Consider the following 208,943-nt stretch of genomic DNA (forward strand, 5'->3'; position numbering starts at 1 on the left):
AGACCAAGAAATTCATCATCTTGCTGTCTGGAGTAATGAAGACTAATACATAGATAAAATAGTATTATCCTTTTATTTAATATTATATATTCTGCCAGTCAATACCAAAATTATTAGGCACTAGTATTACTCCAATACCCAAAACCTAGTGCCACATGCCATTTGGTGATACCTAGACAGCGCTGCTGAGCTGCTGCTCTCTTGGCTTTGGGGAGGGTTTCCTTTGTGGCTCTTCTACTCCAAAAGCTGCAAGGGGAGACTGGAGATGGGCTCTGACTCACCACCAGGCAGAAGGCAAAGCACAGGCCATGAGAGCTGCCATGCATTGAACCTGAACGAGGAGTCATTAGTCCCAGAAACGGCTGCGCTTGGATGCATGGTCTATATTCCAATGTGAGCCAGATCAAGCCCTTTCTGTCTCCTTCCCCCCTTCTGTGTAACAGAAGGCTGGCTGAAATAAGGAATTAGTGAGAGGAAAAAGACTCCTGCTCCCGCTGCAGGCTGCCTAAATCTCACTGATGCCTTTTCCAAAAGCTAAAATAATATCGTACTGATTATTGATACTTTTGGGTAGCAGTATTTTCAGAGGAGCAAGTGGCATTGTTCATTACTATTCTGCTGACCCCTGTCTCCTCCTGTTATTGATCATAGCTTCCCCCTCCGGCAGAAAGCTAGCAAATTATCACTTTGAATAGAGAGTTGAGGCCAAAGGTAAGGAAATGAAATGAAGAGCTGTATAAGAACGGGAGATTAATGGCAACAGTAGGCACACCAGGAGAACAGCAGTTGGGCCAGTGTATTTTGATGTCTAGAGAGGGAAAGGTCAGAGAAACAGAGTATATGGACTTCAGTTATGATGTGAATAAGCTGTAAATAATATGGTCAAGTTTGTATTCATAAACCAATATTCATTTTAATGCATAAATAAGCTTGTAATTGTATAGCGACAAAGGGGTTATAATGTCTGAAAGATTATATAGACTGTTCTGACAAGGAAGTTGCAAATCTCTGCAAGGGGAGCTGTCCTCCTTATCTGCAAAGCAAGCTGCCCTACCAAGGAGATAATGGGACAGCTGGATGTCCCTGAGTAAAACTACAAGGGGTATTGTAAAAACCCTGGGAAAGGTTTCTACAAGTCTGCCAACTCATCACTTTTGAAACACAGCAAAGCATATGCTTCAAAGTGATGTAGTGTGAATGAACTTTAGAATAGAATTAAAGAATAAACATTATGTTTGTTAGCCACTGTAACAATTGTAGATATCATGTACCGCCACATGTTACTCATCTACCTGTGGTGTCTGTTCTGTTATCCTTTGTTAGATATCCGCCTATCTGCTGACCTTCTGTGTTAAAACTTTAGCGAAACACTTCAGCAGGAGAGGACAGATAAGGGTAAAAGAAATAATTAAGCAAGAAAAGCAGAGGGCCAGCAAGGGCATAAATTACCTCAGACTGATAAGGTGCAAGACCATCACATAATGGGCAAAAGGTGAAAAGTACACCATGAGGAAGACCTACAGCCTTCCTCCCATAGACCACTGCCCACATTCTAAAGACCCCGGCCCACAATTTTTGGAAGAAACTGCGCAAGCGTGAAAGACTGATAAGCTAATTAGCATACGAAGCGAGGGTAGGCGGGTTCAGGTAATGAATATGTATAGGCGTTAATGGAATATTCATTGTTTCATTATATAAATATAAGATAGTCTGCCCCTCTGAGTGTGTACGATTGGTGGAAGGATCCCCCGTACGCCCGGCGCCGACAATAAAGAATACTTAATCACTAAGAAATTCTGAAGACGTTCTTTGAAACAGTTAGCAGTGTGGGTAGAATCAAAATAAGGCTTTGCATATAGCACCCCTAGAAATTGTCTCCTCCCCATCCCTCAGCATTTGAAAAAAGGCAAGCTTATGATTATAATCTAAATACGATGAAAGTATACCAAAGAACAATCATGCTTGTATTACGGGTTATTTTCAGAACATGCACGGCATGGGACATGCAAATCACATGCAGTCAAGGAGAATAGAGACGATGAAGTGGTCTCCTCTCTAGGAAAAAGATTTTCTGTGTTCGTACAGATAGCAATTACACAACGAGGAATTATTTGCTCGGTGTCACCTTTTCAGTCTATCTGGTCTTTGCTCTCTAGGAACTACATAGCACAGTAAAAACTTCAGCACCTCCTGCCCATATTGCGCATTAGGCAACCTCATATTGATGTGCGGAATTAGACTCTATAACTCGAAAGTTATAAAGTAGGTATGTTTATTGCACGCAGATGCACGGGGGATCGCTCCTCCACAAGCGTGCATGCCCGAAGGGACGAACCATCTCACATTTATACAATAAAACAAATGAATATTCAATTAACGCCTATACATATTCGTTACCTAAACCCGCTTACTCTCGCTTCATATGTTAATTAGCTTATCAGTCCGTTTCCTGGAATGTGGTGGTCTTGCAGGTTTGTAGGTGATTCATGTTCTTGTGACCATCCGATCTTCTCCAGCAAGGAGACTTAGCACTCCCTCCCTCTAGACAGCACTGGAATATCTCTCATCCTTTTCTCATTCTTTTTTAAATAGCCCCTTTGTTAGAGGAAGAAGGGCAGGCGTCTCCCTGTCTCCCCTTTGTTAGAGGAAGAAGGGCAGGCGTCTCCTCAAAACTGTAGTTGTCTCCTCAGAGCTGTGTGCCTATATGACCAGACACCGCACCCATGACCAGTCACCATACCCACATTCCTTGAGCAGACATATACAATCACAATCGATGTCCATTGTCCCCATTTCACACTATTTCTCCATATCAATATGTGCACTGGATTTTCCAACAGTTCAAACCATAGTGATGCTTCAGTTTACTCACTTCAGTCAGATTGCAAGAACTTTGTTAACACAGGAGTAGAAATGAATGGCAACGCTAGTTCAGCTGAACCAGCGGCTATTTTTCTCAATACAGACAAGGCCACAGTGGAGGCATAAAACCCTCCCTGCTGGGTTAATAAAAGCTCTCTGCTAAACCTGACTCTTTATCTAAACATACGGGTGGAGGAAAGTGCATTTCAAGAATTACCTACACCGGGAAGACTGCAAGATTTGATCTATGGTTCCTGAAACAGAATGGGTCAGGGAATTGAAGTGGTCCCCAAGTACAACTCAGTTGTGTTTAACACTGGTTAAGGTGCAGCTCATTATCTGTAAGGGTAATATCTTTCAAAAAACAGACAAGGTATGCATTCAGTTGGTTCTGGGCATCAATATATACCATTCTTTCTCCGGACACAAGAAATTCTGGAACAGCTCTAATGCAAGGGGCTGATTCATCCCCAGAAGCATCCCCTTTTCATGCTTACTGGTTATGCTTTGGCTGTACTATGAAAAAAAAAAAAATACACCCAAAAACATAGCATCAGGGTTTGCAGTTTTAACAGGAAATAAATGAAAATGAAAAAACAAACCCACACCACAGACAAGCTGAGGATTAAAAAAAAATAACTACACACTGCCCTCTGGCTCATGTATTGCTACCGCAGAGAGCTTTCCTGTAATCATCACGGCAGACTGCTGGGACTGAGAGTAGGTCACTTATCAAAAGTTCTCCTAAGCCTATTTTATACAGTTAGTACTTGCAGGCAAAATGAATTCCTACATCACCTCATGGAGGAGCTGGCCAACGTTAGTGATGGGAGAATCCAGACAGACTGCAGAGTCTAGCCCCTGATCCAGCAGGGAGTGACAGCTGTAGTGCCAGAACTAACTCTACAAGTATTAAAATCATTTTTGGAGACGCTCACACAAAGATAATGGGTGTTAAATAAGCAACAATTTTCTCTGGTGAGAAAACTGCAGCCTCCAGCAATGCACGCCATTCATGCATTCGACTAATACACTCAATAGAGAAAGTCTGCTGTTTACAGTGTGTAAGCCCACAGTTTTTCTTGACAAAATGTTGCAAACTGACAGTCCTACATTGCTTCATTGCATTTCAATGTACTGTAGTGCCTTACAGTGAAGCCTCGATTTGCTGTAATTGGGTTCAACTGTGCTAATCCCCTTGGAATGCAGCAATTAATACTTATTTAGTGGTAATTGCTGCATTCCAAGAGGATTAGTCCCTGCCCTGCACTTTTGCCAGCATTGCAAATGGAGAGCTGGAAAGAAGACAGTGTCTAACTACAGGTCTTGCTTTGCAGCTCCCAACAGGGAGACAAGAGAAGCTGGTCTTGCTATAACTGCTCCCCTCTGTGTATGAAAATACTACATTTCCAAGAAAAAAGCACTTGACTGTCACTACTCCTTGCAGCTGCATTGTGCAAATAGAAATCCTGCCACATCCAACAAGAAAAACCAACAAATCCCAGGCACCTATACAATACTATAAAGACAAACACTGCCCTGTATGTTTCCTATGGGAGATGATAAACAAGCCCCGATGCAGTGTAAGAAGGAATTCCTATTCATTATTTTGGGGGTTTTGTGACTAGCAGTTCCCCGTTCCCACTACAGTCTTAAAATTTTCAGTGCAACATGGGTTTTGGAAACCTATAAAGGAGATATTAGTAGAAAGTTAAAATGCACCCTCTCTGAATACTCAGTTTTGAGACTATCAAATCTGTAATGTTGAATTCTTTCCTACCCAGTGAAGCCTTTACGATCTGCTCTGGATTTTTATTTCTTTTTTTATGCCCTGGAGAGACAACCACTTACATCATATGTTAAGAAGGAAGCACAAAGCTTCTTTTCCTTTAGGCTAGTCAGGTTACTCTCTCTCACATTATTAATATTTTCACCTGTTAATTGCAGGTGAGCCTCCCTGATTACATACAGTATGTGTAGAAAAATCTGGGACTTAACCTCTAAGCACACATTCTGGAAATGCTATTTTTAACTATAGAGTACCTTCAGAATCTTCCTGCATGGCTGTACAGACTATAATGGATCAGTAAGGTTATGTCTTTCATGAATATAAAAGTATTGTGAAGCCAAATTGTAAGACCTGTGACAAGTATCTTCATTTCCTTTTATTTTCTTCCCCTCTTCACCCTTAAAACATACCTCTTCTGCATTTTTCAAATGCTTATCTGGGGGAAAGTTAACCAAATTCATTTAAGCACTTAAATAAAAAAAATCTAATTCATGCTTAATTAGACAACTGTTTTCGGCTAAATGACGACAGGAAAGAACTCCTTATAATTGTATACTGCAGGTTTTGTGCCATTATTTCTGTATTTCTTATCTCTAAGCAGTTGCTTCATTTCAGTCTAGAAAGAGTTACTTTTAATAGGTTATATTAGCATAAAGCAGCATAGAAATACAAAGTATCTTCAATGTTTTCACATAAATATACACATTTACATATGCAATTACATACATACTACCTAATACTTCTTGGAAGTCTCTCTTTTGCATATAATTTCTGTAGTTTAAACAGAAGTAAGCCAAACAGCTGCAGAAATCGGAAGCAAAGAGTAGCGGGGAACCGTTAAGGCTTTTTTATCTAGGATATGAAGAGCTAGAGAGAAAGACAATTCAGAACAATCACTGCAGCTATCAAGTTCTTTGATTAAAAGGAAAACATGCACTAAATAATACAAAATTTCATCACTTCGGATACTGACTGCATACTTGGTCTCAGTCAGCCAGAAGACTCCAGGCAGCTTTGCAACCAGCACAATTAATGAAGCTCAAATTCTCAAAAACCACTACTTCTGTACTTTTAATATACGTGAACTGGGTTTTGTTTCCTCTCCTGACCTTTCAATTGTCATGACATATATAGGCATTTGCGGCTTCAAGGTCAGACTACCTGTTTCAAATCAAAATTCAACACAGTAAAAAAAAAAAATCTGACAGAAGTGTCCAGACAACACATTACCTAAGCCTTGTTTCCATAGAAGACCATGCTGCAAAGAACATTAACCACTACACTCAGAACAAATGAGTCTTACACTCTAATCTTCTTACACTATAATATTCAACACAGAAACTCTGAGGAAGCCTCTAGATAGAAAAGTTCTGAAGTCAAAAAGCCGAGGAAGCAACTCCAAGAGCTTTGCACGAGAAGCTCATGGCCTGAGCCTCCCAGCAGAGAGAATACAATTGTTGGGGAGCCCCAAGGGCCCAGTGCTCCACAGGGCAGTGGCCTCGCCACCAAGACACACAGTCTCACAGTACCTGGATGAGAAAAGCAGGGTGGGTGGCAGCAACCAGGGTCAACTACCGAGGCAGGTTTGAGGTCAGGTGAGTGGGACTAGGCAAGCAGCAAGGGCTTGAGCTCTAGCAGGGCCCCCAGGCAAACAGAAGCTTGGAAGAAGGCTTTTCCCAGCTCTGCCTCACCACCCAAACACCTGCACAGCCAGGGCAAGCAGCCCAAGCCATTAGAGAAGAGTTAGGGGCACTTAAATAATCCAAGTCCAACAAGATTAATTAGCTGTTGGAAATTACAAATGAGAATCAGGTGGTTTAGTTCAGCTAACAAGTGTAAGCCAAAGCATTGTCACACTAATGAACACCCTCACTTAGGAATCTTGTAGTCAGTAAGTACTGAGAGAAATAAACACTGTCAAGTCTGGAGGTGTCTGCTCCCAGTCGATGTTCCAAGGCATTCTACACCTGCCTCCATTTCCTTTACTAGAGTTTCTTAATTTAAAAACCTTTAAATCATTTTCATGGATATTACTTCTGAGCACTCCATAGCACAAAATGATTACAAAACACAAAAAAATGATGAATGCTTCTTTTTTAACAGCTAGCAGGCTGCCACATTTATGGAGGAAAGCATTCATAATGTAAAGCACTGGAGAAAAAGAATTTCTTCATATCATGCCCCCTGTCGTATGCTTTTCCAGCGTCTTTGAGTTATGATGAATTCAATAACCAATTTGAAGTATTAAACTTTTAACAATCAAGCCGAATGTAAGCCTATGGCACCCTCTTGTGTTCGGTAACAAGATAACGGTTTATTTTATTTTTACTGGATTCAGTGCGTTGCTATTCAGGAAAAACCTGTTGAAAACAAATTCATCCACTAAGTTATGATTAATATGTTTTGTATTAATCTAATACTCTGACTGAGCTACCTCTGTTTTATTGTGAAGATCATATATGCAATATTAAATGGCTAAGAAATTAATTCCAGGCAGAACTAAATAAAGAATTAAACTTATACCTGATATACATAAACTCCATTCTGTAATGATGTAGCATGTTGCAAGAATCTACTGAGCACAAGTCTTACATTAAAACACAAGAAAGAAATTGAAAATCAAGAAGTAGAAACACGAAGGTGGCAATGAGCAAGTTTAGTAGATGAAGGAAAAACATAACTATATCATTAGAGACAGGCTGTGATTATCCCAATTAGATTCCCAACTAACAAACATCCTGTGATTTAGCGAGGTGCCTAAGGTTATCCTGTGTCTCAGATTCTTACCTACGAATGGAGATATTTGACTTCCTAGGTATGGAGGTTGACTTTCTTACTATTTAGAATATGCTCAGATACGTCAAGCACCTCGTGGTAGAAGATACACATCGTCAGAAGTCAAAACGCTGATTCATTGTTTACGGCTGTATTAATTTCTTATGCTCGGCCTCTTCTATTCTAAGCTACAGTATTGCTTCTGGATATTAGGAGAAAAGGAAACACACTCACAAGCAAATCCCTGAATGAGACTAATATAACAAAGATGAACACAGGGAGAAGAAAAAAAGGTTAGGAAAAATAGTACAAGAACTGATGAGCTTCCTGAATTAGTGATATTAACATTACACACCTATTACTAAGGGAGAAAAACAGGGAGATGTTTAGTATGATTGATACCCTACTGTGCTTTGCATTCCACTTCTATATACAAAAATAGATTTATCCAAGTGTTCAATGAGGTGCATAGATACAACAACTCCAGATGGCTCTTCTCTGATTAACACCCAAATCCAGCTCTGTATATGTAGCTTAACCATTCTGTTTTCACCACTATCCAAAAGAAACACCTGGCTGTGGTCCTCTCAAATTTCACATGTAAAGAGATTTGGATATCTAAAATTGCTCCAATAAAATGCAGTAGTAGTATAAAACTGTTTAAGATTATTACCAAAAAAAGCCCTTCCACTCACAATCAGAAAAGACTTGGGAATCTGTACTAATGGGAACATCAAATCCAGTATGACAACCAAAAAAACCCCTAAAACAAAACAAGCTTTACTCTGTACCAAACCCTCAAAGGAAAGTGATTCTTTTAAAGGTGGTGTACTGGTTTTGGCTGGGATGGAGTTTGGTTTTTTTTTTTTATAGGCGCTTGTTTGGCACTATATTTTGAATTTGTGATGAAAAGTGTTGATAACCAATAACCAAAACATTGGTATGTTATGCAATGTCAAGACCAGGGAGCAGGCTGGGGGTGCACAAGGAATTGGGAGGGGACACAGCTGGGACAGCTAACCCCAACCAAGCAAGGGGTTACCCCCAACCACTGGACATTACGCGCAGCAATAAAAGCTAGTGAAAAGAAGGAAGGGAGGGAATGTTCAGAGCGATGGCGTTTGTCTTCCCAAGCAACTGTTAAGATGTGATGAAGCCATGCTTTCCCAGAGATGGCTGAACACCCGTTTGCCAATGATATAGTCATTTAGAAACACAGAAGCCCCAGCCAGAAGAAATAATCAAATAATGCTGCCTTGTATTCATTGTCACTCTAGTGAAATGTGAAATTTTCACGCTAGTGAACTCCAGTTACTATTTTTTGTTCCATTTCACTGTATTAGATACAGAAAGTGAAACATGAAGATGCCGATTTCATCCAAGGAGGAAGAGAGAGGTGTAACAGAGGTGCTTCACCATGGATTCTAGCAAGCGCAAAAGACAGCAGAGCGACAATAAAACAAGAACTCTGAACAATGGGTGCTTGTGCAAAAGACAGCATGAGGAAGAGATTATTATGCTATAAACAACACTCAACACCACTTGTCAAAAAATATTTTAATTTGAACAAAAGCTCAGCAACATCAGTCTCACACATCAGAAGTTATCAAGTAACACGTAATGCATTCAGGTGTCCCCATGGTAAAGATCAAGTCCATGCCAGAGGATCATGTGGAGGTCACAACTGAAATGCCTCATATAAAAGTATTTTCCCATTTCATACTTTATGTCAGTGTTATCTAGTCAACATAAATTATTTCAATATTATACTTTCTTGATCCTAAATCTTCAAAGAGTAGAACAGCATGGATCTGATACGGTAACAACTACCTTTTTCCCCCCCTTGCAGAAAAAGAAAACTTAGTAAGTTACATCAAAAATACTTTAAAAAAATCATTCTAGTATCTCAGAAAAATAGTGATATAATACAACGTTAAGATGTAGAGATCATTTGATATGATGAATTCCACTGTACCGTATATGGATCTGCCTCTAAGGAATCTAAATTCTCACATTCTTTACTCTGCCAACTAGGTAATATTTGCTCATTGTAAAATCAACTTAATTGTTCATAATCGCTTTTGAATATTTGTGAACTTAACACATGGGAGATGAGAGGATATTAAAAATGTTAATTTATTTTTTTATGGTTATGTGTGGCTTATTTTAACACAATTAATAATGCACACCTTTCATCACTTTTCATTCTCTACAAGTCATGAGTCATCTGTGTCATACTGTATTGCTTCTTTCTCACTTCTGCATTACTAACCCAAAATTGCTGTGTAAGGCTTCCAAAACCAAGTATCTGCTCGGTTCTACTGTTGAGGGTAATAAAAGCTGATACATTGCAACTTCATCAGACTAACAAAGCTGAAGACTTCAAAATCCTGATCAGAACACACATACCCTTTGTAACATTATCACTGAATTTACAAACCACTACTCCTATGAAGTCAGATACTTCTTTAAGTATTGCCACCTTGCTTCTATTAAAGAGTCAAGGCACATAGCTGCTGCCAGCTGAAGAGTTACCAAGGACTTACGTATAGTTTGCATAAACACAATTATATTCCATAGCACATTCAATGTAGGTAGCAAAATAGAAAAATGGCTCCAAGGAGTGAGTGTACTAGCATGAAAAAAAAAATTTTCTTAACAGAATCTGGGAACTTTTATACATATCATTTGCCATTGTAATACAAGCAATGTTTTCCATTCCATCGTCAGCTGAGCCATCCTGTAGCATTTTGCCATAAAGATCTAAACTAAACCGGTATTAAAAATAAAATTGGAGAGTGCTTACAGACAGGTATTACTTAACTAAGGCATTGTAAGGTTTAGAACTGGACTAATCCTTCAGTTTCCAGTAAACAGTGTTTCTGAGAGCAGATTGCCAACAGAGAGAGATCTTTCCCAAATCATGTTTAATGAATAAAATTCAGTTATGGCTTATGCACAAAGATTTTTGAGTATGACATGTTTAAAACTGTGTTAGTGAGAATTTACATTTGCTTCAGTAGAACTATACAAGCTCATTAACAATGCAAAGTTTTTGATTTTTTGCATTATTAATTCAGCTCTACAATACATATAAAAAAATAAATCTTCCGTGAAACAGCCAAAGTAATTTATTTGTATATCAGCATCACCAAGGATCTTCTTCCACCTACGAGGAGTAAGAATAAGAAATTGAATATATAAGCATTGACCGCACTAAAATGTATTTCAAAGGTTTGAAGACTTAGTTTCGTGTAGACAATAGAACACAATTTCTCTATACCTCAGTGTCGTAATGATAGATTAAAAAGCAATTGTTACAAAAATGTTAAGCAATATTGCTGCAATCCCATTAATACAGCTTCATAAATGCTGAAGTCTCACTATTTTTAACTATTTAACTACTGTGTTTAAGCTGAGGTACAAGTGTAGCTACTCAGAGATAGTTCCATAGATACTATACTTGATATTAAGTAGGCAGATCCCCTATTCAAACACATGATTTCATACACTGTATCCAGTAGACTACTTAGGGAAAAATACATAAATGTTTATTAAAAAGAAGACAGGTAATATATACTGTTGACAATAAGGAGAAGTTTTACAGGTTCCAAATACAATGAGAGTTAAGTACTTACTAAGGCTTGACACTGTAATATTCTTCTGGCGTCACAATTTTCAATCCACCAAAGTAGTCCAGGACCCAAATATTGGTGATGTTGAATTTGGCAAAGAACCAATTATGATCCTTGGGCCAAGTTTCCATTTCAGGATGGCGACTGAATAATGCTTTTTTCGCTAAGCCTGCTTCTGAATCATTCACCTAAACGATAACCAGCAATACATTACAGGAAGATACAGACACGTGGAGACTAATTTTAGCTAGAAAGCCACTACTGACTGCAGTGTGCTCTTTTGAGTTTAGCCATGTCTTGTCCCAAAGGACTAATAACTGTGACACAAGTCTGTGGTGTACAACTGCACATGAGACACAAAAACTCCAAGGCAGCTGCTTTTAATATTAAATCAAAAGGATGCTTTTAAAGTAAGCACGAGCAAGAAAATAGTTTATCAACATAAGAATGAATCTTTCAACAAATTACAAAACAGAGAACTATTGATTCTTGCTGAATTACTACAACAGAACATTTTAAGTGTAATTTTACCTCCTCTGCACCTGCTCACCCAGACACAAACAGATCAAACTGTGTTCAGACATGTGCAAACACATGCACACACACACAAATAGGATGACATAACAGAAGCTACAGAGAAGGGAAGCTGAAATGTGTGCCAGCACTTAATATATAATGTGTAAATGTTTAAAGGGCAAAATCAACAAGTTAGAGCTCTGGCTATGGTACAACAGGAACTAATTACAAAACAATTCCATTATTGATGAGAAACTCCTGAAAGCAATTAAAGGATGGTTGGAGCATAACTTTCAAATACCTGAGAGAGTATTGATGATTAGTCCTCATCCTCAATCATTATCCTCAATAATGGGATTAAGATCTTCAATGATTAACACATGCAGCTCTAAACGCCTTCTACAGGACACCAAAGTACTGGTGCATGGAAGAATACTGCCCTGGCAGCAATGCCACCAAACAATACAGTGCACTTTTTCTGTCTCTAATACCTGTAACTTTATAGCTTAGGAAGCATGTCACACTGCACAGACCAAAGAATTGAACTGAGCAAAAGAGATGAAAATACCTTCACACTTCATTCACAAGAGAACTGTCTTAAGTTCCTCTAGACCTGTTTTGAAACTAAGAAGTCTTCATTACAGTATTGTTCTCCCAAGCTCCTTGCTAAAGACATGCCAACAGAACTGCAAATATCAAGTGGTAATCGCATTTTCTGCACACAAACTATGAGATAGCCTTCTGGTATCATAGCACATAACATCCCTTCATGTACTTTTGCACAGAAATTCTAAGCTTTCTCTTCTCCATCCACTAAACAACACTGTTTGATGCATGCAATCTTGTCCAGTGTCAACTTTCAGTTGCTTACCTTTACAATACTCCCACAGAAGATTATGTGAGCACAGAGTGGGTTTTGGGGATCATATCTGTGCTTCTTGCAGTAAGGAGTCTGTGCCAAAGACACAGTTAAGGAGGCATTTGAATTGATCTGAAATGCAAGTAGTAAGACAAGAAGCTTATGTAAGTTTTACATAAGTTGCAAGAAAAATGTCATAGCCACCATATTTTCAGCTCTCAGTATTTCATTCAGCTCAGTATTACTGGTAAAAAACACAGCTGTCATCTTTTCCTAACTACATCTGGAAGCCTACTTAGATGAGCTCTAAATCTGAAAGAAAGCCCAGTTCAGAAGCGTGCTGAAGTTTGTTAGAATAAAATGCAAACTTCACAAAACAGCACTCCCTTGGAACTCAATGTTCAATATACAGTCTAGCTATTTCACATTTAAATGATGATATCTTCCAATTTACGTGCATACAGGGCAGTGCAGAAAACAAGGACAGACTATGAATTCTGGTGGAAGGACAAAGGGTTACTGAAAAGGTAACCAACAGTTTCACAACTGTTGGTAAAATTAGTTAAAACAAAAACAAACCCACCTTCACTCCCCCATCAAAACAAGCCTCCTAGCTGCCCCCAAACCGGTCAGCTCTTTGGAAGTTTAAAATTAATTTTAAAAATTAGGTTTTAAAAAAATCCTGAGTATTTAAGTAAGATGCCTAACTTGAAGAATCAAAGATTCTGTATCTGATTGTATTGGTGCAAACCAGAATTGCCTACTGCAGAACGTCACATACTAAAGTTCATCATCTCCCTGCAAAGGAAATTCACATGCTTAGGGAAATTTCATTAAAAAGAGTTAATCTCAAAAAGAAACCCCCGAAAGTCACTTAAACACTATGCTGAATACCACCGAACTGATGAAACAGGAGCAACCACCTGACAGATAGGAAGTTGCTTAACTACAAAACAGCTGACTCATGATTACTCAGCACTATGTCCTCCCACCAGTCTCCCTTATGCGTGACTATCACAGTCAAATGTTTCTGCTCTGTAACAGCAGAGTAAGCATGTGCCGAGGAGCCTTCTGAAGGAAAACGTTCATTAGCAGTTTATATTATGATTGTCATGTTACTTTGAAGACACACCTGTAGCTGGGGTGGAAAAGGAGATACTATACAAGATCAATAGGTTAATTATGTATCTAATCTATGTGCTGTAGAAAACCTATTTTAATGTAACGGACTAAAACCTGATAAGGAACAAACAAAAAAGGTTTACAGTGAAACAAAGCCTGAATAGTTTCTGTTGTTCATACTTTGTGTTTATTTACTAACACTGTAATATTACTAGAACAAACATTTTCTAACAAAGGAGGCATATGACTGCTATTTCCCTAGCTTTTTAGTCAACTCTCTCTTGACCACAGCCAAGCCAGAGACACAAGACAAGGCCAATTACACACACTCAGCCTCAGCATGCCACTCTGCTGCCTGTCGTTGTGCTCTTGCCTTTATCAAGATTTAATTACTATTCCTTCAGTAGCCTGTGTAGGAGCCTTTGCTCAAGTCCCACACTACCAACTTCCACTCTTTTAGATATTTTTTGTGACGTTCTCCCTGTTTAAATATTCCATGGCCCCTCACTGCCCCGCTCGGTGCTGCTGGAAGCTTCAGCTGCTTGCTCTGCCAGAGAGCAGCTTCACAATTTTTCAAACCAAAAGCTCAGCAGGAACTTGTTAGGCCTGCCAAGCGTCACCACAGACGGCACTGCTTATGTTTAAGACGTTTAAGGGTTAATTATTGTCCCCGGGCTTCTCGAGTGAGGTGCCAGCCATGGCACAGGCAGCCAGCGCTGGTTACACTGCCTTCAGAAAACGCTGATGAGGGCCTACAAAAGAAATTCCAAGCACCACTTGCTACTGGGATGAAAAAGCATAGGCAACCAGGAAAAATATGACGTTGCATTAGCCGCCTGTGTGCTTCTAAGCTTTAAGTTTCCCTCACTGGGCTCACGGTTTATACCTGCGGCCTGAGGTGATTTTGCAGGGACACCCCCCTGTTCCCCTCTGTGGGCCGGCTGAGGGGGCAAACCCCTGCCTCGCCGTTGCCCGCGGCCCAGCCGCTCCCCCTCACCTCCAAGTCCTGCACGGAGATCTCCATGTCGGTCAGGTAAAGGTAGGGGACGCCGCTGCCGCTGAACGGCCCCGGGGGCCCGTCGCTGAGGGAAAAGATGTTGGCGAAGGGGCGGCCGCGCAGCCCGTCCTGCGCCGAGAGAGTGGCCAACGCGCCCCAGTCGCAGTTGTGCAGGACGAAACGCGCCATGCGCGCAGCCTCCTCCGGCGGCGGGATGGCCCCGCCGGCCGCCAGCAGCAGCAGCACCGCCGCACACAGGAGCGCCGACCCCGCCATCCCGCACCGGCCACCAACGGGCACCGACTGCGCTCGCCGCGACAGCCGGCCCCGCGCCCCCAGCCCCGCGCAGGGAGGGGCGGGCCCCTCTGCTCTCCGCCAATCGGAACAACCCTGACCGCTCACCTTCACCAACGAGAGCGCGCCGCGGGCAGCCTTTACGAGTGGGAAATCAGCCTTCCCGCTGCCAGCCAATAGACTCACGATGTCCACTGTATTCACCCAATGAGAGCTGCCAGGAGGCGGGGACAATCCCCACAGCTGTTCGGTTGTAAACAGCGCTGCCTCGCCGCCGGGAGGGGCGGGAAAGGGGCGGATCCACTAGCAGCCCAGAAGCCAATGAAAGGTCCCTTCAGAACTCTCTGCCAATCACGTTTAGCGGGGGCCCGTCACGTCTACGGCGGGGCGGGCCGGGGTGCCGCGGGGCTCTGACAGGAATCTGGCCCGGGCTGGCGGCTGCGGGACCTGTGGGGCGACACCGCGGGCAGCTGGAGGGAGCCAGGCCGGCAGAATGGCTGCGCCCACGCTCTGGCACCCTTCGTCCTGTTCGGCAAGGTCTGGGTGGCCCAGCCCGTGGTGTCAGCAAGGTGCCCAGTGGCGGCCGGCCCCTGGCGCTGCCCCGGGTGTGGCTGGCTGGGGAGGGCCGTCGAGCCCAAAGGGGGGCTGTGGCACCCCCGCTGTCCCCGGTTGCTGCTAAATCCAGCTCAGAAGGCTGCTTCTGTGTCCCCACAAGAGTCTGTGGCTCAGCCTTCCTCATGAACCAGCCCCAGGCTGTTTTGAGTCACCACGGGTGTTTGTGGCCCTGCCTTCTCTGAGGGAAACCTTGTCCTTTAATTACAGCAGGCAGGGTCTACCTGGAACTCTTTTGGACTGTAAAGCTTGCTTGCCACTAGGCACAGCTCAAGTCTTATCCCTTGCAAACTGCAGGATATACGTCAAAGACATCTCTTCTACAGGACTTGGTTTTGCTAGTTGAACAACCTCCTGGCCTTCAATGCATCGCTTACAGAAATACCGAGGTATACCTTATTTTATCCATCACCTTGTGCTCAGTTGCCTTGTAAAGATTTGTATACTGCGGTAATAGTGAGACTCGATTCAGCTTTTCCTGAAAGATGGTGGATTTCCATTTGTCCACTTCAGTCTTATGTTTGCACTACATACCCTGCAACAGAGCACTGAGAAACCCCAACTAACTTGTGCCCCGCAGCACCCATAGCTTGCAGCAGGCCAGATGAAAGATGAAGGAAAACACACCACACATCCATTCCCCACTGTTAATGTACTTGTATACAGGCAGAACAAAATAATTTCTTCCTCCAATATTCCCCTTGTCTGCAGAGCGCAGGCAGAAACCCCTGGGCATGGACACACAGAGCCTTCCTCTGTTGCCCTCTCCTACCTCAGGAGAAAATGGGGGGGGGGGGGGGGGGGGGCGGGGCGGGAATGCTGCTCTGAAGCCCTGATTTGCAGCCATTTAGCTCGGGTAGGTAGCTGAACTTGTGAGTAGCAAGCAACGGCTCCAGCAACTAAGGCAAGACAACCAGCCTTGTTTGTGGTACAGGACAAGTGGTATTCCAGAGCAGAGCATTAAGGTGAAAAACAGAGCAGGAGTGAGTTACAAAAGAAGAGAAACTGCAAAAGGCTGGCTTTATGTATGTAGGTTTATACAACATGTTTAGATGAAGGGCAGGAGTGGAGTGTGTTGAAGGGAAAAAGACAGGAGCTGTTCTGCAAGAGTGAAAAGATTATGGATGAAAGGGACAAAAATGGTCTAAAGGATCCCAATGGCTTAGGAAAGAGAAGGGGATGAGGAAGAAAAAGTGCAGCAAACTTTTTGTTAGAGATTTTTCCAGCTGAAACAGGCAGAGACATTATAGCTTCCTCTTTTCTCTCCCCACCAACATGTATGTGCATGAATACACAGAATTTCTCTCCATTTTCAAGCAGTCCATCCCTTTGAGAGCCTGGGGGCTGGGAGCTGTCAGTATTTACTTGATGCAGTCAAAGGGACAAGTGGTAGCAGGGGGTTGAGGGTGCATGATTTCAGCGGGGAGCAGGAGAGGGTGACAAGGAGCAGACAGATGGTGGCTGGTGGGGACAGAACAGGAAGGAAGGGATGCCGTGGAGAGTATGTGGAAGTAACATCATGTGCCACAGGGCAAAAGAAAAGGATAGAAAGGAAAGAAGATAAAGGGGATGTGGGAAGCAGAGCTGGCAATGCTTTTTATTTTGTTTTGTTTCAGAAAAAGAAAATGCAGAAAGGGGGAAAGCCTTTATGTTCTGCAGTTTAGATGTATGCATTCGTTGAATGCGCCCATCCCTCCTTCACTAGGAAGGGTGTGCATTACGGGAGCCCCCGCAGCAGGAGAGTCCAAGTGAATCTCGCAGAGGGACCATACAGTGGCATCTCAGGGGCTAAGAGAAAACAAAGTCTGCCAAGTTTTCCTAACCTTCCCCTGCCCCTTCGTCCTTGCTGCAAGTCCACAGCCGTCCCTGCCAGCAGCCACCGAGGGGTGCTGCTGCCCAACCCCAGCAGCCTGCGGGATTTGGGCTGATGGGTCTGGTGGGAATTAAGCGCTCAACAGGATTGATGGAAGCAAATAGCACTGTCGCTCTGCTACGGACAACAGGATTTACCAGGCTGAGTAATCTCTGCAGTGGGCAGTGCACAGCAGCATATAGATTGTCTTGCACATTGCACTGAAGGAAGGGGGCTTCGTTTTGTCCTCTCTTTCTTGGATGGGTAGCATGGTGTGAACCTGTAGGGTGAAGAATAAGGTCTTTAACTCCTTCAGCTTGCTCTGAAAGTGTGCATTATCTGAAGTAAATATCCAGGCTTTCTCACTTCCTTAGTTAGATCTCAGAGAAAGGAGAAGAATTCTCTCTGTTGTGGTGCAATACATCCAGGAGCTCTCAGCATCCTTGCATAATAAGGTCAAGAAAGTATTGTTACCACTAGTTCTCCTTTTCAACTCATGGCTTATTTACATTAAAAAAACTGGTGAACAGACAGTAATATCCTACCATAGATTGGGCCAGTTTACTTCCCCGAGGGGTTGGCCAGTTCATGGAACAATCTTAATTTCGGTGTTATTTACAGGTGATGATCCTCAGGCTGAATCTGGGGGCTGTGTCTCCGAAGAAGTTGTATTTTAGCCAGAAAGTGGGCAAGGTCTCCATCATGGTTAGTGTATCATCATGCTCTGCCTGCCCTCTTCATAGCTGGTTTTGCCCTGAGCCAACTCTCTTTAGACAGCATGGTTGTTGGGTGGACAGGGCAAGATTTCTATTCACATGCACAGTCTAGCTACATGCTGTGCCAGGTTTCCTGTCTAGATCAAGCAGCAGTCTGTCCATGAGCAGAAACCTTTCTTTGTCCAGATAACACTTGCAGGCCATGCAGTATCGCTTTGTGTAGCACTTGATTTCTGAGCCAGGCCAGCTTTCTGTATCCAAATGACAGCCAGAGTGATCAAAGTCACTTGCCACTGTGTTTGACAGAAGTGACTGACCTGTGTGAGTCAGCTCTGGCAAAAGCTGAAGTACTCAGTGCTTTGAAGTGCCAACGCTCTGTGCCACATGAGACCCACCATGCAAATTGTTTCTAAAAATGTTGGTTAGATATCCTCCTGAGGAGGTGTCAGCCCTGCCAAACGTTGCAGTGTACTGCTAATAGGAAATGGCACACAACACAGACCTTTGCTGAACACAAAAAGGTGTTGCATGCTTAGGCAGGCAGTGTTTATTTGTTCTTATCCTCAAAGTTCCCAGATTAGCTTGGTTGGGAACTTAGCTTCTGACCCTTTCATCAGGGTATTTTTTAAAAGATAGGTGAAACGAAGGCAGCGCTGGCCTGGTGTTCATCTAAAAGTCCTTTTACCGTTTTAACAGCTACCACACAGGCAGTGGCAAGGCAAATTTCCTCTCTGTGTAACCTGTTAGGTACCAGAAATGTTCTTCCATTTTCAGTCAGAAAATCTTGCTGTTCAGTCAGAGCTTGGGCTGCATGCTGTTTTGGAGGAACCTGTTGTGAGGGCCAGCTGTGACATCACTTTATAGGACACTGAAAGATGGGCAGTAGGACTGGCCCGAGAAAAATGTAATCAAAAATATGATCATAATCAAAATCAAAACCCTATCCACCCATGATCTGACTGTAACTTTTTATTTGTTTATTAAGCCTTTTTGTGCATTAAAACTAGTAACTGGTGGAGGAACTCTTCAATCTAGAGGCAAGCTGTCAGCAGCTGACCCTGATATTTGTCCCATCACTATATTAATATACTGGGATGTAGCCATGCCTCTTAATGACCCACCTCAGTTTGTTCTCTTAGGTCAGGTGGATCAGCAGTGAAAGAAGAGCTCTCCAAAGAAATTCAAATGCTGCAAAAGATGACACTACGTATACACTGCCCACCAGCCCCAGGTGTCCTGGTATGAATGAGGGTGGTTACCTCAGTGTGATCTCATTACTCTGAGCAGAGCCACTCAGGCAAGCATTGCAGGTGGAATGCTCCCTGTAGAGTATAGCACAGCATTTTCCTAACTTTACTCTGCTTAGGGACAGGCTTTTGCCCAGATCCTGGGAGTTAAGAAGCCTGGTTAATCTGAACCATGATGTTAGCACTCAGGCACAGGCTGACAGTCAGAAACATGTGAAATGATTCAGTCTTTTGGTTAATCTCTGTCACTTATTTTTTATGTGGGCACCGCACAATACACACAGTGTCACGCTCCCTGTCCACTGCAGCTTGGCAAGAATCACTTATAACCATGTCCTTTTACTTAATTCAAGCATCTTTGGTAATGGGGTGTTCCTATTCACATCAATTCCCAGAGGTGCACTGTGCCTGGCACACGGTCCATGTGTATGCACGGATGCTGGCACGTGTGTGTGTATGTGTGTGCGCGTGTGTGCTCTCAGACGTTCTTCACTGCAGCTGCAGAGTTAGAGCATAAAATGTTGATGGTACAAAGTGTTCCAGCTGACTTCATTTCCTGCTGATAACTCCCTGAAGAGGAGGGTGAGGCTTAGCATCCACAGGGTTAGTTTAACGCTGGGGGGCAAAGGCAGGGTTGGTGGGAGCAGATACTTCAGAACACAGCAGAACGGTGGGTTCAAAACAGAGTTCCCATAGAAAACACTGTTCATGTTTGCTTCCTGTCAGATGAGCTAACCCAACCAAAACAGGATGTTGGCTTTTAGAGTTGATTGATCTTTGAAATGCAAATGCTTTTTTTCTGTGGTTAACTTACCCCCCCCCCCCCTTTTTTTTTTCAGTTGAGGATTGAGTTGCTTGAGTGGGAACAGGAAGGGTTGAGACCCCATTTGCACGGAGTCAAAAGCCCAGCATGGTAACAGCTGCTGGTTAATAGCATGAATTCAGGAAAACAATGTGGATACTAGCAACCAAAGCCAGACACAGAGATGGACAGAACAACCTCAGCTACTGGCACTGACAGGTGAGCTCTACTAAACCCTCAACAGATGCCTTAACAAAGTACAGAATTTCAATCTGTCTTGCAGGGACCCACAGCTCCCTCCACCCTTTGCTCGCCCACCACCCTGACAAACATACCTCCCCAGATCTGGCGCTTAGACAGACACACCCGAGTGAGATAGCTGCATGGACACAAATACCAGACTCCAAGTTTCAGATACCCTCGGGAGTTTTCTTTCCTGACTGGCCCCTGAACAAAGAATTGCCATGTCCCTGCATCTTTTTTCTGTTGATGTAGCACCCTATGGAGGCCCCATGGTCCATACTTCATAGCCAAGATACAAGAGGCCAGCAAATATTACGCATGGTGTTTCTAAGCATGACCAAACTACTTATGCTACCTCTTTGCTGGCATGACAGGATGAAGGATATCTTTGCAGCTCTCACCTATATACTGCCTGTAGCAGGAGTGCCAGCCATTTGGCCTGAAGCGAACTTGCTGGTTTGGCCTCTCATGTCTTGAAAAGAATCAGCTGGGAAGCTGCAAAATCCAGGGTTCCACAACTGCAACTTTTTCTCCCTCAAATGAAATTCCCCCTAGAGTCTGTTTCAATGGCATTTGTGATGATGGCGTTTTTCCCCTTCTGAGCAGAACAGATGTAGAAACATTTTTTTGCTTATATGAACTAGTGTCATAGACACTGCTATATCCCAGAAGGTCTGTAAACAGATACACATGGTGATGCAGAGCCACACTCTAAAATACCTCACATCCATCCTTGTACATGCACATCATGCAAAACACCTAGTTCCTCAGTATAACCTCCCTTAATAATGTTTGTTACAAGTCCTTGCAGTTAAAGCATGTGGGTTGTTTGTTTTAGATTTTCTAGTGTTTGTCAGTCCAGAAACGAGAAAGTCTAGAGCAAATCCCCACCGCAAGGCTTCCTGTCTGGAGAAAAACATACACTGTATTTCTGTGCGTTCTCTCCTTTCTCCTTCAGGAAGAAAGGTTTAGCATTAAGCTTAGTACTGTGTACCATGCTCAGAGCAATGGCATTTGAGAATCCTGCTGGCAGAAAAGATTTGCCTTGTGGTGAGGTACTTGGGAGCAGAAATAGAGTGAAAAATTGTGGTGGGGCAGCTGCAACTACCTTTGCTTTATTGGTACGGGTAAAGTGATACTGTCTCTGCCTAGCAGTTTCCTTTTCTGTAGACCTAACAAAACAGTTTCATCCACAGGGTACAACCCCTGAAAGCAGCAAGAAAATACTGAAATAGACCCAGAGCAGCATGAAGCAACCACTGGAGGTATGTGATTTTGATGGTCTGTTACATGGCAGACATCTTGAAAATTACACTTGTGACCAATGCCCACAGTGAGATCCCTGAGCATGAAATCCTCCTTCTGTCCCGACAGCAGGCAGGGCAGGAGCAGCCAAAGCACCCTGCCCTCCCTGCCTCACCCTCCTTCACAGTTCAGTTCCTATCGCCTCTCCTAGCTTATCGTTGTCAGGGCTTCAAGAAATCAATAGGATTTCCAATCAAGAAGTAATATATTTCTTTTAGATTTTTGATCTATTTTCTTATATCTGTAGTTGCAGCATCTTCTGGCTGCTTGCAGCAGAGGCGTTTCAACTAATCCAGTGTTTCAGCAACAGTAACTAGTCCTCTTACCCAATCTCCAGATCGCAGCAACTCAGCCTACCATTCTTTTGGCTCAGGACCAAGTAATCATTGTATATTGAATTTGGGAGATAATGAGATCATGACTTAAATCTGCTAATTCCACTGAAGTCCTTCAACATGCAGTACAGCAAGAGTTTACTATACTGTAAGAACAACTATGTTGAGACAATTTATTGGTAACAATAACCGGGGATATCATGATGGTTACATTTAAATCCATCCTGGAGTGTTCTCTGCAGTAGCCAGCATGGACTTGTGAAACGCTGCAAAGGAAAAGTATGCATGCCTTTCTAGAAAAGATGCTTTAACCCTCTTCTGCCCCAGAGGTATCGTCCCAAAATGACGACATGACATTGTGTCATTTTGCAGCTGCATGCAAGGCAAGGAAGCCAGCAGAAGACAAAGGGAGTGTTTCCAAATTCCTTTGCACCACCCTGCTCTCAAGAGGTGGGGATTGAAATTCTTGAGAAGGAGCATGTGCAAACAGTTGCTAGAAGAGATGTCTAGTTTACCATGCTGTGATCTGAATGGAAAGAGAAACTGTAGCAAAACATTCCTGAGGCTTATTTTTTCCCCATCTGAATTTTTCTACCATCATCAAAGCTGCTCACTTCCAGGGCACAAATCCGCCCTTCCCTGTGAAGGTAGAGAACATTCTGCACCTCTGACCGGGTAGTGTGAGACATGAATTCAGCGTGGAAAGAGTTAGTCCTGTTTTACAGCTAGCCAGTGACACCTTGCATGGAGACCCTCTGCTTGTGCCCACCTTTGTGCAGTGCTCTTTGCAGCGGAGCCCTGATGTCTCAGGGAATCACCCAGCAGCACAGTAGTATCAATACTATTGCCATCCTTGGGAGTCCCAGCCATGCACCAGGACGTTGATTCCTTAAATTCTGTTCAAACACAATAATTACCCTTGCTCTGCTCCTCTTCTGCCTCTCAAACCGCTCTAAAGACGGTCCACAGCTGACTGAAATTACCTAAAAGTGAGAAGGAAGAGAGAAGTGAGGCTGCAGTTAGAGGAAAAAAGATCCTCCTCACGAATAAACAAGGAAGAGACCCTGCAGACTTGGAGAGGGAAGCGTGGACAGGGGAGAGAGACACCGGCAGAGCAATGGCAAGCAATGGAGAAAAATAGAGGCAAAAAGAGGGGGGGGGGGGGGGGGGGGGGGGAGGGCGGGAAGATAAGGGGATAGAAAATACAAGGGGGAGTAAGAAAGGAAGGGGGAAAATGCATGTGTGGTGTCCCCAAGTTTGGGCACAGCAGCAGAGTTTGCTGCTTGCTGCCTCATGAGCCCAGCACTCCGGGAAAGACAGTATCTCTTTAGATTTGTGTCTAAATTTAAACCCTGATTGCCTGGCCTCCCCCTCCTCTCCCCTCCCTCCCTTCCTCTCACCCACCCGCCCTTCTTCCTTGTTCGTAGTGCAGGGCCACTCACTGGGCTCTGTCAGTTTTCAAGCTGAGCCGGAGCTTGGATATTACCTACCCTCCACAGCGGCACGACTTTGCTCTGACTTGGCTGAAGTTTTCCCACAGATAAGAGGGAAAGGGGTGGGGAAGAAAGATTTCCCTGAAGACACCTCTCTCTTGCAGGACATGGAGGTAAAGAAAACTTTTATTTCCACTAACTTGTGACTGGCTCCTCAATCTGCATTAGCTCCACCTTGCAAAGCATTTCTCACTAAAGGCAGCTCAAAATATCTCTTTGCTGAGGTTCAGATAAATGTCTTTTTTCCTCCACCCCAGACTCTGCTATGTACCTCAGAATATTCTGCAGGTTTTAGTCCAGATTTGGAAAGTAGGGGGATGGTGTGGAGAGAAATTACATCTGTGAAAGGGGAACGAGGAAGGACTGCTATTTACTTTTTTAGTCTCTGAGGTGGGAGAGTTAAATTTTAACAGGTATCAGTTTGAAAGGAGATTTTAAGAATTCAGTAAAAATGGGAACATAAGGAGAAGTAAACAAACCATGCAGGATTAGCGGGCTCCTTGGGGTTGATACCTACCCAACCCATGCAGCAGCAGCTGTAATTTGGACCCCAAGAGGTGTATGTCCCTGTTCCACATGGACTCAGCAGTCTCACTTTTGTTATTGATAGAGTGTTTTGGTTTGGGAAAGAGGACCTGAGATCCTTTGCTTTGGCAAGGTAAATGAGTAGCACACCCCTGGAGTATTCCCTTTTCCTCCACGCTGCATGTCCCGCTCTTCAGAAGAGTCGGAGCTCATGTCTACGGGTGGGCACACAGCCGGTGCACAGGAGTCGAGCTTCTCTGGCATTTAAATCCAAGCCTTCTCCTGTGTAGCACCCTCTTGGGCAAAGCACTTCACTGCCCCTTGCCTTTTTTCCCATTCATACGAAATGGAAGTGATGGTGGTTGCTTCCCTCATGTCAGACTGGATTCACTAGCTTTTCTAACAGTTTTTCAAGTGGCAAAGGAAAAAAAATATTTATTTTTAGGAGGGGCACGGGAGATAGAAAGGTGATTGCAACATTGGCAAAACCTCAGATGATGAAAGACGACTTTCAGTATTTCTGTCAGCTAAACACAGATCTTACTAAACACTTCATATTATTTTCCCAGAGAGGCCTTTTTCTGTATCAGTGAAGCCCCAGCAGCAGGAGACACGCAGCAAAGCCAGGGAACAGTGTGCTTGAGGCCCCACTACGATTTTTCTTTGATTTCCAGTGCATAGCTCAGCTGGGCTGTTCTGATAACACCCAGGTGCTAACATTGCAGTCCTTGTTTATCTGCTCTGGCCTGCCCCACAGGCAAGGGTTAAAGATCAAGCGTGTTCATTACAAGAAATGTCCTCAGCAAACTACCTGAACAGATTTTGGTGTGGCGAAGGACTGAACAGTGATCAAACCAACTCAGCAGAGACTAGATCTATAACTTTATAAGGGTTTTTAGGTTTGACAGAGCCTGGATCAGTAGCTGTTAATGCTTGGTTTATTCTTTTTTGCTATATTGTATCCTGTGATGTCTCAGTGGAGAAGGGGAGCCGAGCTTTTCATCTGTTAGAGCTGCTGTGTACAGTAAGCCACATAGGGAACAAAGACTAGCTTAGGGCTGAAGCAAGTATTTTGCCATGTTGAGGACACTCTCCCCAACCCCCTCCCCTCTCCACACAGAGGACTGCACCCCTCGAGTATTTTCTGTTGTCCGCCACAGCGATGTTTCAGAGTAGAAAGGGACAGACTTGCCATTTCCTTTTGGGAGACACGTGTGACACATACAGAAGGTCTGACGGTCAGGAAGTTTCTCTGAAGTATTTAAACTAAGAGTTTCCTGCTCTTGATTCTGTCCCCTTACCCCTGTTTGCTGCTCTTTCCCCATGTTACCTTGTTTTCTGATTGTCTGTAGACTGCTGCTTCCCTTCTTATTTTTAAAACTTCTCGGCTCCCAAGGCATTGTTTAAGTAGTGTGCTTGGTCTTCCCTTCCTGCCCCAACCCTCTGAAAAGGTAGTTAATATCCCAAAGGTAAGAAGATATTAGACCAAAATAGAGCCAAGAGCAAGAACTTGAGTTCCCACCTGCCAATTCTCTTCTCTCTTTCTTCCTAAGAGTGTTTCACAGGCAGCATGAGCAGGACCCAGAGACTCGCTACAGTCTTTTGCTTTAAAAACACATTTAATGGTCCTATGCAACAGGAACGAGAAGTTCTGTCATTTCCCCATTTGCTTCATCAGTGGCAGGCCGAGCTGCTCTGCGCTTTCCTGCTGGCATAGCTGGCAAACTCTGCTCTAGTGGGACACATGCGGATTACCAGCATTAGGGTAAAAAGGGCAGAGGGCTGACCTAGCCAGCTGATTTCCATCATGTCTCTGGCAGAAAGACCCTTTATTTTTTTTTAAACCCACAGAAGAAAATAGTTAGGATCACTTTCTTAGGGTAGTCAGTGCGATTTTGCTGCTCCTTAGGGGTTGGCACCTACAGTCTTAACCATTCTGCCGTCAGGAACGTGCCACATTGAAAACAGTCACTGTAACAATTTAAAATCTCAAAGAGGGAGAAAAAGGCAGCAAACCCCCTGTTCTCGCAGTTTGTGTGGTTTTGTAAGTCTGCTGATCTTCAGGGCTTTTTTGTGAAGACCCAGCTTCTTGATGCAAGATAGATTTGACAATCAGTTTTCTTTCCAGTCTTATGACTGATGTGAAAGGAAATTGAAATCATGAAGCTTGTATCACAGATGGTTAAGATGAGGAGTTCCTATCAAAAATGCATAAAGTTGGCACTGATGAAAACCAAGCCACTTGTTTAGCCACTAAACATTCTTTGCACTGATGGTACAAAAAGATTGGAAATTATTGTGTTGGTTTGTTAGTTTACATCTTCAGATTTGGTCCGAGCTGTCTAATTCCCATAGCTGTACCAAACCTTGCTGCAGATGTTTGAGTGAAGGCATCCACTGAAAGTGCTTGTGGCTTTCTGCAGCCCATTTTCAACGGCAGTCATGGCATTCCTCTTCCCAGCCTCTCTGTAGGAGCCTGGGAGCATGGAGACATTTCAACTTTACTGGCACAGCAAAAGGAAGCAATCCAAGGCTGAGTTTCACTTTGGTGGCTCCCTATGGTGCAACGGGTTCCCTAAGCTGCAAGGGTGCAGTAACCAGGCTTATTTTGGGAAGGCTGCCCTCTTTGTTGTGCCTACCAACAGATTTCATTTCTTTCTGTGACATCTCCATTTCCATGTCTCTTTTCTGAAACTAGCTCCTGCTGGATGTTCAATTTGCCTATTGCTACACTGGCTTAGGAGAGGGAAAGCTTTTCCAGGGCTGAGAGCAGTTCTCTGCTCACTCCACCACTTCACTTCTGGGCAACCTACTGGACATGGCTCCAGCCCCAGGCCCTGTGCTCTCCCCACACCACAGTGTCCTCATCTGGGACATCTAGGGAGTGATGGGACCACCGCTCTTTTCAGTAAACCCCCCTCCTGTGTCAGGTGAGGATACCACAGAGGCCCTGGGTCCTGCCCTGCTCCTCTAAGTGAGCAACATGGAGAACATTCCTCAGAGTCCTCTGTTCCTCGTCTCAGCAGGAGGCTGCAGAAACCTCCTGGGCTTCAAAGATGTCCTCTCTCTCAAGAGGTGAGGTCAGAAGCCATTTCTTCCTTTGTGCTGTGGTCAGCCAGACGTCACAACTGAGCACATTTCCAGGTCCAGTATCCCAATTGCTGCATCCTCCCAGGAGCCACAGGGAATGATGCCTTGGCCCAAACTACAGGGCAGCTTACTTTCAGCATAGGCGCATACTCTGTCCCTAGGAAAACTGCACTAAGGATACGTGACCTGTCAGCCGAGACAACTGCAGTGGAGGGGATGGAGGAAAGGGTACTTGGTACTGTGCAGACAAGGGGACTGAAATCTGTAACCATTATGGTCCTTGGAGCAGCAGGACAGTAAGCCATGCAGAGGTGAGCTGGGCTGAGCGAGGTCTCTGCCCACCCTTGCAGCTGCAGGGCCAAGATTAAGTACAGGCATTACGCCATGGTTTGCTCTGCCAGGAAACAATTTCCCTTTCTCAGGAAGCTCTGCTGTTTGGCTTTCATTTCAAAAGTTAAAACATTCCTTTTCCACTCCTCTTTTTGCTTAGCAGGACATTGTAAACTCAAATACACTTGTTTTCAGGGTTTCCTCCAAAACTCATAAAAATGACGGACTCACACAGAGTGTCTGTGTAGATAAAGGGAAGAGTATTTAAATATAACTAGGAGAGGTACCATATGACCCCATTTTACTCCTCATGTCTGGGCAGATTTAGGACCTGCCTGACAGTTAATAACATGTCTGCAGCAGAGGATCGCGGAAAGGATCAGGTTTGAAAGACTTCCACATCCCAGTGACTGGATGAGGCCTGCCTCCTGAAGAACAGAAAGGAACAGAACCAAACCCCGTGGGCTGGGCTGTGACCCTTTCTTGTACCTAGCAGAGACTCCAGAGTAAATGGTTTGCAGAATTAAAGCTTTTCCTGTGTCTCTGGAGAGGGATGATTCCTCTGAACCCCTCCTCTGCCTCACTCCCCGTTTTAAACTTTGGTAGTATGATTATCCTGCATCATGGTGATAGCATTTTGGAAAAGCCTTTCTTTCCAGTCTAACTGGCAGGACGTGTGACTGCTGAGCAGCATATTATGCATACCTTCTCATACATTCCCAGGATCTGCTTATCTGAAGAACAAGGGGAAACATCAGCATTGCTTTATCGATAGGTGCTGCTAGGAAACTGCTGGTTTTCATCACGGAAATGACCAAGCCCATATGAACTAGGGGTGTTTTTTTCTGTTTCCATGTGCTAGGTTAACAATTGTAGAAAGATGGATGCTCCTTTTCCTAAAACACCAACTCTACAGCCTGAGTATGGGATCTGAAATGGCAGCTGTACCCAGCAGCAAGAGAACCTTTATGGAGGACCTATTTTACTGGTGAAGCCTTCTTGCTACCTATAGATGCTATAATACTGCAGAGGCACAGCTTGTCTTTCTGACTTACAGATTATTAGATGCCTTTAGCAGTTTGCAACACAGCATGCATAAGGATGAATTCAGCCTAGAGACAGGAGATCTGTTGTGTAAGGAGAAGTTACTGTTACACACTTACGGCACAGTTGCTTCCCACCTAGTTATTACCAGAGGCATGGGACACTTTATTCTTATGGGGGCTTGCATAGGCATGGATTTAAGTCTCATTGTGTCCGAGCCACAATGTATCCAGCTATAAGTCTTATGCCAGAAATGCTTTTACATCAATACCAAGTCTGAGGCATACCTTTAGGATGTCTTCTCGCCAGTATATGGGTTCTGGTAATGTACTGACAACAATAAGGCTTACCTGCTCCATTAGTGCGAAATGAAGTTTTCGCTTGTTAGAAAGAAAAAAAGACATCAGACCAAATTCTTTTCAGATAGGAGCACATCACTTGCTAAAGGTGTTTCTGGAAGACTTCTCCAGGAAAAGACCTAGACCTCGCTTGCCAGATGGACAGCTAGTATAGCTGCATGCCCTTTTTCTTTTGTTCTTTACCATCAATTTTTTTTAAAAGAGCTCAAAACCCACACAACAGGCAGCAAGCCAGTAATCTGGTTTTTGCATACAAGTGTCCCTATGCAAACCAACCTGTTTACCCTTTGCATCAAGATGCACGCAGTGTTTTGGTCAGTGTGGATGGCTAGTGGCCAATCTGCAAAAGATGTTGATTCACCACTGCCAGCTTCAACAAAGCCACTGTTCATCCCAGGCTTCCAAATGCCTCTCGGCATGATCAGGCCACAGCTCAGATGGTGCTTTTGTACAAGTTAATAATTATGGCATGCAGTGGTGCTTTTCTGAGCATCTTGAAGTACTTCACAAAATATAATACCTTTCCCTCATGCTCTATCACTGAGCAAAGCTACATGTTGCTGCTTAAGGCAAGAAATTTATTGCTTGCATAGGTCACAGCTTTTCAGGTGCAGAGAATTAACAAGTGCAGCTCGGAAAGCCTTGGTATCTAAAGGATGCAGACCAATAACTTGTTCACAGAAAGACAGAAAAATGCAAAAAGGAGAGGGAAAGCTGGCTCAGGAGAATGGAGTTAAACAAGTCAGTGTGGCTTTGCAGTGAGACAAAAGACAGTAGCCTAGAGCTTTAAACACAGAGAAAACAGAATTAGTGCCATTGGAAAAGCAGTACACCTGGGAATAATGGGATCCAGTTAAAGGGAAGATGTATATCTCATCGAATGGCAGGAAGGATTTCTACCAGTGAGGTCTGGCAGGGCTTGGAATAGCATGGTGGAAACCAAATGTAGTGGAAAACTCTTTCCCATGAGAGTCAAAAATAGACTGGACAGAGCATTAGAAAGATAATGACAGGAGTGATTTTGTATTCTGTTCAAGCAATAGTATTTCCAGGGCCACCAGAAGGGCAGGACTGCACTGTTTCTGCAGTTCTTCCATGTGTGGGGCTGCTAGCAGAAGTTAGTAGCTATTCAGCTCCGAGTCCCAAAAGTGTTTATGATTTCTTCCTGCTACAATAAGTTGTTTGAGCCCTGCAAACTTCTGCCTATGGGAAGCTTAGGTCAAAATAAAGTGGCATCCAATCTGAAAGAGTCTGGGAAATGTTCTTTTATTGCCTGTGTAAAACACAAACCCAAATTTACTTGTACTCTTTCTTCCTGTTTTAAGAATGGGTTTCATTATCCTTTAAAACTGTACTGCAACAGCAATCATGGGTTATTCAAGTCAATCATCCTGAAATACCTTTCTGCAGAGTGCCATGGTCCCCTGATGTAAGTTGAGATGAAACCAGTCCTGTTTTCGTATATACACACTTGAGCTTGTGGGCCAGCTTTCCTAGGAATTTCACCCCTTGGGCCCTGCAGCAAGCGTGTGTTTAACTTGTGAAATGTGCATAGTGTAATTTGGTTTCTCACTTAGTCTTTACAAAGTGCACAGTGTTGTCAACACTGCCCCTCCATGAAAACCCAGTGTTTTCATTCCCAGTTTCTAGGTGTTCATTCCCCGTTAAAGGCAGAGGGGCTGTCCATGCAAACCAGAGGCATGGTCCTCTAGACGGCAGGTGTCTGTAAAGAGGACAGAGTGGAAGAAAAGGGATGGGCTGTTGAATGTGCTGGAGCATGAGGTGACATAAAAGTAACAAATCAGACAGGTTACCCATACAAAAATGGTCTTTCAACACCTTCTTTTTCATCTCCCAACTCAACGGAAAGTTGTCTTTTCCACTCGTATCAGGACTTCCAGTCTCATGTAATACCAAGTCCTGCTCTGTACAGCTCAAGAAGCCTTTGTCTACAGCCACCCAGAGATTTCTTCTGGGCCCCTCTCACCCTGCCCCTTTGTATGCACCGAGCATGGGACTCACCATCCTTGGCTTTGCCCTCCCACCCCGGTCTCCTGCCCTTGGCGCTGGCACCTCATACAACTCCAGTTCTGACCCCAGGTGCCTGCTGTGGGTGAGCCACCAGCGCCGCTTTGTGTGCCAGGTCCTGCAGGGCTTTGCTCAGGAGTGTGATGCTCAAGGTCAAGTCTCACAGGGTTCATCCCCTGCAGCAGCTTCACACTCTGCCCCAGCAAAGTGAAGCCTGCATCATCTACAGCAGCTCTTCGAGCCTTTGTAGCGCGTGCCAGTCTGTAGATTCTCAAAGGCAAAAGCTGGAAGCCTTTTCTTTTTGCAGCCAGTGGGAAAGAAAAGCTGTCACGTAATGAAACTCATACTTTATTTCTTCTGCCTCTGCTCTGCAACTCAAAAATTGCTGGATCGTCCTCAACACCTTTCATTTCAAGGTCTATGAATTCAGTGACATGCTGGTCGCAGCTTCCTAGTGCTGATTTACACGCTGAGCAAGTGGCGTGCAGGCACCGAGCCCGCGCTTCCTGGGCACCTGGTTCCGCTGGTCCAGCTTTAACCTGGAGAAGCTGTGCTTTAGGTTGAAGGAACTTACTTCCCCTTCTTGCCACAGAAGGAACATGTAACCGAGCTTCAGTCAGCCATCAGGAAAAAGAAATAGAGCTCTGAAGTAGGTAGGGTGTTTCAAAGCTCTTACAAACATTGGGTTGCTCCTTTGCAGGGTTATTGGGAGAATTCTATTAGCAGGCTAACTCAGAAACAGAGATAATAATCTTTCTCAGATCACAGAAAAAATCCATGTCAAAGACCAAGCTGTAGCTCAGGAGTCGCTTGTGATATTTTCCTTAGGGCATATAATAGAGTAATTTACCTGTGGAAATCACTAAATTTCTAAGGCATCATTAGAGCTGATCCAGACTGGGCTGAAAATTCAGATGGGCATTTTCAAACGTAACAGCAGATTACGGCTGCCTGCATCTATTAGCCCAGGGCAACGCCTGGTGTTCAGGGGTCTCGCAAACTGAAGTCTCTGGATGGAGCCAAAGGGATTGCAGCTGCTGAGAAGGCAGCTTCACAGACCAGCATCTTCAGTGCCACTGGGGCTGCTGAGCTCTCCTGGGACCAGCTAAAAAAACATCTCTGTGGATATAGCTTAGCATTCACACCTCAAGCTGGCTGCTAGCTGAGTGCTTACTATCGCTTTCCTCTGCTCCATATCTGCGTACCTTTTTAGACTAAATTCCTGGCTCAGATAAATATGAGCATCCTCCTCTGACCTGCCTGTATCCAGTGTAGACCTAATTTAATAGCAACGTGTTACAAAGATAGCACAGTCCTAACTGATGAGTCCTGGAAGCTGCAGCAGTTGGGAGCTCTGTGTATGTTCATTTACCCTTCTGATTTTCTGTTCCCAGAGTGATAAATTAAGAGGAATTGAATCCCTGTGCTGCTACAACTAGACTGTCTCTAGCATTGAGTTTAAATGAGGAGGTATCACAGTCTACTTACAGGATTTATCAGAACAATTTAGAATTGCCCCTGCTTCTCCCATTCTCTGTATCCCTTCTTTGATATTCCAGTGACTTCAGTTTCTAATTTGACCTTCTGAATAGCTTCACATTAGATAATTAATGCATACTGCATATTCATCTGCTTAAAGTTCATCCTCTTTAACCACTCTGTCAGTACAAGAGCGGTCCCTTCCTCGTCCTACTTGAAGCATCTTGTGTTTGAGCCTCCTGCTGTTCATCTTATTTCAGACCTCTGCTAAAAGCGGGGCTTTTTTTCCTCACCCCATGTGAGGCAAGCAAGGGAGAAGCTAAACTGAATAGCAGTTGAAAGGCGATTCATCAGGCTGAGACCTTTCCTGTTACAGGGGCTGTTCCATCGGCTCAGCCCAGTTCCTTCAGAGCAGCTGCCCAAGTGTCTCCAGGTCTGCAGTCAGAGCAGGGTGCAGCCTCTCATCGTGTCTACAGCTGCAGGGTTGCCCAAGTCACTTAAAGCAACACTGTGATTTGGATGGTTTAAAACAATGATTTTATGCAAGGCACATTTTAACCAACAGAAAGCTGTTCATCTCAGAGGTCTGTATCAGCTGATAACTATGGCTCATGCGTTTTATTCCCCACTGAAAGAGCACACATGCACACCCAGCCTTCCTGGCCATCTCTCTCCCCTGTGCCTTGATTGAGGAGACTGCTTGCATGAGATGGGATGCGCTTGCCCCATGGACTGCGCTATTTCCCCTCTCCCTGCAGGCAGCCTGGGAGGTTTCACCAGTTGCTCCTCTGTTAGCTCACCCTTAGATCACCCAGAAGGATGGTCCTTCTAGAGCAGCAAGAGCTCCTCAGAACAAGGCCTGGAAGTACGCACAGAGAGGCACCAATCAATCTGGGAAAACTTGACAGGCTGTGTACAGTTCCCAGACTGTTAAGAAAAACAGATGTCTGAGAGGGAAACATTAGGAAGCTGGGAAGGATCCTGGGGAAAACCCTGGCCAGGAACAGAGCTCCGTTCAAGCAGTTGGTGTGAACACCACGCTAGGGAGGCAGCTACATCATATGACGACCATCACTGCTCTTCTTCAGAACTACCATCTCACCCCTCCACCCATGGAGCCATGTGCTGGTAGTGTGAGATCTCAAAGACAAATGCCAGATACTGGTTGTACAAGCTGCTGGAGACACATGGGAAGCAATACGCTTAGCCCAGCCAGGCTAGGTCTTGGTAACAGCTGTTGTCAGCTGTAGATTAGGACATCAGCATCACTCCACCAGGGTGCAGATCAGCCCTTGGCTTTGAAGGAGCTATTCCACATCTGAAGTGTCTGTGGATTCCTAAAACAACATAACCTCATCAACTTACCTATTCAATGGATAATTTCTGAGAAACAACCCCTTTCTTTCCCCTGCATGCCTTTCACATATATTATCTGTAATTTAGATATCTGCAGTAGCTCATCTGGTTGTATCAACCAAGTTTGCAGACAGCATGTGTTGCTAGAGGGCTCCCATCAGATGGAGAGGAGTTAATTACAGGGCTATATATCCTGTCTGACATGCCAGAAAAGCCAGGGGTCTTCCTGAACTAAGCTGAAAGCTGTGTAGGTGTTCATCTAATTTAATTTTGCTGAAATGAAAAGTGGTGCTGCTTGAAAGAGAGTGAGAATCTTCAATTATTTAGGAAAGTGGTGTGTCAGCTCCCAGATTACATGGAAATCTGTCTGCCAAGTTAATGGCCACTGGCCTCCTTCATTGTGACCTTTGAGAAAGGAGCGAAAAGCTGTATTTGACAGGGCATTTCAAAGTAAGGGACCTTGTTTTCAGCATCCCAATCCAAATTTTCATAATCTCAAATAATAGGAATGCTCTGTGTATCTGCTGCAGGATTCTGGCTCACTCACAGCACTCATGTTTGAGAGGCCCAAAGTATTTCCCCCAAAATACTTAAGAGTTATTGTAAACTTGATGGATAAAGACTGCAGATGTGTCACTGGTATTCACTTGGAGCAAGGGAAGAGCTCTGCAACTTCAGCATTGTTCTTTTAAGGCCAAATGCTCATTATAACAAGGGAAAAAAAACCAGTAATTTTTTTGAAACTTTGTACCAGATAAATACAGCCTGTATTTTAAAACAGATTTATTAATTAGAAGGAAACAGCAGGACACTGGGTTCCCAGGACTTCATAAAGGGAGGATACACCTTAATTTGGTCTTCCAGTGTAGTCAGACTTAGTAATTGCAGAGATCTTTGTTAAACTAGTCACATCTTTGTATCTCAGTGCTTAAGGTTACTGATGGCTCAGCTACAGTTTGCCGTGTACCGGTAACCACTGGGTAGTAGTTAGGTGGTTTGAAATACATTACCACCTACAGTAGCCACACAGTAAACTCTCACTGTATTTCTTTTTTTTTCTTGAAGCTGTAGCATCTGAAATAGCTCAGCCTCCTCTAAAAAGGCACGTCTTGCCCTCATCACGGCAAAGTCCTGAATAGAGACACTAGTGCACCCCAGAGACTCGGAAGGGAGAACCCCGTGTGGTCTGGCCTTAAAACCCAGGACAGATGTGTTTTAGAAGTTGCACTGCTTCAGGTGACAGGAAAACCCCTCTTGCACAGAGCTGCTCCATTGTTTCTCCACTTGCATGGGTGGGTATGACCGTATCCAGCCAGATATCAACTTTATCCACAATCCTTTTCCTGCTGCCTGAAATTATTTCCATGTTGGCTGCTTGGCCTATCTGCAAGCAGCTGTGTGGGCTCGTAATGAGGCAATTATATACGCATGGCCCTTTTACAGGAAAGGTTGAGGCCATTTCTCCTTGAACTGATTGGACTCCTTAATGAGTCTTATCTGTTTCCCCCGCTTTCTCAGCCACTCTGGTCACCTTGTCAGTAGGCAAGTGGCCTGGCTGGCACTGTAGATATTTGCCTCTCTACCTGTAAGGACCCTTTCTGAGAAAAGGCTTTGTTCATTGTCTGGGCGCCAGGTTGCAGAGTGGTTATGTCTTAAAATGTAGCGCTCTGAACTCACCTGCAAATCAGTTCTGTGCACAGCTGTCTGTAATGAGGGGCATGCCAAAGCCTCCCGATGAGGGCTGTGCCCAATGCCTCCCACATCTTAAGTATCAGGGGAGAAGAGATCTCCTCAGATGAGCATGGAATGAGTAAACAGCTTGGTGGAGTGTGAACTGGCTGCAAAGGTGCTTTCTGCTCATAGGCATATTCCAGGGCAGAATTTGGGTGGATAAGTGACTGTACACAACTGGCACTTATATGCAATGGGGGATCTCACCTGGGGTCTGTGCCTTCATATGCCATAAATGGTGCCTGAACAAGGACTTGAGGAAAAAGAAAAAAACCATGGTAGCACAGCCCAGCTGAACCAGGGAAGACAGGTATGTGAAGATGGATATCCAAGCGCTGCCATCACCACTGCAGGATGGTAGGTGAGTGGCTGGGAACCATGGGACATGGATCTACGGGAACAGAAAAATCAGGAACAGAAAAATTATATGGATGTTTTGAACTGAAATAGCCAGCATCACCCATCATTGTAGACAGGTGTGCACATAACTGATACACAGGTGAATTCAGAGCGCTACATTTTAAGACATAATCACTCTGCAACCTGGCGCCCAGACAAGGAACAAAGCCTTTTCTCAGAAAGGGCCCTTGCATATACCTAGTCCTCCTACTCTTTCTTCTTCACTATCCGCAAGCAAATGTTGTCATGTATGTTAAAAACCTAGTCACCTTGATGATAATTTTTTTTTCACTGCATGTCCCACAGCTTCTCCCCCGTGGAGCCTCAGGTTTCTCTGGTGCTTTTATTTCATCTTCCTACCTCTCATCCCAGCCTATCTTCTCACTGCAACAGGAGGCATCTTGTCCTTCAAGTATCTTTGGGGCCTTTCCTCTTGAATATGCCATCTTCTGGCACTGCATCTCATTTCAGTTGTTCTATTGTTACTGCTTTCAACATCTTTGAGCTTCTCCTTCCTCTTATATTGTTGACTTAGTGGTCTAGGGGAAGCATGGTCTGACTCTGCTTGCTGAGCCTACGCAGGCTACTGTGCGCACAGGCAATTGTTAGGGTACAGCGCCGGCAGGAAGGGTAAGATGAACAAACAGGCGATGCATGTGACTGAGATTTTGTCTCACTAGCAAAGCATCTTTAAGACACCCTTGTAGTCATGCTGGGTATCATCAACATTTTCAAATCTTTAGAAACCTGACTGAAGTCCCATTAAAAAGATAGTTCACTGAGGGAATCAGTCCTTTGTGGGTGCTGGACTTTGTTAGGACTTGCTTAGGAAGAGTTTTGTGGCAACAGGTCATCTAAGTTAACATGTGCCCAAAGCACCCTGTACAACACAAAATTCAGACGGCTACTTCTCATGGATACAGAGGTGAGTATGTGTTCATGCAGAGCTGTGACTGGACTAACGAGCCCTTTGGTGTGAGCACAGCACCAAACGAATGCATCCAGTTTGATGCCACTATGAGAAGTCATGCTACACCCTGTGACTGTGGGGCTCAGATCCCTTACTACAGGTTTCCCTGGGCTGCTCTGCATTGCAGTGTAGCTTGTCCTTAGACATGTGTGTTGTGGAGAACCACTGTGCCACGGGTGACCAAGTGTCAAGTTGGAGCTTGTGAAGTCCTGGACTAAAATTCTGCCCTGGATTTTGAGTAGCTGAGAGCAAGTTATTGTGTCCTAGATCAGCTACAGGACTAATGCAGAATTGAAACCCCACAATTCACATCTTCAGCCTGGAAAGCCCCTTGCAACCGTTGCCTGACTCGCTGATTCCTTCGCTTCACTAGGCACCTGCCTGCTCAACATTAAAATTCAGCCAGTGCCCAGGATGCTGCACAAGCCGGGGATTGAACCACCTGACCTGTCCACGGGTGATCTGCTGCCCAGACCAAGCTGGCATCAGGAATTAGGCGCTTCCCTGTCACATTCCCCCTGCCCCACATCCTCATCTCTCCTCTCCACTCCTCTCCATGGGGGAATGTTCTGAGCATGGTGAACACAAGCAAACAGGATCAGGCGTCTCCCAAAAAGCGCTTCTCACAGAAAAGGAAACGGTGACACCCATGTGTTGCTGGAGGTTTCTGCAATCACCTCAGTCAAGGACTCCCAAAACACTATAGGCACACACACAAAATAATTGGTTTATATTTTAAATGGTCTGCCACCTCCTTCCCTGAGCCTGAGTCGTGGCTGAACAGCCAGATGCCTTACCCAGCACAGCGCACAGCAGGGGCAGGAGCTGCTGGCGTCTTCGTAGGGTAGGGGCTGAGGTTACATACGTGCTGCCCCTGCACAGGCACGCTGCCCGGCAGAGACCAGGTGCTGCATTCGCTGCCTCTTTTGGTAATGATGGCCCTTGATCAAACCATTCTTGGCAGCCTTTGACAGAGGCAATGAGACACTTGCTCAGGAAGCGAGCAGCCTGGGCTCTGCTCTGTTCTCAGGGGGTGTGGGCTTCCAACTCTTTGGTCTGTCTAGCAGGAGATGCTTTTTAATCTGGTGCTTACGGCAAGGCTAGGGCAAGCACTTGCCAGCCTGCCTGTTAAAGCTGTGCCAACACGTAGCAAAGAATTCCAGGTTCCCAGGGGCAGAGGGGAGCTCACACACCTGCCTGGTGATCTGAGTGCTCTCCTGACAGGAAACCCCCCGGCTTCCCTTGGGACCAGTTCTGTGGGGTATGCAGCAGTGGCTACATATGCATTAAAATGCACAAGCCCATACATTGCCCTCTTGACAGAGGCTCCTAATCATGAAGGTTTGAGGTAATGCTGCTGTAGTGAATGAGCCCGTGCAGTGCTGGGAACATGTAGGTACTAGGCAACTGCCAGATATTGACATTACTAAAAGGAAGACTCAGGATCTCACTTGCACCTTTCACAGTGGTATTCGCTGGTTTTGCTGATCGCATCAGACAGTGCTTAGCAAGACAAGCCAGGCACTCCTGAGAGCTATATACCATGGCGCGAATTAAAGAACAATTTGACATAAATTCAGCCTCAAAAATTTTCAACACCAGCCAAATACTAGTGCGGGGTGGCTGGCATACCCTTCCTACATAAGGGCCTTTCCAGCCCGGTCTGTTGATGTTAGGGCATGTTACTGATGAATTCCATGGAGGCAAACAGGAGGCTGCTTTCTCCACTTTGGATCCAGGAGGCTGTGAGGACAGCAGCAGCAGTCCCACCTCATCAAGTTAAAGATGAGAATAAGACCTGATGCAGTTACTCTGCTGAGGAGAACCTTTTGGAAGATGTGGAGAAAGCTGGCATTGGTACCGACTGTGTGTCATGAAAAACAATGCTAGTAACACTAGCGTCACACCCACTTTGCTAACAGAAATGCATCAACGGCAAAGGGAAGGACTTCTCAGAGAGATGGCAAAAATTACAATTATCTCATTTTATTTTCATTATACTCGCTCTCTGAAACAGAAAGTAGATAGTGTATTCACCACTTACAATTTCCTGATGCCTGTGGATGTTTCCTATAATTCTGTCGTGAAGGGCACCGCTCCCCACCTGCATGTCTGGCTCTGGCTGCTCTCTGCTGCCTGTCCCCTCCTGCCGAGCACTGGCCAGCTCTCCTGGCAGAGGCAGCCGCAGCATCACTGGGGGCAATGGAGATGCACCTGCACTTGCGCTGCTCTTGAACCCCACTACGTAACTCCAGCCACCACCCAGCGGTCCCTGCTGCCCAGCACAATTAGGGTTTTTTTTACTCAAGAGAACCATTTGCCTTGATGTTCAGGAGCTCTAGGCAGCCCCAAGGTTACTTGGAGAGAAGTATCAGAGAAGGACCCTGAGCAAACTTCTGATCCAAAGAGGCAGCAACGCTTTCTTGAGAAAAGCCTCACTCCAACCATGGGGCTTACTGTGCAAGCCCTCACATGTACACACGGGTAGCTCGAACCACCGAAAGGAGAAAAACCAGCAGGAGTTTCACCTCTACTTCTAGCAGGCAAGGGAGAGAGTGCATAAACTGTTTTATTACAGTACAGCAGACAAGTTCAACACGGTGCCCCTTCCTTTGAAAAGCATTTGTCCCTTTACTAGTTTCTGGCTACATGGTATTTCCCACCTCCACCCAATTCCAGAATTTTGCTTTTGTGAGACTAAATTTGGCAGATCTGAGTCTCTGCAATTTTGAAATACTGCACTGTACTTGGGAGCTGCTCGCTGTCTTCTGGATAAAAGCTGCTCATCGCTGCTGAGCTGGAATATCCTCATGTTACCCTTTAGGCAGTGCTTGACCCGGAGTGCCAGGATGGCAGCAGTTCACAAGGGAACTCTCAGGAGAAAACAAAGACCAGACCACTGCAAGTCTTGAGAAAAATGTTGCCCTAAAGTGAACTCTTTCCAAACACAGGGAAATGTTACATATTTTTACTTATTTCATGCAAAGTAGGATCCTCCTGCCCTTTCTCCTAAAACCAGACATGCCATCTTCCTCTGCCGCCTGCTTTCCTCGTACTATTCAGCCCTGTGTTATAGTCAGAGCTCCCTCTTCTTGATCACCCTCATTATAGCTATGCAATAGCCATGCAGTTGAGTTCAGACACACACTCATCCTGTTCATTCATCTGTGGTGGGATAAGCGTTGACCTGGGTACCACTGTGAGGAAGGGATGTTGTACTTAGAGTTGTTCTTGTGGCTAACTTATTCACAGACTTCAAGAGACAGGCCAGCAGTGATTTATACTCAGGCAAGAGGCTTGCTCTCCGCTGAAAATGGTGCAAAAGGAAGAACTTCAGAGGATACTTGACATCTGTGTTCCTGTAACGTGCATTTCAGTAGTTGTAGTCAAATCTATGTTAGGGCTGCTGTGAGAGCCCTTGTTTTCAGTAAGGCTAGAACTGAAGGAAGTTGCTGGAAGTCACTGGGCTCTAACAACACTGACTGCCTTGAAGGTAGCATGTGTGATCAGGAGTCTTTACCTCCTCCTCCCTGTCTCCAAATCCTCTGTGTCTATTATTTTTTGACCTTTTTTTTTTGACATTTTTTAATTAGTGAGCACCCCCTCGACTGAAGGAAGGGAGTCTACAGCTGTGTAGAGATACGTACAGAAGAGATGTGCCCCTGAGCCAGAAGAGTCTTAAGCCTGTCTTTGGGTCCCAGGAGCTCAGACTGGTCCAAACCTAATCTGAGGTCCTGTTGTTTTCACAGAGTGTTCAGAAACCTGGAGCCCAGACTCCAGCATTCTCAACATATTCTCACAGGTTGCAGATTTCTTTCCCTGTAGGTGCGAGACTGTAGACTGAATCTGTTGCATGTGTCATCAACCAGACGTGGAGGCCACTCTGCACTGGCTGAGGCTTGACCTTAATGTAAAAAAAGGCTTTTTCTTGGAAATGCAATGGTTCTGCACAGTTGTGCACGCCCTCATGTGAGACAGACAGGGGCTTACCACTAATCCTTTTATTGCGAGTCAAGCTAGAAACCTGTTTGCATGACCTTGAAAATGCCAGTCACGGCAAACAAGAGCCTAGGATTTTGCAGAGAATGCTGGGATCATCATTACACTCCTCAACATACCTTGATACTCTTTCACAGGCAGATTGTACTTCCTGATATCAGCTCCAGAATTATCTTTGAATCTTTCAAATGGAAACACTACTTTCATTGCCTAGCTTTCTGTTGTGTTTTGCTCCTGCATCACGGCAGTGTGGGACTCATGACAGTTTGAGGCCGGTTATTCCTCTTTGCCCAGCTATCTGATGGCAGCTTGGAGGGAAAGTGTGGTGACTGTGCACACTGCCATTCCTAAAGCTCTCCAAATTCTCATCTGGGGTGTGTTTAGCTTCTGGTAAAGGTTGATCAAAGAAAACACAACAGAAAGAGAGAAGGAGAAAAATATGATTTATTTTCTAGCATTTAGGTTGCACTTGAAAGATCTGCAAGGTATTCTTGGTCTTATCCTCTCGTGGAAAGTTAACTTCAGCAAAGGTCTGACACACAAAGTTCACAGAGCTAGCCTAGCCCCACCAGAAGAAGGTGCAGGAGTGGCTCAGGTGGTAGCTTTTGCTCTGGTGGAGCACAGCACGGTAATTACTGGTCCTGTTGTATACCAAATGGTAGGAAATGCAACTAGGAGCCTTGGCCTTGCATCCCAAGGTGCTACGGGATACGCTGACATGATGATGGACAGGCCTGGCTATAAGGTATCACAGAGCCACAGCTGCCGCCACTTGTAGCTGGGGCTTCTGCCAATAATTAAAGTTTACCACAGCCAGACAAGGAGCAGCTTCATTGCCAGATAAAACACCAAGTAAATAAATAAATCACATAAATCCCTCCTGAAATAGAGAGCTGGGAGATCTCCAGTGAGAATGATTTGTGAAGAAGGGTAAAGAGAGAGATGGGAAGAAGGATGCTTCACTGGGATGGAGAGGGGTCAGTGTAGCAGGAAGAGGTTTGTTTATTTAGGGCTTACGTCTTGGGATGTGTTCCTTCTTGAGACAGGGGCCCAGCACACTGCTGAGCTCCAGTCGGAACAGGCGTGATGAGATTTCCTTCTAGGGATGTAAAAAATGGGCCAAGGCTAGTGTGAGCCCACCCACTTCCTGGGCGATCTGTGCTCAGCCTGCATGGATGCTTTCACGGATCACGAGGAGAATGAGCAGGCTCAGACTGTGGGGAGCAGCCTCTCCTGATTTTTGCTGCCCAGTTCCTCACGCTGTGATTCAGGTATTATCCCACCCTCCTGCCTTTCACTTTGCTCCTTTGGGGGAGTTTGTGTTTTAAACCTACCCTGATAACTTACCTCTCCCTTCCCAGTCTGAACAATGTTCCCCTTTCAATATGATGCCGCTGCTGTACTCATATGGACACAGATAAACAATCGGTTCAGGTTATGTTGGCAGGAGGGTGCAAATCGGGATTCATCTAAGGGGCAGATGCAGAGAGATGGCTTTGAATGAAACTACAAACTACATATTAGAGAGATTTTGCATCACTAAATTGGGTCCAATCCTAATGAAAAACTATTATTGAGCTTTTTTTTAGTTCATTTAAAAAGGAGTTCCTTATGAGCTGCCCATCTGATCTTATCTGCACTTATAAAATGTGAGAGCCAAAATAACTGATGCCTGTAAGAAGTGGTTGAAAATGAAAATTCGGTTACCTATTTCCTGCCATTGAACAAGACAAAAAGAGTGGTAGATATGCCCAGGTGAACCTAAACTTGTCCATTCTGTACTATTCTCTGCTTCAAGGCTAAGACCCACACCCAGGGACCCGTTCCAAGTTTCTTTAAGATTATCTTCCTTGAATAATACATGAACCTAGGGATAGAAAAGCATAGTTAGGTGGATTGGCCTCTTTGGACACCTGCCTTTAGAACAGGTATCAAAAATACTCCTAACTGAAGGAAAGACTTTATTACTTCAATTCACACAGACACATTACTATCATGTTTTCCATCATTATTGAGTAGTATTGTGGCCTTTAGAAAGGTAGGGCTAGTCTGACACACTGGTGTGTTTGGCTGGTAATGAGATGCACTCATGATGCATTCACCAGAGCATAAGTTCATGTCCTCTCCAGACAGACAGGAACTGCACCTTAGATCATGCACTGTGTGAACATTCAGTGGCCTTTTGCCTCCAGCTGGCCTCAGTGGTCGAATAAAAGATAGGGCAGGGAGAAGGGATTAGCTCTTGCCTATGGAAATGGCCACCCCAAATCGGTGGGGCAGTATGGGAGGAACTAGTACTGCCATCACTTCTCCCTTGCTTGGTCTGCGAGCGAGTAGGACATCTCCAATTCATCAAACTCCATCTCTGCAGGAGAGAGGCTGCAGCACCTCACTGCAGGGGTAGGAGACATTCACCCCTCCTCCCGCCCACAGGGAGTCCTGGAAGGAGGCACGTTCCTCACTGCAGCTTAGCGCCTCATTCCCAAAATGCTGCTTTCTGGGTCAGAAACAGGTATTTGAGAAGTTTGAGAATGGCTCTTTTCCGCCAAGCTGGTTGCGAATGAGTTCAGTTAGCTGAAAACAGGCACCTCGATCAGATGAAGGCAGTGCCACTTCCCGTGCAAGCTGAGAGACTTACCCCAGCGTGTGTAAGTGGTGTAAGCTTTCCATGCAGACAAGGCCTGTGGCCGCCTGGCTCCTCAAGTCCTGCAGCTATCTTACTGAAAACCGAGACGGGTCGGTGTCATGTCTGGGAAGGCTTCATGCAGGAGGCATGTCCTTCGCCTACAGAGGGCTGAGCCAGGCAGGGAAGAAGGGGTCTGCAAGGGGCTCCGTGCCCTCCTGAAATCCAGTGCCTTGGTGGGGGTTAATGCTTTAATTTGAAAGGAAACCACGACACTGCTTCCCAGCGTTTCTTGCTGGCCTCCAGACAGAGTGTGATGATGGTTTATTTTGACTTCAGTAGCTTCCTCCCCATGAGTCCCCCATCTCTTCCCTAGCTGCGCAGGTCCCGCAGGTGTAGAGCTTTGCCTCTGCTGTGCAGCAAGGAAAACCCGCTCCCCACGCTCCTGTTTGAAGTGGAGCTTCTGGAGATCTCTGACACAATATTTGTGGGGCTTTTGTAGATGCTTAACGGAAACTTTTTCCGATTCACACAGCTGCCGGTAACGTGCTCCCTGTGGTGGCTGACAGGCGCTCCCCGGGTTCACAGCCAGCGCTCAGCTGCGTTTCAGGCAGGAGGCAACAGATTGCAGGGTGAAATACCGGTGCCACAGACCAAAACAGCCTTTACCAGCAGGCATGCAAAAATGGGATTTTTCTGTCACATCAGCCCTCTGAACAGGAGGACACATAATGATGCAATTTCCTCAAGCTGTGGCCAGAGCAGTTACAGGGACTGTGCTGCAGGCTGCCCTGGCTACCCCTCCAGCCCCTCCTGCCACAGCCGTGCAAGTGTTTGTCGGGCTGTGCTGTGAACTCCATTGCTGAAATGATCTGGGTTAAAAATAACCTTGTAAAGAGTTAAGGGATGTATTTTTAGCCCAGATCATTTCAGTGATCCAGTTTACAGCACAGCCCCACAAACTCACACTGGAGGGGGGAAGGGGGAAAGAAAAGGTCAAGGGAGAATGAGCAGTTGGAAATATAAGCTGTCTTTCTGCCAAAACCAGGACCTTATGAAACTGCACCTCAAAAGCCCTGAGCCTCTCTTGTTTTCATCTAGCATACTGACAACTGCCTTCTTGTGGCACAGTGTTGAGAACTGGGTGCTGAGGATCACTATGTCTGGATCCTATTTCTGTAATCAAGACACCAGCCCTGAGCCTTGGATACCTTATTATGTCTGCCTCTGACACTATTTTTGTTATTATTTTTGCTGTATTTAATTTTGCTGAGGTAGATTGTATGTGCAGCAATGAAAAACCCCCATGAGAGTCACAGGGGAGTTTTGCAGAGCTTGTGTGAGCGCAGGGAATTTGAAGGTAGCCAGCACGACGGACTGGTGTGAGAAGAGGCAGCAGGGAATCATTCCTGCAAAACTTTTTAGAAGCAAGGGAGGGATGAGGTCAGGGACTGACCTCAAAACCACATCTAGATGCAGCTGCATGAGGTTGGGGATGGAAAGTGCATAGGACCAGTACCAAAAATCATGTAACCATCACTGATACCATAGCTGCTGAATATTCCAGCCTTGCAAAGCGCTGTGTAGGGCTTGCATCTCAGATAAAAGGTGCTCTGTCTGGCCAAAATATCCTACCTGCAAAAGCAGACAAGTCAGAGGATTCATAGCAGGGGGGTGGGGTGGAGTAGGGCGGTACAAATGTCTGCTATTATTCAGCTGATATTTAAGTGCTGCTTAAGCCAAAACGCTCCACTGTATGGCAGTTAATAGACCTTTGCTCTTTTCATCAATTAAACCAGATGCACAAATCCTTCGGTATCTGCTTCTGGCCCCCACCAGTATCCTTTTAGGCTAGCATGTCCAGTAGCATGTTATGGACAGTGACAAAACTGGTGGGATACCAGTCCTGTGAGGTGTACTCATGGTAACTTTCCATTGCAAGGGTCATGATCAAAACTTCCAGTTGAAGGCTGATGGAGCCAGTTTTGCACCAGTCCCAGCAGGACATTCACATTCATCCCCAAAGCCACCTCTGTCTTTCTAGTTTCCCACAGGAGTGGAAATTCTCTGCAATTTTGATTTCATAAGAAGCTACTGGTCTGCAGTGACACTTCCCACCCATAGTTCAAATTCATGGTCTTTAAGAAGAGCTCTTTGTGAGTACTTTTCAGTCTCTTGACCAGTTCTTTCTGTGGGCCTCTAACATGAACCTTCTCTCACCTTAATGCCCACAATGGTTCCATGGGCTCTAGCAGGAGAATTGGCAAATGTCACTGAGCCAGGTAGTGACATTGCTGTACTGAGGGGTCCCCTCTGTCAGACATCATTAATCCCACATCAGGCAGCCTTACTCGTCCTCACATCTTGTGGCACATTAACACCAGCTGGGACTGTGCTAGCCAGAGCCGACTGTGCCACAGTATCGAGGCATCTCTGCTCAGAGAACTTCCCAGTTGCCTTGGAAAGATACAGCAGGGATGGCGTGGGACATTTCTGTGGGGACCTAGCAGCAGTTCCATCAGGCAGCCTGTGAGAGAAGCAGGGATCTGTGCTAAAAACAGTAGCCTCCCTTTCACGCAATCTGCAGAATCAGGGATTGATGGTCAGTTTTGCTCTCACAACAGAGGCAAGGACTCCAAAGCATAAGGAAGGAGAGGTTTTGTTGGGAAGCTTGAATTGCCATGATTATAACTAACCCACAAACAAAGGCAGAACTTCTTCAGTGCTGCCAAAGGGACCAGATTCCATTTTAAAAGCAGATGAAGAAACGGGCTTGCAAACTGTTTTGAAATTTACTCAATTTTATGAACTTATTTAGAAGAGGAAAGTGAAACTCCTTACAGAGAACTTGCTAGCTGCGCTTCCTCTTTCGCAGACAGTGCCATGCTTACATTGATGGTATAATTCAATTCCTGTTTTACAGCTCTGTCTGACTTTTTTCCAGAATTCGCAATGTTTAGACACCTATTTTTATGGAACAGTTAAGGAACTCAGAGTAGCAAGCACCAAATTACTCATGGAGTCAATATTTTACCTTAGCTCACTGGTTTTAGCCCACACGGGCTGACCACGCTTCTCTTCTGAAAAGGAAAAGAATCAGCAGTTGCCTGCAAAGAGGACAAAATTCACATCTGAGTAATTTCACCTTTTTTGCCAAAAAAAGAGCAGAGCTGCTCCTCCTCCTCATTCAGAAAAGTGGTGAGCTATGTCACCAAGATGGGAAGAATGACCAGGAATGGGGGAAGCTGCATTAATATTGTGGGGCAGGAGAGAGCCAGCACTGAGCTCTGGAGTGAAGGAGAAGCCATGTCTTAGTTGTGGAAAAGGCTGAGGGCTGGTACGTGCTCTGGGGTGAGAGTGAGAAAGTAAGGCTTCCCACCTGCCTCCCGCTGGGAGGGAGACTGCCAGTCCAGCCCCTGGAAGTCAGGGGGACCATGTTCTGGCAGTGCAAGGAAGGGAACTTTTTGCACGAGTGCCCCAGTATGGCACCTTCCCTCGACTAGAAATCACAGAGCCTCCACACCAGCTGGGAAGAAAAAAAAAGAAGCTGTAGAAAAAAACTGGATAAAGGATGGCAGCGTAACTGCCAGAAAGGATCTGAGAAAGGACTTTTCCTGTTGCAAAACACGTAGCGTAATCGGAGAGTCTGCAGCTGGCAGTTTCGGGAGGACACAGCCCATGGGCTAGTTGTGCTAATCTTAGAATGGCATGTTCGCTGCTTCCTGCACCCTGGCCGGCGAGCTTCGCGCCAGCGAGAGCTGCGTTGCAATCAACGCCTGCTACCAGCAAAACAAGAAACGCGTGGAATCATTGCAGCCTCGTGGCTTTGATCAAAGGAAGGGAGCTATGTTTTCAGACTGTAACTAAAAATATTAAAAAAAAAAAAGAAAAAAAAGAAAAAAATGCAACCACCCCAAAACAAGAGGTCAAAGAGGCCAAGAGGAAGTGTGGTGTCTTTTCTGGGTAAAGGTGAAAGGCTGTGAAAGAAGCTCTTGGAGAAAAAGGGACTATGAGGAAGGCAACCCTTCCACCACAGACAATGAGCACCTGCAGCTCCTCAGCCTCAGCTGAATCCTCAGCTCAGGTGTCCCTTCTGCCGTGCCCAGGTATCCTGGGAGCCGGTATGCTGAGCCAAGCCTCCCAATCCATCCTGCCTTCCCCAGGTTCATTCAGAGTTCCCTCCTTCTCCCAGCCTGCCCTCACTGCACAGCAGGGAGCCGGCCTGCAGCTCGGAACAATCCCAGCTGGAGCTCTCCCTCCCCACCTAGCCCAGCCGTCTTTTTTCATGTGCAGCAAGTTGCCCCACTGATCTGTTTACCTCACTGTTTCTTCCGTTCCCCTTATCTGCCGCTTCACCCGCCTGTAATTACTCTAACGAAGGCTGGAAACATGGGGGGAAGGTGCTAGAAGTTCACCGAGAGGAGACAGCTTGATATGGCTTTTGTGGCTGGATGCAGGAAGGCTGGTCTGAAGCGTACAAGAAGTTTAATGGGGAAGATGTTGTCAGGATCATGGAAACAGGGAATGGCAGACATCTACTGAGGGTCGTGGGCCTTGAAGAAAGATGACAGCATTTATTGGGAGCATTTATTTACAGCTCTCTGAGAAAGAGAAAGGCCCTTTTCAACAATGCAAATGGGCCTCAGCCGTGCTGCTCTCTGCCAGGTATTTCAGGCTAGCGAGTGCTCCAAGCAGCAGATGAGATGATTTTAACGTAAGCTCCTCAATTTGCTTTTAATCTAGAAACTAGGAGTCTAAATAAATTCCTACTTTAATATGATTTCAAGTTTCCATGGCTATTTCTCCAGCCCCTGTAGTGCAGTGACCCAAAGGAAATGGTCCATACATGGGCCTTTCACCCCCAGCAATGCTGAAGAGGTGGTTGTGTTAATGAGACAGCAGGTCCCTCCCAGGCAGAGCAGCATAAAGAGAGAAGGAAGGATTCTGCGGGAGCCTTTGGAGAAACAGGGATGTATTCCTCTAGCAATGGCCTTTGGGGAAACTTTCTGACTGAGAAGCAGAAGAGTATTGAGGCAGAGAGGTGAGAAGTGTGGTCATGTGTTCATGGTAGTGGTGCAGGGAGAGGAGGTGTGAGGTTCCTTGATGGTTTGTAGCCTGGTTTGTTGTTTTGAGGTCTCCACCTCTAACAAAACAAGGATTGTTGGTTAGTTGTTCTCAATTCCTCTGGTTCGGTTTTCCCTGGCATCAGATACTAGAGATGAAGAACAAAGGTTTCCTTTCATCAGCTTTGATTTCGAGGCTTTCTACTCTTATTGCTTGATACACACATAGCAAAGAAAACAAGGGAAATGTGGGATGGCACTAGGGCTGTGTGCTGTGGGACGAGCCGCACCATCCAGTCTCCAGCGAGCCTCCTGCTTCTCAGCCTGCTGTTGACCCAGGGGAGGGGAAGCTTCTCTCAGCCCTGGTATTTCCTCCCTCCCCCACAACTGCCTGAGTATTTCAATGCCAAAAAAGCCGAACAGCACAGGGACATCCCCAAGCAGATGCTGGCTTGCTGCAAGGACAGGGAACGGCTTCTCACAGCAGAATCGCTGGAAAAGGAAGGGTGCGTGTGATCAGGGCAGTAAAAAAGGGATGGGAGGGCTGAGAAGGTGCATGGGAACATCCTTAACTGCCCTGTTCCATCTGCTCACTGCGAGGAAAAGATAGGGAACAGACACTTGGCTTGAAATACTTAGTTTTCTTCCAGAGAAAAACAGCGAGTGTAGGCCCTTCAGCTGGAGCTGAAAGGCCCTGCATGAATTACTGGTTTTCTGGGATATTTGCAAATGCTGCTAGGTCCTGTCTTCCCAAACCTCTTGCTCTTAAGACTGGATGATTGATGCCAGATGTGAGAAACTCTGCTTTAAGTCCCTGCTTACTCTTGAACTTTATAACACATATGCAGGCTTCTCTCTAGCCTGCCTGCTTTTTGCAGCCTTTGCTCATAACTTGTTGCTCCCAATTTGTCAGAACAGGCCAGCAGAGACCAATTCAGAGGTGGACAAGTCGGCATCACCCTCAGTGGCTCAGCTAGCAGGGAAATTCAAAGAGCAAGCAGCCAATATCACTGGAAAAGAGGTAAGGAACTCCGCAGCCGCCAGCAGGTAGTCAAGTGTGAAATGCGGTACTTGCCTCCGCCCGTAGAAGTTAGAGCATCTAAGCATGAATCCACCTTGATTTTGAAACTTTGCAAAGGATTGTCTCCTAGGGCAATGCAAGCTGTGATGGCATGTTCCATGCATTACTGGCTTGTGGTCGAGTGTTTTGGTAGAGCCATACCTCAGGACAACTAGGCACTGTAACTGAGACACTGTAAAGCTTGGTAGGGGACATGTATATACCTAACAGTAGCAGACAGAGATGCATGTATTAACTGGGCTGGATTTTGTGGGCAAAGCGTAATAATGAGTAATAAAATAGCTGATATTGAGCCATAGAAAAAAGAAAGCAAACAACAGATTACACAGTGTAGAAGCCAGTGGCAGGTCACCAGCACCTTGTTCACAAAAGAAGGTTTCCTCCAGGTAATTCCTTCTGTACTGGTCTGAGAGAAAGTTGTCTTTTTACTTGCTCTCATTACCTCTTCCCAATGGCATTTCAGACTCTGTGCCTATCTCTATCATGCTGAAACTTTATTTTATTGAAAGCCCACTATGCCAAGCATTACCTCACAAGCTGTCTTTCACCAGATAAGCGAAACAGTAGAATACCTCTCTTAGGAAGAAAGTCAGAATGTTTATGTATAGAGGGTGGCGTTTTAGGAGAGCCCCCTGTATCATTATGCACTTTTTTAGAAGAGGTAATGTCTACTGGTGGCCCTCTACAGTCAGTGGGTGCTCCTTTAAAACAACTGCTGCCTTCTGCTGCTCAGCTGATTTCTGCATGTCCCAGGCTGGGCCTAAAGGAATCCTCTCTGTCACCCCTCCTGTCTTCAGCTGAATGCAGTGGTGACCTTTGTCCTGTACAGCTGGCAGGCCACTGTCTATCAGAGGTTAGCATTCCCACAGCTGAGTCCTGGGATGGGAATAACCAATCTCTTCCCAAACACTTCCCCGCCCCCCCCCCCTCTAGTCACCAGCGCACCACTCCATCAATCCCATTACAGTCATTTTCTCGTTTGAAGGTATGGGATTTAATTGCACTGAGCTCCTCACCCTACAGAAGGCAGCAAGTTCCCAGACCTCTCTGGTGTTATCTGCAGTCCTCTGCTGCTCCCCAGCCAAGGCAGTGTGGAGAGGCCTTACAGTGGGGGGAAACTCATTTTCTCCAGAGACAGAGGACAAAGTTTCCTGTCTTTTCTCTCCAAGCCATCTGTCACTTCCCCGTTGGCTTTCTCAAGCTGGCCTCAGATTAATGGCTGAGTGGATGGTCTTTAACCCTTGCTTGACCCACACCAGCAAAGGGGAACCTATCAGCCAGGGAACCCCTGACATATTCACTGTGGCACAGTGCAGCATTTCATGGTTGCAAAAGGGTGGTGTTTCAGTAAGACATGACATTATTGCTTCCTAGCATGACATAAGGGTAAGGGTGGGGCTGCCCTCGGCTGCTTAGAGATGCAGCATTGCCATGGCTGGGTGCAGCACCACCAGAAGTTAAGTGACATCAAGTCCACAGGTCCTCCAAGACAGCCAACTCTACAGAAGGCAAAGACACCATAATCCAACTTTTCACATGCCTGCCTGTTAGAAGGTAACAAAATTATCCAAATATTATATTGTGGATATTATCCAAGATCCACAATATTATCCAAATATTTTGTCTGTTAACACATAAAAAGTGTGTTAACAGCTTGGCAGGAGACTACAACCCTGGCATAAAAATAGAGACAGCTTCAAGAGACAGCTTGGCTTCAAGACCAGAGCAATGGTTATGAAGCAGCAACTCCATAGGTGCTGTGCTATGCATCTTTTCCTTCCTAGTGAGCACTCTCATACTAGGAGAGCCTGACAACATTCAGAAGGAACTGGTGTCTTTGCCATTAAGTTGCCTTGTTTCTTCTCCCCTGGAGAATCTGTTTCTCATCACATTAAAGGTTACAGCTGAGGACTTGTCTCTGCAAGCCTCTCTTCTTCATTAGAGAGAAATGAATGGGGCTGTAGGGCATGTTGAAAAAGTCTTAATTCCCCTTTTTGCCCCTAAAATATGTCAGAAACAAAATAGGAAAATCCCAAACCAGGTAGGCAGCTAAGGCTTATTGAAAGGAAATCCTGGTAATACAGGAAAGAGAACAATAACAAGCTATTCCAGTGTGAGGGGGTTTCCAGCAGGATGCTTTCAAGATGAAGCTTCTGGGAAGGCTTCTCCACCGTCCGCAGCTTAGAAGAGAGTCCTTTTCACAAAGCCTGAAGTGTCACAGTCCACACTGTGGAAAGAGATACAGACTGCTTTTACAACATGAGGATCAGGTTCAAGATGCTACAAGCACACCTAGCATGCTGGTTGTTGTGCTGCCTTTGGATGACTCCTTTAGGCGAGCTGAGCTCTGCCATCCAAGCAGGTCACTTACAGATCATACCCTTTTGTGCTTGAATTTCACTTCCTTTTTCAAAAAAAATTCCTGCTGCTGAGGTGGTTGTTTCCTTCTCTTAGGTGCCACCACATAAGCCAACTCGGAGGAAACCACCATGCTCCCTTCCATTGTATTCCCACAAAAGTGAGACAAGCAACAATGATGAGCAAGTGAGTATCAATTTAATAAGGGGACAAGGTCTCTCCTCTCTGCAACCTGTTCTCTTTTGAGACATGAGCTTGGAGGTATCAGAGAGGTCAGGCTGTGCAGCAAAAGACATCTACCACGCAGCATCAAACCTTCCCCTGCTCATGTGCATGTACTGCCTCGGAGGCAGCTCTGTGCTGTTACCTACTCCTGTAGCATGGATACACTTCCCATTTCTGCTGCTTTTGGTTTTACCCTTAGAGCACTGGAAGATCCACCCAGATGCTATCTTTTCAAGCATTTTAAAGCAGTAATTGCTGGCATTTACAAGATTTTAACAGCACTTAGCACAGGAGGCATCCATGCTGTTGCCTTCAGATGAGCTCTGGAGGTTTGAGTATAATGACATAATGGCTCTGCTCTTGAGATTTTTCCTTCTTCAGAAAAAGTGAATAATTAATCCAGAGTGAAGAGCGATTTTGTCAGCAGTACCCACAGAATATTGTCTTGAGGTGTCCTCCATACAGCACCCTTGAGTGAGCTGATCCAAGTAAGCTGGCTGCTACTCACTAAAGTTTACGCTCAGGACGTTTCTAGTCACTTCTGTGTTTCAGGGTACGAGGTCTACCCACCAAATTTCACATTGTCACCTGCCCTTAGCAAGGAGGTTGTTCTTTGTCCTTTTCTGACGGCTACAAGCTCTTGCCGCCTCCATGACAAAGGAGCATGAGCTTTAAAACCTTAGATACTTTACTTTTCCTTTGGACCTGAAAAAAAGCAACGTGCCCCTTCTCTAAGCAATGCTGTCACTCTCTCAAACTGTTGTCAGCCTTTCATAGCTCTACCTTTCTGGCCACTTAGGCCTTTCTGGCCCATACTAATTGGATACCCTTTAACTCTGTTAGTCAAATGGTGGCAGAAAATCTTTCCCATCACAAAAAGTTCACAATGTTTACTGATGTTAAGGCTTGTACCCTTTAAAAGGCAGAATTTTAATCTGCCTGGTCCTGAAATAGTAACAGTCTGTGTCATAGGTTAGATACCTTAATGAAGGCCATGTAGCAGCTGAGCCATTACACCTCACCTAACTCAGATACGTGAGCCAGAAAGCAGATAATCACCTTTTCTCCCAGAGGAAAGATACATGTATGTAGAGCCCTAGGATGGCTAGATAACAAAAGGGGAACAGGGTCAGGAAAGAAGAAAGCAAACTTTTGTGTGAAGGCACTATATGAGGCTTTATTTGCTCCCCTACTAGCACTTTGTTCTTACTTCTTCCAAGTTTTCTGCCTTCACTCTATTTCCTCTTTTTCACCTACTTCATTGTGACTTTTTCATGTTTCATTTTGTTTCACAGAAGCGGTCTCCAAACGCATGCCCCATTCCCAAGGTCAAGGTGAAAAGCTCTCCTATGATTGAAAAGCTGCAGGTAGGTCCTGGAAGAGCCCACACGGCTGCCCCAGTAAATTAAAACAGATTGGCATTTGTCCTAGCTGCTTCTCTTGTGGAGCAGCCACAGGGGAAGGGGATCCAGGAGCCAAGGGTGACAGCTAGGTAAGCAGGGCAGTGGCCTCACCAGTGAGGGCCCAGTCCCACAATAAACAAACAAGGAGGCTGAGCAGGTCTGGTAATGGTAACCAGTGTCAGAAACAGTCCAGCGATCCTCAGGCACATCCATAGGCAGGTCACTGTATCGGTCGGGATCATCTGGATCTGCGGAGGAACATGGCTGGACAGGGGCACGGCTGCAGCCACAGCTCAAGTAGGCAGCAGCGGCAGGAGCCTCAGTTTAAATGCAGTTTGCAAGAGAAAGTGAGAGAAACCTTGGCTGAGATGTGTTCCAGCTCTTTCTTCACGGCAGTCTAAATCAAACTGTCACCTGCACCCTGCCAGGGAGCTGGCCTTGAGCACAGCTATGGTCCTGGCAGCGGGCAGTGTGCTCCGGGCTCCGGCACTCTCCTGCGTGTGCCTAGAAGCTCTGCGCATCCCTCGCCCCGATTCCCCCAGTTACACGCAAACATGCCCAGTGCCTCTTGCCCTTTCTGTATCTCTTTGTGAGCCTGATTTACGCTACGGAGGCAGCTCAGCACTCAATAGCCTGTAGACATAGTGCTCTGCCGCTGCCAGCTGCCTCCCCTGGCAGCACGTGCGACCCCAGAGCTGAATGCCTCCTGGCTGCCCGGACACAACATAAGCCTATTCATAGCACCATCCCTCTTAACATACCCAAGGGCATTTGCTTCTTAGTGACAGACCAGCAGGAAGTGTTTTGCCACAGTTAATCACACGCTTGCTTCTTTCCATCATCATTTCACTCCTCCCGACTGCGCAGATCATTCAGAAGACCCACAGATCAGGGTGGAAAATGCGAGGTCCGCTTGGGCACACACAGGGATGGTTTAAATCTCAAGGTGATTGCTGGCTGGTTGTTCAGACTTTCTCGTGGCTCGGCCACTGTAGACTGTGCTGGCTTGGCTGGGTCACTGGAAAATCCCAAAAGGCCTCATGATGACAAAGGGACATGTCTTGAGATCCAGCTACTGGGGAAGGGCAAACGTCCAGTCATAACTTCTCTGCCCGGACTTGTTTGTTGACAGTGTCACCAGGAGAGACCCATAACCAGAAGGTATGTGGGTTGTGACAGCTGAGATGTGGCCGCTCCCGTGGCAAGAGCAAGTGTTCCTCCATGTGGTTACTGCCTGTAGTACACGCTGGTGTCACACACGCCTGTGACAGGGATTTTTCTTTGCAGGCCAATCTGGCTTTTGCTCCAGCTGCTCTGCTGCCGGGAGCATCTCCCAAAAGCCCTGGTCTGAAACCCCTGGTTTCTCCGTTCAGCACCCCTCCCTCAACACCCAGCAGCCCGGGGATTCAGTCCCAGCCTGCTGAAGCCAACGAGACGCCAGTCAGTTTCGATCAACCCCCAGAAGGCACTCAGCTGCAATGCTACAACAAGGTAGGGTACGTGCTGGGATCTCTCCATTACAGCATGAAAAGGTTTGCTTCTCGGGTGGAGATGAAGAGGAAGAGGAGGCTGTAGCCCTCAGCCCTGCCATAATAGTGTGCACTTGTGGCCAAGGGAGATCTACGCGTTGGGTTTGAAACAGCCTTTCAGTGTAGCTCTGTGGAGTCTCCTCTCTGCCCACCTGCATGCGGAGCTTCGTGCTCCAGCAGCTCCAGCAGCCTTCCTGCCCCAGTGGGTAAAGGGAAGGCGTGAAGTAGCAGGACCCAGTCACTTCAGCTCAGCAGTAACAGGGTGGCTGGTACCTGGGCAAGGAGCGCTGTGTGGAGGTGGTGCCCTGTGCCAGCAAACGTCAAAGGTGGCTGAGGTGCAGTTTAGGGAGCCCTGCAGAGCACGAAAGTTTGGCAGATGTCCCCACGGAGTGCTCAGCGCTTCAGTGGGGAGCTGTAACCTGCATTCACCATCATCAGCTGGAGTGCAGACTCCTTCCTCAACCTCCAAATGGCCAAGAGTAGGAAAGGCTGAGACATCCAGTCAGGAGCATTTGTGAAATGAATGCAGCATCCTTGGGTTTAGGGTCTAACCTGGCCAAGGAGCAACAGTTTAAATTGGGATGATAATCTCTGGTACCATCTTTACAGAAGGAAAGAAGGCACACACATACAGAGTTGCTTGTCCTATAAAGTAGTCTCTCAGTGGCAGGGAGCACTCTTCTCCTTACCTTTCAGTGGCAGAGCAGGATAAGTGAGGCCACCTGGGTAGCAATCAAGTTTCCCATGGTATTTTCCTCTGTTGTGCTTTCCTGCTTTCCAGTACTGCTTTCTTGACTGCTTCAATGTCTGCTTTTCCTGCCTCCAAGGTGCGGACGCGGGGCTCGATAAAGCGCAGGCCTCCATCCAGGAAGTTCCGAAGATCTCTGTCGGAGTACGGAGATGGGGAAGATTTAGGGGTCAACATCTCCTCTCCAGAAAATGGTGCCAAGGAAGATGGGGATGAGGTGTTTGGGCCCAAGGGCAAGACAGAGGCAGGAACAGGGAGTAAAGAGCAAAAAAACCAGACAGGGTCTGATGAGAAGCCCCCATCAAGGAGAGGATCCAGCAGATCAGAAGATGAAGAAAAAGGAGAAAAACAGGCAGATGAAATGACTCCTTGCAAGAGTAACGCAGCAGAGACAAAGGAGGAGGAAGGATGTTGTGGTGCCCCAGGGGAGGAGAACTCTCTCCAGCCTCCCTCTGGAAACAAGGAGAAGGTGTGTGAGGGTCCCCAGGGAGAAGAGCAGCCAGGCAGTGCTTGTGAACAGGAAAAGGGGGACAAGGAGAAGGAAGAAGCTGATGCAGAAGCAAAGGAGACCACTGAGAGCACAGATGCCGAGGGAATGTCAAACACTGAAGAAACACCACTGGCCCCTGAACCGCTGCAGGACGCAGTAGGCTTAGAGACTGTCAATGAGCCTTCATTGTCAGGCAGGCCGGAGAAGGGCACAGTGTAACTGTGACGCACAGGTAAGCTGGGTCGGCATGATAATGGCTCCTAAAATACCAGAAGGTTTTGTTTATTAATGAAAATGGCAACTGTGACAGAGCACACCAACATTTTTTGCTGCTTCCCACACCGCGGAAGTAACAAATGTGAGGCCTGCAGAGGCTGCAAGGCAGGGTATGTAAAACAACCAGCCCTCCTGGGTGGTGGTACAGAGAGAGAGGATGGAGAAGCAGCAAAGCTGATTCTGGGTTCAGTAAAACAGAGAAGCTTTGCTGACCAGGCACCCTGCTTGATTGCTGTTTTGAAAGCCATTTGAAAGGACTTTTCCCCAGCAGTAACCATGTATATACTATCCCAGGATGCTTCCTTACATGTGTATGTGTGCACACTTTGTATATATACATGCATAAATATATATTCTTTCTATATATGTGTGTTTATAGCTTGTTAGCTTTGCCAGCAAAAATAGTGTTTGCACATATACCAGTTTCATGATCAGCTCTGGAAGCAGGCAAACACAGGCCTCTGCCGCTTGGAATAAAAGAGAATTTCTACTGGCTAAAGCAGGGGTTTGTTCCATGTAGCTTCTTATGTGTTCTCTAACCACCGATAACGTAGCCACAGATGCCTGAGGAAATATCTCATTCCACCTCAACCACCTGTCCTCTCTTCAAATGCCTCCTTGGTTTGGCAAGGAGCGACTGAAGGTGGCGGGCTGGGGCTCAGGCTGCACCTGGCGTTTGCCTCCTGGTATGGAAACTACCGCAGTACTCCCAGGTCACGGAGCCCCCAGTACTGTATTTACTTAAAGCCATGATTATTTTTCATAATTTCCTTACTTTTCCCCTCTCAAAAGGATACACCCAATCAGGGCACAGGAGACTTAACATGTGAATAGGAGCTATCTAACTCAATCAAGGTGGAAGCTACTGGAAAACCTTCAGTGGCTGGAGAGGAGCAGAATACGGATGTCCCCCGAGGTCCAGATGCATACCGGAGCTGAGTGGCTGCTTGCTGGCTCTCTGCTTTGCACCATCATACTCTGGGACAGTTGGAACAAGAGACTGGCTTGCAGTCGCTTCAGAGTTCAAAACTGCGGTGTTGGCTGATGTTCCTTGGTGATATTCGCGGCCTGAGAGACCTGATACACGCTGTCCTGGGGTCGACAGCCACCATCACTCCCGGTCCCTCTGCTCCTTCATCCTGCTCCAAAATGTCTTTTTCTTCTCCCCTGCATTGGTCTTAGATTAAGTTAATCACTTACATACATACATGTATGGTGCCTTTTTGATAGCTTCTTTTGAAAAATGTTGGAGTTTCAAATTTCAGTAAATAATGTTTTAACAGTAGGAAAACATATGTTTTCTCCATATATGCCATGTGGCAGACAATGTGAACCTTGAACATGGAGAAAACTCTTAGGATATTGTTCATAAAGCATAAAATCCCTTTGAATTATTCTTCAAATACTTCAAAGTTATCTGTGAAACAGCCAGCCATGGTAAGAAATTCTTCTGTGTGCTTCAGCTTTGGGGTGTTTTTAGTGCTGGTGGAAAGTAACAACCAACAGATTTGATGCACAGAAAAGGTGTGTTGCGTAGGCCAGCCGGGCAAGTTTTCTTATCGAGGTGTGAGCTCTGGTCCAGATTTAGAAGGCCCACATGTCCATCAGTCTGTCTCATTTCCAGACCCTATCCAATCTTTTGATTCTTTTTTGAAACTTTCAGTGAGTGGCCACTGAGTGCTACTCATGATAGAAGGCATCCTAGCTTACTGGAAACAGTAGATTAATTTTATGTAGGTCAAATTAATTTTATGTAGGTCAAAGAAGAGGTCTTAGATGGCTGAGTTCCCAGTCGTAGGGCCTGACTGAATATGAATTGGTGAAGGTCAAATAGCCAGTCCCCCCTAAGTACTCAGGCGTTGTACTAGATTTGCATTCACTCATGGGGTACCAGTTAAGTCATGGGTCTAGCTAAGCCAAAAAAAAGTTTTTACACCTGGAAAGTATTTGTTGCTCCCAACAAGTTATCTGGGGAAAGATAACAGACCCTCTTCTGACCAGTTTCCTGACAGTAGTGCTTGAAGCTGTATCTGCAACTCTGGAAAAGCTGCTCTGGCTCAAGCCCATGGGGCTCATGTCCACAGTGTGTCATGGAGCTGTGGACAAGTCTGGGCTCGCTGGAGACAGTGAGCCAGTCTTGCCAAAAGCAGAGCCAAGGCGTCAGCTAGCTGTTAGGTGCTGTGAACGGTCAGGGGCCAGTGCCTGAACCTGCTGCCAGCCACCTAGCACCCAGCAACACAGACGCAGCTACAGAGACCAGTGGCGGAACCAGCCAGCTCCTCTTCATCCATCACAGAGCTCCTCCTGGCACATGTTCGGCTGAGAAGAGTCGGAGGCTCAGGTTGTCCCTGTCTGTCTGGTGAGGCACAAGCATTTTACACAACACAGCCCACACCTGTCCTTGAGTGGACTTCGCAACACAGCAGTGTTACAGACCTGATGGTTTTAAGGGATATCCCCTTTCTGTTCACCAGCTCTAAAATGGCGAGGAAAGAAGTGGCTCTGTGCCCTGCCTTTCTTTCTCCCGGGTGAGAGCACCGAGGTGTCATTTGCTGAGAGCCAGCGGTGCTGACCTTCCTGCGTAGCATGGGCTTGTTGGCAAACACAACCCCCACATCCTTTTGAGCCATGTTGTGGAGCATTGTTGCCTTTGAATCCATTTTAATCTGTTTGTTAGAGCTTGTATTCCAGGGCAGGCTGCAATCATTCACTGTACCCTGTTTCTTCTTCATTGTCCCATCTGGATGTGAGTGATTGTGCCTTACTGTATATATAGATATATGTGTGCCTGTTTAGAGAATGAGTATGTGTGTCCCAAGCAAGGGAATGGAAATCCAAGGGAGAAGCAGAAGAAATAAATGGCAGATTAAAACCAAACCAAATTAAAATCTGTGTGTTTCCTCCTGGGGAGATGAAGGAGCCTGAGGAAGGATGGAGAAAGCTGGTAGCAGCAGGCAAAATCAAGGTGGGATTTCTGCTGCCATTGGAACAGTTTAACATTCAATTTTAATTTGTGATATTTTTTATTGTTTGGGAACAGCAGTAACTGATGTGCTTAATCAACAAAGAAACGTGTTCTTGGGGGCAAGCAGTGGCACTGGAGACAGCTACACTCTGCCGCAGCCCTGCAGGTATCAGGTATCTAGGAACAGAAGAAAGCAAAGCCATCTAGCCTAGTGCCATTTCTCCAACAGCATCCTTTCTCAGGGGAAGCATAAAAATCCAAGGCAACACAGAGTGATCCTTCCTGTGAGATTTCCCAGCTTCCGGCAATCAACAGTTTAGAGATTTTCTGTGCCAGAAGTTGCATCACCATCTTTGCCCTTGGTGGCTTTACAAGTTGCAGGAAAAAAAGCTGAGGGCGTGCACACATCCCTCTCAGGGTGATGCTTGCTCAGGGGCACACAAGCCTTGCCCCGTTAGCAGGCCAAGTGAGAGGGGATTTTAGAAAAGTCTTTGGCCAGCATTAGCATCATGACACTGCAAAAGCAGAGAATACATGTGGGGGTGTATCCTGACCCCATCCATACTATCACAAAACATTGGCTTGGGCAGCGTGGTCTTGTATCCATGAGGCATACAGAGTCAAAAAGTTTTGACTGAAACGTAAATCACAGCTTGGCTGGGTGTATAGGGCGGGGGCACTTATTCACACCATTTACATCTGTCACATTGGTTAGTTTGGGGTGTGTAAGGTCAGGTGTAAAAGCAATAATGGTCGAACAGGGAAATGCCCTCAGCAAGAAAAATCTGATGTAATTTATGCAGTTCCTTTGGTGTGGCTGGTGCGTGAAAAATTAAAAAAAAAAAAAAAAGTAAAAGCACAAACTTCAAGGCTAGAAGACCTTTAAATTGGGGGGGCAGGCGAGGAGACTGCTGCTGTTGTGTTTGGTTGGGATGTTGTTTTTATGGTTATTTTTTGATTGGACTATGTTTACACTGTATGAGCCACAGGAGTGTTAGATGGGTAAGGACTGAGAGCAATTACTGGTAGAACAGGGGTTTTTAAGATCTGGGATGCCAGGGAAGCCGGTACAGAGGTGTGGAAACACGAGGGGGACCCTTGGGGGTGAAAGTGGGCATTAGCAGGATATCGCACGGCAGGGACAAAGCAGGAGGCAGAGCAGCAGCTTCAGAGAAGGAAAGGCAATGCCACTGGCGCCTCTGGGCCCCAGCTCGAGAAACACTCCCCAGACCGAGGCACTTCTCCCAGAGCCCGAGGCCCTTTGCTGTGTTAGGCCCTCTCCCCTGCAGCCGTTGGCGGCCCCCGACGGCCACTCGCGGGGCCACTGGCTGGAAGGGGACCACGGCCTGCCTGCCACAGGCCCGGCCGCCCCAACAGGACCTCACCTCACCCGCTCGGGGGCTGCCAGGAGAGGACCCCGAGGCACTGGCACACGTCCATAGGTGTGTAGCCCCCCTCCCCGACCCCGCAGGGCCCCGCACACCGCTCCGCCCGCCCGCACACCTCAGCGGGGCGGCAGCGCCTCATGGCTCCGCACAGCGCGGCCGGGAGAAACCAAAGCTGTTGGGGGGGTGGGGGGTGCGGGGTGGTGGTGTATGTGTGTGCGTGTGTCTGTGTGTCCCCCATTCCCCCCTGCCCATCCGCTGAGAATGAGCGCGCCCGGCTTCGAGCCCCGCTGGCCGTGCCTGCCCGGCACGCGCGGCCCGCACGAGCCCGGGACGGGAGGGGGGGGCGTTCCTCCGCCCCTCGGAAGAGCGCGGGAGCGGTATCTGCGCGGGGGGCGCCACGAGGCCCGCCACCCGCACCCCCCACCCCGGCACTCGGAATCGTCTCTACCAAGCGGAGCCGTAGGGGTCGGGGGAAGGGCGATGCCACGGGCTGCCCTGGCGCGGGCGGGGGGGGGGCGGAGAGGCAGGAGAAACGGCATCAGCCTGCGCAGTAAGGGAGAAGAATGGTGTCTTCCGAAGCGGTGGGCGGAACCATTGGGAGTCTGGTGGGGGGGAGGACAGACCTACGAAGGCGCCAGCAGGGGGTGGGTAGTGCTGGGCGGGAGGAGGCGGGAAGTGAATGAAATAGTATGCTGGGGAGGAGGCAAGGGAGAGCGGCTCGTTGGTCTAGGGGTATGATTCTCGCTTCGGGTGCGAGAGGTCCCGGGTTCAAATCCCGGACGAGCCCGCTGAGAGAAGGGGGCGCAGCAGCGCCTCCCTTTTTGCCGCCGCGGTGCCCGCCTGCGCTTTTGTGCCTGGGCGCCTCGGGCCCGCCCGCAGCGGGAGTGTGGGCTGGGGGGAAGGGGCCGGGGGGCAGCGCCGTGCTGGGCGGCACGACAGTGGGGTTGCGGGGGCCGGGGAGAGGCCGGGGCAGCGGCGCGGCGAGCGGGGTGAAGTGGGGGCGCACGGCAGGAGGGTGAGCCCTGCCGTGTGGGTTACCAGCGCTTCTTCCGCGCGTTAAAAAGGACCGTGTCTCATGATACGTCCTGCCCGTGTCCCTTCGCTGCTTGCGGGAGCCTCCGCTGCGTGCCCGGGGAGCGCGGCGCTGGCCGAGCGGGGCGGGGAAGGATTAAGGCTGTTGCGAGGGGCAAAAAAAAAAAAAAAAAAAAACGGTAAAAAAAAGTTGGGCTCGTCCGGGATTTGAACCCGGGACCTCTCGCACCCTAAGCGAGAATCATACCCCTAGACCAACGAGCCGCCATGCGAGGGTGTTTCTCTCCCTTGCAGAGGAACGCTCCGATGGCGCCGCTCGGCCCGGCCCAGCCACATTTGACGCCGGTTCTCACCGGCCCAGCCCCGGGGGCTGCCCGCAGGGGGAGGCGGTGCGGGCCGCCGGCTGGCACGGGGACAGGCCTGTGCGGTGTGTCTTCTACTACAGCCCATGCCTAGGAGCTCGTAACAGAGACGGGCGAGAAGCCCCGTCGGCGAAGGCGAGGGGCACGCGGGCTTGGTGGCAGCCGAGCGCCGGCGGGCGGGCGCCGCGCCGTGACCTGGCTCCTCGCGGGCAGCGGAGGCCGCAGCTCCCGCCGCTTTACCTCAGCGCGGGCCGGCACGGCTGCCCGTGAGGGGTGGGCTCGGCCGCCTCAGCGCCCGCCCCGTGTGGCCGGCAAGCGGGCCGCTGTGGCCAGCAGCCCACCGAGGGGGGGTGGGGCAGGGCTGACGGCGACCCTCCGCCGCGGCCGTGTCGGGACAGCTCGCAGCCGTCTGCGGGGTGCTGCGTTCCGCGGTGCTGATGGGGCCCGCGCACCGCTGCTGCGCCGGGCCTGGCTCCCCGGGTGCCTTCCGAGGGCTGGGGGAACCCCGCCGCCCCTGCGTGCCGCTGGGCGTAGGCCGCGCCATCAGGCGCAGCGGGCCGACCACGGCCCCCCTCCCAAAGGAGGTAAATTCACGGCTGAATTCTGTCATTCGGCGCTGCCGTGGCGTTCGGTTCCTGCCTGACAGGGGAAGGTTTTATGCCACCTCTGTACATCCCACTCAACAGTGCTGGTCAGGCGAGAGGTCAGTGCTGCCTTGCCTCTTGTGCCCGTAGAATAACATTGCTAAACTTACTTTGCCCATATTGCAAGAAACTGGGAGGAAGGGTACAAGGGAGAGGCAGGAAAAATAATAGCTTCCATTGTATGGGCTTTTTAGTATATCACGGATATCAAGAATACTTGTGGCTCCAGTCGTTCCTTAGCATCAGTTCAGCACTGGAATAGCTCATTCTTAGCACCTTTTTCCGTTACAAGGTTTCCCGAGGAACGTGTACGCTTGCACAGTGAGCGATCCAAGACATTCTTCTTAATCGAGTTATGGAAAAATAATTACCAAACTTTTCAAGCACCATATGCAACTACTGTGCTGCTGCCCGCTCTGAGTTTTGAAAGCAGCACTGCATTTGTGTCTAACCAGAGTGAAGATGAATGCAGCACTGTTTGCCAGTCACAATTTCTCCCAGCTTGTAGAGGAAAAAGTAATGCAATGGACACCCAGTAGTTCAGCCTGGTTTTCCTTTGTCCCTCATGTTCTTCTCTTACTGTTTCTAAACGAGCGAGTTGGGTGGGGTGTTTTCTGCAGGAATGTGTATCTCTGCACATTAAACAGTGTCTACTGTACATTTCTCCTAGGAGGTTCAGACAGGCAGGCTAAATAGAAAATAATCAAAACCATTAAAAATGTGAAATCCGTCTGAACGTATTGGTTTCTCCTCCTAGAAGATGTTACGCTTACTTTGTTTGACATCATAATCCTGCTTGCTCTGTCTGGCGAGCTACTAGAGAGCTCTCCAGAACAGCAGGCTAACAAAGGTCTGAATTTCTAACAAAACCAGCAACCACGAAGAAATGTATTTAATCTCCTCCCCAGTGACACACACTTTTTTAGGGCTTCCTTTTGTAATCAGTGAAAACAAAGAAGAGACAAAAGCATTTTTCCTTCTCTTGTGGGACCGAATGCTGACTTTGCAGCGTGTAGGACAGCTCAGAAACCAGTTAGGCAGCATGACAGCAGCCTAGCAGGAGGCTGCTGTGGTCTCTCTTGCCCCAGTGCTCTGTCACTGCTGCTTGTCTGACCTTACAGGGAATGGATTCAGCATGAAGTAACTCCCCACCTGTCCATACGCAGGCAGAAAAAACGAGTCCGTTGCCAGCTAAGTGAGCTGAATCTCTAAGAAATGTGATAAATCCCAGTATTATCGCTAGACAGAGGGTAGAGATGCATAGCTAGAGGGAAAAAGGATGGCAGCCATTACACCTTTATTTGGTTAGGTTATCGGGGAGTTGCGCACTGAGATGAGTTAAGGAATTGTGTAGTACAGCCTGTAGGCTCTGCGTTTAGCAGCTTGCTCCGAGAGGTCTTCCCAGCTCTTTTTGTCATAACCTTAATAGTAACACCTCATAGCATACACATGCAGTATGTGTTCCCAGGGCAGATTAAGTTGTTCAGCACCCTGCTTCCTCTCTGGAAACAGTGGGAGACAATAATTTGATCATTACTATCTGGATGGAAAATAGCCTACAATAAGTAGACCAGATACTCTCGCAGACGTTCTCTGCGTTGGAGAGCAGTACTGCCACCCAGCAGATGGAGCAGTCGTAGGGCTGTACCTGTGGCAATGTCACCTCAGCTCTGTCAGGGAAGGGAGAGATTGCAGGAATCCTCTGGCAAGGGGCGCCCAGGCTTGTTAGTACACAAAAAGAGAAAGTGAGAGCTCTGTGAAGGACAGTAAATTTGGGAATCAGAAAAAGGATGTTTGGGGTTTTGGTTGGGGTTTTTTTTGTTTGTTTGTTTTTTAAAAAAACACTTTAGGTTGGCCATCTTGAAAAAGTGCCTAGAAAGGTGAAGCTTGGACTGTTCAGGGGATAGAACATTTTTAAACTGTGCGGTACTGAAGGACCTGAAGGTAAATAATGAACTCTGGGTATCAACGTGCTTCCGTGGTGGTGCACTTCCAGTCACTGAGGAGAGCTGCAAGGGCTGGTGGAGTTTCCATGGAAAGGAAGAGCTCTGAGGGAGTATTGAGGCAAAAGTCCTTGGGATGAGAGTCTTACCACTGCCTGTGAGTTCCTGCTCCGTTTGGGAAGTGAGGATATCGATCAATTGGCTAAAGACTCACCTGTGCAAGGGAAGTCAGAGGGTGACTTCCAATGAGGAGGCAACCAAACAAGGTGATAACCTTGTGATACAAAGAGTTGGCCTTAATCTTTATTCCCAATTGCTGCCCTTGATTTCTGGCAGCCTGCGTTTCTAGAAAATATGCACAATGGTTAGCTGAGGAACACACTCCAGAGCTTTCCCCCAGGGTGTAAATAATGATATGCCATTACGTTTTAAATCCAGTGCAAACTGTGACCTGGTGTCTTGCATCACAGCTGGAAAAAAAAACCCCAACCAAACAACTTGTCTTGTTTAAACAACTTGTCTTGTTTTTTTTCCACAGGGGTTTGCTTCATCACAGCCCTTCCCAACATGGCACATAGTAGCGGGGCTTTCCTGTGACCTCTTTTGTCTGTAGATGTGATCAGGTGGCCAGAGAGCGGCAGAGAAACCAGTGCCACGTGCCCCTGGGTGAGGACCAGCATCCGCGGAGCACTGGGCAGGAGCCAGCCCAGGGTACCGCGTGCTGCCGGAGCCTGGGTGCAGCGAGCAGCAGCCTCCCGGTACGGCCGTGCTTGTGCGACTGCTTCGAAATACACAGCTTCGCAAAAGGGCTTGTTGTGTGCAAAGGGGATCCCCAAAGAGAGGGAGTGAAGCATGGGGATAAAGACGGAAGGGTGGAAGCGTGGTCTCGGGGGCTGTAACAGCAGGCAGCCCCATCGGGGGGGGGGGGGGGGGGGGGAACGGGACATGCCACGTCGGTATTTTCAGGCGGAAGGCAAAGGTGGTCGGTGTCACGGGATTGCTGCTGGGGGAGCCCGGACGGGCATCGCACGCCAGAGCAGGCTCTCTGCCTTCACGGGGAGGAACAAGAGGGGTCTCGGCGGGGCACCCCTGCGAGGACGGTCGTGGGCTGGCTGCGGCCGTACCTGGCGGGGTCCTGTCCTGCTGCCTGCGGAGGCTGAAGAGTTTGTCAGCAGCGAGACCTGGTGCTCCCAGGCCCCCCGGCCCTGCCAGCATGGCTAGGCGTCGTGGGGATCGTCGTGGTGATGCTGGGGATGCTGGGCACAATGGACATGATGGCCATGGTGGGGATGGTGGAGATGATGTGGATGATGGGGATGCCGCCGCGCTCCTGCGCCCGGGCACGGTGGGCCCGCGTCCGCGCTCCCGCAGCATCACCCGCCGGGGGTGGGGGGTGGGTGGGCGTAGTACGTGCCCGGCTCGGGGGGCGGGCCAGTACGATCCCTGCCCTGATAGGACGCCTGGATTTAACGGATGGCTCCGCCGACCAATCCTTAGGGGAGGAGCGGGGCAGGGCCGGGGCGGGGGCGAGGGGGATGCGGGAGGTGTGTGCGAGTGACAGCGGCGGAGCCCTATCCCGGCGAGGGAAGGGGGCTGCGGGGCGCGGGGGGGGCGGGCCCGCGGCCGGGGGCGGACAATGGGGGCGCGGGGAGGTGGCGGCTGGAAGATGGCAGCGGCTGGAGACATCGCGGGGCGCCCGGCGGCCGCCGCTCCCGCGCGGCTCCCCTGCTCGGCCTGGCTGCTGGCCGCCGCCGCCGCGCTGACCGCCGGTGAGGGATGGAGGGAGCGCGGGCCGGCCGCCGTTTGCCCGCGGGGCTGCGCTCGTAGCCAGGGCGGAGCTGGATGCGGCGGGGGGAGCAGCCCGACGCGACCCTACCCGAGGCGCGGCGGGCGGCGGGCTGGGCTCGGCGGCCTGGCTGGGGCCCGGCGGGGCTCGCCCGCCCCGATCCGCGCTGGGGAGGGGGGGGGGCGGCCCGGCCCGGCGTGTGGGGGGCGCCGCGGGGCCCGGCGAGGTGGGGCGGCTCTTCCCGGCCGGCGCGGGGGGCGCCCGCCCGTTCCTCCCTCTGCGTGCCGTTCCCCGTCGCCGCCGGGTTACCGGAGCGGGGTGTGTGCGTGTGTGTGTGTGGGGGGGCACGGCCTCGGTGCCCCCCTGCCCGCCCGCCTCTGAACCGCGCCGCGGGTGCGTGTTCCCGCCCGGCTGTGGCAGCCTGCTCGCCCCCCGGCCGGCCGGGCCCCGGCGGGACACCCGGCACGGCCGCGTCCGGGCTCCCCGGGGGACGAGGAGCGCTGTCCCGGCGGGGAGGGCGGCTGTGACCCCGCGGGCCCTGCCGCGGCCGGCCCCCGTTCCGGGAGTCCCACGGGCGGGCTGCGTGGGCCCCGCGGGGCTGCGCTCGCCAGCTTTGCCTCGGCGGGTTGGGCGGTCGGGCCGGAGCCCTGTGCGCTGCGGGAAGGCGCAGCGCGGCCGGCGCGCCCGGCAGGCGGGGACGCTGCAGTTGTGGTAAATGACTTAGAAAACACCTTTGATTCGGGCAGTGGCGATGTATTTGGGTCGAGGAGGCGTTACATCAGCCAAAATGAAGTGCTTCTGGCTCGCACAGACGGAGAAAGCGTGCAAGGCGATGGAGCGGTAGAAACGGCGAGGGCGATGCTGGGCTCGGCTGTGGCTTACGCTCTGACAGGGCGCAGGGTTCTTCTACCTTGCAGCTGTTCTGAAACGAAAAGAGGGCACAGGATTCCCCAGGGAGCTCAGTGTGTCGGTGCTAGGCATGGGCAGTGACGGGACGGCACCTGGAGATTTTTTTTTCGTTGGCATTAATTGCTTAGTGGGTAAAACTTTGCAATGTATGTCAGTAAGAATCATTAAAGAAGCCTTCTCAGTTCATATGGAGCGCTGTGAAACAGGCCGTCTGGAAAGAGGTTTGATAAGGAGCTGTGCTGAGTGGTAAGAAACTTTAAACTACTTATTTCTAAATAGCATTGTTTGGATTTATTTAAGTTCAGTGCATTTTGCAGTGAACGTAAGTAGAGATTGCTGAGGCTTGTTAGTGTTTAGAATTAAGTAGCTAGACTTGATACATGCATAGCTTACAGTAAAACCAAGTTCTTTGAAAATAAATGTGGAGACAAGAGAAGAAAGGAGCATATTTCCCCTGACCACAACAAAAGGTACAACTACAGTAATGCTATGGGTAGCTGGGAGCAGTAGATCATTCTACAAAGTCTAAGGTATGTAACCAAATATAGTATCTTAAAACCAAGGAAGTCTACAAGATATTCTTTTGGAAGAGACCCTCCCTAGGGTGGAGACTATCTGAACAGTGAGACTGCAATTTAAAGGAATAAATGGGTGTTAAAATCACTGTCTTAATCTGTGTTGAACTGTCTTTAACTGTGTTTCTGTTCCCATCCCTACAACTGTTGCTGTTTTTTTTTCTAACTCCAAATCAGAAGTTATTCCTATGTTGGCTTTTTCTGTTTGTGTTTAAGCTGCGTATCCTTAATCCTCCTGTATGCTTTGAAAAAGCGCTTTTATTTTTTCTGTCCACATGTGGAGTTGGCACAAGGTTAACATCTTTGCATGGGAATAAGAGACCAGAGTGCTGGTTTTTCATCTCTTTTGCATATGCAAAGTACCTTGGTGACTGGTAGGGAAAAGGTGACCTTCTCTAGAGTTTGGGGTTATAGAGCCCAGGGTTATAAATACTCTGCCTTTCAGCATGTTGTTCAGGTTCCTGCAGTTTTTTAAGAACCCACCTCCCAGTCCCTTTGCTCATGCTGGATTTTCATCTAGCGAGAGGTTCAGAAATCAAAAACTGCCAAGCAAAGGGGCAAAGGCAGAAGTGGCATTTTCAGAGCCACTCGGTTGCTTAGAAGTGATGTGTGGCTGGGTGACGCGTTGTACATAGCTTCACTGCTGTGGCTTGTGGCTCCTCTTCTGCCTCTTCATGTGCTTGACGGCAGACCTGTTTCTGTGGCAAATAACCTGCAGTGAGACAGAAACGTCATTTAGGGGACTGTGTTGTACAGGCCCAGTTTCACATCACAGTCTGCTTTGCCAAGTCAAGTGGGTCACTGTTGCTTCACAGATAAGTGCAGATAACGGGTTTTAAAGCTTATTTTCTTGTGTGTACCTCCATGTGTGCATTCATCTTGCTTGTTTAGGCTCAGTCACCTGAAAATCTGATTGCTTCGTTTACTTGTAAGAATGAAGGATCATTGTCAAAGGTACTGTTTGGGATCTGTGGGCATTTGTAGCAGTAGTAGTTAATCTAGGTATAATCTCTCGCATGGGTGGGTGAGCCTTGAACAACTAGTCAAGAGTATCAAGAAAATACATTATCTTGCAATCCTGAATTTGTAAGCCAGGTATCACTTAAAGCAATACTTGTATCTGCCTCTAACGTGAGGGTGGTGCCTGTTTGCTTCTAAAAGTCTCAAAGAATGCCTAGTCATTACTGATATTTCTACTATTTTTTTTGATGCCAACAAAAGCCATATTTTTTTCTTCTTTTTTTTCGTTCTCCTACTACCCCTTTTATATACACTCATGTACATGTGCACATATGCACAGGTCTGTAATAAGCAGAGGGGTATTGAGATGTTAGATAGCTCAAGTGCCTATTACTTACTGCTTTGAGCTCACCTGCACGTTTCAGTTGCTGCTTGAAATGTTTCCTGAAAATAACAGTGTAAGTCGGTGTTCCAATGCTCACTTCATGTTCGTGCCAGGTTTAGTCAGCATTGCTGTATTCGCCCTGTCAGAAGCTGTTAGTTCTTTTAGGCAGAGCCCACTGATGCTGCAGGTGGGAAGACTTCCTTGCCTGCAGTGCTAAGCAGGTTCTTCGGCAAAGGGAGAAAGTGATAAGGTAGATAAACTCTTCTCCTTGCTGGTTGGGTTGAGGGTGGAGCTGCTGCTCAGGTCACTTCACTTGCAGCAGCAAGAAGTTCTTGGAGTATGCCGAAAAGATTAGCTTAATGTTTTGGTGATAATAAAATGTGGTTTAGTGCCGACTTGTAAAATGGCTGGTTTTTGGCCCCTCTGTGTAAGTAGCAACGTGTGTGTCTCTTGTTATCTGAGTTGCAACAGATTGTGTTAAGCAGCAATTCCACTGTCTGTCTGGACTTACTTTATCCTGACTGATAATAGTAGATAGAAAATGTTCTTCATTGTGGGAGTTCTCAGAATGTGATATGATATGGTTTACATGGCTCTTTCTACCACCTACATGTAATTAACAGTAAACAGTCTGCAAGAAAAAAAATACAATTTTTTTTTTCAACTATTGAATGCTAACTCAGGATATCCTAGGAATACATCAGAAAGCTGGAAGGTCTGGGTATGAAAACATTTGCATCCTATGGTTTTTGTCTGTCTTTTTTGTGTGTGTTTGTGGATCTGGGTTGGTGTGACCCCACAGGTAGTGGTGAGCACAATGGAGAGGATGCTAACGTCTTGTTTAAGAGGAAGCTGTGGCAGGAGAGGACAAGAAGTTCTGAACCAGCTTTGCTGCTGGCGAAGAGGCTTGGAGAACTCTTAATTTCACTGATTTACTGTCATCTCAAAAGAGCAGTTACTTAGAAGAGCAAGTGTTCACTCAGACTAGGGTTTAGCGGTAAGCTGTACCCAGCGTGCTATGGGTATGGATCTGGAGGCAGGGTCAGTATCAGTATTGTTTGCTGTCAGAGGTGGTTGAAAGATGACCCTTCAGGTGATTTCACCTATTCTACAGATTTTTTTATTCCTACACACCCACACCCCCCTACCCAATCTTTTATCTTTAAAGTGGCAGGACCATTCTGTTACTTGTCCTGAAAAAGCCACTTTTTTAAAAGTTGAAGTTGTTTATATCAAGTAAATGTATTGGTACTCTTTGTGGCTGGGATAGAATTAATTTTCTTCATAGTGGCTTGTATGGTGCTATGTTTTGGATTTGTGATGAAAACAGCCTTGATAACACACCAAGGTTTTACATTGGTTACTTGTTTTACGTTGACTTACACAGCGCCAGGGCCTTTTCTGCTTGTCACCCTGCCCCAGCAGCCAGCGGGCTGGGGGACACGAGGAGCTGGGAGGGGACACAGCTGGGACGGCTGCCCCCAGCTGACCAGAGGGATATCCCAGACCACAGGACATCATGCTCAACAATAAAAGCTGGTGGGGAAGAAAGAGGAAGAGGGGCTGTTTGGAGTTAGGGCATCTGTCTTCCCAAGTCACGTTAGGCCCGATGGAGCCCTGCTTCCCTGGAGACGGCTGAATACCTGCCAGCCGATGGGCAGCAGAGAGTGAAAGCTTTTGCTTCACCTGTTAAACTGTCTTTGTCTGTACCTGTGAGTTTTTTCACTTTTAATCTTTTGATTCTCTCCCCCATCCCACTGGGGGGTGGGGGTGGGTTGGGGAGAGCGAGCGGGCGGCAGGGAGGACTGAGCTGCCCACTGGGGTTAGCCCACAACCCTCGTTTATTGTCCCCTTGTGCTGCTGTGCCTTTCAGCTCCTGCATTTTTATTTAGCTGTTGAGTTGGCACTTTCCAGTTGGTGCTGTTGCTTTGGCTTAAAGTGTGCAAGTAAACCAGGAAGGCTGGTTGTTCTCTTGAACTCCTTACCTCCAGCCCTGCAGAAGATGCTTTGTGATACGTTTGCTGGTGCTTTACACGCATGATGTTAAGGGAGTTTGCCCTGGCACATTGGTTACACCCTACCTTCAGTGTTTGAAATCAGATTGAGGTTCTGATCCTTAAGGGAGGATTAAACTCTGGGCAGTGCACCAGTTTTGTGGGTGGTGGCTGGTGGCGCTTTCCTAAGCACTTTCATTTCACAAGGTGGAGGTAAATCAGGGCAGGTGAACTCCAGGTAGGTGAAACAGCCAGTGCCAGAGGTGTTTATCTTCAGTTGGCTGCTGCCCAGCTGTTACGCTTTTCAGTAACTTGGTTTTGTAATGTGTGCAAGTGAAAGATGGTGAACGAGGCTCCCTCTTGGTAATAGAACTCTATAAAGCTGTAGGTGCTGCAGAATTTTTAAAATCTGACTGGTAACTATGTCTTGAAGTTTTCTGGTAGAGGTTTTACAGGATTGCTTGACTCTTTCAGGGTGGAAGGTGTTGGAGATGATGGCTGCATGGAGATCCTGCACACCCTGCTGCTTGGCAAAGTCAGCACAGGCACAGACTAAGGTGCTGCCCTAATCAAAGGGATGGCTCTAGAAATGACCTCGTATGTGTAAACTGGGGAAGTGATGTAGAGTATGCTACAAGGGAGGCTGTAAATACTTCACAAAAGAGAAGCATTCCGGGGAAGAGCCAGCTGAAGCAGGTCCTGCTTAGTTACTTAGTACTACTTGGTGCTTCGTAACGTTGCTTAATTGTTGTTGTTCAAATATGGTTTACATCAGACAGGGTTAGGGTGTTGGTCTGGTTTAAATGAAAACAATGGAAAAAGGGCTGTTCTGAACATGGGTTAGTTCCTGGTCAGATTTATCGTGTTATGTTACGAACATGCATAGGGGGCTATTTAAATTGGCACCACCACTGACAAATTTTTGCGAAACAATGCTTTGAAATACATAGCATGGGCTTTTTCTTTTGGTTTTGTGGTTGCGCTGCTGCAGGTTATAGCTAGTTGTCAGTTTGCTCAGCAAGTAAATTGGCGAGTTTGGTTAGCAAGTAAGCGTAAGACTGCTGTGAAGAAGGTGCCAGAGCTGGCTGCAGGCGTCCAGCAGTCAATGGAGCAGTAAGGGATCTCATCCTCAGAGAGCTTTGGATTTGCTGGAACTGCTGAAAGTCACTTGCTAGTCACACCAGAATAGGTGAGCCATGTGACTGAATACCCTGTTAGCTGATGAGGGTAATCGCTTGGAGGGCTTCATTTCAGCTGTCTCTAACTCCTTGCTCTGTTAAGTGGTGGGATTTTATTTAACAGGTTTTAACCAGGTCCCTCTGTATGCAGGAAAAAGCTCTGTGCTCACCTTTCAGGCTGGTGGAAATACCAATACTTGGCAAGAGGTGGACGTGATGCTGGGTCAGGAATGATGGCAGGTGGGAGTGACTGGTACTGAAATGGTTCTAATACCTTGGATGGTTCAAAGTGCATCTTCTGCAAATGTTTCTTGGTGTATAGAGATTTGTTGTCCCTGAGTTGGTTGCAGTTCTGTGGATTGATTATTGTAAAAGGGGGGGGAGGGGGTGTGCAAAGGGCAGCTGCTTAGGTCTGTTTGGTATGTAGCCTTTTTACACTGTATCTCCTTGTGAAATTTGTGTATCCTAAATTGTACTGCCCAGTTTGTTTTGGAAATCGGTAGCTTCCATGCTGCTAATGCTAGATTTTGTCAAAAAGTTGCTGCACACCATCAGCAGTTGGCAACATGACTGGTACTTTTAACACAGTTTCAATTGAAATAGTACTAATAACCAGTGCTGACCTAGAGGGAAGCTTTTGTTCCAGCCACTGATGTGTCCCACTCTACTGTTCTGCACCTTGGGGTTTTTTTTTGTTTTGTTTTATTGTTGTTTGGTTGGGTTTTGGGGTTTCCTTTTTTCTGCAACTTCTGATCCTCAGTACTCTCATTTCTTTAGTAGACATTGTGACAGTTTCAGTAGATTGCTGTAGTAATTCTAGGAAATGTTTGTGATGGTGGGATGTTTTCTTTACTCTCTCTGCCACGTGTTGAGCATGTGTAGCCAGCTTCTCTCAGGTCTTTAATTAAGCAAGCTTAATGGTATCTTTTTTTTTTTTTTTTTCCTGGGAAAAACTTGGCGTGTTTCAAGGAGACTCTTCTAAGATGTCTTCTCGATCATCTTGTTCCATGTAGCCTTTCTTTAATCTTAATTCCCATTTTCTGGAGTCTTTCCTTGCGCCCAAGGAGTAATCTGGTGTGTGTGTTAGTGACTTTGTTAGTATTGCAAGATTGGAGGTAGGAAGCTGCCATCAGCTGTCCCGGTTACCCTTTGCACTTCGAATGGCTTTGCTTACGTTGCCCCTTTGGGTTTTTCACTGTTCTGGTTTGACTTTGTCAACAAGAACTGTTTACTTGAAGACTTGTAAACTTACTGGGTCATGGAAGGAAAACCACTTAAGGGCTGTTGAATGGAAAAATATGATGTCTGGTTTGGAAAGTACCTGAGCTGCTGATTGGTGTCCCAGTCTGCAGCACTGCCAGGGAAGTATTGCTTTGTGATCCCCAAGGAAGAGTTACTAGAACAGGGCTAGATGTTATTGGCTTCAAGACTAAATGAGCATCTGCCCAAACCTGACATATGACTGACTCTGTAATTGGAGCATGAAGCAGTGCAACTATGCTTACTTGTTCTGGGATCTCGGCACCTTTACAAGCATCTCAATTTTATGCTTTCCAGGTTGAGAGAGTGTTACACCAGTGAAATTATTTCCTTGGGATTGAACAAGGAATCTGTGGCCTGGCCAGCAAGGGAGCTTAGACATTCTCTGCTGTTTCTCATGCTTGTTCCTCATTTCTGATGAAAAGCATGGGCTTTGGAAGTAAATCTCAGCATAGGTTCTTCTGCTGCCCCTTGGTAGGGCAGTGAGCAGCTCTGCATCATGTGGAGGAGACCACTTTGAAAACTGGCTCTGCTGCGTGGGAGCAGAAGGTGGTACCAAAGCTTAGTGACTCTGCAGACTTATCTTTTAAGTTCTGTCAAAGTAGGCACACAGGGGCATGCGGGGCTGAGATTCGTGGATGTTATTGACTGCTTTGGCAGCTTTGTCACAGCCTGCTTAAGGCTTCTCAATGAAACCGATTTCCTTTCACATGGGGTGAACAAGATGCTATTTTTTTCCCCCTCATCGTTGAGTCAGGCAGAGCTTGGCTGAATGTGCAAAGCGGCCAAGGGAAAGCAAGCGTTGTGTTAGCAGATGCTCTTCTGAGCTCGTCTCTGCTCGGGGGATGAATGTTCCCAGCAGCAAGGCAGCAGGAGGTGGTAGGTGTTCACGGGCTAGGTGTCAGCAGATTTTCTTTCTGTTTTGTAGTGCTGGTAGGGTGCTGCAGGACTGGCAGCGTTACTGAAGACAGGAAGCCTTTTCCTTCAGCAGCCTGAATTACTTGACGAGATTGGCAGCCTGCGGAGCTGCTGTGGCAGCAGCAAAAAGCTGTTCTGGTGGTTGGCATTTGACAGAGAAACTAAACTGTTCTGTCCTCCTTTGAGGCCGTGGAATTTCGTTTTAGTTGCTTGGAAACTTACACGTCAAGATTGGTTGGTGTGACTTTGTCTTGTCATTGTTTCTGTAGCTGATGTTGCTTTGCGTTATAGTTGAATGTATAGGGTGTAGGTGTTAAGGTTTTGGTGGCAGGGGTGGAGGGACAGCCTCTGTGAGGAGAGGCTGGGGCTGCGTTGTGCCTGATGCAGCCAGTTCCAGCCCGCTCCACTGGATCCACCGCAGGGCATGGCTGAGCCTCTCCGCTGAGCTGGTGGCACCTCTGTGATAATGTTTAAGAAGGACAAAGCAGCACACAGGGAGTGAGGAGTGATCAAAGCCACCATTGCTGGTGGAGCTGTCATCCCCCACATCCACAAGTCTCTGATTGGAAAGAAGGACAACAAAAAATGGCATAGAGAGGAAAAAGTGTGAAGAACAACACTGCAAACCCCAAAGGAAGAGGGGAGAAGGTGCTCCAGGTACTGGGGAAGAGATTCCACAGCAGCCCCTGGAAGTTTTGGGAGAAACTACTGTGGAGCAGGTATTCATCTGCAGCACATCAAGAGGACCACGCTGGAGCAGGTATCAGTGCCATGGCCTGTGGAGACCCCAAGTGGGAGTAGGTTCTCCAGAAGGACTGCAAGCTCTTGGGAAGAGCTCATGCAGGAGCAGGAAAAGGTCTGAGGAGCAAGGAGCTATTATGGACTCACCACAACTCTCCATCTCCCCCTGGCTACCTGGGAGTGGGGAGGAGTTAGAGTAGTTGGGAATGAAGGAATGAAGTTGAGCTGGGGGGAAAAAAGGGATGATGGAAAGATATTTTAATTTTTGTCTTTGTTTTGTACCGTCCAACTCTATTTTAATTGGTAATAAATTCATTTTCCCCAAGTCAAGTCCGTTTTGCCTGGGACAGTAATTTGTAAGTGATCTTCCTGTGCTTACCTCCACCCGTGACCATTTTCATCTTATTTTCTGCACCTGTCCTGTTTGGGAAGGGATAGTGAGAGAGTGGCTGCCTGGGCATCTGGCAGCTAGCTAGCCAAGGTCAACCCACCACAATGACATGCAAGGACATAGATTTAGAAATATATGTATATATATGCATTTTTATATCTATACACCTAGTAAGACTTCAGACCAGATAGTGCTATGATGGATTTCTAGCGTGGAGATGGTCAGACAGTGTTTTTTGTTACGCTGACATACGTGGCTCCTTAATACTTGTGTGTTTTCCTTATGAAATACAGCATGGTTTGCTCCTGGGCGGAATGGCTGGCATGGATTTCACTTCCATGTTAAGGCTAAATGATGTCAATGAATTCTTAGTACGTGTCCCCATCTTCCTTCTTCCCCCAGTTTATATAGCCAGCATGACATCCCATGGTAAGGAATACCGCTTTGGCCAGTTTGGGTCAGCTGTCCTGGCTGTGTCCCCTCCCAGTGTCCCGTGCCCCCCCAGCCCTCTGGCTGGCAGGGCCCAAGACACTGAAAAGTCCTTGATTTAGTGTGAACATCACCTGGCAACAACTAAAACCATCAGTGTCTATCAACATTGTTCTCACACCACATCCAAACCACAGCCCTGCACCAGCTACTGAGAAGAAAACTAAGTCTCTCCCAGCTGAAACCAGGACACTATCCACCCCTTATTCCACACCAGTTACATCATGCCACACTTTCCAATACAACCTCATTAACCACCACTACCCTTCCCATCATTTGATATAATACACAAATATCATTCCCTTAGATATTTTCACAGGGGTAGTCCATAGTCTATGAAATGTCCACAACTGTCCATTGAGTTCACTTAGTCTGTGAACGTGCTCTCTTATGGTGGTCACTCGGGAGAGGAGAGGTTGTGTGTTGTGTGGGGTTATCGGGCATCACAGCCAGCTCAGGTTGGGTCACTGCTGCAGTTGCACTGCTTTTTGTAAGGCTTGTCCTCCAGTGGTTCAGGTGGTTCCTGCTGTCGTCATTCCTATAACATGAAACTCACATCATGGACTACAACAATTTAAAGGTATATCCATTAAAATCTCCACCCCTGGTCCATTCAGACCAGCCCTAGGGTGTAACATTGCACTGAACTCCTGCTTTGGCTTGGATTTATCCACAGACTGCAGTCCCTTGGGGTAGGCCCTGCTCCAAGCGGAGCCTCGGCTATGAACCAGTCTCTCCAGGGGTATCCCTGCTGCGGCATAGGCTCGGCCACAGTCACTTTGAGGTGCACCTGTTCCAACATGGCCTTATCCATGGGCCATCACCACCAAACTGCTCCAGCATGGCCTTACCCACAGCCACAGTCCCTCCAGGGTTGTACCTGCTCTGTCGTGGGCTCATCCACGGCCACACGCTTTGAGGTGCTCCAGCCTGACCTCACACACAGCCACGGATGCTTCAGGGTGTACCTGCTGCAGCACGGGCTTGTCCACAGCCACTTCGAGGTGTGCCTTCTTCAGCATGGACCTGTCCTTGGGCCACAATCGCTTCAGAGGCATACCTGCTGCAGCACCGATATACCCACGGCCACAGATGCTCCGAGATATACCTGCTCTGGCATGGACTTATTCACGGCCACAGGGGCTTTGGGGTGTCCTGCTCCCACGTGGACTCATCCACGGGTCACAGTCCCTTTGACTCGAGCTCACACTGGAGTTCCAGTCTGTCCAGTACAGCAGCACAGGAACAGCAGCGATGCTCTGGCCACCTGCCAGCCCCGGCGCATCGCCGTTGCCGTTATCAAAGTGTTCCCGGGCACAGCGCAGGGAGCAGCACCGCACAGGATCAGCAGTGCAGCGAGCAGCGAAAGCGAGAAGTAGCTGCTAACGAGCTCTAGGCTAATATACAGTGAGGCAAGGCAGCCCCACGGGAAGCACAGAAACCTGTCCCGTAATAGCTAAACAGCAATCACAGCTATAAATTTGATCTAGCACATTCCAATCAGATCTGCTGTTATCTTGAACTCTTCGTGCCCCGTTTTGGGCGCCAAAAAGGACTGTCGTGGTTTAACCCTGACCGGCAACCCAGCCCCACGCAGCCACTCGCTCGCTGCCCCTCGCCCAGAGGGATGGGGAGGAGGATCGGGAAGGAACGTAAAACTCAAGGGCTGAGATAAGAACAATGTAACAGGCAAAGCAAAAGCCGCACACGCAAGCAAAGCAAAGCAAACCCAGGGATTCGTTCCCCACCCCCCACGGGCAGGCAGGGCTCGGCCATCCCCGGGACAGCGGGGCTCCGGCACACAGAGCAGTGACTCGGGAAGACAAATGCCATAATGCCAGATGTCCCCAACTTCCTTCTTCCCCCAGTTTATATAGCCAGCATGACGTCCCATGGTAAGGAATACCGCTTTGGCCAGTTTGGGTCAGCTGTCCTGGCTGTGTCCCCTCCCAGTGTCCCGTGCCCCCCCAGCCCTCTGGCTGGCAGGGCCCAAGACACTGAAAAGTCCTTGATTTAGTGTGAACATCACCCGGCAACAACTAAAACCATCAGTGTGTTATCAGCGCTGTTCTCACACCACATCCAAACCACAGCCCTGCACCAGCTACTGAGAAGAAAATTCCATCTATCCCAGCTGAAACCAGGACAGCATGGAAATTCGGTCCAGCATCTGGATGCTTTAACAGATCTTGTGGAGTTTCAGAGGAATGATTTGGGCATGTCTACTCCTGTCTATTAAGACATGAAGGCTAGGATTTCTCCACCAGGTGTTTTATCTACAGTGAAGAAATGATGGACTATGGGGACCTAAGTACCTATAATTGCAGGAGGGCACTATAACTATGTGCTGGTTTTCTAAAATGTTTTGTAGGGGTCTTGCTGCTGTTGTTTCAAGCTGATTTTACAGGGAATTTGCGCTTTGTGGGTGAAAGAACTAAATGTCGTGCAACTATAGTTGAGACTGCTGTCAATAGTAGACTTCGATATTTCACAACACGCTTGACATTGAGAGTATTTCTTAACAAAAGCGCTGTTTCACAAGTGTGTGTTGGTTTTTTGGCTTGTGACCCCTAGTCATCAGAAAGTCCCACGTCCTTCTCTCTGATCAAACTTCTGGGCTGCTGGGAAAACCCTGGTGAACATAACAATACACTGACTTTTCTGTTGTTTTATTGAGACCCTTAAATGTGAACTGCTCAGGTGCTGCTGTACTAATGCACTTCTTTCCATTTTCCTGATCTGTGACTCCGTCATCAACTTGTAACCTGTAACAGCCTGTCTGAATCTTTCCATCTTTCTTTCATCAGACTTTTTGATTATTTCCTCGTAAGAGACTTTATTTATAAATCGTATGAATGTCTCTATTACTAGGTATCTATAAGATAAATGAAGCAAGTTGCTTGTATTAATTAATAAACTGATGACTAGCCATTTCAAGAGGAAGGGAGTGTTAACGCTTTTCCCAGTGTAGGGTGGGAACTGTAAGCATCTAGTATTTAGTGATCTGATAAAAGTTTCCGCTTAGGCTGTGTTTGCGCTTGTGGAAATAAGATGCCTGTGATTACAGTATTAATTGTTTGCATTCTTGGTTTGTTAAGACTCCTAGTGATCAAGCTGAATTGGATCCAAGGGAATTGAGTTTATTTTGATGTGTTCATAGGCTTAGTTAGCAGAACTTTTTCATTGAATCCAAGATCTCAGTGGAGACTCTGTTCTACAAAGAAATTTTAATTAGCTCAGTGTTAATTAGTGTAAACCTTCAGTGCAAGGAAGGATTTCCTTGTCCTGTGCTACCAAACCAAGTTTTCAACCTTTGCCTAGTAGAGTGGGGGCCGTATTTCTGTATACAAAAATGTAGAACAAAAGTAGTTCTTGCCCGAAAGATTTTTATTTTTTTTTAACCACTAGGAAACAAGTGTAAGCAACCAGGGGATAGAAGTAAAGGCAGGAAAAAACACCTTCAGCTTTAGCATCCATTGATCTCCGAGCAGTGGCAGCTTAGGCGCTGTTGGATTTATACAGATGCTGTTACCAGATATTTTGGAGGCACTTAAGAGGTCTTGAGGGAAGTTAAATAAGTTTTCAGTTTTTGAGCAGATCCTCCCAGGCATGAGGGACAGTGCCTAGAAGGTACTGCGACGTGGATTTGAAAAGTCTGATGAGATCAATGCTGTAACGTGGCTGGGGCAAGAGTCCCTTCATCCTGAAACAGGGAGGGGTGACTGGACGCTTGGTGTCATTTAAATGACCGTGGCATGCATAGGTCGATCTCTATAACCCTGTGTAAAGTTGTCGTGTCAGTTCATGACCTTGTAACTTGTTTCTGGGGAGGGGACCATGATTTGCATATTATTGTGTTTAATGGAGGATATAGCCTTGAATGTAAGCAGTTTGTGGTAGTGGACAAAGGGAAGTATCCAGACTTTGACCTGTAGGATAGCCAGCAAGTAACTTAAACCAGTATTAAGTCAATATAATAACGCTGGTTAATTGGAGATGTTGTATAAGGGGTAGTGCTTGCTCTGGGCGTGTGTTGTTGAGTACTACATCTTCTGTAGTCAATTAATGGAGGAAAGCGGTGATCTTGCCTATGCAGTGTCTTCCTCTTCTCAATGTCACCCTTGGAGCAGTTTGGTTACCGGGAACTGTGATACTTACTGGTCTGTTACTGACCATCTGTCCAGAGCAGAAAGGACATCACGGTAACGAAGGCCAAGATACAGACCGGAGTTTTTAGACCAGTGTCAGCTGAGCAGGTGGCTAGAAACTCTGAAAGACTCTTTCTTGACCTCAGAAGAGTTCAAAGTCAAAGATGCTGTGCAGGTTATGAATTGGAGAGACATGTGGCAGGTCCGTGGTGATAAATGCAGTTGTGGAGGGCTCTGAGGGAAGAAATGAACTCTGTTTTCATCCCATTTAGTGTGAGCTGACAACTTAGCATTGACAAAGATGTCAGACTGAGACTGTTCTTTGAACATAAGGAGACAGATCCTGAGCAGAGACACAGATCTGAGTAGTCAGTGCAGTGATGGGAGCTGAACTTGTTTTGCAGGTGAGATCCCTGAGACAAGATACTGAGGAAAAAAAAGAGACCTGAGAATAGAGAGAGCGTTGATGAAGAGTGACGATCCATGATGGGAACAATAAGAAAAGATTAGTAAGTAAGTAAGAGTAGTAAGATTTTTAAGAGTGTCATGTCCTGTTTCAAGAGTAGGAGGATTGTCTGAGAAGGAAGGTGAGGCTGGAGTCTTCATTGAAGTGTGGGGGCTGAAAACGGAGCTGGTGAGAGCTGGTATAGTTGGAGCAGTTTTAGCTCCAACAACACTAGAGGTGAAAAAGAAATGGCTGAAAAGGCATAGGTGGTGTTTTTTTCCTGACAGTTTTGATGGTAGGTGAGAAAAATAGAAGCATCCTTCTGCTGAAAAAAAGAATTAAAGCGGTTGAAGGCTGGAAGAGATGTTCAGAGGGAAATATTTGGGCTACAGGCAGTTGGACAGGGTGATGGGATCAAGGAGGATCTTTGGGAGAAGAGCATATGTTTATCTTTGCCCTACCTATCTTGCAGACCTTCTCTTCCTAAAGCTCTCTTCTGTCTCAGACAGTCTCCTGTGATAATTTTTTTTCTTGAGAGGAACTAGGCTGAGTAAGCTTGAGGAATGGAGAAGTAAGTGTGACTGCAATATGACTCAGAATTCAGCTTTTCCCAGCTGAAGTATTAAAAAAGCTGGAGGAGCTGGAAGAAGGATGTAATCCTGGCAAATGTGGAAAGAGAAGGAAAAGAGCTGGAGCTGGAGATGATCCATGTGGATTTTATTAGGGCAGAAGAGGCCAAAAAGTTCAAGGTAGTGGGAACTGCCACCATCAGTGAAAGGACAAGAGCAGAGGGCTAAGGGTGAACAAATGTCAAATGTTACGGCCTCTCTATCACTTCTAAACAATCACGTTAAGATTTGAGGAACTGGTGTCTCATGCTGTAAGACCACAGAGGCAGGAAAAAAATGTTGAGGCAGTGCACATTGAAAGAACAAATAAAATGAGGGGCTTTTTTTAGGCTGGGGGAAGAGAATGAGCAAAGAAAACATGGAGCTGGGACAACAACAGAACATATGAAAGTTAAAATTGCTGGAAATATCTGTACAAGATTACACAGTTCCTGCCTCCCCAGACTGTAGAGAGAAGTTGGCTTTTAATTTTTTTTTCTTTTGCTTTGCTACAGTTCTCTCACAGGTTGCTGGTGAGTTAGAACAGTGACTTCTTTAGATGAAGCAGATCTGTGCTACCCACTGCCTGTGTGGGGCAAGGAGTTCTCCGTACCACGTACAAGCAGACAATGTCTGTGCAGACTCTTTTCCTCCTACACAAATGCTGAGGGCATCTTGCTTGTTTTATGCTTGAAAGGGAGGCTTGTCCTGTGGCTTGGATGCAAAACAATGGGTTTTATTTATTTTTTCTTTTCTACTCCATTAGCTGGAAAAAATACATAAAGCACAGCAGCTCTGAGTTCATTTCATTGAACTGCTAGAAGCCTTTGTATATTCCAAATAAATATTTGGTAATTGTTTTACAAAGGAATATTTTTTGGCCCATAGTCCAAGTACGTACAAGAGAAAGGAAGCTCTGATACAACCTCTTGGGGAAAATAATCCCCCTCCCTTAGGGTGCTGTTCCCCTTTCACTGGTCAGAAATGAGAGAAGCGGTGGCCGGGGAGTCCGAGGGATCAGGGGTAACCTGACGGGACTGAGGAGTTTGTGAGTTTGAGGAGTGAACAGCGTGGACTCTGACTGGCAAAATGAGTGAATGATGGTTTCTTCTGGTTCTGGTTATTGTAATTAAACTGATATGCTTAATTTTCCCACCCCTGCGGTGTTTGTGTGCTCGTTCCGTGTCCCCTGGGTATGTGCTCTGCGTTCCCCTGGCTTGCCATGTGCCTGGGTGAGAGACAGCGGTTCCCAAAAGCCAGCCGCGTCGCCGTCCTTGGGTGTATCCACATGGCTGGGGTGTTTTGCATTTCTTTCGTCTTTCAGCCATTTCATGGACGGAACTACAGCTTCCAGAGCTCGCAGGCGGGCTGTGTGGCGTGGCCAGCTGCCTGCTGTGTTGGTGGCCCTGTGCTGCGGCCGCTCAGCTGGGGATGCCCAAGAGATTCTCGGGGCGGAGGGAGGAAGATGGGAAGTGGCACAGCTCACGTGAGCTTTGTTTTCTTGGGGAACGAGGCTTAAATTTGCCTGTGTAAAAGATGGTTTCTAAAATTCCCTACGGAGCGTGGGCTTTGCTTAATTTTAAGCTCCGATAAAATAATCTGATTTAAGGCAAACCTACATGTTAGGATGGTCATGTCACTCGAAGGAAGCTTGCTGTCTGACTTTGAAGGCTGCTGAGCTGGTAGCTCTCACTGACTAAAAGCATGAACCCCATGATTTAAGGACTAATGTAGGTTTGTTTGGTTGGTTGGGTTTTTTGCCCTGTCTTTGGCTGGACTCGTTCTTTTCAGTTTGCCTACTTCAAGAGCTGGTTTGTTTGAGAAATAAATCAGCTAAGATACTGAAGAAGCAGGAAGACTTGCTTTCCTCTTCAAATAAGGGAGGAACCCCCCTGTATTTAAGATATTGTAGCTCAGAAATACAGAATCACGTGATCAGAAGCAGATTACTAGTACCGTCTCTGTGCTGAAACCTATGGTTTAATAAAACCCAAAACGTCACATTTGAGTTACCGAGGGCACATGGCGTATGTGCATCCAGCCGCAGTGATTTTACAAGATTTTTGTTTTCACACGGACGTGACACAAACGCTGAAAGACATTGTTTTGTGATGTCACAAGATCATGCCTTGCTTCTTAACATAAACTTGAATGAATATGCAGATGTATCTTTGCTTAAATGTGGATAGGGATAGTGTCTTTGTGGTTTAAAGGGTGCCAGATAAGCAATATGTTCAGCAGGTTTTCCAAATCACACTGAATCTCACTCAGTCTGTAGGAAAACCACCAGTACCAGCACAGTATTCGCCTTGATTACTTTAATTCTGGGGCGTGGTTGTGGTCTGCTGTTTTGCCCATGCCTAAGCCTCATGGCAGAAGAAAACTTAAACTGCTGTCATGTTTCTGAACTATAGCTGAGTGATTGTTTATGAGGGCTTGCACATGAGGACCTCGGAGGCTGCCAGAGAGCGGATCAGATGGCGTAGCTGGGAGCCAGAGAGCTTTACTCCTCAGCTTTCTGGAGGTGAACTTTTGTTCTACCTACAGCTGAGAAAAACTGGAGATGGGAAACAAGATGTGAGCCAGAGAGGAAACTGAGTAATAGCCGAGTTCAAGATGTTAGTTCCTCCGATGTGGCTTGTTTATTACAATGTCTGCTGGCAGTAGTAGGAAAGAGTTTTAAACTCATCCTTTGCACTATAGAATTGACTTCCACAGACTGTTGTAGAGGAAACCTCTGTGGATGGAAAACATCCTGTAACAGATAATGCAAGGAAAGAGAAGTGAACTGGCCTGCTCTACACTGGTTTATATTGCAGGTACAATGCAATGTCTGTGCGCACTCTTGGTGTAGGAGTGGGTGATGTCTTTTCCTCTTACAAGCAACGTGATATGAACTTCTTGATTCTCGAAATCTCGAAATCAGCACTGATGCCGCTTGTTCTCCTTCTTTCTTCTCTTTACCTTTCCCATACAGTCAAAGTATCAGCAGTAGAGGTCAACACACCGGAGGAGATATTTGTGGAGAATGGGACAGACGCAAAGCTTCCATGCACATTTACGTCTGTGGAAGTGATCAGCAGCGCAGCATCTGTTTCTTGGAGTTTTCAACCAGAGGGAGCTGCAACTCGTATCTCAGTAAGGAATGGCTGCAGGGGAACAAATCTGGGAGGGGAGGCTGTGATAAGGATTCAGAGGTCTTCTAGTTGGCTCAGGATCAAGCAGATACGAATTGGAGCCTCCTTTCATGTGTCGTGTCTTCATCACTGTGATTTTAGGGGGGCTTTTAAAAAGTTGTTTAAAAGTATTGCCATATGCTAGATCTCTGCAAAGACAGGAGTGTGCAGCAGCTGTAAAATATACCAGTACTTTGTTAAACAGTCAGAGGAGAGGGGTTTTGGTGTGGTAGCAGTATGTATGAAGCAAATGAGCATCTAGGAATCTTCTCCTAAGTTCTGTATCCTCTTGCACTTGAAATGAGCTGCAGAGCGGTGCACTGAATGATAGCCGTCACAGAATCTGGGTTACTGCTATTACAGTGTTACATTGTGTGTTGCACATGTTGATTATTTTCTGCTTGTGTACTGTATAGCCTCTGTTTGAAAGGGTTTAAAGCAAGACCAGTCCCCCTGGTTTCAGAAGAGAATTGAATTGCTCAAATCAGTAAGCAGTTGCTTCCTCACGTCTTAGTTTTTTGACAAGTGAAAAATCAGACTAGCAAGCAACTTAGGCTAATAAAAATTGCCACCGCTCGTTTCCTCTGCGTTGAGCACAGGTGGGCTGAGATCCTTTGGTTGTGAAACTTGAAAGAAGTAGCTTTGGTAGGTTGTTAGCTGTCTTCTTCCTCTGTCGCGTAAGCTGTGCGCACCTGAGTCAGCTCTGACACTTCTGCTTCTCTCTTATTCCTTGCCCTGAGTGAGAATTTAGAGGAAGCAGAACAAAGGACTGCGGGGCAGCAGGAAAGATGCTCAGCCTGTTAGTGTTTGTCTCCTTCCCTCTACTGCTGCCGTGAGGTCATTTAAACTCTAGGAGCCCTTCAATGCTTAGAACAGAGATGATACAAAACAGTGTATGAGCATCTTACTCAATATAGAGAGCTCTGAAGAATCAAATCTGAACTCTCAGTGAATAAGTATTTAGTTTGGAAAAGAGAACTCTTCTCTTCGGCAAGCCAAAGCAGTAGCTGGGCAAAAGCTTAAGGAAGTAGGACATGTTTCCTGCCAATGTGGAACAGGATGGCTGAAAAGAAGCCATCTGTTTTGCTCTCCCCATAGACATATCCATCACATATCCTGTTTTGCCCTTCCCTTTGTGCATCATAGTCCAAACCCTTTATTGCAGAAATACAACTTCAGGACATAGTATTTTTTTGGAAGTGAAGTCGATTTAGACCTTCTACCTGGATGTAGTTATCAGCACAACTGAGAGAAAAGCAAATTATTTTTGAGCAGAAGTGACCCAGCATGGTCTGATGTTAATTCCCCGTTTCTTTTGAGGAGGTGGGGGAGGTATAGAGGGAAGATTATTTTGTTTTATGAACCCAAGTCTTGTTCATTACATGGCTTGATGGGCATTGATTTGAAAGATCAGTCTCATGATCAGCTTATATCTGAGCTAAGTCCATACTGCACCTGGAAAGGATGGTCCTGTGCCTCTCCAGAATCAGCACTGCAATCTTGCGGCAGCGTGGTGAGGCTGAAAGCTTCCCCTGCTTGTCCCCTTCTCCCGTCACATGCCCAGTTATAGAGACAGCTCTGCAGGAAGGAAATGTCTGATGACAGCAGAGTTTCACAATTGGCTTAAACCAGTCTAAACCCGTCAGCTTTAGGTTTCGGTAGAAGTTTTGTGTTAAATCACTTAATCATAAGCATGGAGTGGCTTGAGTCACTTAGCTCGTGTTTCAGGACAGACTTTACTTTGTGATTTCTCCTTCCCCAGGTGAGGACACCTAGAGAGCTGAGGAATCTGTGTCTTGCCTTCTAGACTTCCAGTCGGATGACTCCCCTGTGCCCAGGGGTGTGGTAACGCAGTGCCCCAGTGCTAAAGGTTATAATGCAGCTGGAAACGCTGCAGACTGATGCAGATTTCCTCCAAAATGTTGACAGATGACTGTGTGCTAGCAGACTTCCTACCAGATGAGTTGGTTGGATTTGTGCTAGCCTGTAAACAACAGATAAGTGTCAGATTGACTGCAGCCCAACAGATGGTCATGTGCACATACTTGACCTGGATAAGAACTGTGCTGCCAGGTGATGAGGCCTGATATCCCGATTGTGGGTCTGACGGAGAGGATGTTGGAAAGGCGAGCCTCAGATCAAGGATAGGAACAGGAAAAGAGATGGGAGATGACTTGAATGGGAAGAGAACTGGCTTGTAGCCAGTCTGGTGGCAGAGAGACTGCTTTGTAAAGAACGCTGTAGAAAGAGGAGGCTGGAATATTGTCTTAAAGTTTTTCAGCCATGCTCTGGAGACTGAACTGAAGAGGGTCCAGGTTGATTCTTGGTTGAGTTAAGTTTGTTTTGCTCTCTTTTAGAAGGTGAAATTAAGAATGAATGTGGTCCTGCAGTATAGCCTTGATCCCTCTATTAAGGTTATGGCCATTGTTCAAACATCCCATATGTTTGAAAGCAGAGTTGTCCTGTAGAAGTCTGTACAATTCTGCTGTAAATTCCAATTTGAGTCAGTATACCAAGGAAAAATGCGGTTTCTCTTCAGACTGTACCAAACAGGTTCATTCTTCCAAGGACTTTTGGTCATGTCTAGGGAGTGCAGGGCCAGTGTGCAACTTCATTGCCTAAAAACTGGGAAACAGTTATGTTTAGTTAATGTGAAGGTTTCTGGAAAGCAGCTAGGTACACCCTTAGTTACTTACGGGATTATTTTGGGGGTGGAGGGAAAGAGGGTATTGCCTGTTAATTTAGCTGTGCTGCAGTTGCAAGTAACACATTGCAAAACACGAGATAGGAAACTTGGTATCCTTTTCCTACGAGGATGCAGAAGTCTTCCTGTACCTGAAAGACTGATGGCTGTGATGCAGAACTGTTCTGTTCTTTAATTATTCCCAGGTTAACTGCCTTTTTCTCTTTCTTCCACCTCCTTGTCTGAGAAACGCCATGTCCCCAAAACCAGGAAAAAAACCCCTAAAAAATCCAACCACAAAACAAAACCAGCAGAGAGTGAAACTTGCAGTCTGTTGCGGTGGTATAATTGAGGTATAAGCCATAGTGTGGTTATGCAAGCCAGGCTGAAGTGGTGAGGCAGGAGGAAAAAAAGATCTCAAAATACTGGCTGTATATAATACAGTGGATTCTGGGAGAATGCTGTAATAGTGAGAGAAGCAATGTAGCTCTGTGATCTCTAATTGCATTGTTCTTATATCCTCTTTTCCTTGACTGCAGTTTTTCTATTACTTTAATGGAAAGCCATACCCTGGAAAGGACATACCATTTAAGGACAGGATCACTTGGGCTGGAGATCTTAACAAGAAAGATGCTTCAATCAGTATATCAAACATGCAGTTCCGGGACAACGGCACTTACATTTGTGATGTCAAGAACCCACCTGACATTGTTGTCAAACCAGGAGAAATACGAGTTAGAGTTGTGGAGAAAGGTATTCACACTATATATTTTTTTTTCCTTCCTTTTTTTCCTGCCTCCCCCTTCTGTGTCTGTCACTTTTCTTGGGGGTGGGGGAGTAGCCTGGAGGGAACAGCTGTCTTTTTAACCATCTTCTTACAGGTCCTAATAATTGAACCGATATTCTGTCAGCTGTTTAAAAACCGGAATGTCGTATACCCTTTTCCTCTATACCTACTAATCCCTATGCTTTTAACACGTATTAGCAAAAACTGATGGAAGCCTTGATGAAACCCCATCTTCTTGTTTCAAAGTCCTATGATTTTTTTTTTTTTCCTGTATTTTGCTACATCAGGGGTTAGGATGACTTTTGAAATCTGGGGAGCAAGGAGAGAAAGTGGCAGACTTTTCTTTTTGGAACCCATCCTGTATATATACTGGAAAATAATCATCTGGGCCAAGCATCTACGGACAGACAGTGAAACGCTACTGTCTGACGTGTGAAGGTGTTTGTGTTGGATGTGCATTCAGTCTGCTTTACTCAGATGTTCTTACAGTATCCTTGGTGACTCCTATAAACTGGTAGGGCTGGCTACTTGCAGTCATTTAAGGCTTCTGCTTAGCATTTGGTAACAATGATCACAGCTCAAGAGCACTTCTATTCTCTGTGTCAATTTGGCTCTTTATTTCCCTCGGCCACCCAAAATATTTGATTGTTCTAGCTAAGCTGGAGGTCAGCCAAAGTGTGACTGTTCCTACAATGAAATGGTTCTTACAGTGATAAGATTTCCAGATTTATATTGAATAAGGACAAGAATAAATGTTGAATTCATAAGTGGCAGTGCTGGTACAGCTATTCCATTAGATGTTAATATGTTAGGGAAGATGCGTATGTGTATGCCGTAATTAGAATGATACTGCTGCTGTCACAGGTGTGTACCCTGGCTCGTGAGGTCATTCCATGTATTTAGGTAGGCAAGGTCTGTATCTAACTCTTCTCTTCACAGAGCAGTTTGAGTTTCGTGGGACCTCCAGAGGTCCCACCATCGCTTAGAACTTTCTGTTTCTGCAAAGTTTGAAGTCTGTATAAAACAGGATCAGTTTATTTTCTTACAATGCATTGATAGTCTCCCCGAAGAAGCAGTAAAGCAGCTGCTGGTTTGGCAAAGTCAGGCTGTCTTGGCGAAAAAAAAAATCTTCAGATTTTAACTCAGGTTAAGCAAATGAAGACTGGCTTCACTACACTAATTTAGCTGATATTTTTCAACAGACTTGCATGCCAGTTTCCCCATAGGTGGAGCATCTGGACAAGAGAATCTGTTTCTGAAGGGAACCCTGTATTTACCAATACTTCCTGACATCAGAAAAATGGGCAACGCTTGTCTTCAGATTCTCAGGAAGACTTTGAAAACAGGTTTTCAAGCTGTAGCTGTAACACTGTCTCGCATTCAGACTTTACCTGAAAGTACTGCTCTTGTAATAGGTTGTAACTCATCCTGAACTGAGCTGGAGGAAATTTTTCAATGGAAATGAGTGTATATCAACGTGGGGGTTTTTTGGGGGGTTTTGTTTTATTTCTTTCCCCAGTACGTATACATTTAATTGTTCTGAATCATGTCTGGTGTTGTGAACTGTTCAAAGCCACATACTTACTTTACACATTTAAGTGTTCTCATAGACGCTTGGTTAGCCTTGGATTTTTTGGTTTAAACATTTAATAAGATCTGGGTTGCCTTAACTGTTTAAGATTGCCAAGCCAACTCAGCTGATTTTCACTGCAGTATCTCCGTAGCGTTTGCACAAACAGCTCCATCAACTCTGTTGGAAGAATCCTACTGGCAGGAATGAGAAGCAAGATTATTCTTTCATTAGGGCATCTGAATCTGGAAAGGGCTACTGTTCAAAGCCTAAGTGACAGAAATGTGTAGGGAATTCCAAGTCCTTACGTTAGGCTGCCCCTGCTTGTAATAGGAAGCTGCTTAACATGGTGTTCAAGACAGCTTGTGTCATCTGGAGGTGGGCATCTTTGGTCTGAACTCTCCTGGGGGGAGAAATTGGAATTGCCCTATGAAAATCTTTATACTGAGCAGCAATGGAAAACTTTGGGGTTTTGCCTCTTTCATAAAACTGATACTAACACACTGAAGAAAAATGGAAATTGCTTTGAATTACGGTGGTATTTAATGAAAAGTTTTCTTTGAAAGGCTGGATTTTTGGCTTGTGTTAAGCTATTAACCTAGATGTTAGCTTTCAAAGCTGGTGTTTGGTTATGTAGCTGGGACTGTTAGTGAAGCCATTGGCTGCTCTGCAAGTACTTAGGAGGAATTCATGTAAGTGTGGAATGCTGAAGAATATAAGAAAAACATGGTGGGGAGGCAGTCTTCTGTTGAACTATGTGGTTGTAAAATGGTGCGAGCTTTTCTGTGGTCTGTTGGACCATGTTCTGGGAGGCACTAAAGCCAGACTCTAGATTCACGTGCAAGCAGTTTCCTATTTTTTTTTTTTTTTAATATGGTCTTAAAAACCTCTGTCAACAGAACATAACTGCTGTCCTTTACTCAGATTCAGCCAACCAAAAGACCCCACCTGAGTCAAAGAAATGGCAAAACTATCAGATTTTTGGTATCGGTCTCTCAGCAGACACTCTGCGCTATCGTTGTGGATTGCTGCTTACTTTCTTGCTCTAAGAAAGCGTCTGTGGGTTTTTTCTTGTGTAGAAGGCAACAGCTGCTCTGCTAACAGAAATGCATGTCTGTTTTGATCCTTTTGCAGACAGTTATTCCTGCACTTGGAAAGGTGAACAAGCACAGCAACTAGGGAACTACTGCTTCTTAATGCCCCCAAATAAATTTATCTTTGCATGGGCTCAAACGCGATCTCGCTCTTCATAACTGAAAAGTGTTATCATTTGTAGGACTCTCTTCCTTAATAAGAGACGGATCTCTGCGATGCTGAAAGGTTCTGGAAAGAAAGGGTGCCTTCCTTTAAATTGTGGCACTCGTGCCTTCATCTTAATTTCTTACTAAGACTCTGAATTACCATTTTGTTATGAACTGGCATCTTAACACCGGAGAGCTAGGAAAGCTGCTGACGCGATATTCGGCCAAATGATGGTACTTGATGAGTGAAACAGCTAGAGTTCAGGTAGCCCTTCTCCTGAAAGTCACTGGACTCAAAGTGAACGCTATTAAATGTAAGCCCTCTTTTCTTAGTGTGATGCTTCAGGGTACTGTGACGTGCTGCTCCCTTCTAGGTAAGTATGTCAAAATGGGCTTGGTCTGTAGCCTGGCAAGTGTGCTGGGAATGCTCTGTATAACCGTGGCCTGTGGTTCTTGCTGGAACCAGTCCAGCAAAGGGTCATTAAGATGATTTAAGGGACTGGACTACCTTTCCTATGAGGACAATCTGAAGGAGCTGGGGTTGTCTAGCCTGCAAAAGAGAAGAATGGGGTTTGGGTTGCCTGCAAAAGAGAAGAAAGGCTCAGGGGGATTCCCCCACGAGGTACTGGGGTACATTGGTAGGTTTTAAAGGCTGCGCCAGGCTCTTCACTGGCACCTAGTGACAGGACAGGAGGCACTGGGCGTAAATTGAAACACGGGAAATTCTGCCTGAATATAAGAAAACCCATTTTTACTGTGGTTGAACACTGGAGTAGGTTTCCCAAAGAGGTTATGGGGTCCCCTGTTCTGGGAGGCAGTCAAAACCAAACCAGACAGAGTATTGTGCAAACTGTGCTAGCTCACCCTGTTTGAGCATCGTGGTTGGGCTAGACAATCTTGAGACGTCACTTCCAACCTCAACAATTCTGTGAGGATCTGATGCAGGTATCAGAGGAAGGTTTTTCTAGATAAGGTGTTTTACAAGTGAATCAGCAGAAGATCCAACAGGTATTCAGTGCAAGTAGCTAGCGTAGCATGGAGTCTTGTAGGAAACCCTCTGGCCTGAGATTTTCCAAGTGTTAACCACAATTCTAGCGGAGAGGAGGGACTTTGTTTCTTGGGAACAAACTCCGTTGGGGAAAATCTGTAACGGTAGTCTGTGTATTCTTTATCTTGCAAGTCTTTTGTACTCGTTCTCTGATTGGCCTTTATTTCTGGCTGCTCTTTCTTGGCCTCCTCTGCCCCCAAATTACATCGGGGAAAACGTGAGTAAAGCAATACTGTGTTCCTGTAAGCACATTACTAGTATCATATAATGATCCTGGCTTAAGAAGGGAAAGAATAACTCCGTAAAAACGTATAGAGATGTATTCTGAGACATCAGAATTATGTATAAACACGCTTAAGGGTGATCATGAGTGGTGGCCAGGCTGCTGCTGCAGGCTACCCAGAGAACACCCAGCCTTCGGGGCCCTTCGTCGGTTAGCTGTGCGTTACATTTAAATCGACTCTCCAGCCTGCCTGCCTTTTCCTGTTGCCCTCGCTGGGAATTGCCAGATGAATGTAACATCCCTCTCCACCCCCCCCTCCCTTCAGATACAAAATAAGACAGGGTTGTCCTCATTGTCACTTGTGTTCCCTGACATGTGAAAATTCCTGGTTCAATATAAACTGTCTTCTGAAGGACGGTGACGTTCGGAACGCTCTTGGTGTGTGCTCTGTTCATGCCTTACGCTGCTGGCTGCCTGCTATCGCTACCACTTGGGCTGCATGTTGTAATTCCTGGATGTTACATTAGTGCCTTCTGCTCTAAATGAATCCAAGGTCAAGAGCGTTTGTGGTTTGCACTTCTGTTGATCAGGGAATGCAGAAGAGTTGAATGTTTTCTCCCTTCTCTCCCCAGACAGCCTGCCTGCGTTCCCCATTGCCATGGTGGCAGGGATAGTCATCGGTACGGTTACAGGTCTCTCACCGCTCATCTCTATTGTCGTGTGTCTTGTCATCAGAAAGAACAACTCTAAAAAACGATACTCTGGGTAAGAGATCTCCCTCCTCACCTGTGGATGGTGTGAGGAACATCAGCAGGATCAGAGGGAGGGCTTAGAGGGGGGTAGGAGTTGTTTCAGCCAAGCCTTGGCAATCACGGCTGGAGATAGGGTATGGCAGCGTGGAACACTGGTCATCTGCCCATAATGATTATCTTTGTACTGTGCTTGAAAAGATCTACTGACCATGAGTTGCACCTGAAAATCACTAAACGTTGGGGCTGATCCCCAGCCACAAGCATATATGCCCTAAGAATAATTAATCCAAGATCCCCTGGCTCTGGTCCGTTCCCCTTCCCTCCCCTCCAGCCCTGCTTCCCTCTACCGCTCCCAACCCCCGAAGGAAAAGTGCCACACATGCACTTTTAAGGAATGCTCTGTGTCGAGATTAAGACTGGATTTTTCAGTTACCAGTGTCTGGCTCCTGAGCCTGGAGTATACTTGCCAAAACCCCATTCATCACCACACTTCAAAGTAAGGAAGGAGTAGCCACTCTGCATCCATTCTCATTCACTGTCTGTTTTTTGTTAACTGTTACCATCCCTGCAAGGTTTTAACGTTCGGGTAACTCCAGAGTGAAGCACAGATCTTTTGAGTGGGCATATGAAAAAGCAACAAGAACTAACAAAGGCAGGCTTGAGTCCTGTGGTGCTGGAACTTGGTGCTGGTGGGAGAGGCGCTTCCTTTTTTTCTCCTCTCTAATTAGCTGGTCATTTGCTTCTATAAGAAAGAATGAAAATTATGTATGTAGTCTTAGAAACAAACCCCAAACTTAAAACTCTCTTCTGTTCTTTCCACAACAAATATTCCTGCTTCCTGCAGGTTCTTTGTGTTGCCTGTGGGATAAAAGAAAATAACTCCAAGAATAAGCTTGTGGGGATTTCTAAATTAAACTTTGCCCTTCCCTTTTCCCAGTTGGAGAGCTTAGAGAAAGTGAGTTGGCTATTGACCAACGGTAAGGTTAAATACAGCAAAGGTGGCTCTGTGTGTGCTCAAAATTGTGTGGAAAGCCTGATTTTCCCCTTCTGCATGTGTCCTTCCCCTAAGAACTGAAAAGAAGCCTGCAATGTCATGCACCAGCAGTGTGCGTGAGGTGGTCCGCTTGCCTTGCTTCCTAGTGACCTGCTCTCCAGTGTCTCCCCGCTGAAGGACACGTGCTGGTGCTGAGCCTGGAGCAGTAGTTTATGCACTCTAATTTCTTGTAGTAGCTTTAACTACTCTCTTGGGAAGGTAATCTCTGAGGTTTAAATACTGCTTTCACTGACCATGCCAGCTCTGCATGACACGTAAAGAGAAACCAAGTGTGCTGTGACCCCCTCCAAACTTATGGACTGTCTTCTACATGATGCTAACCCAGTGTGTGGTGGTGGCGGTGGTGGTGAGATGCACTTACTCTTAGATAACTATTCTGCCTTGAACCGAGGTGGGCCGGGGCATTGCGCGGCGTCTGGAACCCCTGCATGGCCACAGTCTCCATTCATGCTCTGACTTTGGTGTTTTTTGTGTTTTTTTTTTCTTTCTGCCTTGGTGTGCTGGGATCGGATCCTGCTTACCTTCCTCTCCTTACAGAGATCCTGATATAGACGCCAGATTGGGAATGTAACAGGGCTGGGTCTTCTCTTCCAGTCCCACTAGACACCATGGTAACTAATCAAGTTGGTGGTTGCTGTTAATACCTGTGTGTGTGTGCACATTTCCTCTTCCTTTGCTGACTAACCAGCTAGCTCTCTACTAACATAACTTCACTGTAATTTGTGCTGGAATCTGTTGGCAAAGGGATGACGCATTTCACTGGGCGCTTGGGTTTCATTGTCTCGTGTCTGACTGGGGTGGAATTGCTGCTCATTGCAGATGGTGTCCCTCCATTTCTCCCAACAGTGAACTTGCCAGTGCATTGACTAAAGCACAGGAAATTCAGAGCCCTCTCTGTGTCAAAATAAAAAGTAAATTCCCCGTAAGTGTTCCTCTGGCTCAGACAGCTCGGGTGTTTGAGAACTTGCAGTGATCTAAGTGCATTAGTTGCTTAAACCTGAATTACAACTTTTAGTGTAGCTTGGAGGAGTTTTGTGAATAAAGCAAACAATTCATGATCACGTCATTTGGTAACAGAAGGGCTGCTTTGTCTCTGAGACAGTAGAAGCTCCTTGCCGTGATGGCTGGAGCAGTATTTTTATTTTTTTTCTTACTGCTGCATGTATGAGGAGCTAAGGAGCTATGGTTAGACTTACCACAGGATAAAAAAAGATTGCAGGTGATCTGCTTAATGTCACTGTCCTCATTTGTTTGTTTCTATACTTGCTTTGTACACTATCTGTCTACAAAGGTTGGGGGAAAAGGATGCCCAGTGGTCGGAGGGTTGTGGTAGCAAAGGGAACGCCTGTGTCTGCTGTCAGGGAGGTGGCTAGTTTACTTTCTTGAGTGCTTGGGTACCAGGGGGTGGTGAGGGTGTGGGTGTGGGTGGGGGTGTGGGTGGGTGGGTGGGAGTGTGTGTGTTGACCTAGCATTCACAGATCCATCACTGCAGTGCCCAGAAGCTGCTAACTATGTTTAAGGGCATTTGCTCATATACTTGGTTCTGTGGTGTTCATTTCCGTGTCTGTCACAGGCTTGTTTTCTTTTCAGTCCTGCTTTAAGCAGATGGAAAGAAGCAAACAGAGAGTAAAAATTGGCAACCTTCTTTTAGGGGTGTCGGTTCTCACCACAAGACAGTTTTCTTGTTTGAAAACCAAGATTTGCCTGATTAGATATTCAAGTAGCTATATCAGGGCACGTAGCTGGAACGTCATGTGTGACTCAAAGTAATTGCTCCAGAGACTCGTGTCTCTTGTGGGTGGGCAGAATTATTTTGGGATCGTAGCCTAAACAAAAGCAAGGGAACTAATGTGGAGTTTGGTAGGAAGTGCCTTCCTGGTATGGAGAGCTGGTGGCTCTTCCAAGTGTCTGCTTTAACTGTTGCCTCCACGGCTGGGACTGTGTACCTTGTAGCTAGAAGATAATTGCTGCTGTTCACCCCTGCTAACCGAGTCTGAAGCTTCAGTGAAGGAACCACACGTGGCTTTAGACAGGTTGGGTTGAATGGGAATATCTAGGGACAGGGATTTTGGAGGAGCTGCTGTCCTATGTTAATAGTTGTTCCTTCATGTTGCTTACCAGTGAGACTCTGGGTATGTGTTTTATTTCAGAATCCATTGTGTTCATTTTTACTTTGGCATAATCTGCCACATTCATCTTGCCATCACTCGTTTTTTTTTTTTGTTTTTGTTCTTTTTTTTTTTTTCCTTTGTGCCTCTTGAACATTGTCGTGCAAACTCTGCTCTGCCACCTCGTCAGCTGCAGTACATCTGAGAGCTTGATGTCACCGGTTAAGCAGGCTCCGCAGAAGTCGCCCTCCGACACAGAGGGTCTGGTAAACAGCGTGCCCGCCAGATCACACCAGGTAAACTGCTTCCTGCTGCTTCCCGAAGCAGGATCCTCCCAGAGTGTTGGGGATATGGTATGGAAAAGATAAAGGCAGGGTGGGACACGTGAATTAGGTTCTGTCTGTTGAGGTGATGAGGGCGGGGGGGGTAAAAGTGTGCTCTTCCAACAAGGGGTGGCCAGTAAGCTGGGGCTGGTGAGCTCTTCCGCAGAAGACTTAGTGCAATTGAAAGAATAGCATCTTGGTGGTGGTGAGATGCGAGTTCTTATGCCCTTGTTGTACTAATGTATAAAAAAAGATGGTTGTGATCTTGTGCGTTAACACACACAAGTGGTAGCGAAGCGCGAGCCTGGCAAGGATGAGCAGTGGACAGTGGGTAGCTGTTTAATGTAGAGACATTATCTACTAGATGCGTATTCCCCCCCATAAAGCTGCCTAATGTGTTCTAGGATTGTAACGGGAAGGAATTCTACTTAGTCTCTCATCACTGCGAAGGGCCATCCTCTGTGTGGTGTGCTTCCACCACGCGGAAAGGCGCCAGTGCGATGCAAACGCTGACGGTGATGATCAGCTTCGAGATGGCTCGTGCTGCTGAGAGCTCTCCTCTGCTGAGCCACCCAGCTTCTGGCTGCGGGCTTCAAATTGCCCCACTTTGTCTTGTGCTTGCTGCTGTTGGCAAAGTTCTGCTGACTTTGAAGGAGAAGGGTGGCTCTTGTCCAGACTTAACATCCCATGGGAAATGAGTCAGAGGGGAGAGAGCATGAGTCAGGCAGTTCTACCCAATACATGGTTACCTGTTAACAGTGCACAGGATTTCCTTATTTTTGCAAGCTGTTTCTTACCTCTTGATTTGTTTATTCCCGGCAATTTTCCTTGGAGTTAAGGATCCTGAGTGAGTTTAAGTCCGAAGTGGACTCTTTCTTAATTAGCCACCTTTTAGCGAGTGGCTGCGGAGTAGTGTGTGAACTGATGGGTTTCTAAAATAGAGTTAATACCTGGTTTCTTAATTTTTCCTGACAAATAATGGAGATGTGTGTTAATGTGTTAACGCTACAGGAAAAAAAATACAGTGCTAACAGCGAGCTGGATAAAGTCCAAGTCCCTACTCTGATGGGCTTCCAGACTGGTTTGGAAATGCATCTTGTTCTTGGCAGGTGCAATATTTCCAGAATTTTAGCACATAGGCCCACAAAGCTACCTACTGACTTCAGAGAACGGTTGTTCTCTGAACATAAAGGCCATATACTCCTGCTGTAAGATTTAAAAATAGTTCAGGTTTTGACTGGAGTGGATCTAGTAGCAGAAGGCTGCCTTTAAGGCTTAGATAAAGCTTGTCTTTTCTAATTCGTGCGAGGGGCTTCTAGAATGGGTGAACGAGACAGGTGATTCCTGCCTCTCCCCACCCCCACCCCCCCCCAAAATAAATGCGGGGGGGAATAAAAGAAAAAAAGGAAAAAACTTAAGTGTGGGATGTAGGTTGCAGTAGCTGTTGGAGTCAACAAGCTGCATAGAGGGAGGGTTTTGCTGTTCTGCACCTACATCTTGAAAGCAAAAATACTTTTTATCTTCTCTGTAACGTTTTGGTGTGAAAATTTGCTGTGTCTTCACCCCTCTGTGTCGCCAGTGTTCTGGGTCTCAGTGTACTAGAAGGAACATGTTAGAGTAGATCTAAACTTTGTAAAGATAACTCAGAATCAGCGTGCTTTTGCCCTTCTGTAGTCACTCCAGTCTGCTTACTCCTTGTCGGAGTCGTCCAGGGTCTTCCTGCAGCTATGTTCCTAAAGGAAAACCCAAAGTGTGAATACTCCTGACCACAAAGGGAAAACATGGCAAGTGGCTTGAGTTTTGTTCAAGTTTTAGTTTTGTTTTTTCGGTTTTCAATCTCTTTTGTTAGGCAAAGAGAGCTTTCTCCGGATTTTCCTTTCTTGGCAAACGTTTGCAGTAGCAAGCGGTTCCCCTACCTTCTGTTGAGCATTTGCCCTGTCTTTACAGACCAGCAAGTAAACATACTTTCTTTCCTTTAAAAAGATCTACAGTAAAATCAGGGTAGATCAGATTGTGAACAGGTTGTTTAAATTGGCGAGGAAACTAAATTTCAATAGATCACATTTCTGTTTTTAACTTCTAGACGTTGTTTGTTTTTTTTTTTTTAAAAAAAGGGTGAGATCAACATGCAAATTAACATATTTGAAATGAGGCATCGCATGCAAGCAAAAGCTGGTCGGTGTTTCCTGGTAATCAAGAAATCAGTTGCAGTATTCAAGCTTTTGAGCTGTTGTGTAGGTGATACTCCGATTCCTAGCAGGTGCCAGAAGCCGTTGCTGGCTGCTGGCAGGTTCAGGCACGCTGGTCTGGCTTTGCCGGGCAGTTTTAGACCGGTGGTTCACAGTCAGTGCTGCGGTCAGACCGTGAAGCCTGTGGAGTTCCTTGTAGCCTCTTACTTGGTAGGATACGTAGGAAGCGACTAAACGCTTTGTGCTTCACTGGTGGAGAAGAACTGTGAATACAAACACACAGCCCCTGCCTCTGTCAGTTAAAAACAGAGACAGAGGCATTTACTCGCAATGAGTGGCATTTAAATTAAATGTATTAAATTAAGTTTATTCATTTTGTTACTTATGCATCAGTTTGAGGATCAGCGGGCAGGTGTTTGGGCAACCACTTCCCAGCTGAAAGTGCACCTGAGCCTGCCTGCTCTTCCTTTGTGGTTTGGGTGAGAGTTTATCAAGCGTGGACCTGGCTTTCTGGAGTGCCTCGGAGTGCTGGAAGTGTGCATCTCTGATTCTCTGAATGTTCAGCTGTTTGATTCAACTCCACTTGTTCTCGCTGTGTCTTCCCTCTCAGCAGGTATGTTCTGTCCTGTCAAATGTCAGTGTGGTGTTTCTTCTCCACGCCATCGTTCTGTCGGGACCCTTATTCTACCATGACTTATTTGGATGAGTGAGAAAAACATTTCCAGTGAAGGCCAGAATTGTGTGTGTTTCCCACATGGATGTCCTTGTTTAGCTAGTAAGCTGGTTGCAGCAGGCAAACCGGAGGGCAGGTGTGTGTTGTCCCCAGATTCGCTAACTCCAAGGTGGCTGTCGTTTGTCTGTGTGCTGAGTATTCATTTCTGGGCAGGCTGAAGGACCACTGATCTTACAGTGTGACTTCTGTAGCAGTGCATTTCTGATGTACAGAGCAGCATGGTACAGAGATTCTAAGCAGGTAGCTGTGTCGGCGTAGAAGCGGGGAGCACTAAAGTCGAATTAACTTAAGTGCAGACCTCTGGCTTTGCTCATTGTGGTTTACGACGTACCAGAACAGGCTATGTTCAAGCTCTGTTCCAGGCTTTGAACTGGACCCCTAAGGAAGAGCAGTTCACGGTGCCAGGAATCTTGATTTAAATTTCAGATAAATTTCCTGGACCTGGACTCTGTGATAGTTGCAACATCTTTCAGAATCTAAAAAATCTGAAAATACTGTAGAACACTGTTAGACCATGATGGTCTAACTTTGTAATTCCTTTTTCTTTGCTGTAACTTGCAGTTTGTGACTCTGCTGATAAACCCTTAGCAAGGTGTTGGTACACGTGCTACTCTTTTTCCCTTCAGTTCTGAATGGAAAGCTCACAAGGCTTAGGTGATGCTGGGTTTTATACGGCAGTGCTGGTCTGTCTCCTGGTTCTGAAGAGTCAGGATGAGCTTATGTGGGATTAGGGGAAAGCTCGGAATTGGTTTGGCTTTTTTGAAGCTTTTATTTGTCAAAGAAGGGTCTTTACAAAGATTCAGGTCACTGGAGATACCAAGTGCAGGGAAAAAAATGGCCCTGATGCTGATTAGAATCAGCTAGAAATTCAGCTGGCAGCAAATGAAATAGATGGCGCATTGTAATAAATCCTTGGTCCTCCTTTTGTCTGTGTTAGCTAATCTGCCAGTTATTTAGGTGATGGTGGACACACTGGGACAATGATAGCTTGGTTCGGATCAGGTGATCACACCAGTCAGTCTCTCCACCACCACCAAACATGCTGGTTGCAGCAGAATGACTGTATTTAACTTGGCAAAAGATTAGAATAGTGATAACTGATCCTGAGTGAACTCCTGTGGTAGGAAATTTCACTTCAACAAAACTTGAAATGTCATAGTAAGTACTTCATGCAGCTGTAGATTAATTTTTTTTATTATTAGTTTAAACTGATAGGAAGTGCTCTCGAACTGAATTTATCATTCCCTTGACCTATGGCCTCAGGTAGGTGAGACTTCCAAAATTGCTTATAAATAAACCTTAGGGTCACTTTGCCTTGAAGTTTATATAGACACTCACTCTAATTGTAATTAGTAATGTAATCCTGATACAGTATTGGAGACCAGAACAACATGAGTGGCAACAGTGGAAAAAGAAGGAGAAGGAAAAAAAAAAAAGTGGCTCTAATGAGACTTGAAATCCAGAATTTTCTAAGACATCAGTGTCTCTTTTGAGCATTTTCTCAGTCTGTTATTTGTATTTATATAATACAATTGTATTTATGTATTTATATATTTATATTTAGCGTTTTATATCTGCTTGCAAGTTTTCATCTTTCTGTCCATTTCCCTCTGCTTTTTATCACTTGGCAAATACTTGACCCGGAAGGGGAAAAAAAAGTGGATTTAAACTACTTCTGGAAGAGAACAAGGTATTTATCAGGTGCAGGCTTTGCCATTGTGTTGGGGGGAAAACAACTGTGCAGAACTGTACCTATGGTCCTTCAAGGACTTAATTTTCCGTACGGAATGTCTCTTTTCATCTCTGGCCCCTAATTGCTTTGGAAGGTAGATGGAAGGATTTCTGGGTCAGTTCCATAGAGATGTTTTCTAATTTGGCAGGATACCAAAAAGGTACTGGGGAGAAGGGGGTAGGAGAAATGCCTATGAAGGCTACTTCTCCCTGGGACATGAGAGTGGCAGAGGCAGAGTTAAATGGATGAAATGGTTTTGAAGCAAAGATCGCTAAATAAAGCTGCAACCAAAGGAAAAGATCTCTGCTTGTAATTTCCCCCCTCCACCCGCAGACAGGACAGTTCCTTTCCCTCCTGCCTGGGGGATGTATATGGGATATAAATGGGGGGGCGTCCTCTCTGCTGAGGTCACCTGGTGGGTGGTCGCAGCCTTCTGCTCTGCACTTATGTCGGTTGGGGCATGCAGAATGGGAGCTGCAGCTCAGACCTTTCCATAAAGGTCCCACCTGTCTTGTTGGGTACCTGCTCCTTATAGGCTACGGTCCTGTCCTCAGCCCAGCTCGAATGGCTGCAGTTTGCTTTCCTGGGGGCTGCGTGTTGGAGGACGTGGTGTTTTGGGAAGGTGCTGGCATGTTTGCGTGCTCTGCTGAAAGATGGTGCTGTAACGTCCTCCACACTGCACCCCAGCACACAGGACGAAAGCGTGTGGCCGTGCTTGCCCAGTGTGTCTGTGGAGGTGCTGGCTGCCTGGGGTGGCTTCCAAGTCAGGTAAGAATTCTGCATTACCGCACCATTTCAGTGTTGTCTGGCTCGCTGCTGTGTCAGTATCGATCCCGTCGCTTGCTGGGGCGGTGACTGGTGTCGTGAGGTGGCGGCAGGTTTGTTCTCTCCCTCGTTATCCGTGCGGTGCAGCTGTGGTGGGGTCTACAGGGCCTGAGTGGCAGTATGGGAAGTTTACTTCCCATATTAATAAGATAAATCTGTAGCACAGTTCTTGAAAAATATTCAGTCTGGCATGCACCTGCCTAAGCCGTGTATCTTCGCTGCAGAGCGTGTAAGAATTGCTGCCGTTCAGAACAGAGGAGCCCAGATTTTGCTTTTTGTGAGCAGCGATCAGCCGTACCAGTGTTGAAGGGAGGCAGTGGTGCTGCTTGGCATGGTCCTGACAGGAGAAAGGTGGCAGAGTAGAGCTCATGTGTGGGTGAGGGGTTCATTCCACCTGCTTCCAAGTGCCCTTAGCAGTCATAAAAGCTCTGTGGTCTTGCTTTAGCTTTGGTCTTGCTGCAGCCCCGGCGGAAGCAAGGGGCGAGATGACCTCTTCTGAAAAATACTGATTGTGCTTTTTTTTTATTCTGTTCCCAGGGCCCAGTCATTTACGCGCAGTTAGATCACTCCGGAGGACAGCACAGCGACAAGATTAACAAGTCAGAGTCTGTGGTCTATGCTGATATTCGGAAGAACTGAGATGAGATCCTAAGCTATCCAAAGGAAAACACACGTTCAGACTGGAATTGCTTGAACAAGATTTGACCCAGAGAACTCACATGTGGCCTTTGATGCCTAGGCTAGGACCAATGCATGTGCATACAGAGGGAAAGATATATATGTATTGTGTGTAAATAGTCTATTTAATCGTACAGAAGTGAGACCAATGTTGCATGTTGAAATGCGGTAAGAATTTTGCTTATAAATTGCCAATATTCTTTTTTGTATCTTGTGTGACGAGAGAGAAAGTGAAAACTCGCATCACAATTTTAAAATATTTTTATCTTGATTATTAATGGAGAAACTGGAAGATGCCTGAAGATTCTAGATTGACCTGGAGATTCTTTTTTTTTTTTTTTCCTCTCATAGGGCCTGATTTCTTTTGTTGAGGTGAACATAAAGAAGGCACCTTCTTTATATTCACAGGGTTCTTTATGTTATACAGGGTATTCATCTTTCCTCGGTTGGACTCTCAGTACAAGCTGCTTTCTCATATAAACTAGACACGCTCACTTGGTCTTGTAAGCCAGATTGTGACTCCTAGCTGTCCGAAATGTATGTCTTAGCAGTGTAAGTGAAGGAAATGTTTAGGCCTACCTGACCCGTGTAACACACGTCACAGAACAGTTTACTTCTATATTGAGCCTGTTTGTTCAAGCTCAGCCCTTTAAAGGTGCAGGGATAGTTTGGGGCTAATGAATTTTGTGAAATGGTAGTTTACCTGTGAAAAACTTAAGAGCTAGTGAGTTAAAGGGATAGGAAGCTATAGCTGTAGGTGTTTGCCTCAGACTCTCTTGAACCTTTCAGTGAAATGTTTCTTCATTGAAGCTCTGTCATTTCATATAAGCATGAAAAAGGGCTCTCAGAGATCTGGAAGCTGTGGTATTCCCTCACCTCTCTCCCCTGGCTCCATTATACCACTGTCACTTCCTTTAGAGATGCTTTATCTGTTCTTAAAAGCCTGTAGTGGAGGCTGAATGACCTCTGGAGGAAATCTGCGGCTACACTCTTTGTTGGGTTTTTTTGATGTGTGGATTTTTTGTGTAACCTATATTTGCACAGAGGATGTGGAGGGCAGTTTATTTCCTTCCTCTCTGCAAGTCTCCTACTTGAATATAATTTCCCAGCTTATTGTTTCTAGATTAAACTCTTCATAGATAGTTAAGGATCTCCGATCGTTGTCTTCTGCCAAGAGGATCTTTCTTTAGCTGACCCATTTGTATCCTGGAATCTGATGCTCAAACCTAGAAGTGGCATTCCAGCCGAGGTCTTCTCAGAGTAGCATATAGTAGAAGGATTTCTTTTTTGTACATCCTAATGGGGTGTTGTTTTTTTGTAGCAGCAAGTGATTTTCAGCTTGTTCTACCATAACCCCTTCTTCCTGGTTCTTACCCATTTCCTAGTTCAGTCTGTTTCACAGAATCAGTCACAGAATGGTTGAGGTTGGATGGGACCTCTGGAGATCATCTAGTCCAAACCCCCCTCCTCAAGCGGGGTCAGCCAGAGCAGGCTGCCCAGCAGCTGTGCCCAGCTGGGTTTTGAGTACCTCCACGGACGGAAACTCTACAACATCTCTGGGCAACCTGTTCCCCTGTTTGATCACTTAGAGCGATCAAACAGTAAAAAAAGGTGCTTCCTTGTGTTCAGATGGAATTTAGTTTTTTTAAATTTCTGTTCTCCATTGCCTCCTGCCCCACCAGTGAGCACTACTGACAAGGGTAGTGCTCTTTGTTCCCTCCCGTTGAGTATTGATACCCATTGATATGGTCCCTCCCAAGCCTGCTTTTCTTCAGGCCGAACAGTCCCAGCTCTCTCAGCCTTTGCTCACACAAAAGATGTTGCAGTTCATCATCTTCGTGACCCTGCACTGGGCTTGCTCCAGTAGCTCCATAGCTTTCCTGTACTGGAGAGCCCAGACTGGACACAGTACTGCAGGTGTGGCCTCACCAGTGCTGAACAAAGGGGAAGGATCGCCTCCCTTGGCTTGCTGTCAGTACTTCGCCTAATGCAGCCCAGGATGCCATTTGCCTTCTTTGCTGCTGGCTCACGTTCAACCTGGTGTCCACCAGGATGCCCACAGCGCCTTTTCCACAAAGCTGCTTTCCTGCTGGGTGGCCTCCAGCACGTACCGGTGCATGGGGTTGTTCCTCCCCAGGCGTGAGACTTTACACTTCTTGAATTTCACAAAATTCCTCTTAGCCCAATTCTCCGGCCTGTACAGGTCCTTTGGAGCGGCAGCACAACCATCTGGTGTGCCAGCATCTCCTGCCGGTTTCGTTTTGTCTGCACATTTGCCTCTGCTGAAATTCTGTTAGGGCTTTTTAAGACCTCAGTTTCAATTTGTCAGTTGAAGACTTGGTTGGAATTCTCTGCCTGTCCCTCAGTGAGCTTGGAACACGCTTAGCTTGATAGTTGTAAACTTAAGTTGACATTCAACTGTAACATCAAGTAAATGAAAAGTAGTTTTAGGCCCATGGCAGACCCTTTCAGAACCACATAGGATAATCCTTTAATTAAGACAGTGCAACTTTAATAACTATTTTGGGTGCAGTGGGTTCCCCCCCGGCCCCCCCACGAAAGCTGGGTGTGCCAACACTATGTTCTTCCATCAGGGTCAGACCTCACTGGTTTCCTGACACCACCTGCCTTTGTTGGAAGCCTCGCTGAGGTCAGGATGAATGGTGCTGCTGCTGCTTCCCTTATCTGCCAGGCTGCTACTGCCCAACATTTGTTTTACACTTAGTAAGAAACAAACGCTTTTGAGGTGGTTGATGGAGAAACTCAGTTTTGATCTGCCCGTGTTCATCCCTGTGCATCACTGTCTTTCTCCCCAGATGTTTTAGAGAAAGAAGGAGAAATGTGATGAACAGAGCGATCAAAAACTTGCTGCTATGGGAAGATAGGGCTGTCCTAGGCTCTGAAGTCTGCTACTAATGTTTGTTTCTTTTCCTACTGGAATATACTGGAGAATCTGAGCACAATCCTGATCTGGTGCTAAGAAACTAAGAAACCTGCTGATTCGGTGCTAACTTCAAGGAACCCGCTGACTTTAGGAAACATGCTGATCTGCTGATCTGGTGCTAACTTCAAGGAACCCACTGGCTTTAGGAAACGTGCTGATCTAGTGAACTGGTGCTAACTTCAGGAGACATCCTGGTCTGGCTGGTGCTAACTAACCTGAGGAAACATCTTCCTTTGCTTTTGTTTAGCTGCAGGTATGTTCGGATTGCCTGTACCGAGGAGGCTCCTTGCAGGGCTGCTTGGATCCTCTTTGTGAAGGCAGAATGAACTTGGAAGTGTTTTTTTAAAATGCTGAATATCTTTTTAGAAAGAAACAAACATCCCCGCAGGAATAACAGAAATCAGTCTGAATCCCTCCCCAGTGCAAAAGCTATTGAATTTTTTTTTTTTTCATGGACATGTGAACAATGTAGCTGTTGAATAACTTTACTCTGGTTGAAGTCAAAAGAACTTGAGGCAATGTGAGGCAACATTTGTGAACTTTCTGTCCCTCAGGTTATCTTGGCTGGTTTCACCAGGCGATAACACGTGCTGATGAAAGGGACTGATGCGACATTGGCTTACTTAGTAAAGTCTCAGGAGACAGGACTTCTGCTTCCTCGATGGGTGGCAGGCGGAGATTAAAGCCAGACAAGGTCATCATATCCTGACGTTATGGTGACCAGGTTAACTGCTCTACGGCTGTTCTCTTCATTCTCCGACGCTGTTCTTTGCAGGTGGAAAGGAGCAGCTTGGCCTTTGAGGAGCACTAAGTGTGTTGTCCTGTCGTAGTACTTTTTGAGGGCCACCTATTTTGAGAAGAAGTGCTGCGTGGCAGGCTTACTGCAGCAGAGCTGAGGAGCAGGCAGCCTCTCCAGGCAGTAGCAAATGACCAAAACTGTCAATCGCTCTCGGATGGCAGAGCTGGGGAAGGTGTGTGTGATGTTAAAAGGCTTGAAGTGGATTCTCTTTTATTCACCATGCAAACAAAACTGGGATCAGTCCGAAAGCCATTTCTGAGCTGAGGGGGATGGGAAAAAGGTTTTTTATGAGTAAAAGCCATGTTTTGTGGGAATGCCGGATGGCCAGCCTGGGCTGTGGCAGCTAAGCCAGCTGGCACCCCTAGGGCCAGGGCATCGGTCACCTTCCCTGTTAACAGAACTGCCAAGTCGAGAAGTTTTGGCTTTTAACTAATAGTGCATATATTCTTCCTTCGTTTTGATTAACAGAAATGAATTTTGAGAAGAGGATTACAAATAATTATAAAGTATCGATCTGAGTAAATTGGTAGCTGTACCCAGTACATCAAATCTCAGTTGCCCCTTTTGACTTCAGCAGTTGTTCAGAGAGGGAGGTGGTTGGCATGTTCGTGAAATGGCAGTAAGAGCTATTACAGGGTGGCACATATGTCCCTGTAACTAATTGAATGATTTCTCATTTATAACCAGAGACCTGTAGGGTTTTGTTTTCTCTCAAAGCTTTAGTGATATTTTGTGACTAGAAGAGCTGGAATTAGGTTTTTAATTTTTTTAACCTGTGAGAACTGTTTAGGTAACCATCTGTCTTGTAACTGCAGTAAATGTCTATATGTGACTTGGAAGCTGCATTGCCTTAGAGTGAATTCATTGAGGTCAAGCGTGGGCTGTTTGATTTATAACCAAACCACCTTCACTCTGTATTGAAATCTTGTCTTGGAAATTTACATTATTAATGTGTCTACCTAGGACCTCAAATACAAAATGTTCTTATTGTATAATAGGTGATGGGAATATTTTCTCTTTAAAACCATCGAAGCTGAGAAGGTGGGTAAGGCTTCTGGGCTGTGGCCGCACCCCTGCAGCACTAGTATTTAGGTAGTTTTTATACGGGAGACTACAAAATCATATTAACTATGCTCAGCAATTATATTCCTCTTAAGGCTTCTCTTTCCCTTCTCTTCACTGCCCTACAGCTAATAAGCCCTTTCAGTTAACGGTATTTTTGCACTCTTAAAATGTAAGTTCAATGCCTTCGGAGATCGACGTGTGGTGTGCAATCTTTTCTGCCTCCCTGCGACGCCAGCTGGTTTTATGTGGTAAATGTAGTCGGAAACATGGACTGGGTAGGGCTCTTTTGTAAACCTCAGTCTCGGAGGTACGCAAGAGAGCAAACACTTGTAAGACAGGTGTATAATCTGTGTGAGGGAGCTAGATATGCATTGCATGGCCTGACTACGTGAAGAGCCAGTGTACCAACTGTTACTGCTTTTGCTTTTACAGACTCATCTGGAAACAGTTATCTTGGATATTTTTTCTTGAATGGACTTTCATGTTTTCTATTGTAATCTTGTGAATATTTTAATACACTCCCCCACCCCCTCACATTGGTTTGCTGGATGAGTCTTATCTGAGGAGGGACTGGGAAGGGAGGGGGACTGAAATGCACCACTGCTCTTTCTCTGGCAGTATTCTTCAGTCACTGCAGTCTGTCAGCTCGGTGAACGCCACAGATGGAGAGTTCCCTGTTTGAATTGATGCCCTGTAGTACCACTTTGGCTCAGAGAACTAAGAAATAAGAGCGAAACTGTAGCAGAATACATATAGGAGAGAAACAGCTTCATGGCAGGAGAGCCTCTGAACAGAGGGAGCTGACAATCAGGTGTGTGTCTTAAATGGAAAATGCGTTCCTTAAAGTATTCTGCACAAGTCCTTTGCACTAGGTATATATCTAGGGTGAGAAGATCACTTCCACAAGAAGGTGCTGTAGCCCTTGTAACTATAGAACGGTTTCCTTTCCTCTCCACGCTTGCTCTGCTGGAGTGGTAACCCAAATGGGACCGGGGGAAAGTGGGGTGGAGAGAAACCTTAGTAACGGGACTTTGAAAAAACTCCATCATTTCAAGGGCTTCCATTTTCCTGAAAGCTGAATCCTGAAGAAGCTACTGTGTCTCAGTTATCTTTTTCTCCTAAACATAAATTCTACAGCTCTAGTACCAACTAACTCCAGGCTTTGGTGTGTCTCAGAGAGCCTGCCAGGGAAGCTCAATGATGCCTTGCTCTGAGCACAATTGCCTCATACTTCTCCGTAACAGATGAGCTTTTGCACTGCAATATAAAGCCTTTGCTCAGATGTTCTTTCACAGTGGCACATTTTTCCTCTTTACAGGAAAGTGAGTAGGGAGGGATGCTGACTTTCAGGGAAAGCTCCAGTGTTTATTCACAAACGTGCCCCAGAGAGGAGCAGACCACTGCCTCCAAAGCTTTGCAGGACTGACTGACACGTACATGTTTCCTGGGTGCCCACGTGCACAGGAAATCTGTATGTCCCTACAGAAGGGGTGGAAAGTGAGTAACAGACATTTTGGCTATTTATTTTTCACGCTCCCAAGAAGCGGGTCCTTAAATGTTCCCATCTTCTGCCTTTAGTCGTAAAGGATGACAGAGGCTAGAACACCAGAGGCACATGCTAGTTTGCCCTCCTCTTGTTAAAGACTGGGGTGGCCAGGAAACAAATGAAGACCTACAAAGCCGAAGCTGAAAAGAATATCCTTACACTGGCAGGGAAGAGCATCAGGGAATGAAATGCAAATGCTACCATTGTTGGTTACTGGAAGTGTGGTAAAACCCCACCCAGGCCTGATGGGATGACAGGAAAGGAGATGACTTCAGTCTGAGGCGCTCCCAGCACTGTCACCGGAGTCAGGTAAGGTGGGGCCCAGCAACTCCTCCTAGGCACAACCCACAATCAGTTTCTTTTAAAGAGATGATGTAAGACACACCATTTTACTTCGATTTAAAAGGTTGCTTTTACATTTAGATGTATGGTGATACTTTGTTATTTGCACTTAGAAAACACTTGTTCTCTAGACATTTAGATTTCCTCTTTCATTTTCTCAGAGAAAAAAAATTAAAATTAGTGAAGCAAGGTCCCACGGGGAAGGGTTTGTGCGTTGTTGGATTTGACCTGTTGGGTTAAGCATCTCTTTGCTGCAGCTGCTCTTGTTGTTTTGCTTTTAGCTCCTGGTTATACCTATAGGGGGAAGAAAAAAAAAGCACAGACTAAGAATAGAACACCAGTTGCAATAACAGTGCAACTAATGAACGATCTGTTCAGCAGAGGTTAAAAATTACAACGGATTTCAGGGTGGAAACTCAGGACAGGATAGTTTAGTCCCTATAAATAGTTTCAAATTAGTTGTGAAGTTTGCCTCATTCCTGGCCAGTAATGAAGCCAGAGAACTCCCAAGTTTTCCCTCAAGAAATAATAATTAAAAAAAAGAAGGAAAAATGCTGCTCTGCTTAAGAACCCTCTGATCCAGCTGGAACTGACACGATTCAATGCTAAAAGCTGACAGAAGTGCAAAGCTTATGAGGAGGAGAAAGGCTAGGCTGTCTGTCGGTCAGACCTACAGCCTTTGAAGAATGCCTTTTACCTTTTTACCTTACACCTTTCAAGTAAAGCACTCCTTAAAACGTGCTCTGGGTATACTGAAAATACTTAAAGCTTCACTCCCACTCAACTGGAAAACTAACAATGTAGCAAAAAGTTCTGAAATGTTTAATTAATTATTCAGTTTTTCTTGCCTGTTGCACTGACATTTGAGGCTGGTAGAATTTATCAATTCAAAATAATATTAAAAAAAACCCAAGGTGGTGTGAATGCTAAGCCATAGTATGTAGAGTAGCCCTTCTTAATACATACCTCCATATTCGGAAGAGTTGAGAGCCACCAGCACAGCCAACAAAAAAGTTCACAGCAAACAGACTCCAGTTTTTAGGAATAATAACTAGAGAGTACCTTGACCAAATAAGGCCTGTTGAATTGAATGAAAGGGAAAGTTTAAAGATGTTAAATCTTTAAAGTGAAATATTCAGACATTCCCCTAAGTTTGGAGACAGAATCATGGGCCAGCTTAAGTAAACAAGTTTTACAACTTCACGTTAGACAACTGCTTTTCTTATAAGTAGCTATTTCTCAGTTAAAAGCACATCAAGTGCCAGTGGACAGCTGTGGATACATATTGCATTTTTCCAAGACAGTTATCTTCATTCAAAGTCTTAATATCAAAGATCCTCTGTACCCTACAGCAGTCTAGACCTTAATTCTCCAGCACAGTTGTAGGGTAGTGGCGTTTTGCTGTAGTATTTCCAGCTTGCTGCGCCAGCTTAGAGATTACAGAATCCACCAGCAAGAAAGGTTTACGGCCCATGCAAAATGCACAGCACTGTGGCAGATACAAAATAAAGTCTGAAGAAGGTGCCAGTTGTAATTTTGATTTTCAGCTTTAGCTGCCACAGGTCCTGCCCCTGAAAAGATCTGGCAGAACACCTTGAATACGGAATATTGTTTCTGCCAGTGTGAAAATTCATGGCAAGCAGCAGCGCAGCAGTCAGCGTACCACCGCTTCCAAGTTCTTGTAACACATGGAAATTCTTTCCAGTTATGTTAGCGTAATTACCCTACCATTGTTTAATCCCTTCAAGTCTGTTCTAAAACAGTTGCTATATCCTGGACTGATTTCAGAATTACTTGACCTGAAGCAAAAGAGGTCACTTGGTGGAATGAGTGGCATCGTTGTAACTTAAGGGATGAAAACTCATATCCTAACTCAGAACAACTTGCTCTGGACAATTCCGAATTAAGATACGTGTAGAAAACTGTTACATAATCACAGTGCTCTTACAGATTCAATAGCAAGTATAGGTCTATCCTAGAATTATCATCCAACAGCGACAGTGAGAATAGAAACGGCTCGGTACTGATGGAGGATTCGGAAAGTAGTGTATACAGTTTTAGAGAGAGTGTTGTGTAAAAGCATGGAGTAACTTTGGCTTTACCTGTGGCCATTAGTACTGCAGACTGTGCTGTGCTGAGCTTTTCTGCCGGTCTGGTCATATCAGCCATTCCAGCACATACCAAACCCTGTAAAGAGAAATTCAGTGAGTACCAGAACAACCTGTAACAGATCAAACGCTTTAAAAGGCTCAGTGCTTATTCTATATGCATTATGCAGAAGATGGGACGTATTATATGAGCAGAGTAATTAAGACTCTCAGAGACATCATCCACTTCTAGTCCCTTCTGGTAGGAATAAGAAGATGTTTGGGGGGGGTTCAACTGGCATAGTTAATAGTATGTAGAGTGGCCCTTTAGAGCAGCTGTCATGCTTTACCCTGCCTTCAACCTATGAGGCTTAGGAACTGGCTTCCTTAAAATACTCTTCAAACTCCTCAATCCCAGGCAGTGGCGATTTTATATTCATTTAAGACCAAGGTTAATTTAACCTTAAGGTTAAGAAAGCAGCTGAACCCACATGCCTGCCCTCCCCCCCCCCAGCCCTTGGTTTTCAGGCAACAAATAGAAGCTTATCTAAATGTAGGCCCTTCTTCCTAAAGCTCAGGCTAAGGTACTGCTAGTAAAGATGTAGGTGTGAACCATGTATACTCTTCATTCAGCTTCATCTGAGGCGGCAGAAGTGCTTCCTTTTCTGTATAATTTCAGGAAATGCAGAGAACTTCCAGGTGAAGTGAGGAACAGCTTGGCTGATCTACTTGACAACATTACTAGCAAACATGCTGCTTGATTTGTTTTGTTGTGTTATTGACCTCTACTGGAAATACAATTTCATGTTTGTTTTACAAGAGTTCACCAACCCCCCCCCCCCCCCGGCCCAAATGAGTCCTAATGCTTTTACTTCACTGACTGCCACTAAGGACTCCTTTGGCTCAAATCAAGAAACTGATTTTCTAGGGTAGATGCTTCTACGTGCTGCCTCACTTACAGGATTGATATGGTTGTGGTGGTAGAGACTTTCAGCACGCTTGGGGTAACTGCATTAAATGCGTCTTTGCCATGTAGGGGGAAAGTCTGTTTAAATTCTCAGTGAAGAACATCACTGTGAGCTTAGAGAAGCCTTCCTGCATGTTCACAAAAGAAAAACCACCCATATATAAGCTCTTTTGATATAGCAGCATCTGACAGCATCCTGCTCAGAAGAGTTGCCTGCATGCCCAGACTCAAGAACACGTTGCCTGGGAGCACCTCTGAGAAGGGGCGGTTAACCATGGTTACTGCAGCTCCAGTTTGGGCTGACAAAGAAACCAAGCTACAGCTTGGAGCACAACGTGCTGCCTGTGGCCTGTAAAACGCTGGGGTTCACAATGGCAAACTTACGAACCAGCTGGCAATAGGAAGAACAAGTTATATCCTTGCATGTTATCAAACACGCTTTCTGATTTTAGAGGTCATTTATTTTACTTGCACCAATACAACACCTAGGAGGAGTACAGTGAAGTAGGAGGGGGCATATAACTTTACCTGTGCGCAAGAACCAAGAAGCATAACCACGTGGGAAGCAGAACTGCACAGGAAGCAGAGTTACTGACAGCCAAAATGGCAGTTGCCTTTTTTCTTTCGTTTTCTCAGGATTACCTTGTACTCTGATACACTGCCTTCAAACTATAAAGGCTAAACCAAATTCCTCAGTCACAGAAGAAATACATGCTTTATGAGTTTTGAATTATGCCAGCTCATGCCTACCTTGAGCAACAGTTAGCATTTCACAAGAGAAAGCTTTGTGAAACTTTCAGCGAAGAGTACAGTTTTTCCACAAAGCATTTCTCCCCACACTGTATCCCCTGCATGTTGTGTTATATGTCATTGAGGCTAATTTTGTTCCTCCCCATGTATTAAAAATTACGGCCTCAGTATTAAGTCTTTCTTTAGGCTCAGATATCTGTTAGGAAACTATTGCTTGCTTAATGGCTGCTGCAGATTGCCCTCTGAGTGACATCCAGACACCAGCTGGCATCTTGTACTTACCCATTTCATAACAGGTGCCCAGAAAAACACTGTTTTGGGACCTGAGGGAGGAGGGGGAAAAAAGAAAATAAATTAAAATATTCAGAGAAGTGTCTGTTTTAATACCCACAGTAAGTTTTGGTTGTTTGGGGTTTTGTTTGTTTGTTTGTTTGTTTTTAATAATGAATTGTGTATGTTAGCACAGTTTCTACCACTGTACAAGCTCTATCACCTAATAGTCATAGCTCATCAACCCAGTGCATCAATCTTCAGTTGTGTAATGAGTCCACACAGTTCTGCAACAGATGAGTAGGATTTTGTATTTCTATTTTTAAGCAAATGAGGACACTACAGCAGACAAAAATGCATTTATAATGAAAAGAGTTAGGATAAGGAATAGTTAAGACAGTTTTTATGTAATCATTACATGCCACTCCACAGCTGAACTAACAGCATTTGAAATCTTTGTGAACTGAATCTTGCAAACTAAAACCCCAAAATATTTTATTACTGGTACTGTAACACGTCAGTCCCTCCTTCCCTTCCCAAATCACAGCCCACCTCTTTGTGTGACAGAAGTCGTGCTGCACAGCAGCTTTAGATTGTTAAAATGAAAGTACAAATCACAAACACAGTAGCAGTAAATGTCACAGGGAGAGTGTCCTCATTCACCTCCAACTTGCACCCCTGAATATCCATGTCTTTCTAGCAGAAACAATGCTTCCCACCCAATCAACCCGACACCCCAATAATCTACCAACTGGCAAGAAAGGATTGCAGGGGAAGAGGACAAAATATCTACAGAAGGAAGGGAGAAAAGTCATCGGAATGGGAGCCGGGAAACATCTCTCTTACAAATACAACACATCTTACAGCAACTGGTTGGTTAAACCAAAGTGTTGTAATGCCACATCTACAGCATGCAGATTGCCAGCCATGCCAGAAATCATTAATCTAGGACTACGGCTTGAAGCCTTACAAGAGAGACCACGATCCAAAGTATCAAACCCACCGCACTGGGTGACAGTCAGGACACTGGTTCAGATTTCTTCAAAACACATCAAGTTTTAGGTCTTGCTAGGCCACTGTTCAGCATTCTGATAACATGCAAGATGAAGCCAAGTTTTCACTGTAGTATGTTACATATTATAAGTAAAGTTGTAAAATACAAATGATAAACACTAGGGCTTCGGTTACTTGCTTTTTACTGACTTGGCCTTAAAAGGGCCTTGCAATAACTATTTATACTCCCTGTTTTAAGCCCCCTCAAGTTGAAAACTATGACTTGGGAAAAATTAACCATCAGATGTCCACAGCAAACACCTCTGAAGCAACTCATAATTTGGGGGATGAGACTTAACTGTTAACAAATATCAGTTGCTCCATCACATTAAAGCCAACTAAGCCCTATAAAAGGGGCAGGGCAACTGCAGCACAGAAAGCAATGAAAACTGGCTTGGCAGCTTTGCATAAAGCCCTCTTTAGACACACACGGCTTGTGACAGCGATCAAGTTTCAAACCGCAGTTAACTACCAGCACGTGCCTTTTTGCTTGGATAATTGAACATTTCTACCTACCACAGGACTGAGTTTTTTTAGGATGCCTGAGGTTGTGCAGCCACTAAAACTGTCCAATATTGTTGAATAAATACAACTCAATATTCATCCTTTAAAGATATAAACCTCAGTTGCTGTTCTCTTAAGCAGCTACTTAGTATGTCAGTATCAGGCTGCAAATACAGCTCTTTATAAATCAGAGGTCCCATGGAAGTAGCTTTAATATAGCTTTAACTATCTGTTTTCTTCTAAAACACAAAATCAGATTTGGAGCACTACAGAATGTAGGACAAGTATACATTATTAAACTGACATTCCCTAAACAGCTAGTAAAATTTTCAAGAAGACTGACATTAATTTCTATTAATAATAGATAAATCGATAATTTAAAACTGCTGACTCCAAGAAGTAATTGTAGACAAGTAAGGTACCAAGCCAAGCTTGTTTCAAGGGAAGACTGTCAAATGCCTTAAGCAGAACATCTCTCCTGAAGGCACTCCAGTAAGCACCCAGCCAGGGAGAGCTCTTCCCATATCCCGACACCTGGAATTTTTCAAGGGTGAATTTGACAGCGGCACATCAGAGCAGGGGCATACCAGAGACTAATTTGGGTATCATGTGTGTGACCAGTTTATAGAATTTATGACTTCTATTAAACATAAGAAGCCTTTGTCCTGGAGAGTTCAGCTTAATCAGGCAAAGTGAACCAAGGAGGCCATAGGACACAAGAGAGCACAAGCTCAGCCTACGCTTCCCTGTGGCTGCCAAAAGCGATGTTCCCGGCTCTGTGGTAGCCTGGGGAGTTGGTGTGCTGTGCCCCAGGCCCTTCGATGTCCCCCAGCTGCCTCACTCTTTGCAATGCCAGCCAAAGAAACAGCTTTTCAGACCAAGCATCAATTATTTTACTGGAAGCTTTCTTTGTGCCAGAAAAGAAGTAAGCATTGTTCTTAATTTCTCACAAGTGATTTACAATTTCATGACAGCGACAACTTACATTCCTAAATTAGACTAGCAACTTAGATATCACCAGAGATAAAACGTGAGCCTTTCATTTTTAACCTACTTGTTTTGCAGTCAGTTACAGCTATTGTGTAACTTTCTCACAGATCCACCTTCAAGATATGCAAGGCTTAAACAGAAGCGGCAGAGGTTCAGTTTTGATACCTGCTTGCTCTATGGCTTTTCTTACTTACACCATCAGTATGGATTACGGCAGATGTATGCATACATGCACACGCACACATTGCATCCAACAGGCAGTTCCATGAAGCGAAAAGTACTGCAAGCAAGCCTCCAAAGCTTTTTCCAATTAGTACTACAGTTCTGATGAAGAATGAACATAGATGTTCCCAGTGCTCGCCATGCCTTGTACTCGTTAAAAGCAATTGGAAGCTGCCACATTTCACACAGGATGAATGTGGCACTCAGAGGCTTGGCACCTTTACAAAGTAAGTGCTGGATATGTTGACTTTTTATACAAAAAAAAATACATTAATGTTATATATACATATATTGGCCTAGTGAATTCAGTACAAGTCGGACATTTTGGTAACTGCAGCTTTTACTCTTTAACTGTGATTTCTTTCAAGCAACAATTTTCATTTCAAGGAAGGGCTGTTATAGGAGGATGGAGCAACTGACCGAAAACTAAAGTCCATTTTCACAGTGCATATGCCAGGTAGGTGAAGAGTCAAGGATGCACATCATGCTGAAGCAAAACAGTGGGGAAAGCAGCCAATGGAACTTTAGGATTTTATCGGGCACTCTTTTTAACAAGCCTATGCAATTTGTTTACATGACAAACATCACCTAAATGGCACTGAAACAGATCACTTTACAAGAAGTTTCCCCCTAATAACACGAAAAAACATGTTTGCTGAAGTAAAGGTAAGCTTTAGGTCAGGTAAAGGTAGCTCAGTAGCTCATTTCAGGGAAAATCCAGCCCGCCCTTCCCCTCAGGAGCCCTTCCATTAGGAAAGTGGATTCTTCAAGGGCACAGGGTGCCTTCCAGCAGGAGCGCCATATTCGGCAGAAAGAAAATAAACAGCAGCTTGCCTTCCACCAGAGTACACTTGGAGATCAGAGATCCTTGCAGCGCTCCCCGTTAATATTCCAGCACCTGCACTTAGAAGCAGCGACTGCTGGGAGCCTTCAGGCCCCTTGGCAAAGCACCGCACCCCTGCGGCGGGGCCAGGGGGCCCGGCCGGGCCCCGGCAAACGGCGGAGCCCGGCGCTGGGGGCACCCCGGCCCACCCCTGCCCTGCGGGGGGCACGGGTAGGGCCGCGTCTGCCTTTTTGGTTTCCTTCTGCTTCACAAACAAAAGGGGCTCTCCTTCAACGAGCAGCAGCTCACCCTCCGGCAGCTCTCCCCGTGTCGGGATGACAGCGACCCTGCGCCTCCCCTGCCGCCGGCGGGCCCGGCCGAGGGGCAAGGTGACCCCTCAGCCCCGAGGCGGCGCAGCCCGGCAGCCGTCGGGCCGGCCGGCTGAGAACGCCCCGTTACCTGCCGGGTGGTTGTAAAAGGGCCGGAACCGCGGCGGCAGCTTGAGCTCGATGCGGTCGAGCAGGCGGTGGTAGGAGGCGCGGAGCCCCGCGACGGCGGCCGCCATGTCGGGGCGGCGAGGGGGGCGCGGGGGCCAGGCGGCAGCGGGCGAGCGGTGTGCCGGCGGCTCCGTCCCTCAGCGACCCGCCGTCCTTCCCCCGCCCCCCGCGCGCCCCGCCTGCCTGTCAGCCCCGCGCCGGGGGGAGGAGCCCGCTGCCTGCGCGCTGATTGGCGGCTTCTGCGAGGGGAGGGGCGGGGCGGAGAGGTTCGCGCAGCGCGATTGGCTAGGGCGGCCTGCCCACGCCTCGTGGGGAGAGCTGGCGCCAGCGCGCCCGGAGGAGGCATCCCGGCCGCCTACGGGAAGGGCGCGAGCGCCAGGCTCAAAAATGGCCGCCGGAGCCGCTTCACTTTCCCGTTTCAAGATGGCTGACGCAGGGAAACCCCACGTGCCCAAACACAAGATGGCCGCTTAGTGCCTTCATCGCTCGCCCCGACAGCCGGTTTGGGCGGGGGCAAAGCCAAACGCGCCAACGTCATTCCCCCGGGGCGGGGCCGCCCGAGGCGGTGTTACCTGCTCTCGCGAGACTGCCGAGGCCGCGGAGAGCGGCACCCCCTCCCGCGCGGCGGGGGCGGAGCGCAGCGGGGGCGGGGCGCCATGCCTGGGGGCGGGGCCGGCGGCCGCTCCGCGCCCCGCCCCCTCCGCCGCCGCTCGCTCCCCGTCGGTGCCGCGGCGTGAGGCGGGCGTGATCGCCGCGCGGGCGGACCGGCCCGGGTTTCCATGGTGATCGCGCGGGGCGGCCGGTGCCGGCGGAGCCCCCGACACCCTTCCCTCTCTCCCCCGCCGCCCCTCCGCGCAGGGCCATGTCCCGCGGCCATTGCCCCCACCTGCTGTGGGACGTGCGGAAGCGGAGCCTGGGGCTGGAGGAGCCCGGCCTGCTGCGGAGGCACTACCTGGGTAAGGGCGGGGGCCGCGGCGGGGGCGGGCACCGTGGAGCCACCGTTAGCTCACCTCACACGGTGAGGAGGGGGCCGGCCGCCCCTTCCGCCGGCCGCCTCGCCCGCGCGAGCCCCTCTCCCCACGCGCGGGTGTCAGCCGACCCCCTCCCCCCCCAGCCCTCCGCGCCCGCGGGGGGTCCCGGGCACGGCGGGGCTCCGCTCCCGCCGCCCCGCTTCCTTCCCGGAGGAACTGTTGCACGGGAGCCCCAGCCGGGAAGTTGGGCGGCGGGCGGTGGCGGCTCCCAATAGCCCGGCAGCCGTGGCTGATGCCCGCGGGCGCTGAACGGGCTCGGGATTTCCCGGCCCTGAGCCGGCGAAGATCGCTAACAAAACCCCTAAATGCCGGGATAATGGCCTGATTGTTCCCCGGGCTTTGAGGTGTTTCCTGGGGTTTGGGAGCTGAATGCCGGGCAGAGCCGCTTGAACGCGGTCGGTGCCGGCTTATTTAGCGGGTCTTTGTGCTCGCAACCGCCCTGCAGCGGGCGGGGGGGCTGGGGGTGCGCCTGGCCCTCGGCGCTGCCCCCTCCCCCCCCCCCGGCGCCCGGCCGCTTATTTTCACTTTTTAAGTGCCACGAGTTAAAAATAGTCTTAGTTTCAGTTTACGAGGCGTCGGGGGAGATTTCTGGCGTGTAACAGAACCGTTGGTAGTCGGTGTAATGGCGCAGGTCGCATGCGTTCTCCCTCTTCCACTCCTTCCCCAAAATTCTTCTTTTAAAAATATATATATTTATTCACGTGTTTTTGGAGGTGTGTGAGGTGTTGCATTGATCACGGGGTGTGCGTGGGGGTGGCGGCTCTCCGGGAAAGGTGGTTTGTTGGGCTCCAACACACTCTTTTGTACTTGCCTGGCTTAAATCCTGCTTTTGAGTGGCGACGCCGAGTACTCCAGGTGGAACTTATTTCCAGCACCGCTAAAAGTGTGGCTTTTTATACCCCCTGGGTGCTTCAGACCGTGGTTGGTATTGGTTTTCCTTTGCTTTCCTGGTGGAATGTCGCGTTTCCAACTTGAACTCGGTAGTTTTGGGGCTGTGGTCCCTGAGCACCCAGTAATCCCCAGCAGTTAACTGGGAAAAGCAAGGTCACTGCTGGCAGGTTTCCACCTACAGTAGAGAAGGTGTCTGTGTGTATAGCACCTACGTGCACGTAAGTCCTTTGGAAGGATTTTTGGAGGTCCTAAAATTAAAATGGTTGAAAACGTACGGTCTGATTCCTTTTGACTTTTGTGATGTCTTGACAGTGTGCTTGGCCAAGCCTTAACTGAGGACTGTCCTAACTTCTAGTGATCAAACACAGATATCCTTCTGACCAGCTACTTAAGGATTTTTTTCATTTATTTATTTTTATTTTTTGTGCCTGCTCCAGTTAGAGCAGAAAAAACCCCGATGTTAAAACTAGGACTGTAGTGTGTAGGTTTTGAAGAAGCACCGTAAGACTTTTTTTTTTTTTTTTAAGTTTACATGCTTGTGTCTTGACAGTTGAATTATTTAGATTTGATCAGTACAAATCATCCTCTCAGGTTTATTAAGGTGTCTTTTCTGGGCACCGCTTCAATAAAATGTGCGTGACGTTAGTTAGAAACAAAACCTCTCTGGTGACTAGGTTAAGGTCTCATATTTACTGTTTTTTCATTTAAACTAAACGTGTTCAGTAGCTTTATAGCTTTGGGAAAATAGGACCTGGGAGAGGTTGCCCGCTGAATTGATGTTAAGATCTGCGTCGGCGCTGGCAAGAGTGGCTCAGCCCTTGCTGACTTCTGCTTTTGATGAAAGGGGTTAGTGCATGGCGTGCTTGTCTCGTAGAGCCATCGTGCTTGGATTTCAAATGGCATTTATGGCCTTAATAGACCCACTAATTTGGCTGGTAATCAGGTGTGATTGCTCATGTGCAGATTTACCAGGCGACAGGCACCTTTTTGTGTGCAGTTTAGTGTGTCTATGGTTCTCCTCTCGTTCAGACTTAAACAGTTCTATGTAGGAGCTTTGTTTGGACACAGATCGAGACAGCAGTGGCCAGACATGTGACATTGATTGTTGGTCATTGCCTATCTAGTCTGGATGGGAAGTAAGGTTTCTTCATATTTATACTGTTTTTCCCACTGTTCCAGCTGTCTGGCAGAACAAATGCAAGTCAGGCATTTTATTTTGACTTGGTAATTGGTATTGGATGACTCAAGGCATTTTCTGTGTTTGTCTGGGAGTTTTTGGTAAATTTGTCAAAACAATTACAGATACCAGTGAAAAATAAAGTACGTTGTATGTCTCTTCCTTATCTGCTGCTCTTCTTTGTCCAGAACCCTCATAGCATGTCCTTGGCTAACGATGTGGTTCACAATGTGTGAAGGAAGATGTGTGTATACAAGTAGTACTTGCAGAGTGAACCGTTCATTTGGGTGGTGTTATGCTGCAGTGTAAAATACGGAGAATATTGAAAGCAATTATGTATTGAAAGAAGACATCTGAGAACTGACCACTGTTTCCTATTTACTCAGTGTTTTAGTTTCATGTGAACTGGCAATCGAGGGGGACTCTATTTATAGCTTCTTTTAGCTTTCAAAAACAGCTGCTCCAGGAAGGATCTGTGCATCCTACTGTACCTTTCCGTGCAGATAATTCGCTCCTGGAATTTATGTCCTTGCAAAACTCAGTCTGATTTTGCAAGATCTCTAAATAATTGTTCTGAAACCTAGTCAGTTCTGGATAGAATTCCAGAGGAAAGCCTCGTGGAGATGGGGCAATATATCCGTACCTGGGACGTGTCCTTCAGATGCTATCATTGGGTAAGGATTCCTGCTGTGGTGATAGCGGGGAAAATGTGGGTCTTATCAATGTATGTTAGCTACATTTTCTTCAGGATTTGTAGGCTAATTAGTCTCAATTTCAGACAGTGCCTGTATCTGAAGTCTCCAGAGTCAGCCAGGCCTCGGGGAGGCTGTCAGTAATGCTTTTTTCTTTGATTCGGTTTGGGCATGGTCTTCGCCTAATGCTGGTGGGAGGAGTCCTGCTGCTGGATCTCAGATGGAAACAGAGCATCAAACTACTTCCAGTGGTTAAAAACATCACCCTGCTTTTCCACAGGAAAACATCGGTGGTAAACTGTAGCCTCCCATTTAAATTCTGCTTTGAAACCAGCCAATGTAATTAGTCAGTCATGACACTTTCCCGAGAATCCCCAGATCTTTGTTGCAATTTTGTATTATTGTGGCGGTATTTTGGTGACCGATGAAGATACCCGTTCTCGTAGCAGGTGAAGTGTTCGGTGCCATCACCATGAAGGCCTCTATTGGTGAAGTGTAGCATATAGTGATTTGACTAGAGAAATAGCAGCATGGGTTTCTTGCAAGAAAGAAGTGAGTGTGTAATTCCTCGGAAGAGATTTAATGTGATGGGTTTATTTGCTTTTCTGTGGAGGGTCATGCTGCTAAGGATGGCTCTGTTTAGTCAGGAGAGGAAGACTGAAGACTTCTTCTCTTTTTCTTTTTTTTTTCTTTTTTTTTTTCCTTTTTTTTTTAATTAACTGGCATAGCAAGTTATCCAGAGAAAATCTGTTAGTCTAAAATAGTTTGCAGAGAGGAGCTGATTCCGTTGTTTAGCTCAGTGATTGTCAGAGGTTATGGTGCTTGGTACAATGGAAGCAAGCATCAAAATCAGTCAGTTCTCCCTAATCTCTGATATCCTTGTTCACAGACTATTTGCTAATATCATCTGTCTTTGTGATATGAAATTCTTAAGCTTACCAGGTTTCTTGTGGTGCTGTCTCCTGACTGTCCACTCCCCCCTCTCTTTAAAGACTGTTTCTTATCTTACCAAGTTTTTCTCATCCTGTTTTATAAGATTTAGGAAGGGTTTGAAATCTATAAATCAACTGTAAAACCGACTAGTAGTTAGGTTTGGTTGTGGTCAAATTTTGTAAAGTTTCAACAGCTGTTGCTAAAAGGAGAACTGTTACTATTTCATTACGTAGGGAGGGAGAATTTACTAATCAGGCATCAGTAGTTCCCCTTCTTTACCAAGACGATCCATAGTAAAACCGAAACTAATTACAGTTTTGAAGTAAGTTAATTGCCCTGTTCATAAGTAGCTTTGAGAAACAGGATAGGCAAGAATAGCTGTTACATGTGTGGACAACCGATTAGTTTTGATATTGACTGTGTTATATTCGTTACCTTATTAGTTTATAAAACTAGTTGTGGCTCATTGAATATAGTTAGAATTGGGTATTGCTGTTGAATGTATAGTTCTTCCTCAAATACATTGCCCAGGGTGCGAGACTGAATTGAATTCCTTAAAATACTGAGAACTTTCCTTCTCTCTGTTGCTTTTCCTTGGAGAAACAAAAACCAGCAGAGATGGAAACTTGAATGTGAGGGAGAACAACTAGAAAGAGGTGTATTATTTTCCCCAGTTTTTGTTCCAGCTGTATTTCAACATATGCTATCTTAGGCTTTGAAAATAATACAGAGTAAGAAGGGTCAGGCAGCTTTAAAGTGATCAGCTTTGTAGTTGGTGCTCTTGCAAACTTGGAGATAGTCACAAAGTATTTAATCAGCCTTTCTTCTTTAATTCTTTGCATAATACTTTTGATGTTTAGTTATTTTCAGGTGCACTGTTACATTTCATGTCCTAAACCTCTGGCACTAATTTTCTTTTCCAGCATGGATTAAAAATGCTCATCTGTCACAGCTAAACCCCAGAACTGGTGAAGGTGTTTTATGTTTTTCCTTCTACAAGTCTAGCAAATTAACTGCTGCTTGAAAAAGGGCCATTATTAATTTGCCTGGTCGTCTGATTATCAGGACAGAAATGAATGACTGCTGTTTTAATGTAAACAGTGTAGCTTTCTGACTCACGCATCTTCCACTGCACTTTGTGTGCTCAGGAAGCCAGTTCTGGAGTGATACATCCTGGCACACACCAAACACTTTGTGAAACTAGACTAACCAAAGATTTTTAGAAAGATACAGTTGAACTCCCCATTTTTTTTCATTGGTGATGTCTTCTGAATAATAGAAGTAGGCAGAGTCAGAATTGAAGTCCACAGTGTAATGAATGAATTAGAGGAAAACACATCTTTGAAACAAAATCGAACAGCTTTAACGTGCTCAATCTAATATGTGTCAGGCAGGAAATTTGGGATAGTCACTGGGTTTTCAATGGTCGTATAGAAAGGCTTAAGATGTATAAGAGCATTGCAGAAAAAGAACGTTACTTTTAAACTGTAAAACCCACGAGTGTACAGTGATCAGATATTGCCTTAAACTGTATATGTTTGGGTTGTTTTCCCCTGTTAATAAAAGCAAGACTTAGCGACTACAGTCCTTAAAAAAATGTAGATGAGCAATTGAAAGAGCAGTGTGTCATCGAGACCTGTTGATAACCAATTGAATTTGAAGGAGTTTAATGAAGAGACTACTATGTGTAAAATTAATTCCCCGATACCATCTCATTTAGATTGGTACCAATGAACAGAAAGGCAGATGTATAAAGCAGCATCTTGAGAAAACGTTGGGGGTGATCCTGGCACATAAAGATTAATGATTTTTTTTTTTCTTTTCTACTTCCAAGTAAATCAACTGAGAGAATAAAGACACCCACTTTAAATGTTTTAATAGAATAATTTGTAAAAAGTAGCACACTATCAGTAAAGGAAAATAAAACATAGTATAGCAGGATCATCTGGAGAAGGCAACATATGAAGAAAATACTAGAAAACCAGAAAGAGATGCGAGCTGGGAGACAGGATTAAGGTTGGATGAGTATTTCTGGTGCCTGAGTGCCAAATACTTGGTTTTAATTTCAGTCTAATCAGCCTTCTGTTATCTTTGGGATTATTTCACTTGCAGACTAATCGAGCTATGGAAGTGGAGACACAGGAGCCGCTTGGACCTGCAAGTGGTACAGCCATGTAGCACTACACTACATAAATTTGATATCTTATTTTGCTACTATCTCAGGAATCTTTGTAGTTAACAATATCATCGGCCTTTTCTCAGTCGCATTTTGCCTGTGTGTTTTGTGGTTTAATTGTTGTGGTTTGTGTATCTGCTTCTGTCTGCTCGGTGTTGTTCCACCTTGTTCCTAGTTGCTGATAAAGTGTTGACAATCACTGTAGTATATACTTTTTTTTTTTTTTTTTTAAAAAGAATGTCTGGGATTACTCAGTGCCTTCTGTCATTCTGTCCTGAAATAAGAGAATAATTTCCAATGTTAGTTTTGGGGATGCTGGGGTATAAGGTCTGTTGTTTATGTACTACTAACATCAATTTGTGAAAAACTGTAGACCCTTACAGATCATGTTGTTATGTTCTTAAGTGGGATTGCTTTGCTGAAACTTTTTTTCTTTTTTCCATAGTACTGTCTAGATCAGATATTGTTACCAATGAACCTATTTACTGAGTTTTGATGTTTTAATTTTGTACATCATCAACTTTTTTGCTGCTGTTGTATCTTGGCATACAGCATAAAACCATAAATGGGAGGGTGATTTCTGGCATTGCATACAAATACATCCAGTCTAAGTGGAGCTAGAAGGAAATGATCAAAAATTGGTACAACTGTTTCAGATTGTTGATTTTTCTGTCCTTCAGAAATCCAACAGGCTTTTTAAATTGTCTGCAGCTTCATCAGATTTGTTTGACATGGGCTGAATTATGCAGATGTATTTGTACTTTTTGTTTTTAAGGGATTAATAACCTTGTGTGTAATGCCTGTGCACTGAACGTTAGTTATGTGTTAATGGTTGCCAAGAATATGAGTGTTTATGTAAGTGTGTTGTAGGCCCAAGGCTTTGCATGTACGATTGTATTATTTGAATTACACTGTCTTACGATGCACATGTATTTGCTTTATGTCCTTTGGAGTCACAGCCTTCTCATGCAAACAGCTGGAGAGTGTAAAGATTTGGTGTCCTTCAGATAGCTTTTCATTTTTGATTGCAATATTTAATTAAATTTACACCGTATGCTTTTAAAGACAGTCTTTGTACGAAGGTTGTCATTTGCTTTGTAAATAACTGCCTGTGTCTTGATACTGAGCATTTCAGACAGCTTTGTAGTTAAGTTGCACCTTGATCTGGTAATAATGAGCTTTGGATACATGAAAGCTGTCTCTTGCTGCAAAAACAAGTCGTGTACTGGATTTGTATTTCAGATTGAGCCAGTGATGTGGGAGATCACTTTAGATCTCTCTTATTCATTTATTTATTTATTTTTTATTTCCCCCCCCCGTAGCCTTCTTCCAGCTGGATTGCTTCCATTAACTGCATTAGGGAGACCATTAAGCATATCTGTGTTTAGTCACTTCTAAGTTGTTGCTGTGCAATACTGTGAGTTCTTGTCACTTTGCTCGTGATCCCTGATCTTCTATCCTTGAATGTCCCGAAAATAGTCTAGTGGGATATAACTGATCATGTATCAAGAACTTGTTGACGCTTGAAACTTGTCCTGTCCTAGCAGTAAGGAAAAACGTTGGTTTGGATTTGAAGTATGCCAGCCTTCAAACAAAGCTGGATTTTTCACTGGTTAAGTGCAAGTCTCAGCGTTTTTGTGTCTTTGGGGCTTAGTGAGTTGCTGATTCAGGTATGTCCCAAATGCTTTAGCATGTGTTGAATCATTAAATATTGAACATGAGTATCGTGAGATGGAATCTGAGTCACATCAGTGAATTTTAATATCCCTTTATTTTCCTCATTTTGTTCTTCAAGGATTTGCAGGCTTTCCTCAGGAAAATTGAACGCATCCTTAATGCTGCTGCTTTCTACTTGGCAAATGTCATGAGCCAGATGAGGATCCATCGTTCCCTTCCCTGTGAACTGAATAGTTCTGAACCATTAGTGATGTTTGTTTAACCTTTATGGAACCACTTAAACTTCACCAATATAGAAAACTATTACACAAAACAAACCCCACCTCTTTGTGAATTTGTTATTATTATTGTAGTGTGTTCCCATTATTTACCTTTCGTAGGAAATGAGAAAAGATGTGGTGCTTTTAAAATTTGTTTTTATTTCAGAAATACTTTTACGTCCTGAAAACACTCTTCGGTAAAAAATAAGTCTCTTGAGTTAAAGAACAGGGATTTTTGGTCATCTAGGATGAATACGTACAGTTTAATGCAGCCAGCAATGTAACTTTAAAAAAAGTAAGCTTTTAAAATTTGTTTTTAAATGCCCAATGATAATTCAATTTATTTCACAGTGTTAAATTAATAGTCACCTACTACCAAGACTCAGATTTCTACTTTAGCTCAACTTTTGATGTCATCTATCTTTAAACTCTAATCCTGAGCCATTTCCAAGTGTTCACACTTGTAATCTCACAGGGTTATGTACCTATATCTTGTTATGGTGTGTATATCTATTTTACATTTTTCCGCAAACTCAGCAGTGTATAATTGCCCTACAACCCAGGATTAAATGGTATGTTTAATTAGGTAGGTGTGCAGAATAGTAAACGCTTTAATTCAGTTCCACCCTGTCCAAATTTTCAGTTTCACTGAGACAGCCCCGTGGGAAAGGCAGGCTCTGCTTTTTTTGCTAGAAGGCATGTCTCTTTAGATACGCTGGTAGCCCTCTGTATAATCTCTTGTTAATCCGTTTTAAAACGTGTATTGAGTTAGCTTACGCAATTTTAAATAGTAGGCTTTTATTTACCCCAGAATCGTTGTCCAAAATGCGCTGGGGGATGTTCATGTGACTGGTCCTGCTGGCTGATTTGAAGATGCAGTAACCTCTGACAGACACCTAAAGGTGATGGAAGGGCTGGCAGCAGTACTGGGCATGCACATCTTCGGCAGTGAGAGGACATGCCTGCTAGGAATGTGCTTCTCTTCAGAGCAGATTGAAGTAACTCCTTCTTTCCTCCTGCTAGTGGTTTTCCATGCTCCTCTGTTTGTTTTGTCTGAGTGCTTGGGGCTGGTAGATAACGGCTCTGCTGCTAACAGTCTTAACTTCTGCACTGGGGTAGACTCGTACCCCTGTTTTGGCTTCTTAGACAACGTCTGTTCTTGCTGAAAAGCACAACTCCTCACTGACCTGGGGTGTTAACACAGATAAATAGTGCTGGAGAAAATAAAGTGAGAGTACCTGATGTGATGCGTATTTCCCAAAGTGTTGTACGGATTGTCTGGGTTACTATGTTAATACCATTTTAACAAGAAAATATTCAACAGACATTACTGTTCCATATACTATTTCAGATGAAGACTTTTCAAAGTCAGAGAAAAGCATTTCCAAAGACTTGTTGAAACCTACAGTAATGCTATGCACTCCAGCTTGCAACACTGTGTAATATTTCTTTTTGCCTTCAGTTAATGGAAGGCTCCTTCTAATCCATTGATTAGAAGAAAACAGGGCTCAAGTGTATTTTTCTTTATCTGATGACTATTCAGTTTTGTATTGGTATCTGGTTTAGAATTTCAAGTTGTTTACTTGGGAGTCGTATTTTAGTGCTGATGGAGAAAACAAAATGCTTTTGCATTTGGTTAATCATACATCCAGTTAATCACACTTAAGTCATTTCAGGTAGTTTTGTGTTGAGAAGAATAAAGTGGTACATGGTATCTTTTTTGCTTTTGGTTATCTTTTACGTAGATACAGCTTCTCTTTGTTTCATCATGTGAATATTTGTCCTCTGCTCTGTATTAATTAGAAATATTCATGATGCAATATAAAAATTTCAAGTGCCTTTTATTTATCTCAGTGAGTAATTTGTATATGATCATTGGACTGCTTTAAAGGATTGAATGAATATCAAAATTGCTGAAAACTGGCGTTTTTCTCCTGTCACAAAACCACGCTTGTTTTATCTTCTCAGCTGCAATCTGTGGCAAGAACAATACAGAAGGCGCTGCTGTGGAGAGTGTATGTGGGGACAAGAGAGCTGTCAGAATACGGTGTACTTGTGAATTAAATCCACTTAGTGCTAGTCAGTATAGCACGCTCACTCCGAAGCTAGGATTTGGAATATACAGATAAAAAGCCTTCTCTAAGACAGGTAGTTTTACTTGATACCACATTTTTGCTACTGAAAACACCTTAAACTGTTAGTGATACAATTTAATTTTATGTATTAAGTATCTTTCGAGCATAAAATATGCTCAATATCAAAGAAATTAAATACATTGCTTTAAAGCTGAAATGCTTGCAGCCTGGCCAGTGCTGGAGCCCAGTGGAAGCTTGTGCTTGGGAGTGGATACTTTTAGTATCTGAGCTGTTTGAAAGTTTATTGCAGACGTTGCTACTAATGCAAACAAATCTTAGCTGTGCTGTTACCTACAGTAACTAAGTCTAAGTAACTTAGGTTTAGTAGAAGCAAAACTGAACAGAAGTCTTTTCCAGGACGCTTATTAATTACCCCAAGATATACAGTGTTGCTGAACTTTTTTTTTTTTTTTTTACTTTAGCAGATCTCTTTTGTGTTTCTTTTGAGGTCAAATTTTGTACCAACGTAATCACCGGGAGATATCACAGGCTTGCTGGATTGTGATTCAGGGCTTAGCGTCCTATCTGCTGTATTTCTGTCTGAGTGTTTATATGTGAAAGTTTTGTGTTTCTTAATACATGAAGGTTACTCTGAAGCATATCTTAGGATTTGAGTGCAAGCTTGGTTAACACCCAAGTTGTTTGATGGTGGGTGTTTAGTAGCAAAGCTGTTGGGTATTAAAATAGCAAGTAAGTTTCTCCACAGAAATGAAAATACTTTTGTTTTTTCTGTATAGCATTCAGGCCTTTGGGGATGTATCATTAAGAGCAGAGAAGAATTCGGGTTATCTGTTTTAAACTTAAACCATCACAAAGTAGTTGTTACAGTAACTTGAAAGGTAATCTTTTAAACATTGGCAGAACCAAGAGTTACCGTTTTTGGCATTTGCAGGGCCTTGATCAAAGGACTGGAGGTGACACCGATGGATTTGGCTTCTGGCAGTGCTGCTGATTCATTTTTCCCTTTGATAAATTGCTTCAGTTTCCTGTCTCACAGTTTCACTGTCTATAAAATGGGACCATTGTCTATGTAGCTAACAAGTGTTTTTCAAGATTTTAATTAAGCTCCGAGAATTTTAACATACCTCAACGAAAGTTAATTCAGTATATATTGTGTATAGTCCTGTTTATGGAATATGGAGAGTTCACGTTGGTGGAAAAGCAGCTTGTTGAGTTGTGGATTGGAGAGTTTGATGTCAACAGAGCAAAAAAAATAACCTATATACAAATGAACCGGACTTGCCGTCTTTTCATGGAGTGGCCCCAGAAAGATATAAACGCTCCCCTGGAAAATCAAGAGTAGTTTTTAAAATGCGCTTAGAGTGCAAGATAACATGTGCTTTGCGTTGGGAACAGATGCTGGCTCCTTTTCAGTTTTAAACTAGGGCATTCCAAATGTCACAGCAAGCTAGTGCTGAGGGACTTGGCCTTGGAAAGAGCCAGCTTGACATAAATGAGTGTTCATTTGACAAACAGGATCTGTTACTCGTTTTCTGAATAAGGGTTGTCTTTTAATGTCTCATACCATGGTGGTGCTGCTTTGGATCAAAGATGAGTTATCGTTCTGTGGAGCAGAAATGTACTTTAAAGGTAGACCTTCATCATTAAATGATCTGTACTTTTTCAATGGGAAATTCTTGAATACAGTTTGAAATCTAGGAAGGTTTTACATGCTTGAAGCATTAAACTTCGCTGCTGTCATCAGTTCTGAAGTAGCATTGACTAAGTCACTTACAAAAGAAAGGCACGTGTACCTCTGCCAACAGCCGTGTAGAAAGCACCTGACCAGCAATTCCTGACTTGAGGATTGTGACCTAAATTCTGGTGTAACTGCTGTGAGTGTGGAATACGAGGGACATCGTGGTATTTTGGTATTGCTCCCTCAAGTGAGATCAGAGCTGTCTATATGTGCCTGAACACCGAAGTTGGGTAATTCTCTAGAGGGGAGTGGTAAAGCATCGTTTGGTTTGATGTTGTGCATAGTGGAACGTTTTTAAGAAATAAATTGCAAAGAAGCAGCTGCAGTTTCTCATTTCCCCGCTTTTCCATATTTAAATTCATATTATGAATGAATCAAAGTGGTGCTTCTTCCATACATAGAATGTGGCCTTGAAAATGATCCTCTAGTCTCTAGCTTAATGTAAAATAAAATAAAAACATTGATTAGTGTACTGAGGGTGACACTGCACCTTGAGGCTTCAGTTGGTGCCCAAGGTCTAGTGAGAAGGGGTGGAGGGAGCATCAGCTCGATGGCTTTCCAAATGCCGGCTATGTAAACACTTCAGAGGGAGCTCGTCGTTGCCGTTTGAAATTTTAACAATGCTTTTTTGCTTTGTTTTATTCTTGTTGATAGTTTCACCTTAGCAGTTTCAAAGCAAACCTCATATGGATGTTCCCCTGTCCAGTGAGATGATCTTGGCGATGAGAGCTTGATCGCTTGATCCCTCTCTGAAGCAGGTCTTATTTGAATATAAGAAATGATCTATTGAAGCATCCTCACAGAACTAAATTATTCCATTTCTGGTGGCACATCGCTAAGGGGAAAAAGAAAGTTTCTGGCTCTTATGGAGCCTGTATGCAGTATTGGGGGTGGGGGGAACCCAAAACTTGACAGAGGTCTTGATGCTGATTTAATAAGAAATAGTACTCCATGGGGTTTTGTCAGAGGCCTGGGTCTCCTCCATCCCCTTAGCTGAAGGGGGGAGCCGGGAGGACCAAAGGTAGGAGGAACAGGGAACCATTAGATTGAGTGAATGAGAGTGAAGGATAGTGAAGATTTTTGTCACCTTGGAGAGCAGAGTCCTCGATGTGGGGAATTTGACCTTACAAAGTCTAGTAATTAGAGTTGTGGTGCTTTTTTATCAAACCAATGAACTGTGGAAGTCATTGCTGAAGTACAAGCAATGCAGATTCACTGACTTTACTCAGCTTTTAATAACAGCAGATGTGGAGACTGTGCTGTCTTCAGATCCGTTTGCTCAAGTAGTTCTGGTTTTTATTTTAGAAAAAAAACCGCATTCAGGATCTGGTGGTTCTAGTTTTGAATGACAAAATAAACTAGAAACAATCCATTCAGTTTTCCTCTTGCGTTTAGTACTTTGTCAAACAGGAAGGTTTTTGGAGGCAAAACATTTTAACTTTTCTCCCTTGCTCCCTTTTCCCTTTAGGGAATAAGGAAATGACAAAGTGTTGTAGTTTTGCTTGTATTGATTCCTCCCTCAAATCAATATTTAGATAAATAGTCATCACGTGATAAAAAATGAATCACATCTATAAAAAGTGCATATGCTAGCATGTGCAATCCTCACATTTTTATTTTTAAATGTTTTAAATGGGGGGAGTATAAATATACAAGGTGCCATATATCTCTGTCTCAAGTGAAATATTTACTGAAACTTATATAGCTACTGTGTTTTTATTAAGGCCAAAAAATCCTAATCTAACAACAAGAAGTCGGATCATACCTAATTTTGTCAACGGACTTTAAGGAAATAAAAATGGCAATTGAAGATGGGATTAGAACACATTTACTGTTTCTTGCTTGCCGATTTAAGTGATTTGGATTAAAACCACACCATAAGGGAAGGAGGAAAATCTGTTGCTCTGCTTGTTTTTAAAAATGACTTACAGTAATCTCCTTCAGCGTTTCTGCACAGAGAGTTCTCGACAAGCGCCTGCATGTTGGTCTGCAGACATCACCTCGCTTCCAGATGTGTTATATGCACGTAGTGCCATGCCTGAGAGTCATCCACTGCTATCAGACTTCTCTGTTCTGCAAGTGGAAATGTGATAGGACTGGCAAACACAAGATTTTTGTGTTGGCCTGCACAGTACACGTCTCTTAGCGAAGTTATCCTCTTGGGGGTTGCATATTATTATGCTGTATTTTGCATTACAGTAGCGCCCTAGACACAAACTGTTAGGTTTCTATTATGCAAAGTGAGATATAAATATACAGTAGGTGGTATTTCCCACCACAGTATTCACACTTACTTATGAGCAAGGGCTGTAGAAATCAAATTAACCTAAAAATAGGCATCTTCATTGAAAAGACACGTATTGTTCAGTGAATTGAAAAAAATAATAGAACAACAGAAAAATACAATAAACCAACCATTAAGGACCCAAGTTTAAAGTCTGTTCCTCTAGGGCAATAAAAGGATGAGGGATGAAGAAAGAATAGGGAGATGTATTCCCAATTCAAGAGCATGTAAGTTGTTGTTAGTCGTGCATGGTGCATAAAGTTATTTGAATCACTTTCTAATGATGGCTATTCCTGGTTAACGGGGTTTGTAGCACTTCTGAGACGTCACAATTTCAATGTCTATAAAACGGGGCATAACAGACTATGCTTTTTATATTTTTAAAGCTAACTTAGGTGTGCTTTAAAAGCAGTCACTTTATAACTGTTGCACCCTACAGTGCCTACTCTTAGGAAAAAAAAAAAAAATTGCCAAAGTACGATCTTCATCCGATGTGACACTTGAACTGTGTTACGAACTATTTTGAATTCTGGAGGTTCCATCAAAAACTATGTACCAAAACACACCTTTTCCTGGAGGAAAAAGGAGAAAGTTGTGTGACCTTTGAGGCAGAGGTGTACTGGTGGGAGCTGGTGCTGCTGGAAGGGTTTCCTGGTCTTTGAGGGAGCGTGGCAGGGACGTTCAGTGGCCTCGTGTCAGCCAGATGGTCTGTGACTGTGAGGGACCAGGTGTGGATACCGGAGGTTCTTTTTTTAGTGCTACAAGACGATATGGGACAAATAAAAGGCATTAAGAGGAAAGGAGTGGAAGAGAGGAGACGTTGCTTTTTGAAATTTGTGCTGCAGTGCCAGAGGCAACACTGAAATGGGTCTGCTTCCAGCTGAAACAAAACAAGTTCAGAAATGTAGGTTTTTCAGATGTGGAGAGGGTTCTGTTGCGGTTTTTCTTTCCCTGACTTTGTACTTTCCTCAAAGGAAGGCAGGAAGGTTAATTTTGAGTGAATTCGATAGGTTTCATGTTTGAAAACAGGGCAGCCTAACATAGACCTACAGTCTGGTGCTCTTACCTGGAGTTTTGTGCTGAGAGTTTGTACACAGGACAAAAAAGAAAATGGTCCTCGAGTTTCAGTTCTTCTAGGATTTAAGTAAGAAGATGAGGTTTATCATTATTTGTATTTTCTGACAGTGCTTTCTGGGAATTATTAGCTTCATTATAACCTGTTTTCATAAAATGGGGGCACTCTAAATTAAATGAAAGTTGGAGCTATTTGCTTAAACTTCTAGTTCAGGAAGAGACCACACTGTTTTCAATGTATTTTTATTTTTCCCTCATCATAGCACAGTAGTGTTTCCAAGTGCAGTGGTAAATCAGCTTTTATATGGGTAATAAGGACATAAAGTTTCCAGGCCCTTGCCTTACTCAGTGTGTGTTTTCATGTCGTCTTTCCAGAAATTTCCTTCGTGTTTTATCCCTTAAGTCTATATCAGATGGAACGGTAATGGACTACAATGTTCCTCTTCAAAATGCAACTTTAATAATAAAATTGAAATTGGGATTTTCCTAGTTTAAGAGGAGATGTAGGGTTGTAGGTGATGCTTGGAAGATCAACTTCCAGTTCTTTGCTGAAATTATAAGACCATGTTTTACTTGCTTCTTGAGACCAAACACATTCTTCTTTATATTTCTATACAAAAGCTGTATGAAAAATCATGAACTATGTTATACTTGCTGTCTTTCAGCTAAGTTAACCAAATAACCACAGGGTTATTTTCTGTCTTATAGTTACTAGTTTTAGAGGAAGCGTCGGCCTGTGAACCTGTGAAATGTTCATTTTGCTGTTTCTGCATCCTTATTAAAGGTGGTGGAAGAGGTAGCAAATGTGATGCTTGTCTTACCTTTTGTAAAATAGAAACCATATGAATTGTTTCAAGATTTACATTTATATTCTGGTTTTTTATTGTTTAGGGTTTTACCGGTTAGTGCTTGTTAGCAGGGTCTTAACTACTTCTTCAGTGTTATTCCTTCGAAAGAGTATGTAATTAGTATTTTTCTTCACAGGGAGAAGAGAATTTATCCAAAGATTAAAACTTGAAGCAACCTTGAATGTGCATGATGGATGTGTAAGTCACTTGTTGCTTTTTTATTTGTTAAAAACCCCGTTAAATTTCAATTTTGTTGCCACGGTAATAGTTCCTTAACTTAGAAATGCAAATACCATGTATTAAAGCTGAGCTGGAAAACTCCGCTTGTTGAGGCCTACATCTGAATTCTCTAGTTATTTGTTTCTTCTTAAACATCTGACACTTTACCTTGGAAGCAAACCAAAATCCCACTCCTATACCTAAATACTGTGTCCCACTGCTGAATTAATTAGTCTCCTGTGCCAGGAAAACACAAACTTATTATCAGTTAGAACTCTTCTTAAACCTTTAAATGAAATCTTTAGTAGTTTTGTGCTATGTTGATATATTTTGTTGACTTCAAGCTTTATTAGTGTTTTGAATGATTTATTCTCCAAGTCTAAAACGCAAATGATCGAGTGCTAATGCTTATTTAAAGAGACAATAAAACCAAAAATAAGCCTCCCCTGAAAGGTAATACCATAACTTGAAATATTGCTTATTTAAATACTTAATTTTTTAAAGTTGTGCAAGTATTCTAAGTCATATTCTTTTACATAAAAAATTTTACTTAAACTGGGTACAGGGCAAAGAGATTGCCATATTACCCTTGATGAATAGAACTGAAATTCATGATTGTTAAAGAACTATCCTTGTTGTACAACGTAACTGAAAAGTGGAAGGACACTAGTAGTGCTATAAAAAGTGAAAATGCAAGTGTAAAGTTGATACTTTAATGTGTTTATTTCAAAAGCTGTTCAAATGGGAAGTTTTTGGATATTTTTTCCTTAAGTTGCTTGCACTTGCAGCTTTATATTAAGGAGTGTTATAGTTATTAACTAACACAGCAGTAGTTTTAAAGAATAAGTGTTAACAAAACCTAGATTTTTGGCTTGAGATCAGAAAAATGATTTTGACTTGCATATATTTTTGAGAGACTAGAAAGGCTGGGAAAGGCAAGGATTAGAATTGCTTTATATAAGAAGTCAGCTACTTTTTTGTACTGACTACCATTGTGAGTTTCATGTTCTGGTACAGATGGTATTGGCTTAAAAAAATGCATTAATTTCTCAGTTTTTTTCAAGAAACGTTTTCAGAATGACAATGTACCAAACCATTCTGTGATTTGGTGTGTAGAAAGTTACCAATTTTTATATTCAGGATTGTAGCAGTGAATTTTACTTTATAATTTCATTTCTAGTAGTTTTTCATTTCCTCAAATACGCTTAAGATGAAACTTTCAAGTTTCTTTCCATGAAGTCGGTTGGGTTCTTAAATAATTTTTTTCTCTGTTTTCTTGTAAAAATAGTAAATTTTGCCTAGAAAACAAAGGACAGGAAAATAGTCCTTCTTTGCTACTTGTTAAAAATGGAGTGACTGATCTCCCTTTTAGTTAACTATGCAGCATGTAACAAAAATTGCAAATTTGGTATTGGCTCGTTTTGTGGCTTGGGTCTATCTGGTGGATACGTATTTAAAAAATCATTTTGAATTTATTGTTTTAGGCCACATGTTAAAGCATACTTTAAAAGCTAACCTGATTGTTTTAGTGTGTGGAAAATGTTTTAATCGCGAACTTACAGCATTATATGCAGGTGTTTAAAATATTGCTACAATTTGAAAAAGGTCTTTAGAAATTAAATTTGCTCAGTATTATCCATCTTTAAAGAATGGGGTATTAGGAGTTCTTACCTCATTTACTGTGTGGGTTTTTGCAGGGATTAATCTTTTATAGCTAACGACCATTTGGTATAATTTCTTACTACTTGCTTTCAAAAAAATCTGTGAAATAAAAGTAAATGATATTCCAGTGCCCTTACTGATTAATATCCTTATACCATCAGTCGGAAATGATCATATTAGTCTTTAATTTTCCCCATAATTGCTGAACCAGCATGCATTTGAAATGTGAGGAATGAATGCCATAGTTGTCTTATTAAGGGTGTTTCTGGATTTGGTTTTTTTGGGGGTGATTGGGGTTTGTTGGAGGGTGGGGGTTGGTTTGGGTTTTTTTTGTTTTGTTTTGTTTTTTTATTAAGAACGTTTGCATTCTTCTGTGGAATAAGTTGTGACTTGTATTTTCTATATAAAGCATGCTGTGTAATTGGACACGGTGGACAACTTACTTAAGGCAAGATTTTTTTTTTTTTTCTAATTGAGGATAAAAGTTAAGTCCAACTTCCTGCTTACCATTTGATCTATGTTACACACAAGAGAGATCCTTTGGGAAATATGACTGTATGTATAATCATGCTCAGGGACAACATCTTTGAAGGGAATAGTTCTATGAATTACTTCAAGTACACATAGTTTTGTAGCAGTCGTATTACCACAGTGCCTTTTTGTTTGAGGTACGAGTATTTATCATCTCAGAGTTTAGATGCCATTGTCTTTGAGATAGTGCACTTTTCCACTTCGTTTGAAGACGCAGTTTCTAGCAGTAGTGTGTGAAGTGATTGAATTAGTGAATCACGGGTGTCTGCTTGTAGCCTTATCGTCCTTCCAGGGTGTCGTCTGCCTCTTCCAACGAGATTCACATTGTCCAGTTCAGTGAGGTCATACGTATGCCAGAAGTTGCCATTTTCCATGTTAACTCGAGGGACCTTGAGACGATGAGATGTGTAGTGTTAGGTGAGATGCTTTCTGTGTGAAGGAGGAGAAATGCCGAAAGAGAATCGGACTGGACCAGCAGCGATGCAGTGCGAGGAAAGTAGAGGAGAAAGGAACTCTAAACCATATTGAATTGGAGTCTTCCAGTTCTGGTCCTGTGAAAGCTGTGGAAGGTAGAACTGCAGGATGCACAGGACGATGGAGCCTTTGACATGGGCAAATACTACGTTTTAAAATAAAGAGGATTACCTGGAGGAATAATTTCTCATTTCTGTGTATAGGCATTCAGTTCAGTAACACACAAGTGTCCTGGGTGGCGTACATCTCCTTCAGGGTGGCACTATAAAGAACAAGTAATTTTTAGATGTAGGCCTCAAAAGCTGTGCTTAAATTAGTATAGGAAATTTGCATATTGTTAGGGTGTGCAGTTTTTACCTTTTCCTCCACGGATGAAAAGTAGTGCCTTTTCACCCCATTCCTTGCTTGGGAGATCTTACTGATGGTTTTGATATCTACAGTACTTTTTATTTCCTTTCTTCTATTTCTTGTATTCTGTTAATCTATCCTAGTTCAGAAAAGAGTTAATTCTACCGTTACATTACATAGAAGGAAGGAGTTTTCTTTTTCAGGTTTTTAAGGGTTGGCTGAGCTCCTTCCTGCATTGCCTTTGAGGAAAACACAGAGATAATAAATTTATTTTTTACTATTTGACTAATGAATCAAAAGTGCCTGCTGCTTCCTTTCAAGGCTAGTTGAGTGGCAAATAAAATTAGATACAGTTGTTAATGTGAAATACTCCATAGAAAAAAGAGAATTATGCACCTTTTGGCTCTTCTCATCTCATTAGTAACTGGCATTTGTGTTTGTTATACCCTTTCTTTTGGCTCTAACACCTTTTTCCAAGAATTTTAAGCCCTTAATGTAGTAACCATTACGTTATGCTTTTAGTTGGGTGTTGAACAGCCGTGAAGGTAACAGGTACATAGTTTCTCTACATGGTTTTGAAATACGACCAATTTTCTAGGCACTCCTCATTTTACAGTGCATTTTAATAGTAGGGTTGCTACCGTGGAATGAGACATGCTTGATTACAGCAGATTAAAAAAAGTTCTCATCGGTTTTTAGTGATCCGTATGCATATTTATTGGGGTTATTTGCTGTTGGTCAATAGGTTGTACTGAACACTGAGAAATGTATTGACTGATCCCTTACTGGAAAGTTGATGTTCTCTGGGAGAAAAAAAAAAATAATCAAGCTTACTCCACTGAAAGACTTTGTCATTTTTTGGAGTTATTTTTTGCCAGTGATGTTGGGATGGTGAGCTGGTACAGAATAAAGAGCCTGTTTAGTTATAGACCCCTAGCACACATTTGGTTATGTCATCGCACTTCAGGAATTTTTCTGAACCAACTTCTGCCTGGATAGGGTGTATTGAAGTCGCTCAACCCTGAGACAAATCAGTGCAATGAAATTGGAATTTAGAAGGAGAATGATTGATGTCTTGTGTAGGTTTGTGACGCTGCCATTTAGGTAATCATGTCTCCCCTTTGCATCTTCAGTGCTTTCTCTGCTTTCCTGTTCTTCAGATTTTGCTTTTAGACACATACTCCTACCCCCCTCAATTTGTTTCATTTTTGTGCTAGCGCGTCCTTCTCACGGCATGTTTTTTAATTTTTTGGCAGCTTCCCTGGTTTTTCAGCATTTTGTTCTTGGTTCTATTCTTGTATCCTTGTATTAGCGTTTCGGTTTCTTTAGGGCAATGCTAGTATTTTTCTGCCTGAAAGTAACTGTAGATGAAGGTGACTATTCTGGGGTTGTGTGTTTGCCCTAGCTGTAGCACTGTGCTATGTTTGACAATATTTTGGGAGTACAGTTGTTGTCAGGGCAGGTTAGATCAATGATAGATGGATCTGGGGGCTAGCTGGGGGCTAGCTGAATTCGTGGTTCTTGGTGATTGACAGTCAGGGTTATAAAATCATCAGAGTAGCCATGCAAGGTCATACCGATGCTCAGTCAAGCCTGATAACTTGGCCCGAAGAGCGGCCAGTAACGATTTTTGAGGAAAGCTGAGGCAGGGCAGGCAGGCAGTACTTGAAGGGTGTGCTGGAGGACGCATCGCATTTTGATGGGCAGGTGGGGGTGAAAGTTGCATCTTTGTTTCTGATCGTTTTTCATTCTTCTTTTATGAATATTTATATTCTTCCACTTCTGGTGTTTAGGACATTCTGTGACAATGAATTCCAGTTTTACTAAAATGCCGTGTGTGTCATGTGATGTTTTCATTGGAGGCCTTCCATTTCCAGTACTGTAAAGAGCCACAGAAAATTATTTTTTTTCCTTGTCATTCATGATTTCGTAAGCTTCTGTCATATCCCCTCCCGAGAGTAGTACAAATTAATTGCTTCTAGCGAGAAAGTGTTAGATACCTGTGAACATCCTAGTAATTCTTTTTGGTAACTTCTCTTTTCAAATGGGCAGTAATGGAAATGGAAAATACGGGGGTGGGATATGAACCCAAACTGCGTAGTGTGGAAGACACGGATTTGCCATGCATGGATGTATACACTGACAGAATGACGTTTGCTTTTGCGAGCACTTTCTAACGATTCCTGATATTATTTGACTGCTGCTGAGCACTGAACTAACTCTGCCATAGGCATGTCTGTTGTAACATGAAGATCTCTCTCTTTTGAGCGGCAAGAGTGCATTTAAAGCTCTGTAATGGGTATGTCAAGTTGTTGCCTATATGATCCATCTGAAACAGCTAATTCCGATTTTGCAACGTTGCCTAATTAAGGACCCCAACTGAGCTTGTGACTGAAATAGTAACTAAAATGGGCATATTTATTTTAAACAAAAAGATGTCTGTCTTTTGGGCTCAGAATGAAATATTTGAATAAAATTTTAAAAAAATACAATTGAGAACCAAGTGGGTTTTTTACGAATTATATTGTCCACTCCGATACACCACACTAAGGCAGTTATTCTGCCAACAGAATATAGCCAACAGAAGATGTTGATGGCTGCAGTTTGACACGTAAAGCTATTTTAGAGGCTACTTGGAATAGCAGTGGTCACGCATGCAGACTTCGGTGCTTGTGCATGAGCTGCTGCTTGAAGACAGGTTACTGTAAGGATCCTTTCTGAGCTTCCTGGATTTTGAGTGCTTTTACAGCTTTATTTCATTGACACATTATGAAACACAGTCTTGTGAAAAGGAGAATTGATAAGGAAATATATTGTAAAGTTCTCCCGCTATGATTCTGTACCTCACTGTAGGATGATTCTTTCCCAGCATGCTCACACCTCTCAAAAGGGATCTGGGATGGATTCTGCGGTGCTTTTCATGTGATCCCTGAGAAGGTGTGGTCACTGAAAAGTATACAGAGAGTAGATGCTCAGAATTTGGATATGGTGAAGATACAATAACGAGAGCATTGTGATACCCTCTCGTTCAAATTTGGAGAACTCTGTGGAGTAGATTTGGTACATTAAAACACCTGAATATGTAAAATTGCGGCTACTGAGGCCTTTGTGGGAAAGCTTAATTTACCTGATGGACTCTTCAGGAGCAGAGGGAGTAATTGAGATGCCATAGATGAAGCAGGTGATTCCCTTATCAATTTGTTTTAAAACCACAATTTTTCTTTTTGTGCTAGCTGCTTAGAAATTACACAATTTCAATTGAATTTGTTAACTCCTATTTCTGTAGTGTTGGATGAGTATCGATGTTTTAATATTCTGAAAATTGAATTAATCTAAGTCTAGACTAACTAATTTTTGTTAATTTATGCAGGTGAATACCATTTGCTGGAATGATACAGGAGAATATATTTTATCTGGTTCGGATGACACCAATCTGGTAATTAGTAATCCCTACAGCAGAAAGGTGGGTTTTTTTCTGGATACTCAATAATATTCAAATAGGATTTAAGTTATTATTTTTCATATGTTATTATCTGACAAAGATAATATCAGGTACTTTATAGTGTGTATAAATGGGAATAAACTTCACAGTGCTTTAAAACCTTTAGCATTCTAATCCCTTGCGACGTAGGTATTATCCCATTTTACGGTAGGTGGTCTGGCACAAAAGGAACATGGTCTCACAACAGATTAGTGTCAGAATTAGCAATAGCGTTCAGTAATTCTTGTGAAATCTTAATAGTCAGATAAATTGTTTTCGGCTTCGTTTTAGTTTTAAAATACTGTATTAACTTCTGCTGTATGTAACAGACTGAGTTGTCTTTCCGTGTCATATTGTTGAAGTGTCAATCTTGATTAGAATACTTTATTACCATTTGAAATTACATTGCCTTGTGTTGCATGTGTGTGGACGGAGAAGGATTTGTACTGAAGTAGGGGAAGCAGGCTTGTGAAGGGGGAAGTGCTGTTGAAGGTCTCTGCTTCTTCCACTTCTGCCCTCACATGGGTTACGAGGCAGTCGAATGGCTTCCAGTAATGTCAGCTAGCATCCATCACGCAGCAGCAGTGTTCCACGCTTTGCTCGTTAAGGAGCTGCTGATAGTTTGATAGATCTGGGGATCCTGTGCAGCAGTGTTCAAGCGAAGTCCTCGCTCCTTTGCTTTCTCAGAGGTTGAGTACTTGAGGTGCTGAAAAGTGAAATGTGCTGGGGAAACAAAAATGTGTGGGTGGTATTGGTGGAGGAGAGTTTGAATAGAAGGTTGTGGAGGCAGCAATATTTTGCCTTCCTGAAGAGCTGCGGTGGGAAAATAATAGTGATCTGGAGTGTTGCCCGTGATTTATCGGTATTATACCTTCCCTTGCTTCCCCAAATGAGCCATAGCTTGCAAACTTCATCTCTTCTGTTCAGCTGTTGGTGTGTCAGTCTGACAGAAGTTCAGAGCAGTGTCACTAGACCAGGGTTTCTTCTGGACTGGGAGCTCAGCTGAAGAGGAGGAGGGTATCTAGGACAGCTATGAAATGGCTGAAGGCTGTATTCCCAAGTGAGTGTTGTTGGAGGGACTTGCAAAGTAAAAATTTTTTGTGCGAGTAAAGGGTGTTTAATATTATTTACTGTGCAGAGTTTATTTTAATATATCACTATAGCATAGTTGCTATATCATTATCTTTAATATATAATTATATTAAAATATTGGAACATTTTAATAAACGCAGCAATTTAAACTTTATGCTTTTATGGGATGGTTTGGCGTTGTTTCCCCATTGTGTACTACTGCTGTACTTAAGCCAAATGAGAAATATAGGAGATGTTTTGTTTTCTTATTTTTAAGTCAGCTGAGTTATTATTTTACAGCAGATCAGATAGATTTATCCCCACCCCCCACCCCCTGCCCATTCAAATGTAATTATAAACCAGCAGGTACTAGCAAGAAGACTTATTAATCAGTGTTGTTCCTGAAGCGTACTAGAGAGGTGATTTTTTTAATGCCTCTGACAGTTGTGTTAGCTTATTTTCTCTGGCTTGAGTAACAGAATCAATACAGGAAAAGGGAGCAAATTGGTATTAGTACCAGAACTCTACTGTAATTCTGTCATCTTGGCAGATATCCTTATCACCATATTTTCTGTTATGAGCTGGCTACAGTAACAAAAATAGACTTCAGTCATCAATGTAGTCTTCTGTGTTAGTAAAGTATCTGATTTAGTAAGGAAGCATTTAATCTTGTTTAATTCTTATTTACATGAGTTTTATGTAAGTCACTCCAGTTTGTGTTATCTATGGCCAGATGCAAATACTAATTGTTACTGTGAAATGTGTCTCAGAAGGAGACATTTTTCTAAACGTTTCTCAAGTTTAAATAGGTTATATGCTTAGAGTGTTTGTGCATCTGGGGAGAAATGTGTTACTTTATTTGTATAGTAATTGCAAGTCTACATCAAAAGGATGAGCACTTTATTATAGTTTTGGAGTGGCTGAGAAGAATTCGTCTTGTGGAGCTTTTCTTCCGCATTTTACTTGTTTTAGGCATCACGAGTACGAGGGGTGGGGAGGGGGGAAGAGTTTGGCTGGAGCTCAAGCTCTACCTGCTGCAAGTATGGATTAAAAAGACAGGAATTCCTGTATTCCCATCAGGTTGAGCACTCAGTTTTCAAAACTTTTAAATGGAGCCCAAGACTTCTCTTAGCTAATACCTGTGTGAAGACAGGATTCTTAGGAGTTAATTACACTTGAGGTTTTTGAATCTTCAGCCTGGTTTGCCTTCTGGGAGAGAAAGGGTTCAGCTTGCAGGAGAAGGGTGCTGGGGAGGATTTGGGGGGTGCTTAGTGGGGCTGAAGATACACAGCTTTTCTAGATTCATGTTTGCTACTTTTCACTGCAGGGTGGAGTTCCATTAGGTTTGCTTTCCTTTTACTTCTAAAGGGGGTTTGACCTCTTCAAAGGAAGTACTGTTGAAAAGGCTGGATTGTAAATGATTCTGTGGCACCTTGAGTGGGAACCCTAAATTAAATACATCTTGAAAAACTTAGTAACCCACTGATATTTGATTTGCATTTGTTTCAGCAGGCTTCTTTTCAAAAAGTAAGCCAGAGTGGAAATAAAACCACTTTTTAAAAAGTGGTTTTAGTTTTTAACGTGACTTAAAAAATGCTGTTTTTTTCATTATGGTAACTTTTTATTGTAAACAGAACTTAAACATTTCAGATTTAAAGAAGACAACAGAGTAGCTGCTAGAAATTCTGCTTCCTTGGAGGAAAATACTTATTGTTAGGGATGGAGCTTGTATGCAAGCTTCTGGGATCACTACATAAATTAGTAATCCCATCCCAAAGATTTAATCTGTGCTTTTACGAGATACATTTTGATTTCTTGAATTTGTTGCCTCTTCAATTGATTTTCTGTGTAACATATTACTTAAGAAATTACAAAAGTTATGAGGATGTCAGAATTACTACAGCTAGTCAACTACTTTAAAGAACATCTGAAATCCTTTGCTTCGCCCTCCCCCTTTTCCTCAGTGATTAAGTATTTGTAGCCTCTTATACGTCGGTAGTAAAATACTCCAATGGAGTGAGGTGGTAGTATTGTTTCACTCTGCGTAGCGACAATAGGCTTTTGAGGATTGGTTGTGTGTGTTGTATTTTCTCATCTTTTTCGCTGCCTAGGTACCAGCAACTTTGTATGCCTCTTTCTCCTCCCTCCAAGGCAGCCTAACAACCAGAGTAGAAAACGATGTACAAGTCAAGGCTGTACAAGGATGTGCAAGTCAAGAAGGGCATGGAAAGACTTCTGCATATAATAAATGCTGTGATACTTTAATACTTCTTATTGCAACATTGTGCAACATAGGAAATTGAGGGGCATGTGAGAGGAGGTTAGATCCACATGTGAGAAAACTCTACTGAAAATGCGTAACTGTCTTTTTTTTTTTTTTTGAATGCTGTTTCAGTTTACAGTGGAGAAGAGAAGAAGGGAAGGAAAGAAAAATCTAAAAAGAAGGGGTTTTTCCAAGTTTGAGCACCATCATCTCCATGTATAAACTGAGATCAGCAGATGGGAAAAACTGCAGCAGAAAATTAGAATAAATTAGCTATTGTCTGCATGAAAAGCAAGGGCATTAGATTGGGCTTGTGCGAAAAAGGGGGGAAAGTAAGAAGTATCTACAATTCGGTGAGAGAAGGACATTGTACACCAGAGCAAAGAAAAAAACCCCTCTGCTTGCTTATATTCAGCGGTAGAGGAAGTGGTGGAGAGCTGGCAAGATGGTAGAGAAGCCCCTAGTAGTTTAAATTTGTTTAGTTTGGTTTTAATGACTAAGATAAAAAAGGATTTCTTGTCAGGACAAAAATATTTCTTTCACAGTAGCAGTAATGTAAAATCAGAAGTGGTACGGGCAGGTGATGTCTTTAACTGACATCTGAACTAGGGTACCTTATGGACTTCTTGGTCTGAGTTGCTTTTTTGATAGAGTTCCTAATTTCTTTTGAATGTCTGGATTTGGAATGCTTTCAGTAAATTGCAGAGATCTGAACCAATCTAAATGAAGAAGTGTATTTATTGAAATAAAATTAATGGGTTACATCTCCTGATTTTGATTATTTTTCTTAATACTAAGCCTTGCGTATCTTTCAGAATATGCAGATACACTTAATCTTTTTTTGTGTGAATTGTTTAAAAGGTGTGAAATAGCACTTGTGAAATATTAGGCATGAGCTGTTGCTCGGAGAGAAACTTCATTTGCATAGTATTTTCTTTGATTAAGTTGATTGAGTGGAAATTTGGAAGTAATTTTAATACTGTAAACAGCTTGGTGAGTATCTTTTTCCTATTAGTGGTGAAAATGGAGTTTGGTTTAAGTGCTGCAGATGGGAGAAAGAAGGTAAGAATAGAACGTTCACTAGTGCACAGGGAAGTGTATGGAGGGGTTTTTTTTTGGTTTTGGTAGACTAATAAGTATGTTAGAAAATATAAAGAGTTGTCACAAAGTGTTTAAAACCAAGTGATGGTAAAGTAAATTATATGCTTCTCTGCTGTACTGTAGATGAATGACATTCTTTGAGACTTAAGATCGCAATGCCTTATTCTTCTTGACCCGCAATACCCCAGATCTTCCAAATCCCTCCTCGCTGACATGCTGGCTGGCTGCGCTATCACCCTGGGCTAATGTTTTACTTGGAGAAGCTTGATGTTTTATATCACTAGCATTTTAAAAACAAAAGGTGGCAGTTGCATTTCAGTCCTTTCATTTTGTAGAGTACTTTGTGCAAGTGCGTAAGTGAATGTCTCTTGTGGAACTGCTTCATTCTTAAAAGAAATTCGGTGTAAAGACAGCGTCTCTGTTCTGGTGTATTAAACTGTAGGTTACTGGCAGCCTGTAATAACTGATGTTTTATAGTGCCAGAGTCTGTTACTTCCTATTCTTCATTGCCTTTGAAATTATTAAACTGATACAGCCTTCCTTTTTCTCTCTTCCTTAGGTTTTAACAACCATTCGCTCAGGACACAGGGCCAATATTTTTAGTGCAAAATTCTTACCCTGCACCAACGACAAACAGATTGTATCTTGTTCTGGAGATGGAGTCATTTTTTACACTAATGTTGAACAAGATGCAGAGACCAACAGACAATGCCAGTATACATGCCACTATGGAACTACCTATGAGGTATCTCACAAAAGTCTGATAATTTTTAAGATGGATAGAATACGTATTTTCTTGTATTGTTGCCCAAGATTTTAACCAGACTGCCGAAAGCTTTATTTCAGTGAGAGCTGCAGAACCTTCCTTCTATTTTTGGTTTTGTTTTTTTTGTTGTTTTGTTTTTTCTCTTATTTGGTTTGCTTTGGTGTGTGGTCGTTTTTTTTTTGTTGTTCGGTTTTTTTTTTTTTTTACATTCTTTGAGTAGGCTTTAAATGAAAAATAAGTTGTCTAAATTAAATGGAAGACTTTCCAAAAGGTACTGTTATTAAGACCACTTTCTTTGCAAATGTAGATGCTAAATAGAGCTTCACTGAAAGAATCCTCTGCAGAGCAAAACTGATTTAAATTGTGCTGTGAATTTCTTTCTAAAGTAGTTTGGGGAGTGGGGGACAGTGGCTATGATTTGGATTTTAATTTCTCTTCTCCCCTTCCCCAACTTTTCAGCAGTTTAATGCCTTTTTCACAGTTTAAATCCTTCTAAGAAATGTTTATTTCAGCATGTGTGAATAAACCTATTGATAGTTTTAGGTAATTTCTCTATTTGATTTTATAGTTAATTCTTCATGTGTAGATTCAGCACCAGTGTTTTCAATCCTTGCTTGGAAGTTTTGTTCCTATAAATAGGCAAGTGAAGAAAAAAAATGTTACTTAAGTTAGGAAGATAATCAGATTTATTGACCTATTTATTTAATTGACAGCAAAATCTGCTTTTAAAACTTACTGTGCTTAAAATAGAAAAAATACTGCTATTTCCTTCATAGGTTATAAATGTTCCAGTGTTGTGTTTTTTGATTATTTTTTCTTTGTTTGGTTTTTTTAACTACCACAGTACACAGAGAGGGGGAAAAAAATCCCAAACTGATCACTGCTTGAACTATTTCACTCAGATTTCATGGCAAACTTTTAAATATCTTTCTTTGTAGGTTAAGTGAACAGAATATTTAAAAATACCTGTTAAGAAATCAGGTGTTTGTGTATGTGAAAAGGTGTGTGAAAAAAGAAAATGGATGCAGTACTGCCAGAATTAATTTTTGATCATGTATAGATGTGTCCTTACATTTGTAATTACATGTTTTCCATTAAAGGTTTTGTCAAAAATGCTTCTTGTCTGCAGGGTGACTGTGTAGGTCAGTTGAGAGAACCTTGTGGTGTTCACTCCATTTCTGGGATTTGTGGTTTTGGTTTTCTTCTGTTTTTGTTTGGTTTGATATGGTTTTGCCTGGGGTTTAATATAAGACTGTCTTTTCAGTTTTGCAAAATGCGCTTCTGGATCCCAGGCTTGCATCATCTGCTTTTATTTTGGAGGTTTGTTTTGCCCGAGAAACTGCTCTTGCCTTTGAATAGCATCAGTCCTTATGGCCCAGGGTCAGAAGCTTAAACTGCCTCAGTTCCCGCTGAAGTTTACTATAGATAGTAGTCTGTGTGCTAGTCTGTGGATTCTGCGTGTTGGTTGGATGTTCTCTGTATCTCAGATAAAACCTGGCTTTTCACCAGAACCTCTTAGAGACCGAGATGCTATTTCTTAAAAGCGAAATGCCCTGCTTGAGGATGCGGGAGGTCAGGTCCTTGCACTGTGACTTCGTGGGGAAAGAAGAGCCCCCCCTTGGTGGTGGGCTGCAGGCTTAGGGGCTCAACGGGTACCTCTGTCGCCTGGGTAGCTAGCTGTGAGTACTGTATAAAGCAGCTTTGAGCTTGAGACTAGGAGAATGGTTATGGATACGGTGCCGAGGAGCGGTGAAGGCAGGAGTAGAAGTGTCATTGGAGCAGTGGGTTTGAGTGTGTGAGGTTTGGGTTTATGGGCGAGGCTGCTCAGAGTGCTGCTCATGAAAGAGTTGATGGCCGCGTGGAAGTCGCTGCGGTGGTCTGAAGTGTTGATGTGCCTGAGCTTGTGTTGACCAACGCTTTGGTTGATCCCATAAAGTGACTGACACCAGGTGGTGCTGCAAACCAGTGGTCAGGCTGGGAAAATGCAGTGAAAGCAGTTGCCAGTTGTGCTTGTTGGGTCAGGAGTAGTAACGGAGGCTAGAACATAACACTTCCAACCTGTAGTATGAGATGTGGGTTGTCTGGTTGTCTCTTCGCAAGGTGTTGTTTGTCATCAGTAATGATGGTATGCGCGTTGCAAGTTACTAAACCGGATGATAAATATAAACTTCATAGGTACAACAAATTGAACTTGTCAGACTGTAAGAGTTTGAAAAATATTTTAGAAGAAATACGGAGAGCCTAACAGTTTGGCAAATCATGGTGCAAGTTTTATTGTTGTCCATACAGAACGACTAAACTGAGCAGTAAGTAGTTGTAGAATATAGTAGAATTCTTCAAAATCATTCGTTGAAGAAAGTACGGATGGTTGCTGTATTGCACAGTCAAACCGGTGGCGTTTGGTATGGTGTTTATTCCGCAAATAATGTGAACAAGAGGACATTATTGTTTTGAGTGACAGCAGTGTGATACTGTTTTGGTCCTTTGTACTGCTTTTCAACACAGGTAACGGAAGGAATCTCAACCCCCTTGTATAACTGACTATTTTAACAACCGTGTCTCTTTTTGAGGTTACTTTTCTTCACCTGTTTTGCACTGAGGTTTAACATATCTCAATTTGACCTCTCCTCAAAAGGATAGGTTTATTATACTTTTGGGAGGTACTTTTATAAAGGCTATAAATTCTGTTACTGTGTCTTAAACCTGATACTTGAACATGAAACGTATGCATTACCTTGTGGCATAGCAGATCTTTTTTTGAGCCTTGGCATATGAAAGTATAATAAATAGCAGGGTTTTTTAAGTAAATGGCTGAGATACAGCTTTACCTTATGACATAACAAACTTGGTCACTGAGAGGTTTCTGGAGTGGGAAAATAATTTCAAAATAGCATGACGTTACTGCCCAGCTGTATGTAACCACATCATTGTATTAAATATAGAACTTTGACTCATTGGATTCTCTAAATAACAAAAGCTTGTATCATCTGCCCCTGAGGTACCAATTCTAAATTTGAATGTGGTTTGAATTTGTACTGCACTTTAAACTTGGAGTTTGTGGCAGTCCAAGACATTAGAAAAACATCAATTGAAAGAGAGTAATGTGGAAATTTGTGTAGATTGTTATGAACTCTGAGATAACTGGACAACTGTTTTTGATTCTGGGGGAGAATAGAGTAAGTAGAGAGAGGGAGACATGTTCTTGAAATGTTTCTGGACAATTTATTTTTTATACATTTATTTTTACTCAGCCAAATGCTTTTCTTTATTGCCCTTTATGTTAATTGCATTTCAGAAGAAGAATGTAATTTTATGGAGAACTCTTACCTTCATATTTTCAATACAGTAACATGACCATATAGCTATATATTTTTAAAGTTAAATAGAAAATGAATTTTTTTTGTTAGTAAAAAAAGGATTAAAATTATATATATAATGTGTAGTTGTTGAACTTAAATTTAGTAATAATGACATAATTATTTGAGTAAGCACTTCTGAGTTTCTATTTTGGTGCTTATAAAGTACTTAGTATGTTTTTAAACACCGCACGAAAATTGTGTGTGCAAGTGGAGGTATGTACTGCAATATTACATGCATATTGTCAAACAGTATTAGTGTGAATAAAAATAAAATACAACTACTAGAAATAAGGGCTCGCTGTGTTATACCATGTTCAGCAACATTCTTGGTACGAAGTAAATGTTCTCAATAAAAGCTCTGCATCGAAATACAGCAAAAATGCTGGAAGGATTTCGTGGATTGAAGAACAATTGCTGGCTTTTATAACTACACCAATGAGATTAATTTGAGTGAATTTGTAGTCAAAAACACTCTTTTCACTATGTTATGCTAACGTATTGAGGAATAATGGTCAAAACTCAGAAGTTTATTGTTCCATTGTTGTTAAAACCTTGGGTTTGTTATGCCTGCTAAACTTTTTGTTTGTCAGCAGTAAGATTTGGCATGGCAGACCTTGTCTTAGTTAATTTTTATATATATATATAAATATATTTCATATATATACACATATAAAAAATGTATTTTATTTATTTTTATATATATATATATAAACATTACAAGACAAAATGCTGAATCCTGCAGCGATTACCAGTGTAATCCCACTTCAGAGAGATTTGCTGATATCCGTATTTATTAAGAGTTGAAGGGGAGAATAAATTATCGCATTAAAAATGTGAAGAATCACTCATTTACTCTGTGTTGAATTAGTGTATTGCACAATTACTGATTTTTGCAGCTTTCTAAATTTCTATGAAGTTACTGATAGTAGCAGTAGTGTAAGAGAAAAAAATGCTGCTAGTTTCCACAACATGCTCTGTTTTGTATTTAAAGGATAGCATGTAAAAACATGACTTTTCATGTACATTCATTGACCTGTGGAATTCAGCTTTAATATTATTGTTCCTTGCCTTTTTATTTTGTTTTAAGGAGGCCTTCTTGAGTGAAGCTATACATGTGAGACTCCATCTGAGTCTTCTCTAGTTTGAGTAGGGCTGAGGTCAGGAAAACGGTGCAATACAGTGTCTCTTAAAAAGTTAAATAAATAAATAAATATATAAAATGCAGTGGGGGGGGAGGTTAGTAACACCTTTTAATGTATAGCTGCTTCAGCGGACAATTATGAATGTAAAGGAATGGCCCCATGGGACTGAAAGCCGTCTAGTATTTTCACGTCATTCAGACTTCTGAAGGTTTTTTGTTTGTTACTGTCTTTGATTAGTTGATGGAGAACAAACTGAGCTTCTGCTGAATTATTGCAGCGAATTGATTGCTCATCTGAAAACTGATTGCAGTAGATGTACGTTGCTTATTAAAAGATAATAGAAATAACTAAGTTTTGACTTACAAATATTTGATCTTATGTGACATTCCACAGTTGCTTCAAATTCAGTAGTTCAGACCTTTTCTTGAAAACAAAGACACATCAGCAGTTTTTCAGTTTTCCTCTTTATTTCAACAGAAAGCTTGACTTGCTGTAATTGCTTCAGTCTTTACTGCTGCTCAAAATATTGATGCTTTTATTTTCATATTAATGGTATGGTATTTCTGGAAGTATTAATATTTTTTTCTTTTTTTTTTTTTTTTTTGGAGCAGATTATGACAGTACCAAATGATCCCTATACTTTCCTCTCTTGTGGTGAAGATGGCACTGTAAGATGGTTTGATACTCGAATCAAAACAAGTTGCACAAAGGAAGATTGTAAAGATGTAAGAGTGAAATCTTTTAATAAAGATGACCTAAATGTAGAGCTGTACATCATACAAACATAGGATATGAATTCTGGTAAGGCTTTTAGAAATAATAGATTTCAGGGTCCTTGGTGGAGATGACAACATATTTCCCAAGAAACAAAAAAAGTTTGGGGAGTCTCTTTTAAATTTTATTTATTTATTTATTTATAGTATCTCCTGTAGCATTTTTTTTTAGAGTGTGAGGCTTCAGATATAGTAGAAAAGTTTCTATGTTGAAATTGAATCTCTTGGTCTGATGTACGTTAGCTACTATAGAGTACAGAGTTCGAAGTAAAAAATGAGTCTTGAAAATCATCTGCAGCCTTGAGTTCTTGAGCATCCTTTGTCCTTCTGTAAGAAAAGATTTGATAATGAATTATACTAGATCAAATTAGTCACTGGTGTTACTCCCTAGAAGGTAAGGTATTGGTGGTATCTACTGTGTTTACATTTCAGAAACAGTTTTAATATTGGAGAAAAACTGACAGCAACGTATGTATTACTACTTTAGATTAATTTTATTCTGCTATGCACTTCCTTACCCCTTCTAGGGGTTTCTTTTCCCTTTTTCCCTTTTTCCCTTTTTCCCTTTTTCCCTTTTTCCCTTTTTCCCTTTTTCCCTTTTTCCCTTTTTCCCTTTTTCCCTTTTTCCCTTTTTCCCTTTTTCCCTTTTTCCCTTTTTCCCTTTTTCCCTTTTTCCCTTTTTCCCTTTTTCCCTTTTTCCCTTTTTCCCTTTTTCCCTTTTTCCCTTTTTCCCTTTTTCCCTTTTTCCCTATCCAATTATCTGCCAATGGATGAAATCTATTCTGATCCTTTAAATCAATTTAAACTGTTTCTGTGTATGTGGTACTCTTATGGAAACATAGATTACTGTTGAATTTTAAGAAAATCCAAGGTGCAAGCTAGTTTATAGATCTGTAGTTGTTATGTTTATCTATCCTTAAATGTTTGTTTCTGTTGTTTGTTTCTGTGGTTTGTTTTGGTTTGTTTGTTTTCTTTTTTAGTTGATCTCCTGCTGTATTTCTTCCTCTGATAGTTTTCCTTCTCTGCAGTGGCTTTTCTCTTTCACATATTTACAACCTACCTTCACAGGGGCAAACCTAGTTTTCTCAAAACCTCCCCGACTAATGGGCCTGTGTCCTGAAGTAAAAAATAGAATTATGTTTCAAACTTTCAGAGCTATTATTTAAATGCTGTAATTTTGTTTGTTCCAGGATATTTTAATAAACTGTCGGCGTGCTGCCACTTCTGTCGCTATCTGTCCACCAATCCCCTACTATCTTGCAGTGGGTTGTTCTGATAGCTCAGTGAGAATATATGATCGGCGAATGCTCGGTACAAGAGCAACAGGTAGGAACCATACCTTACAGTAAGCTTTTCTAACCATTTGCAGATCCTGTTTCAGATTCTTTTTTTCCAAAATGGGTGGTGAATGACTGAAGTGTAGTATCGAATGTAGCGTAGCTTTCTTCACTGAGGACTATGCTTTGTAAATAACAGAATCGTTTCACTTTAATACTTGCTAATACAGAAATCTTCAGGTAAGTAAACTTAATCTCTTCATCCATCTTAGGATATGTGATACACTGAATGCAGAAAAAGACATTTTGTCATGTCTCTCCTTTTGTCTTGAAATATGTGATTCCGAGATTCCAGAAAGCTAATGATAGCAGCCTGCAGTGGTCCACCTGAATTTTACTGTAGTTCTTTTCTTCTTGTACTCTGCCAAGCTGGAATGCATTGCTTCTTACGGGAAGAGATCTTATGAACTCTACAATATCATGCAATATGCTTACCTTTGCAGTAGTTGTTGTTATAGCTACCGTATTTTTACTGAGAAGCTACAAATCCTTCAGGTGAAAGCTAACATGCTTCCAATGCTTACCTAAGGATTTTATAACAAAAAATTCAGGTGACATGCAAAAGTGTTATGTAGTTTTAACATAGCTCTTTCTTACAATGTATGATCACTGTTTGTTTGGACACGTATGAATTAATATACATAGCTGTGCATACACATTCATACAAGTAATCAGTGTCACAGAATCTGTCATTTCTTGCAGCATTTTCCTGTTGATGATTGTGATGGAGGAGCAAGGAAACAGTAAAGATCACTCAATAAACATAAAAATAGCCCTCTCATCGTGCTAACATTCTTATAAGATTTCTTCCTTTCATCACAGTGGTCAGCAAAAATCTGTGGCAGCTGCCTGAGAAACAGATTCGGGGGGGGGGGGGGTTGATGTAAAGGTACTACGTACCTCTTGTACTATAACAATACAGGACTAAGATGAACTCGGGTATGCTGGCCTAGGGAGTAAAGGAAGGAAAAGACAAAGACAAAATGTTGAAGACTCGTTAATTTTTCTGGATGCAGTGGTATAGGGTTCTGTTGTTTGTTTTGGGGCTGCGTGTTTGGGTTTTGGTTGGGTTTTTTTTTTAGAGGTGAAGTATTCTATGACTCGTGAGCAAACTATTGATTTTCACTTAAAACATTCTGTTTCAGTCCTGCTATAGTGTGAGATGATAAATTCTGAATTGTTCTGTGGTCAGGGGCAGACTGTGGCACATGCTAAGCCACAACAGGTATGCCATGTGGGAAACAGTTACATGGCAAATTATGAGGTTTTGGAACAGTCTGTTTTTCTGAATGTTGGATCTTCTTAGAGGTAACTTTTATTTGCTCACAAACTATAATTCTAGAATTTAAGATAGTTTTAGTATGTGGAATGGAGGTGAGTTGTCAGGGAAGCGTGGTATGTCCAATGTATTGTATATTTCTGTAGTTTCAAAGTGACAGCACTATTATGTCTCAAAGAAAAACTACTATTTTTAAAAACATTTTGGGTAGAAAAGAGGAGGTGTGTGTCCTAAACTTTTAAGGTTTCATATAATTAATTCCTTTCTAATTTGTGTGTAGATACAGATTTGCATTATTATTGTGTAAAAGTTCTTGGGTTCCAAAATTTCCATTTGTACTACATTTGACAGATAGCAACCATACTGTCATGTGATGTGTATGTGATATATAAATATATTTCTCTGTGTGTGTTCATCTCTTTTTTTTTTTTTTAATGATGTATGTAGTGTTCGTAAACAAAACTACAGAATACCAGTAAGATCTGATATGTCATTACTCAGATCCAATTTAATGTAGAAGCTACAGGATACTTAGCTTTTTTTCTAATCATCTTTTGTTGGATGTTAAATAAGTATATTGAAGATGTTGAAAAATTGCCATAGTAAACATATGGTTTCTTTCTTCCCCCTGCACTCCTTGTTTTTTTTTTAATATAGGGAATTATGCTGGTAGGGGCACTGTTGGAATGGTGGCACGTTTTGTTCCTCCTCATCTCAATAACAAATCCTGCAGAGTAACATCTCTCTGTTATAGTGAAGATGGTCAAGAGATCCTTGTTAGCTACTCATCGGATTACATATACTTGTTTGATCCCAAGGATGACACGGCACGAGAACTTAAAGTTCCTTCTGCTGAAGAGAGACGGGAAGAGGCAAGTGATTAAGATGACCTGTTTTCATGTGTGTGTTTTTTTTTCTTGTGACACACTTACATCAGTTGTATTTCCCTTTAAATTAATCTTGAATTAATGTTGATGTTCGTAGATTGAGATGTGACAAGTAGGTTGCAAATGTACACCATATTTATTTATTTACAATATTTTGTTGCTCTGGTTTTCTTTCTTGTCTGGTTTTCCTCTCCTAAAGATGAGAAGGCATCTACATGAACCTCAGGTTCTAAGACCAGGAAGGGTGGTATGTCACTCTCGTAACAGGTGTAACAGAGGTGTATTCTCTGTTATTTTCCATGCCACCAAAAGCATATTCTTTGAAATCGAGTATAAATACTTTGTTTAAAGTTATCATTTAATGACAGAGACAAGGAGGTACAAAATGCTTAGATCGAGGAGGTAAGCCACCGGTACTGAGTAGTATTAAAAGTTTCAGCTGTGCAACCAAAACACAAGCAGTTGTTTCTTATCAGCTCAGCTGCAATGATGCTGACCCTTCCAGTCTAAATTTTCTGATCAGTGTAGAACAAATCTCTTTAGCCACAGTGAAATTATACATCTCTTCCCCCTCCCGCACTGCTCCAACCATCCACTACTTTTTTCTCTGGCATTATGCTCTCACCCTTTCAGAAGCTCCTCTGCTTGGTGAATTCATTACCTTTAGGCTGAGACAGGGGCTTCAAGGGAGTTTACAATGAGTTGTCAACATCCTGCTGTCTCCACCTGGAGGATGAGTGTGATGATAGTGATGGTGATTTCTTCCTCCTCTTTGCTGGGAGAAGCATGATGCTGATGTTTTCTTCCTGTTTTTTTCTTAGAATCTACTTGGAGGCTGTTTTATGTTTTTCAACACATTTTACATTATCTGTTTTCTTTATTAGTCGGCCAGTGTGGCACGGTTTTGCTTTTAACTGCTTGTTCTTTGTCCTTGTTATCCCTAAACCAATTGTTGCTTGGGTCCAACCTTTACAGTAAACAGCCACGGGTGGGTTGCTGAGAAGGTGTCTCCCTGGTACCCTCCTGTGCCCACACCTGCAGGGTATCTGCTGTCAGCCCCTGCCTGTACTACTTGGTGCTGCATCGGGTGTCCTGTGGTCATCAGTAGTTCTTTTTTCTAAAGCTGAGCTAGCTAACGTTCCTGTATGTACCGAAACTGTTAACAGGTGATTGTGCGCTACACATCTATGCAAGTCTCAGTAAAACTAAAACAAATTCGGTGATAAGCATCCTTTTTTTTTTCTTTCTGAACAATCACTGGACAATTGCTGTTGCAGCTGAATGAGCTAACAGAATGCTCCAAGTGGAGTCCAGGCAAAGCCCGACAAGTGTGAGGCTTGCGTTGTTAGCTTCATATTAAACCTGTGGCACGTTACTAGCAATGACCATGCTCTATTTATTGGGCCACAGGCTGCTATTACTGGTACAAATATTGTTGATCAGGAGGGGGTGTAAATTCGTAGGACTGAGGAGGAATGTCCAGGTGAGTTACACTGTTACCTCACTGAGGCAGGAGCGAGCAAAGAGGAACCCAGAAGAAGTGGGATGCCCTGATGGTCCTGCACTTCTCCCTTTCTTCTGTGTAACATTAACCTGATGTGAAGTAATTTGGTGGTGAACTGACTGCCCAGTCACTGTAGAGACACATGATTGTGGCCACCTATTAATAACAGATCTTACATATTCTTTTCCTTTGTAGGCATGGAATGTGTCCTGTAATCTTTGCTTGCTGCTTGATTTTCCTGAAATGCTATTTTTATTCCAGCCTGTCTTTAAGTTGTATAGAGTAGAAGAAATGTAAAGCTGGCTTTCTGAATCTGCTGGCTCCTGAAAGTTAATACTTTAACATGCTTTCACCACAGGGCTTTTGAGTTTAATTTAAAATTGTCAGCACAATTATTCACCTTTTTTAAAAAAAAACACCCCAGAAATACTCAGCCAATACACTTAATTTCAAGCTCCAAACTTCCTTTGTGAATGTTCAAAGCTCTGGCTGTATCCCTTCAAGTTGCTGGAAGTAACACTACCTATATAGTACCTGTACTATACTTCCTGCTGCAAAACCCCCTGTTATAATTTTTTTTTTTAAAAAAGGATGGGTTAAAAAATAAACTAAAAAGTATTTTCTTAAAATTTCTTTGTTTTAGTAATGCCTGATTGGGGTTTTTTCCTTTTGCTTAGATGCAAATGCACATTTCATTAAACCGAAGCTGCCATATAGGTTTTAACATGAAGGGGTGAATACTTTTGCATCCAGGCTGAATTCTGGAAAACCTTAATTACTGTTCAGTATGGAAAGCCTCAATTAACATAGTAGAGTTAGTATTGCATAAAATAAAAGCTGCACTTACTCTGAGAGATTAATTTAGACTGTTGAAGTTCGGTGTAGCTAAAACTCTTGCATTCTATTGTTACAGTTTTGTGTTTATTCATAGTTGATCTGAACATATGACTGACATTCCATTTTTTTGTGACACATACAAATTTATGAAAATTAAGAAAATGGAGATACTACATTTAAATTTAGACTTAGAATTCTGTACTGTCTGAAATAAATAGCTTTGTAATGCCCTTCTCCACCTCACCCCATCCTTTTTTTTTTTTTTCCCCCTAGTTACGGCAACCTCCTGTTAAACGTTTGAGGTTAAGAGGGGACTGGTCGGATACTGGACCAAGAGCAAGGCCTGAGAGTGAACGAGAAAGAGATGGTAAAGTGTTTCCTTTTGGAGGGAGGTTGTTGTCTTTGCTTGTGTCATTTTTTTTTCGTTTGTTTGTTGTTGATTTGGGTTTTATTTTCCAATTTTTCTTCAGTATTCCTGAAATATGCAGTGCTTCAAATGAAACTGTTCGTGTTTTAAGAATCAGCCGGGTCTTAAGATGGTTTTCTTAGAATTTAACACCAAACTGCTATTCTACAGTGATTGTTAAAAATGTCTAAATTTAAAAATATTTTTATCAGAAAAATTGTTGCTTCAGGTAGTCTGATGTAAATCAAGGGGAGCTTGTTTCATTGTCATTAGTCATACAGTGACACAAATACCTATTTCCCTTTTTGTAGGCAAGCCTCAAATGCAATCAGAGTTACAAATTAAATGCTCTGTAACAGTTACATTAGGGGACTGGAATTCAGAGCAGTAGGATACTAATACTGTGTCTTTCACTTTTTTATAAAACACGTAGTGACTAAATTGTTATGCTTATATTTTCATGTTTGTAATGTATAACTCAATTACTTGAGGTTTCAGCGGATAGAGCATTTTGAAAGCTATGCTTTAGTAACAGAAAATGGGACACCAAAGCAGGACGGGGGATGCTTTGTCACTCATCTTACTCTCCATTTAATGAAGTGTTTTTGTTTAAATCTGACAGGTCGTGGGGGTATAAGTATTTGTTCTAGATCCCTTAAATCTGTCTCGCTTCTCTGCCTACCGTTTACCTTTCTGGGTTTTCTGTTGTTTTTTTCATCCTCCTGATTCCTCAAACTAGAATAAAATTGTCTAGCTGTGTCAGACTAATGGTCCATGTAGAGTAGGATTCCGTATCCTACACGGGCAATAGGAGATGCTGTTTAGGGAGGGAACTCTTACCTTAGTCTGTTGCCTTTGTTGCTCCCACAGTGTTTGGAATTAGTGGATTAGAAACGTTAGAGGGTACGCTCCCATCTGTTGCGTTAGAATCTGCATATGGTTCTCTTGCCTTGAGTTTCTGTAATCCTTTTTTTGAACCTGCTGATAATATTTCCTGTGGCAAAAGACTTGAGAAGTTCAGTGCCTGCTGTGTAAAGGAATACTTTCTTTCCTTTTAAACTGCTCTGTTTCATCCTATAATTCTAATATCACAGAATTTGATCATTAACAGTTTTATGTTCTGTTTACTTAGTGCCTTAGTTCCACAGATCTTATTTGTATAGCCCCTCGTGTTAGGGGCACTTTTGCTATCGCTTTTGTTGCAGGTTTTTCCCATCAAAATTAATTGCTGCTTTACCTTTGCACAAAGTTACTTTCTATCTAGATTCTTTCTCGGTTAAATATTTCCAGTGTCCTTCTAGCTGTCATTTCCCCATAATGTCAAGTAAACCTGCTGGTGAGGAAATGAAGCCTGAGAAAAGGACTCCTCCAGTATAGACCTTGGCTAGATTTTTATTTTCTCAAAACAAAGCTTCAATATCTTTACTGTGCATTGTTTGAGACAACTGTATAGTGACAGAGAGAGAATGGGTATATTGCATTAGTTAGGCATGTGGTGACCTGTGCCTTATTTTCCTGTTAACCATTCATTGTTCTCTCTTCTCATCATTAAATACCTTTTGTCTGTTTTCTTCAGCTGTTGCATTCCATTTTTTGTGTTTTAAGCTCCTGAGGTCAGAGCTCCTCTGTCTGGTGTACAGGGAAGGGAGTGAGGGATCCCAGGGGAGGCTCAGAGACCTGCAGTCTGGAAATGAGGATAGACAAGGGCGTTGAGGTCAGACTGAGGGGCATTGTTTTTGTGGGAGTGGGTTGGTGTGGTCCCCTTCCCTTCTCCATTCCCAACGATGTCTTTCAAACTCAAGCAAATCATCCCAAAGCAAGGTCTAGTGCTGATATATTCAAGCTGTATCGTACCAGTGAAGATTGTCTGCAGTCCTGAAAGATCACCAGTTGCGCCAGATATTTGATTAGTCTTTCAGCTTTTATAACATCTGTGCAGGTTGCAGCACTGATCTTGTTCTTCTGTATCACTGTATACGTTCTTCCCAAGCGTGCTGCAGAATCTTGCAGTGTTAGCTTTTTGTATGCAGGATATTAAAATATTTTTCACATACGTATTTTCATAAGTAATAGTACTTCACAGGGATTCTATTTCTTAAGGTCTTTCAATTACAAAACTTTTCCAAAGGTTGCTCAAACGTCAGATACCTCCAAAGTGGCTAAGGGGCCATCAGAAGCTCTTAACTTCAATGTGAGTGAAATGGTCCAGTCCAGTGGAATGGTTTTCTATTGGAAGATGCCATTCTGTTTAAAAACATCAACAAAACAAACAAACAAAAAAACCCACCAAAAAAACCCCACCCAAAACCCAAACAACCCCCTCCAAACCACCACATTTCACAGACTATAAAAAACCCTTAAAAATTCAAATATTCTATTTCAGCCTTTCATGAATGGAATTTTTCCTATCTTCTTTCTTGAAATGAATTTTCTTTCATATGTACTAAACCCAGAAATAAAACGAGAAGAAAATGTTTTGAGTTATGTTGAAAGAAAGTATGTCAGAGATTGTGCTGCTTGGGAGTCTTTGCAGTCCCGAATCTTGATCCAAAAGTGTGAAAATGAAAAACCCTAGAAGAACTCTGCAGTTGTATTACATTACAACCTTCTGGAAATATTAAAAACGTCATGTTCTAATTTTACGCTAGTCTTTTTTTCTCTTTCATTGTTTAATGACAAAATGTATTATTTTACAATTAGCTGGAAAAACATAAAATCTAGGCTTTCTTAACTTATTCAAGCAGCATTTAAAACTGAATGACGCAAATTTCACAACATCGTGTGTACAAAAGCTCCCAGGTAATTGTAAAGCAGAAAAGGAGTTGTTGTTTTTTATGTGGTGCTGGGTTCAGCTGGCAAGTCTTGCTGGACTGTTGTTGCTGAAAAAAGAGATGGTTCAGGGGGTTACTGGTTCCGTAGCTTACAGCACAGGGTTGTTTTTTCTATGAAGGAAGAAATGGGGGGGAGGGGGGGAAACGAACGCTTTGTGAACTTGTAGATAAAACTTTGTTTGTTTTACAGGGGAGCAAAGTCCTAATGTCTCTCTGATGCAGAGGATGTCAGACATGCTGTCAAGGTGGTTTGAAGAAGCTAGTGAAGTTGCACAAAGCAATCGAGGACGAGGAAGATCACGGTCCAGAGGTGATTTCCTTCTTTTCAGGAATAATAATTACAACAGACAGTATGTTTGTACTGAATGTACAGGGAGTGAATATCAGCCTTTCTGAGGCATAAACTGAAGAATTTTTAGTGCACTCTGAAGGACTGAGCACACCTGTTTGCCATATGAATGGTAATACAAAGGGATCTTTAGAGACAGAGTAAGTTTACCTTTGGGCTCTTGTTTTTCTTGCTTTTTTTTTTATTGTTTTTTATTTTTAATCAAAGGTGGGACTAATCGGGCAGATGCTCCTGCTACTAATAATGTGCCAGCTAGTACAGAATCAGAAACTGCAATGGAAGTAGATGGTTCTGAACAACTTCCATCATCTTCCTCTTCTACAATGTCAGCCCAAGCTCCTTCAACATCATCTTCAACAGGAAGTCCCCCTTCAACTTCATTATTGTCCTCTCCTGATAATGAACAAAGGCCTTCTTTAGGGGCCTCAGCTCAACCTGTGCTCCATCAGTCTGGTGAGAAGAAATCCATCTTGTCATTGTTTATGAAAAATGCTTTCATAAGAAACAGTCTTGATTTAGGATGTTTTGACTAACTGATCTCAATCTTTTTTTTTTTTTTCTTGCACATCCTTAATGAGACTAGATATTTTATAGTTACCAAGTGTCTGCAACTGTGGTTTAAAGAAGTAAAACCATCAACTGTAGATTTTTGTCTGAAGAAGAAATCTCAAAGAGGATAACCAGTATAATCTTTTAAAGTAGAAATAAATTATTGCTTGTTTTTTCCCTAAACTTTTATTGTTCTCTTCTTGGAGTATAAGTAACATCATGCCTTCTTCAACTGTGTTTTGGCTGTAGTAGCATCAGTGCAATGAGTAGTAGAACCCTATGCTTGCTATAATGGGAGGAAGTAGAGAATGTCTCCTTCAGTAGGAATCTACATTCTCAGTGTTTCAGCCAGCAGTGTGATTTTTTTGCTTCTCAAAAGTATTTGGATAGACAGGGCTCACCTACCACGATACTCCATTATTCATTAATAAATTATACTACATACTGATTTTTAAGTTTGTATATCTTGAAGAAACTAATCTGTATTGAATACAGCCTTACATTCTTATTGTGGGGGGGAAAGGAAAAAGTATATTGCACTGTCAGTGGCAGAAACTTATTCAGGTAGTAAAAGAGCAGGTTGTGCTTTGACTTGACCTTTTCCATCTCTATGCAGGAAAAGATGCCACAGTCTTTAATTATTTGTATGAGAGTTTATTTTTACCTGTTTTAAGTGAGTTTTAGGCCTCACATTCAGGGTGGAAAAGGCTGACGTGATCTGAAACGCCTACGGGTTCAGACATCATGATTTTAAAATCCCGTGGCTGTTGTATCAGTTCACCTTTTGTCTTGTACATATTCTGTGGTAAAAAAATAAAGGTCTTTGTCATTGGAGAAGATGACTGACAGCATCTTCAAGCCTTAAACTGGATGTTCTGAAGTAAAGGAGAGACGGGGGTTTCCCAGGGAGAAGTGTGCCTTTCAGTGTACTGTGGCTGCTGCAGCCAAAATCTTTGGGAGAAGTGAGAATTTAGTATCTAGTATCTGAAAGACATAGAAGCTAAAGATGTAAGTTGAAATTCATTAAATATATCATTCTTGCCCTTTCAAAACTTACAACTAGTCCGGTGTTTAGAGGAAACAAGCAGTGAGCAGAAGTGTGACAATACACACAGTCCAGATACTATTTCTAGAATAAGTGAATGCTAGAAAATTTACTGGCAGAGGCTTTTAGTCACCTATATTTTATATTAGTGTTGGTGTCCGCCTACTGCAATCTCAAGTTTTTCACAATATGCATGCAAAAAATTACGGGGTCTACTCCAATTCAGTGTAATCCACTTTAGCTGCCATGATCTTTGGTACAGTGGAATAGTCACCAGAGAACACACATACCATTACCAAGGGTTCATTTTGATCTTTTTTTTTTGGTTTTTTTTTTTTTTTTTTCCTTTTTTTTTTTTTTTAACTATATGGTGTATTCTGGAGCTTACACTGGCCAGGAGAGTATGTCTTATAATAAAAATAATTGCTTCAAGCTGTCATTGAAACTTTGTGGGTTGCATAATGATAATGCACTAGAGAGCATTTCTGGAATTACGATGCATTTTCTGTCCTGCATTTTAAAGAATGCGTGCTGACCAGAAATAAATGTTTTCCTCTTTTTCTTTGAATTTGCTTGAATTTCTAAGTAAAAGTTTATTCTGCTAGCATGAAGCTGAAGTTGTTATTTCTTAGTCCAGCACTTAAAAACATTTCCTCTTTCCCAGTGTTACTTCAGACTTAAGACTCTCCATATATTCAGTTTTGAAAGGGGTGGAGGTGGTTGATTTGTTGACAGGCTGGATACTTTCTAATGGTTGATGAGCTGCTGAGTCTTTTTTTAAATAAGTCACACACCCCCTAGCCCAACTTCCAAACCCACAGAAACAAACAAAACTTTATCTAGTATTCTTTACTGCTCTATGCAGGTTTTAGTGTGGGACTGGGTGTCATCTTTAAATTGTCTACAGGAGTCCTGTGGGAGTAAACTTAACAGTACTATGTGTTTACACACTTAGTAAGCATCTTGTCTAGTTTGCGCTGCTTTTGGAACGCTTAAGTGACTGTAAAACAAGTCTTTGTGTAACATGCACAGGTCCAGGGAGAGGGGAAGCTCCTGTGCAGAGAGAGCGGGTCGGGGCAGTAGCAGTGGGTTTATGAATGGGTAGACTTGAACGTGAATTTCCATTTTACAATGTTTGTACATTTACGTAACTCATAACAAGTGCTCGGTTATGAGACTTTATTTACTCAGTCTCTAGTCTATAAATATGAAAACGTGGCACTCTGCTTCAAGGACAGGGTTCCCTGAGTTTGTTTTAGCTGCTTTTAGAGGTGAAAATAAAACCTGCTGTTTTCCTGGGTGACAGGATAGGGAAAGTGATTAATAGAAATAGTAGTTTTAATACAGTGGGGTTTAGTAGGAAGACCAGATAGAGGTGTGTTGTAAAAGATGGGTGACTAGAGAAGCATTTTGGAAAATGGAAGAAGGAAAGCAAGAGGCTTTCAGCCGTCATTTTGCATGAAGTGGTGGTAGATGAAAGTTGATTATGGTAGCAAAGAGCCAGCAAATGAAGAACATGGTTCTGGCTAGTGACTTCCGAATTGGAGCATGAATTCATACTACAGAATGGAACAAGTGTGTAAACAGCTTTCCATAAATAATTTCATTTCTGCATATTTCTGTACAGAGCACAGGCACTGGTGGTATTCCTGTCTTTGAAATAGCAATACCTTTGCATATGTATTATAATTCAAATATATTGTTAGTATGTTCCAGAAAATATGCCATGTGGTAGGCATTTGAGCTTCTACATATGAATGAATTACTTTGTATCTTCATGTTTTAAAAAGCACACGTTCAAAATGGACTCAGTACAAAAATGGTTCAGTACTGGCAGCTTGTTGGGATAAGTCTCTTTATCGGAATGTATATTCTAGTAGAATGCAATTGGAACATTTGAGTAATTTGCAAGTAATTAAGCGCAAAATCTCAGGAGCCTGTTCTTTTCAGTATGTTTGAATTTATTTTATTTTATTTTTTTATAAAGAGATGGAACAATTGCCGGAGATTTTCACGTTTGTCACTAAGGAAAAAAATAGCAAATTTCTATTCTTGCCCTGCTTGGCCCATTCAGTGGAAACTGGAACCATTGATTAATTTTTTACATTAGTTTTAGGATGCTGTAGTTTTAAGCTAGGAATAAACAGCAGATACAACAAACTGTAAAACATAATGGTGGTTTTCCCTCATAAATAATATTCCAGATACCACTGATCCCATTGGGAGGGAGAGTAGGTGGGCAATTGCCTGATTAGGACAGCTTAATCTTAATAGGTGTTTTGATATAAGGTAACTTTGCTTTTAAGTTTTGAATGGGAAAGTGGCAATAGCTGGGGTTTTTTTCTTTCCATTTCTGATTCCTCACTCCGTTTGCTGGCAAAATAAACATTTGCTTAGAGGTTCTGAAATGTGTTAAAAGGTGTTGTCATTTAACATAGTCAGGATAGTAGTTACCGGTTTGTTTTGAATTGTAGTTCTTACTACATCTTAAATTGTAACTGTCTCTGGATTGAGTGGAACTGAATCAGCAGCAAGTACTGAAAACTGCAATTTTAGGCATCACTGAAATTTCCTAAAAGCAGTTTCTAGACTGTTTGGAATTCTAATTTCCATAAATGTTCATGGCGCATGAAAACTATTCATAGCAAATCTCTCTGATGTGATATTCCTTTTAGGAATTACATCTTCTTCTTTCTTGTTATACCTCGTCAACCATAAACTGGCAGGATATTATTTCCCAGAAGTGGTATTAGATTGCGGACATGGCTATTTGATATGAACTGGTCCCTGCCCCTCATTTTGAATGGTTGGATTCTGTCTTTGGCTTTGTTTCTTTTTATGAAATAAAATGTTAAATTTGGTTGCTTCACTGAGTGAATAAAGGTTACAGAATACTTGAAAGCTTTTGCTTGACTGAAAGGTTATATGCCAATATAATGCTCTCTAGTAATTTAACATTTTATAGTATTGATTTTTTTTTTTCTTTGCAGATTTCCTCCTATCTACAAAATACTCCACAGTGCATTTGATATAAATACTTTCAGGAAAGGTCTAGGCTAACAGTTCATAGCACAACTAGCTAGAGCATTTGGTGTGAACGTTTGAGTCTGAATTAGCTTCTCTGCTCTACTGTATTATAGGTGACAGCAGTTCAGGTCAATGTTGTGCTTCAGCTACTGTTAATAAAGACCTATCTGTGTCGTATAAAGAGAAGTGCTTGCTATACAGCACTTGTGTAAGCAGTGGAAATCTGCAAAGAGCATGGGAAGAATAAAAAATTACTTGGTCACTTAGTTTTATAGTAGTTTGCAAACAATGCTGTTAATCAGGCAGTGCACTGGTACATGCCAAAACACTGTAACTAACAAATGAATAAAGGCAAAATGGTGAAAACAGTGAAGTCTTTAAAGGTGGAACTGAGAGAATAGTCTGTTAAGAGAATAATAGTAAGAATTGTTTATGATTAAATAAATCACTTTCTCTGTAGGACCACTTAACTATTTTCAGACTTTGAGTCCTCACCTGCTGGGAATGTCTGAGATAAAAAATGAGTTCGTATTAAAGGGTATTTTTTGGTTGAATGCTGTTCTGCCACATATTTCCATAGTCCCAGATTCCTTTTTTTTATAGGTTTGTTTTGATCAAAATTGTACTAAATTTATTTTTTTCACATCAGGAAGCTACACGTTCATTTTGAGAGCTTGTCTGTAGACCACAGTTGCATAATTTCACACCACGAATATTCTGATGTGTTTTGTATGTTAGGAACATGGAAATAAATATTTCTGTTTGCTTTGTTTTGAATCAGTCAGGATCTATCTATTTTCATTAAATAGTTCTTTGATAAATGGTTGGATGGGGAGGGGATGTATGTGTGCTTTTAGGAAGAGGAAAACAATTTAAGCGTTTTCTTTTATAACTTCTGGATGTCAGTAAATGATTTACATATATTTATTTTTTTACTGTAATTACACTTAGTACCTGTTGCTTCTGTCTTTGGTCAGTCCCCCTACCCCCTGTTCTTTATATTGTATGTTCAATGCTTCTTTCTTTTACATGTTGTTTTTTTTTTTTTTTTCCCCCTTCTCCCTGTTTGTCAGAGTTAATGGGACCCGAGTTAGCTATTATCCGTAGGGGTCTACAGCGACTGAGGCTTAAGAAGGCAGAACAACAGAGACAGCGAGAGCTAGCTGAGGGTTCAGCGCCACAGTCGACCTCCTCTGATCAGTCCTCCTCTAAGGGCTCCTCACAGGACCCTCAGACATCAGGTTGTCATTTGTCAAGGTTTTTTAAGCAGCTAACGTAGCTATAGTTTGTGCTGCTGTTGTTTGCTGAGTTGCTTCTCTTCCAGAATAAGACAGTGAATGCATTTGCTGCTCGTCTTACCTTGCACGTGGTGGTGTTTATCATCACATGGGTTAGGGAAACAGTAATGTTGACAGTTTTCATTTATCTAACACGTTTGGATTATATAGCTAAATGATACTGTATGGAGAAGGCTTCCTAGGTGCATGGTATCAGGTATGTGCAGTGTTTGTTAGAGCAGTTGAGCAAGAAATTGCCGTGTCCTGAATAGAGTAAGGTACTTACACACTTGAAACTGCATTTTGGCGTTAATTGTATCCAATAGTAACATTTAAGACTTGGCTTTGGTGTAGCATATGTTCTAAATCAGGGTAACAATTTGGTAAAATAGAATTTTGGCACTCTTAAATGCTATGATTTTACAGTAAGTATAGTGAAACTACTTGTAACAAGCCAAAGTCCCTAGATATGCTCCCTTTTTTTTTTAATAGTGACTTTCATTTCACCATCCTCTTTCTCTTGTCTTATTGAGGTTAAAAATTATTACAAGAAAGTCTTGGGGATGATTATAATAAAAAGAGACGTATTTGAGAAAGCTAGGGTAGGAGCATGCATATAAATACAGAGGTAAACCCTAAAGCGTGAACTTGAAGCTAACTTTGTCATGGCACCATGTCAAAGTCAGCGAGCTGCATGCTTGTGTGAAAAATCAGCATATTTTGTGTTGAGAAGTAATGTCTAGCGATGTTTCTTGTATGGATAAATTCTGTGACAATTGAGGTGTGGCTAAATTACGTAGAAGGATTAGGTCATACATTCACAGCTTGACTTGCTATGGCTCAATCTATTTGTTTATCTGGAGCCTTAAGGAACGATTAGATGTGGCAGTGGCTAGTGCTCTAGTTACAGTATGTAGCTGCTGAATTTTGAATAACGTCCGACACTAGAAAATTCTACAGAGAGTTTTCAGAATGTTTGGAACGAGTAAATCCTGGAGGGCTGTGTGCTTATCCTAGGGATGGTGGCCATAGGTGCCTGTTACCCGTAGGAAGAGAACAAGAAAAACAATGGTAGCAGTGTTCTTGTAGGTGGTGAAATTTCCTGCCAGAAAAAAAACAACCAACACCTACCAAAAAGCTACTGATTTTTTCAGCAAATTGAATGTAGGAATTTATTATCTCAAAGATATGTATTGATAGAGGCAAAACCATATCTAGTGTTTACAGTCAGTAGTTCCTGATCTTCCATTTTCTTTTCTGAATGATTTAAAAGTTTTTTTTACTAAATTGTTTCCGATTGAATTGAAGTTGGGGAAAAAAGTTTGGTTGCAAACATACCTGTAGAATTTTCACCTGGAGGTATATCTGTGGGTATTTTACTACTCCTCAAGTATGTGTTGGTCTGAGTTTCCCTTGATGGTGCCTTGCCCATCTCTTTTAGTGCTGCTTCAAGGATGCAGTGTAATTATTTCCTCTCATTTGCTTTTGGGGCAGCATACTGTAGGATCCATACTGACACAAATTTGAAGCTTTAAGCTGAGTAATTGGTTTGAACTGGGAGTCAGAGCTGTATTGTAGTTGGTCTGGATCCCCCGTCACTGCCTCTTCGAGTTTTGAGTTCCCATGTGCTTTGAATTTTAAGGGAACTAATGCAAAGATCTGACTTTTGTTTGGGATCACTAGTGAACCACTGAATGCATACATAACCTTGGAGGAAATTAATCAAATATTTACCTCGTTCTTCATATGATGACAAAGAATTTGCAAGTTTAACCATTTTGCTTATTAAGTAATTGCTTTGAAGGAAACACTTATTTCTTGTTTGAAACTCTTTTCTGTTGGGGAAGCCAGATCACCTTTGCATTATCTATTTACTTTTTAAGATTTCTGCACTCTGGACATAGAAATATTCTTGTTTCTTTTTGTGCAAGTTACTTTGTTTTGTTCCCTTTTTCTGACCACCCAAACTTTATTTTTGGAAGGTATGTATCTGTAATCTATTCCTTTGGAAAACTGGAGCTGCAGATTTTTGGTTTGTAGCTTCTCCATAGAGACAACTGTTCTCCAAGGTGCTGTCATCAGCTGATATTTTGTAAGTGTGGTAGGAGAAAAAGAAGTTTTTAGGTGTAGGATTTTGTTGGTTTTTTTTTTAATAATAAATTCCCATACAGGACAATAACTTTTTTTTTTTCTTCTGCAGGGTTGTCTTTGATACTCTGTCTTGAGGCAGATGTTCATTTTTCAAGGACACACTAGCCGTAAATTTTCAAACACATTTTGGGGTGTAATTTTTGTCTGCCACTGTGTGAAATGGCGTCATAACCTCTGGCCCAGGAGTGCAAATTCTCAGTCCCTACTCTGGAAAAACTTGTGTAATTTACACTTGCAATTTTTGGGGGAATTCTGTGTGAGACTAAGTCCACTTCTTCTGGCCTCTATTTCATTCTCAGTCCTTATCTTTACAATCACAGAAGCTCGATTGTAGCTGTAGAGACAAGCTAGAGAAAAAAATACTCCAGCCATGTAAGAAATTACCAGTAGAATATGTCAAAACCTGAGAGCTTTTACAGGTTTAATAGAAAATTAGACTGTATGGTAGTTATTCTGTCTCCTAGTCTAAGGACTTGTAATAGTTACGGGAGGATTTGTAAGCTGTATGTGTAATGGTTAACCATTACTATTTAGAAAAATATGGTGGTTGTTGCATGTGCAAGTGAGTTGACAGAGTAATGATTCACAGTGGGCTGATTTGACATTGAGGAAACAGATACTTCATGCTCAGATGGCAAAGAGACTGTTTCAGTGGATACCTCTCATAAGTATTGTGTAACTTTGGCTTTTAGACTTTTAGACTTTTTAGACTTTTAGAAGCAGTCTATGCTGCGTGTATCAGGTCTATTTTGCCTTCAAGTCTTCACTGAAGTATTGAACATTCAGATTTTTTTGGTAGCCACTTTCATTAGGGAACTATACTAAGTTGGTGGGGTTTTTGTTTTTTATTTTTCATTATATACTTTCTCCAACAAAGCCTAGTTTTGCCTTAGGTTTTTGTGCCACTTTATAACATTTAGATCCTGTGCAGTATTTAAACAACAGCATATATGTGCTATATGCAAACTACAAAGAAAGTAAACCCTTTTAACCTATTGCTATTGCTGGGCATCCCAGTGCTGATATGCCATGTATGCTTTGCCATTACCTATGTCATGCCTCTTTTTGAGAACCTTTAAGTGATTTGAATGCAGTTTTAGAAGTTGCAGAAACATGCATGAACAAGCTGATCTTGAAGCAAGCAAGAAAGAATAAATCAATATTATAGATCAGTGTAGCAGTCAGTGTGCATAATCTTACCCTCAAAAATATAAAGTAATGTGAACCTTTCTTTTTTGAGGAAAAATTAATGCGATTTAGACTGAATTTACTGTGGAATAAAGATCTATCATGTAATGCTGACAAATTGCAGAACCTGTGATGCACACAGACTTGATTTTATTTTTTTTTAAACACTAGTTTCAAAGGTCTATACAGTCATTGTCTTTAAAGTAGAACAAATCGGACCTTCATTTCTGTGTTAAAGGTTTCTGTAAAGAAACCAGTGTTTAAAAACCTGCAGTTTTTATGACTGGATTCTTTGCATTCTTTGTAAACATCCAAATGTAGAAATGTGTTGATTTGAAGTCCAAAATTCGTAGCTGAGAGCTTATGCACTGAGCAAAGCAATTATTCCTAGTTATGAAAACAAGTATTTCATTTCTCAAATTAAGGTCCGCTATGTGTCCCATGTTTGGGACTTTTAAAAATAGGTGTCACTGCTTCAGGCCTGGCTGTCACATTGGAGCTGGTGTTAGTGATAGAAGGAGGAAATTTTTTTTAACCAAAACAGTAGAGGTGGCATGCTGATATTCTGATGAAGTCAGGTGCTGATTGCCCAAACTAGAGGAAGATCCTTCAGCATGTAACTGACTTTAAAATTATCTTCTATTTTCTGTTTGAGGTTCCCCAAATTTATGAATCTCCAGTTCCCTCTTTAAGTGGTGTTCCAGTTTAAAAAGTACTGGTGACATTACAACCAGTGGTGAACTGCATTGGGATGTAGACCCAGCCTGTGAAGGCTCAGGTAAGAGTTTGGATTTTTGTTTGTTTTTTTAACTATATGGCTGGCACAGTTTTGGTAATACTTTTTTCAAAAGCTTTATCAGAAACGATGAAAGTACTTTTTATGAATTTTTACAAAACAAAGCCATATATTAAAAAAAGAGGCATTTACCTGAACTTCTCTAGGCTGGTTTCATGTCATGTTTATTTCCCTGCCTGTGGTGTGGGGTTCCAGACTGCAGTGCTACTTCAAGGGGTGCTGGTGATCCGTGCCTTCAGGGGACTTGAAAAAGGAGGAAAAAAAAAAAAAAGTGAGTTTAAAATTGCTGCAAATTGAGCTCTTTTCTTAAGCATGTTAATTGGAACATTTAGGATGCTTCCTGTATGTTGTTTAAAAATTCTCATCTTACAAGCGGAATGCATTCACAAAGTTGTAAGACACCAAAATAATAGTGAAATGTGGGAGGTTTAAGCCTGCATCGGGGTGGAGCATCACCTAGAAAATTTTTCATTTTTACTTACTGTGACTGAATGATGCACATGGTAAAACGTACCTACGTTTTACTTACTGGTGTATAATGTGAGGTCTTAATAAAATTTAGAAGTGCTGCTAAGGGTAGTAAATGTAATTTCTTACATTTATAATTAAAATATGTTAGCTCAGTCATATTTCTTCTGTTCATCTTGGTCTGAATTAAAGAGCTGATGAGGTTAGCTTTTCCAGCTAAGTAAAATGTTTCGCAGCATGATAAGCCTTTTAAAAAAGGACATATAAGCTTATAGAAAGAATTGCAGTGTAAGAACAGAGTGCAACCAAGAATCACCGTCTTCTGTCATTAGGCTTCTCAGCTTGCTGTCCAACACCTCCCCTCCTTTTAGCACTTCTGATACAAGTTGATCCCAATCATGGGCTGCATAACTGCCAGACAGTGATCAAAGCCAGCCTGCCCTTGAGGGAGGCGTGCCAATTCCTGTGCGGAGTCAGCTGGAATACAAGTAGATCACCTTATGACATGGTGCACTTTACACCAGCTCTTTGCTCTGATTTACATTCTAAAAAGTGGATTACTACTCCACTGAAAAAACTCCACTGTAAATACTTCTAAATTGGAAAGGATACGTAAAGCATGTTTCAGTTTTGGAAAGTGAAATACATTAACGTTTTAAGTCTCATGCTATAGAGCTACATCCCATCTAAATCTAGATGATAAATTTTCTGGTCTGGTTTAGGTACGTTTGGTGCAAGGCATGGGCATGGCTGGACAAAGATAGAGACCTAAAACAGGACGAATTTTGTGTTTTCCAGTTGAAGAAATAAACTGTATAAGCCCAGTTACCAAAACAAACCAGAGCTTGCTGAAACAAGACCTCTCCTGGTCTTTGTTCTTCACTCCTCCTCCCCTCCCCTGCGCTAGATATCAGTATAACGAAGGAACAGACTGTGATTCTTGCACCAACAGCTGGGATTGAAGTATCATTTGAGGATATATATTTAAATCAGCTTTGTCAATTTAGCAGGTTTTATGGCTGTGCTATAAAATAGGTCATGTTGGTGATTCTGGCCCAAACCTGGAAGTGAGCTTCCTGTAGGAGAAAGGTATATTATTTCCTTGCTTTCCTTGTACAGCATTTAAGTTCATGTTGAAATTTCTTTAGCATGCTGTGATGTTGGCAGACTAAGACTCAGTTTATAATCCAGGGTATTAAATCCTTTCATTTTAGCATGAATTTGTTTATACCAGAAGATTAACAAATGCAACCAAGATACGGTGGTCTAGGCAATATCTTTGAAATACTGCACGAATTTATGTACATCAGCTCATCTTAAGGTAATACCGAAGTAAGATCTGGTCTTCAGAGGTGACAAGGAAAATAGACTCAGAGAAGATACTGAATGTTGCATATGTCATTTGTCTGCACAATGGATGCAGTGCTGATAATAGTTATTAACTGGTAGTGGCCAGTGGGGAAAAAAAAGCACTTAACTGCTGGTTTTTTTTTATTTTTATTGTGATTAGATAAGGATTTTTGTAAGACTGATTGGTGTGGTACTGTGATAAACTCACGAAGACATGTTCTCAGTCATCACATGCTACGGAGGTAGAACATCTAGGAATGCAAAACTATTGAACTGTCATATGAGTGAGGTGTATTTTGGTGCTTTAATGTTTTAAAACCAGTCTATATGCTGTTATACCTGTAAACAGTCTCATCTTGTACATTTTATTTAAATATTGAAGATGCTGGTATGCCACTGAGTATTTTATGTTGAAGTATAAATATTCTGAAATTTACATTTAGCACATGGTTTGAAATACTAGTGTCATTTGGTAGTTGGAGCAAAGGCTTTAGGAGTTGTGACTCTTCAGTGTTTTTTTCCCCAGCATGTTAGAAATTTGAAGAACGTAGTAAAATCTCTAGTAATGGACAGGCATTTTTAATATTGACATGTCAGCAAGTTTCAGGCTGTTCAGTGACAACCTAAAGAAATACAGAATGATTTGAAACAGGTGGCTTTGCTTCTGTCATGCCTAGAAAATGCAATACGGCTGGCTGCTCGTAAAACAAACCCAAAGCTTCCTTATGTTGCTGCTTTTTATTTTTTATTTGAAACTAACATATGATCGTGACATTTCTGTGCAGTTCTCTGCTGCTTATGTTTTAAGTTGAAATCTCATTTTTGTTTCAGATTCTCCTTCTTCTGTGGTTAACAAACAGCTTGGATCCATGTCACTTGATGAGCAACAGGGTGCGTGTGACAGGGAATGCGCCTATACTCAGCCATAGCTGATTGCAATGCTTCCTTTTAAAATTGCCTTTCATGATGATAAACAGTCTAAAAATGCTGTTCATCTACATAAAGTAGAATTCTGTAAGCAGATCTGCTGGAAACTCATTAATTATTTATTTCCTAATATGAGTAACAGAGTAAGGTTAATTGTTTTCAAAAGCCATCCTATGCTCAATTCAATAATGCATTCAGTGTAGGTACAGTAATTGTCTTGTGTACTCTACAGACATTTAGAATATTTTTTTAAATGCAAATTAAAATTAATACTTTAAACAGTCTTTTTCTGAATGGTTCTTGTTGGATCAAAGTACAAATACCAAGTTTGAGATAACTCTTAATCATATAATACCAGATTAATTTATCTTATACAAGAGAGATGTGCAGCTTTGTTCATACTTGCACAGTTTGAGTAACTTGAGTACCTGTTGCACTTAGGTGCATCTTACCCTCTATAAGCTCTTGTCCTACACCCTTTCTGCTAAACAACTGCTAGTGTTTCTCTGTAGATGCCCTGTGGGCTGGTGGTAGAAAGAAAACTTGTGAGCTTTCTCTATGCCCTTTATTCATCAGTCTCCCAATTGTGAGCAGTGCAGTGGGCCATAGGTGACCCTATTCCAGCTGAACCAATGTCATCTGTAGTGATTATTTATGCCTGAATAATTAATGAGTGATAGATGGTAATGTAAAAATAGATTTCCATACCCGCTACATTATGCTTACTTCCATATCAAAGCCTCTGCAGAGATTTAATAGCTCAAATCCCACAAAAGAGCTGGCTATTTCATCTTGTTTCACATTCTAAACTAGAATGCTGTTTCGAAATCCCATTTCTGAACAATAGTCTGTTTGGCAACTATTGAGGTTATGGTTTATTTTAGGATGCCAGAACACTGGGGGGGGAAAAACAAAACCCTAAAAGCTGTGTTTTATATTGACAAAATAAATCCATTTTGTGGAATTACATTTGGTGGTGAAATAGCCTTAAAACCTCAGTGCGTACCTTTGCTAATTATTCATGGTTCAGTAGTCTACATCACTCCGATAGTCAGGTTTAGCTGGAAAACTTGCTTATAATTAGCGGCCAAGTCATGCTCTCTGTTATGAACTCAGAATAAAGCATTATTTGATGAGAGTAGAATAAACTAGAATTAACATAGGAAGTCTAATTGTTTACTGAAATGCTTACAACTGCAGAAATTTGAGAAAACTGATAAATTGTTCCATGAAGTTGTAAATTAAGCCCATCTGACAACAAAGATAAACCCAGAAGTTTTGGTCCCAGAAATCAGTTCCCAAATCTGCATCAGATTCCTTTCAGGCAGGATCGGTTGCATTAAAGACTACTTCGTGTATTACTGTTGTTAATTGCATAGTTGTAATACACCCATAGTTGTAATAGACTCTTGGGAGTCTTTTCTAATTATTTTTCCCTGCGTTAAGAAATTACTTGAACTAATGTGAAGAGGTTTCATCTCATAAAAGCACTTCGTGTTTTTTAATATGCAAACCCCCTGAAAATACATGTTTATCCAGACTTAATTGGTAGACCAGTTCTCTGATTGTTTTCAGGCAATGTTGTTCTGTTGTGATAGGAGGGATCACCTGAAGAGGTGCAGAATGTTACTTCTAGTTTGGAAAACTAGGAATTTGGAGAAGGAGGAGATGTATTAGGAAATCTGTCGTCCAAACAATAACCTGAAAGAATAATTTGCTGAGATCTAGTTGGATTTTTTTGAAGTTAAACTGCATTAGTTTCACTTCGTATTTGAACAGGAATCTCAGAAAAGTATGAGCAGCTAATGAAGGAAGCCGTATCAGTTCTTTGTATGTAGAAATGCTTTTTCTTTCTTATTCCTGTCTTTTCCTGATTTGGTAGTGAATCAGCTGTCTTCTGTTGGACCAGTCTCTTTTGTTGGCATTCATGTTTTAAGACTGTTTCTGGGTTTAAAGGTCTTTTGATACTTATTACAAACATATACATTTATAATACCATTATTCTGACAGTCCAGCAGAAGCCATGAGTCATTCCCATCTGTACTTACAGCGATATACGCTGGATTTTTTTATCTTTTTGACTGTGATTGTGATAATGGAGAGTGGCTGTTAGATTTGTGTCAGTGTAAAGGCAGTGTTACGGCTGTAAGGTACTGCCTGGGTTGGTATGATTAAAGGGGGAACCTGAAGTCAGAGAATTAGCTCTGGCTTTGAAGTGTAAATGTGTGTATGCATCCCATACCATGTTAGTGCTGCTTCCTGCATACACAGAAGCAACACTGATTATTTGTATTTCTCGGTATTTGCAAGTTAGTACGAGAATTTAGTAATCCCTTAGGGCGATGTCCGTACCAGATTGTTCAGTGCCACGTTATAGACACTTGAGCTGGCTCAGAACAAACTGGTACGTCGGCTCTGGCAGAGTTAGTTCCTCCTAAACGCTACTGTAAGTCCTTGAAACTATTTGCATGTGTTGTGTCCCAGCTAATTAGCTTTGCCTCCCAGACAGAGGAACTGGTTGAGTGTTGGTATGTGTGTAGAGCTTTCCAGATCCATAGTGAGCTCTGCAGGTACAAGCTCAAGAATTTCAGACCTGTGCTTTACTGTAAGGTGCGAAGTGGTCTGTACTGCCTCCTTCTATAAAGTGCAGTGCTATATTGAATGAGTATAGGAATCATCTGGACAAAGAAATTGTATGCCTTGGGCTATAGGTTAGGCTGGTCCAAAGAATTACTTCATTTTTGGTCTTCCCTTAGATGCCATTGATACCAGCCAGTATAAGGCACAGCATAATGTTGTTCAGCCAGTCAGTATTCCTCACTAGATAAAGGAATCTTCACTCTTCCTTCCGAGTTCAGCTGTTTTTTTTTAATAATTTAAGCCTTCCCATGAAATTCCTGTTTTCCAAAATACGCCACTTATTTTCTCCTCTTTGGATCAATTTTTCTCCCTTCGGAAGTAACGCTTTGGCTTTCACCCAGAATATAACCCCGTCTTCAGGATGTACAAAGCTGATTTTCTTGTGAGGAGATCGTGATTAGTGCTGGATAGGAATAATTTTGGAAGTTTTTCATGAAAGGTCATCTGTCCTCTTCTCGAGGGGGTTACCAATAGACTAGCAAATAGGGCAGCATTGGAGATGTGGAATCCAGCCTGAAGTTCCTTACGATGTTAAGTTTAACGAGGCAATGCAACCTGCCTTTATGCGCTTACCACTTCATAGCTAAGAGCCCCGATCTTTGAAGTTACACTTGCACAGGCTCATTTTCTAAGGGAAAAAGTGTGTATGAGGGGTATTGCTCTCATTTGTGGGTTTTTTTTTTTGTTTTTTAAATAAGAGTAGGAATGAAATTTTGTCTCCAGTTTTAAGGGTGGTAGTTTAAAAGTACCTTCTTCCTGCAGGCACCTGCAGAATGGACCATTTCCTGGGAGTGTTTGCTCTAGGACAGGGTTGCTTATGAAATATAAGACTGTAAGTTGTGGATAGTATCTTGAAAGTATAATATGTTTGGCTGTAGAATCCAATAAAGGGGCAACCAGAGATGGGAAACACTTATTTACAAAAGGATTTCCTCTCCTCTGTTACGCTTTTCTCTTACTTCCCAGATTCTAAACCAAGGGATTAGTGGTTTGGGTGTTATTTTTTAATTTTGAGGAATTTCTAATAGAGTTTAGTAAGGTGTTGACAAACTACAACTTTCTCGTGGAGCAATTACTACCCTACTAGAGCTTGCAATCAGATTAATGGTGTTGCAATAGCTCTCCCCTAAATCACAGAAGCTATACTACTTTTCTGCTTCTTCCTTTTTTTTTTTTTAAATCAATGTGAAGTAGATCTGGCCTGATGGGATGAACCCAGTTTTAGTGGAAGAGAACAGTGCCTCATTCTGATCTTGTTTGGTCTTTGCCAATCACATTGTTCTTCTTGAAAGGAGTTCATGACTTTTGGATTTTATGTGGCTTCTCTAAAAGAATGTTCAGTTATGTACCAGGGCAAAACTTACTAGCTTTCTTCACAGAGGCTTTCATTAGTGTAAGTTTAATATAAAACAGTGAACTACACAACTAATTCTGTGCAGTTCATTATCAGATTCTTGTTTCCTCTGTCTTTTTAAAAAGTTTCTTGTTCTTATTAGTGTCGATTTCATGCCCTAAAGCTAGTTTAAAGAAACTGCCCCAATCCAAATTACAGCTCATGGTATTGTAGATTTAAGAAAGAGCTATTCTACAACATGGTTTAACAGATACCTGTCTCCAGAAATTTGTAAAACTAATTTCTCAGTTAGTTAGTTCCCTCTTTGGATAAGCCTACAGCAATTCTTCCAGCTTCCTGAGCGTGAATAAATACGAACGTCGCTTCCGAAGTAGGCATAGTCCGAGAGAACAGTCTCTGTGCATCTTAGTTAAATTCTTTGTTGTTGAGATTTTCAGACAGGAAAGCACTGTTATGCTAATATGATCTGAGCTTTATAACACAAGCCTAATATTCAGTTAGGTTTGTTACAGGATAGCAATGTTTGGTTACTTTGGTCAGTAACATTAACTAGTTTTGTGCTGAAGCAAATGTTGCATAGCAGCATCAAGTTAGATGTACAGTCGTCGTCTAGTGGCTCTCTTGGACTACTCAAGGCAGTAAGTTGTTTTTCTTTACCAATCTGAGTTCCCAGTTCAAAGATACGTCTTGTCTGTAGATTTAAGAAAGAGCTATTATACAACATGGTTTAACAGATATCCGTCTCCAGAAATTTGTCAAACTTAATTCCTTTGCAAGGAAGGTAAAGAATTCTCCAGCTACATCATTTTTTTACTTTTTCAGTGTCCAGCTCCTGATGACTTGTGCAGCATGTTGGAATGATCAGTATTTGTGCTTGCTCAGGAAGGGTTCTGCAGAGTTTGAACAGACTTTTATACTAAGAGATGCTTGCCAATAGATTGCTAATAATCGAGAAGTACCTGTTAGTTAACAAAGAACATGCAATTTTTCAAAATATCTAGGTATACCACTATGAGATATTTTCTTACATTTGTCTCTTCTCTTACTCAGTTTATTTCAGGAACTAGAAACCTCGCTTTTAATGAGTTTTATGCTTGCTCCACTCTAACAAGAGTGTAACTGGAACCTTTATTTTAGAGAGGCTGTGAGGTTTTTTTTTGCATAGAATAAAGCCCATGCCTTATGTAGGATTAGGATCATGGGTGTAATTGGTTAATTCTTTCATGTAAAAATATTTTAATTTTTCATACAGAGTTTTTGGGGTTTTGTTGTGTGGTTGGTTTTTTGGGGGGTTTGTTGTGTTTTGGTTTTTAATTTCTCTTCAGAATATGTAGAAATACATATTGAAAGTTCTTCGATGCAGCTGATCACTGCTCTGATCCTGTGAGCAGGCTTCTGCCAATCAGCAGTTTAAAAATATGAGCATTGATTGTTAGGTTAAATTCTTACGTGCTGTTTCATAGTTCCTGTAGCTTAATTGTATCTTGTGGCAGTATTGTAGCCATTAGGGTTTTAATAATAACCTTTTTAGTGGGGGAGTTTTTAGGCATGTGCTTGAATCCAACATTAGGTTTTAATTGATGTTTCTGCAAAGACGATCTGAAGCTTTGATTTTATTGTGTCAGGCTGCTGCCAATACTACAAGTATACTTACAGTCAAATTTCTGTACTCTGTAAACCAAAGAAAATAGGGCATGATTTTGTCCAAATAGTCCTGAGATAAAAAGCTCATAATTCACAAAAAGAAAGACTACGTAGGCTACTTGGCCGGCATTTGAGTGGTGCCTAATACTAACGGCACCTCTGTTGTAGGGCTTAATCTGATGGTACTTTCCATTAACTTTTTAGTATTGCCCAAAGCCAACTTCATCATTAATGGTAATTGTGCCACGCATATGGAGAATTGTGACGGTTAATTTTACTCAAGGGTGGTGGCTGGATGGATGTCATTGAGCAGCTCTGTTTCGAAGGAGCCCACTGTACATCCTTAAAACTATATATGCAGCAGATGTTTGGCAGACTTGGCAGTGGTTTTCAATTCGATTCACTTCTGTTGCTTTTGGACATTATCAATAGTTTGCTTTGAAAGTACTCCCCTTTTGCTTACAGTTACTATAATGTGAGAGTTTTTTTAAAGCCAAAGGTCTCAGAACATGAATTTACAGTGTTTTATGACAGCTGGCTGACAATTTAAAGCAGGTCTAAGGATATTGGTAGTTGACTGGCTTCTAAGTAGAAAAAAAAAAGGTAAAGGAGATGGTGAATTTTCTAGACCAGTGTGTCTAGATCTCATCATCTTTTTCATGTGTATTTACTGAGGCTAAAAAGACCGAACACCACTTCCAAAAAAAATTTATATTCTTATTATTAATATACTTGATAGAAAAGGGATCTGCTTATAAAGGGTATTATTGTGTGTACACATACCTATCTGCAATTTTATTTACCAGCATGTTGAAGGCCAGCATCATGTTTGTTTGCTCTTATAAATACAAATAATTTTAGGCCATTTTTAAAGCATTGCAAATTTGGTGTGTTTACTTTGAAGCTTTTTAATTTTTTGCTTGGGCTTTAAGAGCTCTTAAATAGACATTGTACGTGTTACTACCACATTTGGCCTTTGTTAGGATAATGAAATGAATCTTCAAAATTATAACAGCTTTATGTATATTACTGATGCCTATCCAAACTTTATCAACCCCGTATTTACAGAGAGTGATAAGCCGCGGACAGGAACAGGTGAACCAGTTTTAAGTTTGCACTACAGTACAGAAGGAACAACTACAAGCACAATAAAACTGGACTTCACTGATGAGTGGTAAGAAGTTAATTTTGTTTTTGACTGATTATTGATCAACACATATCACTAACGCTCATCTAGTCATAGATGCAGGTGAGTTATTTTCCTGTATGGTACACATGTATTTTTAGGTGTAACAGACAATTTGCAGTGGCTGTAGTCCTCAATGCATTCAGAACGTAAAGGACAGTCACACTTGTAACATCAAATTTATGCAAGAGGTTTCTTTGTTATATTTACCATGAATCTTTTGGAAACATGCTATCTTCATCAAATGCTAGCATAAGATTAGTGTCAACTAGCTTACTAAATCAGGGTAGTACAGTGATGGGAAGGGTGGTCCAGGGGCTAGTGCTTAAGTTTTAATTCTCTGCTCTACCAGACTTTTCATACGGTATTCTGCAAATTAGTCTAAATTAGTCTTTCTGTGGCACAGTTCTTGAGTTGTGAAACAGTAAAATTAGTATTTCTGTGTTTCTGAGGAGTCTAGATGAGTGCATATGGTTAAGAACTTTGTGGACTGCTGAGACACCGCAGTGAGGGCATCCCTTTCAGATAATAAACGCATACTGTCTAACTGGCCTGACTTACTTGGTTTTGTATCAAAGTCTATCACTAGAGCATCTCAGGATCTCCCAAAACAACCACAATCCTTATTTTATCTTTTCTTACTTCTAATTCTTTGCTTATGTTTTCAAAATTATTATAGAAAACAGTAAGTAGAAATGGTTGCTGGCATTTGTTACGGGGCGGGGGGGGAAACCCCAAACACCGCATCTAGCTACACTGAAGTGCTGTGGCTTGAGACATAAAACATACACCTTAGCCATAGCATTTGGAAACTTTAAACAGTGATCTGTGTGTTTTCACAAGAATGAAGTCTTTGCCCATGTGAATCTGAAATACTGTGGCAGTTATGTTCAGCCAATCTGTCAGGCTGTATTTCTATTTAGACTTGAAATCCAGCAAGCTTTGAAAGAATTAGTTTTGCTGTAATGCTTTTAAATAATACTGTGTTTAGTTTTGTAGTCATCTTTGTTTAATGCTTTAGGATAGGCAAATTTCACAAGAGGATCAGAGATTAGCAAATGTTTTGTCCATTTATTCTGGTAGCTTTTTAATATATAACAATAAAACATTACTAACACTCTTATCACAGAAAGCAAATTTTATTAAACATTAACACTTTGTTTCTGTGTTTATTTTAAAACAAAATTTGAAAAATGCATTTCACACTCCAAACAGTTAATGATACAAGTGATTCTGAAGGTGGAAAATTTGAGTGAACTACCTCAAAAACAATATTAAAAAGTGTTGAGTATACAGGGATATTACTAATTACAGAAATTCCAATTGGGGAAGTAAAGAGTAAATGAAAACTACTAAAACTTAGCTTCACTTGTATCTCTATTCTAACAGGAAGTATTTTAATGAATCTCTTGAGCCAACGGTTAGCAGCATGTGAATGACAAACATCAAATATAATACCAATAGAGAAGGAAGGACTGAACATCATGATCTCTTGAGACTAATGGCAGCAATATTCAGGGTGTTAGGACAGTTGTGATAGAAAAGCATATTAAGACAAACAGTACATGGGAAATAAAACACAGCTATGGGAACTAAAATGTGCATGATTAGTACCTTTTATTTGATGGAGTAATGGGTTCTAGAAACGTACATGGTGTAATAGAAAGAAACTGAATTTCCAGGAAGTATTTGATACTTTCTCACATGTTGACCTTCTGTCCTAAGGTGGAACAGGTAGATAATAAAGAAACGGAACACAGTGTTAAACTAACTTAATGGAGCTTCGTAGTGGGTAGCGCAGGATGGGCAGTGAGAGGAAGAAGCATTTCCTAGCGGGACAGTTGCAAGGCATTGTCTGTTCAGAGGCTAACTAAAACATTGTGCCCAAGAATGGATTAATAAAGTAAGATGCAATTCCATGTAACCAAATGATGCAGTTGAGGACAAATAACAGAAACCTAATCTGAAAGTTGGGAGTGTTGTGAAAAAGAAGATGTGGACCTACCAGTCACTTCATTCTCAATATTACACAGCTACTAGATGGGCAAGTGTGATCCTAGATGTCACCATCTGGGAGACTTCAGCCAAGGATGAGAATTCCTGGTGCTGTTGCCTAACTCTACCTTGTGACATAATGCTGTGTGAAATCTCCATCGTGCTTTTGAGAAAACTGATTCGAGTTGGCAGAGGTTCAACAAAGGGTTATGAGGTGAACTGGGTAAATAGAAAACCTGCTATGGAAGCAGATAGTAGGGCTTAATGTAGCGAAAGCACAGGGTGTTATTTTATTCTCTTAGAAACATCTTCATGTAGCTGCTGGTGTGAAAAATAACACTGAAGTAAAAATGAAAGCAGTGTATATACATGAATTTGTTTGAGTGTTTAGCTAGAAAGTCAATCCCTAAAAGTAAAAAAAAAAATATTCTAGTGTTTAGACTGTGATTAAGTTCATAAAAGTGACTTTCAATTGAGATTAGATCAGTTGAGGTGTGAAATAGCAAAAATCCTTGAGTTGGTGTCTAGCAGTACCCTTCTTGTCTGTCCTTTCAGAAACAATGCTGAAAATTCCTGATTTAGAAGAAATACTGTAAGGGCTAGCAAGAATTGTCTATGTATCCAAATACAGTACAGTAATGAAACAGACTATTGCTCATCAAGATGAGTAAAAGCTGTCATTCTTAGGATAAAAATAAAAGTACTCAAGTCTAGACTAGATTCTCAAGTATCTAGACTAAGCACGATTTGTGCTGCTTCTAGCAATGTAGCATATAAAATAGTTTCGTAATAATATACATATGTAAGAAGATACTTATTGCAGTCTAAATTCTTGAGAATCACGCTTATAATTCTCATAACTGATCTTTTTTTCCAACTTTGTCCAGCTATTTGCTGAAGTTTGAGGCCACAAGACAGGTGTGGGCCAGGAGGGATTGGGAGAGCTCAGGAACAAGGCTTTGCATTTCCTAAAATAAGGTCTTTTTCTAGACAGCCTAGAAACTTTAGTTTTGGTAACATTCAGAACAGCAGTGCTACATATTTCCTGAGGAATAATTTTCCTTACTGTAAACAGAAATTGGTGTTCCACAATAATCTAAACACGGATGCGGAGTAAATCTCAAGTACCAGCTTACAGTAATAAGTAAGTCTTGAGAAATAACAAAACTGGGAGGACTGAAAGCCAACATCAGAAGTCTGCCTCAAAAGGTACAGGAATGATAGTTAATGGTGAAGAACCTGGAAAACTTTATTTGAACCTATTTTTAATTGGATGGGATAAGATTATGTATTAATGCTCAGCTGACAGCTTGCCTTTAAGAGATCTTTGATCATTTATATACGTAAAAAAAATGTATAAATAGTGAAAGAGAGCAAATCCTTTTGAGTTCTCACATTATTTTGAAATGCAATGAAGAAATCCTGTATAAGTTTAAAAAAAACAAAGGCAGGAAGGAGAAAGCAGAGTTCTGTGATGCAGGTGAATAGTGTAGGGTGAGTAGCGATGGACATAATAAAACAACTTTGAAATTGCTGTGAAGCTTGTTAGTTGTAGCTGCTGCCAGGACCAATTGAATTGTGAGATCGCAGCGAGAAAGATGATGATGGTCAAGCTGTGCAATTACAATTCTATTATCTGTTTACATTATTTCTAATAATATTTTTTTTTAATGTGTTACATTGCCAGGAGCAGCACAAATTCAAGCTCTAGAGGGAGTGGAAGTCATTGCAAAACTGAAGGCCAAGAAGACTCTGTAAAAACAAAAACCTCAGAAGGGTCAGGGCCTGAAGATGAAGAAACAAGTAAGATACAGCATTATTTCTGTAATGCTAAGGTAAAAATTCTGCTCTCGTGTGTTCATGACTCCCATTGAACATGATGGGAGTCTCATACACATGCACGTGAAGACAGAATACAGCCATAATAAAATACAACTTTCTGAGAAAAGAAAAAGATACCAACCTGAGATAGTTGCAAATAAATATAAACAAAATTAACTTACTCTGTCTTCAGTTCTAAAACCCTTATTCTTTTTTCTTAACAACATATCTGCCCCAATTTGTATAAAAAAATAGAACAACTGCACTTTGCAGTCATTAATGAGTGCTGGGTATTTTGTTACATTTCTTTCAAGCTTTCACTGTATTTTGTTACATGTGGTTGTCTTGCTCAATTCATTGCCAAAAGGGCAGTCATGTCAAATGACTGGTTCCAGAGAAATGTTTGTTGGTTTTTTTAAAAATCCCTTTTAATAGAGCAGTAACTTAATTTCCATCTTCAGAAAAATAGCTTTCAGTAAGTGATCATCTGTTTCAAGAGTATTAATGCTATTTTTGCAGCTAAAGTTGTCATAGCATAGGATATTAAGTATATTAAGGAACAAGAAATACTTTTTTCTTTGTTAGGGTATTGACCTGGGCAACTAGATAGCTTTATATATACTGACTTTTATGTGATTAGTATCTTGAGATTTCAGTAAAATGACATGCGGGCTTCAGAGGGGTTTGCTTTGGTTTGATCTAGGAGTGCTAGTATCATTTAGATTTGCTTACATTTATAGATGTGCATCTAAATGAAATCATGTGATTTACTATTAAGTTGTTTAATTCAGGAGTTTCTGGCGAATCTCCCAAGGAAGACACAAGTGCTGAGGAACTAAAAACTGCAGATGAAACTGTAGAGACGACAGAAGCAAGTATGTATCTGTACTCTTTATTTGCAGAGGTAGAGAATGAAAACCTAAATTTCTAATGTAAACTCGGCATGCGTAATTTAACTTCTGTGACCATTTATAATGTCTTGTAAAATAGGCTACAATCATTAATGCTGTGACTTATTTTCCCCAATACTTCTGTTAGCTATATCAGATAAACCTGGTCCTGAGCATTCTGGAATCCAGCCAGAAGAAAACGGGCCCAATGTTGACGCTGGCTCTGGAAATGCAGAGGAAGAAGCCTCGTGTGAAAGGAGTGCGAATCAAGAAACGACAAGTCAGAGTACTGAATCCACTGCCACCTCGCTTGCTGCGAATGATGAACCTCAGCCACACCCCGAATCCTCAGGGCTTGCAACTCCAGATGAGTCCTCCACCAGGACCTCAGCTCTCCAAGAAACTGATGACAGTGATGATGATCCTGTTCTGATCCCAGGGGCAAGGTACCGAGGAGGACCAGGACACAGGTTAGGGGAATACTTCTCTTTGCTATTGTTTGGCAAAATGCATTTCTTGGAATGGAAGATGTAGAAACCCATACTTTGTATCCTTAATCAAAGTAAGCTGTTCTTTGAAAACTACCCAAGAGCTTAATGGCTGAGTCTAATTTGCCAATATGTAAGATACGTATAGCTGTATTCTCCCTCCTAGCCAGGCAGGCTCCTACGGATCTAATACCTGCTTATGTCTTGCCTGCTGACTACTCCAGTGCTGAATATTTGCAGTTCATTTTTATTGTTCTCCCTGTAGTTGTTAAGTATAGAAAGCTCATAAATTTGTGTACAGGGACCTACGTTTTCTTTCCACTGTACTTTAGGTGTTCTTACTTGGGCAAAGCAAGAGCTTTTAACTGTTGTTGAGCAATGCTGCGTTTGTCTGTAGTACATACATTAAAACTGATGTGTTCAATTTTTCATTCTTCTTTTTCTCTGAAGGAGAAAAACTGTTATCCTTTTCCTTTTGTTGGTTATTGAATATCAGTATGTACAGCAGCAAAAAAAAGGATATTTTTTTTCTACTAGATTACTGGTTGTCATCAGTAATAAAAGATGCACTTAGTAAGCTTTGTAAGTTTTTTTTCTTATAAAATACCAACAGCTGTACATACTACTTTGATCATTCAGTAAATTTAGCCCCCAATTTGGTATTGCTGGTTTTTAATACCTTTGATCATCAATTTAAATTCTTGGACTTTTAAAAAGGCTGTAATAATTTTTTAAGCAACATCTCTATTGTTAGACTTAAATTTTTTAAATCTTTTTTTTCCCCTGCTTGCTTTAGATGTTGTATAACCTAGTGTCAGGTGCCTTTGCTTTACTCCTATCCTGTTCAAAGGCAGCATTATCTTGCTATTAATTTATTAGGCTAGCAAGGAAATACTTTACAGGAAACATTTACAATTTATATTCATTAGGAAATCAGAATGAATTTGATAGTTGTGTATAGAAAAGGTTTTGAATAATTTTCAGTTAAAAAACCCCAAAAGGCATAAGCCACCGCATTGTCAGTAGTGACTCAGGGAACAGTCAGTGGTTTTTTATTACATAGCACAAGTAATTCTGCTCGCTAAATGACAGTGTTTATGAAAAAGCCAATATATACAGATTTTGTCTTAATCCATTAACTTTCCATGCAGTACTAAGTGATTGCAGATAAATATCTAATGGCAGAAATAGTTTCCGCTGCAAGCCAATGTTCATTATGATCTAGTGATTGAAGAGCAAGCTGGGAAAAGCCCTGCAATTTTAATCCCATTTCTGTTTTCAAGCAGGATTCTTAGCTTCTCTTCATGTATCTTATGCTGCCTGTATAATATAATTGTTTTTGTAGTAATGTAGTAAGAATGACACATCCAGGTGTCATATAGCTGTTACAATTTCCCACTACTGGGGTCATCTTAAATGAAGTTACACTTCATCTGGCATGCATTTTTTTCCTCCTTTGTGTGCAGCGAGGTTTCTTCCTTGTAGCAGTTAAAATTTAATCATCTAAAAAAGATCATTCAACTAAATTAATGATATAATTAGAATTCTTTAGGCAGACCCCTGTTCCCTTTCTCTTCCTCCCCAAATAAAATTGGAGAAAAGTTGCTGTATAGCCAATGCTGGTTTAGGATTGCCTCCAGACTTCCATTACTCAGGTTTAATGCCTGACCAATTAATTTTCTTTGCTTTTGTGTGTGTGCAAGCAAGCAGTAGTTTTCTAGTTTCATTTTTGAGCTGTCAGATACACATTTGTATTATGTTCCTTCCTATTCTTCTGGTTCCAGGATAAGTACCCTCTGAGATACTGAAGAAAAGTAAGACATCCTTGTGTGCTCAAAGGAATTTGGATTTCCAGAGAGAAAGCAGGCACTGGCAGCCTTAAAGCCTAGCTATAAGCCCTCTTAATATTTATATCTCCTATGAAATAGAATGAAAGGAACTGGAAGTCCTTTCTACTACTACTGTGACTAGTTGCTATAGCATATAATCCCTTTCATAAACTGATCAAATCTATATAAAATCCCCCTGGCCCCTTAACTAGTGGGAAGCTACCTCAAAACATTGCTGCTACAATGGGTACAAATTGACTTAAATTAGTCATTTTGTTCTGCGCTAACATACTGTTTTGACTGAAACAATTTTTTCATACCCGGTGCTTACAATTTTGAATGATGTTCATCCTGACCATTTTCAGCTTTTGTCTCACTGGACTGAGTGTCAAGTTTTTCCTCACGCTTAGCAGTAAAAATATGTGGGTTTCCTGCCATCGTGCTGGTTCTTGGCTCTTCTCCTCTACGTTCCACTTCTTTCCTGACTATGGTAGACCAGAATGACGCACGCTGCGCTGTTTGAATTTTGCTAGGGTTAATGGTACGAGCGTTACTCTTGGTCTACGAAGATTCTCTGAGACACAAGTGAGCTGTAGCTATATCCTCCTCCTCCTCTCTTGCTTATGGCTGTCTCATAGTGGTGGCTTGTGGTCAGACACAAGATCAGTTAGTATACTGAAGTCTTTCCTACTTTGTAATTTCTAATTAATATGTTCTTATCTTTCACCAGAAGGAAGCTCAGAAGTGTATGACTGTCAATTTTAAACTACTGAATTTCTACTCACCAATTTTTCTCAAGGTCCTACAGTCCCCTCTATATTCATAAAGTTACCCAACCTCATGTCCTCAATGCACTGCATGAATACATTCCTACATTTTGCTCAAAGACTATTAGCAATACATTAAACAAAACTGCCTGCAAGACTGGTGCTTAGCTCCACCAGTATGCTTCCTATAGACTGACTTTTCCTCTTTTCTCACTTAGAAAATGGTGTTACCTAACAATTCCTTTACTAAATCTCATTTTCTCTAGTTTAGCTAATAATTTAGTTTCCAGTGTGCCATCCTATAAGATAATTAATGGCATTAATATAAAAGCAATAGATTTTTCTCTCCCTAGAATATCTAGGGGGTGGTTGCTTTGGGGCTTGTTTTCTTTTGTGGAGAAATTTATAAAGCTAGCCTGAAATATACAGTGGCAAAAAAACCAACAACAAACAGTAGTTCTAATTTTTCTTTAGGACAAAAAAATAAAAAAAGAGACTGTAGCCTTCTGAAACAGAATACTAAAAGCTGTTTGACTAATAAGCCTTTTCCAGTATATAGCATTACCAGTTTTATCTACAACCAGTTGTGGTTTTTATATAGCTAATAACGAGCTATTGTTTATATTGAGGAGAAACTCCACAGCTGGGGAAATGAAGATCAAGGAAACTATCTTGGAGTTATTTTCCCACTGTAAAGTACAACTTTCTCCACTAAGAAAGCAAGGATAGACTTCTGATTCTGTACTCTGAAATCATAAAGTTCCTCTGAAGGAAAAGAGGTGGCAGATATACCCTTTTGATAGCCCTGTCGAGAGTTGCAGTGAAATAGAGAACCTGCTGCTGCATCAGCTCCGCTAGTCTCACCTCAGTTTTAGTAAGGTGGATGCAGATTCCAGATTTATGACTAGAATGTTGTCCATTTTGCAAATGTAATGTTTACAGAGCTTCCACTATTTGAATTTTGTTTGGGTACAAACCCAACTTCCAGTTTTCAAACCAAGGATTGGGTCTTTTTCTCTGTTTTACATCATCTGAGAATAGATACAGGGGACAAAAACTCCTTTTGTGGGTGCTTAGAAAACTCAAAAACCTGGGTTTCTCACAACTAACCTGAAATCGAACTGTCAGCAAAGACTATGCAACAGAGACACGGAAACACGAAGTTTGCATCTGCTTTAATATATTGAAAAGGACTTAGAATAGTAGCAGTGAGATGTGTAGAAATGCAACGGTCCTTTGGTTGGTAAATTGGGCAAATCAGCTGAATGTTGGCTAGGAATCAGCTAGGAACAGTTTTGACACAGAAGGACACTTCTTTGAAAGAAATAATTGAGAAGATGACACCTGACTTTTCTGTAGCCACTGAGCATCACTCCAGGAATGGTAAAGATCTAAAAGAAGCTATTTATTTTTTAAAGTGTCATTGGGCTAGTCAATACATGCTCTTTTCAACAAAATATATAAGGAACTTCACAGAGTATTTCTAAATCTAAAAAAATGAACCCTGTTTTGTACAGCAGAACAGTTTAGCTAGATACGCAACAGAGAAAACTTGCTGTGGATTCCTTAAAATGCCCAGAAGGTTGAGATTTCTCCTCTTACAAATGTGAGGAGATACTTGTATGCAGGTTTTTAAGTCTTGATGTAGGCACGTAGCGCATCATCTTTAAAAATTACTAAGTCCAGCAAATTTAGTTGGAACAGAGCTAGATAACATGGCTTGCCTTAGCGTTGTACTTTATGGGGGTGGGCAGGGGGGAATCTATGCAAAGTATATGTTCTTCATGCACAGAGGGTGCAGTTTTTAATGGATTGATCTTATTTTTCACAAATTAGTCAAAACAACTCTCCGAGGACTGCTTTCGTACTTAAATAATGGAATTAATTTTGTTTGGACTTTGACAGAAGCCGATCTATGAGCAGAGGCTAAGCCTGGAAAACGTTGAAGTACTAGGTTAAAATTTTAAAAAAAATATGAATGTAAAATGGAATTGATTATGCAGCTACTTCCACTTCTCTTACGATCTGTGAAGACTTACTGCTTTTTATAAGATCAACTTTGTGTACTGTTATGTAAACTGAATACTATTTTTGTTGAAATCAGTCTCATATACTAACACACTGAGGAGGAGGAGTCTTCTCAGTTGCAATACATAAAGCACATTTTGTAATAGATGCTAACGTTTTAAAAACATGATACCCAGCATTTTTGAATGACTTCAGTTGTTGTTCCCTTTACTAGATATAATATCAGAGGAACAGCGATAGGTGATAGAATAATGAGGTAATTAATTATTTTCTTCCTCCCCTCCTCCTTTTTATTGCCATATAATGGATTTATCAGGTTCTTGTTTTTCTTATCTAACTGGCATTTTAATATACTTTAAATGCTATGAATTACAGAGTATATTGCTTGAGTTATATTTAGCTGCATGTATTGCATGGGAGTTGAAAAGAAGTGGCAGCGTATATGTTTAACAAGCTATTAACCTTTTTATTGCGTGCCATAGAAATTAATAGAATTTGAAAAGTGTGTAGTTTGTGTAAAGCAAGTAACGTGTTTTTTTTTTTAACTCAGCTGCTGAGGAACGTGTTATAGTTGCATGTGCCACTGCTGACTTGCTTTGTCTGGTAGTAGAGAACACCCAGTTCTGGACAAAAATATAAGAATACACGTATCAAAGACTATATTTTTTGTCTGAACAAGATTATGGATCTGAGCATAATTACTAAAGCTTTGTTTTATAATATTATATCTTTTATATATCTATATATATAAAATATCTTATCCAATATTTCTTTCAATGATGTTAACTAAAGGAGTTACTTGATCTCGTTCATATTCCTCCTTGAAATACTCGAGTGAATTGTAAGGCAGTTTGGGCAATTGTGTTTGGCCACATGCCATGAGAGGGAGAAACGATCTGCTGTGATTTAATGCCAAAGGCTGTATAGAGGGGAAGTGGCACAAAATGATTCTAATGGTGAAAATTAACATCTTGGCTTTGTGTGGCTGGGAAGGAAAAGACTCAGGATGTGGTTTCACAGAAGTTTTAGCCTGAGTCCTATCTTTTAAATGCCTACAGGAAAATAGTGCAGATGTGTATTTCTTTGTCTTATTTTCCAATCTTAGCTGCAATTGGAATATTAATTTAACTCTGCAACTTTCTTAAAGGTTCAAGAATCTGTGTATTTTTTGTACTTTACGTTTCACAATAGGCGTTCTTTCTTTATTAAACATGCTTACCATGGAGTTCTTTAGCTCTTCAGCACAGCCCATGGGAATATTTGTTTCATGTTGCTATAAATTAAATAGAAAAATGAATGATGCATTCAGCATAGACTTTTTTATCGGTATATTTTTCTCTGATTTTCATTGTATTCTACAGCATATCAGGTGAAAATTTAAAAATGTAGCGGAGAATAGTTGAAACACTGTGTTGGAAATTACTTGGGAGTACATTAGAGTAAACATTTCTTTTTATATGATCAGCAGTGAAATAACTTGGGCTTTAGGGTAGAGTCAGTGTGTTGCTAACGTGATGGTTTTGCCCTTGTTTTACAACTCTCTTAATGCTTGAAATTTGACAGCAGTAGTAAATCTCTTCTGCGGGTTCAGAGGCTTCTAAAAGGAACATGGTTGTTTGGTAATTAAAATCAGATATGTAATTAAATCCTCATATTTAGGAAAGAGATCTATTTTAATATGGTGGTTGTGGGTTAACCCCAGCAGGCAGCTCAGCCCCACAGAGCTACTCACTCACTGTCCCCTGGTGGGATGGGGGAGAAGATCAGAAGAGTAAAAATAGTGAGAGAACTCACGGGTTGAGGTGAAGACCAGTTCAATGTCTTATTAATTGTTCCTGAGCTGGATTTGACTTCGGTGGTGATAGCCAGCTTGTTAAGACGCATGGTTGGAATTCTTGGGCCAGGAGCATGGTAGCTGGGAGGTGGATTCCTCTACACGGTCGGTGAAGAACTGACCATAAGGCATCAGAGGAACAGGTTCTAAATTAATGGTTGTAAGCCTTAGGTTCCCTGCAGATGTTTTGGATAGGGAAAATAGTTCAAATAAGAAGATGGCTATGAGAAGCAGGGGGGGGGGGAAGTAGTAACTTGAAATTGCAGAAGAGAAGGAAGCAGGTTGCTGGTACTTAGCAAAAAGAGACAACACCTATCTGTGTGTAAGTAAATTGGGGAACTTAAGAGGTGACAAAACTCCTTAATGCGGGAGGAATCAATACTGAGCTTGAGACTCAGTGCAGAGCTGAGACAAGAGGGATGGGAAAATGAAGACAAGCACCCGTGAGCTTTCCAGCCCCTGCTGCAGCCCAGCTCAGGAGGTGGCCGGTGGGTGGTGACGGTGTTTGATCTAGGGTAACCGATTAATTTTATGGCAGCCACTACATCTGGACCTCTAGTGGAACAAGGTTTGTAGCGGAATTCCTGTATATTGTTTACAGTTGATTCGGGTAATTGTTCAGTTTTCCCTCTTTTGAAAAACATACAATTAATTTTGACTGTCTCTCTTCTAACTAATAGATGAGCATAGTTGTTTTAAAACATGCAGGGCTAGTTAGCCAGAAATTGTTGAGTAACACAGATTGTGAACTGATGTCTGCAGCTTTCTCTCTCACACACACACAAAAAAAGAATATTTTAAAGAGCAATATGTGACAGACTGTGCTTTAAGAAACAAACTAGTTAATCATGAAAATTGCACAGACTTTAATGTTAAAAAATCCTTATTATACTTCAGAATTTCTAAACATACAGAAAATGCCCTATTCGACATGTAAAAAAAAAATATCTTTTTTAAGGCTTAACTTACATTTTGACATCTTTTTGATTTCTCTCGATGTATCGTATGTAGTTGTGAATCAGTTTGCATCACAGGGTTTTTGTGGGTTTGGGTTTTTTTTCCTTTGAACTTATGTTGAATTGAAGGAATATAACGGCTTCACTTCTAAATCCCTGTTCCACTCATCTAGGGCTTAATTTAAATGGGCTTTTGATAATTAATTTTACAACAATAAACTTTGAAGGCTTCAAATGTGGCTGATCATACAGGGAAGAGTTGTGCTCTGATTCATATCTATATTCTTACTTTTGGAAGTAATATTTAAAAACTGTCTTTCCACAAGGCACACTCCACTGAAGTAATGGATGTACTGTACGTCATCTTGGACTCAAATCTTACTAAGACTACACACACCACCTTTATTACTACTTTTTGCGCTAAAGTACCACAAAACTTGGTGAAACACACCTAAAAAGGCTTTATACCTGCAGACCAGACAGTAGTACTGAATTATTCTGAAGTCAAGAACACTACCGACTGTATAGGGGCATAACTAAAGAGTTTCGTAGGCTTTGCAAGACTTAATGTTTTCTGTATCGTAAAGCTAATAACATTAATTTATACCCAGCATTTCTCAGGCATCTTGATTTGAGGCCTGGATGTGAATGCATAATACAACCGGCTCAGTCGGTGGAGTTGCCCGAGAGGTGCAGTGTGTGTAACTGTCTGACCGTAAATGCTCGGAAGACCCCGTGGTTTGGAAGGGACGCAGCAGCTCGCGGTGGGGTTTAGGCTGAACCTTAGCAGCGTACAGATTGCCCAGCGCGCTTCTCTACCTGCCGATGCTCCAAGCCATGAGGCTGCTGTCTTAAGTTTGTGTCGGCACAGATAGGAATTGCTTATCACAAATACGAATGGAAATTTAAAAGCCATGAAAACAAATAGGTTGAATTATTTAGTGGGGGGGGGGGTGTGTGTGATTTAAAAAATGTATAGGAAATCTGTAGATATGGAAAAGTAATACCTCTCCAAGAGAATCCTTTTGCTGTAATGTTCTTTGTTCTGAGATGTCATTAGATCGGGCTCATATTTATCTCTTCTGGAGAAGGCCTGTCTCTGCCAGGTTCCTGCTCTTAGCGGTGTGTTACTGGAGAGCCCGGTAACAGTATCCCAGCTATAGCCCCGTGTGCTTGGCTGCTTTCTCCCCGTTGAAGGTAATCATCAACTTTACCAGATCCCTAAATACAAATCCATTCGTGCCTTATAAAATAAGACCCCCAAATCTTGATTTAAATTCAGAGCTGAATTTAGTTGAAAGACAGTTTTTAACCACAAGTTCTGCTTTCTGCTTTTATTGAAAAATGTGTGATTCTGACTGCTGAATAGTCTTGAGGTGTTTTGTAATGTCTGCATTCAAGCCTAGAATTTAGAAGAGGAGATGAATTTTTCTAGAGACACTTAGATGAAAAACTATGCAAGAAACTACTCTGGGTTATCAATTAGTTATTTTAATACCATCTTTTAAATCCCCAGACTTGCTACTGCTATCTAGCAAGTAACTCTCCTGAAAGAGCTAGACAAGTCTGCTGCTTTGTCATTCCTAACAATGCTTAACTTCTCAGATATTTCACTGCACATCTTTTATTAATTAATTATGGTGGATAAATACGCTGCAAATACAAATAGTAGTGATAGTAAGGGAAAAGCTTAAGGCTGGCAGGCGTGCATCTGAAACCAAAAGGGTCTTAAGGTGGCTGAAGAGTTGTGTGTGCTGGGCAGTCACTGGTGGGGTTGGTAGCAGAGTAGTTATTGTTACGTGATTCTTGGTCTTACACAATTATTTTTTTTTAAAAATGTACAGAACCAAATATGTACAAATAATCGTTTAAAGTTTCTGTAGGCATTTTGTGTAGCCTCTCATATTCATGCCACCCTTCCTTTCCCTTCATACAGAAGTAAACTGGTGAGGAGAATAATCTCATGGTTGTTAAAGCGCAGTAGATAAAGAACATGGGGTTTTTTTTTCCTCTGTTGTATGAAGACTGAAGAACCCTCTTCTTAAATCTGTTGAAGATTAAAGTTGAGGCTTCGTATATTATAAGGACTAACAAACAAATACAGCATATTTATTTAGTGTTGCATAAGAAGGAGGAACTAGAAAACTGCCTAGATATGAGGGGATAGAAAATTCTCACAAAGGAAGTAGTAGTAGTCTGTTCTTTCTGGGATTGTTTGCTAGACAAACTTCTAAAAAAAGTATTGTAATAAATAGTCCGCTGTTAAGTGGATCTGTTGGCTAACGCTTACAAATATCTTCTAGTTTCTATAAAAAGTAAGGATTAAAATATCTTTTAAAAGCTGAGCTGTATTAGATGATCTGTCAGAGTATGACAGTTTGTGGCTGATTGCTTGGTTTCTTATTTTTTTGTTTTAAAAAAAATCTGTATTAACGACTCGCATTCATTTTCCTTCTTTGCCTAGCTGAGGGATAACACTTTAATTTTTTTTGGTCCACCTTTTCCCTATGACAAAAATGAAATACATCTAAGCAGACCACTGGCTGAGAGGATTAGTGATGAGATAGAACTGGTGGATTTTTTTCTGGATACGAGGACTTGTTGGAAGCTTCTCCAGGATCAGTGGCTAAACCAGCATACCACATTATTTGTGGACAAATTCAGGTTACTAGCTTTCTGGTAGCAGTGTAATGAGGTTGCAAATAGATTCAGTTCTGGCTCAGTTTACATTTCAGAATCATATACCTTCCTGTAATAGTTGGACTCCTTGCATTCTGCTAAAATCTGTACCTGCTCCTTCTAGAGAGGGGCATTCCCCTCGGACCGTGTTCAAGACCCCAAAGCTCTAATAGCAACCTTGACATGGAATAAAGTAAGAAAAAGTTAGGTGCAGGTGCTGGGATGTGACAGTTTGGCTGTAGCTGGAATTAGGGGATCTGCAAACTTAAGAGCTAAACAGGAAAAATTTGGTACCAGGGTCTTTTCACAGAAAGTAGATTCCTGGAATTAAACGTTCACAAAACAAAATACCTAATTTAGTTAATTTTTCTCTGTTGTTCTAGGAGATCTTCAACCGTATCCCTCACTGCTAACCTATGGAATAGTTGCTACAATAACTTATCTCAAATCGTCTCTTGCCTTGGTAGTAAATTTTAAAGCTGTCTAAATTGTGACTGTTGTCATGCAGAAGTAGTGAAGAGAAACAGATTTAATGGAATTTTGGAAAAAAAATCACACTGGAAGACACGCTAGATCCTTAATAACTTCTTAAACTTTTAAAACTTCTGGTTTAGTGTAGATTTTTCGCTTCAGAGTTTTGCTACCTCGTTATGGGTGGAGGATATCTCTAGCACTGAATAATAAAATAGCATGTGAATTTTACCAACAGCTGAAGTTTGTTCTTCAGAGAGGGAACAAAATCTGGCATCACTTGACATTCCACTGTCTTGCATGCTATTCTTGTTCTAAGCCAGGATGGAAAAAAAATTGAAGTCTGTAATTTTACATTTGAGATAATGTTGATGTCTGTTCCAAACTTATGGAGAGTGTGTGTGAGTGCCTAATTATTATTCTGTAGTCCTTTTTGATAGCCCATTGCAGTGTTTAGAGATGGACTCTCAGTAGTGTTCTTTTTGTCTGCAATTTATAGACGATCTGCCGTTGCCCGTATTCAGGAGCTCTTCAGAAGGAGGAAAGAAAGAAAAGAAATGGAAGAACTGGAAACGCTGAATATTAGACGTCCTTTAATAAAGATGGTTTATAAAGGTCATCGGAACTCCCGAACAATGGTACAAACTCTTTGTCTGTTTTGGGAACTGCAGAGATTTTATGGACTGAATCAGCATAGCTGCCACACTGATATGCTTGCCAAAAAGGATTTTGTAATGTATTGTAAGCACTTTTTCTTGCATATTCAGTTGGAAGCCACATAACTTCCTCTAAAGGAAAATTAGAATTGGCGTGACTCATGTGTGCATTTGAGTTTTCTTGAGTTAAGACTCTCATCCCTTAACTTCCTTTAAAATTTTGGGTATTTTTCTTCTTTTTCATCATGTCTATCAGCCTAAGTGTTATAAAATGTGCCTACCATCAAAATTATGATTTAATCCTCATTTTCCCTTCCAAGCTCTTTAAAGTTAAAGATTAAATAAAAGTTTTGAACAGCTTGGAAGGGAAAGTGAGGATTAAATCTTAGTTTTGAAGAGCCTTGACATCTCTGAATTAAAAAAAAAAAAAAAAAAAAAAAGGAAATAGCGCTAGTTACTAAATCATAGTCTAACTACTAGATACTGTATCTTTTTCATGCAAAATACTGTGTTTTAAGAAAAACAGTTACTGTGTTTGTAAAGCAGTGGTGCATGAGAAACAGTGCCATTTTCCTTGCTATTTCTTTTTTTGCTTTTTACAATGTTTTGAAGACATGAAGTTCTGAGTACTAGGTGGTATTTTGGAGAAGTAGTGGGTGTATAATTTTGCAGATGATCTGAGGAGTAGTCCCAGTTACCTCCAAAAGCAATTTTCTAGAGTTTGTGTGAATGGCTTTGATTAGACGGGGGAAAATACCGCAGTAAATGCGTATTTCAGTCTACATAAGCAACAAGGCTTAGAATAAACTTTGATTAATGACAAGGAGTTTTGTACTGTGTTGCAGAAGTTAATTTTAATTGCTCAAAACCCCATTAGTTTAAAAGTCATAGCATCAAGCGCTTTGTAGCTAGGCAAGCTTAATTTTATTATCTCTTAAGTGGTCTTAATTCAGTCTCCATCTGTGTATGTGTATTGCATAGATTATTTCATGGACTTTACTGTTTGGTTTCTTTAGGATGTGGTTGGTGTTTTGCTTTTGTTTCACATGAGCACTTACGACAAGGAGCGCACGTAATGACAGATGATATAATTTTCCCTTTTGGTTTCTATGGTGGCAAACTTCATTATATTTTATCTTTTTGATCAAACTAGCTTTCCTGTAAGGCAAGGGCTGATGATATTTGCCTTTTAAATTTGTGAAGGAGGCAGCTTAGAGAGGTCTTGTTTCCTACATACCCGAGCAGCTCAAGGGTAAAGTTGTCTTGTCAATGACGTGAACGTGAAGGGAGAGTGAATTAAGGTTATGCGGGCAAATTCTGGTACTTCCTTACTTTTGAGAACTTAATTTGGCAATCTTATGATTTTTTTAATAAGCATTTTTTAAATGTAATTCTCATATTGTCGGAAAGCAAAAGATAAGTAGTATTGTAGTGATGTTTGCTGGTACCATTGGCAGGGTTGGAATGTTTCTGTGTCCATCACACTGATCCCTGCTATGTAACCACTCAAATGACATCGTTAGTGGTTTTGGTGTTCTGGCTGTGACTAGTTTTTCATGAAACAGACCCAAAAGTACAGCAGCTGGAGCTGTGGTGGTAGTGGAATGATGGAGGTGGGATTTCCTGTTTCTCTTTAGCTCTTGGAAGAAAAAAAATGCTTGTGTGAGGCCAAACTCCCTTTCTTTTTCTTATTTTTTTTTTTTTGCCATGTGCCTTCAGTTCTTTGTCCTCCTGTCTCTTCCTCACTATTTTCCCCCAGTCCTAGTCTTGTTTCTTTTCCTATCTATGCCATTTTTCCTGTGTTCCACTCACCCCAAGTCCTGCCTCCCCCTTTTAAAATGTTGACTTTAACAAAACTTTTCTTCAATAGAGATCTCTGTGTGTAACTAATAACTGGGATAAGTTGTGTGTGCATACAGTAGAGTTGAGTGCATGTATGAGTTTGAAAACAAATTTTCTAAATGTGAATTTCAATTATGTTGATTTATGTAGTGCCAAGCCTAGGTTTTATGAAATATTTAGAAATGTAAAATCAGCAGTTGCGCAAGAGAATACAAAGGAAGCAGAAAGGCATTGTAATTGAGAATTGAAATATAAAGTTATTTATTATTGGAGATAATTTAGCTGTACTTTTAACAGGATAATGAAATATATATATTAAGAGGAGCTCTAAGACAGAAACTGCCAGAAGGTGTATGTATTGGAAACATGTCTTTCACCACAGAATCCAGGAATGCAGTTTCTCTGGCTTATTTTTAGACATTGGAGTGACTTTATTGCACTGACTGCAGTCATTGGTACTTATTCTATAGACAAAGATCTAGCAAGCCTGAAGTCTAAAACTGGACATACTCACGCTGGAAATAAAGTACTTATTTTTAACAGCGGTAAGGGTTCAGCTTACTAAGACGATTCTTTATCATGGTGATTTTTAAATCAAGATAGCTGGGGCAAAGCAGAGAGCAAGGCAATGTCTCTGTCATTTTCTCCAGAGCATTTTCTGGGAAAACTATGCCAAAAGAAAGATGAGGATGCAGGCACTATCCCCTTTAGAGCTTTATTATGATGTGTTACTTGGAAAATAATTTCATAGTAGGATTCTGTGTAAATGGTCTCAAACTCAAAATTCTGCCCCTTATGCTGGAGGTTTTCTTAAATACCAAACATTAGGGAATTGTTTTATGCTAAAAGTCAAATATTGGACGTCATCTGTGTGAACCCTGAAAGCTGCTACGTAGGAAACTTCTGTTTACGTAGGTATCTCATTTACCCACTGTATGTCAACTTAACGAATTTGTAAGAGGTAGTGGTACCTGTTTAAATTGTTATCTTTTTTGTAGGGTCACATTTTTAACTTCTAGGCTCTTTCTCCAGCACAAACATTGGACTATTGTGAGCTTTCAGCTCGCATCTCATGACGGAGTTTTGACTCTTCTTGAAGCAATGTGACTCCGTGTGGCACCCCATCTAACCTCTTACCCTGCAGGTGACATAGGACAGCAATGGGGAAGGATACTGCTGCCTAGCCTGTTCCCATTTTAAATAGTTTAGCAATAGTTGTTTTGATGTCCTACTCAGAGTAAAATCATAATTGATTTCTGAATAAGATTCTAATCATTAGTGAGGAAGCGGCCAATTCTTGCTTGCTCTGACCAAATGTTTGTCTTCGTTTGGGTTACGTCTTTTTAGGAAGGGAGGGTAAGTGAGGCCTTGGCATGGGAAGATTGTTCTACACTTAAACCTAATAGTTGCTTCTTGAAAAAAATACTCTAGGGTGGCTGGTTTTGGCTCAGAAATTGAATAAGCCACATTCTTTCAGGCTGTAATCATAAGGGTATCTTGAATGTAACAGGTGTAGAATAATATCAACATTATATTTCGAGGAAACGGATACCTGATACTACTGCTACTTTTTCATGGCCTATAATTTCTCTGTAGTTTACATGATCTTTTTCGTTGTAACACTACTCTGTGGCGTAGGGCAGGCCGCTTCAGCTGCCTCCAGTTCCAAAACTCATGAGACTGCAAATCTCTGAAACACTCAAGGAGTCTGAGTTTTCCCCCTGAACTAGTAAACACACAATTAAAAAAGAATACAGCATTTACTACACAAGTAATTATTTATAAATAAATCACATTTAAGAAATAAACACAGTATGGTATAATATAAATAATAAATACGTGGATCCATACAAAAATATAATCAATGTATAAATGATTATCAGATAATACATTATCCTTATAGTTGTATGTAATACCAATTTTTGAGGAGATGGATGGCAACAAAGAGGAGAAAAAAAAAATCAGTTTTATTGGCTCACTTGTCTCCCAAAGACTTCTTCTAAGCCAAGTACGTGTCAAGGTAGCTATCTTGTCATTGACTATATCTGCTGTTTTCTTTAGTTCTCGGAATTAGGGACAGGACAGTTTAGCCATTTTGAGGGGAGAGATGGTCACTTCATTAGAGAAGTGGTCACAGCATTTTAGCAAATGCCTATCCAGAGCGACGATGCTGATGAGACTGAATATATATGGAGATTAAGACAGTAGGTTTAAATACGTACTGAGTTACAGCACCGCACACAAGGAAAGAGAAATAGATGATGTACTAAACCATTATATAGTATTCTAGCCTAAAGCATGAGCATGTTGTTTCCTAAAACGCCCCTTTTCTTTTTACCCAGAGGATGATGATGTTCCTCTCTTCATAGGATGGAGAGAAGGCTGTGCGTTGGTGGCAGGGGAAGAAAGGCAGAAGGCAACAGGGAAGCCTTTGCCTTCTCTGTGGAATGGTCCCCCTGCTCCAAAGAACGCCTTCCATCTGCTCCCTTAGCACTGTCAGAGCCTCCTGGAGAAGCTGCCAGAAGGGAGAAGCCCAAGTGCACGCTGTCAGTGTCACTTCACTGGCTGTGAGGCACCGCAACAAACCATACAGTTGCGGTGAGAGGCGGCTGTTTTTTGGGAAGCCTTCTCGAGGACCTTGGATCTTCTCTTCAAGTACCCTTCAGTTGCTGGCATGTCCTGCCCAGCTGTGTTTGCTCACAAACAGATGTGCACACTTTAACTCACAGTGCCGTGTTTGTGGATTTCCTCCCATCTTTTCTGGTTCATGAAAAATTCTCAAGTACTTTGTGCATCTTTCAAGTATTTCCTCCTTCAAATGTACAGCTCTCCAATCAGAGAAGTCTTCCTTGAGTGTTTTAATTACAGCCAATTATAATCTAGGGTCAAACTACCATGTTATCAATAACATTATAGAGGAGTTAGCTGTAGGGCGAAACAAAGATGATTATAATTTCTGATGAATGATTAAAAAATGTATATATTTTTTGTCATGCTAGTCCAGTTGGTGCAAAATAAAATTCCATAAATTGGCCCAAGATGCTAGAATGACCTTCAGTGTGAACAGTTTAATTTAAAAAAAAAAAAAAAAAGAAAAAAAGAAAAAAATAGTGCATGCTGGCAATGTATTACATATACATTTTGTTGATAGCATGGGAATGCTACTGATAATTGACAAATGTTAGCCGTATCACTTCAAGCCTTTTGCAGAGGTGCTTGGATACCTCAACAAAATAACGTTAGGAGCAACCATATAGAATATAATGCATCGTTGATGTGTCGAGAAAACTGTGATGATACTGGTTCCAGCTGCAGGGAGAGATGCTTCTGCTTTCACCTACTATTATGGTAACAGCTGAAGCTGGAGGATCGCTTCTGCCTGAATGCCTTCCTGGTTCAGTGGCTTATATTTTAATTTTGGACTCGGAGTAAGAAGTCTTAGTTCTCATCTGATTTATTATAGAAGGGGGGAGAAAAAATTCTGAAGTTTGATTTCATGACCCTTTTTGTCTGTCAGACCCAGTTAATTCCCACCCCTCAGATTTCTTAAGCTTCTGCCTCGTCTCCTCTTTCTCTGTAAATGGAAAATCTCCACCAAGGATTAGCCTGTCACACACTTTAACTTACCGGACTCTTTGCAAAAACCCTTTCACGTACTCCTGTCTCCAGTGTCATTCCTGTCACTTTGGAAAGTGACAGATCTGCTGTCACTTATTTCCAAACTGCTCAGTCCGCCCCAGCTCCTCTCCTTTTTTCTGTTAGCAGCCACTTTGCTCTGGAGATCTAATACCTTCTGAATTTTCTTTTGTTGACCATTCTTCTTTTAATGTTTCATTTAAATTGTCTTAAATGTTACTTCTTCATATGCAGAGCTTTTATTTCAGAGGTAGTGTTATTACAGGAATGGGAGTGTATTACTTGATGTGCTTTCACTAGCTAGTCTTATTAATTTTAATTTTTGTTTTTACTGCAGATAAAGGAAGCCAATTTTTGGGGATCTAATTTTGTCATGAGTGGTTCAGACTGTGGCCACATTTTTATATGGGATCGACATACTGCTGAACATCTCATGCTGCTGGAAGCTGATAATCACGTGGTGAACTGTCTACAGCCTCATCCGTTTGACCCAAGTAAGATGATCATTTTTTCATAGTCTGCATGTTCTGGTTATCTGTTGTAAAGCATTTTAAAGCTCAGTCTTAAATTCTTTGCCTTAACGGAGTATTGTAATGATTAGTGAACTATTGTTCGCTTTTTCCCATGTGAATTAGATAATACTGCTTTTAATTGTGTCTTTTACTAATGGCCTGTGGCCCTTAAAACCCTCCTTACTCAATAATGTCTTGGAATGAAAGCATTAGTGACACAGTATTTATAGAAAGTTAAGACGTAATAAGAAGAATCTCCATTTCTTGATCCCCTCAATAAATTAAATGTTTTCCATGATACTGATGAGGGAAATATGGGGTCACTGAAATGCCAGCAATGCTTTGGGAATTGCTGTTGGAATCTGGTCTCTACTTAGACCTGTTCAAAAAACTGACTGAAATGGGTGTCTCATTCTCATTGGCTTTGTGACATTAAAAGAATAAAAAAAGTTCATAGAAATGCTCTTGATTTGTATTTAGGGGAACATATTTATGGAAGAGCAGGGGAAGCAATCATGTTGTCTGACATATAGATGGAAAATCTAAACCATTCTGCAGCTTTTAACACAGGCAAAGAAAGTATTCGTGTTAGTTCTTTTTTCGTAGCTTACATGGCTGTACGGTACCAGTCAGCTGTAAATAAATAAGCAAGTGAAGTTGTTATGATAATACCAGAACAGGCTGGGTTTTTTTCAGGCAGTTTGTGGAAACATGGAATACTGCCCAACATTAGATAAGCCTTAAACTTTTAAATGTTTAATTGCACTTGTGTTCCTGTACATGTTTGGAGTGTGTGGCCCGGCTGGACGCTTCTTTTGGATGCACCTTTCAAAGTGCCCTGTAGCTTTACTGATTTCTTGGAGTGCGTCTGTCTCCCTATCACACACTGAAAATGTAATGGAGAGGTCATCCTCCTTGTAGGACAGTTAATCTTGTGCAGTTTTCCAGTGACTGAGATCTTTCTATAGAATTTTTTATTCTCTTAGTGGCTTTGTGCAATGATCTAGACGATGTTCTGGAGCTTTCTGTTTCCCCGTATTTTAACAAGTGTTTAAAGAGCATCCATTGCTGCTTTATATTTGAATATCAAATACGTTTACGTGAAATACACTGAAATTGTAAAATGTCAAAATATGTTTGAAATTCTCTTGCTTCTGGCTTTGTACCTGGGCCTACAAATCCTAAGGCTTTGTTATTAACGTGTTGCTCGTCAGGCCATCAGCAGAAATATATTAGTAGTGGCTGAGTTTGTTCTTACTTTCTATTCCTACCTTACGTATATTCAGGTGCTTTTAAAATTATTTACAACAGGAGACTCTTGATGTTTGCATGTGTTTTCTTCTTACATATGTATCAAAAAGTATACAATTTATATCTCAGATCTCATATGGAGACAGTAATTACATAGCTGTGTATTCAGCATGGGAACTGATGTTTGCAAGTCAATGCTTCAAGTGAAGTCTTTTTCTTTAACTCCAGTTAAGTGCAGAAGATAGTTGTAAAGACATAACGCATCTAATTTAGAATTACTTACTTCTAGTTCTGGCCTCTTCCGGTATTGATTATGATATAAAAATTTGGTCGCCGTTAGAAGAATCCAAGATTTTTAACCGAAAACTTGCAGATGAGGTAAGAATTTTTCTTCCCTTTTCACAGTAATGTTGCATCTTCCAATTCTATAAAAGCCTTTGGTGCCAATTCCTGATACAGAATCAACAGAGTTATTTAATGTTCAACAAATGAGCTATAAATAAAAAGCTGCCCCTTTATAAGGGCTAACCTTCCCATCATTGGCAGCAGACAAGAGGCACTTTGTAGGTCATTAACTCTCCTAGAAATGATACGATATCTGCTATTATGTATGTGAAACAAGTCAGAAAAAGTATGAACAGTTAGATATAGAAGGAAAACTGGCAGGAATTAAGAAATGAAGGTCGTGCCTGTCTTTAAACAAATTAACTGAAGGAAATAGAATGATGTACAGAAGAACAGGGACTACAAAAATCAATATGATTAAATATTCTGTGGCATAAAAGGGAGTTTAGGCTAAGATTGCAGTCTGGGAGCTTCATCGAATAAAGCCAACACTGCAAGCTCCATCAGTTATAAAAGTCCGTATGTAAAGTTATGTAACACATTGTTTCATGTGTATCCTCAAAGCAATAACAACAACATATATAGCATCTGGCCTGTGATGGTCATATAGGTGATTGCTGAATAATCGTATTTTAGTGATTTACATAGCATAATTTATTAAAATGTTAGATGTTTTTCTGTAAGTAATATGTTAGGGGACATTTGGTTGTGGAGTGGTTTGGGGTTTTCTTGTGCAGTCTCTTGGATAGCAGGGATATTATTTTCCTACCTTACGGCACCTGATCTGGGTGGGAGGAGGGACTGAATGACGGTCAGAACTTGTCTGCACTTAAAGACATTTTTATGCTTAGTGACAGCAAAAGAACCTAGTCAAAACGCTGAGAGACAAACTAAGGTGTGGGATTAGAACTTTATGGGAAAGCCAGAAGGATGACAAGGTAGCACCATGAGGAAGGAAAGAGGCAAAAAAGCGAAAAGTATTTGTTAGTGAATTTTTTTTCCTAGAAACTAAGACAGTAGGAGCTGGCTCTTTCAAGTCATTTAGAGGCAAGCTGTAGATCTGTTTAGAAATAATTACGGAGCTGAAGAGTATTCCTGAACTGGGATACAGTAATTGCTTGGATTTTCTCCAAAAGTTTCAAGCAGCATGAAGGTAGGAGTTTAGAGTAACCTCATCTCTTTTCCTTCCCACATTCTTGGCCAGCGCTGGTGCTAGAACTTTGTTCTCTACAACAGTTCCCATCTGTAACAGTACTTTCTCTCATCGGTCCTTGTTTCCTACAAGATCTCATTTCCAAAGCTTTTTCTCAGTTGCTTATCTTAATATCTACCATGCACGTGGACAACACCGTGAATGATCCTACTAGAATATTCTTTAGATAGACAATTAAATATCTGTAGGCAGAGTCCACTGTCTGACTTTTCTTACCACATACAATCGGTGCAACTGTGTTCAATAGTAATCATTAAAATATTGCTCCCTTATTGTAATTTTTGACTCTGTGAATGCCTTTTGCATAGGAACTTTGTATCTAAAAACACATATTGATGCAGTACAATTTTGTGTTCACCTTTGATGCTGTTTTTCCCCCTTCCCTGCCTCCAGGTTATAACACGTAATGAATTAATGCTGGAAGAGACCAGAAACACTATTACTGTTCCAGCTTCTTTTATGTTACGAATGTTGGCTTCGTTGAATCATATAAGAGCAGGTGAGAGACTTCTGAAGAGCTTGTCCACCACATTGGTCTATGAAATAGCAGGTGGACTGGGGAATTATCAAGATCTTCAGCTATCTGTGGCTACAGTTGGGGTTGGTGAGAAGATTCAAGGGTTATTCAAGGGTCTCTTAATGGAAACTTGGGAATCACTTCATCAGTGTGAGACTTGCATCATTTTTGCAGCTGTTATCTTTTACCTCAAAACAAAGAGCAAGAAAAGAACAAAATGTATTTTTAGATGTTACCGTACTATCCATCTTGAAATAGCTTATTTGTAACGTAGTACTAATTAGATGGTGGAAAACACTTTCTTTACTCAGGAATGATGTTTAAGGTGAGTGCCGTGTGATGGGAAGGTCGTTAGGGACGACTGGAATGAGTCTTAAACTGACTGTTATTGTGGGCTTGGAATTGCCATGGGGAGAAGGATGGTGTGAAGGTACAGGACTGTGGGAAATACTAAGGAGGCTGCTGGCAGCTGCTGCTGGGGCAACAGTGTTAGGATGTCCCTTCAGCGAAGGGGCAGCCCCCTGGGGTCTGAAACTGGGGATATGAAGGGTTGCATGGAGAATCTTCACTGGGAACTGGTGTTCCTGGATGTTAGTGCTGAAGAAGTTGACTGCAATGGGTTGATACTGAGGATGATGGACAATGGAGAGACATCATACTGGGTAGGAAGCAAGGAGATGAAGTTTTGGGAGGCTGGTCTGATGTTTGGGGTGGAAACCTAACAGAACCATAGATGAAGATGAGAGTGACTGTAGATACTGAATCGGGGGACTCCGGACTGGCTTGAGCAGAGAAGTGGGCTTAGTGTGGGGAGGTAGGAAGGAAGCTCTGCCTGGCAGCAGCTGCTGCTCCTTTTTTCACCTCTCACTGATCTGTGAGAGTTAGAGAGCCAGGAGGATGCCACTGTATCCAGCCCAGTGGTATGCCTTGCCACTGCTGTGACTGAATACCTTAGTTTGGTTTTTTTTCTTCATTTGTTATTATTTCTTTGGAGTAAAATACTCAAAGACCTGCCCAACATTTGTTACAACAGTTTCAGCAAAAATCTGTCATTGCTGGGTGGAATATTTCTTAACTGGACAGTGCATGTTGTTTGAGGGATAGATCCTGAGTCAATCGTGTTCCCTCGCACATTTCTCTGTTTGTCTTTCTGTAAACACTTACATCAAAAAAGGTACTTTTTCTGATGTATACAGTGACAGAAAGCAATTCCCCACTTTTCTGGAGTATACCAATTTCTAATTGCAGCTATTTTGGTTTCAGCTACCCAGAAGTGTCTCAAACCCTTGTATTTACTATCTCTTTTTAATATTATGCTTGTGTTCATCTTTCCTGTGCTGACAGCTAGTCAGCATCTACAAGGTTTTTCCTTTTGTACACAAATTTCACTTTTATGCCTGGAAGTCTTTTATGGCTTCTTTCCTGTTCTGCTTTCTTGTGATAACATTTCTACCCAGTCTCTGCTGTCAGTCCATACAGACCTTTTTCTCCCTTATAACCCACAGCCCCCGTCTATTGTGTATAGCGCAGGGAGATAATGTGTTATAAATATTTACCAAAAAATGAACACTTTGGAAGTTCTCTTTACTTATCTCTGTCTCTTACAGACCGATTGGAAGGTGACAGATCGGAAGGATCTGGTCAGGAGAATGAAAACGAAGATGAAGAGTAACTGGCAGTTGTGTGCAAGCGCCTAGATGTTAATGGAATTTGTATAAGACATTAATTATATTTTTCCTTACAGAGCTTTAGTGCAATTCTAAGGTATTGCTTTTGGATAACCTAACCTTTTGTTTTTGAATGACTGTGTGCATGACTTTGGGAGAGTGTGCAAGTTAAAATAAGCAAAAATGTTTTTAAAATGTTTTGCCATGTATGAGGGGTGCTAGAAGATGCAAAGTGCAATATTTTCCTTAACCTGCAAATGTGGGAGCTTGGATCAATGTTTTAAAGTAACTTTCATTATAGTAAAAACGTTGGTTCAAATAAATTTCTATACCTGCTGTTTGCATGTTTGTTGCTTTCTAATTAAAAGATTTGGTTGTTTAAAGTAGTTTTGTGGTTTTTTTTCTTTGTGCAGCCATTGATTTATAGCCTTTTAACCATAACCTTCATTTGTATTCTTTCTTACAATGTTTGTGAGGTGACAAATACAATTATTCCTTACAGTGAGCACTGGGATTCTCTGTGATTTTGAGACCCCATGCCTCTCGGTTCTTGCGTTTCCACAGGCAACCCACAAATACATAATGCAAAATCGTCTCTCCATCAGTCTTACTATAGTGTCCACTTCACATTCTCCATGCTTGAATCTGTAGTGCTGGTAAACTAGTTGTGTTTCTCTAATAGATCCAGCAGTATGTGTTCTTTGCAACAGCAGCAGCAGATATATCTTAAATTTCTATTGGATTTAGAGTAGAGAAAATTTAATGCAAAGGAACATGAATTTGAA

The 208,943-nt window shown here is 42.7% G+C and overlaps 5 protein-coding genes across 13 annotated transcripts; 3 read left to right on the forward strand and 2 right to left on the reverse strand.

Moving 5' to 3' along the window:
• Positions 1-8,968: 8,968 nt before the first annotated feature.
• Positions 8,969-14,942, reverse strand: CREG1 (cellular repressor of E1A stimulated genes 1; the record flags this gene model as incomplete). Of its 2 annotated transcripts, XM_080374565.1 has the most annotated exons (4): positions 14,556-14,936; positions 12,449-12,568; positions 11,065-11,249; positions 8,969-10,595 (listed from the first exon to the last, which is right to left on the reverse strand). In XM_080374565.1, coding segments are annotated over exons 1-4 (582 nt in total). In that variant the 5' UTR covers positions 14,832-14,936. The 2 variants fall into 2 exon arrangements, with proteins under 2 accessions (XP_080230691.1, XP_080230692.1); XM_080374566.1 differs by lacking the exon at positions 8,969-10,595 and having other exon boundaries at positions 11,064-11,249; positions 14,556-14,942.
• A 5,197-nt stretch (positions 14,943-20,139) lies between these two features.
• Positions 20,140-59,448, forward strand: RCSD1 (RCSD domain containing 1). 2 transcript variants are annotated; one of them, XM_080374592.1, is made up of 8 exons: positions 20,140-20,297; positions 21,518-21,586; positions 49,364-49,471; positions 51,986-52,075; positions 53,410-53,481; positions 54,805-55,008; positions 55,874-56,516; positions 57,353-59,448. In XM_080374592.1, exons 2-7 carry the CDS (start codon positions 21,569-21,571, stop codon positions 56,501-56,503), a joined length of 1,122 nt encoding a protein of 373 aa, XP_080230718.1. In that variant the 5' UTR covers positions 20,140-20,297; positions 21,518-21,568; the 3' UTR covers positions 56,504-56,516; positions 57,353-59,448. The 2 variants fall into 2 exon arrangements, with proteins under 2 accessions (XP_080230718.1, XP_080230717.1); XM_080374591.1 differs by lacking the exons at positions 20,140-20,297; positions 21,518-21,586 and adding exons at positions 23,064-23,081; positions 23,394-23,567.
• A 2,411-nt stretch (positions 59,449-61,859) lies between these two features.
• On the forward strand, positions 61,860-108,145 carry MPZL1 (myelin protein zero like 1). Of its 2 annotated transcripts, none has more exons than XM_080374593.1 (6): positions 61,860-66,663; positions 84,659-84,819; positions 88,080-88,293; positions 93,042-93,174; positions 96,514-96,619; positions 102,663-108,145. In XM_080374593.1, exons 1-6 carry the CDS (start codon positions 66,531-66,533, stop codon positions 102,762-102,764), a joined length of 849 nt encoding a protein of 282 aa, XP_080230719.1. In that variant the 5' UTR covers positions 61,860-66,530; the 3' UTR covers positions 102,765-108,145. The 2 variants fall into 2 exon arrangements, with proteins under 2 accessions (XP_080230719.1, XP_080230720.1); XM_080374594.1 differs by lacking the exon at positions 61,860-66,663 and adding an exon at positions 76,376-84,500.
• A 1,387-nt stretch (positions 108,146-109,532) lies between these two features.
• On the reverse strand, positions 109,533-117,856 carry MPC2 (mitochondrial pyruvate carrier 2). Its single transcript, XM_080374597.1, has 5 exons — positions 117,625-117,856; positions 113,586-113,626; positions 111,602-111,686; positions 110,466-110,577; positions 109,533-109,793 (listed from the first exon to the last, which is right to left on the reverse strand). Exons 1-5 carry the CDS (start codon positions 117,728-117,730, stop codon positions 109,736-109,738), a joined length of 402 nt encoding a protein of 133 aa, XP_080230723.1. The 5' UTR covers positions 117,731-117,856; the 3' UTR covers positions 109,533-109,735.
• Positions 117,857-118,310: 454 nt separating this feature from the next.
• Positions 118,311-208,544, forward strand: DCAF6 (DDB1 and CUL4 associated factor 6). Of its 6 annotated transcripts, none has more exons than XM_080374579.1 (22): positions 118,311-118,618; positions 134,676-134,737; positions 141,144-141,236; positions 146,249-146,434; positions 151,568-151,681; positions 152,920-153,055; positions 155,003-155,217; positions 157,847-157,940; positions 161,001-161,120; positions 161,367-161,612; positions 166,854-167,021; positions 173,842-173,901; positions 180,644-180,749; positions 184,444-184,591; positions 185,356-185,452; positions 185,616-185,937; positions 190,794-190,835; positions 197,019-197,157; positions 202,991-203,147; positions 204,706-204,794; positions 206,368-206,473; positions 208,099-208,544. In XM_080374579.1, the coding sequence occupies exons 1-22, from the start codon at positions 118,525-118,527 to the stop codon at positions 208,161-208,163; spliced, it is 2,859 nt and encodes a 952-aa protein (XP_080230705.1). In that variant the 5' UTR covers positions 118,311-118,524; the 3' UTR covers positions 208,164-208,544. The 6 variants fall into 6 exon arrangements, with proteins under 6 accessions (XP_080230705.1, XP_080230707.1, XP_080230709.1 ...); XM_080374581.1 differs by having other exon boundaries at positions 118,315-118,618; positions 184,444-184,559; positions 185,369-185,452; XM_080374583.1 differs by lacking the exon at positions 166,854-167,021 and having other exon boundaries at positions 118,315-118,618.
• The last annotated feature ends 399 nt before the right edge of the window (positions 208,545-208,943 follow it).

Source organism: Falco punctatus (assembly GCF_963210335.1).
Source record: "Falco punctatus genome assembly, chromosome: 2".
NCBI classification, from domain to species: domain Eukaryota; kingdom Metazoa; phylum Chordata; class Aves; order Falconiformes; family Falconidae; genus Falco; species Falco punctatus.

Bases quoted from the DNA above. Each gene is read 5' to 3' on its own strand.
- MPZL1 (XM_080374593.1), top strand. From the start codon at position 66,531: ATGGGGGCGCGGGGAGGTGGCGGCTGGAAGATGGCAGCGGCTGGAGAC. The intron at 84,820-88,079 runs GTAAGGAATGGC...CCTTGACTGCAG, and splicing joins GAGCTGCAACTCGTATCTCA to TTTTTCTATTACTTTAATGG. The intron at 96,620-102,662 runs GTAAACTGCTTC...TTCTGTTCCCAG, and splicing joins TGCCCGCCAGATCACACCAG to GGCCCAGTCATTTACGCGCA.
- MPC2 (XM_080374597.1), bottom strand. From the start codon at position 117,730: ATGGCGGCCGCCGTCGCGGGGCTCCGCGCCTCCTACCACCGCCTGCTC. The intron at 111,687-113,585 runs GTAAGTACAAGA...TTCTCTTTACAG, and splicing joins GGGCACCTGTTATGAAATGG to GGTTTGGTATGTGCTGGAAT. The intron at 110,578-111,601 runs GTAAAGCCAAAG...TCAATTCAACAG, and splicing joins TGCAGTACTAATGGCCACAG to GCCTTATTTGGTCAAGGTAC.
- RCSD1 (XM_080374591.1), top strand. The intron at 52,076-53,409 runs GTGAGTATCAAT...TTTGTTTCACAG, and splicing joins CAAGCAACAATGATGAGCAA to AAGCGGTCTCCAAACGCATG. The intron at 55,009-55,873 runs GTAGGGTACGTG...CCTGCCTCCAAG, and splicing joins AGCTGCAATGCTACAACAAG to GTGCGGACGCGGGGCTCGAT.
- DCAF6 (XM_080374579.1), top strand. From the start codon at position 118,525: ATGTCCCGCGGCCATTGCCCCCACCTGCTGTGGGACGTGCGGAAGCGG. The intron at 146,435-151,567 runs GTATCTCACAAA...TTTTTGGAGCAG, and splicing joins ACTATGGAACTACCTATGAG to ATTATGACAGTACCAAATGA. The intron at 197,158-202,990 runs GTACAAACTCTT...TTTTTACTGCAG, and splicing joins ATCGGAACTCCCGAACAATG to ATAAAGGAAGCCAATTTTTG.